This window comes from Astyanax mexicanus, chromosome 19 (assembly GCF_023375975.1).
Source record: "Astyanax mexicanus isolate ESR-SI-001 chromosome 19, AstMex3_surface, whole genome shotgun sequence".
NCBI classification, from domain to species: Eukaryota; Metazoa; Chordata; class Actinopteri; order Characiformes; family Acestrorhamphidae; genus Astyanax; species Astyanax mexicanus.
The window spans coordinates 31,001,278-31,289,635 of NC_064426.1; the positions used below are offsets into that span (position 1 = coordinate 31,001,278).

Genomic DNA, 288,358 nt, shown 5'->3' on the forward strand with positions numbered 1-288,358 from the left:
ATACAGCTGCAGAAAAGCCCTAGAGAGTACGTGTGTGTACATGTATGTATGAGTATGTGTCTGTGTATGTGTGTGTGTGTGTGTGTGTGTGTGCCACAGCTATGCGTGTGTGTGTGTCTGTGTTTGGGCATGTGCAAAGCAAATCCCCTCCGCCCAAACTCGATTGCCCCGTGATTGACTTATGTAGGATGTTCCATGCAAATGTAGGCAAACTGCTCTGGGAAATGTGCTTAAGGGGCTGACAGATGTCAGGAGAAAACAGATCTCTGCCCCTTGCTCAAATGGATTTCTTCTTCTTTTTTACATAATTATTTAGAAAAGAGAGGGGAAAAAAAAAGATTTTCCACCATGAACTTAGCATCCCCTTTTAGATAATAATGTTTTGTTCATAATATTCATAAGATAACAACCTTATGAACTCCCCTTAAAAATATTGACACTATGTAAAATGTAAATACATATAATACCTACAATGTCTACCATTGTGTATTATCCCCTCTTCTTTTAAAGGATTATAATTAAGGATTATATTTTCTTCTTTCAGATATTAAAGAAACATGCTGTGTTTAAGCACTGTCAGCTTTTGACAGCAGAGCTTCAGTCAGTATTTTTTATTATTTGAACTGTGCAGTACGTCACGGAAATCTGTAGGGGATGTAGCTTCTGAATCTGCCCATTTCCACACCCCGAGTTGCCAGGTATAGAACAGAGCAGCATGCAAATAGTGTGCTGCAGTAATGAAAATGGGTGAGCTGGCTATTTATTTTGTTGAACAGGTAATCACTGAGATTCAGTAAGGTTTCCTAACAACAGCAAAGCAATTTACTGCTACCAACACCGTAGTAGAGAGTATATGCACTGATCAGCTACAGAGAAAGACTTGTTGTCTATCTGGCCATTGGGTGTCACTTTGTCAACTCTTGCTTCAGTTCATTTCAAATGAGCTTTAGCCCAGTGAACATTTCTGGATGGCATTGGCATATGGCTTCTTTCTTGCATGCAACATCTTTAACCTGCATTTGTGAATTTCACAATAAAAAGTGTTTAACATAATAGTGAAAAAGGTGAGTTCCTAGGTAAGTTCCATGCAGTGAGTTTTATGCAATTCCAATGCTGCCTGAGGAAATTCTCCAAATGCTCTGAATCTTTTGATGATATTTTGTACTGTAGGCAACGTGACCACATTTTTGAGAAATTTTATTCTGAGGAAAATTTCTGTGAAATTGTTCCACAATTATTAAATGCAGTTTTTCGATGATTGGTGAATTTCTTTACATGTTCGCTTGTGAGAGACTTGTGAGAGTGTCTCTCTAAAAAGCTATTGTATACCCAACCCTGTGAATCGCTACAAATGCATTATTTATTTCCATTTACTGAACAGAAAAGAAATAATGCATGTACTACATAATATATACCTAAAAAAACTGTTACTACTGAATAACAACTGTCTTAAAGATCACAAATCAAAAATAATCTGTGAATTATACAATATTCTTCAGGCCCAGCCTGCAGACATTTAAACTCAGAGTTTATGTAAAAGGTATTCCAGATGAAGTAAGGATTATCCTCTCCTGCAGGCAAACTGAATATTACTATTTGTTGAGGACACTGACCTTAGCCTAGGCCACATGGCCTCTGGAAACTATCCAATGTATTGGCATTGCTTTGTTGCTTGAATTGCCAGAGATGGACTACAATATTAACATTAATATACAGAATAGACACACATGTCCAAACATTTGTGGACACCCCTTTTAATGAATGCACCCAGCTACTTTAAGTTGTGTCCATGCCTGACATAGACGTGCGGATGCATACACACAAATTGTCTCATCCCTGTAGAGACATATTGGCAAAAGAATAGGTATCTCTGCATATTAACCTATTGGCACAATGCATGCAGGTTGGGTGGGGATGTGGTGGGCTGAGGATGAAGTGGGTTTGGGTTGAGTTGAAGAGTTGGGGATGAGGTGGGCAGGGGATGAAGTGGTTTTGGGATGAGTTGAAGAGTTGAGGATGAGGTGGGCTGAGGATGAAGTGGTTTTGGGATGAGTTGAAGAGTTGGGGATGAGGTGGGGTTGGAATGAGTTGAAGAGTTGGGGATGAGGTGGGCTGAGGATGAAGTGGTTTTGGGATGAGTTGAAGAGTTGGGGATGAGGTGGGGTTGGAATGAGTTGAAGAGTTGGGGATGAGGTGGGCTGAGGATGAAGTGGTTTTGGAATATGTTGAAGAGTTGGGGATGAGGTGGGCTGGAGATGAAGTGGCTTTGGGATGAGTTGAAGAGTTGGGGATAAGGTGGGCTGGGGAAGAAGTGGGTTTGGAATGTGTTGAAGAGTTGGGGATGAGGCGGGCTGGGGATTAAGTGGGTTTGGGATAAATTGAGGAATTGGGGATGAGGTGGGCTGGGGATGAAGTGGGTTTGGGACAAGTTGAGGAGTTGGGGATGAGGTGGGCTGGGGATGAAGTGGGTTTGGGATAAGTTGAGGAGTTGGGGATGAGGTGGGCTGGGAATGAAGTGGGTTTGGGATAAATTGAGGAGTTGGGGATGAGGTGGGCTGGGGATGAAGTGGGTTTGGGATAAGTTGAGGAGTTGGGGATGAGGTGGGCTGGGGATGAAGTGGGTTTGGGATAAGGTGAGGAGTTGGGGATGAGGTGGGCTGGGAATTAAGTGGGTTTGGGATAAATTGAGGAGTTGGGGATGAGGTGGGCTGGGGATGAAGTGGGTTTGGGATAAGTTGAGGAGTTAGGGATGAGGTGGGCTGGAGATAAGGTAAGGTGGGGTAAGTTGGGGATGAGTTGGGTAGATGAGAATTAGTTGGGAATCTGGAGATAAGGTAAGGTGAGGATAAATTGGGATGAGTTGGGTAGATGAGAATTAGTTGGGAAGCTGGAGATGAGATAAGGTGAGGATAAGTTGGGGATGAGTTGGGGAGATGAGAATTAGTTGGGAATCAGGAGATAAGGTAAGGTGAGGATACGTTGGGGATGAGTTGGGGAGATGAGAATTAGTTGGGAATCCGGAAATAGGGTAAGGTGGGGATATGTTGGGGATGACTTGAAACGTTTAGAATGAGTTGAGGAGTTGGGCATGATTCAGGGTGAGGGTTATTTAGGGAGTTGGGGATTAGGCAGAGTGGGGATGATTTTTGAAGTGGGGATGATGCAGGGTTGTGATTTAGGGAGTTGGGAATGGTGCAGGGTTGTGAAGATGTAGGGAGTTGGGAATGGTGCAGGGTTGTGATGATGTAAGGAGTTGGGGATGATGTAAGGAGTTGGGGATGATGCAGGGTTGTGATGATGTAGGGAGTTGGGAATGGTGCAGGGTTGAGAAGATGTAGGGAGTTGGGAATGGTGCAGGGTTGTGATGATGTAGGGAGTTGGGAATGGTGCAGGGTTGTGATGATGTAGGGAGTTGGGAATGGTGCAGGGTTGTGAAGATGCAGGGAGTTGGGAATGGTGCAGGGTTGTGATGATTTAGGGAGTTGGGACTGGTGCAGGGTTGTGAAGATCCTGTTGAACCTCACTATCACATTTGTAACTTAATGCAGAAAAATCCTTACAGCAGAGCTTCAAAATTTAGTAGGACGCCTTTCCTGAACAGTAGAAAAAGCTACGCCAACAAAAGCTGAATAAACTCTTTGACAAATACATGTTTTTTTATAATATAAACTGCAAGCGATTGTCTCATGTAATTGCACTAGATATCTGTGTGATCTAAGACCATTTTCTGTAATATTGCTAAGCTTGATTTTATTAAATTCATTGTATTACAGATCTACATTGTGTGCCTCTAAAACATTGTGTGCGATGTTTCACTACTTATTATTAAGCTTGCAGAGTAATCCAACTATGACCTTTCTACTGCACAGGCCAGGAGCCAAAAGCCTAACCTAAGACCTAAATGACTAGAGGGGGTTCCCAGGTTGATCATATTTTAGAGATCTGGGATGTTCTACCGAGAGTTTGCTGTATTTGCTCGGAAAAACGATGTTAATACCAGAAAATCCTCTTACATAATCTTTACCTGCTGCATTCTTCCATGTAAAGAATTAATTGTATTTGGGTTTAAAAGCTTTGAGGAGCACTCCAGCTGCATGTTTCAGGATCAAGGATTTAAAAACTTTATGTATCTGTTGATGTAAGATTAGATATGAACTTGTACTGTCTGTGTAACATTCAGTTCCTTTTTTTATTAACTTTAAAAAACTAAAGTCAGCATGACTGCTTGTTATCTGGACATTATATAATTATTAGGGGAGAGTGAGCCATTGTTTATATTAACATTGATTTATATACTAGAGAATATGTGACAGAAATTTAAATGAAAGCATGCTACATAAGTTCAGAATGTATAGGATAGGACAAATTCAGAGAAGGGTCCCTAACTCAAACATATAATACAATTTGGGGACCATACTGTGGCTCAACTTGCCATTTAAAAAGAATGCAATCAGTATAACTCAACTGAATCGATTCACCTTAACTCAAATATTAAAAATAAAAGTCTTACACAATGTCTTTCAGTCTACAGTATATATCTCAACTGTTCAGCTTTGTTGAGAGTGTTTGACTTAATCAGCTTAAGTGATTTCAACTATTGAAGTTGTATCAACTTAATTCACTTAATACGTACAGTAGATTGATTTTACAGTGTAAACTACAGCCTTTACTCTAGACAAATCCAAAAAGTATGAGTTGCAAAGTGTGTTTATTTGTGTTCTATAGTATCCAAATGCCACACAAAATTCACCATACAGACCACAATAAGCATTCATAATAGTAAATACTGTATAATCAATGTTAAATCGTGGACAGAGGTCATTTTACTCTGGTGACCTGCTTTTGACACTGTTTGTTTTGCGTATGAATGCGTCCAGCGTCAGACATAAGCCTCACTGACGCCAAGGCACTTGGACCTGATAAGAAGAGTTAAGTAGGCTGGCATTAGATCAGCCTCCAGTGAGATGTGATTGCATTACAAAGGCTGTAAAAGTGAACACAACACTATAAATCTTATTACAGTAGACCAAGGTGAGTAAATGTTTCATTACCCAGCTGAGTTGATGGCTGATACTCAATACATAGCAGTGATTATTAAGAATAATAACTATTTATATTGTATCCTGTAAATTTAGCAGCAGAATATTGAATGTGAATGGCTAAAATCAGAATAACATGTTAACATTAATTACTATAAAGTGAACTGTGCACTTTAATTGAAAAGAGTTTACTTCATATTTTAAGTAATTATTATCTAAATGGAACAGTTAATATATACATATAATAAGGCAAAATTTACTTAACATTTCTTACTACATTACTCATTTATTTGTATCTTAAAGTATAAATTATAATAAATTGCATGAGACCGTATTTTTTGCATGATAAGGCTCATTTAAATGCTTTATTTTTTTATCAAAATCATCAATGTGCCTTATAATCCGGTGTGCCTTATGTATGAATTTTACCAGACAGGTAGCAGTAAAGCCACTTGTAACAAGGAAGAGGCAGGATGCAATTGCAAGTCAAATTTATTTTTAGACATATCAAAAAACAAAGCAAAAACTGAGCCAAAGAAAATAAATAGTGATGGGTCTGACGACCCTGAAACCTCGACACATGCGCCGAGCTGTCAAGGCGAAACCCCGTGTCGGTGCGCGTATCAAGTTAAGGAAAACCACGTGACCGATACACTTCCTGTGTCGTTTGGTAGCGATGGGTCTGACGACACTGAAACTTCAGCGCATGCACCGAGCAAACAAGGCGAACCCCTGTGTCGGGCCGCGTATCATTTTAAGGAAAACCACGTGACCGATGCATTTCCTCTCGCAGTTGCTTGCAATGACTTTCTTAGTCCAGCAGATGTCGCCATTAAGTGATACAGCAACACAGTTTCAACACAGTGTCGATACAGTTTGGGAAATGTGCCATACACCCAATGAGGCTTCATCTGCCCATCACTAAAAATAAACACTAACACTTAAAGACTATAAAACAAAAAATAAACTAGGTCTTGAGAAGCAAAGAATAAAAAACTTTAAAGACAACAAACCAGAACTGTAGACCAAAATAGCAAACACGCAGGACAGGGTCAAACAAAAAGCACGAGACAGAACAAAGGAACATGGGGTATTTATACACAGGCACACACTAGGGACACCTGTGGCGATATTGAGGGGGGCGGAGTTACAAATAAGACAGGAGGGGTTACAGATGACAAGGCGGGGCTAGGGCAGAGGCAAGACCAAAACACAACAGTAGCACATGGCTGGGAAACATGACAGGTAAACAAAACAAGAGAACAGAGAACAGGAACAGGAAAGAACCAAAAAAAGGAAAGACACTGGACAGACACAGGCTAAGGTGTGACACCACTCCACTGAACTGCAGCGATATTTAGGAGTTTCAGTGAAGTCTGTCCAGCACCAAGACTTGAAACTGGAGCAGTATTAGCATTAGCCGCTAACCGAGATAATTGCTAGCTCTTTTGCCATTCAGATGAGACTATTAATATCGGCCTGTAGCCTGCTTCTAACCCCGGCTAGCACTGCTGGAGCAGCATTAGCATTACCCGCTAACCGCACTAGCACTTTTACTGTTCTGAAGTGAGTATATCGGACTGTAGCCTGCGCATTTACCATGTTAAAACAAACTACTGCGGCTAGCCTTAGTGGAAATCTGCAAATCTAAGTGCTTTACTCACCCAAATAAACCCGAATTTTCAGGGGAGAAATGTATGTAGATTAACATCCAGCGCTCGTTTGATTTATAATCCAGTGTGCTTTATACATGAAAAATACATGAAAAATTACAGAAAATAGATATTCATTGATATTATGCCTCATAATCTGGTGCACCTTATAGTGCAAAAAAAATATGGTACTTGTTTCTTTTTGAAATACAAGATACACAATGCTTAGTAATATTTAATGGCTTTCTTAAAGTATGATTTGCTGCTGAAATGTATGTAGCACATGGATTTTCCTCAACATTTTCATTCCAGTTGCTTACTCAATTATTTTGTGCAATTGTTTTACAGTGTATATGTACACAAACACTGACAGTTCCTCTTTCCTGGTGAGGCAGATTTGTCAGCTATAAGCTGGTTAGCAGTGCATCATGCCCCTCTCTTATAAGAAGGCAACATTAAGACTGAGCTAATGAGGTGGGTGGGGTGACTAGCTCAGTTAGCCAGGTGGAGGACCAGTATTATACATCTGCAGGGCACTACAGGTGATTACCCAAAGCCCTGGACAAATGCATTTACTGTTTAAAGACCATAATAACACCCCAAAGCTATAGTCAGAGGCCAAAGGTAAATAATGAATGCCCTATTGATGGCTTTCTTAACCTGTGGTGGTTGATTTAGCATGTAGCATGTAGCTTGAGCTTGTAGCATAATGAGTTACAACTCTGGCTTCTGTGTAGCAGACTAAGTTTCAATTCCCTCAACACATTTATGTTTTTTTGGGCAAAACTTCTACAACACCAGGTTCACCATACTGTGTAACATGAGTAATTGTGAATAGTGTGAAGAGCGTGCGCTAAACATTGTAAATGTATACTGGAGAGACATTTTTGTGTGGTAAGTCCAATGCTGTGGTCAGCTCAGGACATACTTTCATTGAGTGACTCATCTTTAGTTTTTCAATGACACTGACAGTGAACCAACATCCAGAAGGCCTGGTGTCCTAGTTTGGGTTGCAAATTATTTTGTACGATGCCAGATCACTATTCACAAATCAATCATTGTTATAGGCACTTTGATAATCAGTCCGACTTTATGGTTAGGAGGTATTGCAACCAATGACCCTACCTTGTCAGAACTCACATCCACGCTTTTCCAGTAGGACAGTGCCTGTCCACATACAGCTGGCGTGCATACATTGGCATGGCCAGCCACATCACCAGAACTGTCCCTGATTGAATATGTCTTTGATGCTATTGGACACATTATCAACACTCCATCCACCTCTATTGCAAAATCTACAGAAACTGCATGAGAATATTCAAGCTGTATTAGATGGACACCATTAGGAACCTCTACAACTCAATGGCAAGATGAATAGATCTTACCAAGAATCAGTCTGAAAACTTGTATCTTTCTTACTTTTTTCATAACACTTTAATCTTGCGATCTAAGTAGATTATATTGGAACTATTTCTTTGACAATTATGTAAATGTAAGAAGACTGCCACCATTCAGATGAAACCACATGGTACACACTAACAAGAAAAAGATTTGAAATTGATCTAATGACCACAGACAGCTTTGGCTGCTGGAAGAACGATCTCTTAAAGTGGTTCGTCTTTAAAATCGTCTTTAAAATCGTCTTTAAAATCTAGGGTCTCACAATATAACCAGGATTTCCTTACAATGCTCTATTTTAAGGCAGCTTACATAGGTTAAGACGAATAGTAGCTAAAGCTAGCAGTAAAAAACTACTTACCCTAATTAGCCTTTCCCTAGACCATTGTCAACAACATCCAAATGAGAGCAAAGGTTACTGGGTCAGGAGGACAATGCAGAGGTGAGTGCTCAAGGACCTCTTGAAGGTACGTTCAGTGGGCTAATCAGTGTAGCTGTTTGGCAGGCAGTCAATTCCAGCCAACAAAACACAAAATAAGTCTTATGCAATGTCTTCCTGAATAACATAAATGCTTTAAATGCTTGTAAACTTGTCAGACATAATTAGTGTACCATTGCGCCAAATGGGGGTTGGGTTCTCTCGAGCAACAAGCAACACAATGCTGCCAGTTAATCGCTTGCTATCATATTAGATCCATTAGAGTGATGACAGATGGCGCACGATGGCCTAGCTTGGACATGTCTGAACTGCAAACGTGAGCTGAGACACAAACTGGGATGTATGTGACAGAACTGGGATCTTGGGGGTATTACCAACCAGTGCTGCCATATGTTGCTTCAGAAATGAACTAGCTAGGTGGTATTTACAGCACTGCACATGTCAGCTTTGGCTTGTTTTATACAGTATATTAATAAATCTCTGTAGTCTTACTATGTGATGCTGTTTTCTCAACACTACACAACATAACATTAGGATAGTCACCAATATGGCAGCAAAATAAGCTGCTATGACTTCTCTGGATCTTAACAAAGACTGAAATTGTAGGAAAAGACAGTGTTTAGTGGTGATAGTGTTCCCTGCACTGGCAATCTCATGACACCAGGTTTTCAGCCAAGTATCTCACCTGATGTAAAAAGCACTGATGTCCAGAAAGATCAGAAGTGAGGGTTAGTCCATGTGGGGAAACTATATAGTTGTGTCCAAAGCCCCAACACATGGATGTGAGGAGACCAGAACATGTTCCTAAAGTGAGGTTAAACATGGTTCCCATCTAGGTGATACACTGGCTATTCAGGAAACCCAACTAGAGCCAATTAACACCCAATGCCGACCAAGAACCCACCTAGCCATAGTTCAACCCAAGTGAGCACCACATGAGCCTGTTGGCTAGGCTATTGTCTCTGCCAACATAAACAAGTGTGTCAGTGATGCGATTACTTAACCAACCAATCTAGAAGCCAAGACTGAATGCTGAGGTCCATTTCCTGCTTACGGCTTGTAATGGGTTCCAGTGTCTTGGACATCTAGGTTAGTATAAGAAAAAGTACAGTAATATTCAATCAAAGGAAATTTCACACTCATAATGCAATGGATGGGTATTTGAAGTATCTTTGACTATAAAAAAAGATGAATCACCTTTATTGTCAGAGCAGTCATGATCAACTGCAACTGTCACATAAGTATTAGGAGATGCCATGCGTGTCCTAGTGCCAATTTAACAACACAGCAAATGAAAAAAAAAAACTGTAATCAGTATAACAGGGGTGCTCCAGTGTAAACATAAGGGTTAGAGTAGCCTTAAGGCCAATTTATGCTTCCACATTCACATATTTGCCTATTGTACAAAACTCCCTACTATACTCTATGTTACAGCCTTATGCACATCTCCCCAAAATTGTAATGGAAAAGAAGACAATGGAAATTTCTTCCCCTAGGCCAATTTCACAGATCTGCCTTATAGTTACTGGGCATTTTCACACCTATAGATGGTTTGCTTTGGTCCAAATCAGGTAACATCTCTGTAAGCTTTAAAAATGTTCTCAGTTGTTTGGTTTTTCACGCAAGGAAAAACCCAAGATTACCTAATTGCATCACGACAAACCACAATTTCCTCTCTTATTAATGGTCAGACCTGTCTAAGGCGAAAGAAGAAAGTAAATTAGTGTGTATTTCAGTACAATTTGCAACAGCATAGATGGCATTTTTTCATAGATGTAGTAAATATCTGGACAATATACATGGTTTAATCAAATTGGCAAATCCATTTAGCTCAAACTAGTTTATGAACTGGAGCACACCTAATAGTTAATTGTCTGCTGACATTTCATGTTAGATGCAGCAGCATATCCTAAAACACAGAGTGCAACAAACATTTCATCACAGTGCACTCATTGTGTCTTCAGGAGATGTCAGAGTCGTGTGACGTAGCTCATTAATCTGACTGAGAGCCAGAGTTTAAATAGAGATATCCATAATCCCATTTAGCACTTAGTGGAGTTGGGCTTGTCTGAGGAGCAGGTAAAAAAGACTTGGACTTAGATCTAGTTGGGGGTCCAGCGTAGAACTCCTCCATAGAACTCCACTGTAGAAGCGCCTGGTTTCTTTGATTTATTGTAGTCTGTAAAAAAAGTTGGGAAAGCGAATAAGACCAAGGGAAAGAGAGAAAGAAATACAGATAGAGGAGCCAGAAGGAAGCAGAAGGGAAAGTAAAAAATTACAAAAGGAGGACAGTAGTAGGACAGTTAGTTTCCCTTACCTCAGGAAGGAACAGCTTGAAAACATGGGCAACAGCAAGAGCAGCGCCCTTTCCAAGGAGATTCTGGAGGACCTAAAAATGAACACCAAATACTCAGAGGCTGAACTGTGTGCCTGGTACACCACCTTTCTTAAAGAATGCCCCAGTGGGCGCATCAGCAAGGAGCAGTTTGAGGGCATCTACGCCAGCTTCTTTCCAAATGCCGATCCCACCGCCTATGCAAGACATGTTTTCCGCAGTTTTGACCTCAATGCCGACGGCACGCTGGACTTCAAGGAATACATCATTGCCCTACACCTCACCTCCTCAGGCAAAACCCTGCACAAACTCGAGTGGGCTTTTGCTCTGTACGATGTTGACGGTAATGGAACCATCAGCAAGAACGAGGTCCAGGACATTGTGAAGGTGTGTTTACGTGACTCAAACTAGCTGAACATCACCAAAAAATTACTTGAGGAACTTTTAGTGGTACTTCAGTTGCTTAAGGTGCTTCAAGGAACATTTTCTTCTAAAAACCTTTTCTTGATGGTTCCTTAAAACACCTTAAGGGGTTCTTTGAGAGGTCCAAATTGAAGTACCCATTAAAATTCCTCAAAAAAACTTAAGTACTCAAGTACTTTTAGCAATGTGTGGGCTATTTCATATGTCAAGAAAACAGTGAAGCTTAGCTAACTGGGGTCCCAAATCTACCAGCCAATTTGGGGTTCCTTTTAATATCTTTGCAACAATACAGCATAATAATGTGGTTCAATTGTTACTTACTGTTAGTCTGTAGAGTCTGCGCTTTCAAGTGCATATTATAGCAAAATCCTGCATGACTTACATCTAGAGTTATGTGGCTATTAACAAGGATGAGAATTTTAATCACACCACAAACCAGAGTGTGATTTTTTTGCCTTATTTGCCTGAAGAAGAAAGTTCAGTTTGAAAGCTGCATTCAAAGTTAATTGCCAATTATGCAATTAAGTAGGATCTTTAAGTAAGTAATTTTCTGAGTGTCTACTGGTCAATGGCCGATGAGGGGTACGCAAACCCACCTGTCAGACATGACAAGAGGCAGAAGACAAATACAACTGAATTCTATTATTATCATTACAAAGCTAAAGAAATGAGAAAAAAAAACATCAAATTTGATGTGTTGGCAAGCTTGTGGACCGCAGAATATGAAGAATTTCATATTGGAAACAATTCATCACCTGTAGACTCTTCAAGAAAAATGTATCGATAAAGAGGGCGGGGTCATTATTGTTTTGGATTTAGATGGCTGAGGGCCACTACAGCCCATAACAGCATTAGCTGTTTACAGTGTGTCAAACTTGACCACATGGTCAAAGGAGCTTAAGATGGATTATACTTCCTGACTGTGCAAGTCTTCTATGTTGGGTTAAGCCATTTATGAGTCAATTTATTACAAATGACAGTTCTGATATTAATTCTTGATTCTTCCTCAATCTAGGCAATATTCAATATGATTCCTGTTGAGGATCAGAAAAAGCTTCCAGAGGATGAGAACACACCAGAAAAGCGAGCAGACAAAATCTGGAGCTTTTTCCAGAAGAAAGATGAGGGTAATTAATCCCTTGTTGCATGGTCTAATCTAATCAGGAATTTAAATGGTTGCATCCTAATCACTGCTCAATAAAATATTATGTTTCTTAATTAATTGTCTTTTTGGCCTTTCAGATAAGATTGCGGAGGGGGAATTCATTCAGGGAGTGATGGGCAACAAAGACATCTTGAGGTTGATACAGTTTGATGAGCCAAAGAAGATTCAAGACAGGCTGAAGGAAAAGAAGCAGTAATGCTCACACCACAATCCTACGGGACTGTATGAAAACTGTACACATTTTCTCTTCATACTTCTAACCTCCTATGCTACTCAGACACTCTTCAACTCTTGAGGACCCATTGTTCTTGTCCATCTTTGTGGGGTTTTGTCTAAAACTTATTACATTGGGTTAGGACCCAATGTATTGACTTCACCGGGTTTTGTAAATCTTTAGTAGTCTAAGCACTGATGGTGTAAGGACCCAATGCATTGACCTCACCTGGTTTTGGAAAACTTCAATCGTCCAAACATTGATGGGATAGAACCCAATGCTTTGACCTCCCCTGGTTTTGTATATCTTCAATCGTTCAAACATTGATAGGTTAGGGCCAAGTGAGTTTACCTCACCAGGTTTCGTATACCTTCAGTAGTCTAAATATTGATGGGTAAGGACCCAATGCATTCAGTAGTCCAAACACCAATGGGAAAGGAACCAATGCATTGACCTTACCTGATTTGTTTATCTTCAAACATTCTCCAAACAATTATGGGTTAGGACCCAATGCATTGACCTCCCTGGTTTTGTATAGTTTCAGTAATCCAATTGATGGGTTTGGACCCAATGCATTGACCTCACCTGATTTGTATATCTATAAAGGCCAAACATTGATGGGTAGGGACCCAATGCATTCAGTAGTCCAAACATTGATGGGTTAGGACCAAATGCATTGACCTCTCCTGTTTTTTTAAACACATTTAGTAGTCCAAAAATGTATTGTTTCAGGACCCAAAGCATTCAGTAGTCCAAACACTGATGGGTTAGGACCCAATGCATTGACCTTTCCTGGTTTTGTATACCTTCAGCAGTCCAGACACTGACAGGTTAGGACCCAATGCATTAAACCTAACCAACCACTAATCTCCGACAAGCCACTGTTAGCCACTGAACAGCAATGGCCTTCGTCAACATCAAAAGTCTCCACCAGGCGTTCCTCCCTTTGAAGCTCAGATTTCTTGACCACTGATGCTTCATTCCCATTCATCTCCCATTGGGTTACAGTGGCATGAAAAGTAAGGCAAAGAGCTTCTGATGAGAGGAATTAGGCTCATGTTAACAATCCCTCCCTAGCGTAATAAATCCTCTTAAAATCTGAAGGTCAGGGTAGGCAAATCTTCATGGGCCAGCGGATCTCCTCTGGTCCCTCGTTCTCAGGGCTGTAGTGTGGACCTGGGTCCTCGGCATTCAGGCACCATCGACGCTCCTCAAATGACACGTTACCTGTGTACCCAATTTTTTTGTTTATTGTATTTTATTTATTCAGTTGTTTGCATGGGGGCTTCTAAAAGCAGACCACATAGTCCACATAGTCCACGTAATGCAGGACTCTCTACTGCTGCCATTCAGTCACATGACTTATCATGTCATGTTTTTGCCTTTTAGATAGCCACTCCTTGGATGTTCCCTTTTCCCATAATTGTACGGTACCATACCTTATGTTTATGGTTTCTATCTGAGTATGACTAGCTACTGTGTCTTTGCAGTGAATAAAAATGGTAATGGTTACAATCTTTTATTCCTAACAATTACAAACTGGTTCCTGTACATGTTTATCTTATTTAAATGAGATTATTTGGTATTGTGCATATAGAGCATAAGCTGTGTAGACATTTCCATGCTTTAAAAACTGACCAGCTATTTGTGATTGTTAATGACTAGAGTACCTTTTTTATTTATACATGTTTTTAAGCATATATGCTATGGGTGCACCAAAATGAAATTGGGGACGAAAACGAACAAAATGACTTTTCATAAATTTTGGCACTATTGTTTATCACTATTAAATGATAAAACTTTTGTTTAGATTTTTTGTGCTTTTTTTATAATTTTGGTTGCTGAATATTTGGTGCAACCTGAATATATGTATAACAGATATAGCACAATTAATGCATTAATTTACAAAATAAATACAAATGATGTAACATTCAATATCCCCAAACATTATGTATGTATGGAAGCCCATTCCTGCCACTTAAAACAACAAAAAAAAACATATTTTATATATTTCATTATTTTAAGATGAGTCAATGATTTGAGATGCTAAGTTGTAGTATTTTCAGATATTGTCTCATTATTTTGAGATACTCCATCATTATATTAAGGTACTACTTCATTATTTTGAGATACTAAGTCATTATTTTTATATAGAGCATATTATGAAATGCTACATTGTTTTGAGATTTGAGATTCTGTCATTATGTTGTCTAAGTACTGGACAATATTTTATTATCTATCAACTTGAGATTCTTTCATTATTTAGAGGTTATTTTTAGATGAGACGATTTTTTGAGAAGTTTTTATGAGATACTATTTCATTATTTTGTGGTACTATCTCAATGTTGTAAGATACTATTTAATTGTTTTGTGACACAAAGTCTTGGTTCAAGGTACATTAATATAATGATGTACTATTTTATTACTACTTGTATTATCACTAAGTAATTCACATGATTTTTACATGTCATGTTAAGTGGTGGGATTGCACTTCAATAGTTATGAGAGATCTTCCCTCAGTCACATCATGCATGTACAGTGTTACAGGTGCTGGTTTTTATATCTCCTCTGTTGTTGCATGGTGGTCATGTTGTCACAGCAAATTGCCAGGGCTTTGGGGAGGGGTGAGAAAAGCATGGACTTACCTCTTTCTAAAAGCCATCTAAGGCTTTCTTTGGCTCAGGCTAATGCATGGCCTGGTTTCAGGCATGGGACACTGAGCCAATGGCCCGAGCTCTGGTAGGGTGGGGTGGGGCAGAATTGCAACTGACCCCAAAGAGGGTTGGAGCCAAAAGGCTATGTTTCATCTCCTTAAAGGGATCAGTCCTCTCCAATCAAACTGGCTGGGTCATTAGCGCAAAGGAAGACACGCCCAACAAACAAACAAACATGAGCACCCATGAGGTGATGCTCGGAGCAAGTTCAAGATCCAGTTATGGTCCTGGTGGTGTGATGTTCAAATAAATCTCTCTCACTCACTCTGTCTCTGTTTTTTAATATACATTTTTTTATTTCAGACACTGTAGTCATTTCCTGGGCATAGTGAACATAAACATGACGAATCCATAAACATGTAGTATTAATGGGGACCATTAACTTGAGAGCAGATAAATAAACAATTACAATATCATATAAAAAGGATTTAGTTACACACATGGACATACAACTACACCGAATGCACACCATTGACGGGAAGTATCAGCACAAATTTATGCCACACATAGTCGGGGAATAGCTTAGGAAACAGGAGACGGCCTTACATGCAAAAACTGAGGACAGGTAAATCAGCTACACCTAATGTTAAGCGGGGGGGGGGGAATGGCCGTTAGTAGAAAAGAACCTTGGTAAAAAAAAATTAATTCAGTGTACTACCTGAAACTGCTTGAGTGTGTGCAGTATTTCTTTGCTGTAATTGTTCAGTAACATTTCTTTCAATTCTTTGTGTGAGGTTTTAAAGCTGTACACTACTATTAAAATGTTTGGAATCACTGTTTTAGATGCATTCCGTATTTTTTGTTGCATTAAGTGACACTAGTAAGAATGCCTACATCGAAGTGAGCAAGGGTGTTGCCATGTTTCCCTTCTAATGGGGAAGCTGGGTGAAGTAAACAAAACTCAAACGAGTGCTGGATGTTAATCTACTCAGATTTCTCTCCTGAAAGCTGTTCATTTGGGTGAGTAAAGCACTTCCGTTTATGTACAGTAAGCTTAGACTTCTAATAGTGAGTTTTCAGTGAAGTTTTTCCAGCACTAGGGCTGGGCGCAGCAGCATTAGCATTAGCAGCTAACTGATAGCGCTAGACTGAGGAACCCAATGTGTTCCAGTAACCCGGGGCGATATTAGTGGTTCATCTTTCGTAGCTTGTTTTAACACTGCAAACATGCAGACTACAGTCCAATATACTCGCCTCTGAATTGCGAAAGTGCTAGTGCTGTGGTTAGCTGCTAATGCTAATGCTGATGCACCCCGCCTTAGTGCTGGAGAAACTTCAGTAAAAACTCACCCTTATAACTTTGTACCTTAGCGAAATAGTTACAGCTTCGTAGTACCTGAGGCAATTAATTTAAATTGACATTATGTTTTGCTTAATGTTACGTTATGTTTTGTACGCAAAGAGAAAATATAAGTAAAACATACTATGACAACAGTGATTCCAAAATTTTGAACAGAAGTGTTCTAATTATGTGTATACAATCCCTCTACGCTTAAAATCCCTGTATGTTAGAATCCTTGCATGGTTTTCTAACTTCACAACTGGAGAATAACATAGACTTACAGTAAATGCAGTACATCATAGCAGCTGCTTGCCTACACAACAAAGAAATTTTGTTGAATTTACCAGTATTAATTTAATTGTATTAAATGACTACCCGAGTCCTAACAGTGTAAAAAAACATATTTTTTTTAGAAATATCAAATTCTTAAAATGTTTTTTTTTTTTCTGAAACAAGTTACAATAGCTGTTCTGTGCTTTCAACTCCCATTTTCAACACAACATCAGAAAATAGTTGCATTCAGAAAGTAGATATGGGCAACATTTACAAACCAGATCACTTTGGCTCTTTATTACAAGTACTTTTCTGTATGCACACTAGTGCACAATTTCAGCAGGACGATGCTCGTCCACAAACTGCTTACATCTCAAGAGCTTGCCTAGAAGCAGGGGCATAGCAGCAAATTCTGGGCCCTGTAAACTCTTAATGTCAGTGGGCCCTTATCCATGCCAGTACCCAAGGAACCTAAGCAAGGACCCCTCTCCCTACTCGGGCCCTGGGTAGTCAGGTCCACTTTTCCCCCCACTACCACGCCCATGCCTAGAAGACACAAGTCATATACCATGGCCAGTTGCATCGCTATACATTAGGGGTGTGCCATTTCATATCGTACACAATAATATCGGCAACATTTTCGAATATCGCGAACAATATTAAACCCTGAAATATTGTGCCATATCACCCACCCCTAATTAACACATCAGGGTAGGACATTTTTGCTGGTTTCACACTGTTCTCATTTCCCATGATATATCTACTAGAGACTTTTTTAGAGATTATATCTGTCCAGTATCATTAATTTTGCTGCAGTACTGGATATATGGAAATATATCGAGTGCATTATTAGTATTGTGCAGTAGTGTATTTTTGAAAAAATAATTAGTGTTTTGTCATATCGCCAAGAGTATCGTTATCGCAAAAATACCATGAAATATTGTGATATTATTTTAGGGTCATATTGCCCACCCCTACTATACATATCCCACGTCAGTATTTTTTTAACATAACATTTACGGTATTTAGTCATCTTGCCCAAAGACTCTTATTGGTGTAGCACAGTACAGTCACCCAGACCAGGAATTGAACCTTAGTCTCCAACATAATGTGGTAGCTCACTGGCAGGGGGTGGTGTTATCCACTGCGCTGCACCAACCAATATTTTAAACGTTCAATCACTTATTGTTCCAGGTAACTTTTATCTTCCTTCTGAATAGCATTGCAATCCTGCTTGTTCTTCTGGGTGCAACTATTTTTTGATGCTGGCTGTTTTTACCCAGCTTTTCGTTTTCATTAGTGTGTCGCATGTAAACATTGAGAATAATATTCAATAATATTCGGTTTCCATCCCGCAGTGTTCAGAAGCCCTCCGTAACCTGATCTCAAGGTAAGAACGTTTAATTAAGCTCTCGATCTGTAAACAAACACGCATTAGAATTTAAGTACAAAGCTCAAAATGACACAAGGAGACAAGCACTTGGTGGAATGTGCTTATGATGACATTTGCAGACTGAACAAAAAATAAACCAATAAACAAACGAACGAGCGAACAAACGAAAAAAAAAGCCACACATATTTACAACTATGTACAGACACTAAACAGAATATACTATAATGGACATTCCAAGGCAATTTACCTTTAGGCACTAAAAGGTGTACATCAATACAAATGATCATAAAGTAACACCTGATCCACCTCAGATTCTACAGCTCAGCCATATAATTTCTCGTTTGATGCACGCTCTGATAGCTCGTTACTCATCACTCGTAAATACAAATAGAACTAGAACTTGGAATTGGAAGCATGATGAGACTGAGATGTCGCACAGAGATGATTACTGTATGTTCTGCATAAAGAGAAAGAGAGAGGTTTCTTGGCTTGGCTTGAAGGGAAATCATATGATTGGGCTTATTATGAGGGCAGTATTTTTTTTTTCAACATAGAACATAGTCAATGGACTGAATGCCAGTGTCGAGGCAGTTTTCTTTTTTTTTAATGTTACACAAATATCTTTCCATAGACGAAATAGAACTATTCATCACTGAGATTCTGCATGTTCTGAGAAATGCATGCTTCTCTGCGAAACAAATCTGCAAATCTGCCAAAAAATATGAAAATATATTATTATATCCATACGTATTCATACGCAGATAATGCATTTTGCTGAGGACATTTTTTTTATTCATCAGAAAGGCTGAAATTGTTTACCAAGAGTTTGTGTTCTAGCTGTACGTTGATTATGAATATAGTAAAAAATCTTGCATTCCTCATTGCAATAAATTCTATGTTTTGTTTTACTACAATACAGAATTAACAATATAACTATATAATGACACTATAGAATAGAATATTAGTAGAATGTTTTTTTTTTCACGAACTTTACAAATGTTGAGGGATCATGCTGGTTATTTAGATTAAGAACGCTGTTCTTCTCAAACGGCTGTTGTGTAGAACGTCTTAGAACTTAAATCTCTACAGAGGAAAATCATCATGTATGCTTCCAATTTTAAGACTGAGCTAACAAATATACACCAGTAATGCGTTTCTGTGTATAATTAAAAATAGGATTGTTTGGTTTACTGTTTTTAAAAAAATATTTCAGTGAAAAAAACTAATAATAATGATTTACCACTTACCACAGGTGTAGCTGATCAGCCAATACAGGTTGGGCTTCTGTATTTTTATTTTTATTTTTATTTTATTTTTTTTAGTTTAGAATGGGAGGTGCTAGGCTTTTGTTTCTGACAAACACTTCACATCTCTGTGAATGCATGCTCAAATATGTCTGTTAGCCCAATAAAAATACTGGTTTTCATTAGATAGCATAATAACATTCTGTTTACCACAGAACAAGCTCAACTATGTCTAAAAAAACTCTTATTAAGGTTTATGTAGGAACTGACTAGATTGAGCTAGAAAAAACTGTTAGCGTTTTTTTTTTTTTATTATACTGTTGTTTATGTAGAGCACTTCCTAAGCTAGCCTTAGCTTAGCTAGCTAGCTAAAACTGCAGATATAGTAGCTAAGTATTAGGCAGCTCAGCTTAGCTTCTGTTTATGAACTAGCACAAGCATAAGTGATAAAAAAAAAGGTTTCTCAGTGTCTGAGAGAGTACCGTTGAGCTACCTGTGTTGGAATTAAAAGAAAAGGCTAATTGTGACAGGTTTATGTCGTGTTTGGCCTCATAGTTAGCCAGCTTGGCTAGTTAGCTAGTTAGCTTACAGGCTAAACACTACACCACATACTGTGTTCCATTTGCTCATGTTTAGAGGATAAAACCTCATATCTAAGAGCACACAAAGTTTGATCAATGGCTTTAGGAGTGTTTTCCACTGTTCTGAGCCACATTTTGAAGACAAGGTTTGCTTGCATTCACTTTCATTCGAACTTTAGCACATTGCTAAAGCTACCTGTTTTCCCTACCCTGTGGCTAGGTCCGTCACATTAACCATTTTTGTGTATACTGTCACAGAAATAAGTGCGTTAAACAATATTGCATAATGCTATTGTTATTTTTTAACAAAGTTGACATTTTTGCTGTTTATGTTATTGGGATCATCTTGCTAAAAATAAACCATATATACAGCTCTGGAACAAAGTATGAGTTTCTTTGATTTTACCAAATTGAAACCCTCTGGAATGTAATCAAGAGGAAGATGGATAATCAAGCCATCAAACCAAGCTGAACTGCTTGAATTTTGTGCACCAGAAGTGGCATAAAGTTTTACAAAAGCAGTGTGTAAGATTGGTGGAGGAGAACATGCCAAGATGCATGACAACTGTGATTAAAAACAGGGTTATTCCACCAAATATTGATTTCTGAATTATTGAACTCTTAAAACTTGATGACAATGAACTTGTTTTCTTTGCATTATTTGAGGTCTGAAAGCTCTGCGTTTTTTTTTTTTCCAGTCGTTTCTCATTTCCTGCAAATAAATGCTCTAAATGACGATATTTTTATTTAGAATTTGGGAGAAACTTGGTTTGTAGTTTATAGAATAAAACAACAATGTTCATTTTACTCAAATATACACTTATAAATAGCAAATTAAAGAATCTGATTCAGTGGTCAATTATTTTTTTCCAGAGTTGTTCTGTCGATAATATATGTATTGTTACAGACCTATACAGTAACTTATAAAAATATAATAATATATTAAAATAAATCCATTGTTTGTAGACAAAGCTAACATTTATCGGTCCTCCTCGATAAGACCTATTATAGGGTTTTATATTGTTTTCATATATTTTACGATAAGTTGTTAATGTAATTATCAAGACAGGCCTACCCGTGGCTGTTTAACATAGGCATGAATAAATGGGCTGTTTTGGTTGTGTACTAAATAGTAACACAAAACATATATCAGACACTTTATATACAGTACACAATCATTTAGAAATATCGTCCACATTTAGAGATGTCATCATTTTTTAACTCTCCTTATTATATATAGTATTATAAGTATTATTATAGTTAAATTATGTCCAAACTATATTTGGCTGATCTACTAAATCTGGGGTAAGTGATAAATCATGTTATTCTTTTTTTTTTCACGCAAATATTTCTTTAATTGTAACAACCTGTAAAATAAGTGTCACCGTAATGTTTAAGCAATTCTACCTTGAAATGATATCCTGAAATACTGAGATCATTGTGTTTTCAATCAGATCAGTTTGAACCGTAGTACTTAGTGGCTTTTTCTTCACGTGAAAAAAAGTGCAGGGTGCTGAGTGGAGGATGTTATTGCACTCTGCTATTAAACTGTCCTGTAAGAGAAATTTCATTTCAGCAGGTAAAGTGTGTGACTCCGTTGGACAACTTGCGTGTTCATACGTGACAATTCAAATGGTGGTGGTCCATTTGAGAGAGATACCTGTATGGCTTTGGCCGAGAACTTGGAGTAGTGTGGTAGACAGACAGGTAGGCGTAGATAGTTTGGGTGTAGTATGTTTGAGTTTGTGTGTGTGTGTGTGTGTAATGTATGTGTGTTTTTCTGCTGTTCTGAAGTCCATGTTCTTTAGATATCCATGTCCACAGGTCTCAGATCTCCTGTCTTGTGCTCCCGCACCCAAAGCTCTCTGTCTTTGGCTGGGTCCACACTCTGGAGGAGCTGGTCCACAGGCTCCAGTGTCTAAAACACATTATTAGAACATTATTAGAACAATTTCACACAAACACTGTGTAAAAAGACATGTTTTAAGGTTTATCCAGAGAGAACACATTGGTACAAATATAGAGGGATATTAACCTTCATTTTAAAGTATGTCTGATACATTTTATACAGTTTTCTTTTATATGAGGGCGAATGACATTTGCCTTGAAGAAAAATCAAAATGAAATGAATTCAATTAAATGTGTCCAAAAACTTTATCCAACCTGTCATATTGTTTAAGAAAGTAACCTTTAAAATCAGTGACATCACAACCTTGACTCCTAGACTGTTTTATTTCACAGGGAGTGAAGAAACTTATGGCAGCTTCATTTAGAGCATGTCAGTGTGTCTTTACTATCGTAACATCAGGAAAAGTACTTCTTGCTCAACTTAAAATGCACAAAAGGTATGCACTATTTCTCTTAATTAATCATGGGTGTGTTTTGGGCGTAACAAGCAAAAAATCAATCAATCAGCCATTCCCTTTAAGAGCCAGGTGCGCTCTGAATTTGGGGCATTGCTATTTTGGGGGCGCAGTTACCTGTTACCAATGCTTAGCTGCCAAAAGGCATGTGCAATGGACACAGCTGCATGTCCATGTGTGGGTAAGAAGTGGTGGTGTGCGCATGTTGGAGATGAGCAATGAACGTCTGACTAGGTACTTTTCAGTCAGTGGCACAACTGTGCATGCCAGAAGTTCACCTGAACACACCTTATTTCGAGACCACCACGCCCACTGGCATAGATATATTCACAAGCGCGTTTGTTATCTAAACGATGCATATGGAAGACATGAAAATAAACTATAAGATAGCAATGAGCATCGCACTGCAACTTGCGCAGGGTGCAAGGTTAGACCCATTATCTCCATATATTTAGCTGAAATATATATTTAGCTGAAATAAAGCTCAAGCTGTCCACCCTGTCATGGTAAAATATCATGGTGATTAAAATTGGTTAAGAAAATAAATGAGAAATGGCTGAAATAACAAAAAGGTGCAGAGCAAATGCAAAGAAAACAAGTTCATTTTCATGAAGTTTTAAGAGTTCAGAAACTAATATTTGGTGGAAAAACCCTGGTTTTTAATTACAGTTTTCATGCATCTTGGCATGTTCTCCTCCATCAGTCTAACACACTGCTTTTAGATCACTTTATTCCACTCCTGGTGCAAAACTTTAAGCAGTTCAGTTTGGATTGATGGCTTGTGATCATCCATCTTCCTCTTTATTTTATTCCAGAGGTTTTCAATTTGGTAAAATCAAAGAAACTCGTTGTTTTTAAGTGGTCTCTTACTTTTTTCCAGAGCTGTACATATATATTTAAAACAGAAAAAGATCATCATGAAAAATTCTAAATGTTTGCAAATGTAGTTCAACCACATTTTCATCAAATGTCAGTTTTTACTAAAACTTACACATGAGTGACAGAAAAATAAAGAGTGAAAATGTGGTCTTAAGTCTTATAAATATGATAAAAAGTCAAACAAATTTGAAGCACAGTATTCTAAAAAGGACTCAAGAACAGTAAGTCTCAAAAGTAAGGAAACATCCTTATAAAGTGAAAACGCTTGGCAGATGGTGATCCAGTTTTAGACGCAAGGAAACATGGCCTGACAGGTTTCTCCCCTCAGCCACAGCTTATGTCTAAAACTGGACCACCATCTGCCAAACCACTTTTAATTTTATACTGGTGTTTCTTTACCTATGTGACACTCTGAATGACAAAAAAAAATGTTACTGTGTAAAAATGCCATTTTGAGATACAAGGTTTTGTGTGCCATTGACCATATATAGTGTATGTATTATTATTTTTATGAAATAATACATGTAATATCATTCAATTCCAAACTTTTGCATATAACTAATGTTGCGTCACAGTTAATATAGCAGTTATGACACTGAGCCTCCGCAGTCTGAACAGGCCGCTGTTTCTTCGTGGATTATGGATTAGAACCTTGTTCCTGGTCTGGCTATTGACTCGCGTGTGCTGGAAAGAGCATTCATTCAGCTTGTCGTCTTGTTTTGAGCGAGCGTGCCAGAGCGTAATTGCAGCCGGCTTCTGCACTAGTCTGTTTGTTACGGCACACGGCACTGGGAGTTGGCCGCCAGCCGTCGGTTAAATCTGCAGCTTTCACTTGTGCACGCCCACAGCTCTGTGGCAGGTGTTTACTCCCCCCTGCTCAGACGCCCTGGTGGCCAAAACGTTAAGTGGCAGGATTTGCTAAAGCATTTAGCCCAAGGTAAAAGATTGGGAGCTTGCAGTTTCAGCAACAGGATCAGTAACTGGATCAGGACTAATGCCTTGCTAGATTGGTAGGTTCCTCGGTTTTGCTCGGACTGAGAAATGCTCCTGCTAGGTTTGGGGACTGATACTGTAAGCTGCGAAGTGATGGAATTCTTAAGAGTTAGTGTCACAATTACCCAACTTGGTTAATGGAGGTCTACATGTTTCCACAACACTGGATTAAAGCAGCACTAGGTAGGATTTCCTTGATTTTTGATCTTTTTAAACAAGTAAAATTACAGCTTGAAATTCACTGCAGCGCTGCATTGAGGTGTAATAGGAGGAATGGCGGTGCTCTCGTTTCTGTGCCAGAGCTCCTCTGAGCTCAAACCAGACTCTGTAAAAATTTCTGAGGCGGCCGCGACCAACGCTCGCGAGAACTGCAACCTGCTTTCCGACCTTTAGTTCTAACAGTTTTACAAGGACCACTTGTTCATTCTTTACAAACTAACATACAGACACTCTGGCAGAAGCTGGAAAGAGACCGATTATGTCTGTAAAAGCCAGAAAACGAGAAAGAGAAACCAATCCGCCTGAAACATTTATTACACTCTACAACTGTAGGGGGAGCCCACAAGCACAAAATCTCAATCCTACCTAGTGGAGCTTTAAATCCTACCTGCAAATACATTAATGTTCCAAAAGTCATACAATATAGAATAGCAGTTTATGTATAAGTTGTCTATGACAATATACCTCAGAAGAAAGCTTGGCAACACCCACTACACCTGTATATGTTGTGAGGTTTTATCTTGTGAGTGAGGCTGAACAGTAGCCAGTCAGTAAGACATTGCAAAAGTAAACAGTGTAGTGAGTATTATTGATCATGACCGGCAACTTCTGGCTAAACTGTCCATAAGTTAGCGCCTCAGCCAGTATGTTCTTATTTGAACTGTGTAATACGTCACAGAACTCTGTGTGGGGTGTGGTCTCTAAATCTGCCCACCACCATTCCCTCATTTCCACACCATTCATTCTTATTTCCACACTCAGGGTTGCCAGGTATAAACAGCAGCATGAAAACAGTGTGCTGAAGCCATGTAAATGGGTGAGCTGGTTAATTTACTGTTGAACAGGTAAGCACGGAGCTTCAGTAAGGTTGCTGACCATAGCTTGGTAATAGCATAGTACAGACAGGCATTTTGGACAGTTAAACATTTATGTTTACATTTTATTTATACTGTCAGTTATATTCACAGTGTCAATCTGGCCACCCGCGTGATCTTTGAGTATGATGAGGATTGAGTGAGGAAGTAAACTCAAACTTGTGTTTGGAAGTTGGACTGCTGTAGACATTTCACACACTTGCTTGCATTTATTACTGAACTGGGTTGGGATTTTAACAAAGTTGTTTCTATGTTTTGAACTTGGAGGTGGTGAATGTTGCTGTTAAAAATACATAAAAAAATAAAAATCTGATTTATAAATCTTTATGTGTAAAAAATTCTGATCTGTAAATTAAACTCGGTGAAACAATGCAGGAGATGGATTTGAATTGTATGCATTTGAATTTTTTAAATCTGAGATGTCAGGGTCAAAATTGTTTTTTTTTTTTCATGATTTTTTTTTCGGAAACAGTAGATTTCTTCACCTCGAAAGCTCAAAATTCAAATGTATGAAATGCATCAATTAATATTTCAAGTTTATAAAAAGTCAAGTAAATTTTATTCACAAATACAAAATGCAGATCCAAAACCATAGCAACCAATCGTCCAAGTAAATGCATGTAGTTCCACTTCTACTCACACTTTGGTTGAACATGTCTGTCTCTCGGCGTAGAGTAGTGTACTGACGAAGGTGCTGCTGGATCATCTCCACCCTCTCCACCTCAAGCCTCTCCAGTTCCTGCAGAGAGCAAAGAGGAAATATCTGACATATATCTGACAATAGAGTGCACTCTGAAAAATCTAATTTACCAAATTTTGAATGATTTAACAACAGAACTGTTTTACATGTTGAATCTTTTCATTTTAAATGACACTTTTTAAATATTTCTGGATGGTGTTGACATATGATTTCTTTTTTGGGTGAAATAGATTTAACCTGCACTTATGCATTGCACAAAGAACACAGTAATTTCTGGAAGTGTCCATGCAGTGATTTCCAGTACAGAATCAGAATCGGTACAGCTGATACATACAGGGTGTAACAATAAATGTGGATTAACTCTCCCTCCACACACAAGAAATAAACTATTATTTTTTTCATTTATTTTTTGGCCATGTGGAGGCAACAAAAATCATTTTAAACACCACATATTAACACAGGTTATGCACACTATAGACGTTATTACTTTTTACACGCTTTTACATGCACCATTTATGGTATCCTAGAGATTTGTGAAGTGGATCACATTGTCCTGATTAATGACAGCTAGTGAAGAGAAATGTTGTCCGTAGTTTATAGAATAAAACAACAACCTTTATATACAGAAACTAACTATATATATATATATATATATATATATATATATATATATATATATATATATATAATGTGTGTATTTATGTGTATATATGTATATATACATTTAAAATTAATTTATAAACCTTATTAATATGCGATCCCATATGTCTGTCTTTGTTAAAGAGCATAATATCTGTAATGTGTGACAGTGTCCTGTATCATAACTATAGCTCTGCTGTTTGTAACAAACCAAACATGTGAAAATCGGGTAAAAATTGGTGGAGTTGTGATTATTATAGGTGTATTAAACACCTTCCTCAGTGTAAATAAATGCACTCGGGGCGCAGGATTGCCTCCTCCAATATGGCGGCCACGCAGGCACGCCAGGAGGCAGGGTATGCGGCATCTACATATAAGATATCTATGATATTAAACACTATATTTTATCCCTTCTCCACTCAGAGATGCTTCTGCTTTCAGCTTAGAAACAAAATACTACAGACTGCCGCTTTAAAATAGTGTAGCAGTGATAAAACATTTTTATTACCAAGCTTGTAGTGACCATCTCCTCAAACCACTTGGACTGGGCCTGGTTGTAGAGATCCACACAGCGCATCAGATCATCACCTACAGCAGAAACAGAGGAACAAAAAGCACAGAAAACTATTTTACATTTTTAATGTATGTTTGTTTGTTTTTTTACACTGGGTTTACACTGAAAGAAAAAGTCATTTATAATCGGTTATACTGTATCTGAGAGCCACATGAAATAAAATTATAAAAGGTTGTTAACACGTTAAAATAAGGGTCACAAATAAACATTATTAAATGGTTTAGTAAAGTCTCAACTAATTCATTGTTAATTGACACTTATTAAAACATTATTTAACATTCAAACAGTCATTTTAATACTTAACAATGTTGTAAGTACAGTACTGTTCAGTGATAATGGATAGAACTATTAGTTAGATATTAATTTTATAATGATTAATACTATATTTTAATAATTAGCTTAGATAAGTGTCATGTTGTATGTATTAACAAAAGGTTTAATAATACAATAACATAATAATAAAATAGGAATAAAAAAAAAAATCAATAATACTGTAAAAAAGCCCACCGAGGAAGTATAATAATCTGGTCTAATAGATAAAAAAATAAACCAGTATGTTTCTCTTCTTACAAATACAGAGAATCATCCCACCCTCTCAGGTTAAACTCAGTAATCAGTACTGATCTCCAGTATTAAACCATTAAAGCAGAGTAAAGAAGAACAGGTTCCAGTGGTAAAAGCAGGCAAAGCACTGAGCTTGTTTAACCAGCAGGGGGCAGCATCAGCCTATTCGACAGTTTATTCAAGCCATTCCACAGTTATATTATTTTCAGCATTAAATAAATATATAAATATATACAGAGAGCTTCATTCAGTGAGGATGCTATGCTGTGTGTCTTTTTCCGAGAGGAATTTTTAGCACAGGTTTATATTGGCTTTGGAAGCGATGCACAATGAAGAGCCATGAGAGGCAAAGGGAAATATCCCACCCAGGAAATGAAGTGACATCTCCATCTATATGGAAATGAGTTGGTGGTTTTAATGACATTTGCCTCAGTAATTGGGGCAAAAGTGATAACTGACAGAGGGCAGACAGCATATAACTACATCTGATGCTTCTCACTGATTCAGAGAGAGAGAGAGAGTGAATAGAAATAGAGCTAAATAGAGAAAGCTAGCGAGAGAAAGAAGGAGGGAGAGAGAGAGAGCTTGAGAGAGATGTAGAGAGAGAGACTAGAGTGAGAAAACTTGTGAGAGAGAAAGATGTAGCTAGCTATAGAGAGAGTGTGAAAGCAAAAAAAAATATGAAAAACTATGAAAAAATACAATTTATTGTACAGCTCTAATAAATATAATGCAATTACTTTTACAGTTTTTACAGATACCACAGGTATCTGTAGATGGAGTACGATGCTTTTTTTTTTTGTAAAAAAAAAATATACAGGATTGCAAAACAAACTAGAAAAGTGCATTTCCTGATGGTGTGCAGCTAGAATGACACCTCTAGTAGCTATGGTATTCCAGATCATGGTATAATATTGCTAGGTGGCTGCTATGGTGTTGCTCAGTGGTTGGAAGGTAGCTGTCAAAGTGTTGCTTTGGTATCTGTGTTGGTTGCTATGGTGTTGAGAAGTGGTTACTAGGTAGTTGCTAAGGTGTTGCTAGGGGATCCACTCTGTGTTACTAGGTGGCTGCTATGGTGTTGGTAATTGGTTGCAGAAAAGGGGTGCCGTATGTGTACTCAACTAAATCTGTAGAAATAATTTACAAAAAATAATTTAATTAATTAATTTATGACCTTTGCGAATTTGGTCTTTATAGCTGGACACTTTTCGAATGTTTTTCAATGGGGGAATTTTGGCCACTTTCATTTTTTCTTTTGCTTTCTGAATGGGTACTATAGCACTTTTCTCTTTGCAATGCACAACCATAAATGTCAAGACACAATTTATAGTATAAAAGAACCTGATTCAACATTTAATACTCAGTACAGATCTATCAGGCAGAGAACCGGGCACCAGCCTGCACATCTTCAGTCAGGCAAAGTGGACTCAGTGTCCTCTGCCTGGACGCAAACTCAGGGAAAAACACTCTCCCACGATGCGTCACGCAGTTTAGAGCTTTGTGAACCACATCCTGTGTGCTGTCGAGGTTCTCTCATGTTAGGGATGAGTGAGTAGCCAGGCAGGACAAGTCCAGCATTCATAGCCATTGCACGGTACAGCCAGAAGCTTAGGGTGCTGGACTGCCTTTAATAGCCCTTTCCCACTGGGTCTATTATCCCACCGTGAAAACGTAGATCACTACACTGGACCTCCACTTTCCAGCACTGTCTGGAGCCAACAGGACCTGGCTCTATTGAAGCACATGGGATCCTGGGACTGGGACTGGGCCAGCGTGCTTTCTGCCCTCACGCCGAAGCTCTCGCTCGGCCTGTCCGTCACGCCTCTCAGCCCCGAAACTCTTACCCAGCCCCACTGCACAACAATGGCAGGCAATTTGCGCTCAGCGCTGGAGCAGCCCGTGGAGAAAGCTGCTTACGCAACGCTAAAGAAGGAAAGGAGCATCGGGTGATGCTGGGCTTAAGAGGCAAAGCTGTCCTGAATGATAGAGCATGTCCGATAGTGAGAGAGGAGAGAGAGGAGCGAGAGGAGGGGAGGGAGGTGAGGGTGGAATGAAGCGTTAAGCTCAATACACACCTAAACTAAAAAAAAAAAAAATTAGAGCTCAGTTGGTAAAAGTCATGGGGTAGCAATATGTACGCCAATCAAGCATAATATTTTGGCCACCACCTTGTTTCTACACCTTGTCTCTGCCTTGATTTTCCCACTGAACATAAAGGAGCACTTTGTAGTTTTATAATTACAGACTATAGTCCTGTATCTGTTCCTCTGCACTGAAAAATAAAAGATTCACTATCAAAAACTTGACAAAATATGTCAATTGAAATGTATATGCTTATATTAAGCAAAATAGGGAAGCTTATTTTTTTTGTAAGATTTCTTTAAAAAAAATACAGTGTCTCAAATAAGATGAAATAAGATTTACCTTATTTTTTTACACATTATGAGGTGCACATAAAATTATTTTTAAAATGTTTCCAAAAATCATCAGTGCGCCTTATAATCCGGCACTCCTTATGTATAAATTCTACCAGTAAGATTGTAAGGAGCAGTAAAGACACTTTACTAAAGTACAGCATTATACAGGAGTTTCAGTTTAGATCTCCAGCAGTATTAGCATTAGCTGCTAACCTTGCTATGTGCTAGCTTTTTTGCCATTCAGAAGTGAGTATCATCGGCCTATAGCCTGCTGCTAACCCTGGCTAGCACTGCTGGAGCAGCATTAGAATTAGCTGCTAACCGTGCTAAGTGCTAGCTCTTTTGCTGTTCAGAGGTAAGTGTATCAGACTGTACCCTGCATGTTTACCATGTTAAAACAAGCTATGTGGGACAAATCAAAAAGCTAATATTGCCATGGCTTACCAGAAGACTCAGGGCTCCTCAGTGTAGTGCTGTCTGGTGGCATTAGCCACTAACTGCGGCTAGCACTAGCGGTTAGTGGCTAATGCTAATGCTGCTGCACCCAGCCTTAGTGGAAATCTGTAAATCTAAGCTTGCTGTGAATAAACTGAAGCACTTTACCCACCCAAATAAACAGCTTTCAGGAGAGACTGTCTACCTAGTGTCACATAATCCGGTGTTTTTTTTTTTTTTTTTGCTTAGATTTGGACACAAGAATCAGAATAACTTGACTGGTGACATTTTTTTCTGCTTATATTGAGTTCAAATTACTTATAATAAGTGCATGGTATATGGTATATAAGGTATACACACTTACACTTCCCCAACCTCACATTCAAATACACTTTACTCATGATTGGGTTTTCACATATTCACATTCTCTTTGTAGAACTATATTTGTTACAGATGCATATTTATATTATATTTCTATGTCACATCAGCAACTTTCATAATCAATGTCATTGCACATTGCACTTTGCTCTGTTAATTATTTAATTATTTAATGACCATTAGCAACATCTACTGCACTGCTCCGTTTACAGATATATCTTTACCATAGCAAGTTTTTCATAGCCTTATATATTTTCTATTCTTCTTTGTTTTAATTTATGTTTGAATATGTTTCTTCAGATTTTTTGGGAACGAGGAGAAGCTGGAATAAAAACAAGCTGACATTAATAAAGGAGTAACAAGGCTATTTTTAAAATGTAAGGAGTAGAAAGTTTAAATAATTGTGTAAAAATGTAAGGAGTAGAAAGTTTAGATAATTGTGTAAAAATGTAAGGAGTAGAAAGTTTAGATAATTGTGTAAAAATGTAAGGAGTAGAAAGTTTAAATAATTGTGTAAAAATGTAAGGAGTAGAAAGTTTAAATAATTGTGTAAAAATGTAAGGAGTAGAAAGTTTAAATAATTGTGTAAAAATTTAAGGAGTAGAAAGTTTAGATAATTGTGTAAAAATGTAAGGAGTAGAAAGTTTAAATAATTGTGTAAAAATGTAAGGAGTAGAAAGTTTAAATAATTGTGTAAAAATGTAAGGAGTAGAAAGTTTAGATAAATTGGTAAAGTATAGATAACCCACATTTCTACTTAGTAAGGTAAGGTAACAAAGTATTTGTACCTCTAAAAATAACATCACACACATATACACGAGAGTCCACAAACTTCAGTCTGAGGATGCCCACAGCTCACTGTATGAGCAATGTGTGTGCATGCCTTCAAGCAGCATCTCATTTGTGTGCTCCCAGAAGACGTAAATAGACTTCTAAACCTTGGGCAAAATGAGGAAATGGCAAGTAGAAGCAAAAAGAGCAAAACTTAATCATTAAGCAGTAGTTCCCCAGTCTGCTTATGATTACATTAAAAGTGACAATGCATGCGTAAAGATGTAACAATGACCATGAGCACTGTTGTATAGTTGCTGTAGGCCTCTGACCTGCTTGTGTGGATTTCCGCCGGGCCTTCTTGATATCCTCCTCTGTCTTGTTGCTCAGTTTAATCTCCAGCTGCTGTGTCTTCACCTCCAGGTCCTTCTGTCTGTCTGCGAGAGCCTTACGGGCCTACAGACACATGGCCAACGCAAGTGAAAACAAAGCATTAGGAGCTATCCTCAAGTTACCCCTATACTGGAATTATTCTCATCCCAGCTCACAGAGAATGTTATAAGATAGATAGATAGATAGATAGATAGATAGATAGATAGATAGATAGATAGATAGATAGATAGATAGATAGATAGATAGATAGATAGATAGATAGATAGATAGATAGATAGATAGATAGATAGATAGATAGATAGATACAGTTGTGGTCAAAAGTTTACATACACTTGTAAAAAAACATAATGTTATGGCTGTCTTGAGTTTTCAATAAGTTCTACAACTCTTATTTTTCTGTGATAGAGTGATCGGAACACATACATGTTTGTCACAAAAAACAGTCATAAAATTTGGTTCTTTCATAAATTTATTATGGGTCTGCTGAAAATGTCACCAAATCTGCTGGGTCAAAAATATACATACAGCAACATTAGTATTTGGTTACATGTCCCTTGGCCATTTTCACGGCAACTAGGCGCTTTTGGTAGCCATCCACAAGCTCCTGGCAAGCTTCAGGTCGAATGTTTGACCACTCTTCTTGACAGAATTGGTGCAGTTCAGCTAAATGTGATGGTTTTCTTGCATGAACCCGTTTCTTTAGCACTGTCCACATGTTCTCAATGGGGTTTAAGTCAGGACTTTGGGAAGGCCATTCTAAAACCTTAATTCTAGCCTGGTTTAGCCATTCCTTTACCACTTTTGATGTGTGTTTTGGGTCATTGTCTTGTTGGAACACCCAACTGCGCCCAAGACCCAACCTTCGGGCTGATGGTTTTAAGTTTTCCTGCAGAATTTGGAGGTAATCCTCCTTCTTCATTATCCCATTTACTTTCTGCAAAGAACCAGTTCCACTGGCAGCAAAACATCCTCAGACCATAATACTACCACCACCATGTTTGACAGTAGGCATGGTGTTCCTGGGATTAAAGGCCTCACCTTTTCTCCTCCAAACATATTGCTGGGTGTTGTGGCCAAACAGCTCAATTTTTGTTTCGTCTGACCAGAGAACTTTCCTCCAGAAGGTTTTATCTTTGTCCATGTGATCAGCAGCAAACTTCAGCCGAGTCTTAAGGTGCCTTTTCTGGAGCAAGGGCTTCTTTCTTGCACGGCAGCCTCTCAGTCCATGGCGATGTAAAACACGCTTGACTGTGGAGACTGACACCTGTGTTCCATCAGCTTCCAAATCCTTGCAGACCTGCTTCTTGGTGATTCTTGGTTGACTCTTGACCATCCTGACCAATCTCCTCTCGGCAGCATGTGATAGCTTGCGTTTTCTTCCTGATCGTGGCAGTGACACAACTGTTCCATGCACTTTATACTTGCGTATAATTGTCTGCACAGTTGCTCTTGGGACCTGTAGCTGCTTTGAAATGGCTCCAAGTGACTTCCCTGACTTGTTCAAGTCAATAATTCGCTTTTTCAGATCCACACTGAGTTCCTTTGACTTTCCCATTGTAGCTTTTGTAGCTGAGTCTAATCACTGGGTCAAATGAGCCCTATTTAAATGGGCTCATGAGAAGTCAACAGCTGTAGTCAATCAGAATCACTTACAAGAAGTGAAGAGGCCATGACATGAAGCTAATTTGATTGACACAACTCGCTACATCACCAAAATTGACAAATTTTGTTGCTGTATGTATATTTTTGACCCAGCAGATTTGGTGACATTTTCAGCAGACCCATAATAAATTTATGAAAGAACCAAATTTTATGACTGTTTTTTGTGACAAACATGTATGTGTTCCGATCACTCTATCACAGAAAAATAAGAGTTGTAGAACTTATTGAAAACTCAAGACAGCCATAACATTATGTTTTTTTACAAGTGTATGTAAACTTTTGACCACAACTGTAGATAGATAGATAGATAGATAGATAGATAGATAGATAGATAGATAGATAGATAGACAGACAGACAGACAGACAGACAGACAGACAGACAGACAGACAGATAGATAGACAGATAGACAGACAGACAGACAGACAGACAGACAGACAGACAGACAGACAGACAGATAGATAGATAGATAGATAGATAGATAGATAGATAGATAGATAGATAGATAGATAGATAGATAGATAGATAGATAGATTAGTCTCTAATGTTTCAGAAATAACTTTTTTAGAAATGTTTAAAAACGTGTGACATAAAACTGGTTTACAACAAAATGTAATAAAAAAAATTCTCATATAACGTTCACAGGTAGACAAATACTAACATTGTGGAAATGTTAAAGTAACATTCCCAAAACTAAAAATGAAAACGTTGACACATGTGATGTTGCAGTAACAAAACAAGAATATATAAAAACTGTAAATGAGTTTCTATTGGTCCATTAGATATTTTGGCACAGTGTAAGAGACAGTTTGTCTGTTCAAATTATGTAGTAAACTAAAAATCGTCAAAAATGGAGATAAGTGTTTTTCATAGGACAGCGATGATATGCTCTACGAAAATCCAGAAAACCTCACTGTCAGGAAATGCAGCAGGAGCTGAAACTTAAACTACAAAAAAAAATGAAGAAAGCTATAGACTAAGAAGACTGAGAAAACAAAGAAACATGCAACCTGATGAATGTATAAACGCCCAAGAACTGACAAAGGAAACAGGAAACACTGGGTTATAAATACAGACAGAAGGCGGGAAAGGAAACTGGAAACACCCGATCAAAGGAAACGAGGGGGCGGAGCTGCAAATGAAACAATTTTTCCCTTAGTCCTGTGAGTTCACTACACACGTTTTTTGCCACGGTACCACTTGACGTGGGGTGAAAATTGAACCATGTTGAACTTTGACCAGGTTAGCCATAGCGCAGTGGAGGCATGGTTATGGGCATGGAAATGCAACACTTTCCGTACTGCTCTTGAGTAACAATCATTTGATGCCTGTCTGATTTTCTGCATTGTATGGATGCATTAAAATCAAGCTGACCAATTAGAACTCTGTTCTTCTTCTTATAGAATACAAACCTTTATATCCTCTTGAGACCATGTGTCCTCATCTGGGGACATTTAATTTCTGCTTCTTTGCACCATGATACTTATTTTTTTAAACTTTACACTCAATTGATTTAAAACAAGATGGCGGGAATTCCTGTCAAAAGTTTCTACAGACAGTCCAAAAGAAACATGGGCCAGGTTAAAATTATCATCATTTTTTTTTACTTTATTTATTTTGTTTTTGGACTAAGGAGTATTTTAAACATTAAAATAAATGAATGGCCCTTATATGTGGACATTGTTCTTTGCAAATATTGCTTCCTGTACAAAAACAAAATGTATTTTCTATATTTGCACTCCAAGCAAAAGTCTGGGTCTCAGGAGGATATGATGAGCAACATTAGACAAATGTACATGGTAAAGTACACCTATGCTAGGCACACCTATCCTAACTATAGTATAAATTTATTGTGTAAAGAAGGGATAATAAAGAGAGCAAAAGCAGACAGGGAGCAGAGAAACAGAAAAAGTGGAAATGTCTAGAATGCAAAATCTGGATTAGGTGTTTAGTTTCCACTATGTTACATTTATTCATGAAAGAAAAATCGTATTTTCTGTGAAAGAACCTGAAATCATGAATATGCATAAAATGTTGATTCTCTGCAAAACAACATGACTACAACATGTGAGGTGGCACTCACGATGAGTTCAGCCCAGCACCTCACAAAACCATCTGCTGAGGGTGAGTGAGTCTGGGCACAGAGACAGTAGGACTAGGTAGCTGTGATGCACTCAGCACAATCTGTTAAGCTAATTGTTGCTCATTTTAACTGGGCAGAAATTACACAGTGGAAATGTACAGTATATATATATATGTAAAGTTATTTAAATAAATACAGGCTTTAGCTCTATTTATTAAATAGGGGTACTTTGTAGTTCTACATAGGCTTACAATTATTATTCTTCCTGGTCTTCAATGGTTAGGACTCCACAGGACCACCACAGGTGTGTTGTGCTAGTATAAGCAGACCAGACACAGCAGTGCTGCTGGAGTTTTTAAACACCTCAGCTTCACTGCTAAATTGAGAATAATCCACCATCCAGAAATATCCAGCCAACACCAGCTTGTGGGCAGTGTCCTGTGACCACTGATAATTTAGCATTTAACAGAATGATGTGCAGCAATGTTTTTCCTTTAGCAGAATGTTTTTTTAATGGCAGATATGAGTAAAATTGTCATAACAAACAGCCATGTGTCCGCCATCTGGATTCCACAGCAGAAGAAAACATAAGTAATTAAAGAACAAATCGTCATCTATGATGCAGTGATCTGATTCTGTGCAATCTGCATCTTTCCACAGGATGTGATGGAATTTTGAACATAACAGAAGTGATATATTGGCTCAAATGTTTTACCTTTTTAAAAATACTACATTGTCGCAATAATTACTCAATAATTATTGGCTTCTTATCAAATATATGGACATGATCTCAATAATTTTTAGCAAGAAAAACAAATTATATATATATATATATATATATATATATATATATATATATATATATATATTGTGTAGAATACTTTTTTTAAAAGAATTATGTACCAATTCCAATGTATGATTATATCCAGAATTTCTCTTTGGGATCAATAAAGTATCTATCAATTTAGGTTAATTTGATAACATCTCCAATTTTTATATTTTATTAAAAAAATCACTCCTGTTATGTATTTAGTGGAGTTAAATAACGTAATTTGGGGAGTTTGATCCACGCCCTTACTCCTCCTACTCTCCAACCTATATAAACCATCACTTCCTCTCTACCTGCGTGTCGAACAACCTTGCAACCACCTCCTCCTCATCTTCCTCCTTCATTTATATTATCCCCTTCTCTTTCCGTATCTCTTTGTGTGGGGGGGGGGGTTCAGCTTCACGCTTTTCCAGCGAAGCTGCCCCGAACTCCTGCCCAACCATCTGAGTTCGCTCCCCCTCTCTTTTCCTTCTCTTTCAGTCAAGGGCGTGGGGAAATACTAGCAAATTTATTTATTTACTTACTTAGTCCCCAGGAAGAGCATCTGCCCCTGCTAATGGGCATTCAGCAAATACATAAATATATTTTTGCCATTTTAATCTCTTCAGGTTTAGTCAATAACTGGAAACGGTACACAATTCAGTGTAGCAAATTTAGAAGGGCCTTTAAGGAAAACTCCCTACTGCAGCATTTACACAATTACACACAGCACATTCAGACTCTCATCATAATAACTAGAAAAAGACATAGAAACACAGATAACGCTGTAACTGTTAAAAGTCTTTCCTTTAGAGAAATCACAGATGAAGCCAGAGAGTGGTGAGTACTGTTTCCTACAGCTTCAAAAGACTCTTAGAGAAACTGGAGAAAACTGCTACAGGAAGAGTCACGTCTGGCTGACCCACATGGAAACAGCTTTAGCCTTTAGCTCAGCTTTAACATGGTTTGACTAAGTCTCAGTTTTAGCAGTGAAAAGAATAGTTAGAGGTCTGAGATAGACAGACAGACAGACAGACAGAAAGATAGATGAAGTGAGGTAAAAGTGATGCGCTGCAACTGTGTAGAAGATTGTGTTCCTGTAGCTTGCCATCGGCTATCAGAGACCTAAGACAGATTGGCCTTGCTCGTTCTGGGTGAGTAGATGGCTCTCTATATCACTCCTAGGGTGATGTCGATTCAGTCGGAAGAGGCGTGTGCAACACCTTCCTGGTGTTGTGGCATCACTAGTAATAGTGATAGAGGGAGTCCTAATGAGTGGGCAGGGTAACTGGCTGTGCAAATTTGGAGAAAATGGCATTAAAAAAAAGAAATATAGTATAATATATCGACCAAAATGTAGTTATCATACAGGTCCACCAATTTTATCTATGGACATCTATGAACCTCATGAATTTAACTTCCGGAGTCATACCTTCTCTACGGCCGAGTAGCGCCCGACCAGCTGTTTCCGCAGGTCTGCGATGTGGTGGTCGTATTTCTTCATGTCCTTCTTGAAGTTGTCGCCCCTGAACGTCAGCAGTGGCTTCTCCACCTCGCTCTGGAGCTGCGGGGCAGAGATGGGCGGTCAGTGCAGACAGATGGATTCCACGCATTACTCTATTCACTGGCCCTGCGCCTCGGCAGCTTTCAGCTACTGCCCACTCAACCACCCCTCAGTGCTGTCAGCCACAGACCTGACAGATTGAGAGGATATGTGTTTTTGAGTGTGTGGGTGTGTGTATGGTGGGGGATGCGCTGTCACCATGCATGTAAATGCACACGCTCAATCCAGGCCTCTACTTTCAGCACTTCTTAGTACTGAGTAGCTCAGGACTTCTCTCTCTCGGTATGTGTTTCCTCTGAGCGTGAGACTGAATCACACTACAGTATGCTAATAATGCCTCTGTCCGAGTGTGTATCTGTGTGTGTGTGTGTGTGTGTATGTGAGTGTCTGCAGCAGCAGTGCTAGGGATATAATAAGTCGAGGCGTGTGCGCTGCTGCTGTCTCGCGCTGCGTGGCTCTGCTTTATTTTTTGGGGGATGTGTTTGGACTAAGGACAGAGGTTCTGGCTCAGCAGTAATTATACTGCACTCTGACAGAGTGTAAGACAGTGTAAAAGAGTATTTTTTCCCTTTTTTAGTCTCCAGAGAGTAAAAACTGCAGTAAATCTTTGTTAAAAAAAAGTCCATTTCCAGCAGCTACTATTAAAAGATCTCCTCTGTGTGTCATCAATTTCCAGCCAACTCTCATCTCTCACATTATACACAATAAGAGGCTTGACCTAGTAGCCCAATAACAACGCAACAGAATCCTCATCATCTTATTCAATTAAAGGACTATTTTGGCAATAAATCAAAATGTACATATTTGTCCTTTTAGCCCAAATATTTACAAGCAAAAAAGAAACCCTCAATTGTACAAAGTAAGTGATTTAATATTTAATAGTGGGATAAAGCTTACTGTGATATGCACCATCAATCTAAAGACCGCCGATAGTAAATTTCAGGCAGCATCCAAAATATTTAGCCTTAAATCTCATAATCTCTAATAATGACCAATGTTAAATGATCAAATTAAAAAGAATACATTTGTGGTCCAAATAACAGGCGTTCAGAAATCCAGTTACTACCAGCATGACCTCCTGATTGCGCTTTCTTTCATATTTCCTTTCAAAATTCCTGCCTGATTGCTTGCCTACCTTTCTTCCCCATCTGCCTTCCTTCTTCCCTTGTCCCTTCCGTCCTTCCTTCTTTCCTTGCTTCATTCCTTCATTCCTTCCTTTCTTCATTCATTCATTCCCCCCTTTGTTCCTTCCAGCTATATTTTCTTTTCTGCTTGCCCTCCAACCTACCTGCTTTCTGGCTTCCTTCCTGCTCGCTTCCTATCATTCGTTTCTGCCTTCTTTCCTCTTCTTACTATTTACCTTTACCTACCTTCCTGCCTTCTTTCTTTTTTTCCTTTTTTTCCTTGCCCTCCCCTCTTTAACCCATTTGATCAAAAGTCAAAAGCAAGACACCCTTTTATTTCAGGAACAAAAGGGAAAGAAACAAAGGAGAAATGGCATATCTGAATACCCCAGCAAGTAATGGGTAAGGGGGCCTTCTCGAAAAGCTGCCATTTTTAGTTTTTTACAGTAAAAGGCTGTCCTGCAACTTTTGACTGACGCTGTATAATGAAGTACTTAGTGCTTTCTTAAAAATCAGTAAGCAGCTACCTTTGAGGAGAATTTAAGATGGACCTCTGCTTCATCAGCCAGACTCTTCTTCAGCTGGGCCCAGGCCTCGCCAAGAGTCCTAGACCAAGTCAGAACAGAAGCAGACTTCACTTAATTAAAGCAAATGGACATTAGTATTTGCACTCTTCAGGATAAAGACCCCAAACGGCTGTTGTCGACTGCTGACTGTATCAAAAATAACTATGTGTTTTTGTTTGGTTGTTTCACGTTCCACATCTTGGTTCTTGGAAAATGGTCCTTTAAATAAGAATCCACCTAAAAGTTGGAATCAGTGTCTAGTGGTATAGGCACAGGACCTATGTGGCTTTAGGTTTTCATTCTAATCAGTAGCAATTTTTTTCTTAATCCGGATAGAGTGAATCAGAGTGTGGTTGGATGTAGAGAAGTATAAACATTCACCATACACCATTCCGGCACCCTATTGGTTCACACTGTGATCTATCACACCTGCACATGTATGCCCCCCCCCCCCCAAACACTCCAGAAAGAACATAGAAGACGTATGTAGCCTAATTTGAAGATAATCCGTGCAGAGACTCAAGAACTCGAGCAAAATGTCAAAAAAAAAAAAAAAAAAAAAAAGCTTCTTTAATGTATTTACATTGTACTAAAATGCATTCATTTTCAATGGGCATATATGTAGATAAAAAACATGTAAAAGTTAGTGCATTCTAAATGTATAAACATTAACATTTTAATATAACATTATAGTCATTATGGCTTTTAGAAAAATGTGTTTTGGGGACGGGGGGGGCGTTAGTGCACTATAGAATCCTAAAATTCTACTCAAGTAAAAGTACTCATATAAAAATCTACTCGAGTAAAAGTAAAAAAGTACTCAATTTAAAATGTTTTTTGAGTAAAAGTTACATAGTTACTTTTAAGTATTTTATGTAAAGAAGTACAACAAATCATAAAGTAAATCGTTTTTAATGAACTTTTATTTCACTTTTATTTCAGGCTGTATTTGTTCAGACCACTCCATAAAACATTTTCAAGAATAAGTGGCATAGGATTCTATTATCCATTTTTTCCTTTTACTGTTAAAAAGTTATGGTCATATATGTGACTATACACTGGTGTTTCCGCACCAATTAATTTTTTTTTAATTCAGAGAATTGTTTTTTTTTCACAGCATTTTATTTTTTACTCAGTAACGGGGAGTTTTTCAGTGGAGTGAAGTAAATTAATTGTGTCAAAATAAACTTGAGTAAAAGTAAATTTACCTATTTTTAAAACTACTTTAAAAATTACAAACTACTCATAAAATTTACTCAATTACATTAATGTAAGTAAATGTAATTTGTTACTTTCCACCTCTGCTTTTAGCTTGGTTGGAATGAAAGACCGTAGCCACACTGGTCACAAATACATTAAAGAACCATTTTTTGGCATATTTACTGTCTAAAGTACACACACAGGACTAATTGCATTGTATCTTCAGAAACGTGTAAAAGACGTGGTAGTGGCGATGGATACACATGCCTCTTTCTGGGTGTACGTACCCTTCCTCCTGCGCTGCCAGTGGGATCTGGGAGAGCTTGGAGAGGTTCTTGGCGTACTCTTCTTCAATCTTTATTCTAGTGCAGGCAGAAGAGAGAGAGAACACAGGGGGGAAAAAAGGTCAGACCTGGCAGTCAACTGTCAGAGAGATTTCCCAAATAAAGATGATTGTGACTGAGATACTAGATGAGGCTAATAGAATAGTTTAATAACAATCTGTACAACCTGTCTATTCACTTTCAGTCTCCAATCAATCACTCTACAACTACAACTAGTTGATACAACAAATTTTAGTAGCTGTGCACTAATGTTGCACTGATGTTTTTAGCAGTAAGGAAAGAAAAAAAATCCATTACATTATATTACATTACATAGCATTTAGCGAATTATTTTATCCAAAGTGATTGATAAATAATGATGTACATTAGAAATAAAGGAAATAGAAGTTCAAGGCAATAAAACATTTTTGTCAGCGCCTAAAGGAGGCCAAAGTGGAATAGTGGGATAGAGGAGGAAAGGAGGGGAAGCAGGAAATGTTGTAAGAAGTAGTTAGTTAGTCAGTCACCCTGCGTTCACACTGGAAAGCGACGAGTCGCTTGTATCGCCCCGCGTTTGTTGCTTGTGGGCGTGTCAAGCTCAACGCGAGTGTGTATCATGGTGAAGCCTCCGACAAGATAAAAGACACAAAAAAGAAATCGCTTGGCCACTTTATTCTACAGCTATAACTTCCGAGCTTGCTAGACTCTTGGCAGTTCCTGTGATCTACCTGCGCTGGAAACACAGCCGTTCCAACAGATCAACGTGGGTCCACCCCACTCACCAGAATGAACAGCGAAAGGAACCAAAAGTTCAGAGAGCAGAAGCTTAAGGACCTCGGACTGCCTTTTATTTGATAGGTCCGAAGTAAAGCTAGAAGCCAATCGGGTTTGAATGTCGCTTCATCGCGTCATAATTCATTTGCATAAAGTTGAGGAAATTTCAACTCCGTGTCGCTTGTCGCTCTGCTGCTTTGTCTCTTGTCGCCTCTCGTGTGTTGCGGCGACAAATCGCACCCTGCCATAAGAAATGAATGGTCACCTGTCGCATTGTCACTTTCCAGTGTAAACACAGGGTTAGAGTAAGAGGTGTTAGGAGAGTAGGTGCTCTTTGAAGAGCTTGATCTTTAGGAGTTTCCTAAAGATAGTGAGGGACGCTCCTGATCTTAGAGTTAAAGGTACTTTGTTCTACCATTGGGGAACTCTGTATGAGAGCAGTCTAAAGCTAGGTGACGTTCACTTGAGGAGCACAGCAACCGAGAGGTAACATAAGCCTTTAGGACTGAGTGCAGGTAGGAGCGAGCCTGCTCTGTCATCACCTCGTAGACAATCGTAAGGGCCTTTTATTTAAAAATTGTCCATTGAAGGATTGTGGGAGCTATTACAAGCTTATAAAAAAGTCATAACAATGTACACAATGTATAACATACAGCATTAAACAATATATAACTAGATCCTGCTACTCCTATTGTCCTATTGCTGGGCAGCATACCTCATGAATAGAATGTATAAAAAACAACCCTGCACAGACAGGAGTTCCACATTTCCTATTACGACAGATAAGAGTATATGATAAGAGTGTGCAGTGGGCAGAGTTGCGTAACAGGCAACCCCTGTTCTGAGGTTAGCGGGAGGGACTCTGACTCATCCCCCAGCAGACTCAGAGCTCGGAAAAACAAAACCACGCAAGCGAGTTGGGTTCAAACACTGCCACCCAAACTGGCTGCTTCATTTGACTGAAATATCGGCTGCAGCAGACTCACAAATTGTTTAGCACCGACAGCACTAAACCATACTAGCAAAAGTCTGTGAAAAACCTGCACAAAGTATTTTACACTTGATAAATGAAAAAAAAAAAAAAAAAAAAAAAACTCAGGCTACGTTCACATTACCAGGCTGAAGTGACTCATATCTGATTTTTTTTCATGGCTGTGTGAACGTGCCAAATCTGTGCCAATTTTTTTCAAATCAGATCTGAGTCCCTTTCATATGTGGTTCTAAATCGGATAAGTATCCGATCCATGAACGTGCGTCATGATTGTGAACAGTCAAATCGGAATTTATGCATTCTTTTTGCTTTTACGCATGTGCTACGTGCCTCTCTCTCATACCAACCTCTATCTCTCGGTGCAGCTGTGCAGCTATAGCCGCAAAAACAGCAAAAGCAAACCGCCTGTCGCTGCGCTTTCCGCCGAGCGCGCTGTGATGCTGCTCTGCAATGCTGCATCAGCAGCAGTTCAGCAATAAATAAGATTATTAAATCCAATCTGAGCAACAAAAAAAATGGATTTGAGCAACGTGATTAGTAATATGAACATAGCCTTAGAGTTTGTCTGAGTCAGGTAATAATCAAATCTTTGCTTGCCAACAAGTCAACAGTTTCACAGAACAGGACATGATGTGAGGGCTAGGCGATATGACGTTAATTTATAATCATGACATTTATCACAATTTCAGTGAATACGATATAATCCCGATATCGATGTGAACAGTATTGAAGCCACTGCCTGTGGTTTACTGTACATTATGTACTGATACAAATTAAAAATATATATATATATATTTTTTTTTTAACAAAATTTAAAGATGTGTTTTTATGATACACAGTATTTATTGCAGAATTTTGACACATAGACAAAATGCATCAGCAATGGCAGATTCTTTAAAACCTGCTATTCAAATACTGCTTATTAAAACATACTGTTGATACTATAAGAAAATGTAACATGATACAATAAAATATCCCTGGCCACAAAATGAACATACATCAGCTAGAAGATGATGATTATTTGAATCCTTCAGTTTCTGCATTACCAGGGTCTGTTTTCACACATGCTCAGACTGTTAAATCCGAGAATACACTGAGAGGTACAATTACTGAGCTATAATCCAGTTCTCTTTATTAGATTTTTTAATCTGTTTACTAAAGTTTGTTTAGTCTCACAACAGAACAGATTTGTGAGAGAAGCATGCTCAAGCCTATTGTCTAAGAAGGGCATGTCCTATGGCTGGAACCCAACTCAACTCCCATTGGTGGCAAAACCATGGGACCAAAATCCATTGCTAGAACTCTGGGCTCTGTCTGTTCAGTTTGTATCTCAGAGAGAGATTAGCTAATCCTGGGCTTCCAGCACTGCACTCTGCAGGCCATCCAGAGGTCTATGGTGTTATGTGAGCAGCAGCTTGAACAGATGTGGTGATACTGTATGTCATGATTGTAAGTCCGTATCCTGGATTACTCTATATCAGAGGTGTCTAAACGTTTTTTGTTGGGGGCCAGAAATAGAAATATATTTGAAGTCAAGGGCCACAGACTCTGTAAGACTCTGTCTTTTAGACTCTTTGGCCCGTTTTTCTGCACTACAACTGCGTACCCTCTCTGCTTTTAGACTCTTTGGCCCATTTTTCTGTGCTACAACTGGGCAATCTCTCCCCTTTTAGACTCTTTGGCCCGTTTTTCTGCGCTACAACTGCGCACCCTCTCCGCTTTTAGACTCTTTGCCGTATTTTTCTACACTACAACTGCGCACCCTCTCTGCTTTTAGACTCTTTGGCTCGTTTTTCTGCACTACAACTGCGCACCCTCTCTGCTTTTAGACTCTTTGGCCCGTTTTTCTGCGCTACAACTGCGCACTCTCTCCCCTTTTAGACTCTTTGGCCCGTTTTTCTGCGCTACAACTGTGCACTCTCTCTGCTTTTAGACTCTTTGTCCCGTTTCTGACACCTAGCGTTCAAACTTTGAATCTCACATTATAAAAAAATCGGACTGAAAAAGACTACTGTATCTACTGTATCTGAATATTAACCCTTATTTATGAGCAGAAATAAATGTAAATGAGTGTAAAGCTCATTCTGTGTTGTGATGCAAATGCACACAAAGGAGAATCAAATTCTGGTAAGGAAACAAGATTTACCACAACACCTGGAAAGGCATCTCAACAGAATGTAGCAGAAAGTTTTTTTAGTGCCCATTTTACTAAACTGAAACTGGGACTCTATAGTCCCAATCTATAATCTATAATCATGCTTCTCTCTGCTTAGAACTGATTCGGATTTCATTTTCCAGCAGGACTTGGCACACTGCCCGCACTGCCAAAAGTACCAACTGGTCTAAAATAATATTTTCTAATTTTCTGAGATACTGATTTTTGGGTTTTCATTGGCTGTAAGCCATAATCAATAACATAATCAGCAATACAATAAATAAATGCTTAAAATATATAATTCTGTATGTAATACATCTATATAATATATGAGATGATTTTCACATTTTCAACTGAATTACTGAAATAAAGTAACTTTTTTTCAATTACATTGAAATTTATTTCACAGTGGCACCTGTAGCTATGGACTTCTGATGGTTGACTTCTGAGGGTTCAAATCTGTCAGTGGAGCACCTGTGTTTTCCACTGACAAGATAGCAATAAAGCCAGAAATTTACCTGTATTGAATTTACCCTCATTTTTTCAGAACAGCACATTAATCTGCATAGATATGTTCGTAAACTCTGACAGTATTTAAAAAGTGCATGAAGGTACAAGGCATAAAAATAGACTGTTGGCAGGGTGTTGGCAAGATAGCAATGCGCATCACAATGTGACTTGTGCAGGGTGTAAGATAGAACCAATGGATCTTGGTTTGGACTCCTGGCTAAGCTATAATAGTAATAATTGTGAAGAAAATTGTAAATGTATATGTAATTGGCTGTGCAGAACTCCCTCAGTAACTACAGTATTCCTATTTAAACTATTCACATTAAATTAAACACACAGTAACATAAGAGGGAAACCCGCTAACAGCAATACAGTAGCTGTGTTCCATGGTGTTGTTATTCAGGGTGGCATCTATCATGTAACATTACACTCAGACCCTGACTTAGGCAATCTGTGGGAATTTACACAGGAAATTACACAGACACTTCATCCTATATAAACTGGATCGTCTTACAAATTACATTAGAAACGTCTTCCTGGTAAAACTAATCCAGCTCCAGGATCGTTAGACAGGAGGTGGAATTATGCAAGGACTTCAGTTCAGGAGTATAAATTACACTCTTAATCCCTATTTGGCCAGGATTAGTTTTACATGGAAAGGTGGGTAATTTAATCATTACTGGTGTATCTTAGCGATTTTAAATCCATGAGAATTTGCTGCATCACTCAAACTCTCTTCTATAAAACATGATGCAAAAACAACTACAGTTTTTTATTAACCCTTTCAGACCTGAATTATGTTCCTGTCACACATTAGCCTGTGTCTGTCCTGTGTTTTCCCTCTTTTGGTTTTCGGTGCTCCTGCCCTGTGTTTTCCTGTCTTGTTTTCCCAGCCATGTGCTTTTTTGAGCACATGGCATTGTTTTGTTACTGTCCAGTCTCCACCCTAGCCCCGCCCTAGCCCTGCCCTAGCCATTAGTGTTATCACCTTGTGTCTCATTTGTTACTCCGCCCCCTCATTACCTCCACAGGTGTCCCTAGTCTGTGCCTGTGTTTAAATACCCCATGTGCTACTTCGTTCTCTGTCGTGCTTTTTGTTTGACTGTGTCCTGTTACTCTGTCCGGATCTTGTTAATCTGTTTTGTTTAGGCACAGACCGGCTGTGTTTTTTGTCTTAAGTGTTCCATGTTTGCTTTATGTAGTTTGTTTCTTTCTTTATTGTATATTTTTCCTTGCTTGTTTCAGTCTTTTAGTTTATCATCATAGTTCATAGTGTTTTGTTTTAAGTTATCTTTTCTTTATATTATTTAATAGTGCTTTGTTCTTTGTTTATTTTGTTAAACGGAAAAAAAACTAACTTGTGTTTGCATCCTGCCTCCTCTCCGTTACAGTTCCAGTGATGAAAAAATATATAATAGTGCTGTTTTCTGTCTGTAATGCACTCAAAAACAAGATTCTGAAAAAAAATAAAAAAATAAATAAATAAAAATCAAATATATCATATTTGTATGCCTATGTCTACTGCAGTAAAATAATTTGTTACACATTGTTATTTATTAATATATATACTATATATACTGTACCAGTCAAAGGTTTGAACACAGATATTCTACTGTAATTAGTATTTGTTCTTTATTTGTATCATTTACTAAAGGAACACATATCAATCAATCAACCTTTATTTTCACTCGGGGAAAAAAACATTGAGGGTGACCCTCATTTACAATGTTGCCGAGCCTTTTATCAAAGGGATAGAACACTTTAATGATAATTTAGAAATAATAAGAAATAAAATAGTAAATAAATAAATAAATAAATAAATAAAAGAATAAAAAAAAAACAGAAAAAAATGAAAATTCTAAAATACCATAAAAAAAACAAATTTGACATAAAAAGTAAAAAATGTATAAAATATAAAATAAGTAAATAGCTAATAGTAAAATAAAGTAAAATAATACAAATGATAAGTGATTAAATGAATAATAGACCTAAGAACAAGAATGAAAATACAAAACATTAAAATGAAATAAAAAAATAAAAGTAATAATAAATAAACTAATATCACTAAAAAATATTGGTACCTGACAGGTGATCCAGCCACTGGAGCGAGTCTGATATGCATTATTATTAATCGAGGTCAGTAAAGAGATATAAGATGCAATTAGGTAATAGATTTAAAAAAAAAAAAGGTTTTGCTTTCAATAATACCTGAAGCATATTTGTACTCTAATGTAAATATATTTAACATCAATTCTTTATCAGTACATTCCTAATGGTGTATAATAGTGATACAGTTGTATTATTTGTTAAATGTATTATAATTTTACTGTAAGCATTTTTTAAAATATGAGGTTACAAACATGAAGTAGTAAGTTTAAATGTTTAAATATTACTTAAGTATATTTAAAATAGTTCAATTTGAGTACAGTTAAGTACACTAAACACACTTAGCACAGTATTAGTAAGACTTTTGTACTATTTTTATACAATTAAAGTATAATAAGTACAACATTTTTTTTTCCATTGTCGCACTCTTTAAATATACTGATTAATAATAATGTGGCTACAAGAACACTTCAGTGCACTAAAGCATAATAATGCTTAGTATACTTTAATCTATTTTTTTCCCGCTAGGTTGCACGGGTTTGCTTTCTTTAAAATGTGTCAAAAAAAGACAACAAAAGGATAAAATGGTGATAAAGTGATGTAAGTAATGTGGAGGTTTATGGTAATGGAAGTGTTTTTACACTGAGAGAGAACCGGACCCACAGGGCTGGACTGGCCTACCTTTCTCTGATGAACTCAGCCATCTCTTTCTGCGTCACCTTTCCCTTCAGCTGCTTCTGCAGCAGAACCTCGAAGCCTGACACTGTGGTGGTCCCCTGAGGGTCCTTCTTATCGGCCTAAAGAGCACAGAGAGAAAAACCGTCAACAGATCCACCCACACACACACACTCACACACACACCTGCACCACACTGTGAACAGCGCAGGGATGCGAGTCTTTTTTTTTTATTTGTGCGTGTTTGTGTGAGAGCGTGTGTGGGTGTTCTCTAGTCAGTGAGTGTGGAGTGTGGGGATGTGCTTGCATGAATCAGAGGGGGCTGTGTGGGGGCGTGAGGCCATGTGCCTGTATGTGTGTGTTTGTGTGGACGTGGGTGATTCATGTGGAAGAGGGAAAGTGTGGTTCGTCATATGAGTGAGTAACTCGATGTGTGTGTGTGTGTGTGTGTGTGTGTGTGTGTGTGTGTGTGTGTGTGTGAGTGATTGTTGGATCTGCACGATATTTTGTTTGTTCATCATTATTACAGTACTAATGGCTGGAATATGCAAATGAGCCACTGAACCCAACAAGTTGCTATGTCCTTTCAAGTATCTTAAATAATTATGGTCATCAAACGCTTCAGTTTTGATGTATTTGAAAGTATTCTTTCACTTAAATAAAAAATAAATAATCTTTAACTATGTCACACAAGTGTAATATTCAATATTCTACTGGCATTTTATTTATTTTACTTGTTTAAAGTTTACCTTTTTATGTTAGTGTGGGTTTATGTGACCATTTCTCAACCTCTCTTTACAGGCATAAATCAGCAATGTCACACAAAAACATTGTATCTCCAAATCTGGCAACTTTTCAGAAAAAGGAAGGACTATATATATACAGCTCTGGAAAAAAGTGAAAAGACCACTTCAGTTTCTTAATCAATTTCTCAGATTTTGCTATTTATAGGTATATGTTTGAATAAAAATTAAAATTAACGTTTTATTCTAGAAACTACGGACAACATTTCTCCCAAATTCCAAATAAAAGCATTTATTTGCAGAAAAAAATGGCTGAAATAACTAAAAAGATGCAGAGCTTTCAGACCTCAAATAATGCAAAGAAAACAAGTTCTTATACATAAAGTTTCATCAAGAGTTCAGAAATCAATATTTGGTGGAATAACCCTGGTTTTTAATCACGGTTTTCATGCATCTTGGCATGTTCTCCTCCCCCAGTCTTACACACTGCTTTTGGATAACTTTATTCCTTTACTCCTGATGCAAAAATTCAAGGAGTTTAGCTTGGTTTAATGGCTTGTGATCATCCATCTTTCTCTTAAAATCAAAGAAACTCATCATTTTTAAGCGGTATCTTATTTTTTTCCAGAGCTGTATGTTCTGTCCAGATGCATATAAAAATATACAGGGCATAAAAATGCTATAATGATGGCTGTCCACCTCTATTACTCTGCATATATACACCTTTGTCTGTGAGCGGCTGTTCAAGTGTGTGTGTATGTGTGTGTGTGTGTGTGTTTGTGTATTCGTGCAACTGCCAGCGTGACAGCCAATGACGTGCTTCATCACACACGGAAAAGGCGTCACATCGTCTTCACACACACGGCTTGAGAGGAGCATCGCTCGTCAGACCCCAAAACGCCATCGTCCTGTCAGCATAGCGGCTACACACACCTTCACATCCTCACACACCTTCATATCCTCACCGTACACCTGACTGCAGGAGCTTCAGCTTCCACAGCTGAATTCTTAACAACACAACAGCCTGACAGGCTGTTTAGAGTAAAAGCATCAAGTTTAGAGTAGAAATAAACACAAAAGCGGAAAGAGGAATCTTGAATAAGAAGCCTCAGCATCTGCTGTCATTAATCTCAAGATGTGTAAAAAAACAGCATGTGCTTTACTGTCTGCTGTGTAATGTTATTATTGTATTTGTACAAATGGATTGAGTTTATTTTCATAGTAGTGATGTTTAAATAAAGTTCTTTCCTAATAAAGCTGATCTAAGTGCATTAGTTTTTTTAAGAGTTTTTTCTGACACTGAACCACTGAATCTGATCATTGTATTGCATTTTCTTGGGCTTAGAACTTAAAATATCAATCAAATCAAACCATGAAATCTGTGTAACAAAAAGGAATATTCCGAACCCGGGTATGCTTTCTCTGTGGGTCTGGTATGCTAGGTCAAATTAAATCAAATCAAATCGAATCAAATCAAATTTATTCGTATAGCACATTTTACAACTGATGTCACAAAGCAGCTTACAGAAATGTGATCACAGGACAAAGAAATATGAAATAAAATAAATTGACAGCAGCTTTTAAATATAAAAGTTGCTATGAATCTTAGGCCCCTATTTTAGCGATCTATCCCGCACTGTTCAGTTGCAGATCGAACAGCTTTATTTAGGGCGTGACGCTCTGTTCCCCTGTTTCTCCGTTTCCCAGTGTGTTTCCCCAGTGATTTTCCATCACGTGTGTGTAATTTGTAGCTCCACCCCTCGTAACCCGTTTCCCCAGGTGTGTGCTTCCTGTGTGTATATATAGTCCCCTTATGTCTGTGTTTATTCGTCGATCTTTGCACCTTCCCCTGTTGTTTGTAAATTCCCACGTTTGCTTCTCATTTTCACAGTTAGTGCCCTTGTTTATCCTTGTTTATATCTAGTTTATTTCCTTGTCCTGTTTAGTTTATTTTCTTCAGTTCCTTGTTTGTTTATTTGTTATTTATTTAATAATTTTGGTGTTACCCGCTTTTACAACTGCTACCTGCCTGCGTTTCGTTACAGTCGGTGTGTCTTTGGTATCGATTGTGCAACCCAAAACGTGCACAAGGCATGTACTAATTCTCTGTTTCGGGTGTAACGTAAAAAAAAAATATATCAGTGTGTCGCTTGCCATTCCCTTTAAGAACCAGGTGAGCTCTGACTTTGGCACTTTCGTATCTTAACAGTGTGGCGCTTTTGTGTGTTTCAGCAGAGGATACTGACCTGAGTGTTCACACTTTGAAGATACACCAGCAGCTCATTTAAGGGAACAGCAATGTTATTTTATTCTTTATTCTGTTTATTGTTAAGTTAAAAGTCGGGTTTGTGCTCTGCAGTGCGTTCATGTGTATATATATTGTATATATGTATTTAACAAGCAGGGGTGTACGCACGCTGGGCACACCTACAGTTTGCTAGTATTGACCCACGCCCTTGACTGGGCAGAGAAAAAGAAAAGAGAGGAAGCGAACTCAGAGTATTTGGGATGGAGTTCGGGGCAGCTTCGCTGTAAAGCGTGAAGCCAAAGTCCCCCTTTCATGAAGAGAAACATGAGAAGAGAATAAAATTAAAGAAGGAGGAAGATGGGGAGGAGGTGGGTGCGAGGTTCGGTTAAAATAGGGAAGGAAGTGGGAGGAGTGAGGGCGTGGATCACTCCCAAAACTTAGTTATGATACATAACTAAGAATGGACTTAGTTCGAATGGACTCGAATGGACTCTGTTCATTGACTGTTGGCATGGTTTTAATCAGCCAGTTGCGCACCTGTGTTTTTCACAACCAAAATATACAGTAACATGCCAGAAATTTACCCAAACACACCTCACTTCCAGACCACCACGCCTATCAGTGTAGATTTATTCCTAAAATTCGATGCTATTTTAATGGTGTGGGGGCAAGGCATGTCTTAGTCTTAACTGATGGGTCTCTGACTAATAAGTCAGTTAGAAAAGAACTGATTACTTTTAGGGGCAGTCCTAGTTTTTTTCTATGTAATATACAGTATAATAATACATTTACACTTACATTTACAAATGATAAAATTTGATTTCCATTTTTTATTTTATTTTAAAAGATGTTAAAACTCTAAATTATAGTGGAAATGTTTTCTATTCTATGTAATGTGTAATTCATGGGCGTACTGGCAGTAATGGACAAAGCTAAGAAAGATGGATGAAGCATCTTCTCCCTGACCCTTTCACCTTACATATATTATTTTTCCCTTTTTCCACATTATCTTTCTGTCACACCAAACCCCACTCCTCCCCCCACCCCCATCACTCACCCAGAAATAGTCGCAGTAGCTCCACTCATTGGGTTTGAGGAGCTGCTGCTCAGGCGTGGCCTGGGGCAGAGGGAACGTGACGAAGTTAATCTGTAGAAAGAGGAGAAGAAAAAAAACACAATGAGTAAAAAATGTAATACAGGATACTCAATTTGCATACAATACAGGTCATTGCAGCATTCTTTAGCTTCCATGGAATCATGGGACATAATACTAGTTCTTGGCCAGTGACTTTACAATGTACAATGGCAAGTCAGTGTATAATCTGCATTACCCAGGAGCCACTGCAGGACAATCACAATCAAGACAGGACAATTAATGCTAAGACTGGTCAATTTAGGTAATATTACTGCTACAAAATGTACTACAATGGTCTAAAAAATATGGTGAACATGTTGCCCTGTCAATCCATGCATCATTCATTCTTTTGATATTCAATTAAGCAAAGAAAGAAAATAAGAAAATTAAAAATAAATGTATTTTTATTCATTATTTATTTTTTCTGTTTTTAAATATATAACCAAAAAAACAAATAATGAGTTGCATGGGAAATAAAAAACAAAAAACAAAAGCAAGACTTAATTTAGATTTTTAACCAGCATCTAATTCGGATTGCAAACGCTCCGAAAAAAAAAAAAAAAAAAAAAAAAAAAAAAAAAAAAACAGAAAAGCAAATCTTAAATTAGACTTGATAGAAAATACAAGAGAACGTAACATTACATAAAATAAGAATGTATTATATTATTCAATATAGACTTAATATAGTCAAATGACATTTTAAGCCTAATACTCAGGGCTCATTGTTTAAAAAAATATCAGATGCTAATGCTAAAATCCTGAAGAGGAATGAATTTTACTGTGGATTTTTTATAATGACAATAATTTTATAAAGACAACAGAAAGCATAAAGGCTCTGTCCATGTTTCAGGCTCATTCTGAACAAGCTAAGCTAGTGTGAACAAAAACAGACAGAAGCAAACTCACTGTGTGATGTCAGTGTTTTCATTAGCCTCCATTTACCCTGTACACATGTAAAGTTTTCCAAAATCTTCCTCTTTGAACGAGTTTTCGAAAATTGACCTAAAACACAGTTTTCATGTGGACAGCAGGGAAAAGTGCCTTAAAAATATCTGGATTCGTGTGGAGGGGCTGAGACTGAGTATGCCAAAGCATGTTTCACCTTTACATTTTCAGCGATTTACAAATAATGATCTACATTTTGGTAGAGGACATAGAAATTCAAGGCAAAAAAACATTTTTACAGGGCTTAAAGGAGGCCAAAAGGAAATAGTTTGATAGAAAAGGAAAGAAGAGGGCACGAAATGAGGTTAGAAGTTGTTAGTTTACTTTAAAGAGCTCTGTCTTCAGGAGTTTCTTAAAGATAGTGAGGGACTCTCCTGATCTGGTAGTAGAAGGTAGTAAGTTAGAGGTGTTAGGAGAGTAAGTGCTCTTTGAAGAGCTCGGTCTTCAAGAGTTTCTTAAAGATAGCAAGAGATTCTCCTGATCTGGTAGTGGAAGGTAGTTTGTTCCACCATTGGGGAACTCTGTATAAGAACAGTCTGAATTGCTTTGTGTGAATGTTTGACGAAGCTAGGTAATGAGTAGTGTCCACTGCATACCAGGAACACCCCTCAAGACCTCCGGGGATTTTGGAGATGCTATGAGTTTTTTTCATTCTTTTGACATGGGCCAACAACATGACAATTCAACAATCAAACTTAGTTTAATGGTTTGGATGAACATTTGTTTAAAAATAGAGCGCAATAAAGCTTATTCACCAGTGTTTGTGCACAAAACAAAATGCATCCTATTTGCACCAAAACTGCTAGAAACAAGGCTGAGAACATACCAGCTCCACACGGCAGTCTCACACTGCGAAAGAGAAAGGAAGTGCTACAGACCACATAAGACTACAGATCACGACAGATTTAGTTCAGCTGTGCTATTCGGGGAAGACACAAACAGAGCATCCTCTGTATGCGTGGCTCAGTCCATGTGTGTGTGATATATGGAGCTGAGTGAGACAGAGCTGGCTTGTATACAGCTCAGAGGACACACTGTGCAAAGGTCACAGATTACAGTTAGCCGGGAGGGGTGGACTGGTCATCCGGGTTGTGACCTAGCGGTGCCGGAGGGAGTGAAGAAGAAAACGAGGAGAGAAAGGGATAAGGAGGAGGTTATAACACAAACTTAATGGATCTGTTTAATTTACAGTTTAGATAATTACATGTCTAGAGAGAGCGAGAGTTATTTCCACTAGGGCTGGTGTCAAGTTCAATTCGAGTCTTTTCTGTTCTGTCTCTGAGCTTATCCTGTCTGCCTGTTGTCCTCGCCATGTGCTCTGTAGCACATGGCTCTGTTTTGGCTGTTTCTCTTCTCTAGACCAAAGTCTCACCTTTAGGTATTTGTGTCTTCACCTGTTCTCGTTTGTAACACCTCGTTATCTTCCCCCGGTGTTCCTTGTCTGTCTCTGTGAGCCCCTTTATATATAGAACTCTTTTGTTTCAGTCTTCCTTTGTCTGGACTTGTGCGTGTGTGAGGTTTGTTAATGGTTGCTCCCAGTTTGCTCTCTGTTTTAGCTGGTGTTGTTTAGTGGATAACACCATTACCTGCCAGTAAGTACTACCATATCATGTGGGAGACTGAGGTTCAATTCCCAGCTTGAGCTCCCCACTGATCTTCATGTCTTTGGACTGTGGCAGAAAAGCGGTGTCCCCGGAGGATACCGACAAAGACACAGAGAAAACATGGGAGGTTCAGTTCCCAGCCTGGGTGACTGAATGCTGACCTACACAAATAAGAGTTCTTGGGATAGACTCCTAACACTTCATTGGCCCACCTCTGTAATAGGAATTAGGAAAAAGTCACTCTAGCTAAGAGTGTCAGCTAAATGCCATAAATGTAAATGTTGGTTTATTTATTGTGTCTTGTCAGTTAACTGTAGTCTAGTCAGTTTGTTTATTATAGTAGTTTGTTTTATGCATAGTTCAACCGTCTCTCATCCTTGCCGCAACCGTGACAGTTGAAAAATCATGTTACTTTAAACTTTAAAAAATCCATGTCCAGAAAAGGCATTGACTTCTCTGGGTTTGGATGCATCTGGAAAATAAATGAATAAAGTTACACTTATATAGCGCCTTTCTATAAACCCAAGGATGCGTTACAATCACATTTTTTAAACACAACCATTTATACTCAGCACTCATCCTCACGCCAGTGAAAAGCGGCAGCCAATAGCGCACAGCGTACTCTCAACCGGAAACCACCGTCCACCTGGAGGACTGAATCGAGCACTGCAACTTTTACCCAGGACAGAGTCAAACCATATCTGGACACACAATCATATATACATTTACTCACACACAAACATCCAGTTTACCTGACCTCCATGTGTTTGGACACAGGGACAACATGGAAACTCCACCCTGATAGGGAATTCAACCCAAGACCCCAGTACTGGGAGGTGAATATACTAACCACTAAGTTACTGTGCTGCCCAATCGGATTGGCAGTGGACACAGAGTGTATTGTGGTCAGAAGAACCAGTTTCCAATTTTTTTGTAGAAATGTTAGAAATGAAAAGGACTATCCAGACTGTTTTAAGCAACATGTCCTAAAGCCAGAGTCTGTATGGGGTATCCTGTATAGTATAGGGTTTTATTAGTACACTTCTGTGATTAAGCTTTAAGTACACTGAAATCTTAAAGCAATATCTGTTTTTATTCACATTTTCCATTCTGTGCCAACTTCATCTGATTTGGGGTTGTACTGTACTATCACTACTACAGAAGTAGCCATGGCACACTTAAATTACAATATCGTATCTCTCCTCACTGCTGAATAAAGAGGCAATGTGATCAAGTGTACACACGGACAAAGCGTGCACTCTGTTTGAGTATACACTCTCGGGTCCACAGCGTCTCCAATTAGCCTGTAAGGGCTGCAATTATGTAATGTTCACCATCTGCACTGCCTCCCTACAACTGCCAAACAGGATGTTCCTTCTACCCGACACACACACACACACTCACACACACACACTCTGCGATGCAAAAAAAATTGAATCTCAATTCCCATGAACACAGATATTTTCCAAAGATTTGTAAATGATTAAGACGTGCACTTGGCTTTGATTTGCAGCCGTTAATTAGTATGCAAATGTAATGCGCTGGATCTAAATGACCCATGGTAATAATCTGAATGGATTTTTTGCTGAGGAAAGAGTGTAAAATGTGGAGGCCATGTGAGTCATCGCTTCTGATTAAGAGTGCCCGGTCAGATTCAGAAAAAAAATAAAACAGAGCTATGAATAGTTTCTGCAAACAGAACAGAGTTCTACTGTAGTTGCTGTCCAAGGAAAAGGAAAGCCCTCTTATTAATCCATTTATTATTAATCCCTTAGAGTGGAGGGGTCTGTACATACATGGCCCACTACTCCACCTCCTCACTCTGTTTAACTTTCACTGTACATTTGTTTTATTGCAATCAGTAGTTAATGTATAGGTCATAATGGGTCCATATTACAGTATATCACACCTCAGTCTACACAGCCAATAGAGTCTTAGGGTGCTTTCACATCTACCTTGATTGGTCCACGGTCTGGACCAAAGCACCAGAGTTTGGTCAGAACAAAAGAAGTGGTCTTGATCTGGATCTACTGAACCATGGTTCATGGAACCATGGAACCATTAGAGTCTTGGGCCAGATCAAGTGAACCATGGCACTTTTCTAGATGGTCCAGATTTTCAAACACCTTAATTTCTTGTCTCTTAATGTGTTTGAGAGCATCAGTTGTAAAGTTTTGAAGAGGTAGAGTTACAGGTATACAGTGAAAAGCTCTATTTAAATAATGTTCTAATCAATATTATGAGAAGCAAGAACTACTCAACTAAATAAAGAAAAAAAAAATGAGATTTTTGAGAAATAAAGGTCAGTCAAGCCAAAACATTTCAAGAACTTTGAAAGTATCCTCAAGTGCAGTCATCGCAAAGACCATTAAAAAGGTTATGATGAAACTGGCTCTCATCAGAACTGTCCCAGTAAAGGAAGAGCAAGAGCTACCTCCGTTGCACAGGATACGTTCAAAAGAGTTACCAGTCTCAGAAACAGCAAGTTAAACATGTTAACAGCTCCCCAGATAAGAACACCTAAATGATTTACAGATTATTTTAGTTTGTGTAACACTTTTAAGTTACTAGATGATTCCATATGTGTTCCTTCATAGTCTGGATGACTTCAATAGGGGAAAAAATGAATTGTTTAATTGTTGTCATTTAAGTGTCCAAACTTTTGACTGGTATTGTATATGCTTTCGATTTTAGGCCTACAGATATGGATGAAATAAACACTCCAAAAATCACATACACCTTCAGTACATGCGTATTCCACACATAGGTGCACCATTCTATAGCTTCCATTGGACATGGCAAAAGTCATGGGACACCATACTTGAAGAAGCCTTTCTCAGTGATATATAGAAGAGTATATCAGTTATTTTTGCAAAGCTCTGCATTCCAGTGTTAAGAGAAGAACTTCCTCATGCCAGGCGAGTGCTGGTGGTGGATCAGGGCAGTGGAGAAGTGGAGAAGTGGAGAAGTGCAGATGTACGAAGGGACAGACCCTGATAAATGAGCTCATTTTAGGCAGGATAAGAGGCTGAGCTAAACAACAGGAATGATAGATGGAGAGGCGCTGTAATGGAAAATCCAGTGGCCATGACAATCAGTATGATCTCCCAGGCAGAAAATGAGCGAAGGGACGGGACACCAGTGAGTAAATCAAGCCCAGCTCAGTTCCCGTAGAGCGTGACCAGGACACAGGGGGGTGTAAGACTTTGAGGTCAGCGTCATGAGCATGTGAGTAGGGTGAGATGTGTTTATGCACAGATTTTGGAAGAACCATAGACTGTGTATAGCTGGACAGAGCATCGTCTATCAAAAGTGACCCCCTGCTGTTCGGTTGCAGAAAGCTGTGTAACCCCACCCATCCCCATAGGTTTCAATGGCAAAACAGACAACTTTCAATCATGTTTTTTCCCCAATATACTGTAATTCTACCTCCATTATTTAAACGCAACAGCTAGTGTAACCTCTGCTTATATTGTAAATGTTTTATATCCCTACAGAACTCGTTTTAAAACGTTATTCAGCTCTATTCAAAAAAGGTGTGGTTATTGTAAAAGGGCTGGTTATGGGAGGGACCAATAACAGACAGTCAGCTCCACTCCTCTCCACTCTGCAGCCTGTGACCTCGAGGCAGCCCTCAGGGGCGGGGTTATTTAAATGAGTAAGCTGTCTCTCCACAGTCTTTCTCCCTCCTCTGGTCTCTACTGCGCAAACTCGTGTTTCAGGATCGCCGAAATGGTGAAAGATTTTGGCGTCATTTTCATTAAATGAATGGGAACTGTGACACGGCGTCCATCTTTTTTTACAGTCTCTGGGAAGAACCAATATTTGCTCTCTAAAGCAAATACATTGTTGACAGTAATATTAGCATAATGCACCATCATGTTTTAACAATAAACAATAAGTTTATTAAACATTACTTGGATGGTCCATTGTTGATGCCTCGTAAAATTCAACTAAATGTCTAACCCAATTATTAGTTGAATGTAAATTATTCTTTATTGAATGTAACCCAATATATATGTTCAGTTTAAGGATAGCACATGTTTTAGGTGTAGGGTTAGATTTAACACAGAATCATTTACATTCAACTAAAAATTTAGTTACATTTTTTTAGATATTCAGTTGAATGTACAGTAAGGTGAATGTTAGATGATAATCTATAAGGCATCAAAAATAGTCCAATCAAACAAAGTGATACTCATATTAAAAAAAAAAAAAAAACATTACAGAGTTTAAGCGGGACTTGCTTTAAAAATCGTTTTTTTTAGATGAAACGCCAATGACAAACTCTGTGGCTTTTCTGATTTGAGGAAGAAGCATTCACTAGTAAATGAAAGCGAGCATGTGAAATAGATACAGCAGTCCAATTTCAAAACACTGCAGAGAGTTGTTAGCCCCGCCCACCCCTCCCAAGATGTAAAGCTCACTCGGGTTGAGGAGGCTGAATCTACACAATCCAGTGCAAGACGAGTTCAACCTGTAAGTTAATCAGTTAATCAATACGTTTTGAGTGTTTTTTTTTTTATTGTTTGCAGATTATAAACTGACTTACCTAAATGTATGCTCCACTAGCTATTAGCCTAAGCCAAAGTCTATTATACCGGAAAATCCCACTACTCCAAAGTACACACCCCAGAGTTAGAGTTACTACATTACAGGTCCTAGTAATATACTGCTTAGTTTTGCAAATAACATATACATCTATATTTAAGTATCCTATCATTTTATCTTGTTTGTTTTAACAGCCTGATCTAGATTTCAATTATGGTGGTCCCCTTACTGCTGTCAAGCAAAGCCAGTTTAGACTGGGCAGGAGCTGCTGGTAGGAGAGACAGAAAAACTTTCGAACTTTCTGCCAAAATCTACTCTTGTTTTATTGATACTTTGGTCACTGAGGATTTTTTGAGACATGCCGAGGCTTTTTAGGGTGCCCAACTGGCCACCAATGTCAATAGACGCGAAGGTTTCAGCTGATCCAGCCTGCTTACTAGCTTCCATGCTGCAGCACCGCTTTCTGTTGTGTATTGGCGTGTAGTGGAGTTACGGTTGGAGTCAGAGGCCAAAACAAACACAGATACCGTGACAAACTCCACAGTCCAAATAGGGACGTACTGGCTGAACTGGCAGTGCTTTAACTTTAACTTAATCTTGTTTCCTTAATATCTAATGATACATCAAGATCATTTTTGATCATTTACTACTGGAAATATGATCCTTAATAGTCCTTTAAGTGTGTGACGAAAGAGGAGTACAAAGTTAAGGGGGCAGAACACTCCGGCTGAAGGAGCAGCACCTGGCAGTAATGGATGACTGAGGTGGGCAGAAGACTAACTGTTGATGATGCTGTCACACAAAGTGATCCTATGGCTGGAGGGAATCAGTCATGATTTGCTGCGCTCATAATAGAGGTTCGGGCACAAACAACAACACGGAGGAACCACGCAGCTGTGTGTGTGTTTGTGTGTGTGTGTTTGCAGGCATACACAGCGAGAGAGTGAGGACTGAGGTATGTGAAGAATGGACAGCGTTCTGTGTTTGAGTAAGCAGAACGCTTGTGTGCAGTGCGGGTCTGGCACGAGCCCACGAACCCGCTGGCCCTTTCTTTAGGTGCACTGACTGTGCGCGATTGGCTGTGCAGGAGCCGTGTTTTTCGCTGAACAGCAAATACCACTGACATAATGATAGCATGTAGCGTGCTCCCGGGACACAAAACCACAGAGCAGAGCAGAACGGAGCGCCCGGCCCGCCGGATAAACCTGGAACCCCAATCCAGCCAGCGTGTCTCGCTTACTACACCATACAGTCCACAGGCCCAGGAAAAGCAAACATATACAGTATTCCTGTACGCAAACGTACACACACACACCTCACACTCCACCGAACATCGCAGATCTCAGCCACTGCTCAGCCACACACTGTAGTCTGCTCGGCCTCTGTTGCTAAGCGACAAATTGCTTTAGCTGTAAAGGCAGACACTTCTTTCCCCTCTTGCGAAAGAAAGAAAAAATGTACGGCGTTTTACCCAAACGTTCCACACCATCGCTATTCAGCTCCACACTCAGCTGCTTTAAACATCGGCCCTAAGTCTTTACACACAGTGCCCATCATCATATTCAGCCTCCGTCTTGCTCAGGCTTGCTCAGCACGAGTACAGTACCTTGAAGGCAAACCGCAGCATTTCACTTTTAGCCTAATCTTTATATCATCTATTCAAGCCAACGGACGGCAAAACTCTGCTGTTTCGAATGTGTCTTGTGCAGAAATCAGAGTAAGGACTTTGAACACCACTAACCAGATATCCCTCTTAAGAGTACATCACTCCATCAAACCATTACAGTGTCAAAGTGTTAGAGCAGAGCTCACAAACATCACTAACCATACTAAACAATAAACAGTACAGCCCACATTTACACTTTGACACACTCAAAGAGAACAGCACCATCTGTTTCATTTATTTTATAGCATCTGCTAAATTACAATCAGGAATAATTTTTAAGTGAGAAACAGATGGCAAAACTCTGCTCTTACTAAGGACTGTAAACACCACTAACCAGATGCCCCTCTTAAGAGTACATCACCCTATCAAATGATTACGGTGTCAGAGTATCAGAACAGAGCAGAGCTCACAAACACCACTAACCACACTAAACAGTTAACAGTGCAGCCCACATTTACAGACACACAAAAAAACAAACAGCAGCATTTAACGTCAGCTTAATCTCTGTATCATGTATTATACAACATCTGGTCAATTACCATCGGAAATCGTTTTTTTAAGGGAGAAACAGGTGGCAAAACTTGGCTTCTACAATGTGTCTTGAACAGAAATCAAAGTAAGGACTTTAAACACCACTAACCAGATATCCCTCTTAGGAGTACATCACTCCATCAAATATTACAGTGTCAAAGTGTTAGAACAGACCAGAGCTCACAAACATCACTAACCATAATAAACAGTAAACATCGCTGTAATTTACAGTAATCACCACCAAAAGAAAAACAGCAAGCAAAAATTATTACAAGACAATGCAAAACCACATGCTGCACACTTTACAAAGTCGTGGCTGTGGAAAAAGAGGTTATGGGTATAAGACTGGCTTGTGGATAATATCTAAATAAATTGGCCTAAAAAACACAACCAGAAAGGGATGCACTAAAAACTCCATTATACCATCGAGTCCTTTAACTTTTTGACTATTGCTGTTCTTTTGGTGGTGGTTAAATGTGGGCTGTTTACTGTTTTGTGTTGTTAGTGGTGTTTGTTAGCTCTGCTGTATTCTGACACTCACTGTAATGGTTTAAGTGATGTACTCTTAAGAGGGGTATATGGTTAATTTTGTTTAAAGTCTTCACTCTTTACTATATATTTTTTCCTTATACATTTACATGCATACTCATACCATTCTGTCAAACTAAATAATGTGTCCACTAAAAGTACATAATAATGCATGATGCTGTAATTCTTACGTCTGCTGTTCCAAACTTGTCTGTAATTATCAGTCCCATTTACAATCCCAATAACATACAGCTCTGGAAAAAAATAAGAGACCACTTAAAAATTTTTGAAAATTTGAAAACCTCTGGAATATAATCAAGAGGAAGACGGATGATCACAAGCCATCAAACCAAGCTGAACTGCTTGAATTTTTGTACCAGGAGTAAAGGCATAAAGTTATCCAAAAGCAGTGTGTAAGACTGGTGGAGGAGAACATGCCAAGATGCATAGAAAGTGTGATTTTAAACCAGGGTTACTCCACCAAATATTGATTTCTGAACTCTTAAACTTTATGAACTTGTTTTCTTTGCATTATTTGAGGCCTGAAAGCTCTGAATCTTTTTCGTTGTTTCAGCCATTTCTCATTTTCTGCACAAAAAAAACTTCTAAATGACAATATTTTTATTTGGATTTGTCCGTAGTTTATAGACAAAAACATCATGGTTTATTTTAATCAAACATAAACCTATAAATAGCAAAATCAGAGAAACTGCTTCAGAAACTGAAGTGGTCTCTTAATTTCTTCCAGAGCTGTATGTCACAAAAACAATTTCATAATTTACATTTAATTTTGCCATTCAGCATTTGGCATGTATTGGACGAATCTGAGGTAAAATTTAATTAAAGTGAAGTTCAATGCGCTGTATGGAATTTTTTTTCATATCAGTTAAAAGGCTTTTGACACATCACCACTGCTTCTCATGTGTTAAACATGTCACTGTTGGTGCTGCATGCCTTCCGTATCGCTAAACCTGATCTAAAGTGGCAGTCAATACAGATTAGGCTGAAAAAACCCTGCAGTATCCCTTTATACTGCCTTCAACATGTGTGTAGTTGAGCAACAAGTGAATCGCAATTGGATTAAGGGGAATTAAGCTTAATGCAGTCTGAACTGCCTGGGCTATTTAAGATGCCTTGAGGTTCTATGTTGACAGATTACAATCCCACTATTTCTGCCTCTCAAGGTGAGAAGAAAAGCCTCGGCATAGCCTCCCTCGCTGACCTCCTCCATACCAGCGTATTGATCCACAGAGGTTTGATTCAAAGGTTGTCAAGGAGAATCACTCGTTGAGCCAAGCTAAAAATACCACACAGTGTTCAGCCATGGAGGCACACAATGCAAGTCCCTTTAGTAATACTTCAAATATTGAGAAATTGGTATTTCATCTTGATTAATTTCCTAAAAGCCAATGGTTTGAAACCTTACGTAGTTTAATCTAATACTATTAAGTCACTATGGACTGCAGACAATGATATCTGTAGTCTTTTCAGTATGATTTTAAAATGAGAAATCTGGCAAATACGCATCTTTATTTTGGTAAAAAATGATGCATTCCATTTACCTCTGATGTCAGATGTCTAAGATGTGAATGACATTGCGATAGTGTTCCAGTTTAAACCAAATACTCATATCAGTTTTTGCTAATGCAAAGCATTTTCAACAACAAAAAAAAACAGTTAACTAGAAATTTTGGAGTTGTAGATGTCCCAGTTTATGCTTGTTGGTATTTTCCAAGTTTAGCCACTCATTATGCAGTATTTTGCCAATCCAAACACCATGTAAAAATATCTAAAGATAGTCAAGTTTGATTGATTTAATGATACTGAATTAACCAAAAGTGCAAATAAATACATAATACTACTGCTTTACTTTGGAGAAAACAGTGGTGAGCCTCTCCTGACTTTCCGAGTGAGATATACTTTTGTAGGGACATTCCAGTTACAAAGTCCTATTTGGAAGTAGGATATATTACGACATTCTGGCGTACAAATGGAAACCAGAATATTTACTCTTTAAATGAAGCTTTAGGCATAACTTCAGTTGTACATGTTCAGTGGTATCAGTTTGCACAGTTTACTACCTCTTCACAATCTGGCTGATTTTCATCTGAAAGATGTACAGGACTCATACACAGCTTTGGAAAAAATTAAGAGACCACTTCAGTTTCTGAATCAGTTGCTATTTAAAGGTATATGTTTGAGTAAAATGAACATAGTTGTTCTATTCTATAAACCACGGACAACATTTCTCCCAAATTCCAAATAATAATATTGTCATTTAGAGCATGTATTTGCATTTTTAACAAAAAGATGCAGAGCTTTCAAACCTCAAATAATGTTCAAAAATCTATATTTGGTGGAATAACCCTGGTTTTTAACCACAGTTTTTTTCATGCATCTTGGCATGCTCTCCTCCACCAGTCTTACACACTGCTTTTGGATAAATTGACACCACTCCTGGTGTAAAAATTCAAGCAGTTCACTTTGGTTTGATGGCTTGTGATCATCCATCTTCCCCTTGATAATATTCCAGAGGTTTTTAATTTGGTAATATCAAAGAAACGTATCATTTTTAAGTGGTTAATAGTACTGTTGACTTATTCTAAGAATTTGTTTGCTTACTAAAAGACTGTCTGTCTATTTTTGTGTACACCACTGATGCAAATGTGATCTACCAGGTCTGTCTGTGCCCTCCGTATGACTAATTTGATGTAATACAGTCAAAATGCAATGTGGCACATTGTGGCTCATTTAGGAATTGAACAGTGCAACACACTGTGCCAGCGCTAGTGCGTCTAAAACAATGGTTTTAAATGTAAGCTAGTTTAATCAAACTTTCCCCATTTGTTGGGTGAATAGAGATAGAAAGAATGATTTGGGCATCATGTCATAATCATATCCAGTTCCTCAAAGCTACTTGGCTGATAGCATATTAAATTTCAATATCCATCCCTAGTGCTAGCCCTAGCCCTGGCTGTGTGTAAATGTGACTTCTAGGAATGCTGCAGAATCTTCTGCACACCATCATCATCATCTGTCAACACCTGAATATTCACCGATGGCTGAAAGCAATGCAGTACCTGTACAGTATTCGATTGGAAAAAAAAAATCTCAATGACTCTTCTCATTCTCTCTCTCTCTTTCTGTCTCACCCCATCCATATTTCTCTCTCCATCCCTCTCTTTTGTGTGTGTGTTTCATTTCAACACCCATTAATCACTTCTATTGCCTTTGTCACCATGGAAACTGGACTAGCCAAGTCTTCCCCCGTTTCCCTAGGCTGCTGCTCTCTCTCTCTCCTTCTCTTTCTCTCTCCCAGTGGGCGGATCTATAGCTCTGACTGACAGTTTGACCATCCTATGAGCTTGCCAGAACTTCCGTTCCTCCAAAACTGAACTCCAGAAGTCTTGCCTGACCCTCCTCTACTGAACAGCATCCCTCTCTCCTTCCCTCCATCTATTGCTTTATTTCTCAGGCTCGCTTCCCTCCATCTCGGCCAGTATCGTACCATAGGTTACATAACAGTATAAGCCAGTATAAGCCTGAGATATAGACTCACCTTGAGCATTCAAAGAACGTAATTATGACACCGCTGAAGAGATCTGACTGGGCGCTAATTAGTCACATGGGTATTGTTGTGGAGGATATCTGCCCAGGGTAGATGGTCAGAGCACTGCACACTGCAGGGGCTCGAACCCAATCAGGTATACAGTTGAGTACATTGGTTGTACATGAATAAATTGAAGCAGCTTATCTTCTGTTTGTTTACATGGCAGATGTGTCGGACTGTCGTGAAACAGGTCATCTTCAGTTACGAGTCACGCTTTTGTCTTAATGAAGACAGCAAACATCTGGTCTTTTTTACAGTTGCATTAATGATGCTTAATGATGCAAAAGTTACCCTATTTTGTAATTGCACACTCCAGGGCTCTGTTCCAACAGGACAATGCTCATCCACATGCTGCTGCTCTCTTAAGAGCTTGCCTCGAAGACACAGATGCTATGCCATGGCCAGTTGCATCACCAGATCTATTGCTGATTAAAAAAGTGTGGGACTGTGCTATTGGACGTGCTATTAACACTCCAACCCTATCCTTAAAAAAAATCTACAGGAATTCTGTCTGAATATTTAAGCTGTATTATCTTAGGATCCCATTAGGAACCTCTACAATTCCAATGCATCGATGTCTTGCTTGTTTATTTTAACCAAAGTTCAATAAAGATGTCCAAGAGTTGTCCACATGAAGTAAGTCTACTGATATTCATTTATTATTAACATATTAATTTAATTTGGTCTAATCCACAAATGGTAGAGTGGTAGCACCACTTGGAGCCCACAGAAATTAAATCTTTTTTTTTTTTATTAAATACAAACCAAACTTAGAGGTGGTTTGAAATGTGAATACAATCGTATTTGTTTATATGTTTTTCAATCTGAATGCTCTGACCACTAAAATCAGTTTGTTTCCTGACTGATTTTTAATAGTCTGAACAGAAACCACAAAACAGATGAAATCTAATGTTGGCATTTCAGATCTAAACCACAATTGGAGGTGGTTTGAAATGTGAATACAATCATATTTGTTTAGATGCTTTTCAATTAATATACTCTGGCCACTGAAATCCAGACTGTATCCAGACTGATTTTTGATAGTCTGAACAGAAACTATGTGAAATCTATTTTTTGCAATTTGGATCTAAACCCTAATTGGAGGTGGTTTGGAATGTGAATTTAATCATATTTGTTCAGATGTATTTCAATCTGAATTCTCTGACCACTAAAATCAGATTGTATCCTGACTGATTTTAAAAAGTCTAAATGGATCTCAAACCACATAAAATCTAATTTTTGCAATTTTGATTCAAACCACATTTGGAGGTGGTTTAAATATGCAATTACAATCATATTTGTTTAGATGCTTTTCAATCTAAATGCTCTAGCCACTGAAATCAGATTGTATCCTGATCGATTTTTCATAGTCTGAACAGAAACCACATGAAATCTAATTCTGGCAAATCAGATCCAAATCACACTTGGAGATGGTTTGAAATGTGATTTTCAATCTGAATGCTCTGAACATTCAAATCAGATTGTAGCCTGACAGATTTTCAAAAGTCTGAACAGAAACCACAAAAAAGATTAGATCTAATTTTGGCCATTCAGATCCAAAACACACTTGGAGGTGGTTTGAAATGTGAATACAATCATATTTGTTTAGATGCTTTTCAATCTGAATGCTCTGAGCACTGAAATCAGATTGTATCCTGATCGATTTTTGATAGTCTGAACAGAAACCACATGAAATCTAATTCTGGCAAATCAGATCCAAGCCACTTGGAGGTGGTTTAAAAAAATGTAAATACAATTATATTTGTTTAGATGCTTTTCAATCTGAATGCTCTGACCACTGAAATCAGATTATATCCTGACTAATTTTCAAACCACATGAAATCTAAATTTGGCAAATCGGATCCAAACCACATTTGGAGGTGGTTTAAACTGAGATTAAAATCAGATTTGTACAGATGTGTATCCGTCTAGACACTTTGGCATATCTAGAGTGTCTCCAAATTATTTTTTCATAGTCTGAACAGCTTCAGAAACAGAGGACACAAAATCATCATCATCATTATCATCATCGATGCTGATACCAGTCCTGGTCATCACACTGCATCGCATCAGTATGGACTCAATCCTTCCCATCACTTCATTGCGAGTGTAAATCTCAAATTCAGAGCACGGCAGCAGCTGGAGACGAATGTGAGCGGAATGGGAATGGAATAGGAGGAGTGTAGTGTGGACTGGTTGGGATGTAAATATGGTAAATATGTGTGTATACGATACGTATACGGCATAAGGCAGTTAGACGACCTGCGGCACTCCAGGAGCTGGGGGGGTGGGGGTCGAGCAGCATCGCTCGACCTTCTGCAGAGAGCTTCATGAAGCGTGTAGATGTGAGTGGATGCAGGCACGTTACCTCCACAGAGCTTATGCCACAGCCACAGCTGCAACCACAAAACACACTCACACACCATCCGCCTCAGGGCTGCTGCTTTCCCAGCTCGCCCGACTGCAACATGGCTTCTGCATGAAGCTCAGATACTTCCTATCTACCAACCCTGTAGATTTAGGAAGTTTTTTTGCAGACAGAACTGCTGAGATCTACAGCTAATGTACGTCACGCAGTGTATTTACAGTACATATACCCAAATCCTGAACTGCCAGTGCCAAGGTAGGGACATGTGCGTACAGTATTTGAGTGTGTGTGTGTGTGTGTGTGTGTGTGTTGGTGTTGATGCATGTCAGAAGCAATGAAGCTCACACTGTGAACATCAGCCATGTCAGATACCACAGCTTTTCATATGCTGCAGATCTGCAGAGCTGCAGAGCTTGTTTTCAGAAGGAGCCATTCAGAAGATTGTACGTCTTGTGCTCACCAAAGCTGCCACAGCTGGGTTAGCAGGTTTGTTTAGACAGCCAGATCAATTTTTACCATATATAGATTGTATCCAGATTTAAAATAATAATTTATTTCTAATTGTTTACCATTTTTTCCAAATATGGAAGGCCAAATACCCAACCAACTCATCAGGACTATCCCTACTAGTTGATCACTAGTAATGCCCACAACATTAGGAGAGTACCTCTTCTCGAATTGCTGCCAGCTCAGAGGAAAGCACTGTGTCCCAGCTCTAAAAACTCAAGCTAACAGATGCCTGTGCTGACCAACATCACAATAGGAGTGATGTGGGGAGAGAGCGCCATCTACCCACCCCGAAAGAGCAAGCCCAATTGTGCTCTCTCGGACTCCGGCTGCTGATGCAGCATGACCGGGAATTTGAACTGGCAATCGACAGAGCATATTGGCAAGACCACTCAGAGCTAACAGATTGATTTTTGATAGTCTGGACCACTAGAAAAGATATGAAAACCACATTTCTGCTCAAACTTATTTTACGTTGCTCAAAACATCAGATTTTTGGCATATCCAGATTGATTACTGACAGTGTGGATCGAAACCACATAAAAACCTTTGGTGACACTTTACTTGGATGGTCTATTTGATGATGCTCAACTGACATTCAACTAACATCCAACTTCATGTCTATTAAATGCATTTAAACTGAAAGGTAAAGGTAAATGATTCTCTATTGAATCTAACCCAACATCCAACACTAACCCACTAACCCACACTCTAATCTTAAAATTTCAGCATTGGGTTTAGAGTTAGATTTAAAGTTTAGGTTAGGGTTAGGTGTAGGGTTAGATTTTAGGGTTGATTAATGGTTAAGGTTAGGGTTAGGTGTAGGGTTAGATTTTAGGGTTGATTAATGGTTAAGGTTGGGGTTAGGGGTAGGGTTAGATTTTAGGGTTGATTAACGGTTAAGTTTAGGGTTAAGTGTAGGGTTAGATTTTAGGGTTGATTAACGGTTAAGTGTAGGGTTAGATTTTAGGGTTGATTAACGGTTAAGTTTAGGGTTAAGTGTAGGGTTAGATTTTAGGGTTGATTAATGGTTAAGGTTGGGGTTAGGTGTAGGGTTATGTTCTATTTTTAATCATTTATATTCAACATATGGTTAAGTTGCATTTCATAGACATTCAGTCGAATGTTAGTTGAATGTCAGTTGAGAATCAACAATGGCATCAAATGGACCATCCAAGTAAAGTGTTATCAGACCTTTTCTTTTTTGAAATCAGATCCAACTCACATTTATTGGTCGTTTAAAATGCAACTGCAATCAGATATGTACAGATATACAGATATGTCTCAGTCTGGACACTCAAATCACTCAAATCAAATTTTAATGTGTGCCAGAAGCATAAAAGTACAAGAACTGCACCAAAGATTAGGTACTGACACTACAACATCACATATACAGCCATTGATACATTGATACATGACTACTGGACATAAAAAAATATTCTGATCAGATCTGATCACTTGCAAATAACAGTACGGCTAGTCATCTCAACAGATGGCACTTGGTGTGCTCATTAAATCTGCCACAGCTGGAATAGCTGGAACAACAATTTGAGACTGCCAGTCAATATCCAATTTTTGGCTCATCTAAATTGTATCTAGCTATAATCAGATTTGTACAGATGCGTCTCAGTCTGGATGCTCAAATCATTTTTCAAACTGTCTTTTGCATCATTGATAACATGACAAACAATGACAATCTGATCACTTAAAAAAAAATAACAGTGCAGACACTCAGTCACCTCAGCAAATTCCACAGCTGGAATCGCTAGAATAGCTTATGGTTATGTTGAGAAAACAAGCCAAAATCCAATATTTGGCATTTCTAGATTGTGTCCAGATTGATTTACTTATTTATTTTTAATGAAATCACATTAGGAAGTGGTTTTAAATGTGATTACGCTTGGATTTGTACAGATTGTACAGTCTGAACGATCCAGCCAAATAAATCAGATTTTATTTTGTCTTTTGCGTCACTCGCAATGCGACAAACAACAACCTCATCAAATCCAAAGTGACGGAAGTGCAGTGGTCCAAGAAGAGCGCCTAAGCTTAGAAAATCTTATATATAATAACAGATCTTTTTGGATTTGGGAAACAAATACATATATCACAATATGGTGGATCCTTTCAAGCCAAATGAATGTATACATTATCCAATATACAGCTGCATGAGTATATAAAAAAAAAAAACAGCAGTGGTGTAATACTCATAATACTCAGCAATTGTATATGTTTACACTTTTTCTTTTTGTTACAGCAGTCTAGCATTAAAAAACACACTCCAAACCACACACACACACACACTCACACACACACACACAGTCACACACACACCCACTCCGAAGCCCAGAGTGTGGCACAGAGCAGCCAACAGATGTTTCCCATCTGCAGCAGGCTTCAGGGCGGCTGATTTAAAGTCCCGCTGGCCGCTCTGACGACTATAACACCCTGACACTTAGCCTTTTCATTGACTCGCTGGTTGAACTGATTGAAGATAATCAATCAAGTTATGAAGCCATAACCCACCAGAGCCGTGGCTGCAGCTGCAGAGAGCGTCCATAAATCTGGATACGAGGCGTGCAGCGTGCGTACCTCATGCTGGGGTGTATTTTCGGAGTGGCTCTGTTTACAAATATGCGTGTGTGTATATGTGTGTGTGTATCAGAGCTGTGTATTGGAAAGATATGAAGACTTGGCGATATGATGTATGTGATGTATTACAATACAATACAGGGGTTATGAATCCACATCTTTTCATGTAATGTAAACTAATCATTTAAAATCGATATTGTGTTTTCGAGAAAATGATACAGTATTGCAAAAATAAATATTGCGATACTTTGATTAATCAATTTTTTTTTTCACCCCTAATGTGTGTGTGTGTGTGTGTGTGTTTTTGTGTGTGTGTGTGTGTGTACTCACAGTGGATTTGGTCTCCTTGATCTCCCTCTCCTTGTTCTGCCTCCTGGCTGGAGAGAGCGAGCCGGGGCTCTGTGGGGACAGACAAGACGCATCATCAAAACTGCCCTCCGTATCGAAGCTCTCCTCCGTCTCCATCTCTTAGCTCTTCCCTTCTTCCTTCTTTACTTCCTTCTCTCTCTCTCTCTCTCGTTCTCTGCTCTCCTGCCACACTGCTCAGCTCCCGAGCGCAATCTGCCTGCCTGCCTCCGTTGCTGTGGTGAGCAGCCAGCGCGCAGTGTGTGCTGTGCGTATGTGCATGTGTATGTGTCTATGTGTGTGTGTGTGTGGGGGGGGGGGGGGGGGGGGGTGTTGGGGGGCGTGCCAGCGAGCGTTTTTAGAGGGGGTGGGTGGTAAGGTTGTGGTGGTGGTAGTGGGAATGCATCAAGTGATGGAGGGAGGCAGGGAGGCAGAGAGACATTGAGTGAGTGAGAGAAAGAGAGAGAGAGAGAGAGAGAGAGAGTGGAGGTGTGACAACCATAAACCTACAGTTTAGGATGCTGAGTACACACTTGACTAGAGGCTGGAAAAAGAGGAGAGACAGAGAGAGAGAGAGAAAGACAGAGAGAAAAAAAAAGAAACAAGGGAGAAAGACAAAGAGAGGAAGAGGGAGAGAATGTCTAAGTGGTGAATGAGTGTGTGGAGTTGTTTACAATGATGAGCGTAGATGTATGGAGAGAGAGAGAGGGAGAAAAAAGAGAGTCAGAGAGAGAGAGAGGGAGAGAGACAGAGAGAGAGAAAGAAAGAGATTGGTGTTTACAATTCTGGGAATATTCACATAATAGGAGGGGGGAGCAGAGAGATACTGAGTGAGCATTAAGAGATACAGAAAGAGAGGAGAGAGAAAGAGTGATAGAGATAGAGAGAGAAAGACAGGTAGAGAGAGAGAGAGAGAGAGAGAGAGAGAGAACTGAAGTGAGGAACAATGTGTAAGTGAAACAGTGAGTGGTATTGTTTACAATGCTGAGTATAGATGAATAGGAAAGAAAAAGAGTGAGAGACAAAGAAAGAGAGGATAGAGAGAAAGAGAGAGAGACAAAGGAGAGAGAAAAAATAGTGAGAGAGACAAAGAGAAAAAGAGGGAGAGAGTGTCTTAGTGGTGAATGAGTGCGTGGAGTTGTTTACAATGATGAGTGTAGATGTATAGAGAGAGAGAAGGAGAAAAAAAGAGAGTCATAGAAAGAGAAAGAGAGAGAGAGAGAGAGAGAGAGAGAGAGAGAGAGAGAGAGAGAGAGGGAGAGAGACAGAGAGAGAGAGGGAGATTGGTGTTGTTTACAATTCTGGGTATATTCACATAATAGGAGGGGGGGCAGAGAGATACTGAGTGAGCATTAAGAGATAAAGAAAGAGAGGAGAGAGAAAGAGTGATAGAGATAGAGAGAGAAAGACAGAGAGAGAGAGGGAGAGAGTGAAAGAACCGAAATGAGGAACAATGTGTAAGTGAACCAGTGAGTGGTATTTTTTACAATGCTGAGTATAGATGAATAGGAAAGAAATAGAGTGAGAGATAAAGAAAGAGAGGATAGCGAGAGAAAGAGAGAGAGACAAAGGAGAGAGAAAAAAAGGGAGAGATAGACAAAGAGAGGGAGAGTGTCTAAGTGGTGAATGAGTGCGTGGAGTTGTTTACAATGATGAGTGTAGATGTATGGAGAGAGAGAAGGACAAAAAAGAGGGAATCAGAGAGAGAGAGAGAGAGAGAGGGAGAGAGCGAGAAAAAAGAGAGAGATTGACTGGTGTTGTTTAAAATTCTGGTATATTCACATAATAGGAGGGGGGGTCAGAGAGAAACTGAGAGAGCATTAAGAGATAAAGAAAGAGAGGAGAGACAAAGAGTGATAGAGATAGAGAGAGAAAGACAGGGAGAGAGTGAACCAATGAGGGGTATTGTTTACAATGCTGAGTATAGATGAATAGGAAAGAAATAGAGTGAGAGATAAAGAAAGAGAGGATAGAGAGAAATGAGAGAGAGAGAGAGAAAGAGAGAGAAACAAGAGGGAGAGAGAGACAAAGAGAGGGAGAGGGAGAAGGTAATGAGTAAGGGAGAAAAGTGGTAAATGAGTGTGTGGAGTTCTTTACAATGATGAGTGTAGATGAGAGAGTGAGGGAGAAAAAAGAGGGAATCAGAGAGAGGGAGAGAGAGAGAGAGAGAGAGAGAGAGAGAGAGAGAGAGACAGAATAGGGGAGAGAGACTGAGAGAGCGAGTAAGTGACTGGAGGTGTGACAGCACCCTAAGACAAAAAAGAGCGTGAGAGAAAGAAAGAGCATGTTTGAGGGAGAGAGGGAGAGAGAAAAAAAGAAAAGAGGGAGAAAGACAGAGAGGTAGAGGAAGAGAGTGTCTAAGTGGTGAATGAGTTTGTGTAGTTGTTTTGAGTAGTGTAGATGTAAAAAAAAGAGAGAATCAGAGAGAAAGAGAGAAAGCAAAGAATAGGGAAGAGAGACTGAGTGAGCGAGTAAGTGACTGGAGATGTGACAGCGCTCTAAGACAAAAAAAGAGTGTGAGAGAAAGAAAGAGAACGAGAGAGAGAGAGAGTGAGGGACCGAGCAAGAAAAAAAGAGAGAGATGGACTGCTTTTGTTGAGTATATAGACATAATAGGAAATGGGGGAAGAAAGACACAGAGTAGTGAGACAGTAAGAGATAAAGAAAAAAGAGAGGAGAAAGAAAGAGAGAGGGGGAGAGAGAATGGAAGTGAGGAAGAATGGGAGACTGTGCAAGTTAATGAGTGAGTGATATGGATTACAATGCTGGGTGTAGATGAATAGGAGAGGGAGTGAGTGATAAAGAGAAAATAGAGAGAGATGACATGAGATGAATGAATGAGTGGAGGTGTGACAGCCTCCTAAACTATACATTTATTACTGTGATTACACACTGAAAAAAGAGCAGAGAGAAAAAGGATGCATGAATGAGTGAGTGGTGTTGTATATGATATTAAAGACATAGAAAAGGAAAGAGAGAGAGAGAGAGAGAGAGAGAGAGAAAGAGAGAGAGATAAGTGAATTAGGTTGAGTATATAAGTAAATTAATGATATATTCATAAATGAAACGATTCAGCTGCAGCTGTACTGTACATCTGAGCCGTTGTCTATGTGACCAATCAAAGCTCTATACTCATGGCTGCAGTCCAAACAAATAAACTTGAAGAAGGGCAAACACACCAAGCAACACATTGTCTAAAAACATGCATTTATATAAATCTTATATATATATAATAAGGTTCATGCAGATAATGCTCTATTATCTGAACACAGTTCTGTTTTGCAACTTGTTCTGCACGCTAAAACTTTTCTGAAAAAAGGGAAACATTTCACTTTTCAGTGCTGATTCTGCATCTCTCAGCTTATCCAGAAATGCATGTGTCACCGTGCACACATGCTTGAGGAGACAGTGTCACAAGGGTTTGGTAGCATAAGGGGGGGAGTGTTAATTCCCACTCTACACAGACAACGGAAGCACGAGTCCCATTCACACCAGCGGGAAGCACTGGCCATTTGATTAAACTTGATCCTTTCCCTTCCATTCTGAGATTGCTGTGAACTGTGGCCATTTTTCAGGTTGCTATGGTGCTGCGACTATTTTGAGCCGAAACAAGCATTTTCTAATGAGGTGACTGCAGGAAAACAGTTTGTTTGGGATCTGTTCAGCTTGCTGCCAGGACCCGCTGTGCTGAGTACTGCTGTTTCCTCGAGAGTCAGGGTGGATGAGGTGGATGGTGCAAAACTTCCTGTCCATCCTGCTGTCCTGAAAATGCATGTACCTTCCACACTTTATACACAGTCATAAGAGAATATTTACACTTAACTCCTCCCTGTTTCTACACTGACTGTCAATTTGTTCCACTGATCATATAGGACACTTTGTAGTTCTATAATTAAAGACTGTAGTCCTGTATGTATCTGTTTCTATGCATACTTATATATGCAGAGGTTTGACATTGAAACAGAAACACCTGATTTTAGAGCACAATAATTTATTGTCCCGACGAACAGTTCTGGTGGAAACAGGAGAGTTGAGGTGCACATTATATTCTGCTGTGATTTGTGCAGTAGTGGTTTTATGTGTTTTGGATACAATTCGGGTTAGTACCCGAACATCCCTTTCAGACAGCTTCCTCTTGCGTCCACAGTTAATCCTGTTGGATGTGGTTCGTCCTTCTTGGTGGTATGCTGACATTACCCTGGATACCGTGGCTCTTGATGCATCACAAAGACTTGCTGTCTTGGTCACAGATGCGCCAGCAAGACGTGCACAAACAGTTTGTCCTCTTTTGAACTCTGGTATTTCACCCATAATGTTGAGAGCATTGTGTGCAATATTTTGAGCAAAAGTGTGCTCTTACCCTGCTAATTGAACCTTCACACTCTGCTCTTACTGGTGCAATAATGTGCAATTAATGAAGATTGTCCACCAGGCTGGTCCAATTTAGCCATAAAACCTCCCAAACTAAAATGACAGGTGTTTCAGTTTCAGTTCCAACCCCTGTATATATATATTATCCTCCTTTCACTCAGTTCTTCAACAGTCAGGACCCGCCAGGACCACTACAGAGCAGCTAAATATATACATAACATACTGTCGCTGTAACATATATCTTTATATTACATATTTATATTTATATCTTTATATATTTAGTTTACTACCAAACATGAACACACATACTTTCCCTTACACTGTGACAAAATGTCTTGATTAACAGACAAATACACACATAAAAATCACCTAAAAAAACCCTTTTTTTTACATTGACTTCCACTAAAAGTTTAGAATGTTTTTTCGCTCTCCTGTTAAATTGCTGTTTTGGAGATTCTTGTTTTTCATTGGATATATCTATGTTATATAAAATACAGCTCGGGAACAAATTAGGGGCCACTTCAGTTCCTGAATCAGTTTCTCTGATTTTGCTATTTATAGGTTTATGTTTGAGTAAAATGAATATTGTTGTTTTATTCAATAAACTACAGACAACATTTCTCCCAAATTCCAAATTAAAATATTGTCATTTAGAGCATTTATTTGAAGAAAATGAGAAATGGCTGAAATAACTAAAAAAATGCAGAGATTTCAGACCTCAAATAATGCAAAGAAAACAAGTTCATATTCATAAAGTTCTAAGAGTTCGGAAATCCATGTTTTGTGGAATAACCCTGGTTTTTAACCACAGTTTTCTTGGCATCTTGGCATGTTCTCCTCCACCAGTCTTACATACTGCTTTTGGATAACTTTATTCCACACCTGGTGTAAAAAGTCAAGCAGTTCAGTTTGGTTTGATGGCGTGTGATCATCCATCTTCCTCTTGATTATATTCTAGAGGTTTTCAATTTGGTAAAAACAAGGAAAAAAATATGTATTAAGTGGGCTCTTAATTTCTTTCCAGAGCTGTATATATATGGCAAAAACGATACATTCATGGATTGCTTGTATCTTGTCATTTTAGATTTGTTAGTGTTTGCAAATTCATGAGTCCCTGTAAATAACCTGCTTGCGCAACTTCACAGCAAGAAAGAGCAGGTCAGTTGCTGGTCCTCTGTTGAGAAGTGTTGGACACGTCCAGTTATCATTGAAGTAGCAATCTGCCAAAGTCAGAGCACATCTGGCTCTTAAAGGAAACAGCAAGTGAGGCGCTGAATGGTTTATTGCTGTGAGTGTGTGTGTGCGTGCGTATGTATTTGTGTGTGTGTGTGTGTTAGAGAGAGAGAGAAAGTGGGGAGGCGGGGATTGCCATGTGATAAGCCTTCAGAGGCTAATTGGGATTGGAGACGAGATACAGCATCAGATGAGCGTGAACCACATGACCAGCGAAGAGAGTCTTTCTTCGTAGGTGTGTGCCTGTGTGTGTGTTTGTTAGTGTGAGAAGAGATGCGAGAGTGAGCGAGTGCAAGAGAAAGAGAGAGAGAGAGAGAGAGAGAGAGAGTGAGAGAGAGAGACATTCACCTGCTTGTGAAGCTGCGAGATGCTGCTTCAAGGTATCTGTATTTGTAGCGCGAAAGAGGAGTGTGTATCTGTCTGTGCTTATGTGTTCCTGTGTGTGTGTGTGTGTGTGTGTGTGTGAAGCCCTGAAATGGTGGAGAGTGAGGGCAGGTGCTATATTTACACATGAACCAATTGTGTGTGTGTGTGTGTGTGTGTGTGTGTGTGTGTGTATGTGTTCACAGCGTTCTAGCTTCCATCCATGATGCTTATCTTCCAGCAAAACAAGCCCAGCGCATCCCCCCACCCCCTCCTAATGACCATGTGTACAAAATGTACCACACACAACGCACACACAGACACCACACACACACACATAGAAGTCCAAATTCAGCACGTAAACACATATAACAGCAAAAGCCAGCACACTGTACTAAATCACATTGTCTATGTACAGTATGTACAAATAGCAAAAGGCAGTACACACACACACACACACACACACACACCTTACTCTCACCTTTCTCCAGAACATAGCGGCACTGGCCCAGCACCTACCGCTCTGTTCCGTCCCGTCCTATCCTGTCCCGCTGTGCCCTGACGTTCCCCTATCCGCGCCCCAGCCTTCCGTCCTCCTCTCCAGTCCCGCACCTCTTGCCCCACTACGATCCACCCTTCCCCGGCCTGGCCCTGGCTCAGCCCCTGACCGTGCTCCGGCGTCCGCAAGCAGGCTGCCCATATGGCCTGCTCTCCTCCTGGCTGTGCCTGTCTGCTCGCTGGCATGCCCGTGTCTTTGTCCAACCACTCGGTGGGTCACGTGGCCTGCCAAGGATCTTACTTGGCCCAGCTTCAGCTCCTGCTTTACCTGTTACCGTCAACAGACCTACGCAAGTGACTCCTGTGCCAACAGCCCAGACTAGAACTTTAACCCTGTAATCCCTAAGGAGCCATGGATCCAGACATGCAGCACCTTCCATACTATTCTCATAACCATTACCAAACAGTTTACAATGGACAATGAGTTATAGATATTCATATTCTATACATCCAATTATTCAGTGCAGGTGTTAAAAGGTGTTTTTTTTCCCATTTTTCTCCCCAATTTTACACAGCCAATTACCCAACCCACTCAATAGGACTCCCCCTATCACTAGTGATGCCCCAACACCAGGAGAGTAAAGACTAGCACATGCCTCCTCTGACTCCTGTGAAGATAGCCACCGTCTCTTTTCGAACTGCTGCTGATGCAGCATTGCTGAATAGCATCACAGCAGGCTTTAAGGAAAGCGCAGTGACTCGGTTCCGATACACCAGCTCACAGATGCCCTGTGCTGCAGACATCACCCTTTACTGATGGGAAGAGAGCTCCATCTACACACCCGGAGGGAGCGAGGTCAAACCTCACGTTCATAGTGGCAGTTTCTTAGGCCGCTAGATCACTCGGCGGCCCAGTTTATCAGGTTTGAATGTGGGGTTAATCAAGCCTGAACTGATCTAGTTTTGAATCCTGCAACTTTATTCTGACAATAGTCTGTCCACACCCACCTGTAGCTCAACACAAATCTGCACACATCCAATTGTACCCCAATGTAAGCCAAACAAGATTTTATTAAATTCAAGTGTAGATCAGCACAATACTGTCTAAACCCAATTATAGCCCGATTAAATCATATTAAATGCAACTATTAGATAATATTAGTTAAAAACTCAAATATATTCCAGTAAATTTCCATCAAACCCAACTATAGCCCAACAAAGTTCTGTTTAAACTGAACTATTCTGTCAATTACAACTATAGCCCAACAACTTTCTGTGCATACTCAATGTAGACTAATTCCATCCAAACTGAACTAAAAACAAAAAATAAATACATTTCTGCCCAAAAACCTTTTTCCAAACTTAATGTAGACCAACACTAATTCTGTTCAAATTCAACATAGCCCAACAAAATACTGTCAAATCCAAATAGAGCTCAACCAAATCCTGTCAAATCAAACTATAATGCAAACTAATTATTTCAAACACAACAGAGACCAACAAAATCCAGTCAAATCCAAATAGATCCCAACAAAATCTTGTCAAATCAAACTATAACCCAAACTAATTATTTAAAACCGAATGTAGACCAACAAAATTCTATCAAATCCAAACAGAGCCCAACAAAATCCAGTCAAATCAAACTATAACCCAAACTAATTATTTAAAAACCAAATGTAGCCCAATAAAATGCAGTCAAATCAAACTATAACCAAAACTAATTATTTCAAACTCAACATAGACCAACAAAATCAAGGCATACCTAAGGTGTCCAACTAACAAGAAAACTTGTGAGAAATGATCAATTCCTAAAGCCCAGAGACTTTTAAATACACATTTCTGCAGTTGGACACATTTCTGCAATTCTGGCCTTCCTTACGGGCAGACCCCAGGTGGTGAAATTTTCCACCCACATTGACTTTGAGTATGTGTTCCCCAGGGACGTGTGCTTAGCCCTCTCCTGTACTCCCTGTTTACACATGACTGTGTAGCCAAACACAAATCCAGCATCATCTTCATGACTGCTACATGAATGCTTAATGACTACTTCATGACTGCTGATGATCATCCATAGCCTCATTTTAGATGGACGCCAGGCAAATATGGCAGCAATGAAGACACACAAGCAGAATTATCATAGGCAGAAAAACTCCCAGTTTTACTGGACATCCATCAGTCACAGTGGCAGCAAAAAAAAACCACACAAAATCAGGTCGGACAGTAGTCACCCAGCACACGGTCTGTTTACCATACTGCCATCTGGCAGGCGGAGCTGCAGCATCCAGTCCAGAACAAACAGACAAAAAAAAAACAGTATATACCAAAAAGCACTGAACACGTCTAAAGCTGTGAATTCATTCCCAATATACTGACTCTGGCTTTATTATTATATTATTGTACTGTAAATATAACATAAATGTCATCAAGCACAGTTAACGTTTTTAAATTCTAAATTCATTTTAGAGGATGAGAATGATTGTGACTGGCAGTGTCTGGCTAGAAACATTTAGCAACCTAACAAAATCCATGCAAACTCAACTATAATGCAGAAAGGTCTGTCAAAATTTAACTGTAACCCAATGTGACAGAACAAAAAATTAGTTTCCAGTCCTGTTCTGTCCCTTCTCAGTGCATACACCTACACAGCTATTTTTCCCCAGTTAATGCTAATTCTTCTTTAAACAGTTAGAAATTTTGCTAGCTTGGGACATTTCACACATTTTACAGTTTAAATGTATGCTACTGGGACACACATTTCTGTTTTAATAACTGCCGGTACAGTCATTCATATTCATACACTCACCTGTACTCTCTTCCTGTTCTGGCAAAGGGCCCTATCATTGTTTTAGCTGCCCTTATATAGCGCCTGAGCAAAATTGGGGTATGCCATTTTGGGCCATACTATTTTTGAGGGGGTTCTTTAGGGTTTTGAAAGGTTTTAATTATTCTTTCCTTTTCTTATTTTCATCTTTATTTTATTGCATTGTGGCCTATAGTATGCATAATGATTATTTTGAGAATTTTGTTTTCCATTGTATTTATTTGATTTATTGTTTGTTTTGTTTATAATTTTATCCCCCTGCAGTGAAAATATGTTGGTTTTGGCTGGGTTGAGTAGACCAGTGGTGGACTATTTAAGGCCTCATTTCATGTTTGTAGAAGGAGGATATAGGATGGTTAAGGTTGAGCATGGCATGGCATGGCATGGCATGGCATGGCATGGCATGGCATGGCATGGCATGGCATGGCATGGCATGGCATGGCATGGCATGGCATGGCATGGCATGGCATGGCATGGCATGGCATGGCGTAAATTGTTTTTGTTTATTTTTCACCAATAAAATCACTTGCACTGGTTGTGCTACTGCAGTTGCCATAATTTTTTCCCTACAGCCCACAACCTTTTTTTTTGGCACAACTACCCTCACCTACAAGTAAGGTGTGACACTCAAAAAATTCAATTATAGTCTAATAAATCTGTCCACAATCAACAATATTTTAAGATACAGTTTAATCAAATGTATTAAGGACTAAATGTAACTGCTGGTGTGTAGTACTAAGTGATCAGAAATTGATATTTAATCTCAATGGATTTTAAAATAGCATGCTGGTTTGTGAACTTTACTAAAAAATAAATGTATGGAAGCCCAATGAGTTTTGTGCAGAAGCTGACATTTTAACACCAGTATGGATGTGATTAAATTGTCATGTCTTCATGTTGTGTAATACTATGACAGGACATGACATGACATCACCTTACTGGTTTTTGAATAAAGGATAAGGCTACCCTCTGGGAGCTTAAGGGACTCCTGTGTTGGCCAGGCTTAAAGTAGCTGCGGAACATAGACTTACACAGCAATCTTCTTAAAGCCTCAGCAGGACAGTACCTGGCCGTTCATGCTGGATTTCCTCTGCAACACGTCTGACTTCTCCAGCTGCTGGACAGCAACTCCAATAGACTGGCGTCCGTTCACTGGAAGAACAAGAAAGAACAAGGTCTTGCGCTAAGAGATTGGATGTGATGCACAGAAATGTAAATATAAAGAGTGAACTAAGTAATATTTATTGTTGATGGACAAGAATCTTGTTTGCATTTTAGAGATGCCAGACAGGACAAGCAGTGGCCCACCAATCGAGGGCTGATTTGTCTGTACCATCCCGATGACCTCCGTCATCGATATGGGAGTCCAAACACACTAGACAGTTCTGAGAGAGCAGTGCAATTGAGTCCTGGAATTAATTCTAAATTCAGCATTTCAGAACTATTATCCTCAGGCTCACTTATTTCAGTGTACTCTGAATAAGTTATTACTGAACAACAACTGCCTTAACACTTACACTTCTGTAGGTTTTCTAAACCTTCCCTCCCTCTGTTTCTTTCTCTCAACAACTCTTCCTGAGTTGCCACAGTGTCAGTTCAGTGTGTGGAAAGAGTATACACGTGAACCATTGTCAGTGACGCCTCAGGCTGTGCAGAGAAGCTCTCAACGGGCACCACATAACAAACCCTGCCTCTGGTAGGGGAATAGCAATGAGATGGTGATGCTCGGGAGCAGGAATCAGATCACATTTCCTTACATTATAGTGCAAACTACTGTAAAGTGCCTGCACATCCAGTGGATACCTCAAATGTGGATACAGTGGAGGAAGGAGTGGACTACTGTTCAGGGATAGTTTGGGGAAAAATCGCTGTCTAAATGAACCCAAATCGAATCTGTCCTCCATGACTTTTTGAAAAGTTTTGAATTCATACAACGAGAATGGCTTTTTAAAAAATGTTGGCGGGATTAAAAAAGTTACATTTTAATGTAGGTTTGATCACCAAGCACTAAGCAGTTGGTGGACATTGAAGTGTTTAAAAACTCCAGCAGAATCTGTCCTCCAAAACCTTTTGAAAAGTTACGTATTCATACACCGAGAATGGCTATTAAAATTTTTGACGGGATTAAAAAAGTTTATTTTAATGTTGGTTTTAAACACCAGCACAATGCTATTGGTGGACACTGAAGTGTTTAAAAACTCCAGCAGCACTGCTGTGTCTGATAAAGTCATACCAGCCCAACACACACTACCAAAACACAGCCACCATGTCAGTGTCACTGCAGTTTAAGGTGAAATAGGGTGAAAGGAGGATAATAAAGTATGCAGGTGTTATAATGGTGTTGAGGCTTGATACTCTATATAGATTATTTTTATTTATTTCTTGGCCATCACCAGTGGCACCTGCGACCCTAGGATGGTGCGGACGAGCACATGCCTCCTCCGACACATGTAAAGTCATTCACCCCTTTTTTCGAGCTGCTGCCGATGTATCATTGCCTGAGCGGCTAGCGCGCTCGGAGGAAAGCGCAGCGAATCGGTTCTGATACATCCACTCACAGACGCCAAGTGCCGCCCAGCACCACCTTTGAGCGTGATGGGGAGAGAGCGCTATCTACCCACCCGGAGGGAGCAAGGGCAATTTGCTCCCTCGGGGCGCTGGCAGCTGATGAACGGGACTAAGCTACATGAACGGGATTCGAACCAGCAACCTCTCACTCATAGTGGCAGCACATTAGACCACTGGACGATTTGGTTAAATTAAAAGTTGAAAATTTGTCTTTTTAAAAGGGTTGGATCTAAATGCCTTTTTAGTCACTTCTACATTACATATTTTACCTTTTGCTTTCACCCAAAACGGAACATAGATTCAATAACCCACCCTTGTTTTTTTTTTGTCTTTTTAACAACATAGTCCTGGGGTTAAAAGGACTGTATCTATCTTCACAAATGTCACTAGACCCTATATGCTTCTCCAGGCAAAGATATATGGGCCTTAATTAATTGAGCCATCAATGGGACAATTGGTGTCATCCGGTGTCCTCTAGTGCACTGAGGTATCAAACCTTAAGCCCAGACATGTTTAGTATAAAGTGTTGAGTGTAGTGGATAACACCATTTTCTAGAGTAGTAATAATTGGGTAAGTATGAGCAGGTCTGGTGTAATCTTTGAAGTAAACTTGATTGGTAGATTTTTTGTTTTTTGTTTTTTTATTGCCAACAAGCTTCTTGATTAGTTTTTTTTTGTTTTCATGGAAAATGCCTCATCTTGAAATTTCCAAAAATTACAAAATTTACTAACAAAGTGATTTATTTATAATGTCCTGCAGAATATCCAGAGAATAACCAGAGCACAAACGTCCCTAGACTCTAGCATCTGCTGGTAGAGATATACATGGTCTTTCCACTGATGTGGCCTTGCCATCTTCACTGACAGGAAGAAGCCATCAATGGGACATCAATCCAGTCCTTTGGTGTCCTCTACTGCACTGTGGCATCAAACCCTTAAGCCCAGACACGTTTGATGGGATATTAGTCTGGCCAGGAAAGGGCTAAGTAAGAACCAGGGGTCAAATCTTGTTATAGGAGCCAGAGGTTACCTGAGTTCTTGTGCGGGCGAGCTGTCTTTGGTCCAGAGGCTGGTAAACATGGCCGTTCCCACGTTGTCTCTGAAATACATTTTACAGATTTTACGACGGACCACACTCAAATCTAAAGCTGTTCAGTATCAAGGAATTTATATGGTTTAACTGCATGTTTTAGTGCACCTTCCAGAGTGTAGAGTTTTTTAAAACTTGCTAGAATAAAAAAAAATAATAAATAAATAATTAGGTAACAGTATTTTGGTAAATAGCTAATGCTAGCTGGCCAACTACTTGTTGTTTTTTCACAAAAAAAAAAAACACATCTTGCCTGCCTGTTTTATCATTTCTGGTTGAAGCTTCCAGAATGACAAAAAAATACCCAATATACTAACAAAGGGATTTCTTTATGATGTACTGCTTGGCAAAATAACCACTTTTTAAGTTGCTGTTCCCTTTTATAAATCTTAAAATATTTATTGGCTCTAAGAAAAGCAAACAATGAAGTGATTCAGATATTATTTAGTCTAATTCTTCTTCCAAACACGTCTTAAAATGAGCAACATCAATGAGCCGTCATCTCGCATGTTCTCCATTGTAGAAACATAAGGACTACATGCAGTAAAGTCCAGAACCTGTACCCCCATTCTTCCATAGCTGTACCGTTGCAATGTGTGCAGCACAGCATGTGGTTTTGCATTGTCTTGTTGAAACATTCAAGGACCTCCCTTGAAAAAGTGGTTGTCTTGAAGGCACATTATATGCTGCTGTACTCTTCTACATTAATGGTGCCATCACAAAAGTGTACTGACAAACCCCTATACCATTTACGGACCCTCGTTTTTGGTCTTGTTGCTGATAAAAGTCTGGATGGTCCTTCTCGTTTTGGGTCTAGAGATCACAGCATCCATTTGTTTGTGATGGTCCAACAAGGATGAATCCAAACCCAGAGAACTTGACACCAATTCTAGACATGGTTAATACTTGATAAGACTTGATAAGACCATTTTGCACAGCAAGGTTTTATTTTTCATTGTTGTTAAAAGCATGAAATATCTTGGGTTTATACTGTCTGCAGTGAAATAAAAGACAAAGTATTTGTTTATATAATTATCATTATCTACCTTCTTCAAACTGTACCAGTTTCATAGTTCCTTCCTTTTCCACAGCTCATTCTGAAACTGCCTGCCTCCCCAAAACTCAGCAATACCTCCTCATTTTTAGTCACAAGACTACACTACCCAGAACACACCACTCAGTGACTCTCACGATTATATGAAGCCTTCAGGAAGTTGTTCGCCTGAGTACTAACACCTGGTGAGGCAGGTATATAAGGCTGCCAAAAAATATTGTTTTGGTTCGTCCTGCATAACAACAGGTTTCTTTGCTACTTTGTTTGATTTCCATGTATTAACTTTTTTTTCCCGTTTACCCTGACTCAAAATTTTGACTGACCTGTTTTGCTGCCCTGCCTGTGTACTGATCTCTGGACTGTTTATTTGACCTTGGTATGTGTTTCTCTGAATGCTACTTTGCCTGACTTCTCTTTTTACTGCTCCTTTATTTATTAAAGTTTACATTTTACATCTGCATTTGTCTGATTTCTGCCAGATTATGACACTTTAACACATTTTTTTTGCATATTTGCCCCAATAATGTTTAAAACTGTAAAACGTATCGCTCTTTCCTGGACCTGGGCCTGAAGGGACAATTTCCTCAAGTAGAAAAAAAACCTGAGTAAGCGTTATTTGGTAATCAGCTGCAGAGAGTAGTCTCAGTGATATAGAGTGACTATTTTGGCAGCCATTCCCGTAAATGTTATTTTAGAATTAGATGTCTGCAGGGTAAATGCCAATACTACTCTGATGAGGAATCGTGGCCTAGTTGGAGCTGTAAGCTGGCCAGACTCTAGCAGGAGGCTTTTATTATTATTAAGTGTCAAAAACAGATCAGCTTTACTATATATACGCACAAATCTCTATACTGGAATTATTACTGGAAACCACTTAAAAATGATACGTTTCTTTGATTTTAGCAAATTGAAAACACCTGGAATATAATCAAGAGGAAGATGTATGATCACAAGCCATCTAATCAAACTGAACTGCTTGAATTTGTGCACCAGGAGTAAAGGCATAAAGTTATCCAAAAGCAGTGTGTAAGAATGGTGGAGGAGAACATGCCAAGATGCATTGAAAAAACTGTGATTAAAAACCAGGGTTATTCCACCAAATATTGATTTCTGAACTCTTAAAACTTTATGAATATGAACTTGCTTTCTTTGCATGTTTTGAGGTCTGAAAGCTCTGTTTTTGGAGAAATTGTCTGTAGCTTAAAGAGTAAAACAACAATGTTCATTTTACTCAAACATATATCTATAAATAGCAAAATCATATTGTAATATACTGAATCAGAAACTGAAGTGGTCTCTTAATTCTTTCCAGAGCTGTATGTATCTTAAATTCAGTTCTGGTACGCCACATGTATCTGATTCCTCATTTAAGGGGAAAATGGCAATTACTCATTTTGAAAGGCAGTGGAAGGTGGCTATATAAACCAAAAACAACACCGGCTGCCCACCCAGAGCTGCCAATTATGACTGATGTGCAAACTGTGAGACAAAATATTGTAAAAAAAAAAAAAAAAAAAGGAAAGAAACACACGGAAACTGTTTACAAAGAGAAGGCGTCAGCACGTGGCTGTGCTGTGCACAAAAATAGCCTGCGGACAGTTCGGCCTGTATTCACTGGAGACCCGCGGTGCCGAGCCAACGCCAGAAATGTGGCGGGTGTGCCAGCTTACAGGCAAGTACAACCCAGAACACATTCTTACAACAGTGATATTAAGGCAGAAATGCTGATTCTGGAGCTGGTGTGCTTATCAATATACACAAACTACTAATTTGCAGTGATATTAAGATACTAATTAAATCACATAAATTTTTGTGTGGAGATTTTGAAATGGTAATGTATCAGATGTAGCACTGCATGCACTGTAATAACAGTTACTGCAATGATTTACATTCTGTCTGGCAAATACATAATAGTAATAGCATTGTTACAACACATTTATAATAGCACTGTAATAATAATTATTGTGTCATTGTAATGTGTCTATATAGATAGAGACAGCTAGACAGTAAGAGTAAGAGATAGCTAGACAGACATTGTAATTGTAATTACCCAACAGTACTAACAATGTAATAACATGGTAATACCTCTATAGTAATAACACAGTAATAACAAAACACAAAAAGTAAACACTGAACCAAACTTTTTTCATAGGTCTTTTAAAAGGCACAGACACTATCACTTCACAATTCTGCTTATCCCCTAAAGTCCTTATTGTTATTACGTTTCTGCTATTACTATGTTACTGCAATGTTATTAACGATGTGTTGTGATGTCATGTTCTTATATTACAATGGTTTTGCTACTTAGTGAACTACTGTGTTCCTAAAACTGTTTTACAATGGTATTAGTACTGTATTATTACCATGTCATCACTATTTTATTATAGCCTTGTTTATTGCAATGTTATTACGATTGTGTTTTTACAATGTTAGCTAGCTTGTGTTGTACATGGTAGTAACAAAACACGAATAAAACCAAAATTAAACACTGAATGAAGAAACCAACTTCTTTTTGTAGGTCTTTTAAATGTCACATAGGTTATGAATTCACAATTATGCTAATTCCACTATCTTCATTATTGTTATTACTTTTGTGCTATTACTATGTAACTGCAATATTATTAATGAAGTGGTGTTGTCATGTTATTACAATGTTTTTGCTACTGGGTAATTACTGTTAAGCTACTGTGTTTTTTTCAATATATTATTACTATGGCAGTAGTACTGTATTGTTACCATGTCATTACTGTTTTAGTATAGCCTTGTTATTGCAATGTTATTACTATTGTATTATTACAATGTTGTTAATTTTATAACATTACAATGTTAGCTAGCTAGCTAGCTAGCTAGACAGAGACAGACAGACAGACAGACAGACAGACAGATAGATAGATAGATAGATAGATAGATAGATAGATAGATAGATAGATAGATAGATAGATAGATAGATAGATAGATAGATAGATAGATAGATAGATAGATGGCTGGACAGACAGACAGACAGACAGACAGATAGACAGATAGATAGATAGATAGATAGATAGATAGATAGATAGATAGATAGATAGATAGATAGATAGATAGATAGATAGATAGATAGATAGAAAGACTGCCAGCATTGAGTTGCTGTTGGCTGGGTATTGGAAATCTTTAAAGCAGGGAAATGTATTAATTAAAAAAAAACAAAATTAATCAAATAAACAGTAAATAAATAATCTATTGGGATTTTTTTGTTTATGTTTATTGTAATTATTTATCAGACTTTTGATGGATCTGTAAGAACATTGCTGCTGGTCATGTAGTTATTTGTTATTGGAACAAAAAGAAATTCAGTGTTATTGTCCTTCGTTATCAGCAATTGTGCAGAAAAAGGGGAAAAAATGGTCTTTCTCCCTCTCTCTCTTACTCACTCAGTTTCTCTCTCTCTCTCTCTCTCTCTTTGGCCTCCATCCCAAACCCTGTAAACACAGGCTGCCCCACGGGAGCGCCGCCTGGGCTTCACTCCCTAACTACTGATAATGATCACTATTAAACAGGCCTGCCTTCAACATGCACTCCTATTAGCTTTCACTGGGAAACAAACGGTGGTTACAGTACAGAGTGCAGGCCTGGCAGAGAGCTGCAGTTCTTCAGGAAAAATTAGAAATTGAAAAGGTTATAAAGCCAGCGTATGAGTGTGTGTGTGTGTGTGTGTGTGTGTGTGTGTGAAGGGTGGCTAATATGTGTGTGTGTGTGTGTGTGTGTGTAAATCAGATTAATCCATTCCAGATCAGCTCTGTGGCTCCCTCTTCAGATGAATGGTTGGTGGAGATGATGGAGAATGCTAATGATGCTTCCCAGCCCGCGGCTCTTTGAGAGGCCGAGATGACTTCTATGGTTACACAAAAAAAAAAAAAACATGAAAATTCCTGCTCCCTTATCAAAAGTTTGCATTCTTTGTCAGGCGCTGAATGCCTGCTGAGAGCAGCTTCAGGCCATATTCACAAGCAGCTCGGCTGATAAGAGATAAGCTACTTGGTGCTCAGTTTGCGTCAGTATTAAAGATGATCAATGGAAAAAGCAGATACTTTTGGAAAGGTCAGAACAGCCAATATTAAGCCTAATCTTCTTGATTTTTAGAAGCAGAACTGTGAATCCTAAATGCGTATCTGTATTCTTGTACTCTTGCTGGACTAAACTCTAATCTTAACCTTTATTATTTTTTTACGGCATTTGACGAACACTTTTATCCAAATCTAAGCACAATCTAACAGCAACTTCTATTACAATCATGTTCCACAGGTTAAAAATGCAGTCTCGGGAGTCTTGTCCAAATATAATCTAATTGAACAAATTTAAAATCCTCTGGAATATAATCAAGAGAAAGATAGGTGATCACAAGCCAACAAACCAAGCTGAACTGCTTGAATTTGTGCACCAGGAGTGGCATAAAGTTATCCAAAAGCAGTGTGTAAGACTGGTGGAGGAGAACATGCCAAGATACATAAAAACTGTTTATTGTTTAGTGAACTTATTTTCTTTGCATTATTTAGGGTCTGAAAGCTCTGCATCTTTTTTGCTATTCAGCCATTTCTCATTTCCTGCAAATAAATGCTCTAAATGACAATATTTTTATTTGGAATTTGGGAGAAATGTTCTCCGCAGTTTATAGAATAAAGCAACAATGTTCATTTTATTCAAACATATACCTATAAATAGCAAAATCAGAAAAACTGATTTAGAAACTGAAGTAGTCTCCTGTAAATAAAGCAACACATAAAAATACAAACCCTAAAACACAAATGCATCAATACTATTCCCACATTATTACTATTTAAATGTGTTTGAGCACCTGCAGTTACATAACAACATAATTTTACAATCTGTGCCCCACTTCCAGTGTCCCTGCATCCAGTGTCCCAAGTTCCAGTGTTCACACTTAAAGAATTAAGGAAGCTACATTAAGCAAAACCTCATAAAATACACCTTAAACAAACTCAAATCTTGTAGCTCCACTTTGATGATGCTGTAGGACACATGTTGCCAGGCATAATTTGTGTAGGCCATCCTCGAGCTCGCTGGCATCACCAGAGGGGTGGCAAACTTTCTTTTATGTAGCTGTCTGATTAGAAAGCTTCCACCCACTCATCTGGAGGAAAGTAGTTCAGCTCAGCTCGTGACGTGCAGTCAAACACCAGAAGAGTGAAGCAAAAGTAAGTTCTGCAGTTCCAAAAACTGCAATTCAGTTGCTTGTATCATTAAGTTGCTTACATGCTTTCAAATATTTAACTAAAACTCTACCATATGGAGTCATCAAAGAAGAGACTCCTGAATGAATCCTTCTTTTGCCTTTTTTTGTTCAGCCATCATCACAGTATTTTTCACAAGTATTTTCCACAGTATCCATTTAAACAATATTCCAAACCTAGCTAGCTAGCCTTGCTAGCTGCTAGTAAGGTTAGCCCCTCTATCAGAAGGTCTACAGCCCTATCTGGATGAGATTAGTTTCTCAGGGGGATGTCTGTGAAAAAATATTTCACACTTCTCTCAACTCAGTGATAAACCTCTTGCATTCAGACTGCAATTAAAAAAACAGGCAGACCAGTGAGTTTTTTGGCTTTCTCAGTCACATGACATCGTGTTGTCACGTGATATTAGGTTTTGCACACTGAGCACAATGCAGGCGTCTAATTGCTCTAAAAGAAACTGGAGCAGAGTGGAAGTCCATATGGAAACATGTCTGTGAGGTGTGTGATGAATTTGTATTTTCTACACTGAGCAAATTGGTTCAGTAGCTCCTCCATGTCCACTGGCTGTTGTGTTTATATGGATCTGTGTAATTACGGTGCGTAGCAGTGGCCAAATTGCTATTTTATCAAACGCGAGGTTTTCCACCGGCATGGTGCCGGTGCCAGGTTTCCGAATGTTTTTTGCATTTCCACTGCAAAATCACAGGTTCTCGGCCAGAAAAGCCGGTTCCGTTCTGGCCCCACAATCTTGCTGGTCAGCGAACCTGTGACGCAATCAGCCAAAAGGCGGGGAATTGAAGCATCTCCGGGGCAAAGTTGTTTACAAAACTCACCTCCATTCACAGGTAAGAGCAGCAGAAACAGCTAAATTAATGAAAATGAATCAACAGTGGTCCACCGAGGATCAGCAGCACAAGTTTTAAAAGGAGCTCTGGTTCCGCCATGTTGTTTTCAAATCGCCCCCCGACTTCTGTTGACGCCCACATTCACATATGTAGTGAGTGACTCCTTGAAGCAGTGAAAACACAGGCCAGTTCTTAAAAGGTTCGCAGGAACCATCTCCAGCTCCAGTACCAGCACTTTGTTGGTGGAAAAGAGGTAACAGAGTTTAGCGAAAAACAGTAGGTAATTCAGAAATAATTTTCTCAGAGGACGTCCAAGAAAAACACATACATGGTCGGTCCGGACGGGAATAAAATCCCAGAGGACCCCATAAAAGAGAAAATTATCCCAGGACCCCCTGAGAAACTAATCCTCTCCAGATAGGGCTTTAAACTGGGTTTGTCAAACATTTAGTAAATGCTATTATTGATATACTCCAAGCTCAGCATGCTTCTAAATGCATTATATAACTCTGGTGAAACAGGCAGGACCACACCTGTTAAAATCATCACAACAATATTTTGTGATCTAATCATGCTGGTTCTTCCCTGTAACTATTGTATTTTTACATAGTTATGAGGCTTTTTTAAAAATAGAGTCTTACTGAGTTTCTGAGTTTAACAGAGAGCTTTAATGCAGTAGCTCCATATTCCACCTTCAACTACTTAAAAAAGGAAACATGTCATCAATAAGAAATAAGAAATACAAATAAGAAGCAACCCAAAGCTTCTGTAGCTTCTGTGGCAATTCTGACCTATGTCACAGTTCTAAATGTTGATTGTCTTATGAAATAAATAATTGTTTAATCAGGTGCAGTTGATTAGGAGTGTAACTGGCACTCTTATCCAGAGCGATTTACAAGGTTATTTTTATTACAGAGATGGACCAATGTAGTGTGAGGAGTCTTGCCCAAGGACTCTTATTGGTGTAGCACAGCATTCAGTCACCCAGACCTGGAATTGAACCCCAGTCTCCCACATGGTAGCTCACTGGAAGGCGGTGGTGTTATCCACTGCACCACACCAACCACAGCTCCAGATAATGTAAAACAAGAATAGAATAAAGGAAAAGAGTAGGTAATACCTTTACTGCGAGTGTTGACATAGTATTTACGCCCCTCGGCTGATCTGTAGCACTTCCAGCCTGTGGGGAGAAGACCACCATCCACCTCCTCTTCTACAGCAGGACTGCAGCAGGAAGACTCCTAGCAGATGCATAAACAAAACCATTAGAATATAAGACTTAGTGATTTCAGGGAGAGCTCTGCTTAGTCTATCCTTTCTCAACTATTGATCGACTGATTAAAATATGATAACACTATAGGAGTTGCACATCATCTGGCAATACACAACTATAAAAATTAAAAAATGGTGCTTTTCAGACCCAACAACTGGAACATTCTTTACGTAATAAAGCTGGTGCATCAGGGCCCTTGTAATCAATTATGAGAACATACTGCTGGTGCCTCAGAAAAACCTCTTCATTCCCTTTAATGTACTGTTGGAGGAGGCACAGCACAAGCACAGCTATAATTCATCTATTTAATACTATATCACCTGTCAAAAACACAACTAATGGCTTCTCGAACCTTATCTACAGCTTCCAGCAACGTTTCGGACTAAGACTGTAGACAAACAGAGAGAGGGGAGGTGGGAATGAGTGGGTATAGGTGGGAAAAGGTGGGTATAGGCTAGTGTGGGGGGTGGGGGGAGGCAGAGGATAAACACAAACAACAGAGACAAAAAGAGCAATAGAGACAGACAGCTACAGTAAGAAGGGCAGAGGATGACTTTATGAATATTTATCTACACTGATGGGCGTGGTGGTCTGGAAGTGAGGTGTAAATTTCAGGAAAATATCTGGCATGTTTCTAGCTTGCTGGTGGAAAACACAGGTGCGCCACTGACTGATTAAAACCCTGACAACAGTCAGCACTCAGCTGCCCAATCCTATCTTAGCTAAGCAGGGGCATTGTGTGTGTTGCACAGCTCGCAAATGCAGCTGTTACATCAACAATACACAGAATAAAGAATAAAATAACATTGCTGTCCACTTAAATTACCCGCTGGCGCACCTTCACAGCATAAACGCGGAAGTCAGTGTCCTCTGCTGAGATGCGCAAAAGTGCCACGCTCTTAAAATATCAACGCGCCAAAGTCATAGCTGGCTCTCTTAAAGGGAATGGCAACTGGCACACTGATTGGTTTATTTCACGTTATGCCCAAAACACAGTAATGATTAATTAAGAGCATTTGAATTAATTAAGCGCATTTTTTGCACCCTCACGATACCAAACACACATCGAAACGCCCTAAATCCAGTTGTGCAGTGCGCAATTGACCTGTGTGCTATACATCACTAAAATAGTGGCCATGGTGTATTATGCCAAAAGTCATGGGATATCAGTGTGCAAATCGTGTTGTGTGTTGTGAGGTGTTGTCTTGTGAGTGAGGCTGAACACTGGTCAGTGTGCTCATGGCAAGGCAGCGTGAATTTTGAGTGTTAAAGCAGGGTCAGATAGCAAGAGTCAAATAGATAGGATGTTTCATTTCTGAAGTTGTGCAAGAATTTAACATTCCTCGATCCTTACTGTCATGTGTGTATATCATAGATGGCTAATATTACCACCCACAGTGGATAGTGACCACACTGGGTGGTAATGATTGTGACTGGCGTCATCTGGCTAGAATGGTCCGCTCAAACAGACAAGCAACTCTGGCAGAAGTCAATCAAATCATATCATATCCACTCCATTTAATGCTTGAGGCACATGTGTTAGTGAGGTTCTTTAGCTTTCAAGGGACATGGCAAAAGTCATGGGACACAATAATGGTCTACTATGTGCTGTGGTTGAATTGTAAAGTACCTTCTATTTCACATGTTTGCTAGTTGCAGTTTGTGATAGCAGTTTGTGATATTAAATGAGACTCTGTGTGACCAGATTAGATTAGATTTGTTATTTCCTGGTCAAATCAGATGGGATTATTTGATAAAGCATGCACTTAAAGAAGAAAAGTACATATAAAAGTAGAAATAGTTGTTTTTGCCTCAGCACTGCGGGGTTAAGGGGTTAAAGGAATGATAAAAAGCAGACTGTACTTTCTACAGCACTGGGCTGCTGGGACTGCTGCAGTGTGGGTGGACCACTTCTTTTGATGTGTGACATAAAAGAGATTCCGCACTCCTTCATTGCCTTCCTCTCCTCTCCTCCCTCCCTATCTATCTCTCTCTTTCTCTGTCTCTTTCTCTCTCTCTATCCATTCCACACCACTGTCTCTTTTGCCTATGTTTCCTGTTTCAAGGTTTAGTCAAGGACTGGCCGGGCGCATGCTGTGAGGGGGGCACAGTGGGGCGAGCTCTTTTACAGTAGACCTACACACGAGGGGGCTATTCTGAACTGTACTGCACTTTCATTCAGCCGTTTCAGCAAAACGATCGTGGAACATTTAGGTGCACCGCTGGCTTTAGCATCTTTTCTCTTAGCATTCTCAAAGCAGCATAACTGGAATTCTTATAAACCAATACAGGTTTGGTATTTGACGTTTGTTACACTGTATGATTCTAATATAAATCCATGCACATCAGTGTGGAGTTGGTCCCCCTTTGCAGCTCAAACAGCAGGATTTGGAACAGCTGACAATGACACTTCATAACTCAGTTGCAGTGGTTCCTAAACTCTTCCACTTTCTTAACCCTTAGAACCCCATTGATGCAAATTGCGTCAAAAAAGGTGTAATTATTTGTACAGCTTAATTACTCAGGAATGCGTCATCGCACCAACGTGATTTATACATTGTGACAAACAGGAAACCCAACTGTTTTTAAAAATAGCACTGATCTTGTGCTGAACTGAAGTGTTTTTGAGAAATCTATTGTGAAATAAACCAAAAGAACAGGCCTTCATATTTCCATATTTCAATGCATTTTCTTTCCTTATAACGCCATTTATTGTCTCAAAACATCATCATTCGTGTGTTTACTTTCACTCTGGGGTCTGCAGTAAATCTCATGATGTCAGCCAATAATATTTACTTCATATTAAATTTACAGCTTAGAAACTGTCAGCCCTCAAACAGAACTTGGGAATATCAAGAAAAATAAGTCCGCCTGGTGCTGCTCATGTATACTCTCACAGTAATAAGCCATGTAATGAACGGTCATTTTATCGTATATACACTCTAATGTAACTATTACTCAAAAGAAAACTCATGTTTGAAGCTACTTTGAGACTGGATAATGGTGGAAAAAGCGATTTTTCGGGGGAAATTATGCCCCGTGTCACCATTTTACACCGGAGTTCTCCTTTAGGCATACGTCATCATTTTTTTTTCAACAAGATAAAGGATTATAGGTGACAAAAGAATGACGTGCTCAGTGTGCTAGGAATATTTCATACTGGGTATTTTTGCAATTGTCTTTCTTGTGTCTGTACATTGTCCATTGGAAATGTGGATAAACAGTGCAGCCATATTAGCAAGCTAATAGTTAAGATGTGAGCTGTGTGACCCAATCCAATCATCTAATGTCAATGCAAATGTAGAGCCTGCTACAGCAATCAGACACCTTATGTTTGAAAACAATCCAGTGAAATATTTCACCTACCCAAGGTGCCAAATCTAGGTTATTAAAGGCTTTAACAATACTGCAAAGGCAACCCTACCAAAAATTCTGCAGTATTTAGCATTAGCATCCAGCTATTAGCTGTTTTATTTGATCATCCATTTAAAAAACAAAAACCTGTTTAGTTTTTTTTTCCCACTTTAAATCCTAAACTTAAATCAGCCCTCAGTCTTAAAACATCTCTGATTTTTTTTTTTTTTTTATCTTGATGGGTCTGAAGATTTCGAGCTTGTTTTTATTTATGAGCCTAGAATAACTCTTTCCAGTGTATCAGTATCATATATTGTCTATAAGGGTAATTAGGGCCCGAGCACCGAAGGCGCAGGCGAAGCCTGCACCGGAGGTGCAAAGCCCTATTGTTTTTGGTCCGTTTATTATTAGGGCCCGAGCACCGAAGGCGCAGGCGAAGCCTGCACCGGAGGTGCAAAGCCCTATTGTTTTTGGTCCGTTTATTATTATTATTATTATTATTAGGGCCCGAGCACCGAAGGCGCAGGCGAAGCCTGCACCGGAGGTGCAAAGCCCTATTGTTTTTGGTCCGTTTATTATTAGGGCCCGAGCACCGAAGGCGCAGGCGAAGCCTGCACCGGAGGTGCAAAGCCCTATTGTTTTTGGTCCGTTTATTATTATTAGGGCCCGAGCACCGAAGGCGCAGGCGAAGCCTGCACCGGAGGTGCAAAGCCCTATTGTTTTTGGTCCGTTTATTATTATTAGGGCCCGAGCACCGAAGGCGCAGGCGAAGCCTGCACCGGAGGTGCAAAGCCCTATTGTTTTTGGTCCGTTTATTATTATTATTATTCTGCCTCTTTGCGTCCATTTTTGAGGCATTTCCGATACTCGAAAACTCACGCATTTTGGCACAGGCCTCAAGCTCGGCGAAAATTTTAAAGTTCCATAGAGGCTGGACTTTGGCGTTGTTCAGGAGCTCTATAGCGCCCCCAAACGTCGGCAGTGGCCGGGATGAAGTTTGTCCAACGTGCACCAACTTTGGTATGCTCATTGACCTCCTCATAAACAACAAGAATCACGAGGTTTTATTTGACTCCGCCCAACAGGAAGTCGGCCATTTTGACAGGAAGTTGCAAAATAAAAAGTTTCCCGCTGGGTTTCGGAGTGGTTAGGATGTTTGAAAACTCCTAAAATTTTACAGAGCTATTTGGCCTTGGCCATACTTTGACCGTAAGTTGGAATTTCGTAAATTCGTCTTTCATCAGCTCTCTAGCGCCACCTATTTTATATCATATTTATGAAACGCTCTCAGCCTCTTGATGATTGGCAGATTCAATAAGTCTTTGAAATGATTTAGGAATATTTTGTCGTTTTTCTCATGTGTAGCTAGAGGACTCTACAGCGCCTCCTATTTTGTTTAGGCCATTAAATTAGCTGTAGCTGTCTCAAAATTTCTCCAATATTCTCGATTTTTGGCAACAACATAGAAACTATCATCCCGCACATATTACCCTTAGGCTTGTACTAGCTCCGCCCAACAGGAAGTCGGCCATTTTGAAATTTGTGGAATTTTTTCACATTTTTCACGAACTCATTCAAACTCCTCCTAGAGTCTTTGTCATATTACCTCTAAATTTGGTTTGGATAGGCTCCAGACATACATGGTGATAAATTGCGAAGGAATAGTCGATAGCTGAAACGATGACGTAATGGCGGGCAATTAATTTAATGGAGACGCAACACTAGACCAAAGTGAAACCATGACACGGTCATAACACAGATGATTGAAAATTCATGAAACTTGGCGAAAACACAAGAGACATCATAAGACACGTTTTTAGTATTGGAATGATTGACTCCGCCCAACAGGAAGTCGGCCATTTTGAAATATGTGCATTTTACACACATTTTTTGCATACTTTGTCGAACTCCTCCTAGGGAATTTGTTGAATACTCTTGATATTTGTCAGTAATAAACTACTAACACACTTGATGATAAATTGCGAAGGAATAGTCGATATCTTAAACGAGGATGAAATGGCGGACAGTTGAATTGCTTGAGATGCCCCGTTAAAACAGGAAGTGAATACATTCTGGTGTTGGTAGGTGTTTGAGGAGGTTAAAAAGGTTAAAAACTCTCAAAAATTTACAGGCCTGCTTGATTTAAGCAGTACTTTGATCTGAAATTAAAATTTCATATATACGTATTTCATTGGCTCTATAGCGCCACCTAGGTTTCAATGCATATTTGACATTACGGGAATGCTCAAAACCTCTTGAAAATTGACAGATTGCATAAGACCTAAAAACACTTTACAAATATTTTGACAATTTTTTCATGTATAGCTAGCGGACTCTACAGCGCCCCCTAATTGGTTCGTTTAATAAATTAGCTGTGGATGTGTCAAAATTTGTCTAATCTTCTCAAATTTTGGTAGGATCGTAGATAGTATGACCCTGCACATATTTGCAATTGGCTTGTATTAGCTCCGCCCAACAGGAAGTCGGCCATATTGGAATTTGTAATATTTTTACAAATTTTTCACAAACTAATTTAATCTGCTCCTAAAGTCTTTGTCAGATTACCTCTTATTTCGCTGTAAATGAACAACAGACATATTTGATGATAATTGCCAAAGGATTAGTTGATCGGTAAAACGGTGACCCAATGGCGAGCAATTGAGTCACTAGAGACGCAACACTAAACCAAAGTGAAACCATGACATGGTCAGAAAACAGATTATTGAAAATTCATGAAACTTGGCAAAAACACAAAAGACATCATTACACACATTTTCAGCATTAGTAGGACTGACTCCGCCCAACAGGAAGTCGGCCATATTGAAATATCTGCATTTTACACACATTTTTTGTGTACATGGTCAAACTACTCCTAGCAAATTTGATGAATTCTCTTGGTATTTGGTAAAAATAAACATTGAACATATCTGATGATAAATTGTGAAGGAATAGTCGATATCTCAAACGAGGACGAAATGGCAGATGGTTGAATTTTTGAGATCCCACATCAAAACAGGAGGTGAAAACCTAGGTAATGCCAGGTGTTTTGAGGAGGTTATAACGGAGAAAAACTCACAAAATTTGACCGGCCTGCTTATCTAAGGCTGTTGTTTGATGTAGAATTAGAATTTCAAATACATGTATTTTAACAGCGCCATAGCGCCACCTGTATTTTAAATGGATATTTCACATGTTTAACAGGATAGAAAACTCTTGAAAATTGGCACACTCAATAAGACCTCAAAATTACTTTTACCGGTTTCTCGGTTTGGCCCGGTACGATTTGCGCTGTTGTGCGAGGGCCCTACGTCCCCCTGTGACAGGGGGACAACTCGTTAGGGCCCGAGCACCGAAGGCGCAGGCGAAGCCTGCACCGGAGGTGCAAAGCCCTATTGTTTTTGGTCCGTTTATTATTATTAGGGCCCGAGCACCGAAGGCGCAGGCGAAGCCTGCACCGGAGGTGCAAAGCCCTATTGTTTTTGGTCCGTTTATTAGGGCCCGAGCACCGAAGGCGCAGGCGAAGCCTGCACCGGAGGTGCAAAGCCCTATTGTTTTTGGTCCGTTTATTATTATTATTATTATTATTATTATTATTATTATTCTGCCTCTTTGCGTCCATTTTTGAGGCATTTCCGATACTCGAAAACTCACGCATTTTGGCACAGGCCTCAAACTCGGCGAAAATTATAAAGTTCCATAGAGGCTGGACTTTGGCGTGGTTCAGGAGCTCTATAGCGCCACCAAACATCGGCATTGGCCGAGATGAAGTTTGTCCAACGTGCACCAACTTTGGTACGCTCATTGAACTCCTCATAAACAACAAGAATCACTTGGTTTTATTTGACTCCGCCCAACAGGAAATCGGCCATTTTGACAGGAAGTTGCGAAATAAAAAGTTTCCCGCTGGGTTTCGGAGGGGTTAAGATGTTTGAAATCTCCTAAAATTTTACAGAGCTATTTGGCTTAGGCCAAACTTTGACCTTAAGTTGGAATTTCGTAAATTCGTGTTTCATCAGCTCTCTAGCGCCACCTATTTTATATCACATTTATAAAAAGCTCTCAGCCTCTTGATAATTGGCAGATTCAATAAGTCTTTGAAATGATTTAGAAATATTTTGTCGTTTTTCTCATGTGTAGCTAGATGACTCTACAGCACCCCCTATTTTATTTAGGCCATTAAATTAGCTGTAGCTGTCTCAAAATTTCTCCAATATTCTCGATTTTTGGCAAAAACATAGAAAGTATCATCCCGCACATATTACCCATTGGCTGGTATTAGCTCCGCCCAACAGGAAGTCGGCCATTTTGAAATTTGTGGAATTTTTACACATTTTTCACAAACTCATTCAAACTCCTCCTAGAGTCTTTGTCAGATTATCTCTAAATTGGGCGTGGGTAGGCTCCAGACATACATGGTGATAAATTGCGAAGGAATAGTCAATAGCTGAAACGATGATGTAATGGCAGGCAATTAATTTAATGGAGACGCAACACTAAACAAAAGTGAAACCATGACACGGTCATAACACAGATGATTGAAAATTCATGAAACTTGGCAAAAACACAAGAGACATCATAAGACACGTTTTTAGTATTGGTAAGACTGAATCCGTCCAACAGGAAGTCGGCCATTTTGAAATAAGTGCATTTTACACACATTTTTTGCATACTTTGTCGAACTCCTCCTAGGGAATTTCTTGAATACTCTTGATATTTTTCAGTAATAAACTACTAACACACCTGATGATAAATTGCGAAGGAATAGTCGATATCTTAAACGGCGACGAAATGGCGGACAGTTGAGTTGCTGGAGATACCTCATTAAAACAGGAAGTGAATACATTCTGGTGTTGGTAGGTGTTTGAGGAGGTTAAAAAGGTTGAAAACTCTCGAAACTTTACAGGCCTGCTTGATTTAAGTGGTACTTGGATCAAAAATTCAAATTTCATATATACGTATTTCATTGGCTCTATAGCGCCACCTAGGTTTCAATGCATATTTGACATTACGAGAATGCTCAAAAACTCTTGAAAATTGTCAGATTCTATAAGACCTTAAAACACTTTACAAATATTGTGATAATTTTTTCATGTGTAGCTAGCTGACTCTAGAGCGCCCCCTAATTTGTACGGTTAATAAATTAGCTGTGGATGTGTCAAAATTTGTCTAATCTTCTCAAATTTTGGTAGGAGCGTAGATACTTTGACTCCGCACATATTTGCAATTGGCTTGTATTAGCTCCGCCCAACAAGAAGTCGGCCATATTGGAATTTGTAATATTTTTACACTTTTTTCACAAACTCATTTAAACTGCTTCTAAAGTCTTTGTCAGATTACCTCTAAATTAGCTGTGAATGAGCATCAGACACAGTTGATGAAAATCGCCAAAGGAATAGTTGATCGCTAAAACGGTGACGTAATGGCAGTCAATTGATTGACTAAAGACGCAACACTAAACCAAAGTGAAACCATGACACGGTCAGAACATAGATGATTGAAAATTCCTGAAACTTGGCAAAAACACAAGAGACATCATTAGACACGTTTTCAGTATTGGTAGGACTGACTCCGCCCAACAGGAAGTCGGCCATTTTGAAACATCTGCATTTTACATACATTTTTTGTGTATGTTGTCAAACTACTCCTAGAAATTTTGTTGAATTCTCTTGGTATTTGGTAAAAATAAACATTGAACATATTTGATGATAAATTATGAAGAAATAGTCGATATCTCAAACGAGGAGGAAATGGCAGACTGTTGAATTATTGAGATGCCACATCAAAACCGTAGGTTGACACCTAGGTAATGCTAGGTGTTTTGAGGAAGTTATAAGAGATAAAAGCTCACAAAATTTGACCGGCCTGCTTATCTGAGGCTGTTGTTTGATCTAGAATTAGAATTTTAAATACATGTGTTTTAACAGCGGTATAGCGCCACCTGTATTTTAATTGGATATTTCACATGTTTATTTGGATAGAAAACTCTTGAAAATTGGCACACTCAATTAAGACCTCAAAATTACTTTCACCGGTTTCTCGGTTTGGCCCGGTACGATTTGCGCTGTTATGCGAGGGCCCTACGTCCCCCTGTGACAGGGGGACAACTCGTTATTATTATTATTATTATTATTATTATTATTATTCTGCCTCTTTGCGTCCATTTTTGAGGCATTTCCGATACTCGAAAACTCACGCATTTTGGCACAGACCTCAAGCTCGGCGAAAATTTTAAAATTCCATAGAGGCTGGACTTTGGCGTTGTTCAGGAGCTCTATAGCGCCCCCAAACGTCGGCAGTGGCCGGGATGAAGTTTGTCCAACGTGCACCAACTTTGGTACGCTCATTGACCTCCTCATAAACAACAAGAATCACTAGGTTTTATTTGACTCCGCCCAACAGGAAGTCGGCCATTTTGACAGGAAGTTGCAAAATAAAAAGTTTCCCGCTGGGTTTCGGAGGGGTTAGGATGTTTGAAAACTAATAAAATTTTACAGAGCTATTTGGCTTAGGCCATACTTTGACCGTAAGTTGGAATTTCGTAAATTTGTCTTTCATCAGCTCTCTAGCGCCACCTATTTTATATCATATTTATGAAAAGCTCTCAGCCTCTTGATAATTGGCAGATTCAATAAGTCTTTGAAATGATTTAGGAATATTTTGTCGTTTTTCTCATGTGTAGCTAGAGGACTCTACAGCGCCCCCTATTTTGTTTAGGCCATTAAATTAGCTGTAGCTGTCTCAAAATTTCTCCAATATTCTCGATTTTTGGCAACAACATAGAAACTATCATCCCGCACATATTACCCATTGGCTTGTACTAGCTCTGCCCAACAGGAAGTCGGCCATTTTGAAATTTGTGGAATTTTTACACATTTTTCACAAACTCATTCAAACTCCTCCTAGAGTCTTTGTCATATTACCTCTAAATTTGGTGTGGATAGGCTCCAGACATACATGGTGATAAATTGCGAAGGAATAGTCGATAGCTGAAACGATGACGTAATGGCGGACAATTAATTTAATGGAGACGCAACACTAGACCAAAGCGAAACCATGACACGGTCATAAAACAGATGATTGAAAAATCATGAAACTTGGTAAAAACACAAGAGACATCATAAGACACGTTTTTAGTATTGGAATGATTGACTCCGCCCAACAGGAAGTCGGCCATTTTGAAAAATGTGCATTTTACACACATTTTTTGCATACTCTGTCGAACTCCTCCTAGGGAATTTGTTGAATACTCTTGATATTTGTCAGCAAAAAACTACTACCATCCGTGATGATAAATTGCGAAGGAATAGTCGATATCTTAAACGAGGACGAAATGGCGGACAGTTGAACTGCTTGAGATGCCCCATTAAAACAGGAAGTGAATACATTCTGGTGTTAGTAGGTGTTTGAGGAGGTTAAAAAGGTTGTAAACTCTCGAAAATTTACAGGCCTGCTTGAATTAAGCAGTACTTTCATCTGAAATTAAAATTTCTTGTATACGTATTTCATTGGCTCTATAGCGCCACCTAGGTTTCAATGCATATTTGACATTATGGGAATGCTCAAAACCTCTTGAAAATTGACAGATTGCATAAGACCTAAAAACACTTTACAAATACTTTGACAATTTTTTCATGTATAGCTAGCAGACTCTACAGCGCCCCCTAATTCGTTTGTTTAATAAATTAGCTGTGGATGTGTCAAAATTTGTCTAATCTTCTCAAATTTTGGTAGGAGTGTAGATAGTATGACCCTGCACATATTTGCAATTGGCTTGTATTAGCTCCGCCCAACAGGAAGTCGGCCATATTGGAATTTGTAATATTTTTACACATTTTTCACAAACTCATTTAAACTGCTCCTAAAGTCTTTGTCAGATTACCTCTTATTTCGCTGTAAATGAACAACAGACATATTTGATGATAACTGCCAAAGGATTAGTTGATCGGTAAAACGGTGACCCAATGGCGAGCAATTGATTCACTAGAGACGCAACACTAAACCAAAGTGAAACCATGACACGGTCAGAAAACAGATCATTGAAAATTCATGAAACTTGGCAAAAACACAAAAGACATCATTACACACATTTTCAGCATTGGTAGGACTGACTCCGCCCAACAGGAAGTCGGCCATTTTGAAATATCTGCATTTTACACACATTTTTTGTGTACATTGTCAAACTACTCCTAGCAAATTTGTTGAATTATCTTGGTATTTGGTAAAAATAAACATTGAACATATCTGATGATAAATTGTGAAGGAATAGTCGATATCTCAAACGAGGACGAAATGGCAGATGGTTGAATTTGTGAGATGCCACATCAAAACAGGAGGTCAAAACCTAGGTAATGCCAGGTGTTTTGAGGAGGTTATAACGGAGAAAAACTCACAAAATTTGACCGGCCTGCTTATCTAAGGCTGTTGTTTGATGCAGAATTAGAATTTCAAATACATGTATTTTAACAGCGCCATAGCGCCACCTGTATTTTAAATGGATATTTCACGTGTTTAACAGGATAGAAAACTCTTGAAAATTGGCACACTCAATAAGACCTCAAAATTACTTTTACCGGTTTCTCGGTTTGGCCCGGTACGATTTGAGCTGTTGTGCGAGGGCCCTACGTCCCCCTGTGACAGGGGGACAACTCGTTATTATTATTATTATTCTGCCTATTTGCGTCCATTTTTGAGGCATTTCCGATACTCGAAAACTCACGCATTTTGGCACAGACCTCAAGCTCGGCGAAAATTTTAAAGTTCCATAGAGGCTGGACTTTGGCGTTGTTCAGGAGCTCTATAGCGCCCCCAAACGTCGGCAGTGGCCGGGATGAAGTTTGTCCAACGTGCACCAACTTTGGTACGCTCATTGACCTCCTCATAAACAACAAGAATCACTAGGTTTTATTTGACTCCGCCCAACAGGAAGTCGGCCATTTTGACAGGAAGTTGCAAAATAAAAAGTTTCCCGCTGGGTTTCGGAGGGGTTAGGATGTTTGAAAACTCCTAAAATTTTACAAAGCTATTTGGCTTAGGCCATACTTTGACCGTAAGTTGGAATTTCGTAAATTCGTCTTTCATCAGCTCTCTAGCGCCACCTATTTTATATCATATTTATGAAAAGCTCTCAGCCTCTTGATAATTGGCAGATTCAATAAGTCTTTGAAATGATTTAGGAATATTTTGTCGTTTTTCTCATGTGTAGCTAGAGGACTCTACAGCGCCCCCTATTTTGTTTAGGCCATTAAATTAGCTGTAGCTGTCTCAAAATTTCTCCAATATTCTCAATTTTTGGCAACAACATAGAAACTATCATCCCGCACATATTACCTATTGGCTTGTACTAGCTCTGCCCAACAGGAAGTCGGCCATTTTGAAATTTGTGGAATTTTTACACATTTTTCACGAACTCATTCAAACTCCTCCTAGAGTCTTTGTCATATTACCTCTAAATTTGGTGTGGATAGGCTCCAGACATACATGGTGATAAATTGCGAAGGAATAGTCGATAGCTGAAATGATGACGTAATGGCGGACAATTAATTTAATGGAGACGCAACACTAGACCAAAGTGAAACCATGACACGGTCATAAAACAGATGATTGAAAAATCATGAAACTTGGTAAAAACACAAGAGACATCATAAGACACGTTTTTAGTATTGGAATGATTGACTCCGCCCAACAGGAAGTCGGCCATTTTGAAATATGTGCATTTTACACACATTTTTTGCATACTTTGTCGAACTCCTCCTAGGGAATTTGTTGAATACTCTTGATATTTGTCAGCAAAAAACTACTACCATCCGTGATGATAAATTGCGAAGGAATAGTCGATATCTTAAACGAGGACGAAATGGCGGACAGTTGAACTGCTTGAGATGCCCCATTAAAACAGGAAGTGAATACATTCTGGTGTTAGTAGGTGTTTGAGGAGGTTAAAAAGGTTGAAAACTCTCAAAAATTTACAGGCCTGCTTGAATTAAGCAGTACTTTCATCTGAAATTAAAATTTCTTGTATAAGTATTTCATTGGCTCTATAGCGCCACCTAGGTTTCAATGCATATTTGACATTATGGGAATGCTCAAAACCTCTTGAAAATTGACAGATTGCATAAGACCTAAAAACACTTTACAAATATTTTGACAATTTTTTCATGTATAGCTAACAGACTCTACAGCGCCCCCTAATTCGTTTGTTTAATAAATTAGCTGTGGATGTGTCAAAATTTGTCTAATCTTCTCAAATTTTGGTAGGATCGTAGATAGTATGACCCCGCACATATTTGCAATTAGCTTGTATTAGCTCCGGCCAGCAGGAAGTCGGCCATATTGGAATTTGTAATATTTTTACAAATTTTTCACAAACTAATTTAAACTGCTCCTAAAGTCTTTGTCAGATTACCTCTTATTTCGCTGTAAATGAACAACAGACATATTTGATGATAACTGCCAAAGGATTAGTTGATCGGTAAAACGGTGACCCAATGGCGAGCAATTTATTCACTAGAGACGCAACACTAAACCAATGTGAAACCATGACACGGTCAGAAAACAGATTATTGAAAATTCATGAAACTTGGCAAAAACACAAAAGACATCATTACACACATTTTCAGTATTGGTAGGACTGACTCCGCCCAACAGGAAGTCGGTCATTTTGAAATATCTGCATTTTACATAAATTTTTTTGCGTATGTTGTCAAACTACTCCTAGCAAATTTTGTTGAATTCTCTTGATATTTGGTAAAAATAAACATTGAACATATCTGATGATAAATTGTGAAGGAATAGTCGATATCTCAAACGAGGACGAAATGGCAGGTGGTTGAATTTGTGAGATGCCACATCAAAACAGGAGGTGAAAACCTAGGTAATGCCAGGTGTTTTGAGGAGGTTATAACGAAGAAAAACTCACAAAATTTGACTGGCCTGCTTATCTAAGGCTGTTGTTTGATGTAGAATTAGAATTTCAAATACATGTATTTTAACAGCGCTATAGCGCCACCTGTATTTTAAATGGATATTTCACATGTTTAACAGGATAGAAAACTCTTGAAAATTGGCACACTCAATAAGACCTTAAAATTACTTTTACTGGTTTCTCGGTTTGGCCCGGTACGATTTGCGCTGTTGTGCGAGGGCCCTTCGTCCCCCTGTGACAGGGGGACAACTCGTTATTTTTATTTTTAAACTTCGCACCCATTTTTGAGGCCTTTCTGATACTCGAAAACTCTTGCATTTTGGCACAGACGTCAAAGCCGGTGAAAAATTTTAAATTACATAGTTCACAGGTTTGGGCGTGGATCAGCAGCTCTATAGCGCCCCCAAACGTTGCCAGTGGCCGGGATAAAGTTTGTCCAATGTGCACCAACTTTGGTACGCTCATTGACCTCATTATACCGATCAAGAATCACTTGGATTTATTTGACTCCGCCTAACAGGAAGTCGGCCATTTTGGCAGGAAGTCGCAAAATAAAAAGTTTCCCGTGGTGTTTTGGGTGGGTTACGATGTTCGAAAACTCATAAAATTTCACAGGCCTATTGGGCATAGGCTGTACTTTGATGTAAAATTAGAATTTTTCATATTCATAATTTATCAGCTCTCTAGCGCCACCTATTTTATATGACATTTATAGAAAGCTCTTAGCCTCTTCTAAATTAGCAGACCCAATAATGCCTTTAAATGATTTCGAGAAATGTAAACATTTTTCTAATGTGGTGCTAAATGACTCTACAGCGCCCCCTATTTGGTTTAGGCTAATAAATTAGCGGTAGCTGTCTCAAATTTTCCCCAATGTTCAAAATTTTTGGTAGAAACATAGATATTACGATGCCACACATAATACCCATTGGCATGTATTAGCTCCGCCCAACAGGAAGTCGGCCATTTTGAAAAATGTTAAATTTTTAAACATTTTTCACATACTCATTCGAACTCCTCCTAGAGTCTTTGTCAGATTACAACTAAATGGTCTGTGGATAGTCTCCAGACATACGTGGTGCTAAATTGCGAAGGAATAGTCGATAGCTGAAACGATGACGTAATGGTGGGCAATTGATTTAATGGAGACACAACACTAAACCAAATAGAAACATTAGCATGGTCAGAATACAGCTGCTTGGAAATTCATGAAACTTGGCAAAAACATAAAAGACATCATTACACACATTTCCAGTGTTGATATGATTGACTCCGCCCAACAGGAAGTCGGCCATTTTGAAAAACGTGCATTTTACACACATTTTTTGCATACTTTGTCGAACTCCTCCTAGGGAATTTGTTGAATACTCTTGATATTTGTCAGCAATAAACTACTACCATCCGTGATGATAAATTGCGAAGGAATAGTCGATATCTTAAACGAGGACGAAATGGCGGACAGTTGAATTGCTGGAGATACCCCATTAAAATAGGAAGTAAATACATTCTGGTGTTGGTAGGTGTTTGAGGAGGTTAGACAGGTTGAAAACTCTCGAAACTTTACAGGCCTGCTTGATTTAAGCGGTCCTTTGATTAAAAATTGAAATTTCATAGATACATATTTCATTGGCTCTATAGCGCCACCTAGGTTTCAATGCATATTTGACATTACGGGAATGCTCAAAAACTCTTGAAAATTGTCAGATTCCATAAGATCTAAAAACACTTTACAAATATTGTGATAATTTTTTCATGTGTAGCTAGCGGACTCTATAGCGCCCCCTAATTCATTCGTTTAGTAAATTAGCTGTGGATGTGTCACAATTTGTCTAATCTTCTCAAATTTTGGTAGGAGCGTAGATACTATGACTCTGCACATATTTGCAGTTAGTTTGTATTAGCTCCGCCCAACAGGAAGTCGGCCATATTGGATTTTGTAATTTTTTTACACTTTTTTTCACAAACTCATTTAAACTGCTCCTAAAGTCTTTGTCAGATTATCTCTAAATTAGCTGAGAATGAACATCAGACACAGTTGATGAAAATTGCCAAAGGAATAGTTGATCGCTAAAACGGTGACGTAATGGCGAGCAATTGATTGAATAGAGACGCAACACTAAACCAAAGTGAAACCGTGACACAGTCAGAACACAGATGATTAAAAATTCATGAAACTTGGCAAAAACACAAGAGACATCATTAGACACGTTTTCAGTATTGGTAGGACTGACTCCGCCCAACAGGAAGTCGGCCATTTTGAAATATCTGAATTTTGCATACATTTTTTGCGTATGTTGTCAAACTACTCCTAGAAATTTTGTTGAATTCTCTTGGTATTTGGTAAATATAAACATTGAACATATCTGATGATAAATTGTGAAGAAATAGTCGATATCTTAAACGAGGAGGGAATGGCGGACGGTTGAATGTTTGAGATGCCACATCAAAACTGGAGGTTGACACATACGTAATGCTAGGAGTTTTGAGGACGTTATAAGAGAGAAAAGCTCACAAACTTTGACTGGCCTGCTTATCTGAGGCTGTTGTTTGATCTAGAATTAGAATTTCAAATATATGTTTTAACAGCTCTATAGCGCCACCTGTATTTTAAATGGGTATTTATCTGAGGCTGTTGTTTGATCTAGAATTAGAATTTCAAATATATGTGTTTTAACAGCTCTATAGCGCCACCTGTATTTTAAATGGGTATTTCACATTTTTGGCAGGATAGAAAACTCTTGAAAATTACCACACTTAATAAGACCTCAAAATTACTTTCACCGGTTTCTCGGTTTGGCCCGGTACGATTTGCGCTGTTGTGCGAGGGCCCTACGTCCCCCTGTGACAGGGGGACAACTCGTTATTATTATTAGGGCCCGAGCACCGAAGGCGCAGGCGAAGCCTGCACCGGAGGTGCAAAGCCCTATTGTTTTTGGTCCGTTTATTATTATTATTAGGGCCCGAGCACCGAAGGCGCAGGCGAAGCCTGCACCGGAGGTGCAAAGCCCTATTGTTTTTGGTCCGTTTATTATTATTATTATTATTATTATTATTCTGCCTCTTTGCGTCCATTTTTGAGGCATTTCCGATACTTGAAAACTCACGCATTTTGGCACAGACCTCAAGCTCGGCGAAAATTTTAAAGTTCCATAGAGGCTGGACTTTGGCGTTGTTCAGGAGCTCTATAGCGCCCCCAAACGTCGGCAGTGGCCGGGATGAAGTTTGTCCAACGTGCACCAACTTTGGTACGCTCATTGACCTCCTCATAAACAACAAGAATCACTAGGTTTTATTTGACTCCGCCCAACAGGAAGTCGGCCATTTTGACAGGAAGTTGCAAAATAAAAAGTTTCCCGCTGGGTTTCGGAGGGGTTAGGATGTTTGAAAACTCCTAAAATTTTACAGAGCTATTTGGCTTAGGCCATACTTTGACCGTAAGTTGGAATTTCGTAAATTCGTCTTTCATCAGCTCTCTAGCGCCACCTATTTTATATCATATTTATGAAAAGCTCTCAGCCTCTTGATAATTGGCAGATTCAATAAGTCTTTGAAATGATTTAGGAATATTTTGTCGTTTTTCTCATGTGTAGCTAGAGGACTCTACAGCGCCCCCTATTTTGTTTAGGCCATTAAATTAGCTGTAGCTGTCTCAAAATTTCTCCAATATTCTCGATTTTTGGCAACAACATAGAAAGTATCATCCCGCACATATTACCCATTGGCTGGTATTAGCTCCGCCCAACAGGAAGTCGGCCATTTTGAAATTTGTGGAATTTTTACACATTTTTCACCAACTCATTCAAACTCCTCCTAGAGTCTTTGTCAGATTATCTCTAAATTGGGCGTGGATAGGCTCCAGACATACATGGTGATAAATTGCAAAGGAATAGTCGATAGCTGAAACGATGACGTAATGGCGGACAATTAATTTAATGGAGACGCAACACTAGACCAAAGTGAAACCATGACACGGTCATAAAACAGATGATAGAAAAATCATGAAACTTGGTAAAAACACAAGAGACATCATAAGACACGTTTTTAGTATTGGAATGATTGACTCCGCCCAACAGGAAGTCGGCCATTTTGAAATATGTGCATTTTACACACATTTTTTGCATACTTTGTCGAACTCCTCCTAGGGAATTTGTTGAATACTCTTAATATTTGTCAGCAAAAAACTACTACCATCCCTCATGATAAATTGCGAAGGAATAGTCGATATCTTAAACGAGGACGAAATGGCGGACAGTTGAATTGCTTGAGATGCCCCATTAAAACAGGAAGTGAATACATTCTGGTGTTAGTAGGTGTTTGAGGAGGTTAAAAAGGTTGAAAACTCTCGAAAATTTACAGGCCTGCTTGAATTAAGCAGTACTTTCATCTGAAATTAAAATTTCTTGTATACGTATTTCATTGGCTCTATAGCGCCACCTAGGTTTCAATGCATATTTGACATTACGGGAATGCTCAAAACCTCTTGAAAATTGACAGATTGCATAAGACCTAAAAACACTTTACAAATATTTTGACAATTTTTTCATGTATAGCTAGCAGACTCTACAGCGCCCCCTAATTTGTTTGTTTAATAAATTAGCTGTGGATGTGTCAAAATTTGTCTAATCTTCTCAAATTTTGGTAGGATCGTAGATAGTATGACCCTGCACATATTTGCAATTGGCTTGTATTAGCTCCGCCCAACAGGAAGTCGGACATATTGGAATTTGTAATATTTTTACAAATTTTTCACAAACTAATTTAAACTGCTCCTAAAGTCTTTGTCAGATTACCTCTTATTTCGCTGTAAATGAACAACAGACATATTTGATGATAATTGCCAAAGGATTAGTTGATCGGTAAAACGGTGACCCAATGGCGAGCAATTGAGTCACTAGAGACGCAACACTAAACCAAAGTGAAACCATGACATGGTCAGAAAACAGATTATTGAAAATTCATGAAACTTGGCAAAAACACAAAAGACATCATTACACACATTTTCAGCATTGGTAGGACTGACTCCGCCCAACAGGAAGTCGGCCATTTTGAAATATCTGCATTTTACAAACATTTTTTGTGTACATTGTCAAACTACTCCTAGCAAATTTGATGAATTCTCTTGGTATTTGGTAAAAATAAACATTGAACATATCTGATGATAAATTGTGAAGGAATAGTCGATATCTCAAACGAGGACGAAATGGCAGATGGTTGAATTTTTGAGATCCCACATCAAAACAGGAGGTGAAAACCTAGGTAATGCCAGGTGTTTTGAGGAAGTTATAACGGAGAAAAACTCACAAAATTTGACCAGCCTGCTTATCTAAGGCTGTTGTTTGATGTAGAATTAGAATTTCAAATACATGTATTTTAACAGCGCCATAGCGCCACCTGTATTTTAAATTGATATTTCACATGTTTAACAGGATAGAAAACTCTTGAACATTGGCACACTCAATAAGACCTCAAAATTACTTTTACCGGTTTCTCGGTTTGGCCCGGTACGATTTGCGCTGTTGTGCGAGGGCCCTACGTCCCCCTGTGACAGGGGGACAACTCGTTATTATTATTATTATTATTATTATTATTATTTTTATTTTTAAACTTCGCGCCCATTTTTGAGGCCTTTCTGATACTCGAAAACTCTTGAATTTTGGCACAGACATCAAAGCCGGTGAAAAATTTTAAATTTCACAGTTCCTGGGCTTGGGCGTTGATCAGGAGCTCTATAGCGCCCCCAAACGTTGCTAGTGGCCGGGATAAAGTTTGTCCAATGTGCACCAACTTTGGTACGCTCATTGACCTCATTATACCAATCAAGAATCACTTGGATTTATTTGACTCCGCCTAACAGGAAGTCTGCCATTTTGGCAGGAAGTCGCAAAATAAAAAGTTTCCCGTGGTGTTTTGGGTGGGTTACGATGTTCGAAAACTCATAAAATTTCACAGGCATATTGGGCATAGGCTGTACTTTGATGTAAAATTGGAATTTTTCATATTCATAATTTATCAGCTCTCTAGCGCCACCTATTTTATATGACATTTATAGAAAGCTCTTAGCCTCTTCTAAATAAGCAGACCCAATAATGCCTTTAAATGATTTCGAGAAATGTAATCGTTTTTCTAATGTGGAGCTAAATGACTCTACAGCGCCCCCTATTTGGTTTAGGCTAATAAATTAGCGGTAGCTGTCTCAAATTTTCCCCAATGTTCAAGATTTTTGGTAGAAAAATAGATATTACGATGCCACACATAATACCCATTGGCATGTATTAGCTCCGCCCAACAGGAAGTCGGCCATTTTGAAAAATGTTAATTTTTTACACATTTTTCACGAACTCATTCGAACTCCTCCTAGAGTCTTTGTCAGATTACAACTAAATTGTCTGTGGATAGTCTCCAGACATACGTGGTGCTAAATTGCGAAGGAATAGTCGATAGCTGAAACGATGACGTAATGGTGGGCAATTGATTTAATGGAGACACAACACTAAACCAAATAGAAACATTAGCATGGTCAGAATACAGCTGCTTGGAAATTCATGAAACTTGGCAAAAATATAAAAGACATCATTACACACGTTTTCAGTGTTGATATGATTGACTCCGCCCAACAGGAAGTCGGCCATTTTGAAAAACGTGCATTTTACACACATTTTTTGCATACTTTGTCGAACTCCTCCTAGGGAATTTGTTGAATACTCTTGATATTTGTCAACAATAAACTACCACCATCCTTGATGATAAATTGCGAAGGAATAGTCGATATCTTAAACGAGGACGAAATGGCGGACAGTTGAATTGCTTGAGATACCCCATTAAAATAGGAAGTAAATACATTCTGGTGTTAGTAGGTGTTTGAGGAGGTTAAACAGGTTGAACACTCACGAAACTTTTCAGGCCTGCTTGATTTAAGCAGTACTTTGATTAAAAATTGAAATTTCATATATACATATTTCATTGGCTCTATAGCGCCACCTAGGTTTCAATGCATATTTGACATTACGGAAATGCTCAAAAACTCTTGAAAACTGTCAGATTCCATAAGATCTAAAAAACACTTTACAAATATTGTGATAATTTTTTCATGTGTAGCTAGCGGACTCTACAGCGCCCCCTAATTCGTACGGTTAATAAATTAGCTTTGGATGTGTCAAAATTTCTCTAATCTTCTCAAATTTTGGTAGGAGCGTAGATACTATGACTTTGCACATATTTGCAATTGGTTTGTATTAGCTCCGCCCAACAGGAAGTCGGCCATTTTGAAATTTGTGTAATTTTTACAAATTTTTAACAAACTCATTTAAACTGCTCCTAAAGTCTTTGTCAGATTACCTCTAAATTAGCTGAGAATGAACATCAGACACAGTTGATGAAAATTGCCAAAGGAATAATTGATCGCTAAAACGGTGACGTAATGGCGGGCAATTGATTGACTAGAGACGCAACACTAAACCAAAGTGAAACCATGACACAGTCAGAACACAGATGATTAAAAATTCATGAAACTTGGCAAAAACACAAGAGACATCATTAGACACGTTTTCAGTATTGGTAGGACTGACTCCGCCCAACAGGAAGTCGGCCATTTTGAAATATCTGAATTTTACATACATTTGTTGTGTATATTGTCAAACTACTCCTAGAAATTTTCTTGAATTCTCTTGGTATTTGGTAAAAATAAACATTAAACATATCTGATGATAAATTGTGAAGGAATAGTCGATATCTCAAACGAGGACGAAATGGCAGATGGTTGAATTTGTGAGATGCCACATCAAAACAGAAGGTCAAAACCTAGGTAATGCCAGGTGTTTTGAGGAGGTTATAACGGAGAAAAACTCACAAAATTTGACCGGCCTGCTTATCTGAGGCTGTTGTTTGATGTAGAATTAGAATTTCAAATACATGTATTTTAACAGCGCTAGAGCGCTACCTGTATTTTAAATGGATATTTCACATGTTTAACAGGATAGAAAACTCTTGAAAATTGGCACACTCAATAAGACCTTAAAATTACTTTTACCGGTTTCTCGGTTTGGCCCGGTACGATTTGCGCTGTTGTGCGAGGGCCCTACGTCCCCCTGTGACAGGGGGACAACTCGTTATTATTATTCTGCCTCTTTGCGTCCATTTTTGAGGCATTTCCGATACTCGAAAACTCACGCATTTTGGCACAGACCTCAAGCTCGGCGAAAATTTTAAAGTTCCATAGAGGCTGGACTTTGGCGTTGTTCAGGAGCTCTATAGCGCCCCCAAACGTCGGCAGTGGCCGGGATGAAGTTTGTCCAACGTGCACCAACTTTGGTACGCTCATTGACCTCCTCATAAACAACAAGAATCACTAGGTTTTATTTGACTCCGCCCAACAGGAAGTCGGCCATTTTGACAGGAAGTTGCAAAATAAAAAGTTTCCCGCTGGGTTTCGGAGGGATTAGGATGTTTAAAAACTCCTAAAACTTTACAGAGCTATTTGGCTTAGGCCATACTTTGACCGTAAGTTGGAATTTCGTAAATTCGTCTTTCATCAGCTCTCTAGCGCCACCTATTTTATATCATATTTATGAAAAGCTCTCAGCCTCTTGATAATTGGCAGATTCAATAAGTCTTTGAAATGATTTAGGAATATTTTGTCGTTTTTCTCATGTGTAGCTAGAGGACTCTACAGCGCCCCCTATTTTGTTTAGGCCATTAAATTAGCTGTAGCTGTCTCAAAATTTCTCCAATATTCTCGATTTTTGGCAACAACATAGAAACTATCATCCCGCACATATTACCCATTGGCTTGTACTAGCTCTGCCCAACAGGAAGTCGGCCATTTTGAAATTTGTGGAATTTTTACACATTTTTCACGAACTCATTCAAACTCCTCCTAGAGTCTTTGTCAGATTATCTCTAAATTGGGCGTGGGTAGGCTCCAGACATACGTGGTGATAAATTGCGAAGGAATAGTCGATAGCTGAAACGATGACGTAATGGCAGGCAATTAATTTAATGGAGAAGCAACACTAAACAAAAGTGAAACCATGACACGGTCATAACACAGATGATTGAAAATTCATGAAACTTGGCAAAAACACAAGAGACATCATAAGACACGTTTTTAGTATTGGTAAGACTGACTCCGCCCAACAGGAAGTCGGCCATTTTGAAAAAAGTGTGTTTTACACACATTTTTTGCATACTTTGTCGAACTCCTCCTAGGGAATTTGTTGAATACTCTTGATATTTGTCTGTAATAAACTGCTAACATACTTAATTGTAAATTGCGAAGGAATAGTCGATATCTTAAACGAGGACGAAATGGCGGACAGTTGAATTGCTTGAGATGCCCCGTTAAAACAGGAAGTGAATACATTCTGGTGTTAGTAGGTGTTTGAGGAGGTTAAAAAGGTTGAAAACTCTCGAAAATTTACAGGCCTGCTTGATTTAAGCAGTAGTTTAATCTGAAATTAAAATTTCTTGTATACGTATTTCATTGGCTCTATAGCGCCACCTAGGTTTCAATGCATATTTGACATTACGGGAATGCTCAAAACCTCTTGAAAATTGACAGATTGCATAAGACCTAAAAACACTTTACAAATATTTTGACAATTTTTTCATGTATAGCTAGCGGACTCTACAGCGCCCCCTAATTTGTTCATTTAATAAATTAGCTGTGGATGTGTCAAAATTTGTCTAATCTTCTCAAATTTTGGTAGGATCGTAGATAGTATGACCCTGCACATATTTGCAATTGGCTTGTATTAGCTCCGCCCAACAGGAAGTCGGCCATATTGGAATTTGTAATATTTTTACACATTTTTCACAAACTCATTTAAACTGCTCCTAAAGTCTTTGTCAGATTACCTCTTGTTTCGCTGTAAATGAACAACAGACATATTTGATGATAACTGCCAAAGGATTAGTTGATCGGTAAAACGGTGACCCAATGGCGAGCAATTGAGTCACTAGAGACGCAACACTAAACCAAAGTGAAACCATGACATGGTCAGAAAACAGATTATTGAAAATTCATGAAACTTGGCAAAAACACAAAAGACATCATTACACACATTTTCAGCATTGGTAGGACTGACTCCGCCCAACAGGAAGTCGGCCATTTTGAAATATCTGCATTTTACACACATTTTTTGTGTACATTGTCAAACTACTCCTAGCAAATTTGATGAATTCTCTTGGTATTTGGTAAAAATAAACATTGAACATATCTGATGATAAATTGTGAAGGAATAGTCGATATCTCAAACGAGGACGAAATGGCAGATGGTTGAATTTTTGAGATCCCACATCAAAACAGGAGGTGAAAACCTAGGTAATGCCAGGTGTTTTGAGGAGGTTATAACGGAGAAAAACTCACAAAATTTGACCAGCCTGCTTATCTAAGGCTGTTGTTTGATGTAGAATTAGAATTTCATATACATGTATTTTAACAGCGCCATAGCGCCACCTGTATTTTAAATGGATATTTCACATGTTTAACAGGATAGAAAACTCTTGAAAATTGGCACACTCAATAAGACCTCAAAATTACTTTTACCGGATTCTCGGTTTGGCCCGGTACGATTTGCGCTGTTGTGCGAGGGCCCTACGTCCCCCTGTGACAGGGGGACAACTCGTTATTAGGGCCCGAGCACCGAAGGCGCAGGCGAAGCCTGCACCGGAGGTGCAAAGCCCTATTGTTTTTGGTCCGTTTATTATTATTATTATTAGGGCCCGAGCACCGAAGGCGCAGGCGAAGCCTGCACCGGAGGTGCAAAGCCCTATTGTTTTTGGTCCGTTTATTATTATTATTATTATTATTATTATTTTTATTTTTAAACTTCGCGCCCATTTTTGAGGCCTTTCTGATACTCGAAAACTCTTGAATTTTGGCACAGACATCAAAGCCGGTGAAAAATTTGAAATTTCACAGTTCCTGGGCTTGGGCGTTGATCAGGAGCTCTATAGCGCCCCCAAACGTTGCTAGTGGCCGGGATAAAGTTTGTCCAATGTGCACCAACTTTGGTACGCTCATTGACCTCATTATACCGATCAAGAATCACTTGGATTTGTTTGACTCCGCCTAACAGGAAGTCGGCCATTTTGGCAGGAAGTCGCAAAATAAAAAGTTTCCCGTGGTGTTTTGGGTGGGTTACGATGTTCGAAAACTCATAAAATTTCACAGGCATATTGGGCATAGGCTGTACTTTGATGTAAAATTGGAATTTTTCATATTCATAATTTATCAGCTCTCTAGCGCCACCTATTTTATATGACATTTATAGAAAGCTCTTAGCCTCTTCTAAATGAGCAGACCCAATAATGCCTTAAAATGATTTCGAGAAATGTAATCGTTTTTCTAATGTGGAGCTAAATGACTCTACAGCGCCCCCTATTTGGTTTAGGCTAATAAATTAGCGGTAGCTGTCTCAAATTTTCCCCAATGTTCAAGATTTTTGGTAGAAAAATAGATATTACGATGCCACACATAATACCCATTGGCATGTATTAGCTCCGCCCAACAGGAAGTCGGCCATTTTGAAAAATGTTAAATTTTTACACATTTTTCACGAACTCATTCGAACTCCTCCTAGAGTCTTTGTCAGATTACAACTAAATTGTCTGTGGATAGTCTCCAGACATACGTGGTGCTAAATTGCGAAGGAATAGTCGATAGCTGAAACGATGACGTAATGGCGGGCAGTTGATTTAATGGAGACACAACACTAAACCAAATAGAAACATTAGCATGGTCAGAACACAGCTGCTTGGAAATTCATGAAACTTGGCAAAAACATAAAAGACATCATTACACACGTTTTCAGTGTTGATATGATTGACTCCGCCCAACAGGAAGTCGGCCATTTTGAAAAACGTGCATTTTACACACATTTTTTGCATACTTTGTTGAACTCCTCCTAGGGAATTTGTTGAATACTCTTGATATTTGTCAACAATAAACTACTACCATCCTTGATGATAAATTGCGAAGGAATAGTCGATATCTTAAACGAGGACGAAATGGCGGACAGTTGAATTGCTTGAGATACCCCATTAAAATAGGAAGTAAATACATTCTGGTGTTAGTAGGTGTTTGAGGAGGTTAAACAGGTTGAACACTCACGAAACTTTACAGGCCTGCTTGATTTAAGCGGTCCTTTGATTAAAAATTTAAATTTCATATATACATATTTCATTGGCTCTATAGCGCCACCTAGGTTTCAATGCATATTTGACATTACGGAAATGCTCAAAAACTCTTGAAAACTGTCAGATTCCATAAGATCTAAAAACACTTTACAAATATTGTGATAATTTTTTCATGTATAGCTAGCGGACTCTATAGCGCCCCCTAATTCATTCGTTTAATAAATTAGCTGTGGATGTGTCACAATTTGTCTAATCTTCTCAAATTTTGGTAGGAGCGTAGATACTACGACTCTGCACATATTTGCAATTGGTTTGTATTAGCTCCGCCCAACAGGAAGTCGGCCATATTGGATTTTGTAATTTTTTTACACTTTTTTTCACAAACTCATTTAAACTGCTCCTAAAGTCTTTGTCAGATTACCTCTAAATTAGCTGAGAATGAACATCAGACACAGTTGATGAAAATTGCCAAAGGAATAGTTGATCGCTAAAACGGTGACGTAATGGCGAGCAATTGATTGACTAGAGACGCAACACTAAACCAAAGTGAAACCATGACACAGTCAGAACACAGTTGATTAAAAATTCATGAAACTTGGCAAAAACACAAGAGACATCATTAGACACGTTTTCAGTATTGGTAGGACTGACTCCGCCCAACAGGAAGTCGGCCATTTTGAAATATCTGAATTTTACATACATTTTTTGCGTATGTTGTCAAACTACTCCTAGAAATTTTGTTGAATTCTCTTGGTATTTGGTAAAAATAAACATTGAACATATCTGATGATAAATTGTGAAGAAATAGTCGATATCTTAAACGAGGAGGGAATGGCGGACGGTTGAATGTTTGAGATGCCACATCAAAACTGGAGGTTGACACATAGGTAATGCTAGGAGTTTTGAGGACGTTATAAGAGAGAAAAGCTCACAAACTTTGACCGGCCTGCTTATCTGAGGCTGTTGTTTGATCTAGAATTAGAATTTCAAATATATGTGTTTTAACAGCTCTATAGCGCCACCTGTATTTTAAATGGGTATTTCACATTTTTGGCAGGATAGAAAACTCTTGAAAATTACCACACTTAATAAGACCTCAAAATTACTTTCACCGGTTTCTTGGTTTGGCCCGGTACGATTTGCGCTGTTGTGCGAGGGCCCTACGTCCCCCTGTGACAGGGGGACAACTCGTTATTAGGGCCCGAGCACCGAAGGCGCAGGCGAAGCCTGCACCGGAGGTGCAAAGCCCTATTGTTTTTGGTCCGTTTATTATTATTATTATTATTATTATTATTCTGCCTCTTTGCGTCCATTTTTGAGGCATTTCCGATACTCGAAAACTCACGCATTTTGGCATAGACCTCAAGCTCGGTGAAAATTTTAAAGTTCCATAGAGGCTGGACTTTGGCGTTGTTCAGGAGCTCTATAGCGCCCCCAAACGTCGGCAGTGGCCGGGATGAAGTTTGTCCAACGTGCACCAACTTTGGTATGCTCATTGACCTCCTCATAAACAACAAGAATCACTAGGTTTTATTTGACTTCGCCCAACAGGAAGTCGGCCATTTTGACAGGAAGTTGCAAAATAAAAAGTTTCCCGCTGGGATTCGGAGGGGTTAAGATGTTTGAAAACTCCTAAAATTTCACAGAGCTATTTCGCTTAGGCCATACTTTGACCGTAAGTTGGAATTTCGTAAATTCGTCTTTCATCAGCTCTCTAGCGCCACCTATTTTATATCATATTTATGAAAAGCTCTCAGCCTCTTGATAATTGGCAGATTCAATAAGTCTTTGAAATGATTTAGGAATATTTTGTCGTTTTTCTCATGTGTAGCTAGAGGACTCTACAGCGCCCCCTATTTTGTTTAGGCCATTAAATTAGCTGTAGCTGTCTCAAAATTTCTCCAATATTCTCGATTTTTGGCAACAACATAGAAACTATCATCCCGCACATATTACCCTTTGGCTTGTACTAGCTCCGCCCAACAGGAAGTCGGCCATTTTGAAATTTGTGGAATTTTTACACATTTTTCACGAACTCATTCAAACTCCTCCTAGAGTCTTTGTCATATTACCTCTAAATTTGGTATGGATAGGCTCCAGACATACATGGTGATAAATTGCGAAGGAATAGTCGATATCTGAAACGATGACGTAATGGCGGACAATTAATTTAATGGAGACGCAACACTAGACCAAATTGAAACCATGACACAGTCATAAAACAGATTATTGAAAAATCATGAAACTTGGTAAAAACACAAGAGACATCATAAGACACGTTTTTAGTATTGGAATGATTGACTCCGCCCAACAGGAAGTCGGCCATTTTGAAATATGTGCATTTTACACACATTTTTTGCATACTTTGTCGAACTCCTCCTAGGGAATTTGTTGAATACTCTTGATATTTGTCAGTAATAAACTACTAACACACCTGATGATAAATTGCGAAGGAATAGTCGATATCTTAAACGAGGACGAAATGGCGGACAGTTGAATTGCTTGAGATGCCCCGTTAAAACAGGAAGTGAATACATTCTGGTGTTAGTAGGTGTTTGAGGAGGTTAAAAAGATTAAAAACTCTCAAAAATTTACAGGCCTGCTTGATTTAAGCAGTACTTTGATCTGAAATTAAAATTTCATATATACGTATTTCATTGGCTCTATAGCGCCACCTAGGTTTCAATGCATATTTGACATTACGGGAATGCTCAAAACCTCTTGAAAATTGACAGATTGCATAAGACCTAAAAACACTTTACAAATATTTTGACAATTTTTTCATGTATAGCTAGCGGACTCTACAGCGCCCCCTAATTGGTTCGTTTAATAAATTAGCTGTGGATGTGTCAAAATTTGTCTAATCTTCTCAAATTTTGGTAGGATCATAGATAGTATGACCCTGCACATATTTGCAATTGGCTTGTATTAGCTCCGCCCAACAGGAAGTCGGCCATATTGGAATTTGTAATATTTTTACAAGTTTTTCACAAACTAATTTAAACCTGTCCTAAAATCTTTGTCAGATTACCTCTTATTTCGCTGTAAATGAACAACAGACATATTTGATGATAATTGCCAAAGGATTAGTTGATCGGTAAAACGGTGACCCAATGGCGAGCAATTGAGTCACTAGAGACGCAACACTAAACCAAAGTGAAACCATGACATGGTCAGAAAACAGATTATTGAAAATTCATGAAACTTGGCAAAAACACAAAAGACATCATTACACACATTTTCAGCATTGGTAGGACTGACTCCGCCCAACAGGAAGTCGGCCATTTTGAAATATCTGCATTTTACACACATTTTTTGTGTACATTGTCAAACTACTCCTAGCAAATTTGATGAATTCTCTTGGTATTTGGTAAAAATAAACATTGAACATATCTGATGATAAATTGTGAAGGAATAGTCGATATCTCAAACGAGGACGAAATGGCAGATGGTTGAATTTTTGAGATCCCACATCAAAACAGGAGGTGAAAACCTAGGTAATGCCAGGTGTTTTGAGGAGGTTATAACGGAGAAAATCTCACAAAATTTGACCGGCCTGCTTATCTAAGGCTGTTGTTTGATGTAGAATTAGAATTTCAAATACATATATTTTAACAGCGCCATAGCGCCACCTGTATTTTAAATGGATATTTCACATGTTTAACAGGATAGAAAACTCTTGAAAATTGGCACACTCAGTAAGACCTCAAAATTACTTTTACCGGTTTCTCGGTTTGGCCCGGTACGATTTGCGCTGTTGTGCGAGGGCCCTACGTCCCCCTGTGACAGGGGGACAACTCGTTATTATTATTATTATTATTATTATTATTTTTATTTTTAAACTTCGCGCCCATTTTTGAGGCCTTTCTGATACTCGAAAACTCTTGAATTTTGGCACAGACATCAAAGCCGGTGAAAAATTTTAAATTTCACAGTTCCTGGGCTTGGGCGTTGATCAGGAGCTCTATAGCGCCCCCAAACGTTGCTAGTGGCCGGGATAAAGTTTGTCCAATGTGCACCAACTTTGGTACGCTCATTGACCTCATTATACCAATCAAGAATCACTTGGATTTATTTGACTCCGCCTAACAGGAAGTCTGCCATTTTGGCAGGAAGTCGCAAAATAAAAAGTTTCCCGTGGTGTTTTGGGTGGGTTACGATGTTCGAAAACTCATAAAATTTCACAGGCATATTGGGCATAGGCTGTACTTTGATGTAAAATTGGAATTTTTCATATTCATAATTTATCAGCTCTCTAGCGCCACCTATTTTATATGACATTTATAGAAAGCTCTTAGCCTCTTCTAAATAAGCAGACCCAATAATGCCTTTAAATGATTTCGAGAAATGTAATCGTTTTTCTAATGTGGAGCTAAATGACTCTACAGCGCCCCCTATTTGGTTTAGGCTAATAAATTAGCGGTAGCTGTCTCAAATTTTCCCCAATGTTCAAGATTTTTGGTAGAAAAATAGATATTACGATGCCACACATAATACCCATTGGCATGTATTAGCTCCGCCCAACAGGAAGTCGGCCATTTTGAAAAATGTTAATTTTTTACACATTTTTCACGAACTCATTCGAACTCCTCCTAGAGTCTTTGTCAGATTACAACTAAATTGTCTGTGGATAGTCTCCAGACATACGTGGTGCTAAATTGCGAAGGAATAGTCGATAGCTGAAACGATGACGTAATGGTGGGCAATTGATTTAATGGAGACACAACACTAAACCAAATAGAAACATTAGCATGGTCAGAATACAGCTGCTTGGAAATTCATGAAACTTGGCAAAAATATAAAAGACATCATTACACACGTTTTCAGTGTTGATATGATTGACTCCGCCCAACAGGAAGTCGGCCATTTTGAAAAACGTGCATTTTACACACATTTTTTGCATACTTTGTCGAACTCCTCCTAGGGAATTTGTTGAATACTCTTGATATTTGTCAACAATAAACTACCACCATCCTTGATGATAAATTGCGAAGGAATAGTCGATATCTTAAACGAGGACGAAATGGCGGACAGTTGAATTGCTTGAGATACCCCATTAAAATAGGAAGTAAATACATTCTGGTGTTAGTAGGTGTTTGAGGAGGTTAAACAGGTTGAACACTCACGAAACTTTTCAGGCCTGCTTGATTTAAGCAGTACTTTGATTAAAAATTGAAATTTCATATATACATATTTCATTGGCTCTATAGCGCCACCTAGGTTTCAATGCATATTTGACATTACGGAAATGCTCAAAAACTCTTGAAAACTGTCAGATTCCATAAGATCTAAAAAACACTTTACAAATATTGTGATAATTTTTTCATGTGTAGCTAGCGGACTCTACAGCGCCCCCTAATTCGTACGGTTAATAAATTAGCTTTGGATGTGTCAAAATTTCTCTAATCTTCTCAAATTTTGGTAGGAGCGTAGATACTATGACTTTGCACATATTTGCAATTGGTTTGTATTAGCTCCGCCCAACAGGAAGTCGGCCATTTTGAAATTTGTGTAATTTTTACAAATTTTTAACAAACTCATTTAAACTGCTCCTAAAGTCTTTGTCAGATTACCTCTAAATTAGCTGAGAATGAACATCAGACACAGTTGATGAAAATTGCCAAAGGAATAATTGATCGCTAAAACGGTGACGTAATGGCGGGCAATTGATTGACTAGAGACGCAACACTAAACCAAAGTGAAACCATGACACAGTCAGAACACAGATGATTAAAAATTCATGAAACTTGGCAAAAACACAAGAGACATCATTAGACACGTTTTCAGTATTGGTAGGACTGACTCCGCCCAACAGGAAGTCGGCCATTTTGAAATATCTGAATTTTACATACATTTGTTGTGTATATTGTCAAACTACTCCTAGAAATTTTCTTGAATTCTCTTGGTATTTGGTAAAAATAAACATTAAACATATCTGATGATAAATTGTGAAGGAATAGTCGATATCTCAAACGAGGACGAAATGGCAGATGGTTGAATTTGTGAGATGCCACATCAAAACAGAAGGTCAAAACCTAGGTAATGCCAGGTGTTTTGAGGAGGTTATAACGGAGAAAAACTCACAAAATTTGACCGGCCTGCTTATCTGAGGCTGTTGTTTGATGTAGAATTAGAATTTCAAATACATGTATTTTAACAGCGCTAGAGCGCTACCTGTATTTTAAATGGATATTTCACATGTTTAACAGGATAGAAAACTCTTGAAAATTGGCACACTCAATAAGACCTTAAAATTACTTTTACCGGTTTCTCGGTTTGGCCCGGTACGATTTGCGCTGTTGTGCGAGGGCCCTACGTCCCCCTGTGACAGGGGGACAACTCGTTATTAGGGCCCGAGCACCGAAGGCGCAGGCGAAGCCTGCACCGGAGGTGCAAAGCCCTATTGTTTTTGGTCCGTTTATTATTAGGGCCCGAGCACCGAAGGCGCAGGCGAAGCCTGCACCGGAGGTGCAAAGCCCTATTGTTTTTGGAAGGATTATTATTATTATTATTATTCCGGACACTTTCGCCCATTTTTGAGGCATTTCCGATACTCGAAAACTCACGCATTTTGGCACAGGCCTCAAACTCGGCGAAAATTTTAAATTTCCATAGAGCATGGACTTTGGCGTGGTTCAGGAGCTCTATAGCGCCCCCAAACGTCGGCAGTGGCCGGGATGAAGTTTGTCCAATGTGCACCAATTTTGGTACGCTCATTAACCTCCTCATAAAGAACAAGGATCACTTGGTTTTATTTGACTCCGCCCAACAGGAAGTCGGCCATTTTGACAGGAATTCGCAAAAAAAAAAGTTTCCCGCTGGGTTTTGGAGGGGTTAAGATGTTTGAAAACTCCTAAAATTTTACAGACCTATTTGGCTTTGGCCATACTTTGACCTTAAATTAAAATTTTGTATATTCGTGTTTCATCAGCTCTCTAGCGCCACCTATTTCATATGACATTTTTGGAAAGCGCTCAGCCTCTTGATAATTGGCAGATTCAATAAGGCCTCGAAGTGATTTAGATATATATTGTCATTTTTGTCGTGTGTAGCTAGATGACTCTACAGCGCCCCCTATTTGGTTCGGCTAATTCATTAGCCGTGGCCTTCTCAAAAATTCTCCAATATTCTTGATATTTGGTAGAAACATAGATAATATGATTCCGCACATTTTACCAATTGGCTTGCTTTAGCTCCGCCCAACAGGAAGTCGGCCATTTTGGAATTTGTGAAATTTTTACACATTTTTCACATACTCATTCGAACTCCTCCTAGAGTTTTTGTCAGATTACCTCAAAATTGGGTTTGGATAGTCTCCAGACATACTTGGTGCTAAATTGCGAAGGAATAGTCGATAGCTCAAACGATGACATAATGGCGGGCAATAGATTTAATGGAGACGCAACATTAGCCCAAATAGAAACATTAGCATGGTCAGAACACAGGTGTTTGAAAAATCATGAAACTTTACAGAAACATAAAAGACATCATTACACACATTGTCACCATGGGTATCATTGACTCCGCCCAACAGGAAGTCGGCCATTTTGAAAAACGTGCATTTTACACACATTTTTTGCATACTTTGTTGAACTCCTCCTAGGGAATTTGTTGAATACTCTTGATATTTGTCAGCAATAAACTACTACCATCCGTGATGATAAATTGCGAAGGAATAGTCGATATCTTAAACGAGGACGAAATGGCGGACAGTTGAATTGCTTGAGATACCCCATTAAAATAGGAAGTAAATACATTCTGGTGTTGGTAGGTGTTTGAGGAGGTTAAACAGGTTGAAAACTCTCGAAACTTTACAGGCCTGCTTGAATTAAGCGGTCCTTTGATTAAAAATTGAAATTTCATATATACATATTTCATTGGCTCTATAGCGCCACCTAGGTTTCAATGCATATTTGACATTACGGAAATGCTCAAAAACTCTTGAAAATTGTCAGATTCCATAAGATCTAAAAACACTTTACAAATATTGTGATAATTTTTTCATGTGTAGCTAGCGGACTCTATAGCGCCCCCTAATTCATTCGTTTAATAAATTAGCTGTGGATGTGTCACAATTTGTCTAATCTTCTCAAATTTTGGTAGGAGCGTAGATACTATGACTCTGCACATATTTGCAATTGGTTTGTATTAGCTCCGCCCAACAGGAAGTCGGCCATATTGGATTTTGTAATTTTTTTACACTTTTTTTCACAAACTCATTTAAACTGCTCCTAAAGTCTTTGTCAGATTACCTCTAAATTAGCTGAGAATGAACATCAGACACAGTTGATGAAAATTGCCAAAGGAATAGTTGATCGCTAAAACGGTGACGTAATGGCGAGCAATTGATTGAATAGAGACGCAACACTAAACCAAAGTGAAACCATGACACAGTCAGAACACAGATGATTAAAAATTCATGAAACTTGGCAAAAACACAAGAGACATCATTAGACACGTTTTCAGTGTTGGTAGGACAGACTCCGCCCAACAGGAAGTCGGCCATTTTGAAATATCTGAATTTTGCATACATTTTTTGCGTATGTTGTCAAACTACTCCTAGAAATTTTGTTGAATTCTCTTGGTATTTGGTAAATTTAAACATTGAACATATCTGATGATAAATTGTGAAGAAATAGTCGATATCTTAAACGAGGAGGGAATGGCGGATGGTTGAATGTTTGAGATGCCACATCAAAACTGGAGGTTGACACCTAGGTAATGCTAGGAGTTTTGAGGACGTTATAAGAGAGAAAAGCTCACAAACTTTGACCGGCCTGCTTATCTGAGGCTGTTGTTTGATCTAGAATTATAATTTCAAGTATATGTGTTTTAACAGCTCTATAGCACCACCTGTATTTTAAATGGGTATTTCACATTTTTGGCAGGATAGAAAACTCTTGAAAATTACCACACTTAATAAGACCTCAAAATTACTTTCACCGGTTTCTCGGTTTGGCCCGGTACGATTTGCGCTGTTGTGCGAGGGCCCTACGTCCCCCTGTGACAGGGGGACAACTCGTTATTATTATTATTATTATTATTATTAGGGCCCGAGCACCGAAGGCGCAGGCGAAGCCTGCACCGGAGGTGCAAAGCCCTATTGTTTTTGGTCCGTTTATTATTATTATTTTTATTTTTAAACTTCACGGCCATTTTTGAGGCCTTTCTGATACTCGAAAACTCTTGAATTTTGGCACAGACATCAAAGCCGGTGAAAAATTTGAAATTTCACAGATCCTGGGCTTGGGAGTTGATCAGGAGCTCTATAGCGCCCCCAAACGTTGCCAGTGGCCGGGATAAAGTTTGTCCAATGTGCACCAACTTTGGTACGCTCATTGACCTCATTATACCGATCAAGAATCACTTGGATTTATTTGACTCTGCCTAACAGGAAGTCGGCCATTTTGGCAGGAAGTCGCAAAATAAAAAGTTTCCCGTGGTGTTTTGGGTGGGTTACGATGTTCGAAAACTCATAAAATTTCACAGGCATATTGGGCATAGGCTGTACTTTGATGTAAAATTGGAATTTTTCATATTCATAATTTATCAGCTCTCTAGCGCCACCTATTTTATATGACATTTATAGAAAGCTCTTAGCCTCTTCTAAATAAGCAGTCCCAATAATGCCTTTAAATGATTTTGAGAAATTTAATCGTTTTTCTAATGTGGAGCTAAATGACTCTACAGCGCCCCCTATTTGGTTTAGGCTAATAAATTAGCGGTAGCTGTCTCAAATTTTCCCCAATGTTCAAGATTTTTGGTAGAAACATAGATATTACGATGCCACACATAATACCCATTGGCATGTATTAGCTCCGCCCAACAGGAAGTCGGCCATTTTGAAAAATGTTAAATTTTTACACATTTTTCACGAACTCATTCGAACTCCTCCTAGAGTCTTTGTCAGATTACAACTAAATGGTCTGTGGATAGTCTCCAGACATACGTGGTGCTAAATTGCGAAGGAATAGTCGATAGCTGAAACGATGACGTAATGGCGGGCAGTTGATTTAATACAGACACAACACTAAACCAAATAGAAACATTAGCATGGTCAGAACACAGCTGCTTGGAAATTCATGAAACTTGGCAAAAACATAAAAGACATCATTACACACGTTTTCAGTGTTGATATGATTGACTCCGCCCAACAGGAAGTCGGCCATTTTGAAAAACGTGCATTTTACACACATTTTTTGCATACTTTGTCGAACTCCTCCTAGGGAATTTGTTGAATACTCTTGATATTTGTCAGCAATAAACTACTACCATCCGTGATGATAAATTGCGAAGGAATAGTCGATATCTTAAACGAGGACGAAATGGCGGACAGTTGAATTGCTTGAGATACCCCATTAAAATAGGAAGTAAATACATTCTGGTGTTGGTAGGTGTTTGAGGAGGTTAAACAGGTTGAACACTCACGAAACTTTACAGGCCTGCTTGATTTAAGCGGTCCTTTGATTAAAAATTAAAATTTCATATATACATATTTCATTGGCTCTATAGCGCCACCTAGGTTTCAATGCATATTTGACATTACGGAAATGCTCAAAAACTCTTGAAAACTGTCAGATTCCATAAGATCTAAAAACACTTTACAAATATTGTGATAATTTTTTCATGTGTAGCTAGCGGACTCTATAGCGCCCCCTAATTCATTCGTTTAATAAATTAGCTGTGGATGTGTCACAATTTGTCTAATCTTCTCAAATTTTGGTAGGAGCGTAGATACTATGACTCTGCACATATTTGCAATTGGTTTGTATTAGCTCCGCCCAACAGGAAGTCGGCCATATTGGATTTTGTAATTTTTTTACACTTTTTTTCACAAACTCATTTAAACTGCTCCTAAAGTCTTTGTCAGATTACCTCTAAAGTAGCTGAGAATGAACATCAGACACAGTTGATGAAAATTGCCAAAGGAATAGTTGATCGCTAAAACGGTGACGTAATGGCGAGCAATTGATTGACTAGAGACGCAACACTAAACCAAAGTGAAACCATGACACAGTCAGAACACAGTTGATTAAAAATTCATGAAACTTGGCAAAAACACAAGAGACATCATTAGACACGTTTTCAGTATTGGTAGGACTGACTCCGCCCAACAGGAAGTCGGCCATTTTGAAATATCTGAATTTTACATACATTTTTTGCGTATGTTGTCAAACTACTCCTAGAAATTTTGTTGAATTCTCTTGGTATTTGGTAAAAATAAACATTGAACATATCTGATGATAAATTGTGAAGAAATAGTCGATATCTTAAACGAGAAGGGAATGGCGGACGGTTGAATGTTTGAGATGCCACATCAAAACTGGAGGTTGACACATAGGTAATGCTAGGAGTTTTGAGGACGTTATAAGAGAGAAAAGCTCACAAACTTTGACCGGCCTGCTTATCTGAGGCTGTTGTTTGATCTAGAATTAGAATTTCAAATATATGTGTTTTAACAGCTCTATAGCGCCACCTGTATTTTAAATGGGTATTTCACATTTTTGGCAGGATAGAAAACTCTTGAAAATTACCACACTTAATAAGACCTCAAAATTACTTTCACCGGTTTCTCGGTTTGGCCCGGTACGATTTGCGCTGTTGTGCGAGGGCCCTACGTCCCCCTGTGACAGGGGGACAACTCGTTATTATTATTATTATTATTATTATTATTATTATTATTCTGCCTCTTTGCGTCCATTTTTGAGGCATTTCCGATACTCGAAAACTCACGTATTTTGGCACAGACCTCAAGCTCGGCGAAAATTGTAAAGTTCCATAGAGGCTGGACTTTGGCGTTGTTCAGGAGCTCTATAGCGCCCCCAAACGTCGGCAGTGGCCGGGATGAAGTTTGTCCAACGTGCACCAACTTTGGTACGCTCATTGACCTCCTCATAAACAACAAGAATCACTAGGTTGGATTTGACTCCGCCCAACAGGAAGTCGGCCATTTTGACAGGAAGTTGCAAAATAAAAAGTTTCCCGCTGGGTTTCGGAGGGGTTAGGATGTTTGAAAACTCCTAAAATTTTACAGAGCTATTTGGCTTAGGCCAAACTTTGACCGTAAGTTGGAATTTCGTAAATTCGTCTTTCATCAGCTCTCTAGCGCCACCTATTTTATATCATATTTATGAAAAGCTCTCAGCCTCTTGATAATTGGCAGATTCAATAAGTCTTTGAAATGATTTAGGAATATTTTGTCGTTTTTCTCATGTGTAGCTAGAGGACTCTACAGCGCCCCCTATTTTGTTTAGGCCATTAAATTACCTGTAGCTGTCTCAAAATTTCTCCAATATTCTCGATTTTTGGCAGCAACATAGAAACTATCATCCCGCACATATTACCCATTGGCTCGTACTAGCTCTGCCCAACAGGAAGTCGGCCATTTTGAAATTTGTGGAATTTTTACACATTTTTCACGAACTCATTCAAACTCCTCCTAGAGTCTTTGTCATATTACCTCTAAATTTGGTGTGGATAGGCTCCAGACATACATGGTGATAAATTGCGAAGGAATAGTCGATAGCTGAAACGATGACGTAATGGCGGACAATTAATTTAATGGAGACGCAACACTAGACCAAAGTGAAACCATGACACGGTCATAAAACAGATGATTGAAAAATCATGAAACTTGGTAAAAACACAAGAGACATCATAAGACACGTTTTTAGTATTGGAATGATTGACTCCGCCCAACAGGAAGTCGGCCATTTTGAAATATGTGCATTTTACACACATTTTTTGCATACTTTGTCGAACTCCTCCTAGGGAATTTGTTGAATACTCTTGATATTTGTCAGCAAAAAACTACTACCATCCGTGATGATAAATTGCGAAGGAATAGTCGATATCTTAAACGAGGACGAAATGGCAGACAGTTGAACTGCTTGAGATGCCCCATTAAAACAGGAAGTGAATACATTCTGGTGTTAGTAGGTGTTTGAGGAGGTTAAAAAGGTTGAAAACTCTCGAAAATTTACAGGTCTGCTTGAATTAAGCAGTACTTTCATCTGAAATTAAAATTTCTTGTATACGTATTTCATTGGCTCTATAGCGCCACCTAGGTTTCAATGCATATTTGACATTACGGGAATGCTCAAAACCTCTTGAAAATTGACAGATTGCATAAGGCCTAAAAACACTTTACAAATATTTTGACAATTTTTTCATGTATAGCTAGCAGACTCTACAGCGCCCCCTAATTCGTTTGTTTAATAAATTAGCTGTGGATGTGTCAAAATTTGTCTAATCTTCTCAAATTTTGGTAGGATCGTAGATAGTATGACCCTGCACATATTTGCAATTGGCTTGTATTAGCTCCGCCCAACAGGAAGTCGGCCATATTGAAATTTGTAATATTTTTACAAATTTTTCACAAACTAATTTAAACTGCTCCTAAAGTCTTTGTCAGATTACCTCTTATTTCGCTGTAAATGAACAACAGACATATTTGATGATAATTGCCAAAGGATTAGTTGATCGGTAAAACGGTGACCCAATGGCGAGCAATTGAGTCACTAGAGACGCAACACTAAACCAAAGTGAAACCATGACATGGTCAGAAAACAGATTATTGAAAATTCATGAAACTTGGCAAAAACACAAAAGACATCATTACACACATTTTCAGTATTGGTAGGACTGACTCCGCCCAACAGGAAGTCGGCCATTTTGAAATATCTGCATTTTACACACATTTTTTGTGTACATTGTCAAACTACTCCTAGCAAATTTGATGAATTCTCTTGGTATTTGGTAAAAATAAACATTGAACATATCTGATGATAAATTGTGAAGGAATAGTCGATATCTCAAACGAGGACGAAATGGCAGATGGTTGAATTTTTGAGATCCCACATCAAAACAGGAGGTGAAAACCTAGGTAATGCCAGGTGTTTTGAGGAGGTTATAACGGAGAAAAACTCACAAAATTTGACCAGCCTGCTTATCTAAGGCTGTTGTTTGATGTAGAATTAGAATTTCAAAAACATGTATTTTAACAGCGCCATAGCGCCAGCTGTATTTTAAATGGATATTTCACATGTTTAACAGGATAGAAAACTCTTGAAAATTGGCACACTCAATAAGACCTCAAAATTACTTTTACCGGATTCTCGGTTTGGCACGGTACGATTTGCGCTGTTGTGCGAGGGCCCTACGTCCCCCTGTGACAGGGGGACAACTCGTTATTATTATTATTATTATTATTCTGCCTCTTTGCGTCCATTTTTGAGGCATTTCCGATACTCGAAAACTCACGCATTTTGGCACAGACCTCAAGCTCGGCGAAAATTTTAAAGTTCCATAGAGGCTGGACTTTGGCGTTGTTCAGGAGCTCTATAGCGCCCCCAAACGTCGGCAGTGGCCGGGATGAAGTTTGTCCAACGTGCACCAACTTTGGTACGCTCATTGACCTCCTCATAAACAACAAGAATCACTAGGTTTTATTTGACTCCGCCCAACAGGAAGTCGGCCATTTTGACAGGAAGTTGCAAAATAAAAAGTTTCCCGCTGGGTTTCGGAGGGGTTAGGATGTTTGAAAACTCCTAAAATTTTACAGAGCTATTTGGCTTAGGCCACACTTTGACCATAAGTTGGAATTTCGTAAATTCGTCTTTCATCAGCTCTCTAGCGCCACCTATTTTATATCATATTTATGAAAAGCTCTCAGCCTCTTGATAATTGGCAGATTCAATAAGTCTTTGAAATGATTTAGGAATATTTTGTCGTTTTTCTCATGTGTAGCTAGAGGACTCTACAGCGCCCCCTATTTTGTTTAGGCCATTAAATTAGCTGTAGCTGTCTCAAAATTTCTCCAATATTCTCGATTTTTGGCAACAACATAGAAACTATCATCCCGCACATATTACCCATTGGCTTGTACTAGCTCTGCCCAACAGGAAGTCGGCCATTTTGAAATTTGTGGAATTTTTACACATTTTTCACGAACTCATTCAAACTCCTCCTAGAGTCTTTGTCATATTACCTCTAAATTTGGTGTGGATAGGCTCCAGACATACATGGTGATAAATTGCGAAGGAATAGTCGATAGCTGAAACGATGACGTAATGGCGGACAATTAATTTAATGGAGACGCAACACTAGACCAAAGTGAAACCATGACACGGTCATAAAACAGATGATTGAAAAATCATGAAACTTGGTAAAAACACAAGAGACATCATAAGACACGTTTTTAGTATTGGAATGATTGACTCCGCCCAACAGGAAGTCGGCCATTTTGAAATATGTGCATTTTACACACATTTTTTGCATACTTTGTCGAACTCCTCCTAGGGAATTTGTTGAATACTCTTGATATTTGTCAGCAAAAAACTACTACCATCCGTGATGATAAATTGCGAAGGAATAGTCGATATCTTAAACGAGGACGAAATGGCGGACAGTTGAACTGCTTGAGATGCCCCATTAAAACAGGAAGTGAATACATTCTGGTGTTAGTAGGTGTTTGAGGAGGTTAAAAAGGTTGAAAACTCTCGAAAATTTACAGGCCTGCTTGAATTAAGCAGTACTTTCATCTGAAATTAAAATTTCTTGTATACGTATTTCATTGGCTCTATAGCGCCACCTAGGTTTCAATGCATATTTGACATTACGGGAATGCTCAAAACCTCTTGAAAATTGACAGATTGCATAAGACCTAAAAACACTTTACAAATATTTTGACAATTTTTTCATGTATTGCTAGCAGACTCTACAGCGCCCCCTAATTCGTTTGTTTAATAAATTAGCTGTGGATGTGTAAAAGTTTGTCTAATCTTCTCAAATTTTGGTAGGATCGTAGATAGTATGACCCTGCACATATTTGCAATTGGCTTGTATTAGCTCCGCCCAACAGGAAGTCGGCCATATTGGAATTTGTAATATTTTTACAAATTTTTCACAAACTAATTTAAACTGCTCCTAAAGTCTTTGTCAGATTACCTCTTATTTCGCTGTAAATAAACAACAGACATATTTGATGATAATTGCCAAAGGATTAGTTGATCGGTAAAACGGTGACCCAATGGCGAGCAATTGAGTCACTAGAGACGCAACACTAAACCAAAGTGAAACCATGACATGGTCAGAAAACAGATTATTGAAAATTCATGAAACTTGGCAAAAACACAAAAGACATCATTACACACATTTTCAGCATTGGTAAGACTGACTCCGCCCAACAGGAAGTCTGCCATTTTGAAATATCTGCATTTTACACACATTTTTTGTGTACATTGTCAAACTACTCCTAGCAAATTTGTTGAATTCTCTTGGTATTTGGTAAAAATAAACATTGAACATATCTGATGATAAATTGTGAAGGAATAGTCGATATCTCAAACGAGGACGAAATGGCAGATGGTTGAATTTTTGAGATCCCACATCAAAACAGGAGGTGAAAACCTAGGTAATGCCAGGTGTTTTGAGGAGGTTATAACGGAGAAAAACTCACAAAATTTGACCAGCCTGCTTATCTAAGGCTGTGGTTTGATGTAGAATTAGAATTTCAAATACATGTATTTTAACAGCGCCATAGCGCCACCTGTATTTTAAATGGATTTTTCACGTGTTTAACAGGATAGAAAACTCTTGAAAATTGGCACACTCAATAAGACCTTAAAATTACTTTTACCGGTTTCTCGGTTTGGCCCGGTACGATTTGCGCTGTTGTGCGAGGGCCCTACGTCCCCCTGTGACAGGGGGACAACTCGTTATTATTATTATTATTATTATTATTCTGCCTCTTTGCGTCCATTTTTGAGGCATTTCCGATACTCGAAAACTCACGCATTTTGGCACAGGCCTCAAGCTCGGCGAAAATTTTAAAGTTCCATAGAGGCTGGACTTTGGCGTTGTTCAGGAGCTCTATAGCGCCCCCAAACGTCGGCAGTGGCCGGGATGAAGTTTGTCCAACGTGCACCAACTTTGGTACGCTCATTGACCTCCTCATAAACAACAGGAATCACTAGGTTTTATTTGACTCCGCCCAACAGGAAGTCGGCCATTTTGACAGGAAGTTGCAAAATAAAAAGTTTCCCGCTGGGTTTCGGAGTGGTTAGGATGTTTGAAAACTCCTAAAATTTTACAGAGCTATTTGGCCTTGGCCATACTTTGACCGTAAGTTGGAATTTTGTAAATTCGTCTTTCATCAGCTCTCTAGCGCCACCTATTTTATATCATATTTATGAAAAGCTCTCAGCCTCTTGATGATTGGCAGATTCAATAAGTCTTTGAAATGATTTAGGAATATTTTGTCGTTTTTCTCATGTGTAGCTAGAGGACTCTACAGCGCTGCCTATTTTGTTTAGGCCATTAAATTAGCTGTAGCTGTCTCAAAATTTCTCCAATATTCTCGATTTTTGGCAACAACATAGAAACTATCATCCCGCACATATTACCCATTTGCTTGTACTAGCTCCGCCCAACAGGAAGTCGGCCATTTTGAAATTTGTGGAATTTTTACACATTTTTCACGAACTCATTCAAACTCCTCCTAGAGTCTTTGTCATATTACCTCTAAATTTGGTATGGATAGGCTCCAGACATACATGGTGATAAATTGCGAAGGAATAGTCGATAGCTGAAACGATGACATAATGGCGGACAATTAATTTAATGGAGACGCAACACTAGACCAAAGTGAAACCATGACACAGTCATAAAACAGATTATTGAAAAATCATGAAACTTGGTAAAAACACAAGAGACATCATAAGACACGTTTTTAGTATTGGAATGATTGACTCCGCCCAACAGGAAGTCGGCCATTTTGAAATATGTGCATTTTACACACATTTTTTGCATACTTTGTCGAACTCCTCCTAGGGAATTTGTTGAATACTCTTGATATTTGTCAGCAAAAAACTACTACCATCCGTGATGAAAAATTGCGAAAGAATAGTCGATATCTTAAACGAGGACGAAATGGCGGACAGTTGAACTGCTTGAGATGCCCCATTAAAACAGGAAGTGAATACATTCTGGTGTTAGTAGGTGTTTGAGGAGGTTAAAAAGGTTGAAAACTCTCGAAAATTTACAGGCCTGCTTGAATTAAGCAGTACTTTCATCGGAAATTAAAATTTCTTGTATACGTATTTCATTGGCTCTATAGCGCCACCTAGGTTTCAATGCATATTTGACATTACGGGAATGCTCAAAACCTCTTGAAAATTGACAGATTGCATAAGACCTAAAAACACTTTACAAATATTTTGACAATTTTTTCATGTATAGCTAGCAGACTCTACAGCGCCCCCTAATTCGTTTGTTTAATAAATTAGCTGTGGATGTGTCAAAATTTGTCTAATCTTCTCCAATTTTGGTAGGATCGTAGATAGTATGACCCTGCACATATTTGCAATTGGCTTGTATTAGCTCCGCCCAACAGGAAGTCGGCCATATTGGAATTTGTAATATTTTTACACATTTTTCACAAACTAATTTAAACTGCTCCTAAAGTCTTTGTCAGATTACCTCTTATTTCGCTGTAAATGAACAACAGACATATTTGATGATAATTGCCAAAGGATTAGTTGATCGGTAAAACGGTGACCCAATGGCGAGCAATTGAGTCACTAGCGACGCAACACTAAACCAAAGTGAAACCATGACATGGTCAGAAAACAGATTATTGAAAATTCATGAAACTTGGCAAAAACACAAAAGACATCATTACACACATTTTCAGCATTGGTAGGACTGACTCCGCCCAACAGGAAGTCGGCCATTTTGAAATATCTGCATTTTACACACATTTTTTGTGTACATTGTCAAACTACTCCTAGCAAATTTGATGAATTCTCTTGGTATTTGGTAAAAATAAACATTGAACATATCTGATGATAAATTGTGAAGGAATAGTCGATATCTCAAACGAGGACGAAATGGCAGATGGTTGAATTTTTGAGATCCCACATCAAAACACGAGGTGAAAACCTAGGTAATGCCAGGTGTTTTGAGGAGGTTATAACGGAGAAAAACTCACAAAATTTGACCAGCCTGCTTATCTAAGGCTGTTGTTTGATGTAGAATTAGAATTTCAAATACATGTATTTTAACAGCGCCATAGCGCCACCTGTATTTTAAATGGATATTTCACGTGTTTAACAGGATAGAAAACTCTTGAAAATTGGCACACGCAATAAGACCTCAAAATTACTTTTACCGGTTTCTCGGTTTGGCCCGGTACGATTTGCGCTGTTGTGCGAGGGCCCTACGTCCCCCTGTGACAGGGGGACAACTCGTTTCTATTTGTTTTCCCATGTCTTTACTATGTTGTAAACTGTGTCTGGCTAATGCACTCATGACAAGAAAGTGACCAAAGAGCACTGAAGATCTGACAGCAACTTGGAACACTGGAGAAAGAGAAGAATTTAAGGAATACACTTTATCAGTGCAGAGTACAGATACATGCAACCCCTGGCCTCTCTGAGTTCACACTGTCGGGAATGGATTAACTGGAGCTGCAGACCAAGTTCTCACATTGTGAATCTTTGGATCTTCCCAGTCAATTCCTGCCTGAGGTTGAGCTCCGGAATGCCGGATGCTGGAAGAATGTTCCTACCCTCATTAATCTGGGATCAGTCATGGAGTTTCTATTTTAACGGTTAGTTTAAGATCCCTGAAGGGGGAAGAAATCTTGGATCAGCATAAAAGAAATAAATCCCTAGAAATGGAGGAAGAGATCATTCTTTTCCGCAGCATTGACCTACATTTAAGAGTGGATCAACCAGTGGTAGAGACAGATAGAGACGATTTAAAATTTTACAATTTAATATTTTATATTAGACTAGATTAGAAATATGACAAGAGATCTGAGGCCATTGCTCCACACAGGAAGTTTCTTCAAATTCTGAGGTTCACTCGTTCCTCTCTAGTTGGGGTTTAAGTTAGTGGACTGGGGAGGTCATGCCAAAACCTTGGCAACTGTTTGACATACGTTTACAACTGGTCGTTTTATTGCATTTAAACTAGGTAGTTTAGTAGGTAGGCTTATTGTGCAGCAAGTATTACTGGTGTTCAATTTACACTGGGAGGAGTTTATGTTCACAAATGTGCCTCAAAGAGATCAGACCACCTCCCGAAACGTTTTATTTAAGTTTAATTTCATTTGAATCCGTTTTGCATGTGTTTTAGGTGCTTTCACAAGTATGTTTTTGGCTTGGCCTTATCCAGGTACAATCCTGATATTCAAGACCCATGGAAATACCAGGTGTAAATAGGGTCCTTCATTTCTGCGTTCAAAACAGGTGCATTCTAAAGAGCAGAAGAACTAAGAATAGGCCTGTTATTATAAATATGTTATTGACTTCTCATACAATAAAAGAACAAGACACTGATCGGTTTTGCCACCTTCGATATTGCTGTTGAGTTTATTTTCATCTACTGATGATAAAATGTTGCTTTTTACCAGGTGTGCTCACACAGAGGAGGGAGAGTAGGCTCCACACATACACAGTGTAAACTTTTACTGCTGCTGTAGTCTTCCACATTGTTTCATTAATTGATACATGGACATCTGTCATTTCTGTTTCAATGCAACTCAAATCTGCTTTAGTTTTTCTGTGTGTGTTATGTGGCAGCGCTGGAAAGTTCTGGACCTTTAAAGTGAATGAGCTGTTATGTTGACTTGATCTAGAAACAGTGTTTATTACAGACACATAGACATACACACACATGTCTAAATGTATCAATCAGATGGGGTTTCTATAAAGATTCAGTACATATAGTACATCTTATGTGTACCATATTGTCTTAATAAGTAATAATGTTGCATTAGTACATAAATTTCCATCCAGAAGACTGTAGCATACACATACCACATACACAGCAGACACAATGCCAAGCATGACAAATTCTTAGTGACTGAAATAGCGGATTCTCAATGACACTGAAAGTCATGAAAGTCATGATGAGACTAAACAATACAAAACAAAGCTCTTACCATGTGCTCCAGATCTTCAGATCAGTCTTTTCCAAACAAGAAAATCAGATAAGAGAAATCTGGATGAAGAACATAAGAGTCCTGAGTGCATCTAACATGCAGCCCTAGAGAGAAACCTCCCCAAGGAAACACCCCTCAGCACAAAACGACACGAATCCCAGGGTCAGAATCCAAGGATGTGGAAAGAATGAACAGACATGAACCCTCACCCCGTCTTCCCCAGCCTCGGGAACTTTCTGAAAGGCTTTGTTTAGGAGTTCTGAGTGTAAGTGGGTTAAGAGTGTGTCCGTGGACTATTGGGCTCTTAGAGACGACGGGCAGCACAATGCCTGACACTGTGCAGATGGAGAAAATGGAGAAATGACACTTTTTTTCCCTCAACAAGGCCAGTGTTGTGCTGCCTGACTCTGTGAGACCCTGTGAGGAGCTTTCCTCGCCCCGGCTCTCCCCCGTCTCTCCCCGTCTCTGCGTGTAACGGCAGCACGTCAGACAGTGAGGACTGCTCAGCTATTCTTACTACCTCCAAGAACAGAGCGCTAAGAGAGCAGATGAGCACAGACACAAAGCACTGTCTTGGGAATGCAGAGTAAATGAGGCAGCATGAAGCTCCCACAGCAGACAGCTCTCTATGCATAGAGTCAGTCCATCTGCTGGGAACAGGCAAGACAGAGGCTTGGATCTGAACATGACTGTGTGGAGATGTTCGATAAGACTATAGCTGTGTTTCAAAGCCTGGGCTTTGACATTCAGACTGATTTTGGGGACGCAGCTGATGTATCCTTCATGGTTCAGTGCAAAGGGAAAGAAACAGCACTTTAAAAATAGGGTGAACATGGTGAAAAAGCTAAAATAAAGCCTCCTATAATTTAAGCACAAGCACAATGTTTTCTCACTCATATGTGGGGCCAACAGGCTACTGAGAAGGAGTCTTTCTAGGACAGTCCTACCGAGGACCCATCCTCCCTTAAATGCAGTCTGGGGTTGCACCTGACAAGAGGAAGAAGAAAAAAAAAGTAAGACAGGGAGATAAGAGAAAAGAGAAAGGTAGATGAAACTACCATATTTTTCACACTATAAGGCGCACCGGATTATAAAGTGCACCATGCAACACTAGTAAGGAACAGGGGTGTCGCCATGTTTTCCTTCTAATTCACCAGCCAGCAGCACGACCTGTAAAGCTAAGCTAAGATAAGTAAACAAAACTGTTTATTTAGCAAGCTTAGATTTCCAGATTTCCACTAAGGCTGGGTGCAGCAGCATTAGCATTAGCAGCTAACCCAGGTAGCTCACTGTCAAGGGGTGGTGTTATCCACTAAACCCACATGTACACAGGGAGAAAACTTGGATAGGGACTTGAACCCATGCAAGGCAACTGATAACATCTAAAATAAATACAGTAGTTTACAAGTTAAGTGCAGTTAAACAAAATTATCTGGACTAAATATCCTAAAGCTGAGAGGATTAACGGCCTTAATTGAGACTACAACATGCTTTTTTGTTCTTAAAGGGTTTTTTTGATAGATATATAATTATTTTAGAACTGAGAAGAAAAACTGGTACCACTTTAAAATAAGACTACTTTCATAAAGGGTATATAAGTTGTTAATTACAGTAAGTTTATTAATGGTTACTAATTAGGTTGTAAATGCCTAAAATATATTATTAATAATCAGTAATAACACATATGTAAAAATGGCAACAATGATTGCCAAATAGTGAACCCACAGCCATCTATATTGTTGCCCTTTCTACGTATGTGTTATAACTGATTATTAATGATTTACCATTTATAAACCCTTTATAAAGGTAGTCTTATTTTAAAGTGATACCGAAAAACTGAGCAAAACCGTATGACAAATTGTACAACAAACACTATATGCCAAAATAAATCAAATCTGTTCCTCCAGTGTAACATAAAATAAACATAACATTTCTTTACACAAATTCTTCTTGACATTCTCCATGACGGTGTGGGGTAATTTGTTAAACAGGTCAGCCAAAGCTGTCATGCAGTGTAAGCTGTCAAATTAAACTGCATAATAAATAAATTAAGTAATAGTCTTGCTCTGGGCTTTACATTATAAAATCTGCATGTGTTTAAGGTATATATGACAAAGCAATGCAGCTGCAGTGTTTACCTTCTCTACCCTCTGCACAGAGATCACCGTAAACCCCCTGTTTTACCCCTGTCTTACCCCCTGTCTCACCCCCCGCTGGCCTACAGAAAACCATGCTGTCACTGTCTCTCAGAATGTGAGTGCTGAAGCTCACTGTAGATAAGAATTCACTGAGACGTCTATCTTCTACACGAGCGGTGCCTCGCCATCCACACGCATCACCAGAAGAAAATAGAAGAAAACGCAGGACACATCATAACTGCATGAGCTTCCAGCGTGAATGACAGGTCCCTCCCTCGTGACGAGCGCAAAGATGAAGTTGTCACAGCAACAGATGTGCCTGTTTAGAATGAAGCTGTTTGTGAAGTGAGACAGTTTCATTAATTAATACTTTCAATGACACCTGAATAAATATGGTATCACGTAAATAAAGGGTACTCTGAGTTTAAATAAAGGTTGATTCAATGATTAATAAACACTTATATATTAATAATTACAATATAAAAAAATCATACAATATATGACCATAAATGAATGGATGAAAAAAAATAGAAACATCATTGAAAAGTTACTTTATTTCAGTATTTCAGTTCAAAATGTGAAACTCATATATGATATAGATGTATTACAGACAGAGTGATCTATTTTAAGCCCCCAAAAAATCAGTGTCTCAGAAAATTAGAATATTATATAACACAAATTTGTACTTTTGGCCTCAGAGTCTCCAAACGTCACTCACTGAACTGCACTGACTGGATTTACAATTTGCTCACTTGCACTTTGCTTATTTGCACAGCTGTACAGATGTACTTCCGTAATGTAAACATCATCTGCAACTTTCATTAAACAATATTCAACATAAACTTACCTCTATTGTATCCAAATATCCAATATTTGGATACAATAATATTCATATATGCACAGTACTGATTTTATTTTATTTCATTTCATTTTATTTTATTTTATTTATCTCTTTATTCCTTTAGTACTTTTAAATATATTCTTATTCTATTTATTGTTGCTTCTTTCATAGCTTTCGTAATGTTTGTCAATAATCTGTGTAATTGCTAAATGTCATATATGTGTAACATACATGGCGAAATAAAGGGATTCTGATTCTGGCAGTGTGCGCAGTGTGCCAATTCCTGCTGGAAAATGAAATCTGCATCTCCATAAAAGTTGTCAGCAGAGGGAAGCATGAAGTGCTGTAAGATTTTCATGGGAAAACACTGCACTGACTTTAGACTTGATAAAACACAGTGGATCAACACCAGCAGATGACATGTCTCTCCAAACAAACCATCACTGATCATCAGTAAATTTTACATTTCATTTGGAAATCAAGGGAGCAGAGTCTGGAGGAAGAGTGGAGAGACACACAGTCCAAACTGCTTGAGGTCTAGTCTGAAGTTTCCACAATCAGTGATGGTTTGGAGAGGCATGTCATCTGCTGGTGTTGATCCACTGTGTTTTATCAAGTCCAAAGTCTGTGAAGTGTTTACCCAAAAAATCTTACAGCACCTCATGCTTCCCTCTGCTGGCAACTTTTATGGAGATGCAGATTTCATTTTCCAGCAGGACTTGGCACACTGCCCACACTGCCAAAAGTACCAATTGGTCTTATATAATATTCTAATTGTCTGAAACAGTGATTTTTTGGGTTTTCGTTGGCTGTAAACCAACCACAATCATCAACAATAAAAGAAATAAACGCTTAAATAGATCACTCTTTGTGTAATACATCTATATAATATATAAGTTTCACATTTTGAAGTAGGCACATGCCAAAATATCCCTGGACAAAGCTCCAAGGCACCAGCTGGAGCAGTTAAGCACAACCCATTCACCCACCGTTTTTTGGGAGGTGTGTGGAAACAAGAGCACAGACCCACACAGACACTAAAGTGAGGAGGAGGATGTGCTTCCTCTTGGCAAAGCCGCACATAACAATGAAAAGTAAGCCGCCCTTGTTATAAGCTCACCTTGCTGTGACATTGTGTGGCTGTGCAAGCTGGAGGACTGCTTTAATTAACACAGACTAGCGCTGGAACTGAAGGTGAGAACAGCCGTAGCGGTGATTGCTGCTCTTTTGCACTGGGCACGTATCTAAATTAGACACGCTGAAATGATGGGGTCGTGATCCCAGACAGCAGCCCTGGCACTGTACTGCACTGTACTCATCTCAGACCTCGGCTCATCCCAGTCATTTCAACACGGCACGGGTCCAACAGCTGCGCTCGAGTCGGGACTTTTGGCGGATTGGGAGCATTTCCGTCCCTGCTGACCCGCACCCTGACTTAAACCCAATCAAAACAAACCTTCCTAAATCCCTGTTTAGACCCCACTTTTACCCATTTACAAAAATAGAAGGGCAAAAATTAAACAGGGCTAGCATGGACAGACTAGTCCACAAGTGCAATAACTGAATTTAGTTAGAAAAGTGTTGTAGAAATTATATTTTTGTGGAGAAAAAAGAAAAAGAAAAAAAAATTCTTTTTTTCAATTTTTTTTTCAGCAGATTAATATGACTCACAACTGCTTTATCATGATGGCCCTAACAAAAGTGAATGCCATGTCGCATATATAAAAAATACAACAAAAAACATACATAAAAAGTAATATATGGTAGGGAATTGTGTAATAACCTAAAGATCATGCCATAAAGGAAATATGAGGCTAGGTTTCCAACTAGGTCAGTAAATTCTAGATTTAAATTTTTTCCATTTATAACTTGTTTGGTCCAGAACTTTGATCCAATGTTTTTTGGAAAAAAAGAACCAAAAAAGGTGGTTTCTGTCTGGATCTAAACCATCCCAGTCAGTGCATCAGTGAAATGATAAAAGTTGAATTAATATTGAATTATGGTTTAATTAAAAAAGCGAATCAATGCTGATTTCACTACTATTTTTTTAAACAAATTTTAAAAAATTCCAGGGGTCAATAGTGGAAAAAACCTTTATTTAACATTGCCTAATAGTCATTTGATAATGATGGAATTCTAACATTGAAAACACAAAGAATAAATTCAGTTTAAAAAAGTATTGTATAAATTACATTTTTGGGGAGAAAAAATAAAAATTACACCACTATTTTGGAGATTTTGTCCTCAGGATTTTTTTATTTTATTGTTTTTTTCAGCAGATTAATATGACTCATCACTGCTTTATCATGATGGCCCTAACAAAAGTGATCTACCCACATAATGTTGTCCAAAAGCAGCAAATGAAAATGTAAGCTTGTATGCCTCAATGTATTACATGTAGATATGCCATGTCACATTATATATAAAAAATAAAAAAACATACATAAAATAATATATAGTAGGGAATTGTGTAATAACCTAAAGATTATGTAATAGAGGGGTAATAAACATATAATATGAGGCTAGTTTTCCAACTAGGTTAGTAAATTCTAGATTTAAAATGTCAACATTTTAATAAACTATTCTGATAGCAAAAAACCTTACATAAACAATACTTTTTTGGTTGCATTACATCTTCTAAGGTCAATAATGGAAAAACAACCTTAAAACAACCTTTATTTAACATTGCTTAATAGTCATTGGATAATGATGAAACTCTGATATTAAAAACACAGGTGTGCCACTGACTGATTAAAACCCTGACAACAGTCAACAGTTGAGGAGGCTACTGTCACCCACTAAACAACAGAAGCACTAAATGCGTTCTATTTAAGCATCTCAGCAGTTTGGAGAAATCTAACCCAAGCAGCAGCATAACAATACCAGATGGTGTTTACACATCTCCCCAGTGCGTGACATTGCAGTGTGGAGACATTTATATTGATGTGGATTAGTTGATTTTATAGTGCGCAGAGCTAAATATAACTCTTCCTTCTGTGTCTTAGAGAGTCTGTGAACAGGTTGGCGCTGCCCAAACAATACATGCCCATGTATAGATCTGAGGATGCTTCAGCAAGGACAATGGCTCTGTATAAAAGCAGCAGCAGAGGGGGGCGATGATTCATCTTCGAGACCCGAAAGGTAAGTCTATACTCTCTCTCACTTATACCTTTAAAAATAACAGCGCTACAAAGGGAGTTTAAACAATGGGCCTTATACAGCTCTGGAAAAAATTAAGAGACCACTTCATTTTCTGAATCAGTTTTTCTGATTTTGCTATTTATAGTAAAATGAACATTGTGTTTTTATTCTGTTAACTACAGATAACATTTCTCCCAAATTCCAAATAACAACATTGTCATTTAGAGCATTTATTTGCAGAAAATGAGAAATGGCTGAAAAAAAAAAAGATGCAGAGCTTTTTTATCTTAGTTTTCATGGGTCTTGGCATGTTCTCCTCCACCAGTCTTACACACTGCTTTTGGATAACTTCAAGCAGTTCAGTTTGGTTTGATGGCTTGTGATCATCCATCTTCCTCTTGATTATATTCTAGAGGTTTTCAATTTGGTAAAATCAAAGACACTCACCGTTTTTTAGTGGTCTTTTATTAAAAAAAGACTGTATTTTATAAGAGCTGTATTTTATATAATCATTAATTATTCTTAAGACAAAATTTCAATAACACTTTCTGTGAATGTCATCTCTATAAGACTCTATAAACAGACTCATAACACATTATAATGCATTCATAAGGCATTTTATACATGGCTATACTGTACATATTTATAAAAATGTATAACCCATCATAGCCATGTTTATTATGCATTATAAGTTTGTGATCATAATGCATAATGCGGAATATTATTATGATTACAATTTATAATACATCATAAACATGGCTATAATGGGTATTGCATTTTTATATATATGTATAGCCAGGTTTATAATGCCTTATGAATGCATTATAATAAGTCTAATAGACCTAATAGAGTCTAACAGAGTATTGATATAGGGGGGATGAATACTTTGGCACATCACACTTTTCAGATTTCACTTTGTTAAAAAAATTGAAAGCCAATACTTTGTGTTTGTCTATCACTTAAAATCTCTAAAAAAAATACAAATTTACGTTTGTGGTTGTAAGGTGACAAAATGTGGAAGTTCAAGTGGTATGAATACTTTTGCAAGCCTCTGAATCAGCCCATTGCTGCTAAGATTGGACACCCCTGTTTCTGTGGTATCACTCTAAAAATCCTTTTCCTTGTTTACACTTTCTCTCAAAGGTGATCTCTACAAACCTTTATAAATCTTCTAATAGGATCAAGGTGAGATGTGTCCTAAACTATACGGTATATCAGGTGAAACTGTAGTATATATCCTGTAGTATATGTGTTTTTTAACATTTCTGCTCTTGTCCCAGAGCTCTAGTGAAGAGGCTCAAGATGAGCACTGATGCGGAGATGGCTATCTTCGGGGAGGCTGCCCCGTACCTCCGCAAGACCGAGAAGGAGAGGATTGAGGAGCAGAGCCGGCCCTTCGACGGCAGAACAGCCTGCTTCGTCTGCGACGACAAGGAGCTGTACGTGAAGGGGATTATTCAGAGCAAAGAGGGGGGGAAAGCAGTGGTGGACACTCAGGATGGCAGAGTAAGTCAGCAGCACACAGCTGTGAATTGAACTAAATACATACAGCACTCCAATCCAAGAACCAATCACATTTCTCACCCCTCGCCCCTTCCTTTTATCCCTAGCTTTCTGTTTTTCATGTTTATGCCCAGAGGTAGGGTGTGTTGGTCCTTGTTGGAATAGAGGGGTAGGGTGAAGTGTTAGGGCTACATGGCCTCCAAATTGAAATGGTTCATAGAAACAGAGGGTTCATGAGAAATTACCAGCAAAAAAAAACAAAAAAACAAAGGTAGTATTTTCAATGATAAAAAAGAGACCATCTAAAAATTATGAGTTTCTTTAATTTTGAGTAAGGTTGATCACAAGCCATCAAACCAAGCTGAACTGCTTGAATTTTTGTGTAAGACTGGTGGAGGAGAACATGCCAAGATGCATGAAAACTGTGCATAAAAAGATGCATAAAAAACAGCGTTATTCCACCAAATAATGATTTCTGAACTATTTCAGACATTTCTCATTTTCTGCAAATAAATGCTCTAAATGACAATATTTGTATTTGAAATTTGGGAGAAATGTTGTCTGTAGTTTATAGAATAAAACAACGATGTTCATTTTACTCAAACCTATACCTATAAATAGCAAAATCAGAGAAACTGATTCAGAAACGGAAGTGGTATTATGGCCCTTTTCTTTATAACAAGCTTTTTTTAGTAAAAAGTAATTGCTCCAATAAAGTTTTGTTGTTTTTTTCTTTGGGATTTCTATTTAGTAAGAAACAATGAATTTTTAGTAGTGTTTGTAGGGGCACTGAATGGGAAGATTCTGTGATTTTTTCATAAAAGACTTGCACTGTGTATTTCTATGCTGCCTGTTATATATTTTTGTGGTTGAAATAGTCTTTAAGAATTTTAAGAATTGTGTTACTCTTTATTTGGTACTCTGTAGAATAGTACAATGTATAATATATTATTTTTTTTTAACATGTCAGACAGTGACTGTCAAGGAGGACCAAGTCTTTCCAATGAATCCTCCAAAGTTTGATAAGATTGAGGACATGGTCATGATGACCCACCTCAATGAACCATGCGTGCTGTTTAACCTCAAAGAGCGCTACGAAGCATGGATGATCTATGTGAGTATACATGTTATATAATTTACAAATCCAAAAAGAAACATTACATTACTTAAAACAGCATTTAATGCTCCACTGACATCTCTGAGTTTGCCCAGAAATGCATGTGTAAAGCGTGTCCTCTAGTGGTGGCTCAAAATCGGATGTACATTTTCCAGCTATAGGGGGAACCCAGGAGACTTATGAATGATTCATCACAATAATACAAGGTGTTCATGATATTTTTTTCTGATTTGACAGACCTACTCTGGACTGTTCTGTGTGACTGTGAACCCCTATAAGTGGCTCCCGGTCTACAACCCAGAGGTGGTGTCCGCATACAGGGGGAAGAAGCGGATGGAGGTCCCTCCACATATATTTGCCCTGTCTGATAATGCTTATCAGTTTATGCTGACAGGTATGATCATATTAGATATCAGGTCTGGAAATAAGCTTTTACAAAATTTATAACAAATACTGCGTATGAGAGGTTTAATAATGTGATGTTTTACTGTGTGTCTGGCAGATCGGGAGAACCAGTCTATCCTCATCACGTAAGAATTTATACTTAAGACATTTTATATATACAATAGCATTTAAAACTTTGACACGCCTCATCATTCAATGTTTTGTTTGTTTTATTTTTGTCCTACATTGTAAATTAATACTGAAGTCAAATGAATACTAAATCATTTATGTGGCTCTTACCTGGGGTGTTGTTAACTTGTGGTTTCATGGGGCAGTCCTGATGAGAGCCAGTTTCATCATAGCGTTTTTAAAGGCTTAAAGTATTTTTTTTTCTTTACTTAGTTGAGTAGTTCTTGCCTTAAAGCTCCACTAGGTAGGATTGAGATTTTGTGCTCGTGGTCTCCCCCTACAGTTGTAGAGTGTAATAAATGTTTCAGGCGGATTAGTTCCTCTTTCTCGTTTTCTGTCTTTCACAGACATATTCGGTCTCTTTCCAGCTTCTGCCAGAGTGTCTGTATGTTAGTTTGTAAAGAATGAACCAGTAGTTCTAGTAGAACTGTTAGTACTAAAGGTCGGAAAGCAGGTCGCAGTTCTCGCGAGCGTTGGTTGCGGCCGCCTCGGAAAACTTACAGAGTCTGGTTTGAGCTCAGAGGATCTCCGGCACACGAGACACGAGAGCACCGCTATTCCTCCTATTACACCTCAATGCAGCGCTGCAGTGAGTTTCAAGCTGTAATTTTACTTCTTTAAAAAGATCAAAAATCAAGGATATCCTACCTAGTGCTGCTTTAATATGGATTAGAACATTATTTAAATAGAGTTATTCACTGTATACCAGTCCTACCTCTTCACAGCTTCATTGTCATAAATATGTTTGGTCTTCTGCAGTGGAGAATCCGGTGCAGGAAAGACTGTGAACACTAAACGTGTCATCCAGTACTTTGCGACAATTGCCGTGTCTGGAGACAAGAAGAAAGATTGCGTCAGCAAAATGAAGGTGAGAACTGGAAAAGACTGGTGCTGTTTTTGTTTACTTGTTTTGTCTTTTTACTGAAGTACCATCTGCCTTTTCTCTCAGGGCACCTTGGAAGATCAGATCATCCAAGCCAACCCTTTGCTGGAGGCTTTCGGGAACGCCAAGACTATGAGGAACGATAACTCCTCTCGCTTTGTGAGTGCAGACTAAAAGTTTGGAGCTTTGAAATGTGCAGTACCTCCTTCCAAAAATACACTTCCAACGCACCAGCACTTGTTTCTCTCCAGGGCAAATTTATCCGGATCCACTTTGGAACATCGGGGAAACTGGCGTCAGCAGATATTGAAACTTGTGAGTGTCTGGCTTTTCTCCACTATTTTAAACTCTATAGTGTGTACTAGGGCTGCAACGATTAGTCGATATAATCGTCAATGTCAATTATTTAAAATTGTCGACCACAAATTTCATTGTCAACTAATCGTTAGTTTGTAACAGTAGCACATTACACAAAGTGCTGCTGGGGACAGAAGCGCAATGGGAGATGGGTAAACAGCTCACTCACACAGTTTACAATCAACTTAGTTTGTGTTTCCAAAACACATTAAATCACTTTTTAAATCACTAAATATCAATACTTTCCATGTTTAAACAACATTTAGATGCCTTTCTGTTGTTTCTATTTTTTTTAGAGATGGCAGAAATAATCACCGACTAATTAAAAAAATAATCGTCAGATTAGTCGACTACCAAAATAATCATTAGTTGCAGCCCTAGTGTGTACGTGGAGCTGACAGTATATTATTACTGTATTTATTAGATTACCAAAAGTCCACTGACTGACAATATACAGCTTTTGTCTTGGACCAACATAAAGGGAAGTGTGAGGCTATCAAAGTGCAAAATGCACCAATATGGAAGGTTTTTTTTCACTTTCTGAGAGTCAGACGGATTCCTGTTGACCCAGTAGCGTTTTGGTCCAGGTATAGTGGGCTAACAAAACATATACAGTACGTGCAAACTATAATCTAAAATCTGAAAATATTTGGACAGTATAGAAAACGCATGTAAAAGAAAATATTTTTTGCAGTCAGTATGATGCCAAGATGTTTTATTTCAGACGATTTGGCACCAAGCAATCAAACTACTACTAAGCATTAAATAATAGGGGTTGTAGAACATTATTATACAATGGAAATCTCACAAGCCGCCTTCTTTTAAACCCCGGCTAACAGACATGATGTTCTTTCTAAAGTTGGCAAAAATGAATTATACTTTGTGTGGATCAACAGAAAAATTAGATTCTTATTTGAAATCTTTTATTGAGTATTTTGAATCTCTGTCAGACTTCCCCACATAGTAATCAGTGTTCTCAAGTCTCACGCTTTGAGCGTGTGACACACGCCCCTCAGCGAGTTCACACGCTCACACGCTACACATGGTATTTCTCACGCTTGCCAATCCATCGGCTGTATATTATAATATACTCTCGTTGAGCCAATCAGAATATAGATCGCTCTGTTGTTAGGCAGACCTAGTGAAAGAGGGTGGAGTTTCAGCCTGAGTGTCAGGCGAGAAGAACAACCCCCCGGGAAATCTTACTCCCACCAAACTTCAAAACTTGACAGCCCTGTAGTAATTATCATAGGAATCACAAATGACTGCTACATACTATATAGAGACTGCTACAATACCTTACAACTTGTTGTATATGTTGATTTTTTTGTATTTTCTGCTTTATATATATAGGAAATGTAGGTTTACATACTTTTTGTGACTGTATACTCTGTCATCTCCTAAAATGTCACTCTCAGTTGGTGTAACGGGTATTGGAAGGGTGGGGGGGGGGGGTTTAATTGGAGAAATGTAGAAATTAAATCAGTGCATCTCTTTAACAAATGCAAAAGTCTTGGTTTCCTCTTTATATCTGCTTAGTTAATGAGCATGGTAACCTACCACTCCGCTGTGGATTATATTCACACACAGTTTTTCTATTTTCAAAAGCATGGGTTTTATGTGTTGGTAAGGTTTTTGATATTTATTGCAGATGTTTTATTTGTCAGTATCCAGTATCACTGTGTCTATTCTGCATCAAGATTTATATATGTATACTTTTTAAACACAGACCTACTTGAAAAGTCCAGGGTGACGTTTCAGCTGGCTGCTGAGAGGAGTTACCATATATTCTACCAGCTGACCTGCAACAAGAAACCCGAGCTCATAGGTACACTTCCCAAACACACACACACAAAACACAAATGCATCACACACACACACACATATATAATTACCTTTACATGTGTCCTTATCTTATCTTTCAGATATGCTCCTTATTACCACCAATCCATACGACTTTGCTTTCATCAGCCAAGGGGAGATTAGCGTGAAGAGCATAGACGACGCAGAGGAGCTGGTGGCTACTGATGTCAGTGGAGATAAGTGGCCTGAATAATTACATGCTACTCAATTTGAACATTTGCAATGATTGCAATCTTTTTTCTTTTTCTTTTTTTTACTTTCAGGAAGCCATCGACATCCTGGGCTTTACGTCTGACGAGAAGGTCGGCATCTACAAGCTGACTGGAGCAGTGATGCATTATGGGAATATGAAGTTTAAGCAGAAGCAGCGTGAGGAGCAGGGCGAGCCTGATGGCACTGAGGGTAAATACACACAGTTCAGTTTATATACAGTATTCTCTTACTCTTTCTGTAGTTTAAATATGCTTTAAGCTGCTAATGGTGCCCCCTAGCTACAATCAATAAATCAATAAAATGCAGCACAGCATAATATATTGTAAGTTTTCCTCTGATTTCTGTGGGCTTCTATACGCTAAAAGGCCTTAATTATTATCCACATTAGTCATTTTCCAATATATTCCTCAGAAATCTTTATTAATGTGTTTTTGGGGAAACTAGTACAGCAACAAAAATGCTGTATGCTTAATTAATGAGCTGCAACATTGTCCAAAATTGTTTAGCTGCTGTTTGTAGTATTTTACTGAATCATATTGTCCTCATAAAATGAACAAATCCCAAATAAAGAAAGAAAACAGGTAAAAATCTGAATTTTATTAAAAACTGCGTATGTTGGTTTAAAGAATAAATTTCTCCCTTAAACTACAGATGAATGTTTATTGTATTGTGAGTCTAGGAGCACACTGACAGAGAAGTTTATATACAGGCAAAAGTCAAAAGTTTAGACACACCTTAAATCAGTAGTTTTTGATTATTTTTAAATATCCTGCATTAGTGCTGGGCGATATGGGAAAAATCATATATCACGATATAGATTTTTTAATATCACGGTAACGATATATATCATGATATACCACATTTAAGTATGTTTTCAGTTATTCGTCGAAAAATATGACAAAATAATATCATTGCTTACTTTTTTCCAACTTTATTTCAAAGTGACATTAAACCCAACTTTCACAAATGAAAAAATACTACATTTTAGTGCAGCAATATATATATATGTATCAAATGAAAACAGATGAGGTAGATGCAGTAGCTAATTTTTTCAAAAGAACAATGCGTCTCCATTGTTCAGCTCTTATGAGTTTAATAATGTAAAACATGTCGCAAACCTGGTGTGCCCGCCGGCTTTCAAATGACGTAAAGCAGCGTCATGCGCAAAACCACATTATGAAGCTTTTTTTGCGAAGATTACTTTATTGTCACTTATATAAACCAAGTTTATGCAAAGTGACCACGCCAATACATTTCATCGTAGCCTACTTTACATATTTGCATGAATAATTGATGAAATTACTGTAGAAACGATAGGGACAATAGAAGGTAAGTAGCACGATAAACACTTTTCTATTGTCCCCACGATATTTATCGTCATATCGCACAGCACTATCCTGCATTGTACATTAATAGAAAAATCATCCAAACTATGAAGAAAAACAGTGCCTTGTCAAAAGTATATGAACAGTATGTATTTCTTGCCCTCCCAATGTGTTGAGAACATTAGTCATTTATGGGGTGAAAAATAAAATTGGTGAATAGCCCTTTTTGAGTAATGTTCTAAATCATACTACTCAACAAATTAAAGAAAAAATAATGGAAATAATGAAGGTCAGTCAATCCAAATCATTTCAAGAACTTTGAAAGTATCCTCAAGTGCAGCCCATCAAAAATGTTATGATGAAACTGGCTCTCATCAGGCCCAAGAGTTACATCTGTTGCACAGGATAATTTCAATAGAATAACCAGCCTCAAACAAACAGCAAGTTAACAAACAGCAGCCCAGATAAGAGCACCTAAACGCTTATTTGGGTGCTTTTAACACTTTTAAGTTACTACATGATTCCTTATGTGTTCCTTCATAGTCTACAGGATGACTTCAATATTTATTTGCAAAATGCAGGAAATCAAAAAAAATATATATTGAATGAGAAGGTGTGTCCAAACCTTTGACTGGTACTGTAAATTCAATTAATGTACAGTTTTCCAACTGTATCATATAAATAATTCAGGCTATTCTGTTTCATTTATAAATCATATTTGTGACCTTAAAACAAAAAGAAAAAAAAACATTGTTTATTATACTAAACTGTAATTAAGAGCATAATGCTATGCTAACTCTGTTTTGGGGGTATTTTTGTTTTATGCTATTCAAACATTGGTGATATATGATTTAAATGGCTTTTAACTGCTCGCAGTATTCATGTTTTTGGCAAGGGATTCTGGATTAGGTTAAATATTAATATATAACCGTACACTTGCTTTCATATATTTGAACAATTAACGTTTGAATCCAGAGTAATACATTAAAGCATATTATGTATTATGTATCATTTTTCTCTACATTTCTAGCTGGAAAAATATTGTGATGCCTGTAATAACCTGTAATAAGGAGAATATCATCTATATTAATTATATAATTACACTGCTTACTTCACTATACAGCTCAGGGAAAAAAATAAGAGACCACTTGAAAATGATGAGTTTCTTTGATTTTACCAAATTGAAAACCTCTGGAATATAATCAAGAGGAAGATGGATGATCACAAGCCATCAAACCAAGCTGACCTGCTTGAATTTTTGCATCAGGAGTGAAGGCATAAAGTTATCCAAAAGCAGTGTGTAAGACTGGTGGAGGAGAACATGCCAAGATGCTGAAAAAAACAGGGTTATTCCACCAAATATGAACGTGTTTTCTTTGCATATTTTGAGGTCTGAAAGCTCTGCATATTTTTTCTTATTTCATCAATTTCTCATGTTCTGCAAATAAATGCTCTAAATGACAATATGTTTATTTCCAATTTGGGAGAAATGTTGTTTATAAAATGTTATAAAATAAAACTACAATGTTCATTTTACTCATATACCTATAAATAGCAAAATCAGAGAAACTAACTCAGAAACTGAAGTGGTCTCTTATTTTTTTCCAGAGCTGTATATTCATTTAAAGGAATTGAATCATATACTAAATTATATTAATGTAAAATTGTATCTAATATTGCTCTACAGCCCCAGTCCACATGCTTCTTTCACTTTAAGTGAGGGTTTTGTGTTCCTTAAAAAAATAAAAAAATGTATCACACTAGATTAATATGTACCAAATCTCACTCACAATTCATCTTTGAGTGAAATGTGTCCAGATCAAAATGTTAAATCGGTTTAGTCAATAGTCACAGATATGCCGTAAATGACCTATGCAAAAAGATAAGGATTCATATATATGTGTGTGTGGGTGGAGGGTAAATTAATAAATGTGATAAACAAAAACAAACCTCAACAAATGACAAATCAGAGGTCCTGAATGACTCACAGCCTCTGGATTTTATCCCAGAAAACCCCCAATACAATATACTGTATCACCCATGCACATGTTCTACACATCACTGTCTCACTGCTGGTTTACCTTGGTTTTACTGTAACTGACTAGTGAATACTGATCTAATGCTCTAAAGTTGTGTGTGTGTGTGTGTGTGTGTGTGATCTACAGAGGCAGATAAAGCTGCTTACCTGATGGGCCTGAACTCAGCGGATCTCCTGAAGAACCTCTGCTACCCCCGAGTTAAAGTGGGGAATGAATTTGTGACCAAAGGCCAAAATGTGCAACAAGTAAAACTGTTTTTTTTTAATATACTTTAACCTGCAATACTCTTATATTCTGTGCCTGCAGTAATTTTAACTTGTTGAATTAATTGACTGATTGATTTATAGGTGTATAATTCAATCGGTGCCCTCGCCAAGTCTGTGTATGAGAAGATGTTCTTGTGGATGGTCATTCGCATTAATCAGCAGCTGGACACCAAACAGCAGAGACAGCATTTTATTGGGGTCCTCGATATCGCAGGGTTTGAGATTTTTGATGTAAGTTCCAATAGAGTTGATGTTTGAATTTTAAAATATCTTACTACTAGTACTGATTGACTTACTGTCGGTACAGTGGAGAAAAAAGCATATATATAAGCAAATAATTTGACTTTTTTTTTTTTTACAGACATTGTTAACCAAAGATATTTCATGTTTTGTCTGGTAAACTTCATCTTCATCATCTATTTCTTCTGGAAAAAAATCTGGAAAACTGTTTTGTCTGACCACAAAACACATTTCCACTGTGTTTCCATTCCAGATGCATCCAAGCCCAGAGAAGTCAATGCCACCTCAGTTTCTAACAGTGAAGTTTTAAGTGGTATTTGATTTAAACTGAGGAAACCGGTTGCCTTAAAAAAGTAATGGGTAATGAAAACATCAAGTTATTACAACTAAAGGGGAAGTTGATTAACTTTTTTATTTTTGTTATAATGTAAGACCGGATAAGTTGAGTTTACTTAACTTTTTAAGGCAGCCAGTTTGTTCAAATTTTTGAGTTGAATTTACTTTAAAAAATGAAAATTGCACCACAAGTTTAGGGAAATTGCAGGTTCTCCTGTTTTATTTGTACCTACATTTAAGTATGAGTAAGTATTTGGCATATACTGGGAAAGTACAAGGTGAGTTTCAGAAAGTTACCTACACTGTAAGCCCAGATAAGTTGAATTTACTTAAAAAAAAAAATAGGAAACAGGTTGCCTTAAAAAAATTAAGTAAAGTGGGGATGAAAACTTGAGTTAGCATAAATTAAAACATCAAGTTATTAAAACTAAAAGGGGAAGCTGATTTATTTCTAAGGTAGCCCACGGGGAATCACTACACACTGATGGTGAGTGTTGGTCAGAAACTGTTGGAGTCACCCAGTATACAAATAGATTGTGACAGAAGCCAATGGAAAAGAAGCTGCCAATGGTAACAGACTAAACTCAGTTATTATAAGTTGGTTTAACTCAAAGATCTCAGTTTGAATGTATATGTACCCACAAATGTTCAACTAACTCAAAATAGTTGAGTGTTGTTTAGAAATATCCAATTTTATGTAAAACAGACTTAAATCATTTAAGTTCAAACAACGTATGGGTTTACAGTGCATGTGGTTCAATCAGCTATAGTTAAAGGAGGATCACACCTGTTCAGCTTAGGCTAGTGCCCTTGCCCTTTATATACTGAAATGTCTCATAATTCCTTGATTGGTTAATTGATATTATGCACTATAGAGAGGAAACATGTAATCTCTTTTCATCTTTCTTTGAGGAACATTGTTTTTTTAAACATTTGAATAATTTTTGTACACATTTGCAACAAACTAGAGATCCTCAACCCGTCTTTGCTCCTTCAAGACTCTTTTGTAAATACTCCTTTTGTACCTTTTGTAAATCATGATTACAGTCCTCAAACGATTGAAATCACACCATTTTTGGTACATATATTTTTTATATAATTACTAGTTCTAAATTACTTACTTCCAAATTTAAATTAGAAGGCGTTGCAGACTAGAAATTGAGGAATAAAAGTATATTAATAAATAAAATTAAGATGACCAGACAAAACATGAAGTATTTTGGGTTCATACTGTCTATCATAAACCAAAATAAACCAAAACACCATTTTTTTTATTTGTATTTTCCATTCTGTGCCAACTTCTGTTCTGATGTGGAGTTTAATTTAATGTGTACACTATAAATGATACAATTACGATTGGCTATCAAAACTACTCACATGATCTGCCCAACAATTTTTCAGTATGTCATGACATGACCTTGAGGAACTTTTAGGGGTTCTTATATTTGAACGCGTGGAGAAACCCATTAAGGTGCTTTTTAAGGAAAAACAAATAAAATTAAATGTTTAAGAAGAAAAAGTCCTTGAAGGTTCCTGAACGTACCTTAAGCTCCTGTGGAGTCCCTCCAAAGTTTTAACCATGTAAGATCCTCAAAGAACATATTCCTTTAACACTGTACTAACCTTTTATTATCTCATCCCATAATAATCATACAGTTCAACACATTAGAGCAGCTCTGCATCAATTTCACCAACGAGAAACTGCAACAGTTTTTCAACCACCACATGTTCGTCCTGGAGCAAGAGGAATACAAGAAAGAGGGAATCGACTGGGAGTTCATCGACTTCGGAATGGACTTGGCTGCCTGCATTGAGCTTATTGAGAAGGTAAAATATAATACTACATAGACTTCAATTAAGTTTCAATTAAAAAGCTACACACATTATGACTCTCTGCTCTTATTCATCAGCCGATGGGCATCTTCTCCATCCTTGAGGAGGAGTGCATGTTTCCCAAGTCTACTGATACATCCTTCAAGAACAAGCTTTATGATCAACACCTGGGAAAGAACAACTGCTTCTTAAAGCCCAAACCAGTGAAGGGCAAAGCCGAGGCTCACTTCTCCTTGGTGCACTATGCCGGCACTGTGGACTACAACATCAGTGGCTGGCTGGAAAAGAACAAAGACCCTCTGAACGAGTCGGTTGTGCAGCTGTACCAGAAGTCATCCGTGAAACTGTTGGCTCTGCTGTATGCGAGTTTCTCTGGAGCAGACGGTAAATACGCACTTCACTCTGCTGACGTTGCTGAATTAAACGCATGCAGGGACCATCCAGGATTATACAGTAGATGCTCACGGTCCATCTGGGTGCAAAGTGTGTAAACATTACATTAGATTACTCTCATTAATAAGTCATTATTTGCATGCCCTTTTGATTTTGAATTTGATGACCCTACAAAATATGTGCATCTGTAAGACCAGATTTCTGGATTTGTTTTACTCTAGATTACATTGGGATTCTCCATTTAAAAAAGGCTTCATATTCTAAGCCTAGGCTTAATCTTGGGCTTGTAGAATAAGAACATCCATGATTAAATGTATTAAAAGATTTGGCACAGTATGGAAAATGCTAAAAAAAAAAAAAGTAGGACTTGTGAATATATTTACGTCGATGGGCATGGTGGTCTTGAAATGAAGTGTGTTCAAGCAAATTTCTGGCGTATTGCTATCTTAGCAACAGAAAACACAGGTGCCCCGCTGTCATCAGTCATCAGATGTTCATTGCTATCTTGGCAACAACACACATACACCACTGTTTGTTGCACACACGTTAACACATACATCAACAAAAACTTTTACATTAACAATAAACAGAATACAACATCATCATAGCAATGCACCAAAGTCAGAGCGCACCTGACACACTGATTGGTTATTTTCACTTTACACCCAAAAAACACACCCACTTAAGTAATTAAGAAAAGTGCATGACTTTTGCACGTTTTGAGTCAGGCAGGACGTACTTTTCCCGTCGTTACGATAGCAAACACACACTGACACACCCTACAGTGCGCAGCTGAAAAATAAAATCCCTTAAATAAGACCAGCAGTGGTTCTTATATTTACTTTGACTTTTATTTTATCTTATTGCTGGGGTTCAGTTCTCGCTCTGGGTGACTGAATGCTGCGCTACACAAATAAGAGTCCTTGGGCAAGACTCCTAACTCTACATTGGCCCACCTCTGTAACAGGAACAACCTTGCAAGTCGCTCTAGATAAAAGTGTAAAATGTAAACGTTAAATCAATCTCCAAAGCCCTTAAAGGCTTTACAATGTAGATAACTTATTTTACTGCAGAGAAAAGGGTTTTTGTACTCCCAAACAAGGCCTGTTAAGTGGTTAAAAATTGTGTTTGAATGGATATGCTATATATTAAGAAAAAAAATAAGGTTGATCAGTGAGTATAATAAACACTGCACACTCTGATTGATGGGGTTTTATTTCTCTCTCTCTTTCTCTCTCTCTCTCTTTCTCTCTCTCTCTCTCTCTCTCTCTCTCTCTCTGTTTTTCTGACCTTTGGTTGTCGTAGACTCCAGTGGGAGTGGCAAGAAAGGAGGCAAAAAGAAAGGATCGTCTTTCCAGACAGTCTCTGCTCTTTTCAGGGTATGTGTGGTGTTGATATCTTCATCAACTCATAAATATTTATCCCTCTGCAACAGAACATCATGAATGATTCATAATTCTGGATTTGCAGGAAAACCTGAACAAGCTGATGTCTAATCTTAGAACCACCCATCCTCATTTTGTGAGGTGTTTGATTCCAAACGAAACCAAAACCCCAGGTACAGAGTGGAGAACACTCGAAAAATGTTCGAAAAAGTTTTTACGGTTTGATAAACAACAAGCAGACACAGACTGATTATGTTTGCCCTTATTTCCCAATCTGTCACGTCTTTTTTTTTTAAACAGGAGTGATGGAAAACCATCTGGTGATCCACCAGCTGCGCTGTAACGGAGTGCTGGAGGGGATCAGAATCTGTAGGAAGGGCTTTCCCAGCAGAATCCTGTATGGAGATTTTAAACAAAGGTAAACTAACTGATTTCACACTGACGGCACAGATATGGGCACAATATGTTCATTTGAGCCGCGCAAAGTGTACTTTTCCCGTCGTTACGATAGCAAACACACCCTAAATCGCGCCCTAAATCAAGCTGTGCAGTTCACAGTTGGTGACTCACCCAAAAGATTGCTAAAATAAGACCTGGCGAGGTTCTCATAGTATACATACTTTGACTTTTATTTAACTGCAGACAGAATCAACCCATTAAGGCTTAACTTCATTTAATTTGTTAATATACATTTATGAAATATAACTGATTCCACACTGATAGGACAGATTTTGACAACATGTTTGTTTTGAGCTGCGCATGGTGTACTTTTCCCGTCGTTCCGATAGCAAAGACACTCTAAATCACACAGTAAATTAAGCTGTGCAGTTCACAGTTGGCGACTCACCCAAAAGATTGCCAAAGTAAGACCCGGCGAGGTTCTTATACTTTGACTTTTATTGAACTGCAGATAGAATCAACCCCCTGAAGACTCCACATTTCATTTGTTAATATACATTTATGAAATATAACTGATTCCACACTGATAGGACAGATGTTTGTTTGACAACATGTTTGTTTTGAGCTGCGCATGGTGTACTTTTCCAGTCGTTACGATAGCAAAGACACCCAAAATCATGCCCTAAATCAAGTAGTGCAGTTCACATTTGGCAAGTCGCCTAAAGATTGCTAAATTAAGATCTGGAGAGATTCTTATATTTACTTTGACTTTTATTTTATTGCAGACAGAATCAACCCTTTAAGATTCAACTTAATTTCTCTTGTTAATATACACTGATTTCTGCATTTTAGGCAGACACACAATCAAAAAAGTTGGTATAAATGGGTATAAAACAATGTTTATCAAATAAAGACAGCACATTTGTTCCCCTATAAGGACATAGGTCCCTCTGATAGAACATATATGAACACAATATGTTGAATGCAGAGGAGTCATCATTGTCGATTCTGTGATTCAGGTATAGGATCCTGAACGCCAGCGCTGTTCCTGAGGGCCAGTTCATGGACAATAAGAAGGCTGCAGAGAAACTCCTGGGCTCCATCGACCTGGATCATTCTCAGTACAAATTTGGACACACCAAGGTATTACATCTCGTCACTGTCCAATGAAAAACATGTATCTTAAACATAGCATCTTTAGGATGAGAGAGATAAAGCCTTCTTAACTTTTAATAGAAGTCAGTGTAAAAAAAAAAGTTTATTTCATGTAATTTTTGAGAATATTTTTTGGCTTATTCATCGAGGAATTTTGATAAAGGGACAGTTTTTGTGTTTGTATTATGTATTAAAGTAAAAATAGACAAAATTAGAGATACTTGTTTTTCTTTGGAATCTAATGGAGTAATAAAGATGGATTAATGTTTACAAAATTGGCTAATTGATTTTGTGAAGTATTCAGGGTTGTTCTTATAATTATATTTATAATTATATTTATAATATTTATAATTATATTTATAATATAATTATTTTTATGTTAAACATCTCTTTATTAAATTAATTTTTTAACCAGATTAGTTTTTATCCTAAATAATGTAAAAAAGAAACTACACAGCTGGCTAGTTCAATCCATCATTCCATTGGAACCCGCCAAAAATCATGGGACATGATACTAGTTTTGTCACATGGCCTTTTGGCAGTGTATTTACAGATATAAACACTTAGGGCCCTATTGTACACCCTACACAACATCACAAAGCTCATTGTTATCTTACACCCTGTCAACAGTCAAAAGTTTAGAAATATATTCATGCCGATGGGTGTGGTGGTCTGGAACTGAGGTATACAAACGCGACAAGGTCAGAGGGCATCTGGCTCTTAAAGGGAATGACGACTGACACACTGATTGGTTTATTTCACGTTACGCCCAAAATGAACCACACCTACACTGCAAAAAACTAAATCTTAGCAAGTGAAATTTAAAAAATTTAAGTCAATAAATCTTATTTTCTTCGCTGATAAGACTTGTAAGCATTGGAAGTAAGATTATTGTAAGGTTATTTTTGCTTATTTTAGGGATATTTTTTCTTAATTATTCTTACTTACAATTTGTACCTTATTTTAAGTAATTTGAACTCAAAATAAGCACAATCAAGCAGCAATCAAGTTATTCTGATTCTTGTTTCCAAAAACAGTGACTTTTTTTGGCTTGATTTAGGTGTTACTTCACTAGTCATTTTGAGACTTTGCCATTGCTTTTTGTAAGAAATCTTACTAAGGAAATTTTATCCCAGTATCCCATTGGCAGATTTTTCTGTTTACATATATTTGTCTTAATTTGCATATATTTTGTCTAGTTTTTCCAATGGATTTTTTGCTGTGCATGATTAATGAAGAGAATTAGTGCATGCCTTTTGTGCATTTTAAGCCGCACAAGGTGTGCTTTTTGTGCCCTTGTGTTACCAAAGACACACCAACACGCCCTAAATCCAGCTGCGCCATTCGCAATTGACCGGTGCACTATAGTTTGCTAATATAGGGCCCTTAGTGCTCCGACATGTACTTTTAAAAAATGGTACAGCAGGTATTGGTCATTTTGGTAATTAAATCTCCGTCTGCATCTGCCAATAATTTAACATTTTATTTTTGATTTTTATTTAAATGCATTATTGCCTCAAGCATTAGCTGAGCTGTGATACTCTCTCTTTCTCCGCAGGTGTTCTTCAAAGCAGGCCTCCTGGGAGTGCTGGAGGAGATGAGAGATGAGCGTCTGGCTCAAGTTGTCACCAGCACTCAGGCGGTATGTCGCGGATATCTTGTAAGGATCGAGTACAAAAAGATGTTAGCCCGAAGGTATTACTTTACAGTCACTTCAGTAGCGCAGCTTATAATCTCTCTCAGTGGTGGAATCTTAGTGGAATCTGAATGATCCTGTTCATTTTTGTGAAAGGGAGTCCATCTATACCCTGCAGTACAACCTACGCTCCTTCATGAACGTGAAGCACTGGCCCTGGATGCGGCTGTACTTTAAGATCAAGCCTCTGCTGAAGAGCGCCGAGTCCGAGAAGGAGATGGCTCAGATGAAGGTGGACTTTGCCAAATGTAAAGAGGACCTGGCCAAATCAGAAGCCAGGAGGAAAGAGCTGGAGGAGAAAATGGTCTCCATTGTGCAAGAGAAGAACGATCTGCTCCTTCAAGTTCAGGCAGTAAGTTTTTAAGGCCAAAAAAATAAAAAGCAATATTATATTTTTGCATTTCAGTTCCCTGCCGATCCAGCTTATGCTAAAAGCTGGTTTAAAAATGATCTAAGCTGGTTTTAGATGGTCAGTTTAATAGCAAATCTGGTCATCAAGAAAAGCAACATACAATGTATTGATAAAACAGATTAAACAGGTTAAACAGCAATTAAATAGTATAATTTAATTTAATTCATTTATTTTACCTGGTCATGCATGTAGGGCACTAATCAGGACATATATTGCTCAAAAAATATGTGAATCTCCTGAGTAAATGTTGACATGTGCATCTAAACTATGTATTACGGTAGCAGCATGCAAAGCGGAGTTAAAGGAGAAGCTGCTCAAACATCTCGTGCAGAGACTGACAATGTTTTACAGCTCAATAAACATAATTTAACAAGGTCTAATCAATAACTAATCACCATAGACACAATTACCTTTCTGTAGAACAGTGTAACGTTCTGGAAATGCAGACTGTTCCCTTTCTAAAAATAAAATACATCCATTTTCAGGTTAAACCCACTAGAGTTTAAACATTGTTATGTATAGACCACAATTTGAAGTCTTATTACAGAAGAAAATCAAGATGCTATCAAATTATCATTATCATGAAATCACTAATGTCTTGAAAAACCAAAAACCTTTTTCCATAGTATTAATCATGTAGGTTTAAAATTATATCCCTATAGAAATTTGGAATAATGGGTGCCAAAATTTGAAAAAGAAAAATATATATTTGGTTGTATATAAACCAAAATTTAGGCTCCTGTAAAATAAGAAAATCAAATGAGTATCAAATGGCACGACTGAAGTCTTGAAGAACATTTGTACAAGTGTTAATTATGTATGTTTAAATATTTATACTGTAAGAATTTAAAATAATAGGATGGCAAATATACAAAAATTGCCTATTTGGTTGCATATAGACCAAATAGAGTTTTTAAAAAGTTGAAATTAAAGGGTAATCATATCTCACCACTAAATTCAGAAAATATCTATTTCTCATAATTTCAAGGTTCAATGTTTCAAGTGAAATTAATGTAGCTTTTAAAATAATGGGAAGTCAAACCCAGAAAAAAATGTTTATTGGTATTGCATAAACCAGATTTTTGAGACATATAAAACCAGCAAATGAAACTGACACCAATCAAATTACACCAATAGATTCTTGAAGAAGCCTTTCTACACTACTAATGGCATAAGTGTCAAGTTATATTACCGTAGCATTTTGGAGTAATGGGAAGTCAAACTTGGGAAAAATGTCCATTTGCATTTGGATAAACCAAAATTAGACATTATGATTTTTTGTGTTCTGGGCACCACAAAGCATGTGTGCATAGGGCACCCAATGGCTAGCTCCAGCCCTGGCCATACTGCTAAACAACCTGTACGACTGGGCGTAAACCAAGCTGGTTGACTACCACGACCAGGCTCACCATGCTGGTTGACTTTGTTTCAACTTTGTAATGCTGGTCTACGCCATTCAACAAACTTGGTCTTGGTCAAGTCTTGGTCAGGTTGATAAGCTAAACCATCAGAGCCAAAAAAAACATACTATATTTTATTCTGACCAAGAGCTAAGCCAGTCAACCAGCTTATCCAGCTTCAGCTGGCCAAGCCAGGTCTTTGTTCAGCAGGGTTTACTCATTTTTAGCAATATTTTCTTCAGAAGGACACGATTCACCCAAAAATGAACGACAACTGACCCTCCAATGTGATCTTAAAGGAAGCAGATAATCTGATGGATGCCGAGGAGAGATGTGAGGGACTGATCAAAAGTAAGATCCAGCTGGAAGCCAAGCTGAAGGAGACTGCCGAGAGGCTGGAGGATGAAGAAGAGATTAATGCTGAGCTCACAGCCAAGAAGAGGAAGCTGGAGGATGAGTGTTCGGAGCTGAAGAAGGACATGGACGACCTTGAGCTCACTTTGGCCAAAGTGGAGAAAGAGAAACATGCCATGGAGAACAAAGTGGGTTTCCCTATTTTCACGTACTGTATCTTACTTTACAAATGCACAAATTCTTTAAATATGCTGACTTACTGTGCCAAAAGTAGTGGGACAGGGACAATTATCATTCCATTTGTGTCCAATGGAAGCTAAATAACATTGCTCTGGCCTACTGCATTGAATAAGGATATGATTTTTTGTCAGAATAACTTTGATTAGTCTGATTGCATGGACAATTCTAACCAAATGCCACCAGTAACAATCATTACCACCCACTGTACTGTCCACTGTGGGTGGTAATGCCTACTATGACATATTCCCAGTAATGTTAAATGTCTGCACAACTTAATAAATAGAATGCCCCATTCATCTGCACCCACTATTAGGCCTCACTCAATCTCCAGTAAATCATGGGGCCTTGCCATGAACATGCTGACCAGAGAAAGTGGGCTAGGCATTTCCAAGCATCCCATGATGCAACACTTTATCATGTTTCATAGTGCTGTAACTTTTGGCATGCTGTTTATGTTATATGTTTTAATTTTATTACAATTTTCTTCTACATTCAGGTGAAGAACCTCATCGAAGAGATAGTCTCCCAGGATGAGAACATTTCTAAGTTGAATAAAGAAAAGAAAGCCCTGCAGGAAGCACATCAGCAACTGCTGGACGACCTTCAAGGAGAGGAGGACAAAGTGAACGTTCTCAACAAAGCCAAGGCAAAGCTGGAGCAACAGGTTGATGATGTGAGTGGATCTTTTAGTTGTTTCGATATAATAACTTTAGCAGTTCAATCAATAATGTTTTACTGAGCCACTAATATTTGTATTGATCCAGCTGGAGGGATCTCTGGAGCAGGAGAAGAAGGTCCGGATGGACCTTGAGAGAGCCAAACGAAGACTAGAAGGTGATCTGAAACTGTCGCAGGAGTGTATCATGGACCTGGAGAATGAGAAGCAGAAGCTGGATGAAAAACTGAAGAAGTAATTACACAGTAGTACATACTTGTTGTCCATTTAATGAGCTACACTGTCCATAAAGGTCCGTAGTTATAGATTAGTCCTGTATCTATTTCTCTGCATACTTTATTATCCTCTTTTTACACTGTCCTTCAATGGTCAAGACCCCACAGGAGAGAACACCACATAGCAGGTATTCTTTGTGACCCACCACCCAAATAATAACTGCCCTGTGGTGGTCCTGTGGGGTCCTGACCATTGTAAATCCGAATAAAAGGAGGATGATAAAATTCTGTAATTGTAGAGCTAAAAGTGCTCCTATATGGTCAATGAAGCCGATAAGATAAGAGCTGAAAGATGATCTGTGTTGAAACAAGGAGATAAGGTTCTAAAATGATACTCTCAAAGTCATATATCACTGTCTTAAACGTTGCTGTACCCTTTAAACAGAAAAGATTTTGAAGTGATACAACTGCAGAGTAAAATTGAAGACGAGCAGTCTGTTGGAACTCAACTGCAGAAGAAGATTAAAGAACTTCAGGTAAGATGATGATTTGAATTAATCTGTCTGTCATAATTCTCAGAACATTTTAAAGTAAAGTACAGTCCCCAGGCTCTAATTGTCTCCCGTTCCTCAGGCTCGAATTGAAGAGCTTGAAGAGGAGATTGAGGCTGAGCGCACTGCCAGGGCTAGGGTGGAGAAGCAGAGAGCAGACCTCTCCAGGGAACTGGAGGAGATCAGCGAGAGGCTGGAAGAAGCTGGTGGAGCCACTGCAGCTCAGGTTGAGATGAACAAGAAGCGAGAGGCCGAGTTCCAGAAGCTGAGGCGCGATCTTGAAGAGTCCACCCTGCAGAACGAAGCCACCTCAGCTGCTCTGCGCAAAAAACAAGCTGACAGTGTGGCTGAGCTCGGAGAGCAAATCGACAATCTACAGAGGGTCAAGCAGAAGCTGGAGAAAGAAAAGAGTGAGCTGAAACTTGAAGTGGACGACCTGGCCAGCAATATGGAAACCATTGCTAAAGGAAAGGTATTATGCTATTCTAAAGTTGGAATAACTGTCTTTACTCTCGAGGGAATGCATTCTACTAGATTTTAGAGCATTGCTGTGAGGATCTGATAGCTTTTAGCTGCATTATGAGTCTAATAAGGTGAAGATGTTGGATGATCACCACCTCACCTCATTCTCAGCACCACAGTTCATTGCTGAAAAGCTTAATGCCCTTGGAAATTACCCTGCCCTCAACATTTTAGTACTTTCTTGACCCAACATGTCAACCGAGTCAAGAAAAACTTGTTTATTGGTTAATTAGCTGATTAAATCAGCTAATTAGTGTTTGGGAACCACGGCTCCAACTCCATCACCTGGCATCTGCTCAGAGACTTGACATATCTACATAGGCTAGACAAGGTCCAGGGTGTCCACAAACATTTGGAGCTAGTGTGTATCTGTAGTAGATCATATCACCAATTAAGAACCATTTTTAAGACTGTTCATTTAAAAATGTTTTGAAGGTCAATCTGGAAAAGCTGTGCCGCTCTCTGGAGGACCAGTTAAGCGAAGTCAAAACCAAAGAATCGGAGCACCAGAGACTCATCAATGACCTCACCAACCAGAAGTCTCGACTTCAGTCGGAAAATGGTAACAGCAAATAATAGTTCTAGGAATGTACCGAAATGAATGTTTTGGCCGAAATTGGGTAAATGAATTGGTTGAACATTTAACATTTTTAATATTCCAACACATACCAAACGTACAAACATACCAAAAAAGCACAATACATTTCTACATCTCTACCAGTGTAGCAGTGATATTCTAGTTAATAATGAAGTTATTTTAAGCAGCGTAATTTTAGTCTGAAATTGACCTCAGCTTGCCTGTTTGACTCAAATAACACGTAAATTGCTAGCTTGCTTTTGGTAAACAAATAAGCGTTAAGGCAAAGTTAGCTCAACTAACTTTACAATCCTAGCCATTTCAGCAGGAAAACAGCCAGTGTGTGAAAAATCAATCGTATACTAGTACGAAATGTGACAAGTGATGCTGAATGCTTTATTACACATATTTTATGCGAGTAGAGAATAAAAATGAACTTAATCCTGCCTTTTTTTCGCTCTCTCTGCTGGCTCACACCTGTACACAGCAATTAACAATCCCACATACAATACAATACAATAACCACATTGTAGTGGTTAGATGACCACTACAATGTGACTTAAGACAAATGAGTCTCTGTTGGGTATAAATTATTTGACCTTTTTGGCCACTTATTCACTAAACATTAAAACATTAAAAGTGTTTTGCCATTGTTTGGCCATTTTTAGCTAAATATGTTAGTTGGCAAATGTTCAGTGCATGCTATTGTTGAACAGCCCAAACAGCTAGTCTTCTGTTCACTGTTGCCAACATCTAACAATAATGGTATCCAGGTGAAATGACACGCCAGCTTGAGGAGAAGGATTCGCTCCTGTCTCAGTTATCCAGAGGAAAACAGGCCTTCATTCAACAGACTGATGAGCTCAAGAGGCAGAACGAGGAAGAAATGAAGGTAAAGTGCACAGTGGCATCACTTTCCCACAGGTAACATATCCATGTGGGGCCTGTAGGGGTAGCCCAACTGGAAATGAGAATGTTTTATCCATGGGTTCCATATTGGCCTGTATATAAAATCCCAAGAGGGTCACTGATGGAACCAAAAGTTGGGTTAAACATGGACCCCATCTGGGTTGTACACTGCACATGGCGCCTAGATAGGACCCATGTGAGATGGGCTAAGGTAGGCTCATACATTGGAGCCCATTTGGGAAGCTCAACCAGGTTTAAGTTGAAGCACATGAACAAACCCATTCAGAGCCCATGCCTACCTTGCCACCTTGTTCTCACCTAGCTCACTTTACTCCCAAATGGAGGAAAGCAACATGAGCTGAACATTTCCATATCATCTACAGGCTAAGAACGCCCTGGCCCATGCTCTGCAGTCAGCTCGCCATGACTGTGATCTTCTAAGGGAGCAATTTGAGGAAGAGCAGGAAGCCAAAGCTGAGCTGCAGCGTGGAATGTCCAAAGCCAACAGTGAGGTGGCACAGTGGAGAACCAAATACGAGACGGATGCCATCCAGCGCACTGAGGAACTCGAGGATGCCAAGTAAGACCTGCCAACCATGTGTTCATATGACTATTCTAGCCCGATGCCACCAGTCACGATCATTAATCATTCATTACCACCCACTGTGCTGTCCACTGTGGGTGGTTATGCCTTCTACAGCATATTTGCAGAACATATGTGACACTGTGGTTTGAGGAATGTCACCCACCATCAGATCTTGCTCAAACCCAATATCAATACCGATAATTATTTTATTTTATTTTATTTATTTATTTATTTTTCTTTCTAATTTTTCCCATTTTCTCCCCAATTTACACGGCCAATTACCCAACCCACTCAATAGGACCCCCCCTATCACTAGTAATGCCCCAACACACCAGGAGGGTGAAGACTAACACATGCTTCCTCCGCTACATGTGAAGCCAGCCACCGCTTCTTTTCGAGCTGCTGCTGATGCAGCATCACAGTGCGCTTGGAGGAAAGCGGAGCAGCTTGGCTCCGATACATCAGCTCACAGACGCCCTGGGCTGCAGACATCACCCTAGGAGTGATGTGGGGAGAGAGCGCCATCTACCCTCCCGGAGGGAGCAGGGCCAATCGTGCTCCCTCTGAGCGCCGGCAGCTTGATGGCAAAGCTGCATGAGCAGGGGTTCGAACCTGTGACCTCCCGCTCATAGTGGCAGCGCTTTAGACCGCTGGACCACTCGGCGCCAATACCGATAATTATGACAACATGGCCTTGCCATGAACACTTTGGTTAAAATCACTCACGTCCCAATCCATCCCAAGCCATCCCCTGAGAAAACACCTCAGGATTAATTCACATCACATGACTGCTAGCCCGATAACCTCTGCCATGTCAATGTAAAATGCCTATGCCAACTGTTTCAGAAAGAAGCTGGCCCAGCGTCTTCAAGAAGCTGAAGAATCAGCTGAAGCCATTAACTCAAAGTGTTCCTCCTTGGAAAAAACCAAGCAGCGTCTGCAGGGTGAGGTGGAGGACCTGATGACAGATGTGGAACGGGCTAATTCTGCCGCTGCTGCTCTGGATAAAAAACAGAGGAACTTTGATAAGGTACCACAACCCTGATGGCCTTGGGCTCTGTTCATTAATGTAGACATGAATGCATACATGTCAATTCTCGAACAACTCTCTAACAACTTCCCTTCGCTCATTTCCTTTTATAGATCTTGTCAGAATGGAAGCAGAAATATGAAGAGAGCCAGGCAGAGCTTGAGGCGGCAATGAAAGAAGTGCGTTCGCTGGGAACAGAAAATTTCAAAATGAAGAACGCCTATGAAGAATCTTTGGATCATTTGGAGACGCTGAAACGCGAAAATAAAAACCTGCAACGTACGACACTTTTTATTTGATTGTTGAACTTAATGGTTAAAATAGTTCAAATATATAAATACACTAAAGTCAAAAGTCATGTAAATTAATCATGAAGTGTTAATTGAGTGGGATGGCTTAGGGATGCCCACAACTGTATAAGTTGTGAGGTGGTATCTTGTGAACAGGGCAGTTTCAAGGCAAAGCAAAAAGGTGTTTCATATTTTGCTGGCTGCAAGAATCACAAATCTGGCAACTAGTCCAACAACAGTGTCCTTTACTACTTTGACCATCATAAAATTCAAAGGGGCGCTCACACAGTTTGTTGTTACATTTAACTCGTAACCTGTCACAGCTCAGGTCCCTAGGCAATTAATTGATTTCCATGTTTTATTACAACAGGCCTGTTTGTCAATGTGAAACACTGGTCCATGTGCTCATGGCAAGGCAACATGAATTGCTAGAGTTCAAGCAAAGCCTGATAGTGGGTGCCAAATGGATGGAACTTTTTATTAGAAAAGAACATATCATAGGAGGCTAAAATTACCACCCACAGTGGATAGTGCAGTGGGTGGTGATGATTGTGATTGGGGGAATCTGACAGGTCATTGCAATGCATTGCATTGTTATTTAGCTTCCAAGGGACATGAAAAAAAGTCATTGGACACAATTATTCTCCCATGTTGAATGATACAGTATATAGTACATCATTGTAATATACGTGCTGCAAGTATGTAGACATAATGATTAATGGATCTTTTGCATATTTAGAGGAGATCATGGACCTCACTGAGCATCTTGGCGAGACGGGAAAAACCATCCACGAGCTGGAAAAGTCCAAAAAGCAAGCAGAGCAAGAAAAAACTGAAATACAGGCCGCTTTGGAGGAGGCTGAGGTATGTATCTTCACATGATTTAACACCAACCGAAAATTAAAACTCAACCAAAATCCACTGCAATGCTCATCTTCGTTATCCTTCACTGTTCATCAGGCCTCTCTGGAGCATGAAGAGTCTAAGATCCTCCGTGTTCAGCTGGAGCTGAATCAGGTGAAAAGTGAGGTTGATAGAAAGCTGGCTGAGAAGGATGAGGAGATCGAGCAGCTGAAGAGGAACAGCCAGAGGGTCGTAGACTCCATGCAGAGCACTCTGGACTCTGAGGTGCGGAGCAGGAATGATGCTCTAAGGGCCAAGAAGAAGATGGAGGGAGATCTTAATGAGATGGAGATACAACTGAGCCATGCCAACCGCCAGGCTGCTGAGGCCCAGAAACAACTGAGGAACATTCAAGCTCAGCACAAGGTTGGGGTCTTGTACAAATAACACAGAAAACATGCCCATGTGGGGCCGGGATGTTACAGTGAGAGTGATGGAACCAGAAGGGGTTAAACTGTTCACTGCACATAAGACCTAGATGGACTTCTTTTCCATTGCAGGGCTAAATAGTTACTAATGGCGTTTTCACACCTGTAGTTTCTATGGTTTCTATGGTCCGGATCAGTTGATGAGTTTGTTTATGTGGAGAATTTTCTCCCTTTATTTGGTTTGTTTTTACACAGGCATCTGTGTTCACACAGGCATAAGCCTAAACGCAACAAAATACGCAGCAATAAACCACATGAGCACGCTGTCTCCTCTGATTGGTCAGAGCTGTCTGACACGGGAGAAAAAAAGTAAATATAGCAAAAAGATTCTGTGCAGTTGCAGAATGCTAAAATGCTGTGCTTTCAAACACAGTGTTTTCATTGGCACGTGCAGTACAGATGTTCACATAGTAAACAGAGTAGTGTGGCTGCGAGCAGTGAACGCAGCACACACTGCACATGTAAACAGCATGGAGCAGCAGAGACAGCGATTTTGTTTTTAGCTATGGTAATTAGCGTTATCTGGATAATATATTACATTGAACTGCACCTTATCAGCAGTCTAGCTCAAATAAAAGGAATATATTTGATAGCTGGGTCGAATCGAGACAGGGTCATGCTCTCACCACAAGCAAACCGCTCCAGAATTCGGTTGGGACAACACCAAGACCACCAATTCTAGCAGGCCTCAGTCTGGTTGTTTTGATCCGCATTGGAGTGCGATGACTGTTTTCACATCTGCTCAATCGACACGCAATAAAGGTACAAATGAACCAGAGTCTGTTTTAACCAGACCAAATATTGCTGGTGTGAAAACGTCCTTTATAATTCCTACCCTGATTTCATGGAATTAGCCAGGTAGCATGTTAACTTGTAAAATGGAGCATATTAAATAAAAGTAAACGGTGAACTGTAAGTGTTCACGACTGCTACAGAACTTGTACGACATCTCTACAGGCTTCGTCCAAGCTGACTACCAACCCAGTCCCATATCCCTACCTGCCTCACCATACATCACTACTACAGCAATAGGTTACAGGTGTCCTCCAGAGTTGCTACCGCTGTGTTAGAATCCTGTTTACCAGAAGGCAACAATAGTTCACCAATTGTACTACCAGCCTACTACATTGTTAGGAAGCTCCAGCTAACCCATTTGCAAATACATGCAGCCACTAGCTCTTTGGCTACAGGTGTCATCCAGAACTGTTACTACATCACTACCACAGCATTAGCACAAGGCAAGGCCCAGCTAGCCAATCAGTATCTAAGCATCATTAAGCACTTCCACTGGACAGTTCTGTGGTCCCCAAGCACAGTTAGATAACTACTCTAAGAAAGCCAAGCCCAAACAAACCGTCACCCCTGCAGTGTAAAAGTAGCCAAGGGTAGCTTTACTGATGGAGTTTAATTGGGGTAATGATAATTGTCCCCTCAACAACAAATTTTATGATGTACTTTTAATCTTAAAGGATACCCAGCTGCATCTGGATGATGCACAGAGGCAGAATGATGACATGAAGGAGCAGGTGGCCATGGCTGAGCGCAGGAGCGCCCTGATGCAGGCAGAAATCGAGGAGATCAGGGCAGCTCTGGAGCAGACAGAGAGAAGCCGAAAAGTGGCCGAGCAGGAGCTGGTTGATGCTACTGAGCGTGTGCAGCTTTTACATTCACAGGTACTTGTACTTCCTCCTATGTTTTGTATAAAACTCACTCATACGCCCTAAAAGTATTTTTTTTTTACTTAACTCTATTGTTTCTGCTCTCACAGAATACCAGTTTGTTAAACAGCAGGAAAAAACTGGAGAGTGACTTGACTCAGATGCAGAGCGAGATGGAGGACAGCATTCAGGAGGCCAGAAATGCTGAGGAGAAAGCCAAAAAGGCCATTACTGACGTACAACACTCAATCACACCTTCAATAACTTAGTCAAATTACATTAGTAAGCTAAAACCAACAAGCTACTAATATTTGAGACTTTTATTGTTTTTTTTTTTATGAAAAGGCTGCAATGATGGCAGAGGAGCTGAAGAAGGAGCAGGACACCAGTGCTCATCTGGAGCGGATGAAGAAGAACCTGGAGGCCACAGTTAAAGATCTGCAGCAGCGTCTGGATGAAGCTGAACAGATTGCTATGAAAGGTGGAAAAAAGCAGCTACAGAAACTAGAAGTAAAGGTACTGAATATTCAGTGGTACATCTTAACTTTTGGGGGCATGAATTCAAAAACCTGTATTGAGTTCCTCCAAATTCTTGATAATAGATTAATTTAATACTTTGAACTAGTAGAATAACCTGTAGTAGTAGTTAGCTATCAACAACCCGTAATCACAAGTTGGGACATTTAAAATACACATTTAAAATATAGCTGAAGGCAGCAATTGACAGTTCAAGTATGGCTGCATGACTTTAGTGAGCCTCCTAAAGCCATATCTGGCTCAAACTTGGTAATTATCCTTACAATATTACTGTAAATAAGCAAGATATTTTTTAATGCCACAAACCAAAGGCTAAAAAAGGAACTTTGAAAATAGGCATTATGGTTCAAGTTTTACATGTCAAGATTGGTCAAAAACCCATGGACTAGTTTGCAAAAGTTGGTTTTGCTAAATATGCAATTATTTAAACATTAAGTGGGAGGAGATTCATAGTCCAATTTGCAAAGTTGTTTTGCTTGACCTAAAGAATAAGTCTGACATTTCATAATTTGTCTGCTCAACTCAGTAATAGCTGATATAACCAAATGGGAAAGGGATTATTTTGCCAAGTTATATTCAAATTCAGTATTCAAATACTACTTAAACCTTTACTGTGCAGAACAGAAACCTTATATTAATTAATTAACCATTGATTTAACTGGGCTTAGTGGGATCTGGGATGGAAAACAGTATAACAGTACACAGTATAACTCTGTGCTGTGATCAGACAAATCAGTATTTCAGATCTTTTCTGGAAAAAAAAATGGATGCTGAGTGCATCGGACTGTTCTGAGCAACGTGTTATCCACAAGCCAGTGTCTGTCATGGTATGGGGTTGTATTAGTATGCATATTTAATGGAAGCAATGATGCAGAAACGTTAATTCAGATCTTAAAGCAACACATACTACTTTAAAAATGTAAAAATGTAAAAATGCATGGCTGCGGTCCTGACATTGCACTCATAGAGAACATGTGGAGAATTTCAATGTCTATTTCAACATCTTAAATTTTTTTAGAAAAAAATAAGATGTAAAGACTAACTGTTTTATTACTTGCAGGTGAAAGAACTGGAGAATGAACTGGAACAGGAACAAAAGCAGAGTTCTGAGGCCGTGAAAGGGGTGCGCAAGTTTGAGCGCAGGATCAAGGAGCTCTCTTATCAGGTACAGCTACACTATTTTTTACATTATGAAATTAATAAAAGGCCTGAAATGACACTAATATTTCAGTAAAGTCATGAAAGATTCTAGTTAAATTTTTACTTTATAATATGAGGTTAATATAAAGCATCACTGTCATTGTACCACAACATCAATCAATACAGGCAGAAAAAAAGAGGAGAAGGTATCCCTTTTTTATTCTTTCATGCAATAATTTCCTTTTTCCCTCCATCCACAGTCTGAGGAGGATAAGAAGAACGTAATCAGACTGCAGGATTTGGTGAATAAGCTTCAGCTGAAGGTCAAGGCTTACAAGAGGCAAGCTGAGGAAGCTGTGAGTCTTCTCAAACAAGCTTCTCTCAGACACACGCTGTTCCTGTGTAATACCGCTGAACCATAAATAACTCTTCTGATCGTTTCTTTGTCAGGAGGAACAGGCTAATGCTCATTTGAGCAAGTTTAGAAAAGTACAGCATGAGCTGGAGGAGGCTCAGGAGAGAGCAGACCTTGCCGAGTCTCAGGTCAACAAGATGAGAGCAAAGACCAGAGACATGGGAGCAAAGGTAAGTCATTCTGTACTAAGACTGAGATAATTACACATGAGAACATTCGTTATTACAGTGCAAAAATACAGTCATCAGCAAAAAAGTAGTTGCACCCAGAAGGAATCAACCAACAGGAATGAAACTTGGTGGGTAGTCGTGCCAGATTGTCACGAAGTGACTCAGTATGTCAGTGGGTCATCTACAGTGTTGTGAAGACAACTAACAAATGTATGGATTCTAACCATCAGGAGCCTGTAGCCTGCTCCTAACCCCGACTAGCACTGCTGGAGCAGCATTAGCATTACCTGTAACCGCACTCGCTATTTTCCCGTTTCCCATTTTTTATTAAGAGTTTTGTTTACTCAGCTTAGCTTTACTTAACTTAGTTAGCTACCCCCCACACCACCCAGCAGTGAGACATGCTGAATTAAAAGTAAAATGGATCTTATAATCCAGTTCATCTTGTGTATGAATTCTACCTGTCAGGTAATAAAGAACAGTAAAGACACTCTGCTGAAGTGCAGTGTTATACAGGAGTTTCAGTGTAGTTCTCCAGCACCAGGGCTTGAGTAGCTTTAGCATTAGCTGATAACCGCTCTTTCCTCATTCAGAGGTGAGTATTATCGGCCTGTAGCCTGCTGCTAACCCCGACTAGCAATGCTGGAGTAGCATTAGCATTAGCCACTGACTGCGCTCGCTATTTTCCTGTTCAGAGGTGAGTATTTTCAGTCTGTAGCCTGCTCCTAACCAGGCTAGCACTGCTGGAGCACTGCTGGTTAGCTGCTAATGCTAATGCTCCAGCCTTAGTGCTGGAGAAATGTGGAAATCTGAGATTACTGTTAATAAAGAGAAGTGCTGTACTCACCCAAATAAACAGGTTTTAGGAGAGAAATCTGTGTAAATTAATATCCAGTGCTCATTTAACTTTAAAAAAGAGGGTTTTTTTTATTACAGTTTTGTTTTCTTAGCTTAGCTTTACTTAACATAGTTAGCTACCCCCCCTGCCAAATTAGAAGTTCCTTATAGTGTCTCTTAAAATGCTGCTTATAATCCAGTGCACCTTATGTATGAAAATAGACCAGAAAATAGACATTCATTGATAGTGCACCTTAGAATACGGTGCGCCTTATAGTGTGAAAAATATAGTAAATATCTACTAGAGTCTGATTACTTTTGTTCAGTATCATTTATTTTACTACAATCCTGAATATATGGAGTGCATTATTAGTATCATGACATGTTGTATCATTGCCTTCTGTTACATTCTGGGGTGTGCCATACCATATTGTATACTATATTATCAGTAAATAAATGTAATTTTGTTTTGTTGCAGTAGTGTATTCTTAAAATTATATCTATTTTTTTTATTTAATGTTTTGTCAAATCACCAAGAATAGCATTATAGAAAATAACCTTAAAATTTTGTAATATTATTTAAGGCCATATTGCCTTAAAAGTCTGGTGTTTATACAGTGCCAGATTACCTTTGGTCTTCATTGCTGCTGTTCTCAATAGCTTGGCCTGAAGACACAAATACTATGCCATCGCTAGCCAGATCACCAGACCTATTTTTGATTGAAAATGTGTTGGATGTTATTGTGTGCGCTCCCTTTTGGATGCAACTACTTTTACAACTCTTACTAATTTAATGATAAGTGAGTTTATGAAACAACACATTTTAGAGAGTTGATGGAGTGTCCACTTACTTAGCTGTTTACTATAGCTGTGCATCACATGATATAAATGTTTCTTATCCGTGAATGTGAAATGCTTTTCTTAAACATTTATTTAATGTTTTATTAATTATATTTCTTTTTATTTCACATCTAGGGTAAGGACAAAGGGGAATAGGATGAAGAAAATTACAGATAAAGCTGTTGTGTTCATTGCTGTGCTTTGTAGTACCACAGACTCACCAGTAGGGAGAGTCTAGGACCCTGGAGATCAGAGAAAAGGGGTAGAAGGAGTCTGCCATGTTTTGCTGCAGTTGCTGACTATTAAAAGAGAGTTGAAGGTATCTGTTGAGTGTCTGTCGTTTTTGCATGCCATCGGTCACAAAAAAAAAAAAACATTTATCTTCTACACTTTCATTTAACTTACCCAGTGATGTAGTACGTACAAAATTAAGTTAAAATCATATGTATATTACATATAGAAACTAACTTAGAACTGCAGCCTGTTTGGAGTTGCTCTGTGTAACAATAATGCGTTGCTAATAGTTTTATTTATTGATTATATGAATAAATATAAAAGCAATAAATACATACAATATTTATATTATTGTTGATAAGAATGCAATATCAAGTTAATTCTAAAATAGCTGAGCACTATTACTGTTCCACATAAATAAAACAATAGTCATTAAAGTTGATTACAGTGTAATTTGGGCAAAAATGGAGTGGAACATGCTGTAATACAGATCATTACTCCTCACTCAGAAAGAGGCACGAGTTCATGAAATGCTCTCCAATAATGAAACTCATTACAGTGACTAATTAGTTCTAGCACAGATGATGTGATTACATATTTTTGGGAAAATATTTTAGGTCATTACCATCAAAACAGTGTCCAACACACTAAAAGAGGCTGAAAACTGAATAAGAGTGAGTTAATATGCACCGATTGTCCTGCACCCCTGCTGTTATCATCAAGCAACAGTTCCTGAAAGGGCCTTTTAACTGCTGGATTTTCAACATGCTGACTACAAATGGGGAAATTAGTCAACTGGATAATAAACCATAATTACACACATGCTGCATGCACTGTTGTGTGTCTTGGATCTCAGGGAGGAAGGCACGTCATACAGCTACCAACCTTTTCCAACATCCCTACCACAGGAATAGTACACCAGCTACTACTAGGTGCATATGGGATATTCCGCCGAATGGGTGCCTTTTCTGTCCCCAGGAAATTACCTACATAAATGTGCACACAAAATAACTTTAAAATACATTTTATTATTAAGCATAGTGTCTTGTACACTGATTTAATTGCAAAAGTAAGATATGTATGTATTAAAAACACTGAACACTGAAAAAATAGCATTTGTTACCTGTCCCAACTCTCTAACTATTAACTTATTGTTTTAGTCATGTCCCTAGGTTTTACTCAGTCCTGTTACTGTGAAACATTACCCCATCAGAAATATCTGGAACATTCTACAAGTCACAACAATTACAGTTACATTTACAGTTGGTTCTTCTGAAGATCATGGGAGGACAAAAATAAGGGTCCTTCATTAGTGTTTCTGTATATTTGATCTTATTTTAATTATGAATGAGGATGTCAATCTCAACACTCATTCCTATTACTTAAATTCTTAAGTCTTATTTGTGTTCATTTTTAAAATACACATTCTGTGAAAATCACTAGAATCTGTCCTCATGATATTAGCATAGCCACCATTTAGAAATGTTTTTGCTAATTCTATGCTAAAAACTAATTCCTGTTACTTTCATTCCTGTTACTCAAAACATAAAAAGTAACAGGAATAAGTGCCAGTAACAGAGATGAGTGTCTTTAACAGAAATATTTTTTTTGTCATCTTAGAGAGAAAATCTAAGGAATTACCTGACTTGCTTTTAAACATGCTTTTTAAATGTCACCGTTAAAAGAGTTTTTGTAACCATCTTCGGATTAGAAACCTTGTAAAAAATTAAGAAAAAGCTGCCTGAGATTGACCATTACATGTTTTAAATAGTTAAATACATGTGTTATTAGATTCAGAGTTGAGTAAAAAGGTAAAAAAAAAATAGGAAATAGGAAAGAGTAACAACAAGCAAATGGCACCCATTCAGTGGAATGGCCCATATCCACCAGTCTACATTTTTAATCTTTTATCGTTCAAGTTGTACTTTATCCTCTTTCTGAATAGCAGTGCAATCCTATATTTCCTTCTGAGTGTTAATATTTTTGGTTGATGATGAGTCAAGATAGTACCTTGAGTCAAGAAAGTTCCTCTGCTTGGCTTTGACTTTGAAAATATCCACCATGAGGTCTTCTATCTCACTCAGTAGCATTTGCTTAGTTTTCTCTAGGGAAGCACATTTTGCATTTGCATTGCTTTAGTTTGCTTCTCTGCTTCTTGGAGACATGATGCTAGCTTTTTCCCATGCACAGGACAGTAAGTTTGATTAAAAATGCAATTTAAATACAATAAACCTAAGTCTACTAGAGTTCCAGATCCAGTTTAAATGCTCACTTGGCCTCCTCGAGTTCCTCAGTGCACTGGATGGCATCTGTCTCATATGTGGTCCACCACTGAGCCAGCTCACTGTTGGCCTTGGACATTGAAAGCTGCAGCTCAGCCTTGGCCTCCAGTTCCTCTTCAAAGTGCTCCCTCAGGAGGTCACAGGCATGGCGAGACGATTGCAGAGCATGGGCCAAGGCATTCTTAGCCTACAGTGACAGAGCGTATCTGTTAATTATCCTTGTTGGAAATGTACAGACAGTAAATTAGACACAGTTGCTAATGTTATTGACCTTTGAGTCATCGGGTTGCCTCAAGCTAGCTGCTGGGAAAAGCCATGTTTTCCATGTGTCAGCTGAGAAATAAGGCTTTCCTTCTCTTCAACTTGTCAGGAAAAGTCACCTGTGAAAATAAAAAGCTTAAGGATGATGCTTTGGTATGAGCTTAACTCAATGGCGCAGTTTCCCAGACAGGAATTTATCCTTGGATTCCACAGCAAGCTTCAATTTTTAGTATAATTTAGGTTAATGTAATGTTTTTATCATTTTAACCCCCTTTCTCCCCAATTCGGAAGGTCACTTACTCAATCCACTCGTTAGGACTCCCCTTATTAATAGTAATGGCCCCAACTTTGGGAGGGTGAGGAAAAGTCCATGTGAAGTCAGCCAGTGAACTGCCAATGATGTAGCATCACTAGGTAGCAGCACTCACTGAGGAAAGCTCAGCGACCCAGCTCAGATACTTCAGCTAGCAGACACCTGTACTTACCAAATGTGGGGTGTCTGGTGGATAATTGAGCAGGTCTCAGACACACGCAGATGCAAATCAAAGTATACTTTATTAAATAAAGTATCCGACCAAGGGTTGGTCAGAAAAAGCAAGGTCAATACTGGTAAACAGCAGCAACAAGGAGATAAAATACCAATGGGAAACCATGTTGTATGAGGATAAACCTCAGCAATACTCAGCAACGGACAGGTTAAACTGAGCCCCTTAAATAGGGCCTAACACAGCTGTTCAGAATTCTGGTGATTTACTTCCTGGAGGTACCGTGTGCAGTGTCGTGTGATCGGAAATGGATGTGATGTCAGTGTGTGGTGCATTCTAATCCGGAGACTGGAGATGGGTAGAGAGTGCCATCTACACACCCAGAGAGGCAAATTGTTCTCTCAGACTCCGACTGCTGATGGCAAGCAGCATAACCTGGGATTTATTTGAGCAGGCAATCCTTGGATCACAGTTGGAGCACCTTATTCTGCTGGACCACTTGGAGCCCCTGACATTCTGTGGTTTACCTTGTTAACAGTAAATGCATAATAAACCAAGGATTTAGATGGGTTAAAGTTCTACCTTTGTATGACCAAACTTCTCCTGTGTGTGTTCAACATGAATTGATTTCAAGATCTTCTCAGAATTTTTTTGCTATCAATAATCTACTTCTTAGAAAAAGTGCTTGCATTCAGGACCACAGTATATAAAGTACAGATCAGGTCTTAAATAACAAACCCAAGTACCTGAACTACCTCTGCTTGAGGCAATAATGCAGGAATCTGCTGGGAAAGCCTTTCCAGCAGATCCTGATACCCTCCAGCACACCATTGCAGCGCAGCTGGTAGATGACCAGATGGTTTTCCATTATGCCTAGTTGGGTGTTAAATCAAATTTTTATTACGGTCTCAGAAATAACTGTGTTTAATAACTATTAGCATAAAACTGTTAAAATGGTAAAGTCTGTGTACTTGTGGTCTTCACCTCATTGGGAAAGGTCCATTCCAAAGTCAATAAACCGCCATTTGATTTCCTCTTCTTTTTATTCCTCTTGCTTCAGTTTAAACATGTGGTGGTTGAAAAACTGTTTCAGTTTCTCACTGGTGTAGCTGATGAACATCTCCAGGCTCCGGGCTGTTGAAGTACAAGTACAATCAAACTAAATATACTGTGTCTCTATACATCTCTAGTTTAATGTAGCAGTTTCTTTACAAGAGGGCAAAAGTATTAATCATAGGTGCGCACCATTTGAAAAGGAGTGAAATACACCCATAAAGAACAAGGGCATGTTTGCAGCCATTCAAAGAATTTACTAAAAAATATCAAACACTCCCATAAAGAAAGCCAGAGGCTGCTTGGTGTCCAGCATCTGATTGGTTCTTTTGAGCATTCACAAGAACATCTTCTCATAGACAGGTTTAGCCAACGCCGAATCTGAATTGACAACTTAAACATACAATATAAGGACCATAAATTTCCAAGTACGGTTTTAAGTACAGTTAGCGGAAATAAACTGATTTATTAGATCAGTAACTACCTGTTGAACAGTTTGTCTACTCATTCCCAACCTTCACTCTGGGGTAGCACAGAGCTTTTAGTTAATCAGCAGAGTTCAGGCCCATCAGGTAAAAGACGACTTTTACAGCCACTGTAGAAAAAACAAAGCCAAGCCACAATTTCATTATTATTAAAAGTAACCAATTACATGCATTATACTAGTGCTTAACTCTGCAGTTACATGTTTTGTTGCTCTTAATCTCTCTATTCATCCATTATACTGTATCTGTTTTTATAGCACTGTTTTGTTTTTCACTATTGAAAATAAATTTTACTTTATGTTTTTATACATGGCTTGCCTCTTCTTTCATAAATCTCTCTGTTTAAAGAAGCTCTTACCTCCCCGGCTTCACTTTTCACCATGGCTTTGCCATCGTCTTTGCTCTGAATGACTCCTTTGATGTACAGCTCCTTCAGATCGGGCACAAAGCATGCAGTTTTAGCATCAAACGGACGATTCTGAGCCTCTATTCTTTCCTTTTCCGGCTTATGAAGATAGATAGCAGCCAATGGCCCATCTCTGCATTTGTACTCATGAGGGCTGTAAACTGAAGAGAAAGACATTAATTTAATATTACCTGATTTAATGATGGAACTAAAGCACTAAAGAGAAACTATATTAAATTATCTTATAAGTTAAATAGATCACCTGTTGTGGTCAGATTACCTTCTTCTGACAGATGTTTAGAGATTAAGCTGTGCAAAAACTTGCAAAAAACTAAATTATTCACTCAGTCTTACTGAAAATACAATAATTACATTTCTATTTAGCAAAACACAGTAAACAACGACATAAATGAATGCTCAGTAAACAGCTGGACACTTTGATGGACTAAGAAGTACAGATTAAGGTCATTATGACAGACAGTGTAATTCTATGCAAATATCATTCAAATCCTATTATCAAGTCCCGCTCATGATCTTAAGCACATTAGTCTTCCTTCAGGGGGTAATCGGAGAGGTCATGATCACTAACAGGTGATCATGCTCACACTTCACAGGTTATTTTTTTTACATGTGTTATGTTCTTACAAACCACTGTGTTGATTTATTGTGATCATCATTAAATGCTTACCTTAAATCAAGTATATTAAAAATGAAGATATATAAACTTACATACAGCTCTGGAAAAAAATAACAGACCACTTCAGTTTCTGACTGAGTTTTTCGGATTTTGCTATTTATAGGTATATATTTGAGTAAATGGAACATTGTTTTATTATTCTATAAACTGGCTGAAATTACAAAATGATATTTATAATTTTTTAAGAGTTCAGAAATCAATATTTGGTGGAATAACTCTGGTTTTTAATCACAGTTTTCATGGATCTTGGCATGTTCTCCTCCACGAGTCTTACACACTGCTTTTGGATAACTTTTTTCCACTCCTGGTGCAAAAATTCAAGCAGTTCCGCTTGGCTTCCTTTTCCTCTTGATTATATTCCAGAGGTTTCAAAGAAACTCATAGTTTTGAAAAGTGGTCTCTTTTTTTCTAGAGCTGTATATACAGTATACTATATGCTATACAATGCAGACTGCTTTTACAAACAGTAGTGAAACAGTGGGTCTTTCTCAGGAGCTTAGTGACTTCCATCATAGTATCGTGTTAGGATGCCACCTCTGCAACAAGTTTAGTCATTAAATTACTAAACTACTAAATACTACAAAGTCAACTGTCAGTAGTATGATAACAATGGTACAATAGGTGGAAGCTTTTGGGAATGACAGCAACATGTAAAATGTCTGACTACATTGCGTCTAAATTTTTGGTGACATTTATCTTCCTTCCAAACAGCATTGCAATCCAACTCTCCCTTCCGCATGCCACATTTTTTTTGGATGATTATTAAATCTTTATTAAAACCAATGTATTATTAAAATAGTCATTATTCAATATGCAGTAAGATATATTAAGTATTCAAAAGATTTATTAAGACATATAATACGCATATTAAATCTTACCAAATATTTAATATATTCACATCAATATTTAATGTACTTCAGCTGGACTGGAGGCCAGCTGAAGTCCGTTTCTGATTGCAGGGTTACACGTGAACTTCAGCTGGTGTGTTCTGTGACCGCTCACTAATCAACATCGGCCCTCGGGCTCAAATTTTACCCTCACAAAGCTCAGTCTGACGCAGAGTCGAATTGTTCAGTCACGCTAATCTGTAAGAATGCTGGTCTGACATCCTGTTAAAGATCCCCAGTAGGGGACATGAACCATAGGACACCTGTGGACAGACTGGACGCTGCTATACATAGCAGTCTTATCTGAAAGTGGAAGGAATATCCGTATATAGTGCTGAGCTGCTCCGTTTCCTTTGTTTTCTTATGTTTAATGTTTGTAAAATAGTCCTGAAGCTGCAAACTCATCTACAGATACTGAGCAGAGCATTACCCATTATCCACTGCAGTCCTGTATCTGTTTCTCTGTATACATTTTTAAAATCTCCTTTAATCCTGTTCTTAAATGCTAAGGACCCCACAGGTGAGACCACCAAAGAGCCGCTACTATTGTTTGGGTGGTGGGTCATTATTTTTAGCACTGATTGACATGGTGGTGGTGTTTTACTGTGTAGAAATGTATCAGACAAGGCAGTGCTGCTGGAGTTCTTAAACACCTCAGTGACCACTGATGAAGGTCTACAAGATGATCAACACAATCTGTGTAGCAACAGATTCTTTGAATTTATTATATCTGAAAGGTGGAGCAGCTACAGTATGTAGGAGAGTGGAGGACAGTGAGTAAAGAACACAGTGTTTAAAAACTCCAGCAGCACTGCTGCAGTGTCTCATTCATTCTGCGCAAGCTGAACAGTGGCTTAGTGGTTAGCATGTTTGCCTCCCAGCAATGGGGTTTTGGGTTCAAGTCCCTATATGGGTGGAGTTTCCATGTTTTCCCTGTGGCTGCGTGGGTTTCCTCCAGGGACTTGATATAGGTAAGTGTATTGCACATGATTATGTGTGTGTAAATTGTATATATAACTGTGCCCAGATATGAATTTAAATTGGGTAAAATGCTGTAGTGCCCGATGCGGTCCTCCCGGTTGACTGTGGTTTCTGGTTGAGAGGAGGCTATGCGCTATTGGCTGCTGTGTGTAAAACGTGCAAATTGTAAAGCGTTTTTGGGATTCTAGAAAGGCACTATTATATAAGTGTAACTTCAATCATCATATAAACAATGCAACACACACTGACCATCACATTAGTGCAATCTCTGCAGTGCTGAGAATCAATGATCTGTCAATTAAAAATTATTAAAAATAGCTGCTCTGTGGTGGTCTATCCTGTGGGGTCCTGACCATTGATGAACAAGGTGAAAGAAAGATAATAAAGTATACAAATAATGGGTGTAAAAACAAGGTGGTGGTCATCATAACAGTTGAGTTAAGAAGCTTTAGAAATTATGTTTGCAGCACTGAAATATTTAATATTGCTCAGTGTTGAGAAATTATTAACATTTTCAGTATAAAAGTGGCCAAATATTTATAAACTCTGATTTCGAGCTCTATAACAAAACTGCAAGATATTCTCAAGTGGATCTTCTCTTTGTCTAGAGTGTCTCAAACACCCAAACAGAGGAACAATTCTCTCCACCAATCAGAACATTGCTACTATAGCTGATAAAGGTAGAGAAGAGCAGGAGGTCTCTAATAGAGGAGAACATCATTATACATTCCACAATTCAAGAAATTCAAGACAAACTCAAGACATATCCTGGGCAAGTACTTTTTTTTTTTTCTTACAGTTTTCTCTATAAACCCCACTCACTCGCGGGCTCCCTCTAGTGGTGTGCGGTATTTTCTGCTATAGTGAAGGAGATATAGTGAAGGGGAGTGGGTAGGCTCTCCATAAACCAGCTCTGATAAGAGCTCTTCAGTGTGACCAGCTGCATTTAGTAGCGTCTCTTAGTCCGGTTTATTAGACCTCCCAGATTTTTAATGCATCTTAATGTATCTTCTTTTCTAAGAAAACAAGATTAAGCCTTTTTTTAATAGAAACATTTCTTTATATCGTAATCCCGAAAGTGCAGAAATGTATTTCAGTTGTTCTGCAGAACCATGACAGCCGAAGAACTATCTTACGCACGGGCGAGCTTTTACTCACGGAATGTGCTTTTACGCACGGCGCGCGTTTTTACGCACGGAATGCGCTTTTACGCACGGCACGCGTTTTTTACGCACGGAATGTGTTTTTACGCTTCTGTTCTGTGATAAATAATCTTTTCATCTCTTTATGCTGTAATGTGTTAATAAACACATTGAAACATGCTTCCCCAGCACTGCTTGTTGCACAGCACTGTTAATTAGCTAACATATTCCACGTAATTTAAGAGAACTTATATTGGTCCATTTTAGAAAATAGTTTAAACAGACAAACACATGTAAAGAACTACATTAAAAAAACAGTAAAATGGAGATATGAGGTTTGGATGTTAGGAATATACAAGTGGAAGCTGGGTTGCACATAAACAAATGTAAAAATAAATAAATAAATAAAAAGACCAATACACACTTGGAGATCCCATAATAGATACTTGGAGATCCCATACCAAACACTTGGAGATCCCATAATAGACAGTTGGAGACCCCATAATAGACACCTGTAGATGTCCAAAGGGACACTTTTTTCCTTTTGGATATCTCCAAGTATCCCTATCTGCATTTCCAAGTATCCTCTGGGGCATCTCATCTCCAAGTGTAGTTTTCGGCATCTCCAAATGCCCCTTTCTCCTCCACCAGTCGTACACACTGCTTTTAGATAACTTTATGCCACTCCTGGTGCAACAATCCAAGCAGTTTAGCTTGGTTTGATGGCCTGTGATCATTCATCTTCCTATATATATATATATGTACACATGTTTTCTTTGCTTTTTTACCAAAGTACATCATTATATATTCTACAATTCAAGAAATTTAAGACAAACTCAAGAAATATCCTGGGCAAGTACTTCGTTTATTTAAAAGTAGTATTTTTATTTTTACAAGTTTTTTATTACAGTTTTCTCCATTAACCCCCCTTTATTTTGGGCTCACTCGCGGGCTCCCTCTAGTGGTGTGCTAGGGAGATAGGGAGTGGGTCGGATCTTCATAAACCAGCTCTGATAAGAGCTCTTCAGTGTGACCAGCTGCTGTTAGTAGCGTCTCTCAGTCCGGTTTATTAGACCTCCCAAATTTTTAATGCCTCCTAATGTATCTTCCTTTCTAAGAAAACAAGATTAAGCCTTTTTTATAGAAACATTTCTTTATATCATAATCCCGAAACTGCAGAAATGTATTAGTGGTTCATTGCAGAACCATGACACCCGAAGTCTGAAGGGTGAAATTCTTTCTTAACACTTTTTTTTTCTCTGCTGGAAAATCTTCATACGTCTCTACAGAACCCACAAAACGTGTTTCTGCGTATCAGGACTACAAGTCAATCAACTAGAGTTTTTGTTTATGTATTTTTATTTATTTATTTTAAAGTGTTGCTCCGTGTGATGCTGCAGAAGAACCATGTTTTAATTTATATGAACGGGTGAGTCTTGAGAAAACCTTCAAATTTGTAAATAAACCCTTTTCAAAAAATATTTAGCTAGCCCATATATCTTACTTAAGTTTCGATTAGAAAATCTCTTCTAACTTATATATAATTATATAGAAGTAACTGTAAAAAATATATATTCCACGTAACTCTGGAACATTTCTATTGGTCCATTTTTTACAGAACTACTGCCAGATGACATTCCAGATCCATTAATTAGATGAAAATAAATCATATAAATGGAAAAAATACAATTTAATAGACGTTAATAAAGTTGCCACGTGTTTGTATTTCTCAATAGCTGTTTTTAATGTGAGCAGGCTCTGCGGCCGTTTTCTCACAGATTACGGTTTCACACGGCACGTGATTTTACCCAGAACGCACTTTAACTCACGGGCGAACGTTTTCACGCACGGAATGCGCTTTTACGCACGGCGCGCGTTTTTACGCACGGAATGCGCTTTTACGCACGGCGCGCGTTTTTACGCACGGAATGCGCTTTTACGCACGGAATGCGCTTTTACGCAAGGCACACGTATTTACTTCCCCAGCACTGCTTGTTGCACAGCACTGTTAAGTAGCTAATTTATTACATGTAATTTGAGATAATTTATATTGGTCAATTTTAGAAAATAGTTTAAAAAGACATATAAAGAACTACATCGAAAAAAAAAAAAAACAGGACATATGGAGATGGAGATATGATGTTTGGATATTAGCAATATACAAGTGGAAGCTGGGTTGCACATAAACAAATGTAAAAAAAAAAAAGAAAAAAAAAGGGACAAATAGACATTTGAAGATGCCCAAAGGGTCACTCGGAGATCCACAAAAGGTGTCCTTTTGGGCATCTCTAAGTGTCTATTTGGCCATCTCTTATGTCTATTTGGGATCTTCTAATGTCTATTTTTATCTCCAAGTGTTTATTTGGGCATCTCCTAGTGTCCTTTAGGGCATCTACATGTGTCTTTTTGGGAATCTTCATGTGTCATTTTGGGCATCTCCAAGTGTCTCGTTGGCATCTCCAAGTGTCCCTTTGGATGTCTCCAAGTCATCCCCAAAAGGACACTTTGAGATACCCAAAAGGACACTAGGAGATGCCCAAAGGGACACTTAGAGATGCCCAAATAAACACTTGGAGACGCCCAAAAGGACACTTGGAGATGCCCAACAGATACTTGGAGATGCCCAAATAAACACTTGGAGATGCCCAAAAGGACACTTGGAGATGCTTAAAAGAACACTTGGAGATGCCCAAAGGGACACTTGGAGATGCCCAAAAGACACTTGGAGATGCCGAAAGGACACTTGGAGATGCCCAAAATGACACATGAAGATTCCCAAAAAGACACATGTAGATGCCCTAAAGGACACTAGGAGATGCCCAAAGGGACACTTAGAGATGCCCAAATAAACACTTGAAGATGCCCAAAGGGACACTTAGAGATGCCCAAATAAACACTAAGTGTCTGTTGGGCATCTCCAAGTGTCCTTTTGGGCATCTCCAAGTGTTTATTTGGGCATCTCTAAGTGTCCCTTTGGGCATCTCCTAGTGTCCTAGGAGATCACTTGGAGGACACTTGGAGATGCCCAACAGACACTTGGAGATGCCCAAAATGACACATGAAGATTCCCAAAAAGAACCATGTAGATGCCCTAAAGGACACTTGGAGATGCCCAAATAGACGCTTGGAGATCTCCAAATTGACACTTGGAGATGCCCAAAAGAACACTTGGAGATGCCCAAAATAACTCTTGAAGATGCCCAAAGAACACTTAGAGATGCCCAAAGGGACACTTGGAGATGCCCAAAAAGGACACTTGGAGATGCCCAACAGACACTTGGAGATGCCCAAAAGGACACTTGGAGATGCCCAAATAGACGCTTGGAGATCTCCAAATAGACAATTGGAGATGCCCAAAAGAACACTTGGAGATGCCCAAAAGAACACTTGGAGATGCCCAAAATGACACTTGAAGGTGCCCAAAAGGACACTTGGAGATGCTCAAAGGGACACTTGGGCACTTAAAAGGACACTAGGAGATACCCAAAAAGACCCTTGGAGGTGCCCAAGAGGAAACTTGGAGATGCCCAAATAGACGCTTGGAGATCTCCAAATAGACAATTGGAGATGCCCAAAAGAACACTTGGAGATGCCCAAAAGAACACTTGGAGATGCCCAAAATGACACTTGAAGGTGCCCAAAAGGACACTTGGAGATGCTCAAAGGGACACTTGGGCACTTAAAAGGACACTAGGAGATACCCAAAAAGACCCTTGGAGGTGCCCAAGAGGAAACTTGGAGATGCCCAAAAGGACACTTGGAGATGCCCAAAAGGACAGTTAGAGATGCCCAAAAGGACACTTGGAGATGCTCAAAAGGACAGTTGGAGATGCCCAAAAGGACATTGGAGATGCCCAAAGGGACACTTGGAGAGGCCCAAAGGGACACTTGGAGATGCCCAAAGGACACACTAGGAGATACCCAAAAAGACCCTTGGAGGTGCCGAAGAGGAAACTTGGAGATGCCCAAAAGGACACTTGGAGATGCCCAAAAGGACAGTTGGAGATGCCCAAAAGGACACTTGGAGATGCCCAAAAGGACACTTGGAGATGCCCAAAGGGACACTTGGAGATGCCCAAAGGACACACTTGGAGATGCCCAACAGACACTTGGAGATGCCCAAAAGGACACTTGGAGATACTCAAAAGGACACTTGGAGATGCCCAAAAGAACACTTGGAGATGCCCAAAAGAACACTTGGAGATGCCCAAAATGACACTTGAAGGTGCCCAAAAGGACACTTGGAGATGCTCAAAGGGACACTTGGGCACTTAAAAGGACACTAGGAGATGCCCAAAAAGACCCTTGGAGGTGCCGAAGAAGAAACTTGGAGATGCCCAAAAGGACACTTGGAGATTCCCAAAAAGATACTTGGAGATGCCCAAAAGACATTTGAAGATGCCCAAAGGGACACTTGGGGATGCCCAAAAGCACACTTAGAGATCTCCAAATAGACACTTGGAGATGAGCAAAGGGACACTTGGAGACTCCTAAAGGGACACTTGGAAAAAAAGGGTTTTCATATTCTTCAGATAATTCACCTGATTATAATACTAGCTAAACTTTTAAAAATAAGATGAAAAAAAGCTCCATAGCCAATCTATTGCTATGTTAAAAAGAACACTTGAAGATGCCCAAAAGAACACTTGGAGATGCCCAAAAGAACACTTGGAGATGCCCAAAATGACACTTGAAGGTGCCCAAAAGGACACTTGGAGATGCTCAAAGGGACACTTGGGCACTTAAAAGGACACTAGGAGATACCCAAAAAGACCCTTGGAGGTGCCGAAGAGGAAACTTGGAGATGCCCAAAAGGACACTTGGAGATGCCCAAAGGGACACTTGGAGATGCCCAAAGGGACACTTGGAGATGCCCAAAGGACACACTAGGAGATACCCAAAAAGACCCTTGGAGGTGCCGAAGAGGAAACTTGGAGATGCCCAAAAGGACACTTGGAAATGCCCAAAAGGACAGTTGGAGATGCCCAAAAGGACACTTGGAGATGCCCAAAAGGACAGTTGGAGATGCCCAAAAGGACACTTGGAGATGCCCAAAGGGACACTTGGAGATGCCCAAAGGGACACTTGGAGATGCCCAAAGGGACACTTGGAGATGCCCAACAGACACTTGGAGATGCCCAAAAGGACACTTGGAGATGCTCAAAAGGACACTTGGAGATACTCAAAAGGACACTTGGAGATGCCCAAAAGAACACTTGGAGATGCCCAAAATGACACTTGAAGGTGCCCAAAAGGACACTTGGAGATGCTCAAAGGGACACTTGCAGGTGCCAAAGAGGAAACTTGGAGATGCCCAAAAGAACACCTGGAGATTTCCAAATGGACACTTGGAGATGCCCAAAAGGACACTTGGAGATTCCCAAAAAGATACTTGGAGATGCCCAAAAGACATTTGAAGATGCCCAAAGGGACACTTGGGGATGCCCAAAAGGACACTTAGAGATCTCATAATAGACACTTGGAGATGAGCAAAGGGACACTTGGAGACTCCTAAAGGGACACTTGGAAAAAAAGGGTTTTCATATTCTTCAGATAATTCACCTGATTATAATACTAGCTAAACTTTTAAAAATAAGATGAAAAAAAGCTCCATAGCCAATCTATTGCTATGTTAAAGCTTTTCAATTTAATCTGATTTTTTATTATTATTTGAGAATCTTGAACTCATATCCTTTCTGACTGATATTGTATGATGATTGTCTGATAAATGCATTTAAAACAAAAAAATAAAATGTTTTTCCATGCATGCAGTCAGCCATTCTCATAATTTATATTGCAGTGCATTTAGAACTTTGGAAAAATCCTTGGATTGATTTACTGTGTATTCACTGTCAGCATTTATTGCTGCTGCATGTGAAAATCTGCTGAATTGTTAATATGCATGGCCACTGTTACTGAGATATTTTGCATTGGCAGCTGCCTGGAATTAGAGAGCCCTCTGCTGACAGTGTAGTGTCACTAAATACTAAAGACAGCTTAAAAAACTGCACTTAAGAGTGAAGGATGACTGAAAAAATGCTATATATTTAAGCAGATATGCTACAATTATGAATCAATTGAAACATAAACCATCCACATGTGTCTTATTAAGTGAATTTGCACAATTATCTTATATAAGTTTCCACCATTTCATTCACCAATGCATTCAATTTAAAAGATCCCTAAAACTATACAATACCATTCACAACCATGGAACCACATCTCTCAGTAATACAAAAGCAGTCAGGTTGCAGATACCTGTATGTATGTATGTTCACAAGTTCAAATAAGTAGTTCAAGGTTAAAATTCAATGATGCTGTAGATAATATTCAAAAGGTAGTTTTTATTATCAGATTTTTTTTATTTCATTGAATAAATCTTGAAGCAGACAACTCACTATAAAACACAAATACTGGACTTGCATAATAGGGATTAATATGTTTATCTTATTTATAATACCCACACTAACTACTACACTGTGTGTGTATATAGTCAGGTCCATACATATAAAGTTATTATTTTTTTTAGCTGTCTACCACAGCAGATCGGAAGAAGATCAGATTTTAAGCTTTAAAAGTTTAAGCTTTTAAAAATATTTGTGATGCATCTCCATTAAGCTACTCTAAATTCATAATGCTGCTAAATGCACTATGTAACTCCGTTGAAGTGGGCACAGAAATGCTTATAAGAATTGTGTAATATTGTGTAACCCAAGTCATATATGCGTCAAATTCAGTAAACTCAGCTTTAATTTGAGTGTTTTTGGACACCCTTGTTTTAAAATGTTTATTATTTGTAGATTGACACTAAAGTCACCCAAACTATTATTTAGTAAATGAAAAAGTGTTAAACAATTCAGCACGTGTTTTATATTTTACATTTTTCAAAGTAGCACATCTTGCTACGATGACTTACATGAGCTTTGTTATGATGAAACTGTCTCTCATCAGGACCAAGGAATCGGGAAGACCAAGAGTTTCCTCTGTTGCACAGGATAGGTTCATTAGAGTTACCAGCCTCAGAAACCACAAGTTAAGACCAACCTAGATAAGAGTTATGTAAATGCTTCAGAGAGTATTTTAGCTTGTTTAACACTATCCATCATTGGTAATCTGGGCTTATAATGTTGCTAAATGCACTATGTAACTCTGGTGAAGTGGGCAGGAAAACGCTTATAAGAACTGTGTATAAGAACCTCTTTCTTAGATGAATTAGATGAGCTTTGTTATGATGAAACTCTCTCTCATCAGGACCGCCCCAGGAAAGGAAGACCAAGAGTTTCCTCTGTTGCACAGGATAGGTTCATCAGCCTCAGAAACCACAAGTTAACATCCACCAAGATAAGAGTTATGTAAATGCTTCAGAGAGTATTTTAGCTTGTTTAACACTTAAGTTACTACATGATTCTTTATGTGTTCCTTCATAGTCTGGATGACTTCAGTATTCATTTCCAATGTAGGGGTAAAAAATTAAAACATTGAATGAGAGGGTGTGTCCAAACTTTTGAATGGTGTTGATTACTGTGTGTACACTGCGTATAAATAGTTTTATTTAATATTTATTTATTTATTTATTATAATTGGACTGACTAACAATTATAATTATATTGATTTGACAATTTGTCAAATATTAATTTAATTTAAATATCCAATAATTTGTGGTAAACAGCTACAAAAAGTAGTATATGTCTGGACCTGACTTTCAGGCAAAATTTCAAACTACAGAAGGTACAAAAATATTACTTTATAAGAAAAGCTCATGCTCATTAAATTCCACTATGAATTCAAACTCTGCTACTCTCCTTTTCCCCCAATCTCTCGACTCTTGGCTCGGAGTTTGTTGACTTGAGACTCAGCGATGTCGGCTCTTTCCTCAGCCTCCTCCAGCTCGTGCTGAAGCTTCCTAAACTTAGACAAATTGATGCTGGTCTGCTCCTCCTGTTTATGGGTGATAATATAATAACAGCATGATTAGATAATGCATCAGGTACATCACTTTACTTCAGTAATTCAGTTCAAAATGTGAAAGTCATATATTATATAGATGTATTACACACAGAGTGATCTATTTAAACCGTTTATTTCTTTTATTGTTGATGATTATGGCTTTACGGCCACTGAAATCAGTATTTCTAAAAAAAATTAGAATATTATATAAGACCAATTGGTACTTTTGGCAGTGTGGGCAGTGTTCCAAGTCCTGCTGGAAAATGAAATCCACAGCTTTATAAAAGGTGTCAGCAGAGGGAAGCATGAAGTGCTGTAAGATTTTGTGGGAAAACAAAACTGCACTGACTTTAGACTTGATATAACACAGTAGATCAACACCAGCAGATGACATGGCTCTCCAAACCATCACTTATCATCAGTATATTTAGCATTTAATTTGTTAATCAAGGGAGCAGAGTCTAGAGAAAGAGTGAAGAGACACACAGTACAAACTGCTTGAGGTCTAGTGTGAAGTTTCAACCAATAAGTGATGGTTTGGGGAGACATGTCTGTCATCTGCTGGTGTTGATCCACTGTGTTTTATCAAGTCCAAAGCCAGTGCAGTGTTTTCCCGGAAATTTCCCTCTGCTGACAACTTTTATGGAGATGCAGATTTTATTTTCCAGCAGGACTTGGCACACTGCTCACACTGCCAAAAGTACCAATTGGTCTTAAATCATATTCTAATTTTCTGAGATACTGACTTTTGGGTTTTCATTGGCTGTAAATCATAATCACCAACTATTTACTAGAAATAAACGCTTAAAATAGATCATTCTGTGTGTAATACATCTATATAATATATGAGTTTCGGATTTTGAACTGAATCACTGAAATAAAGTAACTTTTCAATGATATTCTATTTTTTTTAGATACACTAGTATAAAACATATTTTACGTACCGCCTCTTCGCACTGTCTTTTGTAAGTCTTTACTTTGAGCTGTAGCTTGTTGACCAAATCTTGCAATCTGGTTACATTCTTCTTGTCCTCCTCAGACTGCAGATCAAGGAAGTTCTTCCATTAGTCACTTCTTGTAATACTAATAAAAAAGTATTTTATCTGCTAAATTGCAAGCTTATTATACAGTTGCTTATGTTAAGATTTGTTTGTTGTAACCTCTAAATATATAGGTATAAATATAAAAAATATGAATCATAAAAACATCCAAATATATAATATAAATAATAAAAAATAAATGTAAATATAAATAGGTAAATTTAATATTATATACATATTACTATTATACTAAATTATGTACAGTAGTATAAACATATTAAAATTCACCACATAATTATTAATGGTTAAAAAATATTCCCTGAATTTCCTTTACAATATCTTGCGATGTGGGACTAAATATAGATGTATTTTAGGAAAAATAACAAATTTATTTAAAAAATACTTTATAAAATTATATATATATTTTTTTACACAAGCAATAAGTGTAATACATTCTAAATGTCTGCTATGCACACAATCACATTAATAGTGTGTTATTGTCCTATTGTCCTCTGTACACAGTTAACAGGATAAAAATGTGCTTACATCTCTACGTCAAACTATAATTTTAAAGTTTTTTATTGTATTTATTATTTATATTATTTAATATTTTTAAAATAACTTTCACATTGTATATTTGAAGCTTATTAACAGTAAATGAAACTGTATTTTTATGTATTTAAGTTTTACTCAATATTGCAAAGATTGTATTTGAACAAAAACATCAAAAAACAATTAAATAATAAGTAAATAAATTTACCAATAACAAAACCAGCAGTTATTGTCCTACCTGGTATGTAAGTTCTTTAATTTTCCTCTCATATTTCCGAACACCTTTCATGGTTTCCACACCCCATTTCTGCTCTGCCTCCAGCTCGTTCTCCAGCTCTCGGACCTGAATCACATTTGAATTCATGAACCCTCATAAAAAAAGCCAAATTACAAAATTTAAGCTCATGCACTGGAGTGGCTCTTACTCTTGTCTCCAGTTTCTGAAGCTCTTTCTTTCCACCCTTCATAGCAATCTGTTCAGCTTCATCCAGACGCTGCTGCAGATCTTTAACTGTGGCCTCCAGGTTCTTCTTCATCCTCTCCAGATGAGCACTGGTGTCCTGCTCCTTCTTCAGCTCTTCCGCCATCATGGCTGCCTATAAACCAAAGCAGAGCTGTCCTCATTACAGATCAGATTCAGAAGAGATATTAATACAAATATTCAAGCCAATCGTTCTAGCTACTGACTTACATCTGTGATAGCTTTCTTGGCTTTCTCGTCTGCATTTCTCGCCACCTGAACAGTGTCTTCAACCTCGGTCTGCAGGTTTATGATGTCCAGTTCCATCTTTTTCTTAGTGCTTAGGAGACTTGTTGTCTGTAGGAAAATCAATAGATGTGGATCTAGTAGGCACAACATTTAGAACAAGCCTTAATGGTTATTTTGAGCAACTGGGTTCCATAATGAAAACTAACCAACATAATAACCACATAATCAGGAGGTGATGGTGGAATCAACCAATGAGGTTTTGATTTTTTTTTTTAATTACTAGTCTGATTCAACTGATCTATCTGTCACACTTTCAAATTCTTCACCAGTCTTTTCCATCTTCCAGAATGCACTTTTGAGTCATGTGCACTTTATCATTAGATCAGACTCACCTGAGTTTTAATTACATTCAGCTGTTTACTCATGTATAAATACCTGTCTATTTCTTTGTCTATTTCCATTCATGACCAATTTTGCATCTTTTTACTCTGTTCTCTTGCCCTTTTTGCTTATTTATCTTGGTGTTTTGCTCAGTTTTTTTTACTGTTCATGCATTTTGGACTGTGTTTTGGCTCAGATGTTTTGGTGAGGCTTGTTAGATCATCTGGCCATCGATGACAAGGTTATGGGTTTGAAATCCGGATTTGGTGGGCCACCACTGTAGGGTCCTTAAGCAAGTGAACGCTGCTCATACATCACATGTAAACAGCATGAAGCAGCAGAGGCAGCATTTGTTATTTGTTATAGCAGTATATTATCTGGGTAATGTATCAAATTAAACTGTGCCTTATCAATCCGTGTATCATTCGTTCATTTGATATTCAATTGAGAATCAAAATCGGAAAATTAAAAAACCAATTCGTTTTTTCGTTTTTGAATATAATACCAAAAAACGAATAACGGCTTGTATTTTGTATTTTTATTTGGTTATCCAAACAAAAATTGGAAATTTAAAAAACGGACCAGGAGCCGAATTTGATTTTGATTTTGAACTTGACCCATTTGTGTGCCCCGGAAGTTACTGATTTGTTTATTCTTGGTGGGTTTCTGTTGCGCGGGAGTTCACTGCAGTGTTATCTACACAGTCTGTATTGCTGTAGGCAGCATGGCCGGACTGGAACCACATTCTGGCCTAATTAAAGATCTTTTTGAAGGTGGTAAGACGCATGAAGAGATTTCGTGCACGTTGCAGCAAATGGGGATCCAGCGATGTTCTGCAATGAGTGTTAGAAGGTTCTGTGTTCAACACGACCTTAAGCGAAAAAGACATGTATCGAACACAGAATTGGAGAGGGCCGTTGAGGATGGAGAGTTTTATCTTGTTCAGAGGAACTAAACGCGTTGCAGTGAAAGAAGACGATATGACAACAGAAAAAATCGGCAGGATCTTTCAGGTGTTTGTCTAACGTTCCGTAGCTAAATGTCATATTTAGTAGGCGGCAATTCACAGAATAACATTAACTAAATATGACATTTAGCTACGGAACGTTAGACAAACACCTGAAAGATCCTGCCGATTTTTTCTGTTGTCATATCGTCTTCTTTCACTGCAACGCGTTTAGTTCCTCTGAACAAGATAAAACTCTCCATCCTCAACTCCATCCAAAGCCTACAGCAATACAGACTGTGTAGATAACACTGCAGTGAACTCCCGCGCAACAGAAACCCACCAAGAATAAACAAATCAGTAACTTCCGGGGCACACAAATGGGTCAAGTTCAAAATCAAAATCAAATTCGGCTCCTGGTCCGTTTTTTAAATTTCCAATTTTTGTTTGGATAACCAAATAAAAATACAAAATACAAGCCGTTATTCGTTTTTTGGTATTATATTCAAAAACGAAAAAACGAAAAAACGAATTGGTTTTTTAATTTTCCGATTTTGATTCTCAATTGAATATCAAATGAACGAATGATACACGGATTCTTATCCATAGTTTAGCTCAAATAAAACAAGTATCGAAATGCTCCAGAAAAAAAATCTGCGTGTTAGGTGGGGGCGGGGCAGATTACGGCAAACTTGGTGGCATAATTTATCACATTAAAAAATAATAATGCGATACTGATTCCATGTTAATCATATGCATTAATGATTTAACATTGCCAGCCCTATCAAACTGACCAATAGAAATTCTCCAAAATGACCTGAAATAATCTATTTTTACAAAGTAAAATGTTTACAATTGTTTTTAATTGGACAGTAAGGATATAGTTCACTTGTCTTGTCTTGTCTATACAGACAAGATTAAGTCGGACTACAGCTTCAGATTCACGCCTTAGGTGAGTCTGAGGCCTGAGAATGTTGTCAAACCTTCTGCTTTCTACTTAACACCTACCTGAGCGTGAAGAAGCTGGGTCCGCTCACTCATGTCCACCAGCTCCTGCTCTGCCATCTTCCTGCTCCTCTCCGATTGTTCCAGCCCGGCTCTCATCTCCTCGATTTCGGCCGTCAGCAGAGTGTTCCTGCGCTCGATCATGGCCAGCTGCTCCCTCAGGTCCTCCTGAGCATGGAGAGCAGCGTCCAGCTGCACCTGAGTGTCCTGGAAACATCCAGAGAAAAAAGATGTGTGCTGGGTATACAATGACATGTTAAGTATTACATTAGGGACCAGTTTTGGAACACCCACACCTGCATAAATTGTGAGGTGATATCTTGGGAGTGAGGATAAAGGCTGACAAACATGCTCATGGCAAGGCAATGGGAATTATTGGACTTGAAGCGAGGTCTTATAGTGGTGCCAAATGGAACGGACATTCTGTTTTCAAAATTATTGTGTAGGTGTTTCAAATTTCTTGATCCATAGTGTCACATGTGTTTCGGAAATATGTCATAGCAGGTATTACCACCCACAGTGGACAGCGCAGTGGATGGAAATGATCGTGAATGGCAGTTTCTGCCTAGAATTGTCCCTGTGATCATACAAGCAACTCTTGCAATCATCCCATCCACATTCAACAATATCCCACAGGTCCATTTAGCCTTCTTTAACTTCCATGGGACATGACAAAAGTCATGGGACATGATACTAGTTCAAAGTCCAGTGTAAGTATTGTACATAGTGTATATTGCAGGTAGTACTATTGGCTAGAAATGAACAGCATGTACCTTGAGCTGTATTTGGACGTTACGGAGCTGCTTGCTGGCCTCAGCTGCTTGGCGATTGGCGTGACCCAACTGGATCTCCATCTCATTCAGGTCTCCATCCATCTTCTTCTTCAATCGCATAGCTTCATTCCTGCTACGCGTCTCAGAATCCAGGGCACTCTGCAGTATGTCCACCGTCCTCTGGTGGTTTCTCTTCAACTGGTCGATCTCTTCATCTTTCTCAGCCACTTTTCGGTCTACCTCTGACTTCACCTGGTTCAGCTCCAGCTGAATGTGTAGGATCTTTGCCTCCTCATGCTCTAGAGAAGACTAGGAAAGGAGCGAAAACAAGCAAAAAAACTAAGTATGATTCCCATTCTCTTATAATATCTCTGAAATAAAACACGTTGGATCTACTGATTAAGAAGCTGTACCTCTGCCTCCTCTAGAGCAGTCTGGACTTCAATTTTGTCCTGCTCAGCTTGTTTTACCGCTTTTTCCAGTTCGTGGATGGTCTTTGCGGATTGTCCTAACTGTTCTGAAAGATCTGTGATCTCCTCTAAAAAGAAAGGACAATTACTTCTGAATTAAACAGTATCTCAGGCTTATACAATACTGTATACAGAACACTATGCGCAGTTGGGGATCTCTTCAAAGCAAGGGCGTTACATACGTTGAAGGTTCTTGTTCTCTCTTTTCATGTTCTCCAAGTGATCCAAAGCTTCTTCATATGAGTTTTTGAGTTTAAAAAGCTCGGTGCTCAGAGACCTGGATTCCCTCTGGGAGCCCTCAAGTTCTGACTGACTCTCTTCATACTTCTGTTTCCATTCTGTGAGAACCTAGTGGGCAAAAAGCATATGTGTCATTTAATCAAGACTACAAAACCTAGATAGAGCTTATGATATTAGCATATGAAGAGCAGATCGGTCTTGCTCAAAACTTCAAAATTATTGGTCCAGTTTTTTTTTTTTTTTTTTAAGTGATGTCTGATTCCTTGGGCGTTTGTGTAGACCCCTGCCCCTCAATAGCTCTATTTGGTGTTCTACTAAATTACTTAAACTTAAACTTAACTATAAATTAAATGTTTTGTCTTTTTAATCTTTATAAGCTCGGAGATATTTAATTTTACACTGGAATCTCTATTGTCACCTTCAGACCTCATATAGTTGTTATCTAATTTAATGTCCTTTCTGAAATTGGAAAGAAATTAAATTTACACTAAGAGGTCCAACTCACATATTTTACCGAACTTCGCAACCTCTTCTTCATTATTTTAATCAATTACCACATTTGTCCATAAACTAATTAATTCTTGAGAGCCTCTATCTTTATTTTTTATTTTTTTTAACAAATCGATCATTATATGTGCCTACCATACGTATTGTTACCTTTACTTCCATTATTATTAATTATTATTATTTTGAGATTATATTATTTTCTATTCACATTTGTATGTTTTACATTGTATTTCATTGTTTTGCCTAAAAAGCTACTTATCTCATCTCTTTTTTATATAGACCAACATGGGTGGGGAGAAGGGGGTGTAGAAAAATGTTGTTTAGGGAAGAATAGGTGTTAACATTGTTTTTGTTATTATTTATACTGTAACTTATTATAATGTCCAATAAAAACATATATAAAAAAACTAACAAAAAAAACAATGCAATGCAAAAAAATCAAGTAAATTAAGTGTATATTATTAAAACATTATTCTGTTTTTAGCACCGCCACTTAATATACATGCAGACATGCATCTGTCTTTGTGCACATACACATATGTGATAAGTGATGTAATGTACGACAGATAATCCATGATCTACTCAGAACTGTTACAGTAGGAATAAAATGTAATTTTTTTTACAGTAGTAATTTCCTTGACACAGAGCTGCAGTGAAAACATACAGACTGAGCAGCTGTCTGTAAAGGTTAACAAAATCCTTTACATTTGTCTAATTTGTCTCTTTTTGGTACTGATGCAAAAGAAAATCCAATCTCTGAGATTTGTGATCCCTTACACCACTTTACACCACTATTAAACAATGTAAGCATGATGCACTTTTAAGAATAAAAAAAGCTATTTTAATAGGACTTAACTGTTCTGGGATTTTAAACAACAAAATTACGCAGTTCTATGACTCTTTAAACTCTTTAGACTCAAGTTTCCTACTTTTTCATTTATACAGGGAAGTGCTATATTTGCTTGTGTAATTTAAGTGGATAGAAAAACCAAGCCCCATTAAATTATGAATAAAAACTGAAATGTAAAAATTACAATCAGACCTTGGTAGAAAGTCATGGGGGAAAAAATCATACTTTGTCAAAGTTCCTCTGTTTCTTGTCAAGGGTGGCATTCGCTGCATTGGCCCTCTCAATCTCCACCATGAGATCCTCCACCTCTGACTGGAGCCGCTGTTTGGTCTTCTCCAGAGAGGCACATTTTGCATTTACAGCTTCGGTTTGTTCCTCAGAGTCCTGAAGCCGCTGAGCAAGTCTCTTCCTGCAAAGTTCAAAGCATATAAAACAACATTAACTGAGGTACTTTATCATTTTACAGTGTTAGATCATGATTCGCAAAAGAACCAAAAATCATACTTGGCCTCCTCGAGTTCCTCAGTGCGCTGGATGGCATCCGTCTCGTATTTGGTTCTCCACTGAGCCACCTCACTGTTGGCCTTGGACATTCCACGCTGCAGCTCAGCTTTGGCCTCCTGTTCCTCCTCGAACTGTTCTCTCAGAAGGTCACAGTCATGACGAGCGGACTGCATGGAGTGGGCCAGGGCGTTCTTGGCCTACAGAGTATGAGTGCATTAGCGTAGTGGCGTAGGGAACTACATAACACATACACATTTCCACATTAGCAGGTATTCTCACCTTAATTTCTTCTTCCAGTTGCCTCTTAAGTTCTTCAATTTGGTGGGTGCACACTATTTTCACTCGGCTAAGCTGAGAAATAGTGATTTCCTTTTCTTCAAGTTGACGGGTGAGCTCACCTTTACAAGGAATATAATTGAAAAACACATTATATACACATTAGTATATATTGTAACATATGGTGGGCATTCCAATATTTTCTCATCGTCAAAGAAAGAGTTGCACCCAGAAGGAAGTGTTGGATTTCAATGCAATTCGAGAAGATAAAGAAGATTAAATTCCCAAAGGTTACCAGGAACAATAAATGATTTAATTTTTGGTTGATTTGGACAATCTTGGTTGTTATATTATTGAGCTACACATACAGAAGTAGTGTGTAATGAAATAAGCCTGGCAGCTTAATATGGAATTGTAGTGGTTCCTAATGGTGCCCTGCCATTATACATTCCATGCAGCTTGAATATTCATACAGTTCCTGCAGCTGTAGGGTTGTGGGAGTGTTGAAAGTATGTCCAATAGAACATTATATATCTTTTTTTTGTCCCATATTCTTTCCAATTTACACAGTTAATTACCTAACCCACTTATTTAGTACTCCCCCATCACTAGTAATTCCCCAACACCAGGAGGGTGAAGACTAGCACATGGAAAGCACAGCGACTTGGTTTCAATACATCAGCTCACAGATGCCATATATTGACTGACATCACCCTTTGGGAAGTTGAGGGGAAAGAGTGCCATCTACCCACCCAGAGAGAGCAAGGCTAATTGTGCTCTCTCAGGGCTCTGGCAGCTGATGGCAAGCTACATAAACAGGATTCGAACCATCGCTCTCCTGGTCATAGTAGCAGCTCCTTAGTCCGCTGGACCACTCGGAGGCCCATATTACACATTTTCAACAGCAACTCCTGTTTGAATAGTGCACCGAACCTTGATTATGTAATGTTTGGTTGTCCACAGCATGACAACAGGCCTTCTGGACAAGATGAGTCACTGAAGATGACTCACTGACATTCAAGTTTCATTACTCTCGGTTGATTCCTTCTGGGCAAAACAATTTTTTTGACTATGAGTGTATGATGGTTCACAGGAATCACGTTCACAAACCATTTTCAGTTTGCAGCCGTGCACTATGGGTAGTGTAGTCATTCAGCGCCCTCTGGGCCTCCTCCGATTTTGTTTTGTACTCATGGTTTTGGTCCTCAAGGTTGCGACACTGCTTCTCGAAACCAGCCTGATGAGTATTTGAACAAAGTCATGAACATGATTCTTCTATGATTATATGCAACTTTAACGAAAACCAGTGACATTTTTTACCTTCATTTTTAAAACACTCTCCATATTACTGGCCAAGTCATCAATCTCCATCTTCAGCTCACTCTTCTCTTTCTCCAGCTTCTGCTTGACTCTTTGTAGATTGTCGATTTGCTCCCCGAGCTCAGCCACACTGTCAGCTTGTTTCTTGCGCAGAGTGGCAGCGATGGACTCGTGCTGCAGCGTGGACTCTTCAAGATCGCGCCTCAGCTTCTGGAACTCGGCCTCTCGCTTCTTGTTCATCTCAATCTGAGCTGCGGTGGCTCCACCAGCTTCTTCCAGCCTCTCGCTGATCTCCTCCAGTTCCCTGGAGAGATCGGCTCTCTGCTTCTCCACCTTAGCTCTGGCGGTACGTTCAGCTTCAACTTCCTCCTCAAGTTCCTCTATTCGAGCCTATATTCAAACATACAATTGGTATCATTACAATATATATATATATATATATATATATATATATATATATATATATATATATATATATATATATATATATATATATTTATACTGCTTAAGTGATTCCAGTGTTCTAGTACAACCCCAGGTCAGAAAAATGTTGGGAGAGTATAAATCATTTAAATAAAAAATGGTGTTTTTTTATTATTAAAGCACAATTTACTTTGACTTCTATTCCATTGGAGGCAGTTTGAACCCAAGATATGTCATGGTTTATCTGGTCAACTTCATTTCATTAGTTAATATACAGTATGAGTCAAAAGTTTGGACACACCTTCTTATTCACTGTTTTTATTTTTTTTGTTGTTATCATACATTTAAGTAAATTTTACTGAAGTCATCTATACTTTGAAGAAACACAAACTTAAAAGTGAAGCATTTAGGTGGCTCTTATCTGGGGTGCTGTTTGTTAACTTGTAGTTTCTGAGGCTGGTAACTGATGAACTTATCCTGTGCAACAGAGGTAACTCTTGTTCTTCGTTTCCTGGGGCAGTCCTGATGAGAGCCAGTTTCATCATAATGTTTTTTTTTTTTTTATGGGCCTTGCGACTGCACTTGAGGATCCTTCCAAAGTTCTTGAAAATATCCTATTTTTTTTTTTCGGATTCGCTGACCTAGTGTTTTTTTTACCTTTACTTAGTTGAGTCATTAATGCACTAAATTGGATTACAGAATTACTCAGATAGTAATTCCAAGTGACTCTACCTCATAAATGCTGCCAATATGTGAAAAGCTGTCATCTTGCAAGAGGTGCTACTTTAAATATATGTATATACATATATATATATATATATATATATATATATGATATTTGGACAATGCAAACCAGCAAACCTCTTCTTACACAGCCATGGCACTGTATTGTGTGCAGCATATGGTTTTGAATTGGAAAATTTATGAACATCCATGAAAAACTGTCACTTTGACCTTCTGCAAAATGCTGCCATCACAGAAGTGTAGCAACACAACTTCAGATGCTTCCTAGCCCAGAGAAGTTTCTGTTTTGCACAGCAAAGTTTTAAGTAAAATAATGAAATATATTGGGCTCATACCTTATGCAATTAAATAAATGCTTAATTTCTTTTTTAATCACTTTTTTAACAATACCAATTTCTTTTCTTTTCCATTACTTTGTACCACTGTATTTAAACATACCTGAAGTTCCTTTATTTTCTTTTGAAGTTGGGTGCTTAGTATTTGTTCGTCCTCTATTTTACCTTGCAGATGGCTAATTTCAAAGTCTTTCCTGCCAAATTACAGCAAAACAGAACATCCACATAAATACATATTCACATTTACTTACATTACACCATTGCCATTTAATAAAAGTATAAAGTTACTTTTTAAGTCTTTCATCCATTTGTTGCTTCACATTCTCTAAGTCCATTATATTTTCCATGGAAAGCTTCAAATCCCCTTCTAATTTTCTTTTGGCCCGGTCCAGATCTCCCCTCAGTTTCTTTTCCTGCTCCAAAGACCCCTCTAGCTGTAAAGACAACATGTATAAGAGACTAATTACCTCTTAAATGTTAGTTATTACCTTTATCTCAATGTTATGTAGAAGAGTTTAATTTAATTGTTTCTGAACAACAATGCCAAGCAAAGTGATATGACATTTCACTACCTAAAGAGGAGGCACTTACATCATCTACTTGTTGTTCCAGCTTCAGCTTAGTCTTAGTTAGAGTGTTGACTTTGTCTTCCTCAGCTTGAAGATCGTCTAACGTTTGCTGATGGACCTCTTGGAGGGCTTTGGTTTCTTTGGAACACTTCAGAAGAGCTTCTTCGAGGGTGCTGAGCTCCTCTGTTAAGTTCTTCACCTGGATTTTTAGAAATGCATCTTTATACACAAGTCAAAGAACATGCTCATCAAAAGCTTTAATCATCTTCGTCTTTCAAAGCAAGGGTTGTAGGTGAGCCTTTGTATGTAGAGGTGAAATGCAGCCAAAGTTTGGAGCGTTTTTGAGCACTCAGATGAGGACGATAGTGCCAGATCAACTCTAGTTTCCATTAGAGACACTTTGACAGTGCAACTTTAATTACATTAATAATGCTAGATTCAGACTATATGACTTTTTGAGTCTTTAGTCATTGTGCAGTTAGTCACACTACAAGACTGGTTGTGCTGTAATCGCGAGTCCTTCAGTTGTAGAGACTTTCACACTGAATGACTGATCAGTGACACGGGGTAAAAAATTACGCCATTTCTCACTGTGGGAAATCGCAGACTTACCTGGCTGCTCTCCAGAAACACGTTTCGTCACGAGAACACACCTGAACTAAACACACAAGAGAACTAGCGATGGCAAGCCAGAGAATCTCTATAGAGGAGAATACGCACTTAAAGTGAGTCCAACATGAACGGATATGATATGATGGAATTGAGCAAAATCAGAGTTTACAATTGTCTGATCAGTTTTATACTGAAATATGTACTTATGCCCTCAACACAGAACTATGTCAAATGTTTTTGTACTGCGGACATAATATTTTATCATTTTGAACTCCAGATATAAACCTGTATTTCCAGGATCAGCTAGTAATGCTAGTGCTTTACAGTGTAAAACCTGTTTTCTGTAGATAAACTGAAATATTCAGGCAAACTTTCTTAGTTTTTTTAGTAAAATACATTATTTTGCTTTCTAAAATTACATAAATATTCAGAACAAGTAGTTCATAACTATTTTTCATTTAAGGTTTTTTAGCTTTTAGCTCCATTTACCCTCATTCATAGAGGACTCACTCACGAGCTCCCTCTAGAGTCATTTCCTGATATAACAGGGGGAATAGTAGGGTGGTCAGACTCTCCATAAACAGCTCTGGTGTGTTTTGGACCCGTGGTTCTCTCTCTCTGTGATCTCACTGGCTGTATGTAGCCGCCGCTCCTGACTTGTAGTCGGCGACTGAGTCAGATATTAAGCATGTTGAATATATGCCGGGCGTCTGCGTCTTTCAGTTGTTCACACTTATGCACACTATGCATATGTCCTTGCAACCTGTGGCCCTCACTTACTGCTGCCATCTCAAGAGCTTGCCTTGAAGACGCATCTTACACGCATCTTCTGTTTGTGTAGCTCAAAAAATATGACCAACAGTTGCTCAGATCAGAATCATTTATCTTTCTAAATAGTAGTAGGACAACTCTACTGAGACCCTACCCTACCTCGACTGCAGCCTAGTCTTTGGAACGCATTTACCACCTCACCTTGTTTTCAGTGGCGTGCTTCTCCTTCTCCACTTTAGCGATGGTGAGCTCCAGGTCATCAATGTCTCTTTTGAGCTCAGAGCACTCATCCTCCAGCTTCCTCTTTCTGGCTGTTATCTCAGCATTGATCTCCTCTTCTTCTTCTATCCTCTCCGAGAACTCCTTCACCTTGGTCTCCAAGTGGATTTTACTCTTTATCATACCTTCATACCTCTCCTCAGCGTCCGACAGACTCTCTCGTTCCTGTGGGAGAAAAAGTTTTATTTAGATGTGAAAAATTATGGATTATTTACTACAACTCATGCTAGTTCTGTATTTTCAACATACTGCCTGAATCTGAAGGAAGAGGTCATTCTTTTCTTGGACAAGAACGACCATTTTCTCCTCCAGCTCCTTCCTCCTGGCCTCAGACTTCTCAAATTCCTCCTTCAGCCTGGCGAACTCCTCTTTCATCGTCTGCATCTCCTTCTCAGCCTCAGCACTGCGAAGGAGCGGCTTCATCTTGAAGAACAGCCTCATCCATGGCCAGTTTTTGACGTTCATGAATGAGCGGATGTTGTATTGTATTATGTAGATGGACTCCCTAAATGGTGGGATAATGGTAAGTTAGAACTTTTTTAAAACAATTTAAATGCATTTCATGTGACTGCTTGTGTTTGTATTTCCCAAATGATTAAGGATTTCAGGCCAAATTAAAATAAAGCACATAGTATTGAGTATATAGTCATGAGTATTAGCGTTATCCATTATAATGTAGTTGCAGCATGCTTAGCTAACCCTGTTGGACGGTGGACGGATGGTGTGGCCTCATGGATATTAAGTATGTTCCGACAGGGACAGTATCAGAGTTAATATGGGCATAACCTTCTTGTGTTTACATTACAAATACATTTTTTAAATAATTATATCACAATCTGGCCTTAAGACACATTGTACCCTGTTCACACCTGTACTTATTCCTGGTCATTTATGATCAGATCACCCAGGATGGATGTTAATGCCAGGTGTGAATAGGGTCCAACTGATCAGGTTAAATTAGGCCTTCCCTAGTGGATAAAAAAGTAGATTAAAGTATGCTAAGAATTACTGTTGTATAAAAATAGTACAAACGTTGTGAACTGTACTAAAATGGAACCATTTTAAATATACTTAAGTAACATTTGAACATACTACTTCATGTATGTAACCCCATATTTTAAATATGCTTACAGTAAAATTATAATACATTTAATGAGTATTACAACTGTATCACTATTATACACCAGGTATATTAGGATTATACTAAGAACTGATGTTAAATATATGTAATCTATTTACATTAGAGTACAAATATGCTTCTTGTTCGTCTTTTTTATAAGTAGCACACTTCTAGTATACTTTGTTGGGTATAAAAATCTATTTTAATATACTGTACTACAATTTTTAGCGTAAAAAGTATCATGTAAAAAGTTACATGATACATTGTACTTTAAATAAACATCTGTAAAAGTTTTTAACACACTTTGCTAAAAATATACAAAAGTATATTTGGAAATAAGTATTTTAGAAGTATATTGAATTACATTAAACTAAAAGTGTGTACTTTATAGTAGTCTATGTTTTTAAACTACACTATATTGTACTTTTTAAAAAGTATGATCAAAGTTTACTTTCAAACATTTGATAAAAGCATAATATTAATGTACTTTTAATATATTTTAGTAAGTACATAAATCTGTTAGTATATTTACAATATACTTAGACATTTCTCAATATATTTTAAGACAATTAGGAATATTTTTTACCAGTATTCATTTAAACACAAATAACACCCAAACCTTTTCTTGGTCATCTCTTTGAACTCCAGTCTGGCAACATAACCCCTGGAGACAGCTTGGATGCGGGTCATTAGCACCGCCAGCCGTTCATCTCGCATCTCCTCCAAAAGGCCCAACAGACCCGCCTTAAAGAACACCTGAGGTGGGTGCGAAGACAACTGTCACTTGACCAGCCACATGCATTAAATGTCTGCAGGCAGATTATATAGATATGGTCAAAATCAGTTGGATTTACCTTAGTGTATCCAAACTTGTATTGGGCGTGGTCCACATCAATGGACGACAGCAGTTTCTCAGACGCCTTTTTGCTGTCAATGAACTGTCCTTCAGGAATAGCACTAGCATTCAGAATCCTGTACCTTAAAAAAAAGCCCAAACCATGGCACTATTAATATATATGTGGGTTTTTAATAAGCAGTGACCAGGCATGAATAAAGAGAGGGAATAAATCTACCTCTGCTTAAAGTCTCCATACAGGATTCTGCTGGGAAAGCCCTTCCTACAGATTCTGATCCCCTCTAATACTCCATTACAGCGAAGCTGATGGAGAACAAGGTGATGGTCCATAGCCCCTAAGGAGAATAATATATTAATGTATGTATAATGTATGCCCATATAGGAAGACTTTGTAGTTCTATAACTACAGACTGTAATTCTGAATCTGTTTCTCTGCATACTTTATTATGCTCTTTTTACTCTGTTCTTCAGTAGTCAGGACCCCACAGGAGGGACCAACACAGAGCAGCTATTATTTGGGTGCACTGGTTTGGTGGTGGTGTATAAAGTGTTTGTGCGTGTTGTGCTGTGTGTGTGTGAGTGGAGCCGACCCAGCAGTGCTGCTGGAGTTTGTAAACACTCACTGTGTCCACTCACTCTCCACTCTATTAGACAGTATCTAGAGCTGCTTTACCTTGTAGAAAAAAATAAGTCAGAGACAGAAGCTCTATATCTGTTGCTGCTGCACACATTTTGCTGGTCATCCTGTAGTTCTACAAAAATGTTCACAGGATGTTGCCCACAGGACATTGTTAGCTCAGTTCAGCAGTGACACTGAGGTGTTTAAAACCTCAATGGTGCTCATATTTAATGCTGTGCGATATGACAATAAATATTGTGGGAATGATAGAAAAGTGTCTATCGTGCAACTTACCTTCTATCGTCTCTATCGTTTCTACAGTCATTTCATCAATAATTCATGCAAATACAAAAAGCAGGCTACGATGAAATGTATTGGCGTGGTCACTTTGCATAAACTTGGTTTATATAAGTGATAATAAAGTAATCTTTATTTAGTAAGCAAAAAAAGCTTCATAATGTGGTTTTGCGACATGACGCTGCTTTACGTTATTTGATGGACACACGCAGACACGCCGGTTTGCGACATGCTTTACGTTATCAAACTCATGATAGCTGAACAATGGAGACGCATTGTTCTTTTGGAAAAACTAGCTACTGCATCTACCTCATCTGTTTTCACATGATACACATATATATCTTGCTGCACTAATATATATATATATTGCTGCACTAAAAGGTCACTTTATGTCACTTTGAAATAAAGTTGGAAAAAATATTATTTTGTCATATTTGTTTCGAAGAATAACTGAAAACATAATTAAATGTGGTATATCATGATATATATCGTTATCATGATATAAAAAAAATCCATATTGTGATATATGATTTTTCCACTATCGCCCAGCACTACTCATATTGGGTCCTGACCGTTGACAAACAGGGTAAAAAAAAAAAGCCAGCAAAATATGCAGAACTACAGATTGACAAATTGGCAATAATATATAATATCTGTACAAATGTCTGAAATATCTGTCAGTTTATCAACCACGAAAAACATTTAATATTTTGAGGAGGTTTCTGTTACCTGGGGTCTTGGTCTCATTTGGAATGATGCAACGCACAAAGTGAGGATGTGTGGACCTGAGGTTAGCCATGAGTTTGTTGAGATTTTCCTGATGGAAAGAGCATTAGCCATCATTCTAATGTTGTGAACACAGCATTCGTTACCTTATCTTATCTTGTCTTGAGTATAAACTTTATTTATATGTTTTATTTACTCTGAAAAGTGCGGAGACGGTTTGGAAAGAGGATCCTTTCTTCTTTCCTCCTTTTTTGAATCCACTGGTTTCAGCTGAAAAGAAAGAGAACTTCTAGATTAGTTTTCACTCTTATAGGCCCAATCCCATTTGTGAACCTTCCCCTTGGAACAGAGTTACAAGTTTAAAGCGTGAAAACCACCCCCTAAGAATTGGGACAACCCTTTATGCACCAGATACAGATATACATAGCTATACGTAGCTATAGCAGTGGAGTGCTGAAGTTCAGCCACCTAGCTGCTGATTATCTGGTTAACCAGTTTAGGCCATTGTATGTCTTCAGAAAGGGGGCAGGTGGTTTAGCAATTAATTATTAGTGTCCATTACTTAATTTCTCTTTGATTGGGTAACTGAACGTTCATCAGCTTTTATTTTATTTTTTCATTACACCTTAAATGCTGCAGCCTCTGCCATCTGTTGTACTATTTAAGGTGGAACAGGAAAATTAGCTAGCCAGCTAGTTACTGAGAAAAACTACTAGCATTTTTAATGCATGTTATTACACATTAAACTATGGTAATGTAGTGGTTATCATCATTTTAAACAAGGAAAATAATCAAATTTGTGGGATTTTTGTTGCTTGTGATGCAATCGTGCCAGAGAATCCCATGCCTCTGTTTTGAGTTTGAAGGGATATGTAGCCCGAACACTTACTTCCTCCTACACTTCCAGCATAACAGGAATCGACACACACTAGCCCTAAGCATGCACATGCAAAACAGAGAGCTAGGGCTAAGAGTTTAATTTATATTTCATTTAACTAGTGGTGTGGATCAGGTTGGATAAGAGTCTTCGCCAGGGGAGCTGCCATTTAAAAAAAAATAATCACTCTTTCTCACTGAAGGACATTCCATTGCTTATATATCAACTGTACTGTCATACTCAATCAAAAAATATTCTTTTAAACAAAACTACACTGGATATCTTGACCAACTTTGGCTGCCCATGCTTTGTTTTAGAGCAGAATAGTTAGCTAAAGGTTGCTAAAACTGCAGGCTTACCATCAGCTGATGCATAAGTGGCAAAAAGGTTGCTCAACAGCTTTACTCCTGCTTTCTGGTACAGCTGAACCACTGTGTCATTCAATGGGTCCTTATTCTTTTCCAGCCAGCCAGTTATATTGTAGTCCACAGTGCCGGCATAGTGCACCAGTGAGAAGTGAGCCTCAGTCCTGCCTTTGGCAGGTTTGGGCTTCTGGAAGATACTGTTCTTGCCCAGGTGCTGATCATATAGCTTATTCTTGAAGGATGTGTCTGTCGCCTTAGGAAACATACACTCTTCTTCCAGGATGGAGAAGATGCCCATCGGCTATGAAGCAGAGAAACAGTTCTCTTTATTAAAACTCCTCAGTAAAAAAAACTAGCTGATACACTATAAAGTGTTCAAGGAATACCTTCTCAATAAGCTCAATGCAGGCAGCCAGGTCCATCCCGAAGTCAATAAACTCCCATTCGATTCCCTCTTTCTTGTATTCCTCTTGCTCAAGGACGAACATGTGGTGGTTGAAAAACTGTTGCAGTTTTTCATTGGTGAAGTTGATGCACAGCTGCTCCAGACTGTTCATCTGAGATTTAAAGAAAATATGTTAAAAGTTTGAGCTTTAAACTCAGACAATCAGTAAAAGTAACTGCGAAACCAGTTCTCACCTCAAATATCTCAAACCCAGCTATGTCTAACACACCGATGAAGTGCTGCCTGGGTAGTTTAGTGTCCAGCTGTTGGTTTATCCTGGTGACCATCCAAAGGAAGAGCTTCTCATACACAGCTTTCGACAGGGCACCCATGGAATTATTCACCTAAAAAGAATAAACCTTCTTTTTTAACATACTAAAAAAAGTCCAGGAAAGGCATATTAAAATGACAAGCACATACTAGAGTATGTGATTAAAATAAATGCTGTATAAGTGTATAGCTTTTATATGCCGATGTTAACAAAACTGTAAAAAATGTAAAAAGTAGTTACATTCTGTAATTTTACACAAAATGACTTTTGCCATGCGGATGTACCACAGTCAAATACAGATTAAAAATACAGGAAACTATGCAAGAAAATGTCTGTAAAAAAAACAATTCTGGCAGAAAAAAGGCTGTAAAAATCTTGTAATTGTCTGACACCCAAGCATTGTTATATTATATTGGTATATTTCAGAATTTTAAAGTATAACAGGACTTCTCTGTTTTTAACTGACAAAAATTTAATATTTACAAAAAATATTAACAAAATTTTTTATATATATCTGTATAAAATACAATTGAAAGAAAATTACAGATTTTTTGCAGACATTTTCTGGCGCCCCCTGCTGTCTGAACAAAAACAGCACAACATATAGTCCTTGGATTTGGATTTTTATTACATTGTCTTATGATGTTAGGCAATAGAAATGCAGTTACCTGTTGAACAGTCTGTCCTTTAGTGACATACTCATTCCCAACCTTCACTCTGGGGTAGCACAGAGCTTTCAGCAGATCAGCAGAGTTCAGGCCCATCAGGTAAGCGACTTTGTCAGCCACTGGTTAAAAAAAAAAAAAAATGTTTCTTCACGGCTATATAAAACCACACCCTGTGAACTTTCTTTAATATGGCTCTAATTAAAGGCTGTCCTTCATTTATTTCTATTACTGGCCAAACAAATATGAATAATTGATCTGCATATTGTGAGTATCATCCACACAAACATATAGCACAAATGCCTATAGCACAATTGAACATGTGAGGGTGCTGCAGAGACAGAAATTACCACGATAAAAGTGTTTTTTAGAGGTTAGGAAATGTTTATTAAAAATGTAAGCAGGACTGGTTTGTTTTATTGCTTCAAAGAAACACATTTCAACTATTAATAAAATAAATATAATTTAGGGTTCAGAGGCTCTTTAATTGAAAGTCATTCCAGGTGACTCTACCTCATAAATCTGACTAAGAAAATGCCAAAATGAACAAAGCTGTCATCTAAGCAAGAGGTGCTACTTTAAATAATCTAAAAAATATATATAAAACATATTCTGGTTTGTTTAACACTTTTTGTTTTTCTTCATAGTTTGAATGATTTTAGTATTAATCTGCAATGCATTTAAAAATGATTCTTTAAAATAATAAAAACAATGAATTTAAGGTGAGTCCAAACTTTTGACTGGTACTGTTCATGCTAAAACACATTAAGAAATGACATTACCCTCAGTGCCATCAGGCTCTGCCTGTTCCTCACGCTGCTTCTGCTTGAACTTCATGTTCCCATGATGCATCACTGCTCCAGTCAACTTGTAGATGCCAACTTTCTCCTCAGAGTTGAATCCAAGGATGTCAATGGCACTCTGTCTCATGCAAAGGGAACCAAAGAATAACAGTGTTACTGCAGGTATATGGGGTATTTTAGGTTTTTTAATGTTTTGATATTAATAACTGAATGCGAGTGTAATCTCACGTCTGTCGCCATCAGCTCCTCAGTATCGTTAATGCTCTGAACTGTGATCTCCCCTTGACTGATGTAAGGATAGTCATATGGATTGGTGGTGATCAGCAACATCTCTATAAACAGCAAATAATACAGTTTAGTATCTCAGGTGGGTTCAAAATTACAGTCTCTGTTTTGCAGTATACAGGAACTGACCAATCAGATCTGGCTTCCTGTTGGACAGAATCTGATAAAAGATGTGGTAGCTCCTTTCTGCTGGGAGCTGAAACGTCACCCTGGACTTTTCCAGAAGGTCTGGAGAGGAAAAGTTCAAAGGTTAGAGGACAGAATTCTTAGCTAGGCCAATTGTCCTACCCATGCATCTGCTACTCAGCTGTATATGCCACAACACAAGGAGGGTAAAGACCCTTTTTTTTTGATGCAGTTGATGCAGCACTGCTGAGTAGCATTACAGTGTGCTCGGAGGAAAGTGCTGCGACTCGGTTCCGATACATCAGCTCACAGACGCCTTGTGCTGATCCGCATCACCCTTTGGAGTGATGAGGGGAAAGAGTGCCATCTACCCATCTAGAGAGAGCAAGCCCAATTGTGCTCTCTCAGGGCTCCGGCAGCTGATGGCAAGCTGCATGACCGGGATAGCACTGTAGAATTCAAATAGTTAATCTTGATAGACTCACAAGTTTCAATATCGGCTGAGGCCAGCTTCCCTGTTGTTCCAAAGTGGATTCTGATAAACTTGCCCTGTAAGAAGAAATAAATAAGTTTATATAAATTGTTACATTATCTAAATATTTATAATATACATATTTAAATGTTATTTTGTGTCTTCATACAACCCCAAATCATAAAAAGCTCAGTAAGAGTTCAGTACCCATGCCCTCTTATGTGCAGCATGTGGTTTTGCATTAGCTTGTTGTATATATGCATATAACATGCATATGTGTCCCTAGAAAAGATGTTGTATCTAAAAAAATTTTGCTCTAAGATCTCAGTGTACTTTTTGTTTTGCCTTATTGCTGCCTTCACAGATGTATCAATAATGTATTGACACAATTAAACCATACCATAACAGACTCTCTGACTCTCTGGTGTTCTTCCAAACAGGAATAGAATATATAGAACAAGATATAGAATATAGAATAGATATAGAATATTGCTTTGTTTGACCACATTTTTCGGACTATAAGGCGCACTTAAAATCATTTAATTAATAATAAAAAAATGTATGCACCTTCTGTAGGAATTGTACCAGTCAGGTTGTAAGGAGCATGAAAGCCACTTCGTCTGAGTACAACATTTTAAGGGAGTTTCAGGAAAGTTTTCCCAGAGCGCAGCGGCATTAGCATTAGCCTCCATTCAGAGGTGAGTATATTAGACTGTAGCCTGTGTGTTTACTGTGTTAAAACAAGCTAGGAAGCTAGCTGATAGCACCACATGTTACCAGAACATTTAGGGCTCCTCAGTCTAGCACTTTCGGGCAACATTTGCTAGCGCTAACTGCTGCTGGCTAGTGCTGCTAACCGTGGCTGGCTAAGCGCTTGCTAACAAAATTCTGGAATTCTAAGATTACGGTACTGAAAATAAACAGAAGTTCTTTACTCACCCAAATAAACATTTTTCAAAAGAGAAATCTGTGTAGATTAATATCCAACGCTCGTTTGACTTTGAAGAGTTTAGTTAGATGCCCTGTAGCGCTTAACCCTTTCAGACCTAAATTATGTGCCAGGCCACTGATGGAAAAATATAAATAACAATAATGCTGTTTTCTGTCTGTAATGCACACAAAAGAAAGACTCTAATATTCTAATATAAAATCTATATAAACAATAAATCCAGTTAACTAAAATAAGTAACTGTTTTTTTTTACATCTATTAAATTAGAAGCCTCTCCCATATGACATTTTTATTTTCGATTTGATATTGACCTTTTTGTTTACAAACCATCCCTAAACATTAAAATAAACATGATAAAAAGTGATTAAAAATCACATACAATTAATAAAAATTAGCTCTTTTAATTTGCCTCTTTGGTTCTAGTGCTGTTTTTTTCCGGTGCAGCGGGCAGGGCTAAGCTATTGTTTTGTTGGATTATAAACTTTTTCATTGGCTTGTTAATAGTTTATTCTGATTAACAACAGGTTTCAATTAGTGTTGTGTGCAACAAAACATTTGAAAAATAAGAAAATACATCATGTCCACTGTAATGCACCTTATGTAAAAAATGGACCAGAAAATAGATGTTCATTGATAGTGCACCTTATAGTCCAAACCGGTGCGCCTTTTAGTCCAAAAAATACAGCAATATCTGGCTTCAAAGTCAAAGTAAAGTGCATTTTCCATACTGTCCCATCTTCTTCTGATTTGGGGTTGCAGAATGTGACCTCCACAATATCACAGAGCTTTACGATGTCTAGACATGCTTTCCCATTCAATGCAAATTAACTCACAAAGCGAGAGGAATTATCATTCCTCACAGTCTTGGCATTCCCGAAAGCTTCCAGCAGCGGGTTGGCCTGGATGATTTGATCTTCCAGGGTGCCCTGAATATGCAAAGCAATTAAAACGTGAGGAATGTTTTTGTCTCTGGGATCATCAGTGGCTTAAGCACTGAAAACACTGCTTCTCACCTTCAGTTTTCCAGACAACTGCTCTTTTTTCTTGTCTCCAACACATGCGATTGTCGCAAAGTACTGGATGACACGCTTAGTGTTCACAGTCTTCCCAGCGCCAGATTCTCCGCTGTCAAATAATAAAGAACAGCATAGTGTCACATCCAATCTAGATCAATGGTGCAGTACATACTTGTATTGCAGATATGTATATTTTTGTACATACGTGATAAGGATAGACTGATTCTCTCGGTCTGTAAGAAATCCATGAAGAGAAAAAAATGAATCCCAATCTGATTGCTACAAATCATACTGCTAGTGATATTTCTAATTCAAAGTAAATGGTTATAGCAGATAATGCTGTTCTACTGCTGTGTTACCTGTAAGCATATACTGATAGGCATTGTCAGAGATGGAGAAGATATGAGGAGGCACCTCCTGACGCTTTTTCCCACGGTATCCATTTATCACCTCTGGGTTATAGACCGGGAGCCACTTGTAGGGGTTCACAGTCACGCAGAAGAGCCCAGAGTAGGTCTGCCAAGAGTGAGATCAGTATTACATTTCATTGTTACGAACTATGTAAATTACACATATCATCCTCTGTCTTCAAATATTACACAACTGCTAAAATCTTACTACAATAATCCAGGTGTAGTATTTTGAGTGGCTTTGCTTACGTAGATCATCCAGGCTTCATAACGTTCTTTCAGGTTGAACAGCACAGCTGGCTCGTGGAGGTGGGTCAGCATGGCCATGTCCTCAATCTTATCAAACTTTGGAGGATTCATGGGACGGACATCATCCGGCTTCACCGTGACCATCTGTCTCAGAGGAACAAATCTGGTGCTCAGATGTGCTTTCAAAAACTAAATTGAATATAAATTAACCCAACATATACAGTAGTGGTTACTAGTAGGGCTGTGTTTTGGAAAAAACATTACAATATTTATCGTGATACAGGGGTCACGATATGATATATTTGTACTTACGTTTAATATATCATACTAGTGCATCTAAAAATATATATATTTCCAGTCCTGGTGGAAAATGAAATCCACACCTCTTTAAACATTATCAGCAAAGACAAGCATGAAGTGCTGTAAGATTTTCTGGGAAAACACTGCACTGACTTTGGACTTGATATAACACACCAGACTCTGGTCCCTTGATTTCCAAATAAAATGTAAAATTTATTGATGGTCAGTGGTGGTTTGGAGAGACATGTCATCTGCTGGAGTTGGTCCACTGTTTTATCAAGTATCAAGTCCAAAGTCAGTGCAGTGTTTTCCTGAAAAATCTTACAGCACTTCATGCTTCTCTTTGCTGACAACTTTTATGGTGCAGATTTCATTTTGCAGCAGGACTTGGCACACTGCCCAGACTGCCAAAAGTAACAACTGTATAATATTCAATTGGTATAGTATAATAATGGATATTAAATCATGTAATATTCACTGACTTTTGGGTTTTCATCAATAATACAAGAAATAAACACCTAAATTAGGTCACTCTGTGTGCTATACATCTATATAATATACAGTACAGGCCAAAATTTGGACCCACCTTCTCATTTAATGTGTTTTCTTTATTTTCATGACTATTTACATTTTAGATTCTCACTGAAGGCATTAAAACTATGACTGAACACATGTGGAGTTTTGTCCACAGTCACCGAACCTGAACCCAATCCAGATGGTTTGGGGTGAGCTGGACCACAGAGTGAAGGCAAAGGGGCAACAAGTGCTGAACACCTCTGGGAACTCCTTCAAGACTGTTGGAAAACCATTTCAGGTGACCACCTCTTGAAGCTCATTGAGAGAATTCCAAGAGTGTGCAAAGCAGTAATCAGAGCAAAGGGTGACTATTTTGAAGAAACTAGAATATATATATATTTTTTTTAGTTATTTCACCTTTTTTTGTTAAGTACATAAAACTCCACATGTGTTCATTCATAGTTTTGATGCCTTCAGTGAGAATCTAACCTACAATGTAAATAGTAATGAAAATAAAGAAAACGCATTAAAAAAGAGAAGGTGTGTCCAAACTTTTGGCCTGAACTGTATGAGTTTCATATTTTGAACTGAATTACTAAAATACACTTTTAACAACTTTTCAATGATATTGTATTATTTGCTTTAAATGAATATACATTTAAATGTAAAGTATTTAATCTAATCAAAAAAGTGGGCTCTGTAAACTACTACCCTTCTATTTAGTTGACAGGGTTGTTTAGTCTGGAACTAACTGTATCTAGTCCTTAAAGAAAGCAAACTCACTTACCCTCCCATCTTCAGTCTCCACAGTCACATTAGTGGCATCTTGGCTCTTGATTTTTCCCCGCACATACTCAGCCTTTGGGTCCGCCACAAAGCATGATGTTTTGGCATCAAAGGGTTTGTTCTGGGATGCGATTCGCTCCCGTTCTGACTTGCGCAGGTACGGGGCGGCAACCCCAAATATTTCCATTTCAGCATCACTCATATTCTCCTACTGGAATATGAAAAGAAGATTTACGTTCCATTTGGAAATGAGAAAAACTATATGAATGCTATGTATATATATATATATATATATATATATATATATATATATATATATATATATATATATATATATATATTTAGACAATCGAACAGTACTGATGCTTACCTTGGTGCTGTCCACCAATCAAATCAACAATTGAAAACGTGCTCCTGCACTTTTTTCCAAAAAATATATATATACACGAACTGAGGCACACAATGTTAGCTGTAAGGCCAACCGACAGATTGAATGTACGTTAATATTAATCTAGCTTCCCTCAGCACTGCAAACACACTAAGTAGACTTTGACAGTTTTTATAAGAGATGACCCGCCCCAAACCTGGACCATATTTGGCGTGGGATCTTCTATGGCTCCAAAGCCACCTTGGACACTATACAATGTTGATTTTGCTTTTAAAATATCTATCTATATCTGTATTGTGTCACCTCTAAATGTTTTCCAGCCTAATCTCCGAGCCGGCCCATTAAAAAGCAATGATGGTTAAGAACGGTAGATTATTGGGCTCTGGGGTCTGACAGGGCAGGCCTCATTTTGTAGGATCAAGGAAGATTAGGTGCATGTGGGCATCGCTTAAGTTCTGGAGTTGACTGTCTGGGATCAGGCTCGGGCAGAATGCTCAGCAGGAGCACTTGGAATACTGGAATACAAGAACTTGCATTGGCATTGCATTGCAATGCCAAGGCATTGCATTGATTTACAGCCTTTCCAATACAATATTATGTAATAAGATATAATATGTAAGATTATCAATATCTTATTGCAATATGTGGAGCAAAGATGGGGCAGAATCTACGTATCTAATTATGCATAGGCGTAGGAACCGGGGGGGATGGGTGGGACATGTCCCACCCAATATAAAAAACAGGTGGATTTGTCCCCCCCAAAAATGATATCAGTTCGCTCAGGTCAGCTGTACTATTAATGAGAAGACAGACCGGACCAATCATGGAGCCGGTTCAGGTATTAAGTCACGCCTCTCAGTAGAAACAGCCAATCAGCTTGCTGGTTTTGCGGCGCGCGGAGCAGAGGCAGTTTGCTGTTGGGGAAGCCCCGCCCCCTCGCTGTGAGATTTAGCAGCGGGATCGGGACGCAGCAGCTTCAGCTGATTTTAAAACAGATATGGATATACGGAGATTTTTCTAAAAGAAAGGTAACGATAGGCTAACCACTTCAACTGTGATGATATGTTTCTGATAGCTGGTTAAAAATACACGTCTCTGAATCAGCACACAGTTTAAACCCACTGTGATTAATAAACTGCAGCTGTGTTAGTGAGTTAGCTTATCTTTGGAATTAGCTAGATTGGGAGTCAGGGTTAAAGGAAAAAAATAAAATATATATGTAATGTTTCCCTGTACCTGATCAGCTAATCACTTTAATTTTCAAACTGTTTATTCATTTAGGATTACATGACTTACTGTGAGCTATAATGAACGAAAATTGATTTAACTAACTAGTTATCTAGAAGCTGGATGTAGATGATCGCCAGAATTTCGTACAGTACTTTAAGTTGGTAGTTTAAAGCAGTAACTTAACCCCGATCACTGCCCTAAACTAGTGTTTTCCACCTGATCAGCTAATAAACAGTCATTTACTGAGTTTACCTGTTAAAATCCTTTAGTCCCCTATGGAGCCTAAATTAATCATGTATATCCACCAGAGGAAGCTCTAGAATATGCAGAACAGTTTTAATATGCAGTAGAATATATAAGAACTGGGTTGAGAAACACTGCTGTAACGTGACTTCTGTTCATTTGTATTTCACAGTAAGACCACATATCCTGACGTTTATAAAAGTCTCTATGAAACGTAAAGTTACATTCTTTTACATAAAAGGACACCATCTTAAGAAGAGCTCTCAGTAGAAAAAAATAAAAGTGCAGGAGAAAATGTAAATATACAACAGAATTGACATGCCAATACATAATAATAATAATAATAATAATAATAATAATAATAATAATAATCTGTTATATTATTTTAAATATTAGGTGATAACTCAGACATTGCTTGCATATTTTTTCTAACAACAGTAGCTGTAATGTGGAGTAACATGTTTAGGTTGTAAAATCACCTTATAATAATAATTTACTTTTAATTAAAAGTAATTTCCACAAATGTTGTTCTAGGAAACTATTGGGTGGGCTTGGGTTCATATTGGCAAATGTGTCCCCCCCCCAATATCAAGCCCGCTCCTACGCCCTTGATTATTATAAGTATTAGTATTAAGTCACAGTTTAATACATCCAAATTCATCTTTAATGAAGGTAATTAAGTCTTTTTTTTATCAATGGTTCAAGTGCATGAAAGGTTCCAGCACCACAATATACTGATCTCAAAGTTCCATCTCTCTTTTCGCAAACTACCAGTAGAGCCTTATAAATAACAATGCTGACAATGGATGCGAAAACAATCCCCCTAAATCCTGTCAAAATCCCCAGTATAGATTGATATCAATGTGCCCCCATTGCTCTTGTCAATTTAGTGAAGAATGTTTTTCAAGTGCCCAGTATGTCACCAGCATGTGATGCCAAGTCTCTATATAGAGAATGAGGAATGGCCTTGCATGCTCTGACACATATTAACCAATATATGCATTAAATCCTCTGCATATTGTCCTGGATAGTATTCTAAAAATGTCTCCTAATAGAATAGCTGATTGTGTAGGGTAATGGAGATGCATTACAGTAACCCCAGTTTTTCCCCTTTGGTAGGGTAGGGTATATCAAGATTATTAATCACTAAAAAAAAGACTCAGTTCTTCAATTTGTGTTCATCCTTTATTAAAGTGTGTCTGTCCTAACCCAGTGGTTTAAATGACTATATTTCTGCACTATTCGGATGGGATAAGTTTCTCAGGCGAAGTTTCTCAGTCTGGATGTAGGGAGCAAGTCTGCATTTCAGACACAGGGATTGATTGTTATTCTGTATTTGTTCAGATTTAAAATGACAGATTAAATTTTTGTGTTCTATTGCGGGCCGCAAATGGCAAAAGATTAGGAACCCCTGGTTTAGAAAATATCATATGTTCTCTAACCTCAATTAGACACAAGATAGGTAGAATATTTCTGGTAATCTGTAGCAATGTTTCACAGGTGCTTCTCAGCACGCTTCCCATCCTAAACATCTGAACCTCGGTCAGGTTATTGACAATAGCGGGTGACGTCTTCTAAACACCCCTATCTAAACAGACACATCAGATCTCTTGTGTTTCTCACCATGGCCCTCGAGGAATGGTGCGCTGTGACCCATCTTGGCTCCACATCAGAGCGCAGCTAATTGGCATTATTCTAATGGCCTACGAAATGTCAAGTGAAGGACTTATGACAGCTGTGACTGTTATTGGTCTTTAGCAAACATGACAACTGCTGGACTGCGGGCCTCTTCCCGACCCCTTCAGGCATCCCACCATGAAGCAGCCTGACCCCAGAAGAGCAGCAAAGAGGAAAGAATAAGGTTACCTCAGCGGCAACTGGCCAAGGAAGACAGGGAAGACACAGGGCTCTGTCTGAGACAGAAAAAGATCTAAGGACTCACAGCTTCAAACCAGATTAAGGAGTTTAGAAGTTAAAACACACTGAATAAAGAATCTGAATAAAGCAGGCACAGTTTTTAAAGCCAAACAGACAACTGAGTCTGAATGTTTTCAGAGGCTGTTTTGAGAATGGGCATGCATCAAAACTGGTCCCAGTTTAGAAGGTCACCAACAGCATGCCTATAAATGAGGCCGCTATTTGTGGGGTTATCATCCAAAATAACATCCACTTTTATATGAACTCTGATTTTTGCTATTCACCTAAATATATTAGACCTATGTTGATGTACAATGACTTTTTTAACATTCATTCATAAGTTTTTGACAAGTGGTAGGATGCCCCCCTCCCCCCTTTTATGTGAACCTTGATCCTCCCAAGGTTTCGTTCTCCTCCAGCTCTGAGGGAGTTTTTCCTGTTTCACTGAAATATACTAGTGTATCTAGTGCACCTTAAATATCATTGAAATGTTGCTTTATTTCAGTAATTAATTTAAAAATGTGAAACTCATTATATAGATGTGTTATACACAAGAGTGATCTATTTTAAGTGTTTATTTCTTGTATTGTTGATTATGACGTACAATCAATGAAAACCCCCAAAAAATCAGTATCTCTGAAAATTAATATATAAAACCAATTGGTACTTTTATCAGAGTGCAAAGTCCTGCTGGAAAATGAAATCTGCATCTTCATAAAAGTTGTCAGCAGAGGGAAGCATGAAGTGCTGTAAGATTTTCCAGGAAAACACTGCACTGACTTTAGACTTGATACCTGATATAACACAGTGGATCAACACCAGCAGATGACATGCTCTCCAAACAAACCATCACTGATCATCAGAAAATTTTAAATTTCATTTGGAAATTAAGGGTTTTAGAGTCTGGAGGAAGAGTGGAGAGACACACAGTCCAAGCTACTTGAGGTCTAGTGTGAAGTTTCCAAAATCTGTGATGGTTAAGATAGATCACTCTGTGTGTAATACATCTATATAATGAGTTTAACATTTTGAACTGAATTACTGAAACAAAGTAACTTTTCAATTTTTTTTATGTGCACTAGTAGTTTCATAATGCAAACTCTATAGTGCTTTGTTACCTTCTGGAAAGTTCCTCACTGTGGAATCTCTGCAGCTGAATATCATGCCAATTAATGGTGCCAGATGGTGCTCTGCTACAACAAAACTAAGGGTTGGAACTGAAGTGGATACCCAAAGCTTGTTGTATTCTAAGGGCTAAAAGAGAGGCTGAAATATTCCGTATATATTAATTATGGGTAATGTTTGCTACATATACACAAACTTTAAGTGGATATTGAAAAAATGTATGTTGGAATTAACAAAATGGTGGGAGTAATCACTTTATAATACAACATGCTACCACAATCATGAACAATAAACATTCATGCATGGGTTAAACAGAAATAACTAGAATAATACAAATACAACTGTAGCAGTAAACATTGTAGATGGTTTTATTGAAGATCTTTTATAGAACTGTACAACAAAACAAATCTTCACTGCTTGGTTGGTCATAACCAGCCAGGCATCTCTATGAGCCAGAGAAAAGAATAATCTTAGATACATAAAATTAAGGCTATAAGTGCCATCAGTAGTCCATTTCACTTACAAGTGGAATTTTTTTTTTTAATTTCAGATGATTTTAAGAAATAAGGTAAGAGATATGTATAGGAGAAGTGTGTTCTCAGCACACCTCATCCTTTATTGAGCTCCAATGACAGAGAATGCTACTTCTTCTGTTTTTGCTTCCTCATGTGTGATGCAATGGAGGCAGAGATTTCTGTTGCTTTCTTGTTTTGGCCGTAATAGTCCACAAACTGGCCATCAGGACCCACCAAGTACATAATGATGGTATGGTCAACCTGCATGTAGAAAATAAGCATTTTAAACAGAGTTACATTAAAGTAATGTCCATGCGCTTTCATGCAAATTTGAACCAGATGTTAATATTAATATTATTATACTTTGTAGTTAAACCTGCCATGATGGATTTTAGACAAAATAAAATTATGCAGATTTTTAACATGCATTAATTAAGGAAATACAAAACTCACAATGTAGTCATTGTCTTCATCTTTTGGACCCTGGCTAAAGTAAACTCTGTAGGCTCTGGAGGCCTCCTGGATTTGTGCTGCTGTTCCAGTCAAACCTATTAGCTTTGGAGAGAACTCTATAGAGATAAAGTAAAAAATAAATAATGGTTAAAGCATTGAAACAATGAAAATTACTGTTTAAAATAATTACCACCACCACCATCAGTTTACCTTTGACATATTTGGCTAAAGCCTCTGGCGTATCTCGGTCTGGATCGATTGTGATCAAAAGGGGCGTTAAATCTGGGAGTGTCCTAATACTATCTGCAAGAGGGAAAAAATAATGATTACTATGCAGATAAAGGAAAAACACTATATGTGACTTTTCACATCTATCCATCTATCAAATTTTATATAAAACTAAGGCTGTAGGTATGAGATCGACATTTGGGGAGGATACAATCTGCACTGAACTGGTCAAAAAACTGCAGAAGGTCACTGCCATCCTTCCTGTTGCCACTCTCTACATATTACACTTTCTTGTATTAATATGTCATATTTGTATCACAGTGCATAGTAAAATATAAATAATATTGGGAAACTCTGCTTCTGGTTCATATATATGTGTAGATAGATAGATAGATAGATAGATAGATAGATAGATAGACAGACAGACAGACAGACAGACAGACAGACAGACAGACACTATACAAGGTAAGGATCTTTCTGTAAACGGAGCAGTGCAGTAGATGTTGCTAATGGTCATTAAATAAAAAAAGTAAAGTGCAATGTGCAATGACATTGATTACGAAAGTGACTGATGTGACATAGAAATATAATATAAATATGCATACGTTAGAAGACAGTTCTAAAAAGAGAATGTGAAAATGTGAATACCCAATCATGAGTAAAGTGTACTTGAATGTAAGTGAGGTTGGGGAAGTGTTAATATAAATAATTAAGTGGTTGAATAATGTCCATGTGGTGTGACTGGGTTAAAATGACTGGTGTACGATATGCATCAGCTTTTTTGTATCAAGCAAGCAATCTATAGCATAATGTGGATGTTTAATGTGCACATGTGCATATTGTAATGATGATTCTGAAACGATATACTGTGCAGCCAAACCTAGAATATATATGTTAGATTTCTGATTTCAAATTAAAGCAAATTAAGACATTAACGTTACCTGATGACCAATGATGACTGCTGTGTGGCTAAATATAACCTATTAAATAGGCTATGATAGCTAACAATAGCAGAGATTGTCTGGTTTTCACCCAAAACCCAAAAAGTATGGGGTGGACTCTGACGTGGTATACAACAAAAAGTGTCCAGTTGAGAGTTTATTGAAAAAGTTACATTACCAATTTCTTTCACGACTTCAGCCATTTTCTCCAGCTCATCAGGACAGATGTCTGGACAATGTGTGAATCCAAAATAGATCAGCACCCACTGGCCGAGGAAATCGTCGCTTTTTGTAGGCTTGTTGTTGTGATCGACAAGCGAGAATGGACCTCCAAGAGCTGCCTTCCCCACAGACCTTGTCCTCTCTCTCTCAATCACTGTACAAAAATTAAAACCCTTTAATCAATCAGCATAATTCACAACTATCAGGACACAAATTACACATGATTTAAGGGATCAGAAAAGTTCATACCTTCATTAATTAAGCAATAGAACACGAGAGAGAGTGTGTTATCACGAATAACGATTCGGTCGTAGGCACGAGCCGAAGGCGAGTGCCGTAGATCATCACAGCCATTGCTTTTATACAACAGTTTCTTTTTTTACAAAATAAATAAAGAAAATAAATCAAAGAACTTCAAGAAATTAAGAATGAATATGCTTTAATATGGACTGTGCCTTCCGCCAAAAAGTAGTTCCACCACAACTGTAACAGAACTGAAATTTAACTACAAAACGGTGTATGGTTCATACAGACTAACACCACGAAAGTTAGATTGGAAGCAAAATTGGAAATAAGCAGAGATGGTAACGTTAGGACCGTAAAATAACGCTGAAACTCTCCTCTCCTGCTTTGTGCAGTCTTCTTCAGGTAAACGCTGCGCATTTTTTAGCATTTTTGCTTGTTTTGCTGGGTCGTGTTGGATTTAGCTAGCCGGCTGGACTGTGGTTAGGTTAGCGTAGCTTGCTTTAGCTCAGCATTAGCTTAGCCTAGCCTGGCTGGTTAGCGTACTGGCTGTCAGACGGCATTAGCCGAGCAATTTTCTTTCCCTTTTTTCCACAAAAGGCAGCCAGCGCTGTGGGTGAGCGTGCCGTGGTTGAGCGCTAGCCTGTGCTAAGCTAACGCTGCCGCTGATGCCGTTGATTATTCTAAGCTGTCCTGTGTAGATACGCCGTTACTCGGCAACGCATCGGCGGAGTGATACAGGTTTGGCGTGAGAAGGCCGTGATGTTATCACAAATATCATCACGGCTAGAACACTTCTCAACCAATCAGATTGTGAGGTCGGAACTAACTGTTGTATAAACCAGTATAAATGCTGTAACAACAGTGAAATAACGTCATACTGTTTTCACACTTAAAATATAGAATGTAGATTTAGAAAGATTTGTTCCAGCTTAGTTGCTGACCTTATTTCTGACCTTATTTCTGGAGCATTGATATGAGTATTTGACTGAATTCAGCAACAATAAAGTGTTACTTTTCAGGATGTTAGATGATTTAAATGCTGGGGGGCTTTATATTCTTTTAGCTCCTGCCTGGCCTTAAATATGGTGCCAATATACTTCTTTATTTAGGAAGGACTAGCCAAGCTTTGTGTGTGCCTCTGCACATCTGTGTCAGCAACAGGTGCAACTTAGAACCAAGTAGCTCATTGCCACAAAGATCTGTACATACTGTATGTATGGCAGCACAAAAAAACAACAAAAAAAGTGAATGACTTACTTTCCTCTTTCTCTTTTTTAAAGTACTTCATCCCCAAAAGAAAAGTCCCTCCTATGGCAAATGTGATGGCGAGAGATTTCCACGTCACTGGCTGAGAAAAAAAAAAGAAAAAACCCAAACAAGGATTCTTCAATGTAAGAAAATAAACTGTTCATTTCTACATATAATCTGACTTCTATATTAACACGGGGCTGATAATAAACCCACTGCTGTCATACCACAATTTTGCAATTTTCCACTTGACATTAAATGAATTTGCTAAATTGGTAGCTTGTTACATTGTGCTTACTTTCTTGCAGTGAAATATGTCCAGTTATGGGACCCATTGGATGAGCTTTTAATTGTTGAAAATATTAAAACATTGGAATTGTAATATTAAAAAACAACCATAAATACAACAAAAATAAAAGCAAATCGATATAATGGCACGTTCACATGCACCATGGCCAATTTTGAGGTCAATGTATTGTGAAAGATTTTTTTTTTTCCAATTTTATAAATTGGTAATATTTCATAGTGCAGGACGCAAAAAAAAAAAAAAAACTTGAAACAAACTGAATGTTGGTGCCATCGGTCCATTAATTCCAGAAGCTTACCCCAGTCTTCTTGTCTGTAGATTTCTTTTGGTCAGATGAGGGGGGTGGAGGTAGTGTAGACAGTGTTCTGACACTGGCTAACTGTGGAGTTCTGCATGTAAACTCAATTCTGAACTGTGGAGATGAGAACAGACAAACATTATTATTAGGGCCCGAGCACCGAAGGCGCAGGCGAAGCCTGCACCGGAGGTGCAAAGCCCTATTGTTTTTGGTCCGTTTATTATTATTATTATTATTATTCTGCCTCTTTGCGTCCATTTTTGAGGCATTTCCGATACTCGAAAACTCACGCATTTTGGCACAGACCTCAAGCTCGGCGAAAATTTTAAAGTTCCATAGAGGCTGGACTTTGGCGTTGTTCAGGAGCTCTATAGCGCCCCCAAACGTCGGCAGTGGCCGGGATGAAGTTTGTCCAACGTGCACCAACTTTGGTACGCTCATTGACCTCCTCATAAACAACAAGAATCACTAGGTTTTATTTGACTCCGCCCAACAGGAAGTCGGCCATTTTGACAGGAAGTTGCAAAATAAAAAGTTTCCCGCTGGGTTTCGGAGGGGTTAGGATGTTTAAAAACTCCTAAAATTTTACAGAGCTATTTGGCTTAGGCCATACTTTGACCTTCAGTTGGAATTTCGTAAATTCGTCTTTCATCAGCTCTCTAGCGCCACCTATTTTATATCATATTTATGAAAAGCTCTCAGCCTCTTGATAATTGGCAGATTCAATAAGTCTTTGAAATGATTTAGGAATATTTTGTCGTTTTTCTCATGTGTAGCTAGAGGACTCTACAGCGCCCCCTATTTTGTTTAGGCCATTAAATTAGCTGTAGCTGTCTCAAAATTTCTCCAATATTCTCGATTTTTGGCAACAACATAGAAACTATCATCCCGCACATATTACCCATTGGCTTGTACTAGCTCTGCCCAACAGGAAGTCGGCCATTTTGAAATTTGTGGAATTTTTACACATTTTTCACGAACTCATTCAAACTCCTCCTAGAGTCTTTGTCAGATTATCTCTAAATTGGGCGTGGGTAGGCTCCAGACATACATGGTGATAAATTGCGAAGGAATAGTCGATAGCTGAAACGATGACGTAATGGCGGACAATTAATTTAATGGAGACGCAACACTAGACCAAAGTGAAACCATGACACGGTCATAAAACAGATGATTGAAAAATCATGAAACTTGGTAAACACACAAGAGACATCACAAGACACGTTTTTAGTATTGGAATGATTGACTCCGCCCAACAGGACGTCGGCCATTTTGAAATATGTGCATTTTACACACATTTTTTGCATACTTTGTCGAACTCCTCCTAGGGAATTTGTTGAATACTCTTGATATTTGTCAGCAAAAAACTACTACCATCCATGATGATAAATTGCGAAGGAATAGTCGATATCTTAAACGAGGACGAAATGGCGGACAGTTGAACTGCTTGAGGTGCCCCATTAAAACAGGAAGTGAATACATTCTGGTGTTAGTAGGTGTTTGAGGAGGTTAAAAAGAAAAAAAAAAGAGTTGAAAACTCTCAAAAATTTACAGGCCTGCTTGAATTAAGCAGTACTTTCATCTGAAATTAAAATTTCTTGTATACGTATTTCATTGGCTCTATAGCGCCACCTAGGTTTCAATGCATATTTGACATTACGGGAATGCTCAAAACCTCTTGAAAATTGACAGATTGCATAAGACCTAAAAACACTTTGCAAATATTTTGACAATTTTTTCATGTATAGCTAGCGGACTCTACAGCGCCCCCTAATTGGTTCGTTTAATAAATTAGCTGTGGATGTGTCAAAATTTGTCTAATCTTCTCAAATTTTGGTAGGATCGTAGATAGTATGACCCTGCACATATTTGCAAGTGGCTTGTATTAGCTCCACCCAACAGGAAGTCGGCCATATTGGAATTTGTAATATTTTTACAAATTTTTCACAAACTAATTTAAACTGCTCCTAAAGTCTTTGTCAGATTACCTCTTATTTCGCTGTAAATGAACAACAGACATATTTGATGATAATTGCCAAAGGATTAGTTGATCGGTAAAACGGTGACCCAATGGCGAGCAATTGAGTCACTAGAGACGCAACACTAAACCAAAGTGAAACCATGACACGGTCAGAAAACAGATTATTGAAAATTCATGAAACTTGGCAAAAACACAAAAGACATCATTACACACATTTTCAGCATTGGTAGGACTGACTCCGCCCAACAGGAAGTCGGCCATTTTGAAATATCTGCATTTTACACACATTTTTTGTGTACATTGTCAAACTACTCCTAGCAAATTTGATGAATTCTCTTGGTATTTGGTAAAAATAAACATTGAACATATCTGATGATAAATTGTGAAGGAATAGTCGATATCTCAAACGAGGACGAAATGGCAGATGGTTGAATTTTTGAGATCCCACATCAAAACAGGAGGTGAAAACCTAGGTAATGCCAGGTGTTTTGAGGAGGTTATAACGGAGAAAAACTCACAAAATTTGACCAGCCTGCTTATCTAAGGCTGTTGTTTGATGTAGAATTAGAATTTCAAATACATGTATTTTAACAGCGCCATAGCGCCACCTGTATTTTAAATGGATATTTCACATGTTTAACAGGATAGAAAACTCTTGAAAATTGGCACACTCAATAAGACCTCAAAATTACTTTTACCGGTTTCTCGGTTTGGCCCGGTACGATTTGCGCTGTTGTGCGAGGGCCCTACGTCCCCCTGTGACAGGGGGACAACTCGTTATTAGGGCCCGAGCACCGAAGGCGCAGGCGAAGCCTGCACCGGAGGTGCAAAGCCCTATTGTTTTTGGTCCGTTTATTATTATTATTATTATTATTATTATTCTGCCTCTTTGCGTCCATTTTTGAGGCATTTCCGATACTCGAAAACTCACGCATTTTGGCACAGACCTCAAGCTCGGCGAAAATTTTAAAGTTCCATAGAGGCTGGACTTTGGCGTTGTTCAGGAGCTCTATAGCGCCCCCAAACGTCGGCAGTGGCCGGGATGAAGTTTGTCCAACGTGCACCAACTTTGGTACGCTCATTGACCTCCTCATAAACAACAAGAATCACTAGGTTTTATTTGACTCCGCCCAACAGGAAGTCGGCCATTTTGACAGGAAGTTGCAAAATAAAAAGTTTCCCGCCGGGTTTCGGAGGGGTTAGGATGTTTGAAAACTAATAAAATTTTACAGAGCTATTTGCCTTAGGCCATACTTTGACCGTAAGTTGGAATTTCGTAAATTCGTCTTTCATCAGCTCTCTAGCGCCACCTATTTTATATCATATTTATGAAAAGCTCTCAGCCTCTTGATAATTGGCAGATTCAATAAGTCTTTGAAATGATTTAGGAATATTTTGTCGTTTTTCTCATGTGTAGCTAGAGGACTCTACAGCGCCCCCTATTTTGTTTAGGCCATTAAATTAGCTGTAGCTGTCTCAAAATTTCTCCAATGTTCTCGATTTTTGGCAACAACATAGAAACTATCATCCCGCACATATTACCCATTGGCTTGTACTAGCTCCACCCAACAGGAAGTCGGCCATTTTGAAATTTGTGGAATTTTTACACATTTTTCACGAACTCATTCAAACTCCTCCTAGAGTCTTTGTCATATTACCTCTAAATTTGGTGTGGATAGGCTCCAGACATACATGGTGATAAATTGCGAAGGAATAGTCGATAGCTGAAACGATGACGTAATGGCGGACAATTAATTTAATGGAGACGCAACACTAGACCAAAGTGAAACCATGACACAGTCATAAAACAGATTATTGAAAAATCATGAAACTTGGTAAAAACACAAGAGACATCATAAGACACGTTTTTAGTATTGGAATGATTGACTCCGCCCAACAGGAAGTCGGCCATTTTGAAATATGTGCATTTTACACACATTTTTTGCATACTTTGTCGAACTCCTCCTAGGGAATTTGTTGAATACTTTTGATATTTGTCAGTAATAAACTACTAACACACCTGATGATAAATTGCGAAGGAATAGTCGATATCTTAAACGAGGACGAAATGGCGGACAGTTGAATTGCTTGAGATGCCCCGTTAAAACAGGAAGTGAATACATTCTGGTGTTAGTAGGTGTTTGAGGAGGTTAAAAAGGTTGAAAACTCTCGAAAATTTACAGGCCTGCTTGATTTAAGCAGTAGTTTGATCTGAAATTAAAATTTCATATATACGTATTTCATTGGCTCTATAGCGCCACCTAGGTTTCAATGCATATTTGACATTACGGGAATGCTCAAAACCTCTTGAAAATTGGCAGATTGCATAAGACCTAAAAACACTTTACAAATATTTTGACAATTTTTTCATGTATAGCTAGCGGACTCTACAGCGCCCCCTAATTGGTTCGTTTAATAAATTAGCTGTGGATGTGTCAAAATTTGTCTAATCTTCTCAAATTTTGGTAGGATCGTAGATAGTATGACCCTGCACATATTTGCAATTGGCTTGTATTAGCTCCGCCCCACAGGAAGTCGGCCATATTGGAATTTGTAATATTTTTACACATTTTTCACAAACTCATTTAAACTGCTCCTAAAGTCTTTGTCAGATTACCTCTTATTTCGCTGTAAATGAACAACAGACATATTTGATGATAACTGCCAAAGGATTAGTTGATCAGTAAAACGGTGACCCAATGGCGAGCAATTGATTGACTAGAGACGCAACACAAAACCAAAGTGAAACCATGACACGGTCAGAACACAGATGATTGAAAATTCATGAAACTTGGCAAAAACACAAAAGACATCATTACACACGTTTTCAGTATTGGTAGGACTGACTCCGCCCAACAGGAAGTCTGCCATTTTGAAATATCTGCATTTTACATACATTTTTTGCGTATGTTGTCAAACTACTCCTAGAAATTTTGTTGAATTCTCTTGGTATTTGGTAAAAATAAACACTGAACATATCTGATGACAAATTGTGAAGGAATAGTCGATATCTTAAACGAGGACGAAATGACGGACGGTTGAATTTTTGAGATGCCACCTCAAAACAGGAAGTTGACACCTAGGTAATGCAAGGTGTTTTGAGGAGGTTATAACTGAGGAAAACTCACAAAATTTGACCGGCCTGCTTATCTGAGGCGGTTCTTTGATCTAGAATTAAAAATTCAAATACATGTGTTTTCACAGCTCTGTAGCGCCACCTATATTTTAAATGAATATTTGACATTTTTGGCAGAATAGAAAACTCTTGAAAATTGGCACACTCAATGAGACCTCAAAATTACTTTCACCGGTTTCTCGGTTTGGCCCGGTACGATTTGCGCTGGTGTGCGAGGGCCCTACGTCCCCCTGTGACAGGGGGACAACTCGTTATTATTATTATTATTTATTTGTGATAAGTCACAAATACAGTTTTGTAAAAAAGGGACAAACAAAGACAACAGAAATATACTGCCTTTGGCATTTTCAGACATCCCACCCTGCAAAAACTCATTTCAGAGAGGTACCCTGCCAAACATACATTGATTACCGGTACATACAATGGGATAATTGCAAAATTTTGAAATGTAGATGTTGAATGCTCTTTTTGTTAAACAGAATGTGAATCAGTATCTCAGCCTTTTTTTAAATATTATTTTATATCTAAATTTTGTTGAGAATTTTTATCTATCTTTTTGGGGGAAAACCAACATCTCTTTTAATTTAAACCTTGGTGATATAATGTGTTTTTTCACATGCTGATCTAGATGTGGAGTATATTGTTAATATCATGATTGTATTGAGTAAATACTTTATTCACAAATGTAAACACAGGGAGACCACTTCAGTTTCTGAATCGGTTTCTCTGATTTTGCTATTTATAGGTATATGTTTGAGTAAAATGAACATTGTTGTTTTATTCTATAAACTACAGACAACATTTATCTCAAAATCCAAATAAAAATATTGTCATTTAGAGCATTTATTTGCAGAAATGGCTGAAATAACAAAAAAGATGCAGAGCTTGCAGACCTCAAATAATGCAAACAAACCAAGTACATATTCATGAAGTTTTTAGAGTTCAGAAATCAATATTTGGTGGAACCCTCTTTTTTTTGTTAATTACAATAATATGTTCTCCTCCACCAGTCTTACACACTGCTTTTGGATAACTTTATGCCACTTCTGGTGCAAACATTCAGGCAGTACAGCTTGGTTTGATGGCTTGTGATCATCCATCTTCCTTTTGATTATATTCCAGGTTTTTACTTTGGTTAAAAAAAAACTCATCATTTTAAGTCGTCCTTTTTTCCAGAGCTGTATTTGACTTCAATACCAAGATTTGTTATTTTTCTAATGGACTTTACCTCAACAGAATTTATGCTGAATTAGCATGTGCCTCTTGTTAATATTTTTTTTCCTTTTCTTATTAATGTTTATGTTCATGTTGTCTCCTATTGTGATTTCTATGAGTCAATTTGAAATATAAAATAAAAAAGGGACATTAGGCTTGTATGTGGATCAGGCTGGTCTATACAGCACTGCTGTTGAGATATAGAGATAAACCTCCACACACTGAGACTTTAGCCTTTATTAACATAACTGCGGATGACCTACCAGTCTGCAGACTCCCCTGTTACAGAGCTCTGCCCGTGAGTAGCCCGCGCTGCCCTGCAGGAGCAGACTGCTGTAGGACTGCTGGAGAATGAGGGGTTTAATCAGAGGAGACCTGAGTCTCTGGAAACACAGCGAGGCCATGACTCGGCTCGAGGTCAGCAGTGCTCTATGCTCTGTGTACTGAAACATCAGCAAAGATCTTCTACAGAGGAGAGTTCCCACTTTCAGATTTGATATTATTGTAATGGACTTTACCTCACTACTGAAATCTTTCAGAATCACTATAAATAAGAAATGTTTAAAAACCGCGACCTATGACGAATAAAGCGGTATTGGCGATAAATTAATGAATGAATGAAGAAATGTTAAAAAAAACAGTAAGAATTTATGACAACCTGGCATTTACTTTTATTAATATTTTTCTTTTATTATTTTTCTTTTCTATTTTTTACCTATGTCTATGTTCATGCTGTCTTCTATTATCTAATCTATTTATATTAGTCAGTTTGAAATTTAAAGAATGGAGCAAAAACAATTCAGACACCTCAATGCTAGAAAAAAAAAGTATACAATTTTTTTGTGCTCCAAACATCCAAAAAAAAAAAAAAAATAGAACATTTATTTATCTATTTCGGGAATTATCTAGTTAAATATTTTTTCAATAAAGTAAATTACATGGTAGATATAGATTATTTTAATATTTATATTTTTGTTATATATAGTTTCGAATTTAATATCTCTGCTTATAGTGTATTTCTTGCAGAATTTGATTTATTTTGAGTCTTTTAACTTAATTGTCTTAGCAACAGAAAATATGTTACCACTATAGAGTTTATAAAGTAGTTCAGTTTGTTGGTTAAAGAATGAGATGTGTGTTGTCTACATAAATATTTTGTTTAATTTGTTTTAATTTATCCTGGATGTACTGGTTTGTATTATGTTATTTTTGGAAATGAATACAATAAAAAAGAAGGCCCACTTAAAAATGTCTTTCTGGTTTGAAAGACCACCAGATTATTCTCCTGTGTGAGCCCAAAATGAATGGGTTCCTATGGAGCAGCTAAGCAAAATCATAGTTTATATATATTTGATCGTTTTTATACTAAACAATCTACTAATTTTCTCAGGACAATATCAAATGTTTCAGCACCACAGACCTAAGTTGCCATATACCATCATATTTCTTATACATGATTTTTATAAATAACAATACTTATCAGACCTGCTCTAGTGACTGGATTACCTGCATGTACCTGTTAGTTTGATTGATTGACTGATTAATTGACTGATTGATTGATTACAGTAGCACTAATGCTAGCGTCTTTGCTGTATAAAACATGTTTGCTTTAGAAAAATGGAAAAGTACAGGTAGGTTTTCTTTGCTTTCCTAGCTAAAATAGTCATTATAGTTTCTAAAATTGTATGAATATCGGGAATATGTAGATCAATACCCCTTTTAATTAAGGCTTTTAGCCGTTTAGCTCTATTCACCCCTATTCATTAAAGACTTAATCGCGGGCTCCCTCTAGTGGTTCTCAGTTATTTACTGGTATAGCAGGGTAATAAGAAGTGGGTACTCTCTATATATAACAGCTCTGGTGATGGGCGACAACAAGAGAATACAGACGCACGCAGATCACAGCGACACCCAGCGGTTCTGTACAGTAACTGCTGTCTGAGATTATTGGTAATTTATTAAAAGTCAATTAGTATTTGTATAAATTAAATAAAGCCTCTAACAAAATGTGAAGCACAGTAAGCAAAAATATACAGAGCCCATAAAGTATATAGATTAAAGGGTACTTTGGATACAACAAAATAATTATTTATAAATTAATTAACCATGTATTTGCTTTAATTTTACAAAAAGTTCTCTTAATTTAACACCATCAGATGACATGTCTCTCCAAACCATCACTGATTCTGGAAACTTCACTCTAGACCTCAAGTAGCTTGAACTGTGTGTCTCTCCACTTTTCCTCCAGACTCTGCTCCCTTGATTTACAAATGAAATGTAAAATTTACTGATGATCAGTGATGGTTTGGAGAGTCATCTGCTGGTGTTGGTCCACTGTGATATATCAAGTCTAAAGTCTGTGCAGTGTTTTTTTCCACAAAATCTTACAGCACTTCATGCTTCCCCTTTGTTGACAACTTTTATGAAGATGCGGATTTCATTTTCCAGCAGGAATTGGCACACTGTCCACACTGCCATAAGTAGTAATTGGTCTTATATAATATTCTAATTTTCTGAGACACTGATTTATGGGGTTTTATTGGTTGTAAGGCATAGTTATCAACCACAAAATTATATGTATATAATATATATATATGTATATAATATATATATATATATATATATATATATATATATATATATATATATATATATATATATATATATATATTACAATATATGAGTTTTACATTCTGAACTAAATAGAGTAATTTTATAATGAAGTATTTTAATACGCTTCCTTAGCTTTGTTGGGGATTCAAAATTCATAGGGTAAAAGCCATGATTTTTTCCTGTTTTCCAATCCCTCTAGGTGTAGAATATTTCTCTGAGAGAAATACATTCCTTATTGCAATTTTTTTTTTTTCATTTTAAGTCAAAAATACAATCATTGCCAACTAAAAACTGTCGTTCATCTTTCACCACCTTTTTATAATACCCGCCACTGAACACAACCTCCGAGTTAGGTAGTGTGACGCCATATTTGTGCGACGGGAGCTGAACACATGTGCATGTGTGTGGAGAGGCTGCGCAGATGAATCCGCAGCTTTAACTCATTTATTACTGTTATTATACAGGATTATTATTAATATTCACAGCGAGGCTGGAGGAGGGGCTGTGCTGGCATGGCTGGCAACACTCAACTTAAATTTAAAACCAAGTAAGACTCATTTTTTTCTGTTTTGTCGGCCCGGTGGTGAAGCGTGTGTATGTTTGTGTGTATGTGTGACTGCGGGCATGCTTCAGACTGCTGCTAAAACTACATATTAAACTGTAAGAAACGGCGTTTTTCTAGAGAATCCCTATAAAAACTAGTAGTAAACCTAATATTCAGAAACTCCCAACTGCAATTGAGTTTTAAAACAGTCCCAACCAACCCAAATGTGGTTAAAGTAACGTCTGTTATTTTTTTATAACGTTGAAAATGGTTGTGTATTTTACATTTCATCACTATGCAATTAAAAAAAAAAACTCTTGGATGGAGGAATAAACAATGGTTTCACCTAAATTTTCAGAAGTTTACTACTTTTTAATTTGATACCAATTCTTCACCATAGCTGAGGGAATGTTCATGTTCTATTAGTCTCACTGTTGTGTTTTTAAGATCTAACGTTAAATCAGATTGGTAGTGGTGCGTAACATTCTTTATACATAGCTTTACTAAAGTGATTTAAGTACATTGTTAACACTGTTAACCAAAGGATTTTCTACTTTTAGCTACCTTTAGATATTTAGAGATAGGGGTAATAAAAATGTTTGTATCACTGCATACAGTTTTTTTTTCTTCCTTTTCCATTTAATTTTGTGCATCCTGAATGTGAGTTATAGTTTATTAAATGTTAAGCGTACGACGTTAAAACAATGTTGCCAAATTTGTTGATTCACTTTCCAAAATCAACACTAAATCCTACACTGATCCAAGCATAACGTTAAAGTTAAAATGCCAGTTTTAAATGAGCTAGTGTCGGTTGAGCACGGCAGCAAAACTAGAAAAATGGTGGCAGCTGATTTTGTAACCCGCATTTCTTTTTACTTTCAGGCAAATTAAATGGGTATCTAATAAATTATTGTTTAATTAATTTTTCTTTTATGATTTTAACTTATGACTTAAAATGAAAGTTTGAAAAGTATTTGGCTATTCTGTACCAGTCACACCTGCTCATTCAATGTTTTTTCTTTATTTCTTTATTCTTTTATTTCTTTATTCTGGACACTGTCTAAATTTTCACAGTTTTTAATTCCCCTCCGTAAATTGATGAGCTGTATGTATGGTTGGTCTTCTTGGTGCAGCAACTAATTTTCTTTGGTTTACTATTAGTGAGTTATACAGTAACAGCATGAGAAGGATTGTGTGTTGACACTAACCATAATGTTTTTTTGGTTGTTTGTTTGTTTGTTTTTAGTTATGCTGTCTCCAGCAAAATTGAGCCCTTCTACAAGGGAGGAAAAGTACAGGTAGGTATTTGGATAAGGCTTTGAGTATGAAGATAATAAATATTTTCTGGTGGTAATAATTGATCAGTAATCCAATGTATCTGTATCTGGCCTCCTGAAGATAAGTCATGATGAAAAGATCATCTTGTGCTCCTGTGGGCCACGACTCAACATTTTGGAGATTGCTACAGGCAAAATCATTCACAGCATTGAGCAGGTAAGAGTGTTTGATTTTTGTTTAGATAAAGAAGTTTCTACAAGTGCATGAACGGGCTCACTGTTTATAATACCTTTTTATTATGCGTAGGATGACCAAGAAGATATCACGTCCTTCTCCCTTAGTCCTGATGATGAGGTACGTCAAGCTTCCGTCACTCTTTGTTAGCTAAATGCATTTTTGCAGATGCAATATGATTCAGTTCAACCTATGACAAAAACATAAACCGGTAAAATAGGAAATACTAGGGGTTATAAGCCACCTTCCAGAAAATAAAAATAAGCCTATTTAAGGAGCAATATGGAAGAATGATTTTAAAGATTTTTACTTACTTAGTTGTTACAGGTCACTAACAGTTACAGTGAAGTTTTGGCTTTGAACTAAATTTGCTGCATTTGACTCCTGTTTCAGATGCTGGTGACGGCCAGCAGGGCCCTGCTATTAAAGCAGTGGGACTGGAGACAGGAGAAATGCACTCGCTCCTGGAGGGCCATTCATAATGTCCCTGTGGCCAGCATGACCTTCGATTGCACCTCCACTCTGCTAGCAACAGGTAGGACAAATACATACAGCTCTGAAAAAAATAAGAGACCACTTAAAAAGGATGAGTTTCTTTGATTTTACCAAATTGAGAACCTCTGGAATATAATGAAGAGGAAGATGGATGATCACAAGCCATCAAACCAAACTGAACTGCTTGAATTTTTGCACCACGAGTGGTATAAAGTTATCCAAAAGCAGTGTGTAAGATTGGTGGAGGAGAACTGAAAACTGTGGATAAAAACCAGGGTTATTCCAGCAAATATTGATTTCTAAACTTTTAAAACTTAATGAAAATGAACTTGTTTTCTTTGCATTATTTGAGGTCTAAAAGCTCTGCATGTGCTTTTTTGTTATTTCAGCCATTTATCATATTCTTATTTGGAATTTGGGAGAAATGTTGTCTGTAGTTTATAGAATAAAACAGCAATGTTAATTTTACTTACATATATACCTTAAATAGCAACATCAGAGAAACTGATTAAGAAACTGAAGTGGGTTATTTTTTTCCAGAGCTGTATATACACATGTACATAAAAACAGACTTTTATATTTAGTTTCTTTTGTTGTAATTAATACTTGTGTCATTACAGGGGGTTGTGATGGAACAATAAAGCTGTGGGATGTAGTGAAACAGTACTGCACACACAATCTGAAAGGATCATCCGGTGTTGTCCAGTAAGTAATGAAGTCTGGAGTCTTTTCTGTTGCTGGTAATTGGGGTTCGATTGATTTGTTAAAATTAAATTGCTTAAAGTGTATTGAAATCAGAAGTGCAATACAGGACCGTTTTGATTAGAGCTAGAGGAGAAGGATAAAGCTTCTGAGCATCTTCATCCAATAAGCACATCTTCTGCCTGATCTCTCTAAGATCTTTGCTGCTGAATGCACTTAAATTCTCGCAAATCTTCCAACATGAGTTCCTAGTGTCAGGTTTTCATTTGCTGTTGTATAAAGATTTTGGATGCTTAATCTTAGAAATTTGCGCACAGAGTATAGCTTTAGAGAAGTGTTTAGTTTGATTATACATGGACAAAGTATTTAATGCAGTCTTTTTCTTTTCTATTTTTCTTTGCCCTCTTCAGTTTAGTTGAGTTCCATCCAGACATCAACCTGCTACAGCTTTTCTCCTCCTCGATGGACTGCAGCATACGCATCTGGGACCTGCGCACCAGCAAATGCATCTGTGTACTGGAGAGCCACTACAGCGCTGTCACCTCCCTTGCGTTTTCACCTGATGGCCACACACTAATCAGGTACATTTGGTGATGTGCTATTGCATTTCAAAAAAAAAATTATTTAGTTGAAAAGTTACTTTATTTCAGTAATTCAGTTAAAAATGTGAAACTCCTCTATTGTTTAGATGTAACAAACACAGAGTGATCTATTTTAAGGGTTTATTTCTTTTATTGTTGATGTTTATGGCTTACAGTCAATGAAAACCCAAAACTCAGTGTCTCAAAAAATTGGAATCTTAGATAAGACCAAGACGTCCTGCTGGAAAATGAAATCCGCATCTCTATAAAAGTTGTCAGCAGAGGGAATCATGAAGTGCTGACTTTGGACTTAATACTTGATAAAACACAGTGGACCAACGCCAGCAGATGACATGTCTCTCCAAACCATCACTGATCATCAAATTTTACACTTTATTTGGAAATCAAGGGAGCAGAGTCTGGAGGAAGAGTGGAGAGACACGCTGTCCAAACTGCTTGAGGTCTAGTGAGAAGTTTCCACAATCAGTGATGGTGCTGGTGTCGGTCCACTATATAATATCAAGTCCAAAGTCCAGCAGTGGTGTAGCTCCCTCACCTTTTCTTGCATCGTGAACCTTTGAGCCAAGCCGTGCTGTGTTTTGATCTTTTAGCTCTGGACGAGATAAAATCTGCTCAGTGTGGGACCTGAAAGAGCGGAAAGTGAAGAGGACTGTTCCTGTCTATGAGGTGGGACTGATGTTAATGCTGCTCCAGAAACTAGAAAATCCATATATATGATCAAACTTCTAATCTCATGTTGTATGATACGTAGATTTTTGGTGAAATTGGAAAAATTGGAGTTTTATCATTTATATTGGACGTGTGTTTGTGGTTTCTTTTGGTTTAGGCTGTGGAGGGGGTTGTCATTCTCCCTGAAAATGAGGATTTCTCTGAGCTGGGGGTGAAAAGTAAAGACCTGCACTTTGTCACTGCTGGAAGTAAAGGTGAGCACTGTAGCATCCTGTTCTTCTATAGCCAGCAGTACTACAGTCTGTACAGACTGAACTGACCTACATTACCTGCATATGTTTGGTTTCCAGACTTGGATATAACTAATATAACCCCAATTAAAAAAAAAAAGTAGGGATGCTATGTAAATTGTAATTTTATTTGTAATAAAATACACCAGATGCTGAAAGTAAGACATTTTACCATTTCAAGAAAGCTACCAACTCATTTATAATGTGAAAGGGACGTCTTAAAGGAGAAGTCCGGTGTGAAATGGACTTTAGGTGTATTAAAACGTGATAGAGTACTTACCTTTGTTGAATAGCCCACCTCCGCTATCCTGCAGCTTTCTGAGATCCAGTGTTTTGTTCAGTTTGCCAAAACAAGCTTTTACAATGAATGATATGGGGCATATTTTGCCCCTGCAGATAAATCACTTTTTTCCACTGTTATCCAGGCTCAAAATAGCTAGTTTTCCCATAGCATAGGTATCTCTGCGCGCCACCATCTTAAATTTAACTCACAATACGTCACAATAGGTAGGATAGCTAAGCAGATTGCAAAATTAATTCCTTGGAAATGCATAAATTTCAGCTGTTACTAAAAGTATATGGTTACTGTCAATATTAAAATGCAAAGAAGCAACAACAAATTACATAAACATTGCTCAAAAGATTTTGGAGATTTAGCTACGCTATGGGATGTAAACAGTGGCTTTTAATAAACTTCTTGTGCAGTTTTAAAGTGATTAATGCCTCGTTTTGAATGTCAGGGCTCTTCGGATTGTACCAATGAGTTGTAGAGCTACTTTGATGGTGTAAAATGTGATTTATCTGCAAGGGCAAAATATGCCCCTTTTAAAACCCATTCTAAAGCCTGTTTGGGGACAAAATACTGGATATCAGAAAGCTGCAGGAGAGCGGGGTGGGCTAATCACAAAGATGGGAACAACATCCAGTTGTTGGCCTGTAGCTCATCCCAGCCTTGTGCAAGGTCTGTGAGAGCCAGAAAAACAGTATTTGATCAACCAGTAATAAAACTGGCTCTCACAGACCTTGCACCAGGCTGGGATTAACTACAGGCCAACATCTGGATGTTGTTCCCATTAAAAGAAAACCTTAGGTGTATTAAAACATGATAAAAAAGGTTTTATTGCTGGTTGATCAAATGCTGTTTTTTCATGCCATAAAATGCGAAGTAATTATTTAAAAATCATACAGGGTGAATCTCACACAGTTGAAGTGTACCTATGATAAAAATTACAGCTCTCTCCACTGTTTGTAGTTGGGAAAACCTGCTAAATAGACAGTGTATCAAATACTTATTTTCCCCACTGTATGTTATTCTAAAACCTCTATATGCTGTGTCTATCCATATGCATAAGCTACCCACACTATAGGCAGTGTAATCCTGTACTACTAGAGATGCAGTTTTTTGTTGTTGTTGTATAATGCCATTTACTTATTACTGATTGGCTCCTGTTGTTATGCAGGTGTTCTGCGGGTGTGGGAGTCCAGCTCAGCGCGCTGTGTGTTCACACAAACACTACCCAGTGCTCCCGTGTCCAACCCAGAGCAGGCTGATGGAGACCCCCTCAGTTTGGTGTACTGCCTGCCCATGCCCCTTTCCAAACGCCTGGCCACTGTGACTGCTGAGCACAACATCCTGCTCTACCAGCTGCCATCTCTGAGTGTGCAGCAGCAGGTGGGTACTGTCACAAAATAGCTCCAAATGTATTTAGTTTGTGTGAAAGTTTTCATAAATCAGGCTTTTTTCATACCTTAAAATCTGAACCATAATTCTTTTTTTTTATTTACATTGTAAAGTTTTGTTTTACTTTTATTTTTTTAGTTTTTAGGTTAGGTTTTCACCCTGCAGTTTTGTGAGCTTACTAAATAACCTTTTTCTTACCATCATCACATACAGCTCTGGAAAAAAATAAGAGACGACTTAGTAATGTTTCTCCTTGATTTTTGAAATCTATGGAATATAATCAAGCGGAAGATGGATCACAAGCCATCAAACCAAGCTAAACTACTTGAATTTTTGCACCAGGAGTAAAGGCATAAAGTTATGCAAAAGCAGTGTGTAAGACTGGTGCAGGAGAACATGCCTAGATGCATAAAAACCAGGGTTATTCCACAAAATATTAATTTCTGAACTCTCAAAACTTTATGAATATGAACTTGTTTTCTTTGCATTATTTGAGGTCTGAAAGCTCTGCATTTTTTTTTTGTTATTTCAGCCATTTCTCATTTTTGTAGTTTCATTTGTAGTTTAGAATAGAATAATAAAACAATGTTCATTTTACTCAAACATTTACCTATTAATAGCAACATAAGAAAAACTGATTCAGAAACTAAAATGGTCTCTTTATTTTTTCCAGATCTGTATATTATTATCATCTCTCCCAAAGAGAAAACAATCTTGATGTTTTGTTTTGTTTATGTTGTTTATCTTTAGTTTGTGGGCTACAATGATGATATCCTGGATGTGAGGTTCCTGGGGAAGGATGACTCTCATATTGTTGTGGCCACAAACAGCTCCCAACTCAAAGTGTTTGAACTGGCAACCAGCAGCTGCCAGATTCTCTACGGACACACAGGTGTGTAAAGACCAGGAGGTGGCAGCACGTCTGTGCACAATGAGGGGTTTGTAAATGGAAAAGGCAGACTTGTGAGCTGGTGCACTGCAGTTTGCTCATGCAACACAATGTGTGTGTGTTTAAATATGGTACATCATAGATATTCAAGAAAATAATAAACAAATCTATGTATTATTTAAGAAATATTAAAAACATTTTTATAAATGCTTAAGGCAATTTTGCACAGTACTCTAGTAGAGTTGACTGAGAGATTTTCCAATCCTAAGTGGTTAATGTTTAATGTTTTCGTGTTTTTTGTAGACACTGTCTTGTGCCTTGACGTGTTCAGAAAGCGCTCCATGTTTGCAAGCTGTGCGAAGGTAAGCCAGTAGTTCCATTTAATAGTAATTGTAATCAAGCTGTTTAGTTTAATTTAGCCCATTATTTGATTTGTAATACTGGGTTTTAAATGTAAGTAAAGTATAATGATGTGGTGGTGGTGTTGTGCAGGATAAAAGTGTCCGGGTTTGGAAGATGGACCCCGAATCTGGGCGTGTGCACTGTGTGGCTCAGGGCCATGGACATTCCAATGCTGTGGGCTCCATTTCCTGTTCAAGGTCAGACCCCAAAAAAAGCCAATTAAGGAATAATATATAAAATAATCTAATATAATACAGAAATGGTGTGAGTGTGTATGTATATATGTATGTATGTATGTATTAAACCCGTCACAGTAACACACAGTTACAATATCGACTTATCATATAATATAATTACACAACCTAAATATATGTAATTGTATGGCACCAACCTATGGCCTTAAACTTACATGAATCAATAAGATATTATGTTCTGTAGTAGTCACAAATCAGAAATGTGGCACATCAGACATACTGTTAAATGTTTTAATACCAACCTGATAGACAGCCTGATGACTGTTTTCTCTCTTTCTTCATTTACATGATTGCAGGTTAAAAAAGGCCTTCCTGGTTTCAGGCAGTCAAGACTGCACTGTTAAAGTATGGGATCTTCCAGATACTCTTCCTGCTGCCGGCGAAGAACCAGCTCAGCTCGAGGCACGAGTGACTGAGAAAGCACACGATAAGGTCCATCATTGTCTCACTCTGACTTTTGCTATGAGTCACTGGGTTTTCTTTGAAAAATGGTTTACTTTACATAAAGTATAAAAAGGAACTGGTTTCAGGTGTCCTGTTACAAAGTGCATGAATCTATTAATTAACAAAACATCCTTTATGTAATACTGTCAGCAGGTATTTATTTATTTTTTTTGTTTAGTAAAACCTTCCAGTATATATGCACTTACATCACAAGTAATGTAAAAAACTCATTGTGTACCATTTTTAGAAAAGGGTTTTTACGTGCCATTTTAGAAAAGGGTTCTATAGTAGGCATTGTTTCAATGCTGAGGTTTGATTAATCAAATAACACTTTCACTGCTTAAATATTGTGTTTTTTGGCTGGTTAATTGTTCTTCAGATTGGTGAAAAACGGTACCAGTCAGTAGTTTGACCAAACCTGAAGTCCTTGAGACAATGTAGAAATAATTGCTCTTCCTTTCCTGGGGAGATTCTGATAAGAGGCAGTTTCATCATAATATTTTTGATGGTCTTTGTAACTGCACTTGAGAATAATTTCACTCATCATGATTTTTGTCATTTTTACTATATATTTATTTTCAGATTAGACTGTTCTGCTGTAGAGTGTTTTTGCCTCTTATCACAAGCCCCACATTTTTTTTTTTTTAATAACGTTTAACAATTACTTATCAAATACTGAATAAAGCCACAGCTCTGGAAAAAATAAGAGACCACCTAAAAATGTCGAGTTTCTTTGATTTTACCAAATTGAAAACCTCTGGAATATAATCAAGAGGAACAAGCCATCAAACCAAGCTGAAATGCTTGAATGTTTGCACCAGTAGTGACACAAAGTTATCCAAAATCAGTGTGTAAGACTGGTGGAGGAGAACATGCCAAGATGCATAAAAACTGTGATTAAAAACCAGGGTTATTCCACCAAATATTGATTTCTGAACTCTTAAATCTTGAATATGAACATGATCTTGTTTTCTTTGCATTATTGAGGTCTGCAAGCTCTGCATCTTTTTTGTTATTTCAGCCATTTCTCATTTTCTGCAAATATATGCTCTAAATGACAATATTTTTATTTGGAATGTGGGAGAAATTTTGTCTGTAGTTTATAGAATAAAACGACAATGTTCATTTTACTCAAACATATACCTATAAATAGCAAAATTAGATAAACTAATTTAGAAACTGAAGTGGTCTCTTTATTTTTTTCCAGAGCTGTATATGAAAATAGGTTGTAATGCATGTCTCTAACTGTAGATCTCTGGCTAGATTGTATGAAAGCCCATTTCTGCCACTGGGGGAAAAAAAAAAAAATTATAAAAATGAGATACTGAGTCATTAATAAGCTACAATTATGAGATTTTGTAGTACCCTGTAGTATCTTATAGTAATGACTTACTATCTTAGTATCTCTTAATAATAACTTATTTTTGTGTCTTACCAGAGGACCTTTTTTTTCTTCAAATGGTGGAAATGAGCTTCCATAGCATTGTCTATCCTTGTAGTTTATTATTTTTTAATCTTTTCTTCAGGATGTGAACAGTGTGGCCATCTCGCCCAACGATAAGCTCTTCGCGTCCGGATCTCAGGACCGCGCCGCTAAGCTGTGGTCCCTGACAGACATGAGCCTGCTCGGGGTCTTCCGTGGTCACCGCCGAGGAATCTGGTGTGTCCAGTTCTCCCCTGTGGACCAAGTCCTTGCCACTGCCTCTGCTGATGGCTCCATCAAACTGTGGGGTCTACACGACTTCAGCTGCCTCAAGGTAAAATAAATGACAAGCCAGAGCATCAGCACTGGAAAAAAAAAACAAGTATGCAACAATTGGTGAAAAAATGATAGAAATTTTAGTCATGTCCACTAGGGGTGGGCAATATTATATCGTATACAATATATCATGACACAGAAATATCATGATATTAAAAATCCATATCGTGATAATAGAGCTGTTCTGTCTTAAAAGTGGTCTATTATTTACTGTGAAGCTTTAGGTGTATTTATTGTATAATTGTTTTAGTTTATATGCATGCACTAAATATTCTTCAATATTTTTTGCTGCATTATATTATTTTATGCTATATTGTTTATTTTGCCACATTATGATTATACTGTTATACTATTATACTATATTCCTGAAATGACTGAATTATTTTAGTTTTCCTATATCGCCAAGTATATCGTTATTGCAAAAATACCCTGAAATATCGTGATATTATTTTAGAGCCATATCGCCCACCCCTAATGTCCACATATCTTATCTAACATATCTGTTATCTGTTAGATACATAATATATTCAGCTATGTTAGTAATGGAGTTTTAAAATTCTAAGTAACCCTCAGACCTGATTCATACTTAATACTTTCACTTAATACTTTCAAGTATTGTTGTTTCTGGATTTAGCATGATGTGCTGGCCTTTCACGAGGGGTGTAACGGTACACAAAGTCTAACCCAGCTTTCTGTTTTAAAATTTGATTTGACATATTAGTAATATTAGTAGTATTAGTAGTTTAATGTTGTGCTGTATAGTGCCCCCTTGAAGAAGATACTACAGCCTGTATTGTGTTTTTAAGCAGTAAAAGTAGCATTTTAAGTGTGTTTGCTCAAAAACGCACATAAACTCACAAAAATCCAGATATATCTCCTCCAATATCATCCATTTTATCAGGATTTTATTTGTTAAAAAGGTGTTATCTGTAAAATCCTAAGTTTTTTTTTTTTTTCCTCAGTTTTTTAAAATTCAAACAAGATAACCATGAAAGAATAGGAAAAACTAGTTACTGAAGCAGTACTCCTAAGCCCCCTACATTTCCCACAATGCCATGCAAATACAACACTTTCCAGCTTAAGGTTTATGGGGTGGCATGCATGCTAGTATAGTTATGTTTATTGGCCCCAGTAGTGTATATTTGTGTTACCGATCTATAGGCACTGTGCAGCTTGATTTAGGGCATGTCTGTTTGTCTTTGCTATTGTAATGATGGGAAAAGTACACCTTGTGCATCTCGAAATGCACAAAAGGCAGGCACTTATTCTCATATTTAATCGTTGGTGTGTTTTGTGCGTAACGTGAAGTAAACCATTCAGTGTAACAATTTCCTTTAAGAGACAGGTGTGCTCTGACTTTGGTGAATTGGTATTTTAACGGCGCGACGCAGCACTGCTATGCTTCTGACCGAGGAAACTGACCTGCTTGTTCATGCTGTGAAGGTGTGCAAGCAGGTCATTTACTGGAACAGCAATGATTTTTAATTTTATATTCTGTTTATTGTTGTTATATAACATGGGTTTGTTTACTTCTGTATGTCTTTTTGTGTGTAAAAAAAAAAGACTGGGTGTACGCCCCTGTGTTGCCAAGATAAACGTCTGACTGTTGACTGTTGCCTAGGTTGTATTTAGTCAGTGGTGCACCTGTGTTTTCTGTTGCCAATATAGCAATACACCAGAAATTCAACAACTCAACATACACACTCACTTCCCAACCGCCATGCCCATCAGTGTAGATTTATTCATAAGCTTTATTGCTAGTTAAACAATGTAGGTGCAAAGCGTGAAAATAGACTGTTGACTGGGTGTAAGATAGCAATGAGCATCCCAACACTCTTTGTGTAGGGCATTAGATAGGGACCATTCAGTGTGAATGGCCAACATGGGCAGAATGAAGTAGTCATGCTGTCCCATTATTATTTTATGTATTTTTTTGTATTATAAGTTTCTTTCAACTGTTCAACTTTTTTTTTTTTTTTTCCCCCAGACTTTCGAGGGGCACGATGCATCCGTGCTGAAGATCATTTTTGTCAGCCGAGGAACACAGCTCGTTTCTGGGTAATCCATACGCTTTCTCTCTTTTCTTATCTTATAGTAGAACTCTACGACTCTAGCACTACAAATGATCAAAAGCAGATGTGCCTTGAGAAGCCGCATTTTAAGACCTGTATAACAATCTTATCTCACTACCGTGGTACTGTTTAACACATGATACTGATAAACGTTTTCCTGAACTGATTCCCCTCCCACCTGTAAAGAAAAGAATCTATTTTAAGGTTACATTTTCTACCTGTTCCTGTTGTGTACATATAGCTCTGCAGACTCTACAGTCATCAGTTTCTCTGATTTTGCTATTTATAGGTAGATGTTTGAGTAAAATTAACACTGTTTTTTGTATTCTATAACTACTGACATATTTTTTCGTAATTTCCAAATAAAAATAAAATAAATAAAAAAGTTAAATAAATATTTGGCGGAATAAACCTGGTTTTTAATCACAGTTTTCATGCATCTTGGCATGTTCTCCTCCACCAGTCTTACACACTGCTTTTGGATAACTTTATGCCACTCCTGGCGCAATATTTCAAGCAGTTCAGTTTGGTTTGATGGCTTGTGATCATCCATCTTCCTTTTTTATTATGTTTCAGAGGTTTTCAATTTGGTAAAATCAAAAACTCTTTTCTTTTTCTTTTTTAAGTGGTCGCTTATCTTTTCCACAGCTGTCATAATGCAAATAAATGTTCAGATTAAGTAAGTGACAGGCCAATAAAATAATTTGTGAGTCTCTCTCACACTCTTTGTCTGTTGTTTTTTTTTTTTTTTTTTTTTTTTAGTGGGTCTGATGGCCTTGTAAAGCTGTGGACTATTAAAACCAATGAGTGCATAAAAACGTTTGATGCACACCAGGATAAAGTGTGGGCTCTGCATGGCAGCGGTAAGGATGACCTGATGGTAACTGGATCTGCTGATTCCAACATCACAGTCTGGAAGGTGAGTCTGTGCAGGGCTTCTTACTTTTAGTGCTTAAAGGAACAATCAGTAATAAATGTGGGCGATTGTGTGAAATGGCTACAGTGTCCAGTTTACAAACTCAGGATGGCGTTTTCTGCCCTACCCTCTTCTCCCAAGACGCAAAGCTCACACAGGTTGCCAGATTGACACACAGTGTCAAGCGACGACAAGCCTTGCTGTGTAGCTGATCAGTGAAAATGTACAAAATGTCCAAAATTCTAGGCTCTTCGATGCTGGTGGTGGTAATAAATTACCTAGTGGTTAGCAACCTGAAGTTTAGCAAGTACTGAAGCTTAGTGATTACCTATTCAGTAGAAAAATAGCCAGCTCTCCCGTGTCCTTAGCTGTTGCGTGTCTATTCATGGCAACCTTGATTGTGGAAATGGGACTGCTGCAATGGCAGTGGGCAGATTTGGAGGCTAAATCCCCCAGATTACCACATCATACCACACAGTTCAAATAAAAACTATTGGCTGAAACTCTGCTGACGACAGCTGCCAGTGCTCAAACTTAGCATGTTTTCTTATTATCTTAATTTTCTTTAATATACATCCTGATCATGTTATGAGATTTTACAGAAAATATGATCCTTAATTGTCCTTTAAGTACTTAAAGGCCACTGCACAATATATTGTTTTTTAATTTTCAGAATATATTTTAAATATTTTAAATGTAGAAATATGTTTTCCAGACTGATTCAGCCCTAGGAACCAATGAGCCCATCGGTTAATAATTAAAAAGGAAATGGTGCATTTGCATGTTAATAATCAGTGTTTTTCCAAGGTAGACAGTGTAAAAATAGCAGATAGCACTTTCAGGAAACTGTACATTTTTAAAACAGAAGCTGGATTAATTAGTAACACGAGGAAGAGTGTGTATATGAGCTTTTGAATGATGTCCTGCTGCATAGTCTTAACTAATTGGTACTTTTTATGCAGTCAGAACATATATATATTTTTAAAAACTTTTTATACAAAACCTCTTTGTTCTTCTAGAGAACGCTGCATGCATATTTATACTTCTATCTCTCTCTCGTTCCAGGATGTCACAGAGGAAGAGCTAGCAGAGGAGCAGGCTAAGCAGGAGAATCAGATCCTAAAGTAGGTTTGCTCAAACGATGGTTGTTTCATTTATCTGCTGAGAAAAGTAATGGCAGTTGGATATCAAGTAGCTTTTATTTTTGCAGAGTGGATGAGGGGTAGGGGTAGCAGTACTCTTAAGCCAGACATTAAGGTATTAAGACATTTCCCTCAATACCTTGCGAACCCAAGCAAATTACAACTTAAAAGTTTCTGTTAAAAAACAATCACTCATATTTCCGTAATAGAGCATATCATGTGTTCTTCAGGCTTCATGCACCATGTATGAAACTGTGACCATCACTCTGTAAGGGTTCTAAATGATGTAGAATAGAATGAGTTGCGAGTATGGATGCACCAATCCAATATTAGGAGGGGATATTGATCCCAACATTTAACAAAAGCTGCGTAACGTATCAAAAAATAGGGCCGATTCATAAGACCAGACAATTCACTGAACATTCTGCATGTAGACATTATCGAAGCTTGATATTTTTTCTGTTTCTAGTCTCTAAACTCGCTATGTACGTTTTTTAAGCAATCAATAAAGCATTTTTGTATGTCACTTTGGATAAAGGCGTCTGCTAAATGCCTTGAATGTAAAATATTAAAGGCGCAGACCATTGACAGTATATATTAACTGGACCAAGCCATCCCTCTGATTTCAACGGAGCCAGGTGAGGCCAATCGTGTCACTTCCTGGTCGGCTTCTCGTGGGGCGTTAACCGGGAAAGTGAGAGATTGCGCAGGTGCCAGCATGACGCGAATCTTCTGCGTGCCGTGCAAACAACCGAACTGTTTATAGGAGCTCCACAGAACTATTCACTCCACAGTGAGAAAAGCTCTATTCCGTCCCAGAATGGGGCTTTTATTGAATAAACAGCAGATAAAAACTAGAATTACTGATATCCAATATTAGTCCACGGATTTACTGAAGAATATCCATATTGTGTCTATATAACAAGCATTTAGAAACTCAGTAATAAGAATAATACATGTGTAATATAAATTACAGTTATATCTGTACATTATAATTCTCATAGTCTATCTTACTTCTATTTACTACTATCTTACTATCTACAATGTATTATCACGGTTAGTAGTAGTATTATATTTGCATAATAAGAGGTTACTTTGACCCTGCTCTAATTCAATCAGCTCTGTACTTTTAAATTAAGAGGAGCAACTTCTCCAAACATTACAGCACGGTATTTTGGGTCGCTGTCTTTTTACGTCATCGTTAGCATAGTTGTATAAAAATGTTATTTTCTAAAGCTATGAACAGATTATTAATCTTATGGATCAAATGACAGAAAATCTGTTCTTTGTAGAAAAGAACACGGGCCGTGTCATAATTGAAAACGGCTTGGAAATACATTTATTATTGGTTCAAAGACACCCCGAAATGAATGGAAGTGAATGGATAGCTTTGCTCAAATGGTCCTCTCATCCCTCAGCAGCACACTTCCGGTGGCACGTTTTGGAAGGGAAAAGCTGGGGGCCTGGCGCAGACAGGTCCAGCGGTCTAAATTGCTGCCACTATGATCGGGAGATTGCTGGTTCGAATCCTGGTCATGTAGCTTGCCATCAGCTGTCGAGTTTACTTTCATCAGCATATAAATCGCGTGTGTTTTCCTACAGGACAAACCATTCAAACTTGCAGATGAGCTCTCAGCACCTGATTAAAAAATCACACAGTCTCTGTCTGGCTTAAAATACAGCTATTAAATGAATAAATTAACATTCATTTAAAAGAAAGAAAACAAAGAAGCTAGCAACAATCTAGCTAATAAGCTATTAAGCGCATTTAATAGATATGAAAAATAGATATGAAATAAGAAAATAACCAACTAAACTAAGCTTAAAATACTAAAAGAAGTATAATCTAACGAATTCTAGAAGATCAAAACGAAATAGTGAAAACACAGTTACAAAAATAATAAAGTAATATTACAAAAAAACACGCAAATATCCTGAAGTAAATAAACTGTGCCTGTGCTGCGAAAAAACAAAGAAATGAACAAAAACAACAATTTAAGAGACACTAATGTGGTACTAATCTCAAAGCAGCAGCTTCGCAGGTTTGATGTGGAAGTTTTGAAAGCTGACAGCTCTGTCCTGCGGGGCACATTTTGCATTGCCTGTGCTGCAATTTTTTTTTTTTTTTTTAATTCAGACAATTATTTTTTCCCAGCAATTTATTTTTTACTCAGTAACGGGGAGTTTTCCAATGTAGTAAAGTAAATTACTTATGTCAAAATGTACTTGAGTAAAAGTGCAATTACCTATTTTAAAAACTACTTTAAAAATTACTCATAAAATCTACTCAATTACAGTAACGTGAGTAAATGTAATTCATTACTTTCCACCTCTGATCATTGCAAACAGTGCAAGGAACCATCTACTACATGTGTACTAGTTTGTGCAGGTTTACTCCCTAATATCTGATCAGTTTTGGGTATAAAAAGTTAATATATGGGTGTTGGAGCTGAAAAAAGTGCATTAGTGCATCCCTAGTTTTGAGGAAAACTTCTTTAAACACAGCCCAAGACTAATTCATGTATTTTTAATCTTCACACTAGATCTAAATGATATGATTTTTTTTGATATTCCAGGCAGCAGGAGCTCTCCAATCTGCTCCATGAGAAGAAATACCTGAAGGCTCTGGGCATTGCCATCTCTCTGGACCAACCTCACACTGTTCTCAGAGTCATCAAAGGTACAGGAAACACTCAGCACTCTCAGACATCAAGCCCCGGCTGGCTTACTGCCAAGTGGTATCAGTTTTACAGGCATGTGGAAAGAGTGTAATGGAACTGTACTTCTTTAAGCACTGCTGTATTTTTGGATGGTTTCCATTGGTAATTGGGACCAGCCAAACAGGTCAGACAACCAGCTTTCAGATTCCGAGTGGTTCATCTTTTTCCTAGAAGACAAGAGCGGTCTGTGTGGAAATGGAGAGAAATGGAATTTGTGTCATTTTGGATTTTTTTGTTTTTTTTGTTTGCAAGCTCAGTTACAAACAGTAAAAAGATTTTCCGTATTTATTTTTGTTTGTTACAGTAAAATATCCATCTGCAGCTACAATACTATTACATATAGTGGAATATGGTTCAAAAAGCTGACCATGTGCTTTTATTTTTTTATATAAAATGCAGAAATAAATGATGTTTTTATTAATTATTATACTTGCAAGATTACACTGACAGGACAGAAGTCAAGAAATAGCAGTGTGTAGCAGGTCTAGAAGGTTAATCAAATTTAATTTGATTAATTGCATTACTGTTTGGCATAATGGAAATTTTATAGAAGCTGCAGAGTAAATCTCAGTAAATAGACATTTGCTTCTGTCAGAAACGTGTAAAAAAAAAAAAAACCTCTTATGTGGCAGTGATTTTCATATTTTACACTTTTTTCTTAACTGAAATAAAGGAGGCCATGTTTGCAATGTGTTTAATATAAAAGCTGCATGTAGGGTAGAAGGGGGCTCTTATATGAAAAATAAATAAATAATTAAAATGAAATATAAAGGAAACAATAGCTTGCACATAACTTAAAATGGTACCGTTTGTTTACACAAAAACAGAAGTTGTTCTAGGAACTAAAAATAGTAATCGAGAATCGATCATATATTTGAAGAAAATGTAGATTTTAACAACATAGCTTAGTCCTAGCATGCAGATGGATCACGCAGTGTTGCCACAGTTGATGGATTGGAAGCAGCCACATCTCTATAAGTTGTGAGGCGTTATCTTGTGAGTGAGGCTCAGACTTTCATCGAATAGGAATTTGGATTTTACGTACTTGTATCGTGTCCAATGACTTTTGCCATGCACCCTGAAAGGTAAAAACTGCTGCACTGACGTATAGGCAGTGGCGCAAAAAGGGGGTATGCAGCGTATGCGACGCATAGGGGCGCTGCACTAGAGGGGGCGCCAAATCGATGCCGTAAAATTATTTCTAGTCTGCATTTTCTGTAAGAGCTGTTTGTTCATGTATACAGTGGGGCGTCGCCTGGACTGGGCTTCTGGGGCTTTAGCCCCGAATAGTTTTCCAGTAGCCCCGAATCGTTTCACTCAGCTCAGCTGTATTATTAGTGAGGAGACAGTCCGCTGTTCCGCCTTTCAGGAGAAACAGCCAATCAGCTTGAGGGTTTTGCAGAGTGCGGTGGGCTAGTAGGGAAGCCCCGCCCCAGCCCCCCACCGCCTCGCTGGGAAGGGTTTTTGAGGGTTTTTGAGTTCTTGCACCGGGAATTTGTCGTGGTGTATGTTTTCTGTACACCACGATAGTATGTTTGCATACACCTCAAAAAGTATGTAATGGCACCCCTGCCTATAGGGCATTGACCACGTCTCAATAATGTATCGCTATTGAAAACGATACCATGTATCGCAATATATCAATAATATCAATATTTGGTTCCACCCCCTACTATGTTACAATAGACAATTGTAGCCCAACACCATCAGTCATAATCATTGCCCCCCCCACTCTGCTGTGCACTGTGAATGGTTTGAGAATTGTCTGTGGTTACTTAGAAACCTATTCCATTTTCCAGTTCCTGAAATCACAGAAAAAAAGTGTTGTATTCTTTTCCTTGTTGCTTTTTATAGAATGGGTTCAATTAGTTCAGCACCCATTGATATTTCAACAATGCTGCTGGCCTGTTGAGATTGACTCATTAGCAGAAGTAATTGGAAACTCCAGAGAAGTGTCCGGAGTTACGAATCAAACCAGAACTTTCTTTCTATTGACAAAGACTCTTTTTCTTTCTTAGCAGGAAGCTGAAGCGGCCAATGCCAACTGACTAATGCATTTGATGCAACATATTTTTCTTTCTGTGAATTTCTAACACATGATACAGCTTCTTACTTTCCATTTGTTCCATTATTGAGAGGACAACTGTTCCTGCTTCCTGTTAAAAATCCACTGATCCACACAGCCTGGCACATTGTGATTAGAGTGATTTCATCTTAGAGTGATTCTAGTCTTTTGTTTTCTATGCTGACAGAAATCCGTCAGGATGAAAAGGGTCCACAGCTGCTGGAGGAGACCCTACTGAAGCTCCGGCGGGACCAGAAAGGTGAGTTCCAGTAATCAGGAAACATGAGACAGGGAAAGATATGAGGAAAAGAAAGTAGATAAAAAAGAAATTAATAGGAAAAATGTTTTCCATTACAAAGAAGTGAAAGATAAGGAAAGCTTTATAAATTTCCTGGCCATTAAAAGCTTGCACCATCCGTCAACAACCATAGGCTTAAAATCTACACACAAAGGCCGGGAAAGGCAAATGAAAAAATCACAAAGCATGTGTTAGCGTACGATTTCTGTTAGGAAGAAATGACGGGTAAGAAAAATGGGGTCAAGAAAAAGACTACAATATATCTGAGAGAGAACAGCTCAAATGCCACGGTGAAACTGCCCAAGCATTGAATCTCCAATTCAAAGGTAAAGTTTAGTATTGTTAGTTTAGCTGAGAGAAACGATATCAAGGCGTGGAGAGCATTGAGGAATCTGCTTCAGTTCAGTTCAGTTCTTAATAATTTTTTTTCTTAAATAATAGGTCTATGCTTCTTTAGTGTTGGAGTGTTAATTAACATCATTCCGAACAGATTTCGTTCATTCAACCAGCCAGAACATTTTTTTAAAAAGCTCAGTTTTCACAATTTACTTACAAAAAATGTGGGGTTTAAATCAGGCTTTTAGAGTTTATGGACCGGGTTGAGTCGGGCAGAACATAGGCGGGCTCGGGCCGGGTCAGGCTGGATATTTTTGGGCCTGTCTCTCCAGTAAATACATTGCCCATACTCCAGTAAAAATGCCCATACTACAATGCTATAAATAATCAGACTATTTAAAGACCATAATAACCTGCCTTTGCCATGGCTTGTTTTAGGGCTTAGTAGCCATGAAATGACGTTGATCTCACATAAAATACTCCAACTATCTAGATGGACCTATTTGACCAGGTATTTGTTATCTAAACGCACAAGTACACAAAGTAATAAACGCACAATCCCAACTAGGGCTGGGGTGCCTCATTGACGTAATCGCTGTCGTCGATTTACAGAACTACGTCAATTTTTGTAAAGTAAGGCGCATCAAGGCTTTGCTAAAATTGATACATCCTATGAAAACATAGCGTGTATTGCAAACCGCACAATACCGTGCTTAACAATGGGTGCAACATGAAAATGACAGTTTTTTCTACCCATCCTCCTTCTCACCTTCTGAGCCAGAAGCGCCTTTTGTGATTCTGTCTTGATGCCTGTCCAAATATTAAAGGAGATGAAGGAAGCCACTTAAAATACCCACCGGAACGGCTCTCAGTGAAAGAGACGTGAGAGTACGCTTCTCAGGGAGTCGTCACTGCGTGTACTCCCAGATTTTGCCGTTTACTTTGTAAAGATGTTCTGTATCAAACCAGATTCAAACAGCTGGAACGATGTTTGCGTACACTTTGGGCCGTGACACGTGTCTAATATCCTAGACTGGAAGTCGTTTCGATGGGTATTTTAAGTGGGTTATTTGATCTTCTTCAGTTTCATTTTTTGGGTGCTTCCTTTGTTTATCGGTTTATGTAGTAATGTGCGGTTTGGAACACACGCTACTAGGGGTGTGACGAGACACTAATATCACGAGACGAGACACGATACTATGTTCACAAGAACGAGACGAGATGAGATTTAAAATTACATTTAAAAAAAGGCAAGAATGATAAAAATAATATATATATATATATATATATATATATATATATATATATATATATATATATATATATATATATATATATATATATATAAGAAATAGAAATAAGAAAAAAAAAAAAAACTTTTCTAGCACTTATATAGTGCAAACAATAAGTGCAAACCACAACCAGTCATATTAAGACTACGGTTTGTGTTTTTTTTCTCCTAAATCTCTTGTAATTTAACTATGCATAACCATAACCAGTCATATTAAGACTATGCTTGAAGTGTAAACAGAGACAGAACATTTTTTTTAATACAGTACAGAGCTAAGGGATTAGTACAGCTGCCTATGGAACAGTCACGTGTAGAATTTATTTACAGTACTTATATATGGTTTGTGTCTTGTTGGTCACTCTGTTACCGTTTTATTGTTTCCACTGGAGCCAAAATGCAGCCAGACATACAACTTAAAAGTAGCAGAAGCATCTTCTATGCAAATGCCTGAATTTTCCTCTTCTGCTGAGAGCTGCTCTCACTGCTCAGCCACCACACTATCGCTGCTATTGTTACGGTGTTGCCAGATCCCTCTTAAAAAGTCCACGCTAAACTGTTTTTTTCCCGCGAGACAGGTTTTAGCTTGATGAGAAATATAGTCACGTTTTATTGTTGTAATAGTTAAAATAGTCACCCCAGCCCTACTTGGGATAAAACGTTGGGCCCTTCTTGTTCTTGTTCTTTTAGATAACCAAATACCTGGTCCAGTATGTCCATCTAGATAGTTGGAGTACGTTATATGAGACTATCCTTTGTTTATGGCTTGCCTCACACTATCTGAAGAATTATCCACCTTCATCCGTGTAGGAGAGAAGCAATAGGAATAAATGAGGAGGAGAGGAGCAATAGCAGTGCATTCATTGAAGGAGAAATACAGAGTGAAATGTACTTGAAATTGGACTTGAAACATGATAATATATACTTTTTTTTTCTGGATAGCCTCCAGCATTGCGACATACAACACTATTAGCCGATGCCCCCAACAGGCTTACAATGCTAGTGAGGGGGGCATAGCATTACCCATGCACACTATATACACCATTAACAAGCTCAAAGTAGCTCCACACTTTATTGGTAGAATTCCGAGGCCCTTGACATTGAAAATGAGACACTTTTAAATTGAGAGTTTATAAAAAAAATATGCACAGTATCTACAGTTAGTTCTCCAGGTGCCACTGTCTTGAACTTAAGGCACGATAATCGACTGATGACCACGAATGAATAGGTAGAATAGGGGAACAGATTGCAAAATTATAGCTCCTGTCACACCAACTTCAGTCCAAAAGTAGTGTGAGTATTCACGGGACTTATCAGCTGTAGTTTTGTTCATGCTTTTCAGTCGACTAAGTGTAACTTGCCGTGTTTTTCACACTATAAGGCACACTTAAAGTCCTTAAATTTTCCCAAAAATAGTCAGTGAGCCTTATAATCTGGTGCTCCTTTAATGTATAAATTCTACCAGTAAGATTGTAAGGAGCAGTAAATCTTTGAGCTTTGTTAATGGTGAATAAATAGCTATCTCATCCCCTAGCATTGTAAGCCTGTTGGGTGCATCGGCTAAAAGCACTGTACTTTAGAATGCTAGGGGACAAACCGAGGTGGGCTGTTCATCAAATGGTCGTACTTATCATGCTTCACATGTTTCTCCTTTTAATGTACCTCCCAAATTCAGAAAAAAGTTGGGACAGTATGGAAAAAAAAGTACAGTGTTTCTAGAAAAAATCAGCTAGCCTAAATGCACTTTGTAACAGTTTTTGTGTGTTTGTGTGTGTTATAGAGTCTCTGCTGCGATACTGTGCAGTGTGGAACACGAATGCACGGAGCTGTCTGGACGCCCAAGCCGTACTTCAGGTGCTGCTGACCCACCTGAGCCCAGCTGAGCTGCTGCAGTTCCAGGGAGCACGCACACACCTGGAGGGCCTCATCCCTTACACCGGTCAGTGAGCTGTATCTGTATACATTCTACAAAAAAAATAGAATCTAGCAAATACCTAAATTTATCTAATTTCCATTTTTCCATCCCAACAGCACTTAAAGCTAAAAGCTAGCCTACCTAACTTACCTAACTTTATGTCTGTCTCATCCCCTCCTTGGGAAGAGATGCGATGTAACTAACTGTAACTAAAGTCCAGAGGTTAGGTAACTTTACTGCTCCTCTGTGATATCACAAAAAGCTGGCTCAGATAAAATACAGATACAGATAGAGCCCACATTGCGTACTTTAAATGGTTGTCTCATTTCTTAGGGAAATGATTTCAACCAATTTCCCTTCTAACTTAGGCTACATTCACATTACCAGGCTGAAGTGAATCAAATCCCATTTTTTGCTCAATATGGCTCAGATCTGATTTTTTAATGGCTGTGTGAACGTCCCAAATTAACTTTTTTCATATCAGATTTGAGTCACTTTCATGTGTGGTCCTAAATCGAATACATATCAGATCCATGGACATGTGACACGAATGTAAACAGTCAAATCGGAATTCATACATCTTTTTGCTTTTACGCATGCGCTGCGTGCTTCTCTCCCATACCCACGCATCTCCTGGTGCAGCTGTGCAGCTAAAGCTGCAAAAACAACAAAAGCAAACCGTCTGGCCTTTTTTCACCTCCTCGACCTGAGCCTGTACTTCAGACCAGCTGTTTAATGTTTCTCCACTCTAGCAAAAGATGCTCCACATATGAGCTGCTAACGCATCCATTTCCCTTTATAAAGCTACGAGTTGTCTCTCAAAAATGAGTTTTTTTTTACTGTTGGTGAACAAAGAGATTTGTTCACATTACACACAGATACAGATCACTTACATTTGTGAATGTGAACCGCCAAGATGGCCAAACCTGATCTGAGCAAAAAAATTGGATTTGAGCAATGTGGCTTGTAATGTGAACGTAGCCTAAGTTCAAATGGAGGGAAATGAAAAGCAAATGTGCAAATTTTATAAGGAAAAACTGTGCTAATAATAGATTGTTCTGTCTTTGCCTTGCAGGGAGACACATGCAGAGGATTGGCCGTCTGCTCCAGTCCTCCATGTTCCTGGATTACATGTGGCAGAAAATGCGAGTGACAGGAGGCAAAGACAGGTGAGCAACCCTGCAAATATCTGCTGCTATTTGATCAAAAGGGCTGTGTACAAGCCTGCATCACACAAGCAGCCTGAACAATCTGGAGTTTGAATGGTGTTGATGAACTGACAAACTTTTAACCTCATTTCATGCCCCCCTCCCCTTCCTCCTCAATCCTACTTAATCCTACTTTTACCCTTTAGTCTCCTTAAGGCTCCTTTGGCCTTAGACTTCTGTGTCCTCTATTTCTAATGTACATTCGTAAGTTGATTTGGAAGCATATAAAGAGTTTCTGCTCATGATCTGTTACAGGGTTTCATCCAAGATTTCCAAGCTTGTTAGCCTGTTTAAAAAAAAACAAAAAAAAACCAACATATATTACCTGCCCCGTTAAATAAGCTGCCGTGTTCAAAGCTTGTGGAAAAATGTAGCGGCTTATTGTCTGGAAATTACGGTAATGTAATGTAACAATGTAATGTAATAACTACAAAAATCTTTAACAAAGTGACTAAATTAGTTCAGTTGATACAAACAGAATGAAAAAAAAAGAATAAAATACTCAAATATTCCTCACCCAAACAAAGCCCATAATCATAATTTTATTAATGTAAGTTTATATTTGCAGCAGTATCACATTTATTCAATCCCAGGCCTGAGTTAACCCATGTGACCTTTTCAACTTTTGAAAGAAAATAAAGTGTAGATTTTATCATTATCTACCCTGTTTAAAAAAAATCTGTTTCCACATGGGTGGTTACCACATGACCCAGACAAAAAGCACTTTTTTGAGAGTTACCGTGCCAGATATGCCAGTTTTTCATTTGCTTGAAAAGTGTGTTTGATCAGGGATTAAATAACTGAGATTCCGGAAGTCAGAGAAGGCCATCGATAAGGACGGCAGTGCTGTGTTGGCTTCTGCACGTAGCCTGTTAGTCACCCTGCTGCAGAGCCAGGTTCAATTTCCAAGGAAATGTGAATGCCATTCTCCTCAGCATCACGGAACTCAGACATCCTTCTACATGACCCATTGAGCAGCTCTGCTGAGGAACAATAAAGCTTTGTGCTTGTGATTGATGGTCAGCTACACTTAGTTAAACAAGTTTGTGGGTTTGCTTTATTGTGTAATTCTTATCACACAGAAAGCCTGTATTGCATGAAAATGTTGATATGCTCCAAAACATTAATAGATCTAGTAGTTCATCAATGTGTTTTTAGTGCTGGGTGATCATGGCATAAAAAAATGATCTTCCATTTTTTTCACAAAAAAAAAATGTATTATAAGCGAAACACAGATGATTAGGTTTAAACTAGGTTTACTTGTAAAAAAAAAAAAAAAGGTGTTTTGTGATCAGACGCTTTGGGTTGAGTTGACTTATTGAGTGAATCAGTGACTCATAATATGACTTACAGAAGAAACTTTGAAGGAGAGATTCTGATTGTTTTCCACAATTAATCACGGATCCTCAACGGAGAGCGATGATGCTGCAGTTTTTAGAAGTGGTAGGATTTATTTCTAACTAAATATATGCTTTATCCCACCGGGTATTTGTGTCGATATTGCAGAAACAGTGCTGGAACTTTTTTCAGTATGAGCTCTGTCCTCGGCGGAATGGTAAGAAAATACGCACACGTTAGTCGACGGATAAACACTTCAGAAATGAGTAGCGATTTGAGATATTTTAGATTAAAAAGGTAAAATGTCTATATGTAAAATCGCAATAACACCATTTTGAAAATCGCATTAAAACTGTAATTCAAATTAACCAAATTAATTGTGAAAATCGCCCAGCACTAGTGTTATGTATTCGTGAGCGGAAACACTGATATGCCTCTTTGTTTAGTTCACTCATTAGTGCTGTTTTGCTTTCGTTGGCTATTTCTACCCTGATGGTTCACATTTGTGGTCTACAGAAACTCTGCTCTGAAAGAACCAAGAATCCATTCATTATCATTCATCAGAAAGAGCACACATTCTTCACTTTCATAAGTGATGACAGCAGTACGCATACACACAGTGCAGCGTTCAGGTTATTTTAGGTTACAACCATTGTTGACAAAAAGGACAGAAAGTACAAATGCACACAGACAGCTTGTTTAATCCCTGTGCAGAAATATTACCAATACATATATACCTATTGGCACCAGAGTAGCACTAGAGTGGCACTAGTAGTGCCAGTATTGTATTGGGAGTAATAATCAACCTATATGGGTTTTTAATAGATGATGCAGATTTGTTAAAGAGCATTAAAGGACTATATATTTACTTGTCTTTTTGTTAAACACAAAATTCAATAAAAAAAATATTTAGCGATTGTGCGATTCTGTTTACTAAAGTATGTATATGGTTTAATCTCTCATTTCACCATGTACTTTTCATCCACACTTTTTTCCCCTTCAAACTGTCGACACACCATGGTATCCCTCTCGCTCTCTCTCTTTCTCGTTCTCTCTCGCTCGCTCAATCACTCTCTCTTTTTCTCACTATCTTTTTCTCGCTCTCTCTCTTTCTCACTCTTTTTTTTTCTCTCGTGCTCTCTCCCTTTCTCGCTCGCTCTGTCTTTTTCTCTCTTTAGCCTCACTCTCATTCTCTTGGTCTCGTTCTCTCACTCTCACTCGCTCTCTTTTGCTCTTTCTCTCTCTCTTTCACTATTTTTCTCTCACAGTCACTTGCTCTCTTTCTCACTCTCCTTCTTTCCCACTCTCTTTTTCTTTCTCTCTCTCTCGTTCTGTTATTCTTTAATAAGTGCAGTCTAGTCCACTGACTTTTACTGACACATTTTTAAAGAATGCAAAAATATTTATTTTTTTTTTTTTTTAATATAGAACTTATTATTAAGGATTTGTACTCAAAATTATTTCAAGTTTGGCAGGTCTGTACCATTATTGTCTCTGTCCAGCAGTCTGAAATGATTAAAATTGAGTTTAATTCTCTAAAGTGACAGTCATTTAGCAACTAAACATTTGAGGTAGCTGTGCATGCACAGTTAAGAAATCCCGTGGCTGCTGTGTCTTGGGAAGAGGTTTTAGGGGTCTGGGTATTTATAAAGCTTTTAAATTGTTCTTTCCTACCAGAGACCATGAACAAACTATAACCGTAACAGGCTAATAAAGGTTATTTTAACCTTGTTACAGTGAAGGCATTGTAGCCTCTAAAATATGGCTGGTTCTAGTGATTATAATACATTTTTTATTTTAGATTACCATGCACGTTCACTTCACAGGAAAACTATATGATGTTGCTATAGACTGCTGTAACATACATTATGAATAATTTTATTATTTGCACCTGATTCTCACTTAAATATGTTGTTTGCTTGTAAGTGTGGTAAAACAAAACTCATGTTTTAACAATCTATACTGAAAATGATTATTACTTCACAATTTTAATTTCCAATCTAAAATTTCTTAAATATATAATTGAATTTAGCATTTTTTTATATTTTAGGGTTTTTTTATGTTTTGAAGCACATTAGTCATCATTATCAGATAAATAATATTGTATTGTTTGTTTATTTTTTTCCAGTGGGTACCTACAAGACGAAGAGATGGACACCAGCCCTCAGGGCATATTCATAGTGGACAAGCAGCCTAGCCTGGAGAAAACAGCTTCAGCTGCCCAACAGCTAAATGAAGAAGAAGAGGACGACAGGTTCCAGGCCAATGAGGGACCAGAAGACAGCGATGATGAAGTGCCTGAAGAAGCGGACAGCATCAGCGCCTCAAAAAGTGCCAATAGCAGACCGGTCAGGAACGAAACCAGAGCGAATGGGGTCAGAAATGGTGGCAACGTGTCCAGTGAAGAGAGCTCAGATGAGGAAAATGTAATTGAAATGTCTAATAAATTCTCTACCACCCAGCTGCTGACAGAGGCGAGGTGATTGGCTTGTGGAAGGGGCTTTTGGGTTACAGTGCTGTAAACGGAAAGAACACCAGGAACAAGGAACCTCTTACTGCTGCACAGCAGAACAGCAAAGCATCAGTTCATCATTAATCTAAAGATAGTTGCTGACTGGTAACCTTGACTTAGTGCAGGGAGGTGGACATTATTTGTACCTGTATAAAAAAAAGTCCTTTGTTTCCTACATGTTCTGATATAAAAATATTAATATGGGATGGATTTTAAATAAAAATCTACTTTTTAAAGTTGAAAAGTTTTGTTTTGTCTTTTTAACTTGTTTAAGTTTTACATATGCATTTAGATACATAGGTATGCCAAATGTCATGGGACAGGAACTAGTATTATAACTTCTGTAATGTCTCGAAATCAGGCAGTCTGGAATAAATACAGCTCAGGAAAAAATAAGAGACCACTTTAAAACTGTGAGTTTTTTTTATTTTACCCAATTAAAAACCTCTGGAATATCACAAGCCATCAAACCAAGCTGAACTGCTTGAATTTTTGCACCAGGAGAGAAGGCATAAAGTTATACAAAAGCAGTGTGTAAGACTGGTGGAGGAGAACATGCAAAGATGCATGAAAACTGTAATTAAAAACCAACCATGGCTATTCCACCAAATATAGATTTTTGAACTCTTTATGAATATGAACTTGTTTTCTTTGCATAATTTGAGGTCTGAAAGCTATGCGTCTTTTTTGTTATTTTAGCCATTTCTCAATTTCTGCAAATAAATGCTCTGAATGACAACATTTTTAACATATACCTATTAATAGCAAAATTAGAGAAACTGATTCAGGAACTGAAGTGGTTTCTTATTTTTTTTCCAGAGCTGTATAAGGCTCATTTAGGTATTCAAACCCTGATGCCCAAAGGCATAAATAAAGATGAATTAATTGATTTACATTTGTCATCTGTTATCTTTTTATTATTCGACTAACTCTAACTCTTGCGCAACACAAACCGGTTCGGTTGGAGTTGCTAAAGCATTCTGTTGTTCCTTGTCTTTTGAAGGTGAAGATTGAGTCTTTGACAAAAGTTAACCTAGAATGTTGGCTTATGCAACAGCGGCATGTCTGTGTAATCGTGGAAACGGAAAATAGAAGTTAACGTAAAGGTAAGGTGTGTTTCAGGGTGGGGGAGCTGATGATGGACTGTTGGAAAAAAACAGTCATTAACTCTTCAATCTGCAAGGCCTGTTTCGTCAAACACCGTTCCTGACATTTAGCTGAATACAGTTATATGCTTATGCTTGGCCAGCCTTATTTTAATGTCACATTTTGCTGATCCTAATGAAATTAAGTGAACAAAATGATACACAATGATTAGACTGGTGATTGATTAGAAATGTAAAATTAACTATATGTGAAAATTCTGTAAAAACTACCAGCTTTTACTTGTAGCTGGTTTTGGATATTCCAAAGCATTCTTTGCTGGTGGTTAAAAAAAGCAACAAAGTGAAAGTTAAGAAGATTTTTTCTTCTTCTTTTTATATAGTTGTCATTTTAGAATAACATTTTTCTTTGCGTTACATAAAGAATCCGTTACACTTTCCTTGCCTCTAATCTTGCACTTCATCTCATCCTAAAATCTAATTCTAAATCCCTGATCCTTCCCTTCTACCTAACCCTATCACTGATAACAATCTGCTGTGTTTCATATCAAACTTTTTATCTGAGCATAACCTGCAGAAGGGCCATTCCACCGAATGCGTACCGTGTGCTTGTAACGCTTTTTAATTAAACTTATTTATTTTTTATTCTATTTTCAACGCTGAATCTAATAACACATGTATTCAACTATTTTAAACATGTACTGGTCAAGCTCAGGCAGCTTTACTTACATTTTTACAAGGTTTCTAATACAAAGATGGTTACAAAACTTATGTGACATTTAAAATGCATGTTTAAAAGAAGGTTCACTAATTATTTTGATTTTCTCTCAAGAAAGTCTTTATTTTAAAGAAATAGTTGACTGCATGTTTAAATAACTGATATTTATGAGAAAAAAATCACTCCTGTTTCTTGCACTCATTCCTGTTACTTTTTATGTTTTGAGTAACAGGAATGTTTTTAGCATAGCATTAGCAAAAACATGAAAAATAGCTAAATGGTGGTCATGCTAATAGCATAAGGACATTGAGCACATTCTAGTAAATTTCCTAGTAAATTCTAGTACATTTATAGTACATTTTTTTAGTATTAAAAAATAAACAAATAAGATATAGGGATTCATTAAGGTAACAGGACAGAGTGCTGAGATTGAACTCCTTAGTCATAGTTACAACAAGATTAAATATACAGAAAAAAACAATAAGGGAACTTAATTTAGGTCTTCCCATGGTCTTCAGAAGAACCTGCTGATGTTACTTCCTGTTGTATATGTGACTTGTAGAATGCTCCAGATGTTTCAAATGGGGTAAAATTATGGATTTATTATGAAAGTAAGTATTTTTAAAGCATAGATAGAATATTACATTTCTGAAGGATTTTAATAATTATATGTCATGGTAAAGTTTGTAGTTAGAGAGTGGGAGCAGGTTAAAAATGCTATTTTTTCAGTGTTCTAAGTAGTTTTTAATTACATATCTTTTGCAATTAAGTCAATGTACAAGACACTATGCTTAATTTAATGTATTTGGTGTGCACATTTTACATGTAATTTCCTGGGGACAGAAATGGCACCTATTCGGTGGAATGGCCCAGAAAGCATTTAGCTAGATTGTTGTTCAAGCATGTATTTCAAACAGAAAGTTCTAGAAATATCAATCCATTTTCATTTTGGTCGATAAAAACAAAACTGAAAGCAGTGTTACCTCAGCACAATGTTGTTTTTTTCATGCAGTGTGGTACAGTTTAAAAGTGGTACTGATAATGTAGCTTTAGCGCCCAGTTTTAGTTTAAATGTTCAAATATGGTTTATCCATTTTTTATTTTTCTGCTTTTTATTTACCTGTTTCTATTACTTTTCTGTAGTTCTGTAGAGGCAAATTATGGAGGACCAAAACTGCCAAAATGAAAAATAAATACATAAATAAATGATAACTAGTAAATCACTCAATAAAAGTAATATGGTGGATAAAAACGGTAAAAAAATGAATTAATGTAAAAATAAATACATATACTTAAAAAGAAATGTCTTAATAAATTGTTATTTATGGATTTCTTTATTAACATTGTTTAATTTTTCTTTAGATTTATTTGTTTATTTATTTACATGACTATTTATTTCTGCATTCATTTATTTCCCGATTTATTTATTCAATTTATTTATTTCTGCATTCATTTATTTCCCGATTAGTAACGCTAGGGCACCGTGACATCATTGCTGGACAGCCCCTTCATTATAATATAAGCACAAGGAAAAACAGAAATAAATAAATTGGGAAATAAATGAATGCAGAAATAAATAAATCGGGAAATAAATGAATGCAGAAATAAATAAATCGGGAAATAAATGAATGCAGAAATAAATAAATCGGGAAATAAATGAATGCAGAAATAAATAGTCATGTAAATAAATAAACAAATAAATCTAAAGAAAAATTAAACAATGTTAATAAAGAAATCCATAAATAACAATTTATTAAGACATTTCTTTTTAAGTATATGTATTTATTTTTACATTAATTAAATGTTTTTACCGTTTTTATCCACCATATTACTTTTATTGAGTGATTTACTAGTTATTATTTATTTATGTATTTATTTTTAATTTTGGCAGTTTTGGTCCTCCATACAAATAATTTATTACTAAAAAAACAAATAAGTAACTGCCTAAGTCTAGAGTCTAAGTTGTTAGCAACATTAGCCTAATATCTTCTTGTAAACAAAGAAGGAAGCAGTCATTAAATATGATACTACTGCAGCTACAAGCTAAATTCCTATTAAGAGTTCTTCAGCAGAACTGTTCTTCTCATATTTCTTAGCTGTGCTTGACCTCATTTTCTTTAGCAGGAAAGCTTCTTACTTTCCTTAACACTATTGCTTTTAGTTATTCGTTTCTGAAATGTTGTATTTGTTTGCTCCCCCAGAGTGAACTGGTCTAGTTTTCCTAAACTTTTTGGAATGTTTTTAAAAAAGGTAAAAGAAGTGTTCTAAGAAACAATTGCATCAGCCTTATTAGGAACAATACATTAATATTCTAGGGACATTAATTTTTTACATGCATTGTGGTAATGTTCATTTGCCCAGTTTCTGAAGGTTTCTTTGGTGCCCCTCAGGTGACATCATGTTTAAAAAAAAAAAAAAAGCGTGGCCACAACTTATTAAGGCGAGATCCTAATGGGTGGGAATGAGATAATTCCCACACATTAAGTCGTAGCCACAGAATAATAAAGTTTGCTTTTCTGTAAATTAATGCCAAGGAAGAAACTGAATATTACTTCAAATTTTTTTTTTTTTTTCATCTTGGAATTAATTATGGTGATATTTTGCAGTCTGTTGCAGTGAGACATTAAGCAGTCATATGATGCACAACCCCTGAGAGCTGCTTACTTTGTTAGCTGAAAAAAAAAAAGAACTTTGTGGCCACATCCTAATGGCTACGATTTACTTTTACGATTACTCGTTCTCACGCCTTAATAAGTTGTGGCCATGCCTTAATTATTCAGTTCCCATGCATGAGGATCTCATTCCTATGCCATAGTTACGTGGCTCCCAGACATTAGGTTCTCATTGCTACGCCTTAGGATCTCACTCCTGCGCCTTATTAAGCCGTGGCTATGTATTTTTTTAACATGTTGTCATCTTAGGGGATCCGTAAGTTTCCTAACATTGGGGCAACTTTTAACAAGATTGTAACATTTGTAAGACATTCCATTTATATCACTGTGAAAATATTTTCTCTTAATGTTGTGGGGATAGCCTTTATCAAGGTAATTTAATATGTGTATAATGTTTTATAAATGTTACTGTTGAAATACTTTCTACTAACATTGGGGAAACATTTAACAAGGCCATATACATTTTTGTGGAATGTTTCAGTAATGTTACTATGGGATTATTTTTCTTAACCATTGAAAAAAAAACACCAGTTGTAGGAGGTTTTAATAACATAACAATTAAAATGTTTGCCCCTAACATTATAACTTAATGTTAGAGAACAAAGTTGAGAGAATGTTCCTGGTTAGTAAGGTTCCTTAACAAAGCTTCATCTTATGTTCCTTAGCTGAGCTACTCTTCATTTTCCTCACAAGTGCAGGGTAGAGTGTGTTGTGATCACGTAATGACTGCATTTTTCATAGTACAAAAAACTAAATGTGGGTTTGTATGGATATTTTAAAAGATCCAAACAGGAGATCTAGACATTTCTGCAGAACTGTGCTTCACATATCTTTTTATCTTTAGATATCAAGATTCAAGTCACAGGGTTGAGATTCTGTAGTAAACAAAATAATCAAACAGACAAGATTGTTTTCAACTTAAATATGAAAAAGAATTTATTAAGTCGGACATGCTGTACATTTAATATAAGCATTCAACATGATTTGACTATCTAACATACCAATAATTTTCTCCAAAATATGATAGTTTAATAATAAGCTAATGCAATTTGTTATACTTACAAATACAGTTCATTAAACACAGTGACACACTGAGGCACAGTAATTTATATTACTTATTCTGAGGAAAGAAAACTAAGGTGACGAGTACAGTAAACAATGCATATAAGGCACAACACTGGATTTCCAGTATGGAAAAGAGATATACATCAAAATCATGTAGGAAAACAAAAATAAGAGGAAATATGCAAAGGTTATAAGGCAACAATATTGTTCTTAACTTACAATGTGCATAAAAGAAATGATCTCAAATGCTGAAAAGAGCTATTTTATATCTAACTTATTACATATTAATCAACGGGCATTCAGAGCTAATGCTGTAACATACTGATTAGAAATGCTCATTAGATCATTATCAAGAGAGAAAATATAGATAAATAATATATAAGTATAAATACAATTTTTGATAAAAGACTGCAAAATTAACCTTTTATTTCTTTTCTTTTTTTTACTCAATTTTCTCAACAATTTAGCTGAGCCAATTACCACACCCTCTCTCTAGGTCCATGGCGCTACCACTACCACATGGATCAGGACTGACGCATGCCTCCTCCCATACCTGTGAAGCCAGAAACCACCTGTACAGCATGACTAGGCTGCTAACAAATGGAGGAAAGCGCCAGATCCTCAGCTCTGACACATCAGCCAACAGACCTGTTCTGGCCAGTTTTACAACAGGAGTTAGGATTAGGAAAAGAACAACATCCCAAAGTTTTGTTTACCGACTGTGAACCGAACTGGGCTCCAGCTGAGGGGACCCTGGGTTCCTGGAGGCATTTTTGCGGGTGACCGTGGTGCAACGCTTGAGGATCTCTTGTGCCTGGGGCCTTGGGGGCACCTTGGGGCTGCGGGGCAGCTTGAACAGGTTGGGGTCGGAGGTGCTGGGTATTAGCTTGCTATCAGTGGCAGTGGTGGGACTCAGCCTGTCTGTGACTATGGGTGGAGGGGTGCGACTCCGCCGGATGTCCACGGTGCTGGAGCTGGGAGAGTCGCTGCCCGAGGAGCTGCTTTCGTCACTAAAGCTCATCTCGCTGCCCTCACTGCCACCGCTCAGGCTTCTGGCTCTTCTGTCCTCAGCAGGCTGCACCTGGATAGCAGGTGCCACACGTTGCGCTGTGGGACTGGTCCGAGCATTTGGGATCACCTCCATCGAGCGAGATTTGGTTTTGTCCTCTAGAAGCAGTCCTTTACCCGGGAGCTGCAGAAGGTTGCTCTGGGAATGGCTGAGCTCGTGAGCTAGGCCTGGGATCTGCAGGGTAGGGCTAGTCGGAGACTGAAGCTCCGACAGGTTCAGCGAAGATCCACGATTCTCCTTTTCTTTTTTGGCAGTAATCATTCGGACGTGTGGGTTGTTGTATGGCTGCAGGTACATGGTCGGGAGGTAGCCCGTCTTGCGGTTGTATCTGAAAGCGTGAAGAAGGACAGTGAGATTCTGCACATGAGGTTGTGCAAGAGGTAAAGATGTCAGACTCCTTGGAACACAATAGACAATTGACAGGTATGCAGGTGTGCATAGCTGATGCTTATCAGGATTCATGGCTTACTTGCTCTTTTGTTTTCAGTCACAGAGATAAATAGATAAATTGTTTACCTGACTAGCCACCATCCGTTATCAGATTTCTGGAGGACCTCAACCACGCAGCCAATGTCCACAGATAGTTCGTCTTTTTTTGTAGATTTGTAACTTCTAGAGGCAACGTAGAGAACACCTACAGGGGAAGAAATAAAAAAAAACAATGTTACAAAAAGGTTTTATGCACAGTCTTTTTTGTGGTGATTCTCAGAATAAGTTTATATGCTTCCAGAAGAACTCAAGATGTTACAATCTACCACCTTGCAGGGTTACCTCGTCTTTAAATCTAATCTATCTTATCTGATTCAAACATTGAAGGCCTTCAGGGGTCAAAGGAGTCAAGGTGTGTTGGATCTGAACCCACCAGGACGGATAACTAACATGCCAAAGTCATGGGACATGGTACAAGTACATATCGGAGTACGATCTAGGCATGATAGGAGGCGCCAGATTGATGGAACTTTCATTTTCGAAGTTGTGTGGGTATTCATTTATTGTTACTTGATCCATAATGTCATATGTTTACTGGGACTATGTCAGAGACTTCATTAAGACCGCCCGGCTGAGTGGGTTTAATGATCATGATTGGCTGTCCCTGGTTACAACAGTCCATGCAAATGGACAAGCAACTTTGGCAGAAATCACACAGTTGAGTGTAATGTTCTTAGTCTTTTTTTTAGCAGCCATTAAAATACTGCGTGATGGTAGATCACAGACCAAGGTTAGACTACAATTGGGCACTACTGCAGTAAAGGGCTGATTTCTGAAACTAACCATTTTATTAAAAAAGAAACAGCTTCTTACTTTCGCCATCCTCTTCATCATCGTCAGCATCATCCATCTCAGCCTTCTCCAGATACGGAGCGGGAAACCAAGCCAAACATTTGGCCTCATTCTCCACCAACCACCAGCCTGAGCAGAAACAGTTCCCAAACTTAGACCGAACAACTTAGACCAAATAGTTTATAGTATACAGGAAGGCAGTTCCAGTGGCCTCAACTGTGTTAATCTGTTGGGTCCATATTTTCAACTTCTCCCTCACCTCCTTTATCCTTGATCAGCACGTCCAACGTCTCATCCACCTCAACCTTGAAAGGTCGGTTCTTTGTGTCTTTTGTCTCATAGGGAGCGATGCAGCGGTAGGTTTCAGTCACGAACGGCTGTGTTACTCCAGCATCTGATCCTGTACCACTGCTTCTGCCCAGGGAATCGTCGGACGGCATGACCATAATGCTGCAACAAACACAACAAACACCTGGATTTGAATTTCAGTAGCTCACTTTTAGAGAGTTTTAGAAAACCAGCACAAAATGATGATAAATTCTATGCTGTCTGAATGATGGTGGAACACATTTTCGGTCCATAACTATCCCAAGACATTAGGTTTCACAGGTAGACTCTAAATTTTTACAATCCTGATCTTTCCATTTGTCAGTTGGTCTTCTTTCAAGTTCTTTAAAAAGGTTTGTCTTCCGTAATTTCTTGAGAGGCACAACTTTGCATTAATAGGTTGCTGAAGAGCTGCATAAGTTGTTTTTACATTTTTCAACTGGTGCTAAAACAGAAAAGATTCAGGTACAGTTTGGCTAGCATGCCGTGGTAACTTTAATAGTGCTACTGTTTGGAATAAAATTTTCTTTTTAACTTATTTGTATTAGCAGTTGATTGTAGTAGCATAGTGGATAACAACCACTTTGCTTCTGGCACTTAAGTTCAATTCCTTTCACTGGATCCATAACAGTCATATGAATACTACACACTAATATTAGTTATCTACTATATAATAACTAACCTTAACCATGCTAATTTATGAAGCCCTTAAGGTGACATCATGTAAAAAATAATCAGAATGTGTGGCCATGACTTATTTAGGCGAGGAAATGAGATCAGTAATTTGTGAGGATGTCTTATTTAGGTGTGGAAATTAGATAATTAAGTTGTGGGCACAGTGCTGCAGTGTGTTGGTGTGAATGGGTAAGTGTGAGATGTGTGAGAACAGCGTGTTCAGCTACCTGTTCTGGGCGAACTCGGGTTTGAGGTCCTCTGGTCGGGGCAGGAGGAAGGTGTGCAGCTCGGCGCTGTGGGCGATGCGGGGCTCGCTGAGCAGAGCGCTGCAGTATTCCTCCAGAGAGCGCATCCTCAGCACGGAGCGGTCCACACTCTTCTTCTGTCCTCCTCCCTTCCTCTTCGCCTTCACTGCTGAGAAAAGCACAAAAAGGGTAAGATAAAGCCGCCTCCAGTGCCAAGTAAGATTTTTTTCTTTTAATGAAAAATATGAAATTCGTGTGATGAATTTACCTGTGAACTTGGGAACAATCCTTTCTGACTTTTTTAGAGGACTCGATGGATATTTCTTTTTCAGTTGTTTCTAAACAAACAAAACAAATAACAGGGATATTATAGTAATGAATACAATGGACTGTTTAGCAATAATAATAATAAAAATAATAATAATATTTGCACTTGTCTACTCTTGTTTATTCTTACAGTTTTTGTTTCTGCTGATGCCACTGGATTCGTTTTTTTTTTTGCTCTAGTCTACTTTTGTTTGCTGTCTGCTGTAATGGATTTCACTTTAGGAATAATATCTTTATGAATAATCTCTCCGCTTTTGTCTATTCCTAATTTTTTTCCCTGCTATAACGTGTTCCCCTATATAATAATAATAATAATAATAATAATAATAATAATAATAATAATAATAATAATAATAATATTGCACTTGTCTAATCTTTATAATAATAAAAATAATAATAACATTTTTTGCTGTAGTCTACTTTTGTTTGCTGTCTGCTGTAATAGATTTCACTTTAGGAATAATACTTTTATTTATAATCTCTCTGCTTTTGTCTATTCTTATTTTTTCCCCTGCTATAATGTATTCCCCTATATAATAATAATAATAATAATAATAATAAGAAGAAGAAGAAGAAGAAGAAGAAGAAGAAGAAGAATACTTTTTACACTTGTCTACTCTTGTTTATTCTCACAGTTTTTATTTTTGCTAATCCATCCAGGGTTAGCTACTTAAGTGATCTACCTTAAGCAATAATACTACTTTCTACTTTTGTGTGCTGTTTGCTGTAATGGATTTCCCTTTAGGAATAATATTTTTATGAATAATAAAATGATGTGTTGCCATATAATAATAATAATAATAATAATAATAATAATAATAATAATAATAATAATAATAATAATAATAATAATAATAATAATAATAATAATTGTGGTTAGCTATTTAAGTGATCTACCTTAAACAATAATAATAAAAATGATTTCTTGTCTACTTTTGTTTGCTGTCTACTGTACTGTAGTTTTCCTATAAGCATATTATTTTATAAAAAATCTCTCCGCTTTTCTCACATTTCCCTTGCTATAATGTGTTCCACTATATAATACATGAAAAAAATAAATTATAAAAAAAGAATAATACAAAAAATATTTTAGACACTTTCAAATAAAAGTAATAAAATATACCAGAAACTCACGTGCAGTGTTTTGAACTCCTCCAGGTTTCTGTAGATGATGATCTCGTTCTGATCAGACCACAGAACCGAGGTCATGTACAGCTACAAGAAGAACAGCAGCAGCAGGGTTTTATTCAGCAGTTCATTAACATCACACTCTTATTTATTCTCCAGATATGTACATTTATAATAAAAGCGTATAGAAACTGTCTTACTTTCCCGGTCTCCTTGTGCATCACTCCGATCAGCCGGACGCTGAAGGGGTATCTCTGGTCTTCTGACATTTTCCACAGAAGCAGCAGCAGCAGCAGATTTATGTGTTTCTGGGGTTTATCAGTCTGGGACTGTCCGTCTCTATCAGACACTGAACTCCTGCAGCACCGCTGACCTTATTTATAGTGTGGAAGCTGAGGGCGGGGCCACAGACACGCGCGCGTGTTTTCCCCACCGCTGCATCCTCGCGCACGTAGCCAATCCCGCTGCGCCCCGAAGAATTCCAGACTGCGTCACTGACTCACAGGCTTCACACCTGAACATTACAGACACATCTCTATTTCTGCAGAACTGGAAAAATAAGCACACAAACAGAAAGACAGACAGACAGACAGAAAAACAAGCAGGTAGACAGGTAAGCAGGCAGACAAACAGACAGACAGACAAGCTGACAGACAGCAGACAGGCAGGCAGGCAGAAAAACAGACAGACAGACAGACATACAGGCAGATAGATTTTGGTCTAATAAAAAAAAGTTTTTTTTTCCTTCAATTTAGCTAAAAGTAAATCACAACTTAAAATAAATAATATGACTTTTTCACTGAATATTACAGTGAATACAAATCTTTATTTCTGCAAAATTTGATAGGTAGATAGGCAGACAGACAATAATTTGTTAATTGAAAAATATGATTTCGGTACAAACCTGACTTTTGTTTCAGTTTACCCACCACTCCTCCAGTTTTTTTTTATATGTTAGCCATTTTCACGCTGGTCTCATTGCTTCTGGGCACCACAATTTGCATAAAGGTTGTGAACCCTATTTTGGGTAAAATCTTGCGGGTAAAACTGGGTAAAATGTAGCTTCTTCACGTCGTAGATTTGTGTTTTCACCTGATGTTTCGTCTCACAATAAAGCAGAAATTTAATTCAGTGTAGCTATAAGTCAGAGAAGTACATTTTAAATAAATTGTTTTAATATATATATATATATTTTTAAACCCACCAATGCAATTATAACATTTCCAAATTAACAGAATTGTTTGATTTGCAAAAGAAATGCAATTTCTTTTTTAATCTATCCAAAATCTACTGATCCATTTTTGGACATTTGGTAAATGCTTTCTGTGCTTTGAGGTTTTCCTAGATGTATGTAATTATTTATGTATAATCTTAAATGTCTTAAAAGATAAGAATAAGGTGTATGAATGTGTCAGTGCTTCTGTTTATTTTAATAAACAGAATAATAAAATCAGTTACATAAGTGTTCCACTTTATTTGTAAATAAAACAAAAAAAACTACACCTTCTAATGGATTGTCCATAGATTCATAGATTTATTCATAGATATCAACCCATTTTCATAAATAAGAAAATGACATTCTTATTCATCTTAGATTAAAAATATATATTTTTTATAACGTTTTTTTTTGGGGGGGGGGGGGGGGGCTTTTAATTTACAAAAAAATAATCATCAAAATTTGAAAAAGTGAATAGATTGCATAGACTTTCAGAGAAATGTAAATATTATGACTAACCTTAAACCCATTATTCTACTGAATATCTTCTTTTTAAATGTTGAGCTCTGTTAACGTAAGAGGCTTAGCTGTGCATCATTTAACATCTATTCAAATAGTCTGAATAACAATACTGTTATCTTTAAATAGGTCTTCTCTGTGTGATTGTTATGGAAAATGAAAGAAAGGAGTGACAGAGTGACACACACCTACTGCGGCAAAAAAGTGAGACTTTAATGCACGAATGACTGTGGTGAAAAGCCACACTGAAATGGTAACAAAAATGTTTAGACTATATTTAGACTATAATTTGATGCTATATTGAATGTGATTTTAAATGAATTCTTGAACTTTTTCTCTGATGTCAAAAATTATACATTTTATGATTGTCTCTAATCAGCAATGTGCTCATTTACAGCAGACCAACAGTAGACCTGCTTCAGATGACCTACATGCCTTATATAGACCTTAAACCCTTTTAGAAACTACAGATTTTATAATCTTCATCATTGAAACTCTTGGAGGTACAGTAACAGTATGATTCAGAGTTAGCAGAGATAATGTTTCCAGTAAAACCGTCTAAAAAAAGCAATGACACACTTTTCAGTCCTTATGAGAATATCATATGAGTAGAAAAGTAAAATATACTTTAACCTGTTATTACCATAGCTTGGATTGCTTTTGAATCTAAAAAAGCAGCATTTTTTTATTATATTAAATGGAAGAAGGAAATATTCTCGATTTTTTTCTGATTCATTCAATGAGTTTCACACAATGGAAAATCAATATTATGGATTTTTTTAGCATAAGCAGGAAAAGAACAATTAAATTTAATATTTAGAATGTCTTATATGAATTTGTGTCTTTATATATGAATAAATGTGGCTTTATGTAGTGATGGAGCAGTGAGGGTTTAGGGTCTTGCTCAAGGGCTTAATGGTAGCACCTGGGGTATTTAGAACATTTATTTGTTGAAAATGAGAAATGGATGAAATAACAAAAAAGGCAGAGCTTTCAGACCTCAAACAATGTAAAGAAAACAAGTTCATATTCATAAAGTTTTAAAAGTTCAAAAATCAATATTTGGTGGAATAACCTGGTTTTCATGCATCTTGGCATGTTCTCCTCCACCAGTCTTACACACTGACTTTGGATTACCTTATGCCATTTGGATTTCTCATTTTCTTTTAATTTTCTTTTAATCTTTTAATTTTTAAAATAAAGGGGTGTCCTATGACTTTTGACTTACCATGTATATTTTAATTAACCCAACGAACATGGGACAGGAACAAGTATTATGTCCCATGACTTTTGCCATGTTCAAGGACAGCTAAAGAATGCTGCACTGTCCACGTTCTATACGTTCTATGACATAATTTCAGTAAACCGACCAGTGCTTAGCCTCATTTAGAAGATACTGCTGTCCCATTACTTTTGGCAGTTTGTCAGTTTATGAATAGTTGTTGTTTGGTAAAAAAGAGAAAAGTATTTTTATTGGTTCATTCATCATGAATTTTGTGACACACCATAGCCAGATTAAAATTATATGAAAAATTAAAAAAGGACCAAGGTTTGTTGTGACAGACACAAAATATATAATCAATCATACATTGTTTATCAGAGTCTTGTGAGCTGATTAGCATGTGTAGACTCCTGTGCTAAAAAGTAAAACAACAGATATCACTACTGATAATTTAACTTTAAAGTTATCACTATTGGTACCTAATGGATTTTACAGTGTTTTGACACATCTGCCAATCCCTGGCAGATAGTGCTGTTAAACATCAACCCACCGTTCTGGAAACGGCTCAAGGAAGTTGTTGGTATAAATCAGAATTCCTGTCAAGCCATAAACGATGTCAAGGAAATACTTGTGGTGTGTGCTCCTTACACCTGACCGCGCCTCTTCCTAAACCCCACAGAAATACCTTTGTTTGCTTTTACCTTCTCCATCACGTACACACCGTGCACCTATTGTTTCTGATCTGCACAACTCACTGGGCACCACAATAGATTTTCTGTGTTTTACTTAGTTACAAACAACTCAGTTAGTCACTGCACTGGGATTACAATCATAAATGCATATTATGTAAGGCTATTTTTAGATATAAGACTCATTGTTTGAGACCGTTATTTAAAAGAAAGTGCCTTTTAAGCCTTTCAAGCATTTATTATCTTCCTTTCACCCTGTTCTTTAATGATGAGGAACCTTACTGGACCACCAAAGAGCAGATATAAACAGCTACAAAAGAGTTTTTAAACACCTTAGTGTAGTCCACCAACTAGAAATATCCAAGCAACATTGTCTTGTAGGCAATTTCCTTTTGAACAGCGTTCTTTGGGTAGCGTCCTGTGGGCAGCACCTCGTTGGCAGTTTTGTGGGAAGTGTCTTTTGGGCAGCATGTTGTGGGCAGCACCCTGTGGGCAGAGTCCTGTGGACAGCATCTTGTTGGCAGTCTTGTGGACATCATCCTGTTGGCAGCATCTTGTTGGCAGTCTTGTGGACATCATCCTGTTGGCAGCATCTTGTTGGCAGTCTTGTGGACATCATCCTGTTGGCAGCATCTTGTTGGCAGTCTTGTGGACAGCATCCTGTTGGCAGCATCTTGTTGGCAGTGTCTTTTTGGGTAGCATCCTGTGGGCAGTCTTTTGGGCAGCTTCTTGTGGCAGTCTTGTGGGCAGCGTCTAATGGGCAGCATCCTGTTGGCAGCATCTTGTTGGCAGCGTCTTATGGGCAGCATCCTGTGGGCAGCTTCTTGTGGGCAGTGTCTGTGTGGGCAGCATCCTGTGGGCAGCGTCTTGTGTGCAGGGTCTTTTTGGTAGCATCCTATGGGCAGCACCCTGTGGGCAGCAACTTGCTGACAGCATCTTTGGGCAGCATTATGTGGGCAGCGTCCTGTGGGGGGCATCCTGTTGGCAGCATCTTGTTGGCAGTGTCTTTTTGGGCAGCCCCTGTGGACAGTGTCCTGTGGGGAGCATTTTGTTGACAGCATCTTGTTGGCAGTCTTGGGGACAGCATCCTGTTGGCAGCATCTTGTTGGCAGTCTTGGGGACAGCATCCTGTTGGCAGCATCTTGTTGGCAGTCTTGGGGACAGCATCCTGTTGGCAGCATCTTGTTGGCAGTGTCTTTTTGTGCAGCATCCTGTGGGCAGTGTCCTGTGGCAGTCTTGTAGGCAGCATCCTGTTGGCAGCATCTTGTTGGCAGTCTTGTGGGCAGCGTCTTATGGGCAGCATCTTGCTGGCAGCATCCTGTGGGCAGCGCATTATGGCAGTCTTTTGGGCAGGGTCTTTTTTGTTAGCATCCCATGGGCAGCATGTTTTGGGCAGCATCCTGGGGGCATTGTCCATTAGGACCAATACAATGTGTCTCTGTCTCTAACTTTACTTTATCTACATGGTGGAGCAGCTACAGGTAAAAGTTTCTAATAGAGTGAAGAACAGTTAGTGGACACAGTGTTTAAAAACTCCAGCAGCACTGCTGCAGTGCCTGATCCACTCATACTAGCACAAAACACATTGCATGTTTAATAAAAAGAGACAGATTTATAGCATTTATGGATTTAAAATTGATAAGATCTCAAATCGATTTCTTATGGAATTCTAAAATTCTGGTGAGTTGAAGTTGCTGAGGGGTCTGAAATCTGGGTCTATAGGTACTACCACCAGTAGACCAGGTTTAGTGTGGACCTGGACCTGCCTGCTTTCCACTCACTGCTACCTAAGCCACTGGGAAATTCTCAGTCCTGTCATTCTGAGTCTCCCTGTTTTCGCAACAGAGACGTACGTGACGCTTCTCTACACGTAGCACTTCCCACCCAGGTAAACTCACTTCCAGATTCCCTCACGTTTCACTGTTGTAAAATAAATGCTGTGTTATCTGATTAGATTGAGGAGTCCACAGCCTTTGGCAGAACCTGGCATTAGATTTATCTGTAGGGGCTGGGCTTCCTCAAAGCATCTTGGCAAAACTTTTATTTATGGTGAAAGCGGGCATCATACTGCACACTCTATATATACTGAGCCCCGAGGACACATTTTATTCATATTGAATGTATAAAAACACTATGATGTAAATTATATGAGTTGACTCACTCCTGAGTTACAGTCATGCTTTTGATCAGTCCGTGTACATTTTTTTAACGAGGCTTAAGATTCCAGGATCTCTTGCTCAATGACCATAAAGCTTTTTAAATTTTTACAGTTTTCTTCACAACTTTGTTTACTGGCATTTGTAGTGAACTATTTTATGACTCAAAAACAGTGACGAGTCTGTCATGTCATGTGACTTTTATGGAGGAAATGAGTTTTTTTATTATACGCAGACAAATTATAAACCAATTAACATCCAGTTACAGCATACTGTGTGACTTTAGTACCGAAAATAATACAGTAAATAATCTGCGTGTAGAGAAACAGATTATAAGCAGTTTATGAGGAGACTGCTGGGTGACGTATGACTGGGACTTTTCCTAATGCGTAGCACAGAGTCTGTTTACAGATAAAATCCTGCTTTTTTCACATAGAGCCAATTAAGTTGCTGGTAATGCTGTGAGGGGGGGGAGGGGGGGGAGATGTGGGATATCGTTGGGCTGGTAGAGAAAGGCCATGTCAGTCAACGGGGGAGCTTTAAAAATGGCAAAGGAAAGCAGACAAACGGATATCCCCTATCACTGGTGATGCCACAACACAAGAAGGGGGGAGGCTAGCACATGCCTCCTCCGACACATGTGAGGTCAGCAACCGCTTTCTTAGTAGTAGCATCACAGCACGCTCTGAGAAAAGCTCAGCAACTTGGTTCTGATACATCAGCTCACAGATGCCTTGTGCTGAGCGACATCACCCTTTGGTGTGATAAGGGGAAGGAGTGACATCTACCCACCTGGACAGAGCAAGGCCAATTGTGGTCTCTCGGGGCTCCGGCAGCTGATGTCAAGCTGCATGACTGGGATTCTACTACACCACTCAGCTCTCTTATATAAGGCATGTAAAGAAAAACTACCGGTGACACCATGGCAGTAGATAAAAATAGGAAAAAAGTAAAAAAAAAAAAAAAACAGGAATTAATACAATAGTCATGTTAAAAATAAATAAATATTTTAGGTTTAAATTTGGAACGGTTCTGGGAAAGTTGTGAAAATCTTTACTCTGGAGACCTTCTGGCTATAAGTTGGATCACCCATGATTATTTGGGGAAAATCAAAGAGGAGGCTGTTGGAAACCAGCCTGTTAGTTTCCAAATGTAGTCAGACTGGCTGAAAAAAATAACAATAAGACACTGCCATCTTATGGTTAGTGCAAATTTCTGCATTTTTCTTTTTCTTTTTTTCACACAAAAATCCCTTCACTTTGGAACTGCCTTCTTGCACACAGCAGAAATAATCTGTTAATTACTTTTATTATAGACGTATGAATATTTTTTATGAGCTCTGCTTTTATTTTGTTTTTTTAGTGAGACACCACGACATGATGGCCTTATCCAGATATAATTTTGATACTCAATAGACCTGAAGTGACCAGGAGTAAACTAAACTAAACTAAAGGTTACTGAATTCAAGGTGATGACAAGATATTTGACCTCCTAGGACCTGGCGTCCACAAGTGTGGACATCACATTATGGGTTGTCTAGACCACAACACTATTATTTTTTTTTTTTACATTTTGCTTTACAAGGCCCTGGTGTCCTCTTATAAGGGCATTATACTGTCACCTAGTGGTGGTAGAAGAGTTTAACACGTTACAGTTTCAATTTCGTTCTGAAATTTAAATGAATACAGTAAATGTTTATGTTTTTTACTTTGTTAGCTCTTCAAATGAGCCATATTGCTCAAAGGGACACAATAGTTGTTTCTACTTTTGTTCTGCATTCAGGCAAAAAAAAAAAAACCTTGCTGTGTTCAGGCACAAAATAAATGTTTTGCACATCATTACTAATTGCGACTTCATTGTTTTTCTTTTTTAATCGAAATATAAACCTAAAGTCCTCAAATGTGGACATATTTTTTTCCCAGAAACTACATCATGTAAAAAGATCATTCTTTGTTTTTTCACTAATCAGGTGCCAATTAGACCAAATAGTAAAGAGAAATAAAAAATGCATGCCATGCAAGAGTTGTTCTTTTTTTCAGTGTACTTTTCAAAGTATGCTATAAAGCGAAAAAGCTAAACAAAACAACAAAAACACACAATATGAAGAAACCTTTTTTTATTGCAATGTAAATGAACCAACAAAGCTCATTCATTTAACTTCAGTTAGACTCATATCGTTGTCCATAACAACAAAACCCCACGAAATAGATCTCCATGCAGTCGTCCTGGGTCGTGGAGGAAACCCACAGAAGACCATCGTGAGCATACTTTATTACTTGCATCATCTTGGATGAGTCCTTATATAGTCTTAAATCTCTCTTTCTTATAATTTTCATATCAATTAGAACATCACTTATTTTCAGGAATCAAGTCATCACAAACAGCTTTATTATGTACACCACTCAGGGGTCAATATTACACTGTGTTCACACTTTCCAGACATCGGTTCCTAAAGCAATCTGAACTAAATCCATTGTAGAAAGCGTCTCATAAAACCCTTTAATGCTGAGAGAGCGATGCCTCAGTGTGCTGATCCTGGATCAGTTACTTTGTGCCTTTCTGAACAGATTCATCGTAAAATTTAGCACTTTTATTTGCTGGTGTTTAAAAGGTTGTATATGGGCATGGGCCAAGATGTGATTTTTTTTGGGCGGGTTTAAGCAAAAATTAGATCATTAGATGGTTAAGCAAATCTGTATTGCAGGTTATTGAGTCTAAACTAAGACTGCCTGACCCTAGTCTAGGATACCTGCCTATCCTAAATGCCAAGACCATTCATTTTATTTCCTTAAATTTAGCAGAAATTATTTTCTGAGATACCAATAAAGTCTTTTAGAGTGGTGCCTATTTCTTAACATCCATGTTTTTTTTGTTTTTCATAATCCAATTACTGAACATCAGATTTTGTCAGCAATCTAATCAACGCTTTTACATTTACAATATGGGTAATCAGATAACGGGAAAACTCAGAGTTTATGCCGTCATTCAAAAATAATTTTTGCTTTGTAAGATAATGATTTTTTTAATCCTTCCATTTCAGCATAACTCTGAAACAGAAGTCGGTATCTCTCAGGTGCTGTATTTAAAATTGCTCACTTATTTTCCGCACCAGAGCCTGATTTCACACATTCACTGGCTGAGAAATCTGAGAATACTCCAGTTAGGAGTTAAGAGTAATAGTATAACTGATCTAAAATCCAGAGCTCGTTATCAGATTCCTTAATATGATTTTTATTTGAATAATCACATAGCTTAAGTATTCTGATTATGAAATGATTAAGTGGATATAAGCACAGTGATTGGGATTGGAATCACGGGTCATGATATAGATAATGCAAACATGGACGCCATTGCCTTCACTAAACATTTCCTTGAGGGACTGTGTTTTATTCCAACACTCTTAAAAGTGCTTCTTTGCCATGAAATCTAGATTTAAAAACTACAGTTCTGAAAACTACGATAAAAGAGTAGTCACCCCAGTCACCTGGAAACATTTGTAACCATTATGTGTAAAAAAAAATAAAAATAAATAAATAAATCATTCTGCAATGTGGCTTGAGGAGGCATTAAAATCTTAAGCTATCTGGTTTCCATCAATAACACTATGTTCACATTAATAAAAAGAGACTGAAGTGTTTTTGGGGGCTCTCAGTGGTCCAGCAGATTAAGTGCTGCCACTATAATCCCAATCATGCAGCTTGCCATCAGCTGCCAGAGCCCTGAGAGAGCACAATTTGCCTTGCTCTCTCTGGGTGGGTAGATGGCGCTCTCTTTCCCCTCATCACTCCTAAGGTGATGTCGATCAGCACAAGGCGTCTGTGAGCTGATTACAGACAGATGAATTTTGCTTACATTTATAAATGTCAAACTCAATCTATGCATATTTTCACATTTTGCATCAAATCATTATAAT

General features: G+C 38.2%; 8 protein-coding genes and 1 long non-coding RNA gene across 13 annotated transcripts in view; 3 read left to right on the plus strand and 6 right to left on the minus strand.

Moving 5' to 3' along the window:
* Window positions 1-10,562: 10,562 nt before the first annotated feature.
* Window positions 10,563-15,643, plus strand: rcvrna (recoverin a). Its single transcript, XM_007241753.4, has 3 exons — window positions 10,563-11,250; window positions 12,302-12,413; window positions 12,529-15,643. Exons 1-3 carry the CDS (start codon window positions 10,870-10,872, stop codon window positions 12,645-12,647), a joined length of 612 nt encoding a protein of 203 aa, XP_007241815.3. The 5' UTR covers window positions 10,563-10,869; the 3' UTR covers window positions 12,648-15,643.
* A 9-nt stretch (window positions 15,644-15,652) lies between these two features.
* Window positions 15,653-141,059, minus strand: gas7a (growth arrest-specific 7a). 3 transcript variants are annotated; one of them, XM_049467746.1, is made up of 14 exons: window positions 140,969-141,059; window positions 93,456-93,576; window positions 85,149-85,217; window positions 82,617-82,702; window positions 72,250-72,318; window positions 52,940-53,029; window positions 48,898-49,013; window positions 41,645-41,719; window positions 40,119-40,197; window positions 38,336-38,467; window positions 32,292-32,415; window positions 27,329-27,408; window positions 26,122-26,220; window positions 15,653-22,070 (listed from the first exon to the last, which is right to left on the minus strand). In XM_049467746.1, exons 1-14 carry the CDS (start codon window positions 140,969-140,971, stop codon window positions 21,957-21,959), a joined length of 1,257 nt encoding a protein of 418 aa, XP_049323703.1. In that variant the 5' UTR covers window positions 140,972-141,059; the 3' UTR covers window positions 15,653-21,956. The 3 variants fall into 3 exon arrangements, with proteins under 3 accessions (XP_049323703.1, XP_049323705.1, XP_049323704.1); XM_049467748.1 differs by lacking the exons at window positions 82,617-82,702; window positions 85,149-85,217; window positions 93,456-93,576; window positions 140,969-141,059 and adding an exon at window positions 78,713-78,882; XM_049467747.1 differs by lacking the exons at window positions 82,617-82,702; window positions 85,149-85,217; window positions 93,456-93,576; window positions 140,969-141,059 and having other exon boundaries at window positions 72,250-72,550.
* Window positions 105,312-132,784, minus strand: LOC125784382 (uncharacterized). Of its 2 annotated transcripts, none has more exons than XR_007427157.1 (3): window positions 131,768-132,784; window positions 115,820-116,065; window positions 105,312-105,442 (listed from the first exon to the last, which is right to left on the minus strand). It is a non-coding gene; the product is annotated as an uncharacterized LOC125784382 (long non-coding RNA). The 2 variants fall into 2 exon arrangements; XR_007427158.1 differs by lacking the exon at window positions 105,312-105,442 and adding an exon at window positions 112,624-113,274.
* A 7,331-nt stretch (window positions 141,060-148,390) lies between the features above and the next one.
* Window positions 148,391-179,667, plus strand: LOC103027572 (myosin-1B-like). The gene is made up of 39 exons (XM_022673413.2): window positions 148,391-148,594; window positions 149,562-149,705; window positions 149,946-150,102; window positions 150,211-150,238; window positions 151,041-151,149; window positions 151,231-151,323; window positions 151,416-151,479; window positions 153,251-153,349; window positions 153,447-153,550; window positions 153,648-153,786; window positions 157,088-157,206; window positions 157,309-157,458; window positions 159,460-159,630; window positions 159,714-160,020; window positions 161,335-161,408; window positions 161,500-161,587; window positions 161,715-161,832; window positions 162,833-162,956; window positions 164,527-164,663; window positions 164,761-165,016; window positions 166,776-167,018; window positions 167,567-167,743; window positions 167,835-167,980; window positions 168,407-168,497; window positions 168,595-168,984; window positions 169,470-169,596; window positions 170,385-170,503; window positions 170,904-171,100; window positions 171,953-172,136; window positions 172,250-172,415; window positions 173,166-173,290; window positions 173,387-173,695; window positions 175,227-175,430; window positions 175,526-175,651; window positions 175,761-175,931; window positions 177,013-177,117; window positions 177,353-177,448; window positions 177,543-177,677; window positions 179,490-179,667. The coding sequence occupies exons 1-39, from the start codon at window positions 148,391-148,393 to the stop codon at window positions 179,508-179,510; spliced, it is 5,817 nt and encodes a 1,938-aa protein (XP_022529134.1). The 3' UTR covers window positions 179,511-179,667.
* A 14,948-nt stretch (window positions 179,668-194,615) lies between these two features.
* Window positions 194,616-221,876, minus strand: LOC103027891 (myosin-1). The gene is made up of 38 exons (XM_022673408.2): window positions 221,676-221,876; window positions 220,073-220,216; window positions 219,773-219,929; window positions 219,619-219,646; window positions 219,411-219,522; window positions 219,231-219,323; window positions 217,461-217,524; window positions 216,979-217,077; window positions 216,793-216,896; window positions 216,544-216,682; window positions 215,765-215,883; window positions 215,020-215,169; window positions 214,767-214,937; window positions 214,375-214,681; window positions 213,335-213,408; window positions 213,142-213,229; window positions 211,714-211,831; window positions 211,495-211,618; window positions 211,260-211,396; window positions 209,770-210,025; window positions 209,443-209,685; window positions 207,881-208,057; window positions 207,578-207,723; window positions 207,393-207,483; window positions 205,788-206,177; window positions 205,578-205,704; window positions 204,471-204,589; window positions 204,192-204,388; window positions 203,913-204,096; window positions 202,273-202,438; window positions 202,034-202,158; window positions 201,621-201,929; window positions 200,851-201,054; window positions 198,498-198,623; window positions 198,232-198,402; window positions 198,045-198,149; window positions 197,159-197,254; window positions 194,616-196,205 (listed from the first exon to the last, which is right to left on the minus strand). The coding sequence occupies exons 1-38, from the start codon at window positions 221,874-221,876 to the stop codon at window positions 196,062-196,064; spliced, it is 5,805 nt and encodes a 1,934-aa protein (XP_022529129.2). The 3' UTR covers window positions 194,616-196,061.
* A 5,043-nt stretch (window positions 221,877-226,919) lies between these two features.
* LOC103027271 (protein SCO1 homolog, mitochondrial) lies at window positions 226,920-237,810 on the minus strand. The gene is made up of 7 exons (XM_022673399.2): window positions 237,631-237,810; window positions 231,036-231,149; window positions 230,440-230,530; window positions 228,893-229,090; window positions 227,756-227,848; window positions 227,546-227,661; window positions 226,920-227,353 (listed from the first exon to the last, which is right to left on the minus strand). The coding sequence occupies exons 1-7, from the start codon at window positions 237,769-237,771 to the stop codon at window positions 227,219-227,221; spliced, it is 888 nt and encodes a 295-aa protein (XP_022529120.2). The 5' UTR covers window positions 237,772-237,810; the 3' UTR covers window positions 226,920-227,218.
* A 2,533-nt stretch (window positions 237,811-240,343) lies between these two features.
* Window positions 240,344-268,277, plus strand: tbl3 (transducin beta like 3). The gene is made up of 23 exons (XM_022673393.2): window positions 240,344-240,527; window positions 241,771-241,822; window positions 241,923-242,018; window positions 242,109-242,156; window positions 242,430-242,571; window positions 243,152-243,236; window positions 243,644-243,814; window positions 244,426-244,501; window positions 244,662-244,758; window positions 246,255-246,466; window positions 247,226-247,367; window positions 247,668-247,726; window positions 247,857-247,963; window positions 248,317-248,452; window positions 249,991-250,221; window positions 252,211-252,281; window positions 253,058-253,214; window positions 254,277-254,335; window positions 256,930-257,033; window positions 259,326-259,397; window positions 262,841-262,999; window positions 264,051-264,144; window positions 267,650-268,277. The coding sequence occupies exons 1-23, from the start codon at window positions 240,493-240,495 to the stop codon at window positions 268,002-268,004; spliced, it is 2,760 nt and encodes a 919-aa protein (XP_022529114.2). The 5' UTR covers window positions 240,344-240,492; the 3' UTR covers window positions 268,005-268,277.
* Window positions 268,278-273,439: 5,162 nt separating this feature from the next.
* Window positions 273,440-279,013, minus strand: noxo1a (NADPH oxidase organizer 1a). 2 transcript variants are annotated; one of them, XM_007240592.4, is made up of 8 exons: window positions 278,844-279,013; window positions 278,650-278,730; window positions 277,457-277,526; window positions 277,171-277,354; window positions 276,201-276,391; window positions 275,963-276,070; window positions 275,177-275,294; window positions 273,440-274,988 (listed from the first exon to the last, which is right to left on the minus strand). In XM_007240592.4, exons 1-8 carry the CDS (start codon window positions 278,910-278,912, stop codon window positions 274,304-274,306), a joined length of 1,506 nt encoding a protein of 501 aa, XP_007240654.3. In that variant the 5' UTR covers window positions 278,913-279,013; the 3' UTR covers window positions 273,440-274,303. The 2 variants fall into 2 exon arrangements, with proteins under 2 accessions (XP_007240654.3, XP_007240652.3); XM_007240590.4 differs by having other exon boundaries at window positions 277,171-277,357.
* A 7,533-nt stretch (window positions 279,014-286,546) lies between these two features.
* The window catches only part of gid4 (GID complex subunit 4 homolog), a 13,978-nt gene continuing 12,166 nt past the window's right edge, over window positions 286,547-288,358 (minus strand). Inside the window, exon 6 of the mRNA XM_022673380.2 lies at window positions 286,547-288,358. This exon is cut by the window's right edge and continues 3,268 nt beyond it. The gene's annotated coding sequence lies outside the window, so the exon portion shown is untranslated.

Bases quoted from the DNA above. Each gene is read 5' to 3' on its own strand.
- rcvrna (XM_007241753.4), top strand. From the start codon at position 10,870: ATGGGCAACAGCAAGAGCAGCGCCCTTTCCAAGGAGATTCTGGAGGAC. The intron at 11,251-12,301 runs GTGTGTTTACGT...TCCTCAATCTAG, and splicing joins AGGTCCAGGACATTGTGAAG to GCAATATTCAATATGATTCC. The intron at 12,414-12,528 runs GTAATTAATCCC...TTGGCCTTTCAG, and splicing joins TTTCCAGAAGAAAGATGAGG to ATAAGATTGCGGAGGGGGAA.
- gas7a (XM_049467746.1), bottom strand. The intron at 72,319-82,616 runs GTACTGTCCTGC...CTGTCCCCACAG, and splicing joins AATCCAGCATGAACGGCCAG to AGCCCCGGCTCGCTCTCTCC. The intron at 41,720-48,897 runs GTAGGCCAGTCC...TGCCTGCACTAG, and splicing joins GCTGAGTTCATCAGAGAAAG to AATAAAGATTGAAGAAGAGT.
- LOC103027572 (XM_022673413.2), top strand. From the start codon at position 148,391: ATGAGCACTGATGCGGAGATGGCTATCTTCGGGGAGGCTGCCCCGTAC. The intron at 167,019-167,566 runs GTGGGTTTCCCT...TTCTACATTCAG, and splicing joins AACATGCCATGGAGAACAAA to GTGAAGAACCTCATCGAAGA. The intron at 169,597-170,384 runs GTAACAGCAAAT...AATGGTATCCAG, and splicing joins TCGACTTCAGTCGGAAAATG to GTGAAATGACACGCCAGCTT.
- LOC103027891 (XM_022673408.2), bottom strand. From the start codon at position 221,876: ATGAGTGATGCTGAAATGGAAATATTTGGGGTTGCCGCCCCGTACCTG. The intron at 216,683-216,792 runs GTGAGATTACAC...TGCATGAGACAG, and splicing joins AGGAGCTGATGGCGACAGAC to AGTGCCATTGACATCCTTGG. The intron at 215,884-216,543 runs GTAATGTCATTT...TTTTTTAACCAG, and splicing joins AGAGCCTGATGGCACTGAGG to TGGCTGACAAAGTCGCTTAC.
- LOC103027271 (XM_022673399.2), bottom strand. From the start codon at position 237,771: ATGGCCTCGCTGTGTTTCCAGAGACTCAGGTCTCCTCTGATTAAACCC. The intron at 231,150-237,630 runs GTAGGTCATCCG...TCATCTCCACAG, and splicing joins ACAGGGGAGTCTGCAGACTG to TTCAGAATTGAGTTTACATG. The intron at 229,091-230,439 runs GTAAGTCATTCA...ATTTTTGTACAG, and splicing joins TAAAAAAGAGAAAGAGGAAA to TGATTGAGAGAGAGAGGACA.
- tbl3 (XM_022673393.2), top strand. From the start codon at position 240,493: ATGGCTGGCAACACTCAACTTAAATTTAAAACCAA. The intron at 240,528-241,770 runs GTAAGACTCATT...GTTTGTTTTTAG, and splicing joins CAACTTAAATTTAAAACCAA to TTATGCTGTCTCCAGCAAAA. The intron at 241,823-241,922 runs GTAGGTATTTGG...GGCCTCCTGAAG, and splicing joins ACAAGGGAGGAAAAGTACAG to ATAAGTCATGATGAAAAGAT.
- noxo1a (XM_007240590.4), bottom strand. From the start codon at position 278,912: ATGTCAGAAGACCAGAGATACCCCTTCAGCGTCCGGCTGATCGGAGTG. The intron at 278,731-278,843 runs GTAAGACAGTTT...TTCTTCTTGTAG, and splicing joins TGCACAAGGAGACCGGGAAA to CTGTACATGACCTCGGTTCT. The intron at 275,295-275,962 runs GTAAGAAGCTGT...CTTCCCCTGTAG, and splicing joins TGATGAAGAGGATGGCGAAA to GTGTTCTCTACGTTGCCTCT.